The sequence below is a fragment of the Salmo salar genome, chromosome ssa20 (genome assembly GCF_905237065.1).
Source record: "Salmo salar chromosome ssa20, Ssal_v3.1, whole genome shotgun sequence".
Classification (NCBI taxonomy): Eukaryota; Metazoa; Chordata; class Actinopteri; order Salmoniformes; family Salmonidae; genus Salmo; species Salmo salar.
In genome coordinates this window covers 19,354,389-19,602,927 of record NC_059461.1, presented here as the reverse complement: position 1 = coordinate 19,602,927, position 248,539 = coordinate 19,354,389, and the positions used below count along the sequence as shown (strand labels likewise).

Genomic DNA, 248,539 nt, shown 5'->3' with positions numbered 1-248,539 from the left:
TCAATGTTTGTCATTCTATATTGTCATTTTAAGCTGATTGATTCTACCAGCAAGATGGTCTGAGTTCAGCCAACACATCATAATAGCAACTTTCTGAGAATTTCCGGCTAAGACAGAACAAGCAGATCCTTAGATTGTTAATTAGATTGTTATTTAGCCTGGTAGTAACAATGTTAACAACTGCAGGAATTATGAGATAACAAACTGTGTCTTTTATCAAATCAAATTGTATATGTCACATGCACAGAATACAACCTTACAATGAAACGCTTACTTACAAGCTCTTAACCAACAATGCAGTTTTAAGAAAAATAAGTGTTAAGTAAAAAATGGATAAGTAAAAAATAAAGGTCCAATGCAGCTGTTTTTTTCTCTCAACATAAAATCATTTCTGAGTAACAATGAAGTGCCTTACTCTGATTGTTCAAGAAAAAAAATTAATAATAATAAAAAAAAAATATATATATATATATATACTTTTTAACAAAGAGAAATTTCTCAAGCAAGAGTTTTGCTAGGACAGTCTGGGAGTGGTCTGAGTGGGGAGGGGAAAACTGAAAACTATCTGCTATTGGCAGAAAGGTTCAGAAATCTACTTCTTATTGGTCTATTAACTAATTTACCATCTGGTGATGTCATCAGGCAGGCCAAAGCTCCATCTCACCAAAACAGGCAGACATTTCAGGCAGTCTTTTCAAACAGCCTTTGCACTAAAATGGCATTATCATAATTTTCACAATTTCACAGTATTATTCAAGCTCATAGTGTGGAAATACAGTATATATAAAACACAGGACAATTTGATTACACTGGGGCATTTAATATCAAAATTCCAGAATGGCTCCATAGCAGAATTGATACAGTAGATGGGCTGTATTATAAAAGGCTTAATAGTGTGGGTGATCGATGGCTTTCTCCAGAGAATTAAAAGTAATCAGATTGAAACTTTTATATTAGTTTTAAAAAAAAATCTTTACATGGGGTTTGTATGTCCTGCATTTGTCCCACCAGACACTATAGAACACCATGAGGTTGTATGTAATGAAATGACAACATGCCTAGATTTAAATGCCAGGTGACGGTTATGCTGGAACAACATCAAGGTTTTGGGCTAAACCACGTGGTGGACAGACAGCTGAGTCCAGGGGCGGACTTGGGCAATAATTTGGCCCTGGCATTTTCTCCACACCAGCCCACATCACTGCTCACTCCCCCAACTCACTTTTGGGTTGACAATTAAACTATAGTTGCTATATTTTACTGTGAAAATAGGAATCAGAATTGTTTTTGGTTCAGTAGAGATTTCCAACGACAACCGTGACAGCATACTCGGACCAAAGCGCAGCGTGATCTGGGATCCACATGTTTATTAAATGAAACTCTCAAAAAAACAAAGAATAAACGAACACGTGAAGCTATGGAGTGCTCACAGGCAACTACACAAAAACTAAACAAGATCCCACAAAACACAGTGGGGAAATGGCTGCCTAAATATGATCCCCAATCAGAGACAAGGCTAAACAGCTGCCTCTGATTGGGAACCATACCAAGCACACCAACATAGAAATAATAAACCTAGAACACCCCCTAGTCACGCCCTGACCTACTATACCATAGAGAACCCAGGGCTCTCCATGGTCAGGGCGTGACAGAGATGAATTACATACATTTTTATGTGCACTAACTAATATCATAGGCTAATATTATTTGCGGTTCAACACATGAGGAAGTGGAAACTCAAAACACATTAACTATAATACCCACTGCTAGTAGCCATTTCTCATCCAACAGCAAATGTAATGTCCTAAAAAAACATTGCAGTTGTAGGCTACTACCCATGAGACATTTTGTGCGCCGCTCCATATCTCAAAGCCATATCAAATATCTTGGTTGTAAAATAGTTGCTACTGAGCTGTATATTGAAATAAAGAGTTGAAATATATAGAGTTGAGAAATAAAAAAAATCTACAGAAAGCTGATACCCTCCCCTCTTCGACTCTCTTCGACAGGGACAAGGGGACGAAGCTTCCTAAGCTGTGTGTTTCACATAACTGCATTTTGAAATGTTATACAATCAGAATGCATTTCTCTCGAGCAGGCCCCGGCAAGGGCACCAGCACAGGGGCAGACACATTCATTACAGGAATCATGAGGATAACATAATTTGCTGTTTGACCAAATAATGCTCTTAGCTACCCCCAAAAAATTGAAGTTTTGAGTTTGTTTTTTTAAAAGTATTTTATTAGGATCCCCATTAGCTGTTGCTGAAGCAGAAGCTATGTATCCTGAGATCCACACAAATCATAAAATGACATAATACAGAACATCAATAGACAAGAACACCTCAAGGACTGAACTACACAAATGTAAAACAAGAACAATAGAACCAAAAAAGGTCCTACGGACAGTTACACACATACACTAGTATATATATATATATATATATATATATATATATAAAGTACTAGTGTCCAAACTTTTGACACACCAACTCATTCAAGGGTTTTTCTTTATGTTTTACTATTTTCTAAATTGAAGAATAATAGTGAAGACGTAAAAACTATCAAATAACACATATGGAATCATGTAGTAACCAAAAAAGTGTTAAACAAATCAAAATATATGTTATATATTCTTCAAAGTAGCCACCCTTTGCCTTGATGACAGCTTTGCACACTCTTGGCATTCTCTCAACCAGCTTCATGAGGTAGTTGTTAAGTTCATGTTTTAAGTATCCCTATATTGTAACGACTGTCGTGGTGAATGGATGACCAAAACGCAGATGGGATGTGAATGCTCATCTTACTATTTAATTAGAATAAAATGAACACCAAAAACAAGAAACAATATACCGACAGGAACAGTTAGCAGGCTAACAAAGCAGTGCTAAAACAACAACCCACAAACCCCAGGTGAAAAACACACTCCTAATATATGACTCCCAATCAGGAACAACGATATCCAGCTGTTCCTGATCAGGAGTCACAAGACTAACATAGAAACAGACATACTAGAAAACACATACAGACTTCTTCTGCCACGTCCTGACCAAAATACTACACAACTACTCCCTCTGCTGGTCAGGACGTGACATATATTTCTGTTATTACGGGGCTATCACTCAATCAAGAGTGCATCTGCGCAGGGAGTCTTGTGGTTGATGGACCTAGCCTAGAGTGGCATGGCTACCTTGTAGTGTGTTCATACGGTATAGTAAACTTTGTTAAACTGGAACCTTGTCGTTGTGTCATTTTGAGTTAACATTGGTAGCAGAGGATGGCTAATAACTACAATATGCCACCTCGCTTTGACGAGAAGAGGTCGTACGAAAGTTGGAAAAATGAACTTGGAATCTGGACACGGGTTACTAATCTGGACGAGAAAAAGAAAGCACTTGCGGTGGTATTATCGCTCGAGGGAAGAGGGAGAGATACAGCACTAGAAATATCCGTTGAGGATTTGAACTAGGATGATGGTATGGGAACTTTGATCAGAGCACTGGATTCTGTATTTCTTAAAGAAGAGAAAGACCGCGCCTTCGAGGCATATTCAAACTTTGACAGTGTTACGAGAGATATTTCGGTTGCAATGACGGACTACATCATTGATTTCGAACAGAGGTACAATAGGATGTGCAAGTACGACATGGTTCTCCCGGATGCAGTATTAGCTTTCAAGTTGCTAGATACTGCCTGTCTAGATGGTAGGGAGAAACAGTTGGCTTTGACTGCTTGTACTGTGCTGACTTTTGCATCAATGAAGTCGGCACTAAAAATAAGTTTTGGTGAAAAGACGTCTGTCGCGCCAATAACAGATGGAATGCAAGTGAGTGACGCAGCATATTGCACTGAGCAGCAGAGAAAAGGCGCCAACAAGTCTTGCTCTCAAGACAACCAGAAGAGGGTGCCATTTCCCGGCACAAATCCACTGGACAAATATGGAAGGAGATCAAAATGTGCTATTTGTCAAAGCACTTACCATTGGGTTAAAGACTGTCCTCATAAAAATGAACAAGTTTAACTAACAGAGGAAAATGTAAACACAGAGATAGAGCAGTGTAAGATTACACTGTTTTCAAATGAATCTGCTTCTGATACTGATATTTTTATAGTTGAATCCTTAGGATCTGCTGTGATTGATACTGCATGTTCACGGACAGTGTGTGGTGCAAAATGGCTTGATAGCTATGTCAGTGAACTAAATATGAAAGAAGTACAAAATATGATTGACACACCAAGCAACAGAGCTTTCAAATTTGAAGATGGGAGAATTGTCCATTCTACCAAGAGAGTTAAGATACCAGCAAAAATTGGTCAGACTAAGTGTCACATTGAAACAGAGGTGGTCCCTGCAGATATCCCCTTACTATTAAGCAAAGCTTCCCTCAAGAAGGCAGGGGCTGTACTAGACATAACAAAATGACAAGGCAGTGATGTTTAAACAACCAGTGACTCTTGAACTTACTACCTCAGGCCACTATTGTGTAAACATTTTAGACAAAGACATCACACAGAGTCCATGCAAAAATGAGATTCTGACGGATACAGAGCACATGGAGATTCTGACAGTCACAGAGAACATGAACACAAAAGAAAAACACAAAGTATTGTTAAAGCTTCACAAACAGTTTGGACATGCTACAGTTGACAGATTTCAGAAGTTACTCAGCAGTTCAGGGAATAATGATGATGAGAAGTACGAAACAGGAAACAAAGTGTACTACAAACGAGTTGACTGTCAAGAGTGGAAAGGACCGGGAGTAGTCATTGGCCAAGAGGGTGTGGTGATATTTGTGAGGCACGGAGGCATCATTGTCAGGGTGCATCACTCAAGATTGTGGAAAGTAAATGATCAACAAGATAGAGGGGCTGTTGCTGAGAATCAGTCTCCTAATGAAAATGACAAAAAGGACACAGTAACAGACACAAACCTACCAGATGTCGCATCCAATGATATGGACACTGAAACTGACACAGGAAATGAAGCAGAGACCTTCAACCATGCCACAGATAATACTGTTGAGCTTTCAAATGAGGAAAACATTCAACAACAGCCACATGTGTTCAGAGAACATGGTTGTTCCCATCTGAAAACTGGACAAACTGTTAAATACATGGACCGAGAAAGTGGAAAGTTTTCCCAAGGAAAACACCAGAACTGGTACAACTTGCAGTACTCTGAACCAGCTACACTTTCTGGTACAACAGGGTCAGCTGACCTGTCACTTGTAGATAATCTCAGAATTGAACCAATGGAAAATCGAGAAAAACAGAATGACATTCAAAATGATGATGTACTTGAATCAAAGGACGTGTCATTTGACTCAGCTAAGCTAGATGAGCTCAGTAATTGGAGGAAAAATTGAGTGTTTGAGGAAGTCAAAGACATTGGCCAAAAATGTGTCTCAACAAGGTGGGTGTGTACCCTTAAAGAATCCTTAACTGGAATAGTGACTAAAGCATGTCTAGTGGCTAGAGGTTTTGAGGAGCTGGCTGCTAAAGAACTCCCAAAAGACTCACCGACATGCGCCTCAGTCACTCAGATTGCTGATGTCAGTGATCTGCCAGAAAAAATTGAAACTTAATTCCATAGACATCAAATCTGCATTTTTGCAGGGAACAGAGCTGTCAAGGGACATTCACATCTGACCTCCGCCTGAAGCTAAAAGCGAAGGAACACTGTGGAAACTAAAAAAGTGTGTGTATGGATTGGCAGATGCATCACTCCACTGGTACAACAAAGTCAAGGCATCAATGCTGAATACAGGTGGAAAAATGTCACAAGTGGATCCTGCAGTCTTCTATTGGCTTGATCAAGACTGCAATGTGACTGGAGTACTTGCCTGTCATGTTGATGACTTTATCTGGGGTGGCTCACAGACCTTTGCTACAACTGTGATTCCACACCTTAAAGCTGTTTTCCAGGTCGGCCGTGAGGAGCATGATAATTGTTATGTTGGCATAGAGTTTATTACAGTTGATGGAACAATACTGATGCAACAGGAGAGCTATATCAAGAATCTTCAACCCATTCACATGGATTCTTCAAGTACCGTACAAAGGAATTCCCCTCTATGTGGAATTGAAGCTGATCAATTGAGGTCCAAGATAGGACAAATTTTATGGGTTGCTAGACAGAGTAGACCTGATGTAATGTTTGATGGTTGCAACTTGGCATCTAACACAAAACACGCCGCTGTACAAACCATTCATGAGGCAAAGAAAGTTGATCGTAAACTGAAATCACAACAAGTGACTTTAAAGTTTCAGCATGTTGGAAAAGATGACTCTTTGAAAACAGTTGTCTTCAGTGATGCTTCGCTGAGGAACCTTACAGATGGAGGCACACAAGATGGACATCTAATCGTGTTAATGGGTGAAGGAGGAAGATTCTCACCTATCTGTTGGCAGACAAAAAGGATCAGAAGGGTTGTCCGAAGCACACTTGCTGGAGAAACACTTGCTCTTGTGGATGGAATTGACAATGCGACCTTTCTTGCAACTCTGTTCTCAGAGCTTACCACTGGTGAGACAAAACGGCACATTCTACCTGTAGTTTGTGTCACTGACAACTACTCATTAGTTGATGCTGTGAAGTCAACCAAGTCTGTCACAGAGAAAATACTTTGTCTTGAGATTAGCAGCATCAAGGAATTTATTCAAGAACAGAGAATCCAGTGGATTCTGTGGTCGACCACAAAGGAACAGCTTGCTGACTGTCTGACTGAAAAAGGAGCATCCGGTCTTGTGCTCCTACAGGCTCTCAGTAATGGAAAGTGGCAGCTTGAGTAATACAAATAAAAACTGTCACACAACCCATTTGCAATGGGGAACTTGAATAATACTTGGACATTTAATTATGTTGTTGATGTTTTATTTGTCTTTAAAGAAAAGGGGGAGATTGTTAAGTTCATGTTTTAAGTATCCCTATATTTCTGTTATTACGGGGCTATCACTCAGTCAAGAGTGCACCTGCGCAGGGAGTCTTGTGGTTGATGGACCTAGCCTAGAGTGGCATGGCTACCTTGTAGTGTGTTCATACGTTATAGTAAACTTTGTTAAACTAGAACCTTGTCGTTGTGTCATTTCGAGTTAACAGTAGTCACCTGGAATGTATTTCAATTAACAGGTGTGCCTTGTTAAAAGTTAATTTGTGGAATTGATTTCCTTCTTAATGTGTTAGAACCAATCTGTTGTGTTGTGACAAGGTAGAGGTGGTATATAGAAGATAGCCCTATTTGGTAAAATACCAAGTCCATATTCTGGCAAGAACAGCTCAAATAAACAAAAAGAATATGACAGTCCTTCAATACTTTAAGACATGAAGGTCAGTCAATACGGAAAATTTCAAGAACTTTGAACGTTTCTTCAAGTGCAGTTGCAAAAACCATCAAGCGCTATGATGGCTCTCATGAGGACTGCCACAGGAAAGAAAGATGCAGAGTTACCTCTGCTGCAGAGGATACGTTCATTAGAGTTAATTGCACCTCAGATTGCAGCCCAAATCAATGATTCACAGACTTCAAGTAACAGACACATCTCAACATCAACTGTTCAGAAGAGACTGCGTGAATCAGGCCTTCATGGTCGAATTGCTGCAAAGAGACTTGCTTGGGCCAAGAAACACGAGCAATGGACATTAGACCGGAGGACATCTGTCCTTTGGTCTGATGAGTCCAAATTTGAGATTTTTGGATCCAACCGCCGTGTCTTTGTGAGACACAGAGTAGGTGAACGGATGATTTCCGCATGTATGTTTCGCACCATGAAGCATGGAGGAGGAGGTGTGATGGTGTGGGGGTGCTTTGCTGGTGACACTGTCAGTGATTTATTTAGAATTCAAGGCACACTTAACAAGCATGGCTACCACAGCATTCTGCAGCGATACGCCATCCCATCTGGTTTGCGCTTAGTGGGACTATCATTTGTTTTTCAACAGGACAATGACCCAACACACTGTCAGGTTGTGTAAGGGCTATTTGACCAATAAGGAGCGTGATGGACAGCTGCATCAGATGACCTGGCCTGCACAATCACTCGACCTCAACCTACTTGAGATGGTTTGGGATGAGTTGGACCGCAGAGGGAAGAAAAAGCAGCCAACAATGCTCAGCATATGTGGGAACTCCTTCAAGACTGTTGGAAAAGCATTCCTGATGAAGCTGGTTGAGAGAATAACAAAGTGTGCAAAGCTGTCATCAAGGTAATGGGTAGCTACTTTGAAGAATATAAAATCTAAAATACACTTTAATTTGTTGAATACTTTTTTGGTTACTACATGATTCCATATGTGTTATTTCATGGTTTTGATGTTTTCACAATTTTTTCTACAATGTAGAAAATAGTAAAAGAAAGAAAAACCCTTGAATGAGTAGGTGAGTCCAAACTTTTGACTGGTATTGTACATACAGTGCATTTGAAAAATATTCAGACCCTTCACTTTTTCCACATTTTGTTACGTTACGGTCACGCTCTGACCCAGGAGAGCTGGTTTTTCTCTGTTTAGTTAGGTCAGGGTGTGATAGGGGGTGGGCATTCTAGGTTTTTGCTTTCTATGTTTTGGCCGGGTATGGTTTCCAATCAGAGGCAGCTGTCTATCGTTGTCTCTGATTGGAAGCCATACTTAGGCAGCCTTTTTCCCTTGGTTTGTGTGGGTAGTTGTTTTGTTAGATTAACCTGACAGAACTGTCGGCTGTCAGTTTTTGTTTATTTGTATTCAGTGTTCATTTTCATTAAAAATTATGATGAGCACTCAACACGCTGCGCCTTGGTCCCCTTCATATGACGCCCGTTACAGTTACAGCCTTATTCTAAAATGTATTCCATTGTTTTTTTTCTCCTTATCAACCTACACACAATACCCCATAATGACAAAGCAAAAACAGGTTTTTAGAAATGTAATTAAAATAAAAAACTGAAATATCACATTTACATAAGTATTCATACCCTTTACTCAGTACTTTGTTGAAGCACCTTTGGCAGCGATTACAGGCTTGGGTCTTCTTGGGTATGATGCTACAAGCTTGGCACACCTGTATTTGGAGAGTTTTTCCCATTCTTCTCTGCAGATCCTCTGAAGCTCTGTCAGGTTGGATGGGGAGCGTTGCTGCACAGCTATTTTCAGGTCTCTCCAGAGATGTTTGATCGGGTTCAAGTCCGGGCTCTGGCTGGGCCACTCAAGTACATTCAGAGACTTGTCCCGAAGCCACTCCTGTGTTGTCTTGGCTGTGTGCTTAAGGTTGTTGTCCGGTGGGAAGGTGAACCTTCATCCCAGTCTGAGGTCCTGAACGCTCTGGGGCAGGTTTTCATCAAGGATCTCTCTGTACTTTGTTCTGTTCATCTTTGCCTCGATCCTAACTAGTCTCCCAGTCCCTGCCGCTGAAAAACATCCCCACAGCATGATGCTGCCACCACCATGCTTCAAGGTAGGGATGGTGCCAGATTTCCTCTAGACGTGACGCTTGGTATTCAGGCCAACGAGGTCAATCTTGGTTTCATCAGCCCAGAGAATTATGTTTTTCATGGTCTGAGAGTCTTTAGGTGCCTTTAGGAAACTCCAAGTGGGCTGTCATGTGTCTTTTACTGAGGAGTGGCTTCGGTCTGGCCACTTCACCATAAAGGCCTGATTGGTGGAGTGCTGCAAAGATTGTTGTCCTTCTGGAAGGTTCTCCCATCTCCACAGAGGAACTCTAGAGCTCTGTCAGAGTGACCATTGGGTTCTTGGTCACCCACCTGACCAAGGCCCTTCTCCTCCGATTGCTCTGTTTGGCCGGGCGACCAGCTCTAGGAAGAGTCTTGGTGGTTCCAAACTTCTTCAATTTTAGAATGATGGAGGCCACTGTTCTTGGGGACCTTCAATGATGCAGACATTTTTTGGTACCCTTCCCCAGATCTGCGCCTCGACACAATCTTGTCTCTGAGCTCTACGGACAATTCCTTCAACCTCATGGCTTGGTTTTTGCTCTGACGTGCATTGTCAACTGTAGGACCTTATACTGAATACCATCCGAGGACCCTGTATATGTCATACATTACCATAACTGTTCCTGTATACTGCTGCATAAACTTACCTCAGTCTCCAGAGCAAATAAACTTTGTCTTGAAGACAAGTCTACATATTAGCTATATTGACAGACTAATCTACTTTCCTTGCCAACAATTCAAGTTTAAATGATACACCAACTCCCTGCATCATTTGTTTGAGCTAGTTTATCTAAATGTATTTCATGAAAATCACTATGAATTGATCCAGGAGTTGAAGTGAACACTATATTAGTTTCTGATGCAGCTGGAATCATTTAGTCACTTGTCAGTACACTTGTAAAAAACAAGATGATATAAAACACTACTATATGCATATGTACAACAGCTAGCAATATCTATACCACAATGCAGTTGTGAGCATACAAGGTATTATATATTATAGAAAATCATCTAACTGAACATGGATGTTGTGTTAGTGTAATGTTCCAGGCAGGTTCCAGTATGTTCTTCAGCTGGTGAACCTCTTCTTGTGTTGGGCAGCTGGTTTTGCAGCCTTTGGTGCTATGGCAACGTTGGCAGTGATGTTGGGTTTGGGGAGCTGTGACTCAGGCTCCTTGTAGACAACCGTCTGGTCTTTTCTGCCCTCCACAGCAAAATGAACAAGCGTCTCATATACTTTCTTCACTACCCACTGCTTCGACCTCTTGCAGAAGATTTGTCTGTACTGCAAGTCTCATAGAAAGACATGAAAACTGATCATGAGGATGTGTAAAACATAAAAACTGATCATGAGGATGTCTAACCATACAATAAACCATGTTCATCTGTAAACAAAAATGGTACAGTAGACTGGTATGTGTTTTGTTAGACTCAGTCAATTAAAATGGGCTGTTAGCAAAGATGTGAACAGTTTGACGGAGGCTTGACTTGTAGACAGTCTAGTTGTGTATGAAAAACACTGCCAACAATAGAGTGAAAAGGCTAGAACAGTATAGAAACAGCCCTTCTCCCCCATGCCAAAGAACTGATGCAAGGGCATGAAAAATGTGAGGAGAAAGTTTAGTGTATTGGTAATTCTGTTTTCTCAAGAGGGTATTGTGCTTTCATAAATACCTTTGGCTGTCCTGGCTTGTTTCAAAGTAAGATGAGGTTGAGCTTGAGCTTATTCCAGGCTGAAAGCTTTCATCCAATGGGTCTACAGGCTCTGTATTACTAAAGCTGGTGTCAAGATCACCGTCATCAGCAGCCGCAGCAGGATTAGTCTGTAGGACACACAGTAGTCAGTGATTAGCCAACATTTTACTACTTTGTCTCCATCAATACACACTCAAACAAGGTACTATACCCTCATATCAATAGATCATGCATTCTAACCTCCTCACACAATACCCACCCCCAAAAGATACCAGTCAGTCACCCACACCATCCTCTCCTTACTAATACCTCCTTGTAACTTACTTGTAAACACACCAACTATAACAACAAGATACGGACCATGTTTATGCCTAGCTCCAGTATATTTATTTGCTCATTGTGGAGTCATGGAAAGATTTAGTTGATTTTAGTTAGATTTTAGAAGGTGACTTACTCTAGTTCCTAAGGTTGATGTTGCTGTCTCTGGAGATGTTGATGGGTTGGACTCTTCATAAGAATAATGTATCTCATTATGCTAGTTATACCACTTTGAGGATAGAGAAATGTATGTCAAGTGATTCAAATATTAGTGCAACCATTCAGTGTACAGGGCACTTAAACGATGACGACACTGCCTGATAGACTCTGTGCAGAAGATATTTTATTTTATCTCAATATTTTGCTTCCCCACCAGAACTGTAGCAGAAAATCTTTGAAATGGAACCACTCAGTTTCTAACTTTGTAACATGCCAATAGGGGCTGGAGGAAACACAACCAAAGGTCTGTCACAAAAAGTAACTGTAGCCCTTTGATTATCATTGAATATTGTAATAGCTTTCATTGTTTGCTTATATGTCCCCTTTTTTATCCTACGGTTCTGATTTGGTGTACAGGAAGAACACTGTAAGAATGGCCCATGTTCTGAATTCTGTCAGGATCGGACCTTCTTTTCAAAATGGTTGACGAAGTCATCCGCAGAGAGGGAGGAGGGGGGGAGGATTCAGGAGGGAGGAGAAGGTGGCAAAGAGCTTCCTAGGGTTAGAGGCAGATGCTTGGAATTTAGAGTGGTAGAAAGTGGCTTTAGCAGCAGAGACAGAAGAGGAAAATGTAGAGAGGACGGAGTGAAAGGATGCCAGGTCCGCAGGGAGGCGAGTTTTCCTCCATTTCCGCTCGGCTGCCCGGAGCCCTGTTCTGTGAGCTCGCAATGAGTCGTCGAGCCACGGAGCAGGAGGGGAGGACCGAGCCGGCCTGGAGGATAGGGGACATAGAGAGTCAAAGGATGCAGAAAGGGAGGAGAGGAGGGTTTAGGAGGCAGAATCAGGAGATACGTTGGAGAAGGTTTGAGCAGAGGGAAGAGATGATAGGATGGAAGAGGAGAGAGTAGCGGGAGAGAGAGAGCGAAGGTTGCAACGGCGCAATACCATTCGAGTAGGGGCAGAGTGAGAAGTGTTGGATGAGAGCGAGAGGGAAAAGGATACAAGGTAGTGGTCGGAGACTTGGAGGGGAGTTGCAATGAGATTAGTGGAAGAACAGCATCTAGTAAAGATGAGGTCAAGCGTATTGCCTGCCTTGTGAGTAGGGGGGGAAGGTGAGAGGGTGAGGTCAAAAGAGTAGAGGAGTGGTAAGAAGGAGGCAGAGAGGAATGAGTCAAAGGTAGACGTGGGGAGGTTAAAGTCACCCAGAACTGTGAGAGGTGAGCCATCCTCAGGAAAGGAACTTATCAAGGCGTCAAGCTCATTGATGAACTCTCCAAGGGAACCAGGAGGGCGATAAATGATAAGGATGTTAAGCTTGAAAGGGCTGGTAACTGTGACAGCATGGAATTCAAAGGAGGCGATAGACAGATGGGTCAGGGGAGAAAGAGAGAATGTTCACTTGGGAGAGATGAGGATTCCAGTGCCACCACCCCACTGGCCAGATGCTCTCGGGGTATGCGAGAACACGTGGGCAGACGAGGAGAGAGCAGTAGGAGTAGCAGTGTTATCTGTGGTAATCCATGTTTCCGTCAGCACCAAGAAGTCGAGGGACTGGAGGGTAGCATAGGCTGAGATGAACTCTGCCTTGTTGGCCGCAGACCGGCAGTTCCAGAGGCTGCCGGAGACCTGGAACTCCACGTGGGTCATGTTAGAGTGGCAGCGGCCACGCGATGTGAAGTGTTTGTATGGCCTGTGCAGAGGGGAGAGAACAGGGATAGACAGACACATAGTTGACAGGCTACAGAAGAGGCTACGCTAATGCAAAGGAGATTGGAATGACAAGTGGACTACACGTCTCAAATGTTCAGAAAGTTAAGCTTACGTTGCAAAAATCTTATTGACTAAAATGATTAAAATGATACAGTACTGCTGGCTGGTGAAGTAGGCTACCTAGCAGTGGCTGCGTTGTTGACTTTGTTTGAAAGTGTAGCTGGCTAGGTAACCTCGATAGTTTCAGTACTACACCTTATCATGATACAAAGGCAACTATGTAGCTAGCTAACACGTAGTTTCTACCGTGGCTAACAATAGCTGGCTAGCTAACCTCGATAATTACTCTAACCTACACAATTATTTTAGATACAAAGACAGCAAAGACAACTATGTAGCTAGCTAACACTACACTAATCAAATCATTCCGTTGTAATGTATTAGTTTCTACAGTGCTGCTAGTCGGTAGAAGTTGGCTAGCTAGCAGTGTTGACTAAGTAGGAGAACGGTGGTGCGGCGGACGAAAATAGCTGGCTAGCTAACCTCGATAATTACTCTAAACTACACAATGCAGCTTTATTAACTCAATGATATATGTATTTATATTTGACATTGTTTGCAAACTGATATGTGACATGTATTAATGCAAAAATAACATGCAAAACAGGCAAGCCTGTTTTTTGGGGAGTTAAAATGTGGGGCTCAAAACAGGTGGGGCTCAAAACAGGTGGGCTCTGCCCCACCTGCCCTGAAAGACTGGTCGCCACTGATTGCAACCATAGCACATATTTAGAATAAAGAAACATGTGAACCATAGAAGTTATATATCTAGAACCTGAGCATAATGTGGAAAATATGTGTTTTTAGTAACAAATGAAAAGCAGTACTGAAGTCATACCTCTATTGTGCTGGTATGGCCGCCCCAAGTTGTGACATTAGTTTTGATTCTGTACACGGTGTTATGGAAGCCTGAAAGGATTTTGGTCAAATCTAATTTTGGGTGAAAAGGTCATCATCACTTTTCGGGAACTTAGATACAGATAGCATAGAGTAGGATACTGAGCGGATGTGTCACGAGTGCTATCTTCGTATTCCCTGTCATAAATTAGCCAAGGCGCAGCGTGCCAGTAGTTCCACATATTTTATTTGTGAACTTGAACAAAACAATAAACAGGTGAAACTGAAACAAACGTGACATTCTGGGGCTGCTCACACACAGCTGCACAAAAACAAGATCCCACGAAAACACAGGAAAAAACAGGCTGCCTAAGTATGTCTTCCTATCAGAGACAACGATAGACAGCTGCCTCTGATTGGAAACCCTACCCGGCCAAAACATAGAAAACAAAACATAGAATGCCCACCCGCCTATCACACCCTGACCTAACTAAACAGAGAAAACACAGCTCTCCTAGGTCAGAGCGTGACAGGATGGTCCTGAGTCTTACATGAGTCCCCTCTCTTTGAGTTTTTCACCATTTGTTGCATTACAAAGTTGGATTGAAATAGATTTAATTGTGATTTCTTGTCATTGATCTATACAAAATACTCCAAAATGTCAAAGTGAAAAGAGAATTCTACAATTTCTTTCAAATTAATAAATACTGTTGCATAAGTATTCACCCCCTTTGTTTAGGTAAGCCTAAATTAGTTTGGGAGTCAAATTTGACTTAACCAATCACATAATCACATGTACTCACTGTGTGAAATAATAGGGGTTGACATTATTTTTTTAATGACTACCCCTTCCTCTGTTCCCATACATACAACATCTGTAGGGTCAAGTATTACATTTCAAGCACAGATTCAACTACAAAAACATAGATGGGTAACAATAACAAATCAGACATTGACTATCTCTTTAAGCATGGTCAAGTTAATAATTATGCTGTGGATGATGTATTAAACCACCCAGACACATCAAAGATACAGTCGTCCTTCTGGACTGAGCTGCAGGACAGGAAGGAAACTGTTTAGGCCATTGGTGATTTTAAGACAGCTACAATTGTTGTGATGGGATAAAACTGAGGATGGATCAACCTTGTAGTGACTCCGCAATAATGAACTAAATGACAGACTGAAAAGAAGAATACAATTATACAGAATTAAAATATTCCATCCTGTATGCAACAAGGCGCTAAAGCAATACTGCAACAAAAAAGGCAAAGGAATTCACTTTTTGGCCTAAATGCAGAACCTTATTCTTGGAGCAAATCCAACATCCATCCAACATCACTGAGTAACTGCCTCCTTATTTTCAAGCATGGTGGTGGCTGCATCATGGTATGCTTGACATCGGCAAAGACTGGAGAGTTTTTCAGGATAAAAAGAAACGGGATGGAACTAAACTCAAGCAAAATCCTAGAGGAAAACCTGCTTCAGTCTGCTTTACACCATACACTGGGAGAGGAATTTTACTTTCAGCAGGACAATAACCTACAACACAAGGCCAAATCTATCAAGAAGACAGTTCATGTTATTGAGCGGCAAAGTTACAGTTTTGAGTAAAATCTGCTTGAAAATCTATGCATGACTTGAAAATTGCTGTCTAGCCATGACCCCCCAACACCTTCACAGTGCTTAAAGAATTTTGAAAAGAATAATGGGCAGATATTGCACAATCCAGATGTGCAAAGTTCTTAGAGATTTACCTGATACGATTCACAACTGTAATCGCTGCTAAATATGTTTTTTAACATGTATTACCTGAGGGGGGTACACTGTTGATATACACTACCGGTCAAAAGTTGTATAAAACCTAGGGTTTTTCTTATAATTGTTATATTTTGTACATTGTAGAATAATAGTGAAGACACTAAAACTATGAAATAACACATATGGAATCATGTAGTAACCAAAAAAAGTGTTAAACAAATCAAAATATATTTTTATTACCACAGCATTCTGCAGCGATACGCCATCCCATCTGGTTTGGGCTTAGTGGGACTATCATTTCTTTTTCAACAGGACAATGACCCAACACACCTCCAGGCTGTGTAAGAAGGAGAGTGATGGAGTGCTACATCAGATGACCTGGCCTCCACAATCCCCCGACCTCAACCAAATTGAGATGGTTTGGGATGAGTCAGACCGCAGAGTGAAGGAAAAGCAGCCAACAAGTGCTCAGCATATGTGGGAACTCCTTCAAGACTGTTGGAAAAGCATTCCAGGTCAAATCAAATCAAATCAAATTTTATTGGTCACATACACGTGTTTAGCAGATGTTATTGCAGGTGTATCGAAATGCTTGTGATTCTAGCTCTGACAGTGCAGTAATATCTAACAAGTAATATCTAACAGTTTCACAACATATACCCAAAATACACGTACATCTAAGTAAGGAATGGATTAAGAATATATATACATATTTCTTTAGCCTCCTGAGGTTGAAAAGGCACTGTTGCGCCTTCTTCACCACACTGTCTGTGTGGGTGGACCATTTCAGTTTGTCAGTGAAATGTACGCCGAGGAACTTGATGCTTTCCACCTTCTCCACTGTTGTCCCAAAAATTTGGATAGGGGGGTGCTCCCTATGCTGTTTCCTGAAGTCCACGATTATCTCCTTAGTTTTGTTGATGTTGAGTGAGAGGTTATTTTCCTAGCACCACACTCTAGAGCCCTCACCTCCTCCCTGTAGGCTGTCTCATCGTTGTTGGTAGTTAAGCCTGCTACTGCGTCGTCTGCAAACTTGATGATTGAGTTGGAGACGTGCTTGGCCACGCAGTCATGGGTGAACAGGGAGTACAGGAGGGGACTGAGCACGCACCCTTGTGGGGCCCCAGTGTTGAGGATCAGCGAAGAGGAGGTGTTGTTTCCTACCTTCACCACCCGTCAAAAAGTCCAGGACCAAGTTGCACGGGGCGGGGTTCAGACCCAGGGCCTCAAGCTTGATGATGAGCTTGGAGGGTACTATGGTGTTGAATGCTGAGCTATGGTCGATGAACAGCATTCTTACATAGGTATGCCTCTTGTCCAGATGGGACAGGGCAGTGTGCAGTGTGGTGGCTATTGCATCGTCTGTGGATCTATTGAGCGGTAAGCAAGTGGGTCTAGGGTGGCAGCTAAGTTGGAGGTGATATGATCCTTGACTAGTCTCTCAAAGCACTTCATGATGACAGAGATAAGTGCTATGGGGTGATAGTAATTTACTTCAATTACCTTTGCTTTCTTAGGTACAGGGACAATGGTGGTCATCTTGAAGCATGTGGGGACAACAGACTGGGATAGGGAGAAATTGAATATATCTGTGAACACACCAGCCAGCTGGTCTGCGCTTTGCTCTGAGGACGTGGCTAGGGATACCATCTGGGCCGGCAGCCTTGTGTCAGGAATCTCGCTTCCTGAGTCAGTTTTCTGCCTGAGCTGACTGTTTTTGTTTTGGAGTCTTTTGTCTGAGGTTCCTGAACGCACCCTGTCTGGTTGCCAGGTGCCGAAGCTAGGCAGGAGAACTTTTGATTACCCGCACCTGCATCTCATCAACCATCTGCACACCTGGTCCTGATCATCACCTCTTCATAAGCCCTGACCTGACATCCATTCCCTGCCGGATTGTTAGCAACGAACAGTATGTTGTGCCAGCGTATCAGCCTCATGTTTCCTGAGTTTGTTTTGTTATTCTGTACTTGTTGCCGGTTACTCACTCCTGTTTACTCTGTCTACAGTCATTCTCCCGGAACATTCAACTCCCTTACCTGGCCGTTGGTGGATTCAGTGACTTCATTGGATCAACCCATTCACTCATCAACTCACCTCCGCTGCCGTTCCGTCTCCTGGATTATTCAACTTACACATCAAGACTACCAATAAATATTCACCTTCACTTTACTCACCTTGTCCTGGTCTGCTTCTGGGTTCTGTCTTAGAAAATCGTGACACCTTGAGAGGGTTAACACACTTAAATGTCTTACTCACTTTGGCCACAGAGAAGGAGAGCCCACAGTCCTTGATAGCGAGCCACGTCGATGGCACTGTATTATCCTCAAAGTGGTATTCAGCCTGTCCGGAAGCAAGACGTCGGTGTCCGTGACGTGGCTGGTTTTCCTTTTATAATCCGTGATTGTCTGTAGACCCTGCCACATACGTCTCATGTCTGAGCCGTTGAACTGGGACTCAACTTTGTCCCTATACCGACGTTTAGCCTGCTTGATTGCTTTGTGGAGGGAATAACTACACTGTTTGTATTCTTCCATATTCCCAGTCTTCTTGCCCTCGTTAAATGCGGTGGTTCACACTTTCAATTTTGCGCGAATGCTCCCATCTATCCATGGTTTCTTGTTGGTAGGTTTTAATAGCCACAGTGGGTACAACATATCCTATGCACTTTCTGATAAACTCATTCACCGTATCGGTATGTGTTATTATTTTCTGAAGCTACTCTGAACATATATCCAGTCCTCGTGATCAAAACAAACATTGAGTGCCAAGAGTGTGCAAAGCTGTCATCAAGGAAAAGGGTGGTTATTTGAAGAATCTCAAATATAAAATATATTTTGATTTGTTTAACACTTTTTTGGTTACTACATGATTCCATATGTGTAATTTCATAGTTTGGATGTCTTCACCATTATTCTACAATGTAGAAAATAGTCAAAATAAAGAAACCCTTAGGTGTTCTAAAACTTTTGACTGGTAGTGTACAGAAGTATGTGGACTCCACTTCAAATTAGTCGATTCGTCTATTTCAGCCACACCCGTTGCTGACAGGTGTATAAAATCGAGCACACAGCAATGCAATCTCCATAGATACACATTGGCAGTAGACTGGCCTTACTGAAGAGCTTAGTGACTTTCAACGAGGCACCGTCATAGGATGCCACCCTTCCAGCAACTCAGTTAATCAATTTCCTGCACTGCTAGAGCTGCCCGGTCAACTGTAAGTGCTGTTATTGTGAACTGGAAAGTCTAGGAGCAACAAAGGCTCAACTGTGAAGTGGTAGGCCAAACAAGCTCACAGAATGGGACCGCCGAGTTGCAACACTCATTACTGAGTTCCAAAATGCCTCTGGAAGCACGTCAGCACAAGAACTGTTTGTCGGGAGCTTCATGAAATGGGTTTCCCTGGCCGATCAGCTGCACACAAGCCTAAGCTCACCATGCGCAATGCCAAGTGTTGGCTAGAGTGGTGTAAAGCTCACCGCCATTGGACTCTGGAGCAGTGGAAACGCGTTCTCCGAAGTGATGAATCATGCTTCACCATCTGGCAATCTGATTGACAAATCTGAGTTTGGCTGATGCCAAGAGAATGCTACCTGCCCGAATGCATAGTGCCAACTGTAAAGTTTGGTGGAGGAGGAATAATAGTCTGAGGCTGTTTTTCATGGTTCAGGCTAGGTCCCTTAGTTCCAGTGAAGGGAAATCTTAATGCTGCAGAATAGACGATTCTGTGCTTCCAACTTTGTGGCAACAGTTTGAGGAAGGCCCTTTCCTGTTTCAGCATGACAATGCCCCCGTGCACAAAGCAAGGTCCATACAGAAATGGTTTGTCGAGATCGGTGTGGAAGAACTTGACTGGCCTGCACAGAGCCCTGACCTCAACCCCATCGAACACCTTCTGGATGAATTGGAACACCGACTACGGGCCAGGCCTAATCGCTCAAAATCAGTGCCCGACTCACAAATGTTCTTGTTGCTGAAAGGAAGCAAATCCCTGCAGCAATGTTCCAACATGTAGTGGAAAGCCTTCCCAGAAGTGTGGAGGCTGTTATAGCAGCAAAGTGGGGACCAACTCCATATTAATGCCCATGATTTTGGAATGAGATGTTCGATGAGCAGGTGTCCACATACTTTTGGTCATGTAGTGTATATTAGTGATTTATTTTTCATTCATCTTAAAGAATTGTTAGAATGTTTCTTACACTTTGACTTTACAGAGTATTTTGTGTAGATCATTGACCATTTTTTGTTAATTATATGCATTTTAATCCCACTTTGTAACATAATAAAATATGAAGATATCCAAGGGGGTGAATACTTATGATAGGCAGTGTTCGTACTAATGACTGTATATATGAGGAACATACCCACCTCTGCATCGTGGTCTCAGAGCATTTCATATTATTTTGTACGTAAATCTGAGACACTTCATTTAGTATGATATGCTCATTTTCGTATGGTATGTATTAAATTGTTTATGTCTATCATCCATTTCATTTGTACAATATGTTTCAAATTTGCATAATGTACAATATGCTACAAATTTGCAAAACATATATGTTGCGAATTCCAATTTGATATGGCTAACACTAGCTAGGTGGCTAGGTAGCTAACGCTAATTTTAGCTATCACTAGCGGTTAGAGTTTTAGGTTTTAGGTTAAAGGGTTAAGGTTAGGGTTAGGGGAAGGTTTAGCTAACATGCTAAGTTGTTGCAAAGTAGCTAAAAAAGTAGTAAGTTGTTGCAAAGTTGCTAATAGCTAAAATGCTAAAGTTGTCTGTGATGAAATTCAAACATGCGACCTTTGGGTTGCTAGACGTTCGTGTTATACACCCACCACGCAACCTTTTGGTTGCTGACGTTTGCATTATACTCCCACCCATCCACCCCCTTAAGTAACCTTCTATCAAATCAAATCAAATTTTATTGGTCACATGCACATATTTAGCAGATGTTATTGCGGGTGTAGCAAAATGCTTGTGATCGTATGTAACCCAGTGGAGGCTGCTGAGGGGAGGACGGCTCATAATATTAACCTGGAAACCATGTGTTTGATGTATTTGATACCATTCCACTGATTCCACTCAAGCCACGAGCCTGTCCTCCCAAATTAGTGTGCCACCAACCTCCTGTGATGTAACCATACCAAACGTAACATATTATACTAATTTGCATGTCTCGGATTTACATTTACTAAATTAAGTCTAGTCTATGACACCAGTCCGACGTCTATGCATAGCCACAAGGGGTCGTATTCAGGTCGTTCGATGGGAGCACGAGCCAACACTCTCAATGACGCCTGACCATACAGGGGCGGAGCTAATTAAACAATAAAGGGATTCGATTATTGGGCTGGGTTATCCCAGTGAGAGGAGTTTGCTTCGGGTAAAAAGTGATCGCATTCGTTTTGGAACTGGGCAGCCAGATTCCCCGTTCAAAGCCCACGGCTAAATCTGTTCAAAACAAAAGTTATGTAGCCTAGGCACCTGGAGAAATGAGTAGGATTGTGTGTTTTCACTTGCAAAAGTGATTGTTTTTAAAAACGCGTAAATGCCTTGCCAATGAAAACTTGTTAGAAAATTCCAAAATATATTTTCTGGAAAAGAAATGTAGGTTTCTGTATGATGCACCGTATTGCCTTCTTGACAACATTGACGCAGATTACTGTTTGTTTTGAGAAGGGCGCTCCTCTCTCACCGTTTTTTCCCGTCACCGGCCATAGACCGGTACACCGTGGCTCAGGTATTAGAACTCCATCAACGGTATTGTTTCGGGGTAATAATACTATCCATTAGGGTTGTCTTTCTTTATGAGTGTGGGTCACCAATGGCATGTGAATTGTCTCTTTCCTAGCTTTAGCTGGCGATATGTGAAAAAGAGATTGTCCGAATATGTATTTCATATAGCATCAGAGACTGGTTTGAACAGAAAAGTTTCAGACAAATGTGTTGCTTGTTCTATTATGGTTTGTTCTCCAAGCTGGCGGCTCGTTAGCCCAACAGCATTTGAGCCAGCATTGCATCAAGCGCACAAGAAAAAGTTGTGAGGTGACAATCTAAACTGTGGTTCGGTCTCAAGGTATGTAATCAATGTTTTGGGATGATCATTTTTGTCTGTTTGCAAGTTTGTTTCAATGTGTTATATTCACCACATCGGTTTAGAATTTAATATGAATTAATATTTTATGTAGGCTGTCGAGTTTTTATCTATGAACGAGGCTTATCAGCACCTTAATCATGTGTTTTATCATTGTTTATAGGTTCATTAAAATATCCTTCATCAATGGCTTTTTTTGTGAAAAAGAAGAAATTCAAGTTTCAGACACATTTGACATTGGAGGAGCTGACCGCTGTGCCTTTTGTCAACGGAGTATTGTTCTGCAAGCTGAGATTGTTGGACGGTGGAGACTTTGTTGCAACTTCGTCAAGGTAAAATGTTATTTTGTGCTCGCTGTGGCATGAATTGTGCGCATGTCGCATGGGCAATACAGTAGCCGACATAATAACCAAACTTCTGTCATAATGTTATAACTTGTTAAATGCCTCAAACCACTCTTACTCTATCATAACCCAAAACGCAAGGTTGTTTTACTGCATTGTTTGTAAGCAATGTCTTCGTAAACAAATCATGTTTAGATTCAAAGTAGCCTAGGCCTGACTATCATTGGCATGTTGGTCTTATGCACTGTCAGTCTTTGCATCCATCGCTTCATCTATACATTTTAGTTGTTAACCAATCATCCTTCAGCTTTATATCAGTGATTCCTCACGAAACAGCAGAAAAGAATACCATGGTTTTGGGGATTTTCACGAAATGTAATCCATAGACTAGTGCTTTGGAGAAAGTATTTTTGACATAGACATTTGTATCTAAAAGCATAAATGAAAAATAATTAATAAAAGTTGGCATATGTATTACATTTTGGCCATACCTAGGCCTCCTTTAAGACGCCATAATGTTTCAACATAATATACTGTACTGGCATATCAACGTTCCAGAGTGCGATCTCTGCTAGTTTTAAAGTTATGGTCCATTTTATACAGAGCAATTGGCATAGTAGGCAATGTAACCAATCACAGCCCTCCTTTTAACTATATCATTGCACATCCTACAGAAGGCCATCATTTTGACTCAATTTAACCAATTGGTATTCAAAGTCGGGCTCGTGACCGGAACTGCAGTGGGGTTGCTAAAATGTAAACCAAACAATCTTCTTTTTTTTTTTTTGGAGTGGCGACTACAAATTAAGAGTACAGGTCATTGGACAATATGCACACGTTTTTGAGAAAGATAATTTGATAGATAAAATTTTTATTGAGTAAATATATTTATTGGTTTCTTTTCATTTTGATGAGATGAAAATGCAATGAATTGAAGGTTATTTGTTGATGTAAAAATCTAAATTGATTGATTTTTAAGGTTTTGTAATAAAATTTGGGGTGGGGTCGCAAGAAATCCGTAACAAAAAATGGGGTCCCCAGAAATTCTGGAAAAAATGGGCTCCCTGCTGAAAATGTTTAAATGCCACTGATTTAAACATTCACTCTGTTGGTAATGCTTACAAATTAGACAATAACTGTAAAAGTAACAGAGAATATACTCTGGAACTTTGATATGCCCGTAGAGTATATTATGTTCAACAATATATAGAAAAATTATCAAAATCCCAAATATTATATTTTCAATATTCATGTTTTATCTTTCTATATTCATAAATTAATGTAAAAAACACGTTTTTGAAATCAAAGTATTACTCATATTACAGAGCAAGCGGTACAGCTTCATATGACACCAATGTTTGCTTTGTAGCACAGATGAAACACTATGGAGTATTAAAGGAGGAGGCCAAAATGTCCAAAATTTGCCAACTTTGATAAATTATTTCTCAATTATGCTTTTGGATAAAAATGTCAAATATATGTCAACAATCCTTCCTCCAAATGACAATTCTATGGACAAAATGTTGTGAAAATCACCAAAATCATGGTCTCGTGTGCGTGTAGGGGGGTCGTGAGGAATCACTCAACAAACCAAATGTCTAAAAAAACAAATAAACCTCTACAGGATCGGTAGGTCCCCCGCGGGACGAGTGAGCTAACGTAGGCTAATGCGATTAGCATAAGGTTGTATGTAACAATAACATTTCCCAGAACATAGACATATCTGATGTTGGCACAAAGTGTAAATTCTTGTTAATCTAAATGCACTGTCCAATTTACAGTAGCTATTACAGTGAAAGAATACCATGCTATTGTTTGAGGAGAGTGCACAGTTATGAACTTAAAGTTATTAATAAACCAATTAGGCACATTTGGGAAGTCTTGATACATTTTCAACAGCTATGCAATGGCTCATTGGATCAGTCTAAAACTTTGCACATACACTGCTGCCATCTAGTGGCCAAAATCTAAATTGCGCTTGGGCTGGAATAGTACATTATGGCCTTTCTCTTGCATTTCAAAGATGATGGTACAAAAAACATGTGTTTTTTTTTGCAATTTTTGATCTTTTACCAGACCTAATGTGTTACATTCTGCTACATTCATTTCACATTTCCACAAACGTCAGTGTTTCCTTTGAAATGGTATCAAGAATATGCATATCCTTGCTTCAGGTTCTGAGCTACAGGCAGATAGATTTGGGTATGTCATTTTAGGCAAAAATTGAAAAAAGGGGGCAGATCCTTAAGATGAAGGGTTTGCGGCTTGAATATGGCAGGCCACTGATACAGCATTAACCTCCAAGCTCTGGTTTAGAACCAAGCCAAGTGGGTCAGACTGGTAACTGGGTCATAAGAAAGAATTGAGTTGGAGAAAAGCCCTCTGCAGACATTTGTCTAAGCTCTCTGTCCTCCAAGTTGTACATTTCCATTCAAGTCACATACAATCCTTCCCCTCCCCAACCTCAACACATCAACAGCTTTTGTGTCTTTTCCATGTTGCCCCAGACAGAGCGGAGTGTAGTGGTTGGAGTTAGAGGACATTTTACCAGGAGGAATTAGCTCACTTTGGGCAAACAGGGTGACTTGTAATGGTCTGTATCTGACACCCTTTGTGAGAACTGACACCGATACTGACTCCTTCCCTAAAGTACACACAATTAATTGTACAGAGATGGGAGAGCTTTTAGGAAAAATGATGGAAGTAGAGATTGTAGAATGTTGTTGCTGTTCCTCTCTTTCAGCTACACACCCAAACACTGGCATACTAACACCTGGTGAAATAAAACACATGTTTATGTGAGGGGGCATTGTTTACTTTAGTAATATAAATGGGAACACAAAAGGAGTCCGCTATTTGATCTGGGAGTGTTTGTTGAAAAGTAGGCTAGAGAAGAAAGTGATGCTTCTCTGGGGCTTTCACAGTGTTAGGTAGAGGGTTGTGTGACTTCAGATGAAGGGTAGCTGTGCAAAAACATGATTAAGTGAACCTGAGTTATGTCTCAAAGAACTGTTTGGATCTGAGTTCATTAGCATTTGTCATGCCACATTTTTACTTTTTGTCATGTGGACACCTGCTTGTCAAACATCTCATTCCAAAATCATGGGAATTAATATTCAGTTGGCCCACCTTTGCTGCTATAACAGCTGTCACTCTTCTGGGAAGGCTTTCCACTAGATGTTGAAACATTGCTGCAGGGACTTGCTTCTATTCAGCCACAAGAGCATTTAGTGAGGTTGGGCACTGATGTTGGGCGATTAGGCCTGGCTCGCAGTCGGCTTTCCAATTCATCCCAAAGGTGATCGATGGGGTTAAAATCAGGGCTCTGTGCAGGCCAGTCAAGTTCCTCCACACCGATCTTGACAAACTATGTATTTCTGTATGGACCTCGCTTTGTGCACAGGGGCATTGTCATGCTGAAACAAAAAAGGGCCTTCCCCAAACTGTTGCCAGAAAGTTGGAAGCACAGACTCATCTAGAATGTCATTGTATGCTGTAGCGTTAAGATTGCCCTTCACTGGAACTAAGGGACCTAGCCAGAACCATGAAAAACAGCCGCAGACCATTATTCTTCCTCCACAAAACTTTACAATTGGCACTATGCATTCAGCAGGTAGCGTTCTCTTGGCATCTGCCAAACCCCGATTCATCTGTCGGACTGCCAGATGGTGAAGCGTGATTCATCATTCCAGAGAACATGTTTCCACTGCTCCAGAGTCCAATGGCGGCACGCTTTACGCCACTCAAGCTGATGCTTGGCATTGCACATGGTGATCTTGGGCTTGTGTGCGGCTGCTCGGCCATGGAAACTCATTTCATGAAGCTCCCAACGAACAGTTCTTGTGCTGACATTGCTTCCAGAGGCAGTTTGGAACTCGGTAGTGAGTGTTGCAACTGAGGAGAGAATTATTTTTTTTACTCTGTGGTCCTGTTCTGTGAGCTTGTGCGGCCTATAACTTCGCAGCTGAGCCATTGCTGCTCCTAGACGTTTCCACTTCACAATAACAGCACTTAGAGTTTGCCGGGGCAGCTCTAGCAGGACAGAAGTTTGACGAAGGTTGCATCAGTAAGGCCATTCTACTGCCGATGTTTGTCTATGGAGATTGCATGGCGGTGTGCTCGAGTTTAAATCTATATCAGCAACGGTTGTGGCGGAAATAGCCGAATACACTAATTTGAAGGGGTGTCCACATACGTTTGTGTATATATAGGGAACATTAACTGTTCATGTCAGCCTCATTTCACACTACCAGCAGGACTGCACACAGTCTTCCAGGACATTTCCAAGATCTATATTTTATTAATATACAGCTGAGTTTCCTTTCAAACTTTGAATTTGTTATTGATTCCATATTACCAGTCAGGTTCTTCCACATCAGAATAGCTGGAGCATGTCCCGTCTGGTTGACCTGTGAGGAAACCATTTTTCTGGGCTTTCAGATAAGAGCTCGTCTTTCTCCCCACTATAGAGAACCTTATGATGCAGTATGTCCTAACTGAACTTCTGAACTGTGGCCACCCTGTGTCCCAGGACTGTGTATGGCTTTTGTTTCTCTCCTATGCCTGTCATCATTGATTAACACACTTTTTTAACTCTATGTTGCCCTCCACTTCCTTTACCATGCAATGATACAAGACCCTGGTGTGCTGTGCACCCATGAAACCTGTTTTTGAGCATTATATAACAGGTTGTCTCCATCCAATCTGCTTGAGTTATCTGGCAACTCTGTCTCTGATCATCTCTGTTACCCGAGTGCAGAAAACAAGGGCTTCTTAGAAAAATAGACTAATTTGGGGGGGGTCCCACTGTCTCTGCTAGAGATGTCGTGTTATGTCACAGGGCCTGGGGAGTGTAGTATACACAACTCCCTTTGTTCTGTTGTTGTGTCTGAAATAGTTCTGAAATCCATTGAGTTTGACCAATGGGCCATGCTCCTTAGTGTGAAAATGCTTCAGTCCTAATGGTTGTAACACAAGCCGTAAGCAAGGGGGATCACATGCTGTTAATGTGACTGTGGAAGCTCATTTTTGGGTCTTCTGATGTAGGTCTTGCTAAGAGCTACACTACATACTGTATATTGCTTTCTGTGCTGAATTACCACTGTTCTTCATGCAAAATGTAGAAGGGAAAACAGCCCAGTGGCTTCCAGCGAGCCATACATTCCCCTGTAGGGTTTTGGCAGAGGAAGAGCCATTTGTACTCCCTGCATGAGTTTGAGTTTTAGCACCCATATCTGTTTTGTTTGAGTCTAGCTTTAAGAGCCAGCAGTGAGCAGAGCGTGTTGTTTGATGTGGCAGTGGGGCCTGATTAGATCCATTTCCTGAACTGGATAAGATTTGGCCTGGGCTGCATGGTACAGACATGATGGGGAATGTTCAGGTTCTCTCTTCCCTGCCTGGATGCCTGCTGCACACAGACTGCTCTCCTTCCTGATTAACAGAGGACACATCTGATCATGGAGGGGGTTATAGGAACAACTGGATGGAAGTAGCAACACTCATGCCCCGCCCACACGAGTGGCATAGCGGTCTAAGGCACTGCATCTCAGTGCTAGAGGTGTCACTACAGACCCTGGTTCAATTCCAGGCTGTATCACAACTGGCCGTGATTGGGAGTCCCATAGGGCGTGGCACAATCGGCCCAGCGTCGTCTGGGTTAGGGTTTGGCCGGGTTAGGCCGTCATTGTAAATAAGAATTGGTTCCTAACTGACTTGCCTAGTTAAAAAAGGTTAAATAAATCAATAAAAATAAATAGCTGAAAAATATATCTATTTCCTGTGTTTTGAGGGGTGCAAAATCAACTTGTCACTTAAATCATGCTGGATTGATTACTTTCATTTTCCTCCTGCGACTCTTTCATACTCTTGCTTGTACCTATCGTTTTTTCCCATCAACGTTACGACAAGGGAAATGTTTGTAATAACGTGTCAAACACCCCCCAGTAATGCCTGAAATGGGCTCAATGGAATACTGTCTTTCCGTTGCATCTATAAGAACGCTAAGGCTTCGTCTGGGATTTAACGTATCATCTCAACAATTACATCACAAGAAAGATCACTTTATTTTGATGGGTGTTCATTTTTTGTGTAATTGGAAAAAGTAATTTATTACAGTTGAAATATTTGCAAATGCGCTGTAATGAAAGCAACTTCCGAAAATGGACACTTGGATTATAGTGATATTAGATCTCGCAAACAATGTAAATTATGCATACAGTAGGTGTAATCTAGAGCCAAGCCTGTTGATTTTTAATCAGAGGGTTTCCTGCAATTGACACACTTGTTGAATAATGCAACGGAACGTTACACCAACAGTAATTAACGAGGCAGTCTAGACAGGGCAGGGGAATGCAGGTAGGGTGGACGGGGCAGGGGAATGCAGGTAGGGTGGACGGGGCAGGGGAATGCAGGTAGGGTGGACGGGGCAGGGGAATGCAGGTAGGGTGGACGGGGCAGGGGAATGCAGCCCTGTTCCCCCCCTTTGTTAATTGTTTCATACATGCAAATATAACCAGTGCATTTATGCAAATGAGGCACATCAACATTTTCTCCCCCACAATATTAAATACCTGATACCATAAAAAAAATATATTAGTTCATTCTAAGAAAAATAAAGTAAATAATAAATTGAATACCTGAATTCCCACAAATCCCTGAACTCCATTCATTAGTTGTCTGTGCCAGTAAAATGTTTTATGTGCTATAATTCAGTCAGTATCTGATGGATTGACAGGTTTGGAGTATCTTCATACATTGTCCAACTGTTGCATTTATTACAAATGTTTTATAAACCTTTTTTTTTTAAATTTTGAATACCGTTGTTAATGGAAGAATGAGTGAAGTGGAGAGTGGGGGAATTGGAAGAAGAGTAAAATGAGCGGACGTGGAGGTTGACTCACTGGGACGGGCTGCTGTCCAGCTGTTTCCTGTTTTCCCATCACCTCTTTTACCCCATCCATAGAACAGAGACGAGGGTCTGCCACACCTCTTCTGGTCTTTGACCAGGTAATCAAGAGGAGCATCCTGTTTTAAAATGGCCCTCACTTTCAATGAATTTACAGTGTACATGCTAATGTAGGATTAGTGCAGGCTACTGACTGTATTGAAGTGCCACATTGCCTACATTTGATAACTGCATTAATGGCCTGGACTGGAGCCTCGTACACCTTGATTAGACAAGGGCATTTCTATGTAAAAGGACCCGTAAGCACCAACATGTAAAGTTCAAAGGAGCATGTCATCATATCAGCTAGGATTGTATTTATATATTTTTTTTTATACACAAGGTTTATACATTTTTCAAACATTTTCTATCCAAAATATTAAGAATAAGCAAAGGATTTGATTTCTCATCACACAGATGGAAAAGGGATATTGGAAAGCATTTACCAGAACACGTTTTAAAGGGTGTTTAATAAATGCATCGAAACACAATCCTGTTGAAGTAAAGGCCCCTGCCAACTGATATCAACACTTATACTTAGTTTTGGATAAATTATTTGCCTTGTTTAAGAATTGGTAACAGAATTTCCCGAAAAATCAGTAACTGATTTACTGCATTTGAATTGGCTACAATGGGAAATCATATTAGTCACTAACCACAGTTGTCACCTGCAAAGCAAGTGTTAAAACAGTCTGGACAACCCCTCCCTCCACCTTTCTGCTTCTCTCTCCAGATAATGTCATCTCTCCCAGCTCTTACTGACACCTACCCATGAGCCCCCTCTGTGCATTTACTGTAACCAGCATCCTTAACCACTGTGCACCGACCGATACCGGACTTCCATGGATGTTGAAAAGTAGTTGATATTTGGTCAGTCCGCCCTGCCTTGTTTTCAACATCCACAGATGTAGTTTTTGGTCTGGACTGGCCTTGATTTGGCCCAAACATAGACGTAGACGAGTACGGTTACATTCACACAATGTAATTTATTGTGGATAGATTAATATAATAGTTCCATTTAAAATGTTTACATGCTTTGCAAGAACGATTCCCCTAATAATCCTGTTTACATGGACACATCTGAAATCAGACTACCTGATGGCACTTATAAATGCAGAAAATTGCCAATCAAGATCGCGTTCTACCACAGCGAACATGTTATTTTTGGGGAGCATATTTGATTGAGTTCATGCATGTTAAGTTTGTATGTGAAAACTAATTCTACTACGCATACATTCATTTGTTCCGAACACACTTCACTCGCGCTAAAGAGGGAGGCTCGATCGGATGGTGCAAGCACATGCCCAGATCAAATACACCTATTTATTTATTTAAAAACAATGTTTTTAAGGTGTTTACATGTCATAATCATTTGAAAGATTGCTCAGAAAACCAGGTGTTTTAACTGGCTTATGATTTGATGTTGACCTTATGACAATAGAGTATTGCATAATCTGCCTACTGCCATAATCCATTTAATATCAAACTATTAGTGTGCTTGTAAACTTACTCAAAGATTGGTTGAGATTTGGACCGGACAAAATCTGAACCAATGACAGAATGTTTCACAAGTTTTTGAGTACACTAACTTATTGAACTGTACTGTACTGAACTCTACTCTGCTGAACTGTACTCTAGTTTGATGTCCAAACCTGTGTTAATTACACTGAACAAAAATATAAACGCAACATGTATAGTGTTAGTCCTATGTTTCATGAGTTGAAATAAAACAAATCCCAAAAATGTTCCATACGCACAAAATCATTTTTCTCTGTTTGTGCACAAATGTGTTTACATCCCTGTTAGTGAGCATTTCTCCTTTGCAAAGATAATCCATCCACCTGACAAGGGTGGCATATCAAGATGATTAAACATCTTAAGCTAAATTCATTACACAGGTGTACTTTGTGCTGGGGACAATAAGTATTTTTTTAATGTGCAGTTTTGTCACAACACTATCACAGATGCCTCAAGCTTTGAGGTAGCGTGCAATTGGCATGCTACCTGCAGGAATCTCCACCAGAGCTGTTGTCAGAGAATTTAATGTTAATTTCTCTACCATAAGCTGCCTCCATCATTATTTTTGAGAATTTGGCAGTACGTCTAACCGGCCTCCAACCGCAGACCACGTGTAACCACGCCAGCCCAGAACCTCCACGTCTGGCTTCTTCACCTGCGGTATGGTCTGAGACCAACCAACCAGACATCGGATGAAACTGAGGAGTATTTCTGTCTGTAATAAAGCCCTTTTGTGGGGAAAAACTAATTCTGATTGGCTGGGCCCCAGTGGCTGGGCCCAATGGGTGGGCCTATGTCTTCCCAGGGCTGCACCCCTGCCCAGTCAGGAAATCTGTAGGTTAGGGCCTAATGCATTTATTTCAATTGACTGATTTCCTTATATGAACTGTAATTCAGTAAAATTGTTGCATGTTGTGTTTATATTTTTGTTCAGTATATATATCGTATTTAGTCCGGACCAAACAATTTTTTTTTTTTTTTTTGTGGGGCGGAGTTCATTAAAATAATAACCAGTGTGTAGAATGATACCCTATATGCAACGGAGGATATTGCAAATTTCTAACTTTGTGTACATATTTAGAATACATCACCATGAAGAGAATGATATTCATATCAATAACACATTTCTGTGTAGTACCGATCAGGGACCCATGATGCAATTCTGTTACTGCGACTCTGTTACCGGGTGTAAATCCACTTCATTTACTGTAGTTCAATAACCAAAATAGATTTTTCAAAGTGAAGTGTAGGCTCAGTGTACTGTTCCTACCATCGTGCACGGCAGCTTCCTCAGCTGTCCAGACTGCTCTCACCCAGCTCTCCACACTGCTCTCTCCCAGGGCTAGGCTGTTTATCCGAGTCCTGTCAGGGGCCAGTGGCTGACACAGGCCTGCTGCTATTTTGTGTTGCTGCTGGAGAGGGCCTGAGGACAGCACCCAGCCTCTGGGACAGGATGGGAGATAAGAATCCCATAGTAAAGCATGCCTGACTGAGTGAGTCATCCTAAACTGGGGTACAGTAGGGGGTGACGGTGTATTGTAGCTCTCAAATAAACAAATCCCTTTTGATATAGCTACTAGTGGATATGACTGTGATTTCAATGTGGTGAACAACTTTTTGTTCCACTGACTTATTTCCTTTTGTGACAACATCTGCTCGTTGTGTAAACTTTCAATCCGTTTCAGTCAATAGTCATAGTTCTCACCCTTTTTTTCTTTTCCTGTGTGGTTTTATTGCCACAACTCCTGCATTTTCCTTTTTGAGTTTTGTGATCTGATGTTTGTGTTGTTTTGTGATCACTTTAACTCGCTCTGGGTCTGGATGTAACAGGTCATGCTGGTGTTGAGAACTGGGCTGGCCTCAATGAGGATTGTCTTTCAACATTGTTCAGATATTGTAGATCTCCCCTTGTTTTCTCAGTGCGGTGTGTTGCATTGCGTTTCCTTGGTGAGATCCCTGTTGATTACTCCCTGTGACATTGTGGCCTTGTGTATCTGTGAACTGACTCCGAGAATGTCTCAGATACCGCTGTTACAATGAGTTTGGTTGTTAAGTGTTGTCTCCAGACCCCTCCCCCCGTCTCTCTCCTCAGTGCTCTAGCTCTTTCCCTCTCGTTTTGAATGAACGCTGTAGTCGGGGATTTGAGGCGTGTGGTTGCCATGGTGGTTGAATAAAGCCATCTGGTATGTGGAATGTGGCTGAGAACGTTTTCAGAGACAGACCAAAGGGGGGCAGTGATTAGTGTGGCGCTCCTGATAAGAGCTAAACAAGTGTGTGTGGCACAGCATTATGAACCAAGGCAAAACATGAAGGGACGACTATATAAAGAACCTATTAGAGAAGAAAAATCGAAAATGGTAGTGAACAAGAATACTTGCATAAAAAGTGTTTTAAAACATTTATTGAATGTACAAGATGAATCATTGAGAGAGGAAATGGGGAACTCGTGTATGTTAGACATTTAAGTATGACCGAAGGTTTATAGTCAGTCATGCAATTTGTTGGAGTTTGTGTAGTCCTACTATTACTAAAGATTTGTAGCCAATCAAATAGCTGGAATCTGTTTGTAATACAAAGCAGCAGTAGGGGAGTTATGACTTGTTTTTTTTAATAGTTTCTCTAGGAAACAACTATTTTATTTGGCCAATTGGCTTAACACACCATAGCTGGGTTTCAATCATTCCTGACCTAAAGTGTGAGATGCATAAAAAGAGAGACTGGGAAGGGAGGAAAAAGTGTTACTGGACGTGCAGTGTTGGTGAGCGTTGCGAAAATATAATGGGTGAAGGGGAGGGGAGTGTTAGTAGCAGCTGCCACCAGTTTGCACTGATCCATAACTGGCCGTTAACGCTGTGCAAGTGGCACTCGCCTAGCAACGCTAGCCTCGCCATTGTCAGCCAATCCAGTAGGAGCTTCGATTGGTCACTCCCGTCGCAATATCGCAGATGATTTACAGTTGAAGTCGAAAGTTTACACACCTTAGCCAAATACATTTAAACTCAGTTTTTCACAATTCCTGACATTTTAATCCTAGGAAAAATTCCCTGTCTGAGGTCAGTTAGGATCACCACTTTATTTTAAGAATGTAAAATGTCAGAATAATAGTAGAGAATTATTTATTTCAGCTTTTATTTCTTTCATCACATTCCCAGTGGGTCAGAAGTTTACATGCACTCAATTAGTATTTGGTAGCATTGCCTTTTAATTTGTTTAACTTGGGTCAAACGTTTCGGGTAGCCTTCCACAAGCTTCCCACAACAAGTTGGGTGAATTTTGGCCCATTCCTCCTGACAGAGCTTGTGTAACTGAGTCAGGTTTGTAGGCCTCCTTGCTCGCACACGCTTTTTCATTTCTGCCCACATATTTTCTATAGGTTTGAGGTCAGCTCTTTGTGATGGCCACTCCAATACCTTGACTTTGTTGTCCTTAAGCCATTTTGCCTCAACTTTGGAAGTATGCTTGGGGTCATTGTCCATTTGGAAGATCCATTTACGACCAAGCTTTAACTTCCTGACTGATGTCTTGAGATGTTGCTTCAATATATCCACATACTTTTCCCATGATGCCATCTATTTTGTGAAGTGCACCAGTCCCTCCTGCAACAAAGCACCACCACAACATGATGCTGCCACCCCCGTGCTTCACAGGTGGGATGGTGTTCTTCGGCTTGCAAGCGTCCCCCTTTTTCCTCCAAACATAACGAAGGTCGTTATGGCCAAACAGTCTATTTTTGTTTCATCAGACCAGAGGACATTTCTCCAAAAAGTCAGATCTTAGTCCCCATGTGCAGTTGCAAACCGTAGTCTGGCTTTTTTTATGGCAGTTTTGGAGCAGTGGCTTCTTCCTTGCTGAGTGGCCTTTCAGGTTATGTCGATATAGGACTCGTTTTTACTGTGGAAATAGATACTTTTGTACCTGTTTCCTCCAGCATTTGCACAAGGTCCTTTGCTGTTGTTCTGGGATTGATTTGCACTTTTCGCACCAAAGTACGTTCATCTCTAGGAGACAGAACGTGTCTCCTTCCTGAGCGGTATGACGGCTGCGTGGTCCCATGGTGTTTATACTTGCGTACTATTGTTTGTACAGATGAACGTGGTACCTTCAGGTGTTTGGAAATTGCTCCCAAGGATGAACCAGACTTGTGGAGGTCTACAATTTCTTTCTGATGTCTTGGCTGATTTTCTTTAGATTTTTCCCATGATGTCAAGCAAAGAGGCACTGAGTTTGAAGGTAGGCTGTGAAATACATACACAGGTACACCTCCATTTGACTCAAATTTGTCAATTAGCCTATCAGAAGCTTCTAATCCATGACATAATTTTCGGGAATATTCCAAGCTGTTTAAAGGCACAGTTAACTTAGTGTATGTAAACTTCTGACCCACTGGAATTGTGATACAGTGAGTTATATTTGAAATAATCTCTAACAATTGTTGGAAAAATTACTGCACAAAGTAGATGTCCTAACCGACTTGCCAAAACTATAGTTTATTAACAAGAAATTTGTGGAGTGGTTGAAAAATGAGTTTTAATGACTCCAACCTAAGTGTATGTAAACTTCCGACTTCAACTGTAAATAAAGTTCAGCTTTCTCCAACTTTTTAGTCCCGGCCTACTCAGCTCCCTTGCCCATGCTCGCATCACTTTTACCAGTCTCCCCGCCCCCCTATTCTCTCGCTTTCCTTCCATTGAAAATGTATGACTTCCGATGTTTCACCGCACGATGATGGTTCCAAGTGTAAATCTAAAATGCTTGCTGTGGTGGGGTTCAGTTTTTGTGGAACCGACACTCATACAAGAGAAGGGAAGAATTTTATAAACTTAAACAGTGCTATATATCCATTATGTGGAAGGCTGGATCACATCTCTTGCATTTTAGCCATGTGTCAATGCAGAGGGGACAGCCATGTACTAGTGAAGCAGTGTATAAAGTGTCACTGTCAGTCATGTGACTTCAGATAGTATGCCTCAAGTGTGGAATTGATACTTGGTCTGCATCGTAAAAGCCATGTGTGCAGTTGGGGACATGCTGTCCCTGATGTAGAGGTACTGCAGGGATCACATGTGGCTCACCTGGAACTTTTCTTTGGGCAGATGATCCTATGACGCCACTCCCTTGCATGGCATGGAGTAGGAACACGTGCCTTGGCCCTGTGCCCTGCAAGGAGCCAACGACTACCCACCACTATACTGAAGCCCCTCTGTAGCTCTACAGTTAATCAAATGTGTCAGCTGATTAGGGACCATGTGCTAACTGACCACTGTTCACAGGGCAAATTATTCCTCTTTGCACAACACCCAACCTGAATGGCAGTGAGTTTATTTTCTGTTGCTTGACAAAAGGGACTGTAGTACTCCCCTGTGCTTTTTTTCAGAACAGTGATGGTCAGCCTTAGGTACAGTGCCTTCAAAGTATTCATACCCCCTGACTTATTCCACATTTTGTTGTTGGTCTCAATTCAAAATTTTATAAAAAAATTTCTCTTCTCACTGATCTACACGTAACACCCCATAAGTGAAAACGTTTTTAGAAATTTTAGCAAATGTTATTGAAAATGGAATGAAGAAATAACCCTGAGTCAATACTTTGTAGAAACACCTTTGGTGGCGATTACAGCTGTAAGTCTTTAAGAGCTTTGCACATCTGGATTGTACAATATTTGCCCATTATTCTTTTAAAAAAATCTTCAAGCTCTGTCGTTGATTGTTGCTCTTTGCTAGACAGCCTTGCCATAGATTCTTCAAGACGATTTTAAGTCAAAACTGTAACTAGGCCACTCAGGAACATTCAATGTCGTCTTGGTAAGCAATTCCGGTGTAGATTTGGCCCGTGTATTTTAGGTTATTGTCCTGCTGAACAGTGAATTCATCTCCCAGTGTCTGAAAACCTGGTTCAGTTGGTTTTCCTCTAGGATTTTGCCTGTGCTTATAGCTGTATTCTGTTTCTTTTTATCCTCAAAAACCTCCCTAGTCCTTGCCCATGACAAGCATACCCATAACATGATGCAGCCACCACCATGCTTGAAAATATAAACAGTGGTACTCCGTGATGTGTTTGGGGCAAATCCAACACAACGTAACACTTTGTATTCAGGACCAAACGTTTATTTCTTTGCATATCGCAACCACTCAACTCTGTAAATGTTTTACAATCAGCATTGGCTTCGTGGTGAAATCCCTGAGTAGTTTCCTTTCCGGCAACTAAGTTAGGGAGGACGCCTGGGTGTATTGACACACCATCCAAAGCGTAATGAATAACTTTTTCCCCCATCATCTACCAATTGGTGCCTTTTTTTTTTTTTTTTTTTTTTTTACGCTGCTGAGACTCGCTGTTTATTATCTATGCATAGTCACTTTACCCCAACCTACATGTACATATTACTTCGACTAACCTGTACCCTTGCACATTGACTCGATACCGGTAGCCCTGTATGTAGCCTTGTTATTTTATTGTAGCTCTCATTTTTTCCATTAGTTTATTTAGTAAATATTTGTAACTATTATTTTTCTTAACTGCATTGTTGGTTAAGGGCTTGTAAGTAAGCATTTCACGGAAATGTCTACACCTGTTCTTTGCTAGGCATTGGAAAAACCTCCCTGGTCTTTGTGGTTGAATCTGTGATTTGAAATTCACTGCTCGATTTGAGGGACCTTTACAATTATCTGTATGTGTGGTGTACAGAGATGGTGTAGTCATTTAAAAATCATGTTAACCACTATTATTGAACACAGAATGAGTTCATGCAACTTATGTGATTTGTTAAGCACATTTTTACTCCAGAACTTGAGGGTGCCAGGCTGCCCTTCATTACGCACACCTGTCACCATCATTACACACAGCTGCACAATATTGGTCTCACCTGGACTCCTTTTATTTTGTTCATTGCCTCGTCTATATCTCTGTTCCTCAGTTGGTTCCCCGTGTCAGCATTACTGTCGTTGATGTCGTTATTTTCCCCCTGTCCAGGCGCTGTTCCTGTTCTGTTTCATGTCTGTTGTTTATTAAATGTAAACTCCCTGTACCTGCTTCTCGTCTCCAGCGTTGATCCTTACAGAATGCTGACACCACTAATGGAAGCATCGGGGAGTTTTTGTTTTGATTGGAGATGTCGGGTCCGGGTGTAGTCGCCGATGGAACCGGGGGTGCCTCAGCTAGCACGTCGGGCTTCCACACCTTACCTGGCTTGAGAGGTCTTCTTGCCTCGGTGGGCTCTGCAGGCGCCCATCCCCCATCATGCTTCAGCTGGCCCTATTTTTCTTCTCCCCCTGTCAAGATGTTGTTCCTGTTCTGTTTCATGTCCATTGTTCATTAAATGTTCACTCCCTGTACCTGCTTCTCGTCTCCAGCGTCAAGCCTTACAAATTCCTCTGACGTTGTGGGGTATTGTGTGTAAATCAGTGACACAAAATCTCAATTTAACTATTTTAAATTCAGGCTGTAACACAACAAAAGGTGGAAAAGTAAAGGGAATACTTTCTGAAGGCACTTTACTTCTCTGTTGGATCAACTGCTCAGGAAGCCTGCTGCATTTACTGCCTTCTCACTTGTACAGGGTGTTTGGGTTTTGCCTGATTTTAAAGGATAGTTATGTTTCACTGGGTATCCTCTGGTGTAGTTGACTTCAGTCTGGTAATACCTGATTGTTTGAGCACTCCCAGAAGGTGGTACACACTACAGTAACCAGGCCGATCTGTCCACCATGGCTGTGTGTTTGCATTAAAGATGATGGGTCATGCATATCTAGCCCTATACATTTAGCTCCTCTTGTGCAAGTTATTTATTCTTTCCATAGTCCACATTAAGCACTGAATTCACTAGAGTTTCTTCTGTGCATTCTGAGTGGCTGGATACTGGGTCCGTGCCATGGCATGACTGTAGTACTGTCAAAGCTTGCACTCAGTCCATCTGTCCAGTTGGGAGAAGGAGGGTTTAAAGCATGTTAAAATGGGAAGTAGATTATCACCAGGAATGTTTTATGCCAACCACTCTGTATTCTCAGCCATTTTCCTCAACGTATGGATGGACAGGGTGACGTCAGGCACTGGCCTAATTATATCAACTTTCTTTTTACAGAAGCCTGCAGATTATTGTTCACCGTTTCTTCGACAACAAGTTTACTTTCTCTAAAACTGGAGCAAGACATTGAAGAGAGGCCAAATGCACAAGTGATGTCATATGCTACGTTGAATTAGTGACTTCTTTTTTTGAGATCACTCAAACAGTAATGACTGTCATTCACTCTCCACTTTAGATTTCTCTTGACACTAATAACAGATGTGTTAACCAATTCCTTTTTGATTGAGATTGATGCATCTGTGCTGTAGTGCCATCCCCTTGTTGATCCCTGTCCTCTTGTCACACAGAGTGGAGGTTCAGGAGAACTGTGTTCGATGGAAGAAGAGGTTCACCTTTTTGTGCAAAATGAGTGCCACCCCGACAACTGGAGTGCTGGATCCCTCGATCTGTCGGGTTTCTGTGCGGAAGGTCTGTGTTGACTGATTGGAGACCTCTCTCTTACCAACACACAGCTCTATGCTGTTATCTCTGAACATCCAGGGCTACAGTTTCCTGCATGTAATAATGGATTATGCATCTTTCCATGTACAATTAACACCCCCTAACTCTCTGTAGCCTCTATAATCTGATGGTAGAGCAGTGCTAAAGAAACACACTCCACTGCATGCCTGACTGTCAAAGTCCTTAGGAGTCATCTCCCTCTTCCTGTTTTCTCTACAGGAACTCAAAGGAGGAAAAACATATTCAAAGGTAAGAGCCCACTCCTCCTGAGCACTCCATCCTATATCCATAAACACATTTAAACAATTTACTGTAGCCTGATGTCAACAAACACTCCCGTTGCTCCATTTAAACAGGAACATTAGTCACCCCACTTCTACAAACACAAGCAACAACTTTGGCACTCCTGTATAAGCATATGTAAACTATACCATGTTAGATGGGGAAAGTTTACAGAGAATGCACACTCAGGTTGCCAGGGACCCTTCCTGTGTTTTCTCACATTCTGCTTCTGGATTTCCTTAAGCTAAATATAATCCCTTTCCTCCTTGGAAGTAGGCTTCCTTAAATACACACATCTGTAAACAGTAGCTTCGAGGAAATGAAACCTGGAGAAAGGGAAATGAGAGTCATCTCCTCTTGGATAACCTGAGATTAAAATGAGAAGCAGTAGGGCTAAGTGTCTGGAGCATATACAGTCTGTCTCTACATCCAGATGGCTACATGTATATCACAGTATATGAAGGTTTAAAACTACTGTACATAAAGGTAGACTCAGTGAAATGACGTTGCCACAAGCAGCACCGCAGATATTGAGATGAGCGAGATGCAAGACCTTGCTCTCACACAGTATCGGCTCATGTGCACGGGTTTTCTTCACGCTGTACACAGCGTAGTAGCCAGGGCAACAAAACAGCGGAGAAATTGAGCCTCCCTCTTCAACACTCTTAGTTTGACCCACAATGCTGTTTACTTTCTTTATCTACTTCATATCGCTGAGTCTACCTTTAATGTAACTGTTGCTCTCCCTCAGCTGGGTTTTACTGACCTAAACATGGCAGAGTTCGCTGGCTCAGGCTCTGCGGTCCGCTGTTGTCTACTGGAGGGATACGACACCAAGAACACCAGACAGGACAACTCCATACTGAAGGTAAGTGACTGAGCTTGGGTGGACAGGAGTCGACTGTTGACCTTGGGTCTTTTTCAGGGTCGGGTTTGGTTGAACAGAACAACTAATATATACTGAACAACAATATGTTGCATGTTGACTTTATATTGTTGTTCAGTATATATTAGTTGCATGTTGACTTTAAAGGCATAGGCCCAACCACTGGGGAGCCAGGCCCAGCCAATCATAATTCGTTTTTCCCCACAAAAGGTTTTCATTACAGACAGAAATACTCCTCAGTTTTATCAGCTATCCAGGTGGTTGGTCTCAGACCATCCCGCAGGTGAAGAAGCCGGATATGGAGGTCCTGGGCTGGCGTGGCTACATGTGGTCTGCGGTTGCAAAATTCTCTAAAATGACATTGGCTTATGGTAGAGAAATGAACATTACATTCTCTGGCAACAGCTCTGGTGGACATTCCTGCAGTCAGCAGGAGTAAACTAGCTAGTAATCGGTCTGCAATATTGTGACATTGCGTGCATCTGCCTGCCTATTATAAAGGGGCCTGGTTAACAATATGCAACGTTTATGACGCTATTCCCTCGCTGTTTCTATTGCACAGTTACAGTTCCATGTTTAAGCTAGCTAGCTTGAAGACGTGTTTAACAGTGCGTGGTAAAGAACTAGCTAGCTATGAAGTTGACACATCAGTCCAATCAAAGTTGGTGGGCATAAGACGTTGATTTATCTGTTGCTAATGACAAAGAGCCTTCTTGGTGAGCACAAGCAGCGACGAAAGCATCACGTTATCCAAAAACATGGCAGACATTGGATGAATATAAAATTGTAATTGTGAGTGATTAAAAAAAAATCTAATAAACGTCCTCAGCGACAATTATTTGAATAATTCAGTGGATGTTTTGTGCAAAGAGGTGATGACTATAGTGTCTCTTATTAAGAATTTTCAAATCTGACTTCCATCTATGGAAATGGTCTTTTGCCGGGCGTCAGTTAAACTGCAGTACCGAAGCAAAACTGTAGGAGTAGTTGAAACTGGGCTTCTAGACCAGAACCCTGGCCCCTGGGCACCGAAGAGGGGCTTTTGCTGGCTAGCTCTCCCAGCAGGTGATGTAGTGACCCCATGAGTGACAGCACCCTGTGCCAACGATACCTATGCTCTGTACTTTCTCTGTCTGCCTCTCCACCACACAAAGCACAGAGCAACGCTGAAACTGCTGCATTTTATTCAATACAAATTGACCAAAACAACAATGCAATCGGAAAGCAACCACGTATGCTTTATTAGATCAACCAATTTTTTAAAAATATAAACAATGTTTGCTAACTGATGATGTTTTGTTGTGACATGAAATACCAGAATTGCATGCAAATATCCTGGATATTGGTGGGGCTCTGGCCCACTTGTCCCACATGACACACGACAACTGATCACCCAGTGCTGTTGATGCCCTGCACCTCAGCGGAACTTTTGATAGCTACTGCAAACATGACTGTCTTTTTTACTTTTTATTTTGTAATAAAAGTCGTCTTTGTCTGGATCTCCTCTGAAGGTGACTATCGGGATGACCCTCCTCTCTGGAGATCCGTGCTTTAAAACGTGAGTGACCTGATAGCTGTTCAAATCTCTGATCTGTCATTCATCATCATACATTTAGTAAACGTGATGCTGTTGCCCCTTTTCCCACAGTATAACATGTGGACTGACCAGTCATGTTTTTTTGCAGTGCCCCCAGCACAGCCAAGTCCATCTCGATCTCAGGCCAGGACCATACCCTGCAGCTAGACTGTAAGGGTGAGGGCACTGGAACCCCTAACCGGCCCCCTTCTTTGGGCCGGTCCATAAAGCCCAGACCCTCTGTCATCAGCTCAGGTATGACATGGAAGAAGGATCCGATTAAACCTTGTAACTGTGGGTGTTTTTATGATTATCTCATCAACACTAAACAGTTAACCCAGGCCTCGGAGACATGGTGAGGGACTAACTAATTGAGGTGTGGTTCTGGTTGATGTCAGGACTTCCAGAGGAGCCAGACCAGACCCAGGTGGCCAGCCCAGGAGAAGTGTTCCAGTCGGGCCACTCTCGCAACTCCAGCTATGCCAGCCAGCTGAGCAAGATCTCAGGTGTGTGTTCCTGTTCCCCATCTTCCCTCTCCAGAGGTCATATTTCTTTGTTACTGTATTTGCACCAATGGCAGTAATGTAAACTCTTGTTCCCCAGGCTACAGCACAGAGCACTCCTGCTCCTCCAGTCTGTCTGACCTCACACACCGGAGGAACACCTCCACAGGAAGTAGCACCTCTGGGGGCCTGAGTGTGACCGTAGACACCCCCCCAGAGAGGGATAGCGACATCTGCCGGCCAGAGAGACCCCCTCGCCCCCCACGGCCCATCCTGCCATCCAACAGACCCCCCAGGCAAGACCAATCTCCCACCCACCAGATGTGTTTAGCCCAATGTGTCTGTTTTCACAATCTATGAAACACTCCAATCCATCAGTGAAACACTACTGATATTGTTCTTTGTATGACTGCTGTTTGTCACCTTGCTGTTGAGTGACTGGGCCTTTCCCCTCCACCCTGTGACAGGAGGAAGCAGGATTCTGTGGAGAGCCATCCCTCCTGGGTGAATGACACCCGCATCGATGCTGACGATATAGTTGAAAAGATCGTCCAGAGCCAGAACTTTGGTGACATAAGTAACACTGAAGGTATGAAGCCTGCCCTTTCACTTGTCCAGCACATTTTTTGCAATCTCTTTTGTACATAACTGCCTCTATTGTGCTGTGTTTCATTTGGCTTTCTCTTGGTGTGATTGTTTCCTCTTCAGACAGTAACCTGCGACTGTTTGTCAGTAGAGACGGGACCACTTCCCTGAATGAGCTACAGCTTGGAAACAGGTGAGAACACACACACACACACACACACACACACACACACACACACACACACACCTCTTACTCTCCTACTTTTCATTCTTTCAGGGTGTCCGCGGGTGTCTATGAGCCAGTTGTGATTGAGAGCCATTAGGACTGGTGAAGATGTGAGTTTAAGTTGAGGCCTCTGTGGTCAAGCTTGTGGACTAACTCTAGAAATATATGGTAGTCATCCTGGAGCACCAGCCGAGCTGGTTGCCATGAGAGGAGGACTGTACCGCACAGTTTTCATGTTTAGTTGTGGATCTGTTTACCCTATGGGGTCTGATTTGTAAACTGTTCAGTTTTTGTCTGGTCATTTTGCACTTTATTTCTAATGTGATGTACCCACAGAAGATGTGGCTTAAATCTAAACTCATTTCAGCTGTATGTTGTTACACTATCTTTGTTTCCATGGTAGATTTCTTGTCCTGTTGATCAGGAAGTGACATCATGCATTTCTCTATCCTCAGCCTTTCCACAAATATTGAGAAATAACGATCGGACAAATGTAATACTGTAAAGAAAATACCCAATACACATTGTATGCGCTACTTTAGAATGTATTTTTCTCATACATGACCCAAAGCACCAGATCATCTCTGTGATGACAGTGCTAGTCACTATTGGAGGAGAGCTGGTGATGGAGAAGTGGGAAGGTTCTCAGCACAGTCTGACTGGTTTCAATCCCATTTAGATTGTAGTACTCTGGCGCCCCCTTGTGAAGAAATGGCCTGCTGAGGGATGTCCCCAAAAAACTGGTAGCTCCTAGCCTGTTCTGTTTAGTGTTTACAGATCTCAAGGAACTGGGTAGGTGTAGTAATATGGGGAAAGTTTTATATGCTATAAGTTCTAAACCCATTTAGATGTCTATTTGGTGCTGTCTGATTCTCTCAGATCTGCAAACACCAAAGGGGTAAGAAGCTAGGGGTCAGACTTGACAGTACATATTCAGAGGTCTTTTACACTGGCAGATGTCGTCAAACATTATCTTATGAAGGATCATTCATCATTTGTTTGTTTTTCCAACCAGCTTGCTGGTTTGTTAGATTTTTTTAAATGGAATTTATCAAGCACTACAGAGGTTTGGAAGGTTCCCTGTTTATTGATTTTATAGAATTACATTCTCAATGATGTTGAAAAATACAGAACAAATTGTTTTCCTCCATATCTGAATGTAAACTGTGATATACTTTTTCTATCATATGTGACTAATAGAGCTGTTGTTATGGACTGAATTCTTGGAGGTTTGATACACTTGTTCAGAGTTAACATTTTGCAATTTGCTGATAGATAATATCTATCAGTTGTCTGCCTATGAATGTGTTAAATGAGATTCTGTATTTATTGCTGTGCATTATGTACAAAATATCAGTTATCACATAGGGCTAATATTGACCACAGCTGGGTTTACATTGGCTGGTCTCAGGTGATGTGTGACGTTCATTGCGACAGCACTTTAGATTGAATTTTTTTTATTTTTAATTTCCGTTCTTCTTTCCTGTGTTTGAAGGGGGGTTTAAGCTATACACACAACCCCAGTGTCCTACACATTGATTAGCATTTTGTCTAATCTGTAAAAAAATAAATTAATCTTAGATTGTCATTTTAACAAATGCACATGTATACTAGATTCTAAAATGAACAATAATCTTGGTCTATTTTTGTGATCCTCCCTAAATGTTTCATGAACAATAATGTATTTGATATTTTTTCTTTTTTCAATCTTTAATCTAAATGAAGCAATGACTTTGTTTAAAATGTTAGTCTGGTTGTTAGTTATGCTGTTCAATGCTATCCAACTACTATTATTAACCCCATTCATTAACAAATAGAAAATCATGTCTCCTAAATGAATATCAGTCACATCACTGGAAATATAATCGATCTCAAGCCCAGGTTTCCCTCAGTGTCATTTCATATGCAGTAGCTTTGTGTCATCTTCCACTTTCTCCTTCCCCATGTATCCAATATCCCATGCTTCACAGGGTTTCCTCTTGCAGGGAGATGTATCTTCTCCTCCTACCCCCTCTGCGTTCAGTGAACATGTAACAGAGCATGCACCACAGACTTTCCTCTGGAGCGATCTGCACTCCACTGCCTGTCCTGAATGGCCGCAGAGCACAGGACCCTGTAGAAAGGAGCACAGAGGAGAGGGAAGGAGCACAGAGGAGAGGGAAGGAGCACAGAGGAGAGGGAAGGAGCACAGAGGAGAGGGAAGGAGCACAGAGGAGAGGGAAGGAGCACAGAGGAGAGGTTAGAAGGGGCTCAAAAGAGGGCACACGGTAATATAGTAAGGCACCTGCTGTCACCGGTCTGTATCTACATGTGGATACACTGTATTTACCGAGGATAAAGTAGGCAGTGGCGCTGAGGGAGAGGATGATGAGGAAGATGGTGCCAGGACCCACGTCCCCCAGGGCACAGGCGTTTGGACAGGCACAGGGACTCTCCACCCAGATTTGCAGGGGAATGTCTCCATCAAAGTGTAGGGCGAAGTAAGTGGATCTGTTGGGACTACAGCGGTAGTGTACTACTGTCAGGGGGTGGGTGTACTCTAGGACTAGAGAAATGGAAAGCTGATGTCAATGTTGAGCGCACGGACCATAATAATAATGACACTTCTGATTTACACTTCTGCTTACCAGAATATGAAACGGACAGTGTCTGCAAGCTGCTGTTGTAATGGAATTCGTTGCCCTCATGTCTCCCATAGTTTATGTAATGACTGATGTATCTGCTATTTCTGTAAAACCTGCTCAGTAAATGAATAATTGATTAATCTTTGGGGTCCTTTGTAAATATTTAAGCCTATATTGATGCTTCACAGAATCTAATATTGACCAACACAAAAGACTGCCACTACTTGTGTATTTGTTTAGCTATTAAGATTTCAACAAAAAAGTACATACCTGACTGTCAGACAGGCAGCCACATCTGTGCAGTCTGTCCCTGCGAGCTCCTCTGGCTCAGAGAACGGTTGACAGGGGCTGAAGGAGAGGAGGATTTCTGCATTTGGTGGTGCGTTCTCCGATGGCACAGGCTTTAGGGGTACCAAGAATCCATCTGACTCCGCCATGGCTACCAGGTTTATCACCCCTGAGCCGTCCTTCATGATGCATCTACAGTTACTTATTTTTAAACAGCCTGTCTTTCTCTTCTTCAAGTCCGAGGGCGGAGGCGGAGGGTTGGACATGGAGGGAGACGATGAAATGGCACCAAAGCAGATGGATAAAGTAAAGAGAACCGTTTGAAACCTCATCTTGACCATGTTGAAGCGTAGACCTCGAGCTAGTTGTCTGTTTAGGAAGGTTCATTAAGGAAACCATTTTGTAATGTAGCAGCACAATGCCACTGATAAACTCATTAGAGCCCGACTGCTGACACATTCCAGGCGGTTCACAAAGCTCACTCTGCTCCCAGACCACATAAATGACCAATGACACCACACACACAAACCCATGCACACAATTTGTTTTAGACTACTCCCCCCCCATAGAGTAGGCTAGTGTATGGGGGTATTGAAAACACAGCTGGGACAGGGACTGGATAGATTAAAACTATTCCACAAATTTCAAATGGATTGTGAAAATAATAGTGCAGAAGACAGACTTCCCGTTGAGCACACGTGTTTAAAAAATAAATAAATCTCATTTCAACCAGCGTTGTAAACATTGAAATTAGGGTAAAATCTCAATTTAAATACAATGAAAATCTGACTTAAAAGTTGTTACATCAAATTTCAACATAGTTCTAATGATTATGTATATGTTGAAATTGTGTTAAAAAGCATATTTTTCATCCTATATTCAATATACTGTATTTTGGATGGTTGAAATGATGTTGAATTTCATATTTGATTAGACATTTTATTTGACATTGTTTCAATGTTGATAGTAAAATGGTATGTTTGAATCAACGTCATTGTTTCAACATCATGCCATCAACTATTCAATATTATTTAGGTAGTCTACGCAAATGAGTTTGGAAGCTGATCAATATCTAATTGTGTTTACATTATAGCTCAGCTGAAACCAACACAGCTTATTTTCAAAGCTAGGCAGGGTACCCAGACATGCATCTGGATGGTAAACTTGTTCTCACTGAAGTGCATTACCCCTCATACAAGTAGGAGTCATTGTTCAGCGAGGAATCGTTGTTAGCTAGCAAGCTAATTTAGCAAGTGCTCTGTGATGCTAGCATAGCAAGCTAAAAACTAACTTTTCAAGTCTGCTAACTAGCCAGTCCATCTAGCTACCTAGACAATGAGCACACTGAGGCTGCGTGCAGCCCAAAAATGTCACGTGACAGACATGCCTTGAAAGAGTTCTAATCTACATTACGCGGCTACGAGACAGAGGAAGGGGTAGCCTACTCAGCTCATTGCTCCTTGTCTTCAATGAGAGAGACTTTTCAGTGTTAGCTCATTTGGAAAATGTGCTAGGCTACTGGAGGATAATGGCACAAGAAAGTTTAGTGTACGAAACTTTCTGAGCCAAGACCAGGATTTGTGGAATCTAGCTCCGACTACATCAATTCGCCCGAGGGTGAGTACAAATATATATTCGGTCACACGAGTGGCGTAGCGGTTTAAGGAATTGCATCGTCAATGTAAATTGTCTGGTGGCGATTTTTTTTTATGAATTGTTCAGCAGTCTAATGGCTTGGGGGTAGAAGCTGTTGAGGAGCCTTTTGGTCCTAGACATGGCGCTCCGGTACCGCTTGCCGTGCGGTATCAGAGAAAACGGTCTATAACTTGGGTGACTAGAGTCTCTGACAATTTTATGGGCTTTCCTCTGACACCGCCTGTTATATAGGTCCTGGATGGCAGGAAGCTTGGCCCCAGTGATGTACTGGGGGCGTTCGCACTACCCGCTGTAGCGCCTTAAGGTCAGATGCCAAGCAATTGCCATACATGGTTGGTGATGCAACCAGTAGGGATGCTTTTGATGGTGCAGCTGTAGAAGCTTTTGAGGATCTGGGAAAAGGTTTTGTTGTGCCCTCTTCACGACTGTCTTGGTATATTTGGACCATGATAGTTCATTGGTGATGTGGACACCAAGGAACTTGAAACTCTCGACCCGCTCCACTACAACCCCGTCGATGTTAATGGGGGGCTGTTCGACCTGCCTTTTCCTGTAGTCCACGATCAGCTACTTTGTCTTGCTCACATTGAGGGAGAGGTTGTTATCCAGGCACTACACTGCCAGTTCTCTGACCTCCTCCCTATAGGCCGTCTCATTGTTGTCGGTGATCTGTTGGGGCGGTATGCGAATTGGAGTGGGTCTTGGGTGTCCGGGAGGATGCTGTTGATGTGAGCCATGACCAGTCTTTCAAAGCACTTCATTGCTACCGCGTGAGTGCCACGGGGCGGTAATCATTTGGGCATATTACCTTAGTCCCTGTGCCCAAGGAAGCTATGGTGGTCTGCTTGAAACATGTAGGTATTACAGACTCGGTAAGGGAGGTGTTGAAAATGTCAGTGAAGACACTTGACAGTTGGTCCACGTAGGCTTTGAGTACACGTCCTGGTAATCCGTCTGGCCCAGCGGCTTTGTGAATGTTGACCTGTTTTAAAGGTTTTGTTCACATCGACTACCGAGAGTGTTATCACAAAGTCATCCAGAACAGCTGGTGCTCTCGTGCATGCTTCAGTGTTGCTTGCCTCGAAGCGAGCATAAAAGGCATTTAGCTCGTCTGGTAGGCTCGCGTCACTGGGCAGCTCGCTTCTGGGTTTCCCTTTGTAGTCCGTAATAGTTTTCAAGCCCTGCCACATCCGACTAGCTTCAGAGCCGGTGTAGTAGGATTCAATCTTAATCCTGTATTGACGCAATGCTTGTTTGATGGTTCGTCTGAGGGCATAACGGGATATCTTATAAGCGTCCGGATTAGTCTCCTGCTCCTTGAAAGCGGCAGCTCTAGCCTTTAGCTCAATGCGATTGTTGCCTGTAATCCATGGCCTCTGGTTGGGATATGTACGTACAGTCACTGTGGGGATGACGTCATCGATGCACTTTGTCATCGGCTTCATCAATGAGGTGGTGTATTCCTCAATGCCATTGGATGAATCCCGGAACATATTCCAGTCTGTGCTAGTGTAACAGTCCTGTAGCGTAGCATCCGTGTCATCTGACCACTTCCGTATTGAGCGAGTCACTGGTACTTCCTGCTTTAGTTTTTGCTTGTAAGCAGGAATCAGGAGGATAGAATTGTGGTCAGATTTGCCATATGGAGAGAGGAGGAGAGCTTTATATGCATCTCTGTGTGTGGAGTAAAGGTGGTCTAGGATTTTTTTTCCCCCCCTGGATGCACATGTGACATGCTGGTAAAAATGTTGTAAAACTGATTGAAGTTTGACTGCATAAAACTTATAAGGTACTCTACCTAAGGCGAGCAATACCTCGGGACTTATTTTAATATTAGACATCGTGCACCAGCTGTTATTCACAAAAAGACACACACCCCCACCCCTCTTCTTACCAGACGTACAGTTGAAGTCGGAAGTTTACATACTTAGGTTGGAGTCATTAAAACTCGTTTATCAACCACTTCACAAATTTCTTGTAACCAAACTATAGTTTTGGCAAGTCTGTTAGGACATATACTTTGCGCATGACACAAGTAATTTTTCCAACAATTGTTGACAGACACATAATTCACTGTATCACAATTCCAGTGGGTCAGAAGTTTCCATACATTAAGTTGACTGTGCCTTTTAAACAGCTTGGAATATTCCAGAAAATGATGTCATTTAGAAGCTTCTGATAGGCGAATTGACATCATTTGAGTCAATTGGCGGTGTACCTGTGGAAGCATTTCAAGGCCTACCTTCAAACTCAGTGCAAGGAGGCCTACAAGCCTGAGTCAGTTACACCAGCTCTGTCAGGAGGAATGGGCCAAAATTCACCCAACTTATTGTGGGAAGTTTGTGGAAGGCTACCCGAAACGTTTGACTCAAGTTAAACAATTTAAAGGCAATGCTACCAAATACTAATGCAGTGTATGTGAACTTCTGACCCACTGGGAATGTGATGTAAGAAATAAAAGCAGAACAATTATTCTCTCTATTATTCTGACATTTCACATTCTTAAAATAAAGCGGTTATCCTAATTGACCTAAAAAGGAATTTTTACTGGGAATAAATGTCAGGAATTGTGAAACTGAATTTAAATGTATTTGGCTAAGGTGTATGTAAACTTCCAACTTCAACTGTAGCGTCTCTGTTTTGCCAGTGCATGGAAAATCCCACCAGCTCTATATTGTCCATTTCTTTGTTCAGCCACGTCTCTGGTGAAACACAAGATGTTAGTTTTTAATGTCCCGTTGGTAGGATAATATTAATAGTAGGTCATACATTTTATTTTCTAAAGATTGCACTTTAGCAAGGAGAATGGAAGGCATTGGAAGTTTAGTCGCTCGTCTCTGGCTTCTCAGAAGGATCCCCGATGTGCGTTCCCTTTTCCGGCGTCTTTTCTTCACGCAAAAGGCGTGGATCTGGGCCTGTTCCAGTGAAGCAGGATATCCTTCTCGTCGGATGTGTTAAAGGAAAAGCTTTCTTCCAGTCTGATGTCCAGAAGTTATTTTCAGTAATAAGAGACGGTAGCAGCCACATTATGTACACAAGTTACACAAAATGCAAAAAATGTACAAAATTGCACAATTGGGAGAATGAAAAACGTCAGCCATGTTCTTCAGCGCCATGTCTTCCTCTGACACATTGGTGCTTCTGAGTTAAGCGAGCAGTGTGTCAAGAAGCAGTGCGGCTTGGCAGGGTCGCGTTTCGTAGGATGCATGGCTCTTGACCGTCGCCTCTCCAGAGTCCGCACAGGAGTTGCAGCAATGGGACAAGACTGTAACTACCAATTGGACGTCACGAAATTGGGGAGAAAGTACAAAATATATATACACATACACACACTACCAGTAAAAAGTTTGGACACACCTACTCATTCAAGGGTTTTTCTTTATTTTCACTATTTTCTACATATTAGAATAATAGTGAAGACATCAACACTATGAAATAACACATATGGAATCATGTAGTAACCAAAAAATAGTTAAACAAATCAAAATATATTTTATATTTGAGATTTTTCAAAGTAGTCACCCTTTGCCTTGACAGCTTTGCACACTCTTGGCATTCTCTCAACCAGCTTCATGAGGTAGTCACCTGGAATGCATTTCAATTAACAGGTGTGCCTTGTCAGAAGTTAATTTGTGGAAGTTATTTCCTTTTTAATGCATTTGAGCCAATCAGTTGTGTTGTGACAAGGTAGGGTTGGTATACAGAAGAGAGCCCTATTTGGTATAAGACCAAGTCCATATTATGGCAAGAACAGCTCAAATAAGCAAAGAGAAACGACAGTGCATCATTACTTTAAGACATGAAGGACAGTCAATGCGGAACATTTCAAGAACTTTGAAAGTTTCTTCAAGTGCGGTCACAAAAACCATCAGGGGCTATGATGAAACTGGGTCTCATAGGAAAGGAAGACCCAGAGTTACCTCTGCTGCAGAGAATAAGTTAGAGTTACCAGCCTCAGAAATTGCAGTCCAAATAAATGCTTCAGAGAGTTCAAGTAACAGACACATCTCAACTGTTCAGAGGAGACTGCGTGAATCAGGCCTTCATGGTCGAATTGCTGCAAAGAAACCACTACTAAAGGACACCAATAATAAGAAGAGACCAAGAAACGCAAGCAATGGACATTAGACCAGAGGAAATCTGTCCTTTTTTTGTCTGATGAGTCCAAATTTGAAATGTATGGTTCCAACCGCTGTGTCTTTGTAAGACGCAGAGTAGGTGAACGGATGATTCCCACCATGGAGGAGGAGGTGTGATGGTGTGGGGGTGCTTTGCTGGTCACACTGTCAGTGATTTATTTAGAATTCAAGGCACACAACCAGCATGGCTACCACAGCATTCTGCAGCGATACGCCATCCCATCTGGTTTGCGTTTAGTGAGACTAATTTGTTTTTCATCACGACAATCACCCAACACACCTCCAGGCTGTCTAAGGGCTATTTTACCAAGAAGGAGAGTGATAGAGTGCTGGACTCACCTGGACTCAACAATTGAGATGGTTTGGCATTAGTTGGACTGCAGAGTGAAGGAAAAGCAGCCAACAAGTGCTCAGAATATGTGGGAACTCCTTCAAGATGGTTGGAAAAGCATTACAGGTGAAGCTGGTTGAGAGAATGTTAAGTGTGCAAAGCTGTCATCAAGGCAAAGGGTGGCTACTTTTAAGAATCTAAAATATATTTTGATTTGTTTAACTTTTTTGGTTACTACATTTTGGTTACGACAACACTTTTTCCCCTGTAAAATGTTGGCATTGATCCCCAGATCCTCAAAACGTTCTCCAGCTGCACCATCGAGAGCATCCTGACCGGTTGCATCACCACCTGGTATGGGAACTGCTTGGCATCCGACCGTTATGGCGCTACAGAGGATAGTGCGTACAGCCCAGTACATCGCTTGGGCGAAGCTTCGCCGTGTGACAAATAAAATTTGATTTGAACTACTGATCATGACAATGGGGTGAAACTCCTGGACAACATTTGTAATTGACCATTTTACTTTGACCTGTCCTCTTTTTAGGATATGTTGTTTGTTAACATGACAGCTAATTTTTTTATTTGATTGAGCACCATCCAGGTTAGGCTATTTGATGGGAGAAACCTGCATGATGTAAAAAGTGTCTCATTACATTGTTATACATTTTATCTCCTGCTTGTAAGCTACAGAAAGGCCACCTACTCTTTCTACCATATCCTATATCTGCTACATGATTTATGTTACATTATTTGTTTGACAGAACATTGTTGGAACTCTACAGAGATGAGTCTCTCCAACACCATGCTGGAGAGGCGTGCTGGGAATGGACAAGCTAAATATTTTGCACCCCTGCCTTTGACAAAGTGGGCACTGCTTATCAAAGGGCGGCATCCTCCCCTAAAAAGCCCATATGCCCATGGATGAGAGAAATTTTCATAATTTTTTGGCAGAATTAGGTGAGGTTTTATGTGTTGTTGGATGTGTGTCTTGGGCAGTTTAGCTCAGAAAATGCCTCCCTCGTCAATCTGCTGCCATAGGTGGCCACCTAACCCAGCCTAATGAGTGGGCCACCATGATGGAATTAAGTAAAACTAGAAGTCCAAACCCCTATCTCCATCTATGGATAATTTATGAAAGGGCCAACTGAGGACAACAACACAACGAGATGCATCAACTCAACAATTTTACTGTCAAAAGCGTCTGGCTCGATGTGATGTGATTGGAGTGAAGCCAAATACACTGCTCAAAAAAATAAAGGGAACACTTAAACAACACAATGTAACTCCAAGTCAATCACACTTCTGTGAAATCAAACTGTCCACTTAGGAAGCAACACTGATTGACAATACATTTCACATGCTGTTGTGCAAATGGAATAGACAACAGGTGGAAATTATAGGCAATTAGCAAGACACCCCCAATAAAGGAGTGGTTCTGCAGGTGGGGACCACAGACCACTTCTCAGTTCCTATGCTTCCTGACTGATGTTTTGGTCACTTTTGAATGCTGGCGGTGCTTTCACTCTAGTGGTAGCATGAGACGGAGTCTACAACCCACACAAGTGGCTCAGGTAGTGCAGCTCATCCAGGATGGCACATCAATGCGAGCTGTGGCAAGAAGGTTTTCTGTGTCTGTCAGCGTAGTGTCCAGAGCATGGAGGCGCTACCAGGAGACAGGCCAGTACATCAGGAGACGTGGAGTAGGCCGTAGGAGGGCAACAACCCAGCAGCAGGACCGCTACCTCCGCCTTTGTGAAAGGAGGAGCAGGAGAAGCACTGCCAGAGCCCTGCAAAATGACCTCTAGCAGGCCACAAATGTGCATGTGTCTGCTCAAACGGTCAGAAACAGACTCCATGAGGGTGGTATGAGGGCCCGACGTCCTCAGGTGGGGGTTGTGCTTACAGCCCAACACCGTGCAGGACGTTTGGCATTTGCCAGAGAACACCAAGATTGGCAAATTCGCCACTGGCGCCCTGTGCTCTTCACAGATGAAAGCAGGTTCACACTGAGCACGTGACGGACGTGACAGAGTCTGGAGACGCCGTGGAGAACATTCTGCTGCCTGCAACATCCTCCAGCATGACCGGTTTGGCGGTGGGTCAGTCATGGTGTGGGGTGGCATTTCTTTGGGGGGCTGCACAGCCCTCCATGTGCTCGCCAGAGGTAGCCTGACTGCCATTAGGTACCGAAATGAGATCCTCAGACCCCTTGTGAGACCATATGCTGGTGCGGTTGGCCCTGGGTTCCTCCTAATGCAAGACAATGCTAGACCTCATGTGGCTGGAGTGTGTCAGCAGTTCCTGCAAGAGGAAGGCATTGATGCTATGGACTGGCCCGCCCGTTCCCCAGACCTGAATCCAATTGAGCACATCTGGGACATCATGTCTCGCTCCATCCACCAACGTCACGTTGCACCACAGACTGTCCAGGAGTTGGCGGATGCTTTAGTCCAGGTCTGGGAGGAGATCCCTCAGGAGACCATCCGCCACCTCATCAGGAGCATGCCCAGGCGTTGTAGAGAGGTCATACAGGCACGTGGAGGCCACACACACTACTGAGCCTCATTTTGACTTGTTTTAAGGACATTACATCAAAGTTGGATCAGCCTGTAGTGTGGTTTTCCATTTTAATTTTGAGTGTGACTCCAAATCCAGACCTCCATGGGTTGATACATTGGATTTACATTGATTATTTTTGTGTGATTTTGTTGTCAGCACATTCAACTATGTAAAGAAAAAAGTATTTAATAAGATTATTTCTTTCATTCAGATCTAGGATGTGTTGTTTAAGTGTTCCCTTTATTTTTTTGAGCAGTATACAAACTGGCTTCCCTTGACACTTTTTTTTTGGTGAGCCAGGACCATTCACAGTTGAGCTCACTCAGTTTAGCTGAAGGCGGATTGGATTTTGTTGTAGTTTTTTTTATCAAAGGAGGCCAAATGCTTGCTGACTTCCCTTGCATTCAATAGTACGGGCGGCAACAATATTATACTCTTTTTGACCAGACAGCATCAGAAATCATCCATGTTTTGTGCTGCTACCATGTTGTGTTAATACCATGTTGTTGTCATGCTATGTTGCTACAGTACCATGCTGCATTTTCATGTGTTGCTGCCATGTTGTGTTGTTGTCTTAGGTCTCTCTTTATGTAGTGTTGTGGTGTCTCTCTTGTCCTGATATGTGTTTTGTCCTATTTTTATTTTATTTGGTATTTTTAATCCCTGCCCCCATCCCTGCAGGAGGCCTTTTGCCTTCTGGTAGGCCATCATTGGCAGTAAGAATTTGTTCTTAACTGACTTGCCTAGTTAAATAAAGGTAAGAAAAAGAAAGAAAGATGGGTTACATGTACAGAGACAGAGGGGTGCTGTTTCGCTCACTCGAATGCTTTCTCTGGTGAGATACATTCAGCCTCTTGTGAATTGAAGGAAAATGATGAAACACAGAGAGAGGAAGCATTATTTAGTATGTTTTTTGTTGTTGTTTTTTGTGTGTTTTTTTTCATGGTACATTTTTTGGGGGGCTTCCCTTGGCTCCATGAATATACGCCACTGTGCACCTTGTATATTCTACCAATCTAATTCTCAACAGTAAGGTGAGGCCCCGACTGAGTTCCTACATTTTTTTTTTTATAATTTCAAAGTCAAAGTCCAGACCTAAACATGATCGTGATGTTGTGGCAGAACCTGAAATGAGCAGTTCATGCTCGAAAACCCACAAATGTCCCTGAGTTAAAGCAGTTCTGCATGGAATAGTGAGCCAAAGTTTCTCCACAGCGATGTGAGAGACTGATCAACAACTCTAGGAAGCGTTTGGTTGCAGTCATTACAGCTAAAGGTGGCACAACCAGTTATTGAGTGTAAGGGGGCAATTACAGTGCTTTCAGAAAGTATTCATACCCCTTGACTTATTCCACATTTTGTTGTGTTACAGCCTGAATTCATAATGGTAAGCAACTCCAGTGTAGATTTGTCCTTTGGTTTTTTAGGTTATTTTCCTGCTGAAAGGTGAATTTATCTCCCAGTGTCTGTTGGAAAGCAGAATGAACCAGGTTTCCTCTAGGATTTTGCCTGTGCTTATAGCTGTATTCCGTTTTTTTTATCCTAAAAAAGTCCCTTGCCGATGACAAGCATACCCATAACATGATGCAGCCACCACCATGCTTTCAGTGATATGTTGTGTTGGATATGCCCGAAACACATTAGGACAGAAAGTACATTTCTTTGCCACATTTTTTGCAGTGTTACTGAAGTGCCTTGTTGCAAACAAGATGCATGTTTTGGAATATATGTATTCTGTACAGGCTTCCTTCTTTTCACTTTGTCATTCAGGTTATTATTGTGGAGTAACTACAATGTTGTTGATCCATTCTCAGTTTTCTCCTATCACAGTCATTCAACTCTATAACTGGCCTCGTGGTGAAATCCCTGAGTGATTTCCTTCCTCTCATCCAAAGCCTAATGAATAACTTCACCATGCGAAAAGGGATATCCAGCTTCTGCTTTTTTTATTTTACACATCTACCAATCGGTGCCCTTCTTTGCGAGGCATTGAGAAACCTCTGTGGTTGAATCTGTGTTTGAAATTCACTGCACAATGGCGGGACCTTACAATTAATTATCTGTATGTGTGGTTTACAGAGATGGGTTGGTTAGTCAAACCATGTTAACCACTAATATTGAACACGGAATGAGTCCATGCAACTTATTATGTGATTTCTAAGCACATTTTTATTGCTGAACTTATTTTGGCTTGCCATAACAAAGGGGTTGAATACGTATTGCCATAACAAAGGGGTTGAATACTTATTGACTCAAGACATTTCAACTTTCAATATTGTATTTATTCCTAAAATTCTCTACAAACAAAATTCCACTTTGACATTATGGGGTATTGTGTTTAGATCCGTGGCACACAATCCAAATGTAATCCATTTTAAATTGGCTGTAAACACAACAAAATGTGGGGTGTGAGTACTTTCCGAAGGCACTGTACTTTTTCAAACAGGGGCTTTGGGTGTTGCATAACATTGTTTATTAAAAAAATGAAATAAGTATCAAAAAGGTGTTATTTGTTCACTCAAGTTCCCTTTATCTAACATTAATGTTTTGGTTGAAGATAACATCATTCTGTGTCCAATATATGCAAAAATAGTGAAAATCAGAAAGGGGGCAAATGCTTTTCCTCTGCAGTGTTTTTTGGGGAAATAATCTAAATAGCAAGTTGTGTTTATTTTCATACCAATACATGAAACCAACATTTCTCTGGCCTACTGGGCAAAAAGGAGGCTCCACCACCTCCCAATTCAATTAACCCCTGGCTATCAGACTACTACAAGGCTTACAATCAAATTCAAAGCTATTGGCGCACTTCCTAAACAAAGAAAATAGGCAATGTCTAAATATTTTTGTACCCCCATATTTTGTCTCATTGCTGCAACTCCCCAACGGGCTCGGGAGGCGAAGGTCAAGTCATGCGTCCTCCGAAACATGACCCGCCAAACCACGCTTCTCAACACCCGCCCGCTTAACCTGGAAGCCACCCGCACCAATGTATTGAAGAAAACACTGTTCACCTGAAGACCGAGGTCAGCCTGCAGGCACACGACCCATCACTACATTTACATTTACATTTAAGTCATTTAGCAGACGCTCTTATCCAGAGCGACTTACAAATTGGTGGATTCACCTTATGATATCCAGTGGAACAACCACTTTACAATAGTGCATCTAAATCTTTTAAGGGGGGGGGGTTAGAAGGATTACTTTATCCTATCCTAGGTATTCCTTAAAGAGGTGGGGTTTCAGGTGTCTCCGGAAGGTGGTGATTGACTCCGCTGTCCTGGCGTCGTGAGGGAGCTTGTTCCACCATTGGGGTGCCAGAGCAGCGAACAGTTTTGACTGGGCTGAGCGGGAACTGTGCTTCCTCAGAGGTAGGGAGGCGAGCAGGCCAGAGGTGAGCACGATGAGCCATGTAAAATCCCCCCGGCCAAACCCTTCCCTAACCCGGACAACGCGGGGCCAATTGTGCTCCGCCCTATGGGACTCCCGATCTTAGACTGCTCCGCCACTCGGGAGGCCCTTCCTCTGCTTTCTAAAAGTGAGAGAAAAGGCAACAGGCTGGCACCTGCTCTCCGAGCAATGCTGCGCAGGGTCCTAAAGCCTGCCAGCTAATACGCTAAACAACCGTTGCATTTTAAATCGGGATTGGAATGATTTTAGTGTACTTTTTTCTTGCCTACTTAAATGTTTTGGTTTTGAGCTAGTGTATGGTGATTGCCATACCCAACTGACGCCCCTAGAGGTGCACCCAACCCTAATGGTTTCATGGGAGAAGCAGATCCTCCGGAACCACATCCTGGACCTGAAAAGATGTCTGGACAGCATGTAGCAGCAGCTGGATGAGAGTGAGGAGTGCATCACGCCATCTATTCACCAGAGGGATTTCACCCTTGCTGGTAAGGTGCTCCAGGAGGGGGAGGGAAACCCCTCTGTGCCAACCTCCGTCAGACAGCAGCTCAGACTGCCATCGTCCAGACCACCGACGACCAGACTGCCATCGTCCAGACCGTTGCCAACCAGACTGCCCAGACTGCCACCGTCCAGACCACCGACGACCAGACTGCCACCGTCCAGACCACCGACGACCAGACTGCCACCGTCCAGACCGTTGCCAACCAGACTGCCATCGTCCAGACCACCAACGACCAGACTGCCACCGTCCAGACCGTTGCCAACCAGACTGCCATCGTCCAGACCACCAACGACCAGACTGCCATCGTCCAGACCACTGACGACCAGACCGTCCAGACCGCCACCGACCAGACCGCCTCTGATCAAGAACCGTCCAGACCGCCACTGACCAGAATGCCAACGACCACACCGCTGTCAACCAGAACGCTGATGACCCGGTCGACCACAACACCCTCAAACAGACCGCCATCGACCAGACCGCCCAGAACCTCGACCACATTGCTGACCACACCCCTGACCACTACAGCAACGACAACATCTGGCACTCCTCAGATGGCTGTAATGGGTCTGTGGCTGGAGAGCCTGTGTGATCAGAACCAGGCATGCTACACAGAGCCTGTGTGATCAGGTTCAGAACCAGGCATGCTAGGACTACTTTCTACTCTTATGGTGGCGAAGGGACTCAGCACAGCAAAGGGGGGTAGTGAGTGTAGCGATTGTACAATAATTGCGCCTCTGTGCTCACCCCTGTGTGTGTGTGTGTGTGTGTGTGTGTGTGTGTGTGTGTGTGTGTGTGTGTGTGTGTGTGTGTGTGTGTGTGCACGCATTTGTGTGTAATCTTATTGGCTACTGTTGGTCATGGGTATATCATATAGAGGGCATGCGCTCAGTGATTATCAGTAAACAGACAGATTGCTTGATGTTTTAACGACATGGACCAGGTGCCCTGCTCGTCTTGTGCCAAACCTAAAGCGTCCTAGCTAGCTAACTCATTGAAGTTTTACCCTAATTTGAATATTTACAACGCTGGTTGAAATGATATGAAAACAGTACTGATTGATAACTTTTTGCAAATCCAAATGTGTTTTCCATGTCGATTCCACGTCATAATAGGTTGACAAATGACGTTGAAACGATGAGTGTGTGTGCTCAGTGGGTTCTTTGTTAATTCAGCTTTGTTTTTGTAGAGGTTCATAAGATAGTGCGCTTGCCCTCATGCCCTGAAACAACAGGTTCAAACCAAGTTGGCAGTCCATTATATAAGTCACTACAATAGGAGGTAAGTTGACGCCCTCACTTCATTTTTTAATTAATTTTTTATTTAACCAGAACACATCACTGCACACACCTTTTGAGCCTCTGCACTGCAGGTGTGACACATCCGTAAAATCTTGCAGCACTTCTCTGGACTGGGAAAAATAGGTAAAAGAAGATCGACCATTGTCACGAAGATTTGCTTCTTTTCATTTATAGGAAAATTATGAATAGACTTCAAATATATCTCCAGGCATCAAAAGATAAAAGACAACATCAGGAAACTAGGTTAAGGTAAGAACTGCCGTGAACACTGCCCACTGGGCACAGACGTCAGTTCAACATCTATTTTTGATTTACATTTGCTTGAGTTGTCAATTAACGGGAATTCAAAGTGAAATCAACTAAAAATGTCACAATGACATTGGATTTAGGTTGAAAGATAGGTGAAAAAATATGTAATTCCATTGCGTTGATGAATTTTTGCAAATCCTATAAGTTTTCCTTGTTGATTCAATGTCATTAAGATATTTTTTGTTGAAATTATGTGGAAACAACGTTGATTCAACCAGTTTCTGCCTAGTGGGTGGCTATCAGCTTTTATGTCAGTTACAACAGTTAGCCATGTCTGAGTGTAATGAATACAATTGCTGGCCCATGTTGACTGCAATGCTTCCCACAGCTGTGTCAAGTTGGCTGGATGTCCTTTGGGTGGTGAACCATTCTTGATACACACAAGAAACTGTTGATCGTGAAAAACTCAGCAAACCGCTGCGTCTGTACACCGTTCAAAGGCACTTAAATATTTTGTCTTGCCCATTCACCCTCTGAACGGCACACATACACAATCCATGTCTCAATTGTCTCCACTTAAAAATCCTTCTCCCCCCTCTCCTCCCCATTATCTACACTGATTTGAAGTAGATTTAACAAGTGACATCAATAAGGGATCATAGCTTTCACCTGGTCAGTCTGTCATGGAAAGAGCAGGTGTTCATAAAGTTTTGTGCACTGAGTGTAGATCCACCTGTGTTTGCTGTGTCTTGGTTTGTGTGTTTCCTTTGTGGTGACTGTGAGGTGAGTTTGTGTGTGCGTCAGATGGAGAAGAGGAGGGGCCTGCCACACTCTGGGACAGCCAGGTGGAGGCATTGGTGGGGTCTGAGGAGGTACAGGAGGATGCTAGGACTGTTTGAGATCAACCAGGAACATGACTTCTACAGCCTCCCCTGTCTGATGAAAGAGGGCCTCCATGCTGCCCAACAGACCAGCAGCGACACACCAGCATCTGTAAGCAAAACTATAGACTACACACCTTAAACTGCCACTCAGAATACATTTAATTGCCATTGGAACTTACGGCATTGACCCACCTCCTGAGAAAAGTACACCTTACAGTACTTGCACTGTACATACCAGTAGTTTTTCCTTATTTGGTATGCCCTATATCTGCCAGCACCTGAGGGAATGGATACATTCATGTTTATTTGTATTGTGTTGTTTCCTTGTCTATTAGGACTTTGTTGTGGCAGAATTGGGGTGAGCTGTTGTAACTTCTCAAGAGTTATGCTCTGTTCTGTGTTGGCCTGTGATGTTATGTTTATAGACTCCTGTTATGCCTGCAACCTAACACAAGGCCATTGTGTTCTGGAACTGTTGTTTCTATAAAATAACTGTTGTGTAACAGTGATTGTTTTATTACCTCCCACTATATGAAACCATTTACTCTTCCAGCTCCTTCCCTGACTGAGATCAGAGAGGAATCTACCTGTCAGCTGCTTGTATTAAAGATGACCATTATATAATTAAATTAGTCTCTGCCTAATCTTTGAATGGAATTTTCCACTACATTTGGTGCCATAACCCGGATGAGAGCGCCCTGATTTTTTAAAATCCATTTCTCTTGGCTTGGAACCAGACAACCCTCTGGCCACAAAAAAAGGTAAGAGACCTTATTAAAAAATCTCTGTGAGCGACTGTTTTCTAGCCAAGCCTTAATGTTAAAAGATCTCTTCCATGAAATCCATGACATTTTGGGGTTCAATTTGGCAGAACTATTTCCCTATAATAATGAATCTGGCCAGTGAACAGTATAACCTAAGGAAATTGGTTAAGAGGATCCAAGGAAATGTATTCAGAGTAGAACCTAAGGAAATTGATCCAGAGTTAACACTGATCAATGGGAGCACTGTAAAACTGATTTAGATAACCTAAGGTAATAGGTTCAGAGGATCTAAGAAAATTGTTCCAGAGAGTAAATCTAACGAAACTGATTTACATTAAGTGTCTCCAATAGTCAAATCAAAGTGTATTTGTCACGTGCGCCAAATACAACAGGTGAAGACCTTACAGTGATATGCAGGCTCTAACCAATAGTGCAAAAAAGGTATTAGGTGAACAATAGGTAAGTAAAGAAATAAAAACAACCGTAAAAAGGCAGTGAAAAACAGTAGCGAGTCTATATACAGACACCGGTTAGTCAGGCTGAATGAGGTAGTATGTACATGTAAATATGGTTAAAGTGACTATGCATATATGATGAACAGAGAGTACCAGTAGCGTAAAGAGGGGTTGGCGGATGGTGGGTGGCGGGACACAATGCAGATAGCCCGGTTAGCCAATGTGCGGGAGCACTGGTTGGTCGGGCCAATTGAGGTAGTATGTACATATGTATAGTTAAAGTGACTGTGCATATATGATAAACAGAGAGTAGCAGCAGTGTAAAAGAGGGGTTGGATGGGGGGGGGGCACCCAATGCAAATAGTCCGGGTAGCCATTTGATTACCTGTTCAGGAGTCTTATGGCTTGGGGGTAAAACTGTTGAGAAGCCTTTTTGTCCTAGACTTGGCACTCCGGTACTGCTTGCCATGCGGTAGTAGAAAGAACAGTCTATGACTGGGATGGCTGGGGTTTTTGAACATTTTTAGGGCCTTCCTCTGACACTGCCTGGTGTAGAGGTCCTGGATGGCAGGCAGCTTAGCCCCAGTGATGTACTGGGCCGTATGCACTACCCTCTGAAGTGCCTTGCGGTCGGAGGCCGAGAAATTGCCGTACCAGGCAGTGATGCAACCAGTCAGGATGCTCTCGATGTTGCAGCTGTAGAACCTTTTGAGGATCTCAGGACCCATGCCAAATCTTTTTAGTTTCCTGAGGGGGAATGGGTGTTGTCGTGCCCTCTTCACAACTGTCTTGGTGTGTTTGGACCATTCTAGTTTGTTGGTGATGTGGACACCAAGGAACTTGAAGCTCTCAACCTGCTCCACTACAGCCCCGTCGATGAGAATGGGGGCGTACTCTGTCCTCCTTTTCCTGTAGTCCACAATCATCTCCTTAGTCTTGGTTACGTTGAGGGATAGGTTGTTATTCTGGCACCACCTGGCCAGGTCTCTGACCTCCTCCCTATAGGCTGTCTCGTCGTTGTCGGTAATCAGGCCTACCACTGTTGTGTCGTCTGCAAACTTAATGATGGTGTTGGAGTCGTGCCTGGCCATGCAGTCGTGTGTGATTAGGGAGTACAGGAGGGGACTGAGCACGCACCCCTGCGGGGCTCCAGTGTTGAGGATCAGCGTGGCAGTTGTGTTGCTACCTACCCTCACCACCTGGGGGTGGCCCGTCAGGAAGTCCAGGATCCAGTTGCAGAGGGAGGTGTTTAGTCCCAGGATCCTTAGCTTAGTGATGAGCTTTGAGGGTACTATGGTGTTGAACGCTGAGCTGTAGTCAATTAATAGTATTCTCACATAAGGGTTCCTTTAGTCCAGGTGGGAAAGGGCAGTGTGGAGTGCAATAGAGTTTGCATCATCTGTGGATCTGTTTGGGCGGTATGCAAATTGGAGTGGGTCTAGGGTTTCTGGGATAATGGTGTTGATGTGAGCCATTACCAGCCTTTCAAAGCACTTCATGGCTATGGACGTGAGTGCTACGGTTCTGTAGTCATTTAGGCAGGTTGCCTTTGTGTTCTTGGGCACAGGGACTATGGTGGTCTGCCTGAAACATGTTAGTATTACAGACTCAATCAGGGACATGTTGAAAATGTCAGTGAAGACACCTGCCAGTTGGTAATCCGTCTGGCCCCGCAGCCTTGTGTATGTTGACCTGTTTAAAGGTCTTACTCACGTCGGCTACAGAGAGCGTGATCACACAGTCGTCCGGAACAGCTGATGCTCTCATGCATGCCTCAGCGTTGCTTGCCTCAAAGCGAGCATAGAAGTGATTTAGCTCATCTGGTAGGCTCATGTCACTGGGCAGCTCGCGGCTGTCCTTCCCTTTTGTAGTCTGTAATAGTTTGCAAGCCCTGCCACATAAGACGAGCGTCAGAGCCGGTGTAGTATGATTCAATCTTAGCCCTGTATTGACGCTTTGCCTGTTTGATGGTTCGTCGCAGGGCATAGCAGGATTTCTTGTAAGCTTCCGGGATAGTCCCGCACCTTGAAAGCGGCAGCTCTGCCCTTTAGCTCAGTGCGAATGTTGCCTGTAATCCATGGCTTCGGGTTGAGATATGTACGTACAGTCACTGTGGGGACGACGTCCTCGATGCACTTATTGATAAAGCCAGTGACTGATGTGGTGTACTCCTCAATGCCATCGGAAGAATCCCGGAACATGTTTCAGTCTGTGATAGCAAAACAGTCCTGTAGTTTAGCATCTGCTTCATCTGACCACTTTTTTATAGACAGAGTGCTTCCTGCTTTAATTTTTGCTTGTAAGCAGGAATCGGGAGGATAGAGTTGTGGTCGGATTCCCCAAATGGAGGGTGAGGGCTTTGTACGCGTCTCTGTGTGTGGAGAACAGGTGATCTAGAATTTGTTTCCCTCTGGTTGCACATTTAACATGTTGATAGAAATTTGGTAGAACTGATGGGTAGGGATGGGTTTACCTACAATGACTTGAAAAATACTATTGGAACAGCATATTATCAGACCTGCAAGTAGGAATTGGATTCCCTACAATTAAATACAAATATAATATATACAGTGCATTCAGAAAGTATTCAGACCCATTGACTTTTTGAACATTTTGTTAAGTTATAGCCTTATTATAAAATGGATTAAATAAAACTAATCTTCAGCAATCTACACACAATACCCATAGTGACAAAGAGAAAACAGGTTTTTATAATTTTTTGCTAATTTATACAAATTTTTTAAAACATACATTATTTACATAAGTATTCAGACCGTTTGCTATGAGACACAAAATTGAGCTCAGGTGTATCCTGTTGCCATTGATCATCCTTGAGATTTTTCTACAACTTGATTGGAGTCCACCTGTGGTAAATTCAATTGATTGGACATGATTGTGAAAGGTACACACCAGTCTACAGTTGAAGTCGGAAGTTTACATACACCTTAGCCAAATACATTTAAACTCAGTTTTTCACAATTGCTGACATTTAATCCAAGTAAAAATTCCCTGTCTTAGGTCAGTTAGGATGACCACTTTAATTTAAGATTGTGAAAGGTCAGAATAATAGTAGAGAGAATGATTTATTTCAATACTCCAATACCTTGAATTTGTTGTCCTTAAGCCGTTTTGCCACAACTTTGGAAGTATGCTTGGGGTCATTGTCCATTTGGAAGACCCATTTGTGACCAAGCTTTAACTTCCTGACTGATGTCTTGAGATGTCGCTTCAATATATCCACATAATTTTGCTCCCTCGTGAAGTGCACCAGTCCCTCCTGCAGCAAAGCACCCCACAACATGATGCTGCTACCCCCGTGCTTCACGGTTGGGATGGTGTTTTTCGGCTTGCAAGCCTCCCCCTTTTCCCTCCAAACATAACGATGGTCATTATGGCCAAACAGTTCTATTTTTGTTTCATCAGACCAGATTACATTTCTCCATAAAGTACGATCTTTGTCCCCATGTGCAGTTGCAAACCATAGTCTGACTTTTTTTATGGCAGTTTTGGAGCAGTGGCTTCTTCCTTGCTGAGCGGCCTTTCAGGTTATGTCGATATAGGACTCGTTTTACTGTGGATATAGATACTTTTGTACCCGTTTCCTCCAGCATCTTCACAAGGTCCTTTGCTGTTGTTCTGGGATTGATTTGCATCCCTGACTCTTCCATCCTTGCCTCTGGTCCTGAGAGCTACCTTAAAAAACAAGCTCCCTCCAAAGTGTATCTATTCCCTTCTGAATTGGCTGATGAATTTTATCATTTGGGCACATTGAATATTACTCTCAAAATAAAGTGAATATCCAACGGAAATTGATAATAAATATAATATTGTTAGGGTAGACTAAAATACAAACAATGCCTTCCAATAAGGAGAAAGTTAAAGGGGAAAGTGGCATCCCGGTGAACAGAAGAAATCATATCTGTTTTGCAGAACATTGTTTGAGAGTGATCCGTATGTATTAGTAGTAGTGATTGAGAGGATTTTCCTATTGGAAAGAGTAGAAGGGTCCTAGTTGAAGGAAACAGACATGGAGACTAGTGAGGGTAAAGACAATGATAATGGAAAGATTCATGGTACTCATGGTCTATCAAATGTAATGAGTGTTGACAGTATGGTGAATGGTAATATGTTATTAGTTGCTTTCAGATAGCACTCTATTAATGCAATATTTTAGTAATTTGAAGAGCTAAGGTTTCACTACAAGGTCACATGAAAAATACGAGTGTGAACAGCATTTGGTTGACATTGCGAACAGAGGGATTGAGCCTTGGGACTGATATTGAATTAGAGGCTGCCATCTGGTGTTTGGGTTAAACATAAGCTTCCTGTGGCCGGATAGATAAGCAGCCAGTAAGTGAACTCAAACAGGCTGTAAGGGACACAGTGGAAAAAATTTGGAACAGAGGTATAAATAATAGAATAGGATACGTTTTCGACAATTTCCAATTATTTCTCAATTCGATAGTTTGAATAACACCAGTGATTTAAGTAAGAAGGTAACGTCATCTAAAAACAATCTGTATTACGTGGAACACCAAAATTGAAGTGATTAGATACCAATACATTTTTAAGATAAATAAATAAATACAGTATGGGGATGAGGTAGGTAAATGGGCTGTTTACAGATGGGCTATGTACAGGTGCAGTGATCTGTGAGCTGCTCTGACAGCTGGTGCTTAAAGCTAGTGAGGGAGATATGAGTCTCCAGCTTCAGAGATTTTTGCAGTTCGTTCCAGTCATTGGCAGCGGAGAACTGGAAGGAAAGACGACCAAAGGAGGAATTGGCTTTGGGGGTGACCAGTGAGATATACCTGCTGGAGCGCGTGCTACGAGTGGGTGCTGCTATGGTGACCAGTGAGCTGAGATAAGGCGGGGCTTTACCTAGCAGAGACTTGTAGATAACATGTAGCCAGTGGGTTTGGCGACGAGTATGAAGCGAGGGCCAACCAACGAGAGCGTACAGAACAGTAATGGTGGGTAGTGTATGGGGCTTTGGTGACAAAATGGATGTCACTGTGATAGACTGCATCCAGTTTGTTGAGTAGAGAGTTGGAGGCTATTTTATAGATGACATCACCAAAGTCGAGGATCGGTAGGATGGTCAGTTTTACGAGGATATGTTTGGCAGCATGAGTGAAGGATGCTTTGTTGCGATATAGGAAGCCGATTCTTCTAGATTTAATTTTGGATTGGAGATGCTTAATGTGAGTCTGGAAGTAGAGTTTACAGTCTAACCAGACACCCAGGTATTTGTAGTTGTCCACGTATTCTAAGTCAGAGTCGTCCAGAGTAGTGATGCTGGACGGGCGAGCAGGTGCGGGCAGTGATCGATTGAATAGCATACATTTAGTTTTACTTGCATTTAAGAGCAGTTGGAGGCCACAGAAGGAGAGTTGTATGGCATTGAAGCTCGTCTGGAGGTTAGTTAACACAGTGTCCAAAGAGGGGCCAGAAGTATACAGAATGGTGTCGTCTGCGTAGAGGTGGATCAGAGAATCACCACCTGCAGACCTGAAGAGAAGAAGAGGACATGAACGTTATGGGGTTTCCCCTGGGTCAAACACTTTCTTACAATTAGCTAGTAATGTCTCTGTACTACAGAATGTATCAGATTGTTGGGGTTGTGGATGGTTACCAGACAGTGGTGAGACTATGCCATTACTAGCTATACCCCTCGATGTTTATGAAATATTAATGTGGACCAAAGCAGTTACCTTACATACCGAGAGCTTAATTGGATGAAGGATAAGGTGTTTTATATGAGAAGGTTTTAATAATCCCACCTCTGCCCAAGCAACCCATCACCCTGGCCTACTCTTCCCCAGGTTATTTGTGTTATATAGCAAATGGAACCGGTCTCCAGTTAGGGGAATGTCATTGTAAGTATAACCTTTGTCTACAATAACATAATACTGCCCTTACTGTTGAGAAATGGATCGGAACCCTAACATGTCATTGGGAATGCTAAACCTACTTCCTCAGTAAGCACAACTACTGTATGTATGTGTGTGGGGGGAAAGCCTACTATTATCTGCCTACAAAATGGTCAGGATCCTGCTATGCCGCTTATGTTGTTCCTGTTGTGTATGTGCTATCCCAGTATCCCCAAATCACCCTTTTCTCTGCATTAATTCCCAATTATGGCATGACAACTGTGCTTGATTCCTTTAGAGAACTAGCAAATGTAGAAAGAATGGGTAATGCTACTGCTATTGAATAATTAACTGCTGAACTTGTATAAGGGAGGGGTTTGTGCATTGGTGGGTCAGGAATGCTGAGTCAGTTGCCACTATCAGACAGGTGGTTTCTATTGCAAACAAGCAAGATAAGTTGGGTTGGGATGTGTTTGCTCGGGTGAAAACTAGCCTGTGGAACTTTTGCTGCAATGTCTCCTGGTACTAGTTGGAGTCCTTTTGCTATCTTTTCTCAAGCTGGGCGACCTTGGTGAGGAGATTGTGTGAAACAGCAGTATCTCCTCCCCACCAGATCGTCATGACCACAGACGTTAACTTAAATGACCTGACAGACCTCGTCACCGTTTCAACCTTCATTGGGTGTCCAGATGGCCCTATTGGGGACGATAAAGTCTACTGTCATCGAAATGACCCCAACCCTATGAACCTCCCTTTCCCCCAGATTATTATTATTTAGTTACCTTTCAGGAGTTCCATTCAGACCACCCCTTTCTGTGTAAAATACCAATTTCCCAGAAACCAGAAGGTTTTAAATAATGTCTGACTACAGCTCAAGTATATAATGTAGGGTGATGCTAATGTTTCCCGTAGCATCAAAGGGGGAATTGTGGTGTTCAGAATTGGGGTGAGCTCTGTTCTGTGTTGGCCTTTGACGCTATGCATTTCATAGACTCCTGTTATGCCTGCACCCTAACACAAGGCCATTGTGTTCTGGAACTGTTGTTTCTATAAAATAACTGTTGTGTAACAGTGATTGTTTTATTACCTCCCACTATATGAAACCATTTACTCTTCCAGCTCCTTCCCTGACTGAGATCAGAGAGGAATCTACCTATCAGCTGCTTGTATTAAAGATTCACCATTATATAATTAAATTAGTCTCTGCCTAATCTTTGAATCGAATTAACCGCAACAATTTGAACAGAAAGTGAAATTAAGTGGCATTCACGTATTAACAGATCAGCAGCAGTCCTGGCTTGTAGCTTACATTGAACTGGACTGTGCCTCCCTCCGCAGCCTCAATGTGCTTGACTACAGTATCCTGCAGGCCCATCAACCCTTGCACCAAGACAAGCTGGACAGGAAGCACTCAGAGACTGTCAAATGAATAATCAAACGGCATTTTGTTCTGTTTGTGTCAGTGAACATACTGTCTGTATAACTACTTTATAACACGTCTACATTCTCTGTAAAACAAGATTGATTAAGAACAGTAGGTAGCATCACATATAGCTTCTGCTGCAGTGGTAGGCTATAGATATTTACTGTACATACACTTTTTGTCATTTAACTAATGTTATTCCATTTGTTAACAATATGGTATTTTGTGTGTTTTTATGATTTAATAAATATTCTCAGGAATTTGACTGAAGAGACATTTCACCTGGCATAGTTCTCATAAAATAAATCATGCATGAATGCTTTTTTTTGGGGGGGGGAATAAGTTGTTAATAGAGAATCAATAATCAAACAAATCACAGAGCGAGTGTAATGGGTATTGAAAACACAGCTGGGACAGGGACTGGGTAGAGTAAAACTATTCAACACACTTAAAATAGATTCAGAAAATAATAGTGCAGAAGACAGACTTCTATGTTCAGCTTTAGTTGTGTAGCTTAGGTTCATAAATCCTGTAAGAGATCAATGGCAAACAGTATAATTTTAGTCTGTATACAGAGGTTATTGTCACGCTCGTAGAAAAGGTCGGACCAAGGCGCAGCGTGATTTGAGTTCCACATCTTTTATTATTGTGAAACTTAAACAAAACAATAAACAAACTACTACAAACGTGAAAGCCTTAGTGCACAAAATACTAACACAAACAATATCCCACAAATGCAGGTGGGAGAAGGGGCTTCCTAAATATGATCCCCAATTAGAGGCAACGATTACCAGATGCCTCTAATTGGGAACCATACAAACCACCAACATAGAAAAATAATGACTAGAACACCCCCCTAGTCACGCTCTGACCTAAAAACCATAGAGAACCAAGGGCTCTCTATGGTCAGGGCTTGACAGTTATGCACGGATCAAATCAATTTGTCAGTGTCGAAGGAGGAACCTTCTATTGATGTTTATATTGCCAGAAAGATTCAATTCTCAGCTTTCAGCTAAAAATATGTATTTATGTCTGTGTATGTAAAACTTTTCAGTGTATTCTGACACACACATACAAAAAAACAACCCTGATTGGCAGGGATGTTAACATATCTGCATAGGGAGTGTTAGCTAGCTGAGAGTCTGACGGGGTTTGGAGCCGCTCTGATTGTTCCCTCAGTAATCTATGGAAGAGTATTAGGGCCAAGTGAAGAGAAAAAACAGCAACAGGTGGTGGTACTTTGACAGTTGAGCATGTTTGAGATGCTCTGGATAAACATGTACAACAGAATGTTCCAGTTTCTGCCAATATCCAGCAACTTCGCACCGCCATTGATGAGGAGTGGGACAACATTCCACAGGCCACAATCAACAACCTGATCAACTGAAAAGGAGAAGTCAAGTTGCATGAGGCAAATAGAGGTCACACCAGATACTGACTGGTTTTCTGATCCAAGGCCCTACCTTATTTTTTTTTTAAGGTATCTGTGACCAACAGTCATGTGAAATTGGTTCCCCTTTGAGAATATAACAGCCTCCACTCTTCTGGGAAGGCTTTCCACTAGATGTTGGAACATTGCTGCGGGGACTTGCTTCAATTCAGCCACAAAAGCATTAGTGAGGTCGGGCACTGATGTTGGGCGATTAGGCCTGGCTCGCAGTCGGCATTCCAATTCATCCCAAAGGTGATCGATGGGGTTAAAATCAGGGCTCTGTGCAGGCCAGTCAAGTTCCTCCACACCGATCTTGACAAACTATACTGCTCAAAAAAATAAAGGGAACACTTAAACAACACATCCTAGATCTGAATGAAAGAAATAATCTTATTAAATACTTTTTTCTTTACATAGTTGAATGTGCTGACAACAAAATCACACAAAAATAATCAATGGAAAATACAATTTATCAACCCATGGAGGTCTGGATTTGGAGTCACACTCAAAATTAAAGTGGAAAACCACACTACAGGCTGATCCAACCTTGATGTAATGTCCTTAAAACAAGTCAAAATGAGGCTCAGTAGTGTGTGTGGCCTCCACGTGCCTGTATGACCTCCCTACAACGCCTGGGCATGCTCCTGATGAGGTGGCGGATGGTCTCCTGAGGGATCTCCTCCCAGACCTGGACTAAAGCATCCGCCAACTCCTAGGCAGTCTGTGGTGCAACGTGGCGTTGGTGGATGGAGCGAGACATGATGTCCCAGATGTGCTCAATTGGATTCAGGTCTGGGGAACGGGCGGGCCAGTCCATAGCATCAATGCCTTCCTCTTGCAGGAACTGCTGACACACTCCAGCCACATGAGGTCTAGCATTGTCTTGCATTAGGAGGAACCCAGGGCCAACCGCACCAGCATATGGTCTCACAAGGGGTCTGAGGATCTCATCTCGGTACCTAATGGCAGTCAGGCTACCTCTGGCGAGCACATTGAGGGCTGTGCGGCCCCCCAAAGAAATGCCACACCACACCATGACTGACCCACCGCCAAACCGGTCATGCTGGAGGATGTTGCAGGCAGCAGAACGTTCTCCACGGCGTCTCCAGACTCTGTCACGTCTGTCACGTGCTCAGTGTGAACCTGCTTTCATCTGTGAACAGCACAGGGCGCCAGTGGCAAATTTGCCAATTTTGGTGTTCTCTGGCAAATGCCAAACGTCCTGCACGGTGTTGGGCTGTAAGCACAACCCCCACCTGTGGACGTCGGGCCCTCATACCACCCTCATGGAGTCTGTTTCTGACCGTTTGAGCAGACACATGCACATTTGTGGCCTGCTGGAGGTCATTTTGCAGGGCTCTGGCAGTGCTTCTCCTGCTCCTCCTTGCACAAAGGCGGAGGTAGCGGTCCTGCTGCTGGGTTGTTGCCCTCCTACGGTCTCCTCCACGTCTCCTGATGTACTGGCCTGTCTCCTGGTAGCGCCTCCATGCTCTGGACACTACGCTGACAGACACAGAAAACCTTCTTGCCACAGCTCGCATTGATGTGCCATCCTGGATGAGCTGCACTACCTGAGCCACTTGTGTGGGTTGTAGACTCCGTCTCATGCTACCACTAGAGTGAAAGCACCGCCAGCATTCAAAAGTGACCAAAACATCAGCCAGGAAGCATAGGAACTGAGAAGTGGTCTGTGGTCCCCACCTGCAGAACCACTCCTTTATTGGGGGTGTCTTGCTAATTGTCATGCTGAAACAAAAAAGGGCCTTCCCCAAACTGTTGCCAGAAAGTTGGAAGCACAGACTCATCTAGAATGTCATTGTATGCTGTAGCGTTAAGATTTCCCTTCACTGGAACTAAGGGACCTAGCCCGAACCATGAAAAACAGCCCCACACCATTATTCCTCCTCCACCAAACTTTACAGTTCGCACTATGCATTCAGGCAGGTAGCATTCTCCTGGCATCCGCCAAACCCAGATTAGTCCGTCGGACTGCCAGGTGGTGAAGCGTGATTCATCACTCTAGAGAACACGTTTCCACTGCTCCAGAGTCCAATGGCGGCAAGCTTTACACCTCTCCAGCCGACGCTTGGCATTGCTCATGGTGATCTTAGGCTTGTGGGCGGCTGCTCAGCCATGGAAACCCATTTCATGAAACTCCAGACTAACAGTTAGTGTGCTGACATTGTTTCCAGAGGCAGTTTGGAACTTGGTACTCAGTGTTGCCACCGATGCTTCAGCCCTTGGCGGTCCCGTTCTGTGAGCTTCTGTGGTCTACCACTTCGCAGCTGAGCCATTGTTGCTCCTAGAGGTTTCCACTTTACAATAACAGCACTTACAGTTGACCAGGGTAGCTCCCACAGGGCAGAAATTTGATGAATTGACTTGTTGGAAAAGTAGCATTTTATGAAGGTGCCACGTTGAAAGTCACTGAGCTCTTCTACTGCCAATGTTTGTCTATGGAGATTGTATGGCTGTGTGCTCGATTTTATACACCTATCAGCAACGGGGGTGGCTGAAATAGCCGAATTCACTCATTTTAAGGGGTGTTGACATACGTTTGTATATATAGTGTATATTGACTATTGGTTGAGACGCAGGGTCCGTTCTAGCTTTGTTGGGTGGGAAATTGGAAATGTGAACTGGGCCAAGTTGGAGGTTATAGTTTATTGAGATGCATGAATATACCACACAAAAATCTTGATTTTATGGCTATTTTAAAACAAATTCCCTGCAATTCTACATAGTAATGATTTATGTTCACTACTTGGTCAATTGATTTGATGATTAAATCTATGCAAATAAATGTGGCTATATAAATTGATAGTTCACCCCTCGGTTTTATTTTATTCTATTGGGTATATTGTAACCATGTGTTCAAGCCAATCAAATCAAAGTTTATTCAGGGCTGTCCTTTTAGAACCACGAAAGGTGCTCAAATTGTTTAAAAGAACACATCAAGATCTGTCGCCCAGTGGCAACCCGTCATTCAGGGCAGTTCAGAGCCCCACCTGTTTAGCAAAAAAAAGAGAAAAACATTAGTTTTTTGTTGCCTGTTTTGCATGTTATTTTGGCATTAATACGTGTCACAAATCAGTTTGCAAACAATGTAAAAAAACATGTTTTATTGAGTTAATAAAGCTGCATACAAACATGGTCTCTTTTTTGCTTTCTTGAGTAAGGCAGCTCCAAAATGCTGGTGTTTCAGCCTTTCTGTGGTGGTGGGGCAGCCAATGGAAAATACGGAGCACAGGGGTTGGTGTTCTGTCAGTCATGGGGACACTACTACACCACAAAATATACAGGGAGAGCTCAAAAATTCAAGCCCCTTGGGTGCTGCCATAGAGTTACATTAGAAGTGCCAATCCAAGAAGGTTCAAGGTCATTGGCCACAGATAAAATTACATCAAATCACATTATGTCTACTGTAGCTTTGATTGGACTAAGCATATCAACATCATACTTTCAAAATCTTAGCTAGCAAGCTAGCAGTCATCATCATGAATCATGTCGACAATCTAACATCAAATCATTTTCCATCCTTGTCATATGAAGAGAAATGACAGATAAAACGTATCGGTGCTCATCGGCCATTGGACATAAACATTACACAACAAGTTGGAAGTCGCAAATTGACCAATGAGGGGTTTGGAAGGAATCAGTGGCTAACTGCAAGCTTTGCAAAGCAATCACTAGCCTGCTATTCAGTGGATGTGGGTGTGTGGTCCAAGTCTGGGTTTAAGGGTCTCTTTTCACAGCTTAAAAGGATAAACATTCAACACCATGGGCCAGAAAAGGTTGAATACATTGGCCATGCTGTCAATCCAGCATAACTTCTGCTGCGTTCAAAACAACTGGATATCCCCGACTTCAGTCAGTTCAAGACAACTGGGAACTCTGAAGAAAACGAGCTCCGACTGGAAAAATACATTTTGACTGGTCATCCAACTCGGAATTCCAACTCGGGAACTCAGGCCTCTTTTTAGAGCTCCGACCTGAAGATCACTGATGTCATGATTCAACCTTGTTTTTCCAAGTTCCCAGTTGTCTTGAAAGCACCATAAATCCATAGAATGACAGACTTTGATGACAAAGTTTGATGAAATAATTTGTCCACAAAGACCGCCATGCTACCTTCCTGTTCAAGTGAGCACAGCACAACAAAATGTCTTGTATGCTGCTGCATAAATGATGTAGTATGCCAGGGAGATATGTATACTGTAGTTAAAAAAGTAATACTAAGTGTATGTTGTGTAGTAAGCTGTTAGTAGCCCATGTGCCTCACCCTAATAATTTGGTAACTTTCCCACTCATAACTTAGCCTACTGTTCGGATTTAGTGGTGCACACGTAGCCTATAGCCTGTTTCAGAGAAATGTAATCATCAAATATTGTAAGAGCTTTTATTGTCTGTATACCACATCAGTCACCGGCTTCATCATCAAGTGCATCAATGATGTCATCCCCACAATGACCGTACGTACATACCCCAACCAGAAGCCATGGATTACAGGCAACATCCGCACTTAGCTAAAGGATAGAGCTGCCGCTTTCAAAGAGCAGGACTCTAACCTGTACGCTTATAAAAAATCCCGCTATGCCTTCCGACGAACCATCAAACAGGCAAAGCGTCAATACAGGACTAAGACTGAATCCTATTATACCAGCTATGACGCTCATCGGATGTGTCAGGGCTTGCAAACTATTACGGACTACAAAAAGGAAGCCCAGCCATGAGCTGCCCAGAGGCACGAGCATATCAGACGAGCTAAATTACTTATATGCGTGCCTAAGAGGCAAGCAACACTGAAGCATGCATGAGAGCACCAGCAGTTCCAGACGACTGTGTGATCACGCTCGCCATAGCCAATGTGAGTAAGACCTTTAAACAGGTCAATATTCACAACACCGCAGGACGTATTCTCTAAGAATGCACTTACCAACTAGCAAGTGTCTTCAATGACATTTTCAACCTGTCCCTGGCCGAGTCTGTAATACCTGCATGTTTCAAGCAGACCACCATAGTCCCTGTGCCCAAGAACATCAAAATAATCTGCCTAAATGACTACCGACCGTAGTATTCACGTCTGTAGCCATGAAGTGCTTGAAAGGCTGGTAATGGCTCACATCAACACCATCATCCCAGAAACCCTAGACCCACTCCAATATGCATACTGCCCCAACAGATCCACATACGGCGCAATCTCTATTGCACTCCACACTGCCCTTTCACACCTGGACAAAAGGAACACCTACGTGAGAATGCTGTTCATTGACTACAGCTCAGCGTTCAACACCATAGTGCCCTCAAAGCCCATCACTAAGCTAAGGACCCTGGGACTAAACACCTCCCTCTGCAACTGGATGGAGGACTTCCTGACGGGCCGCCCCCAGGTGGTAAGGGTAGGCAACAACACATCTGCCACACTGATCCTCAACACAGGGGCCCCTCAGGGGGGCATGCTTAGTCCCCTCCTGTTCTCCCTGTTTACCCATGACTGCGTGGCCAAGCACGACTCCAACAGCATCATTAAGTTTGCCGACGACACAACAGTGGTAGGCCTGATTGCCAACAATGATGAGACAGCCTATAGGGAGGAGGTCAGAGACCTGGCCACGTGGTGCCAGGACAACAACCTCTCCCTCAATGTGATCAAGACAAAGGAGATTATTGTGGACTACAGGAAAAGCAGGGCCAAGCACGCCCCCATTCGCATCAACGGGGCTGCAGTGGAGCAGTTTGAGAGCTTCAAGTTCCTTGGTGTCCACATCACCAACAAACTATCATGGTCCAAACACACCAAGACTTTCGTGAAGAGGGCATGACAACGCCTATTCCCCCTCAGGAGACTAAAAATATTTGGCATGGGTTCTCAGATCCTCAAAAAGCTCTACAGCTGCACCATCGAGAGCATCCTGACTGGTTGCATCACCACCTGGTATGGAAACTGCTCAGCCTCCGACCGCAAGGCGCTACAGAGGATAGTGCGTATGTCCCAAAACATCACTGGGGTCAAGCTTCCTGCCAACCAGGACCTATACACCAGGCAGTGTCAGAGGAAGGCCCTAAAAATTGGTATAGACTCCAGCCACCCTAGTCATAGACTGTTTTCTCTGCTACTGCACGGCAAGCAGAACCGGAGTGCCAAGTCTAGGTCCAAAAATCTTGTTAACAGCTACCCTCAAGCCATAAGACTGCTGAATAGCTAATTCAAAAGGGCTACCCAGACTATTTGCATTGACCCCCCCCCCGCACTACTCGCGGTTTATTAACTGTGCATTGTCACTTGACCCCTACCCAGATGTACATATTACATCAGTTACCTCTACTAACCTGTACCCCCGCACATTGACTTGGTACCGGTACCCCCTGTATATAGCCTTGTTATTGTTATTTTATTGTTGCTCTTTTATTTTTTTTACTTTAGTTTATTTAGTAAATATTTTCATAACTCTTATTTTTCTTAAAACTGCATTGTTGGTTAAGGGCTTGGAAGTAAGCATTTCACGGTAAGGTGAAACCTGTTGTATTCAGCGCAAGTGACATACATTTTTATTTTATTTGATATGCCCCCTTTATTTATCCTACGATTCTGACTTGGTGTACAGCGGTGTTGGCTCCTCAGAGGAGGAAGGGGAGGACTATCCTCCCCAGTGGATTTCAGTATTTATTTTTATTGTAAAACATTTAGAAAGTTATACTTTTAAATAAAACTATACTAAATATAATCATGTCACCAAATAAACTGATTAAAACTCACTATTATGCAAAGAAGGTCTACAGTAGCCTCAACAGCACTGTAGGGTAGAATTATGGTGTAGCCTATCAGAGCTCTTGCAGCATGAACTGACATGTCCACCCAATCAAAGGATCAGAGAATTAATCTAGTACTGAAAGCATAAGATACAGCTATCTTCTAGCACTGCAGTGTATAAAATGTGGTCAGTAGTTGACTCAGAGAGAGAAAGAATAGTTTAACAGTTTTGAACAAATTAATTTCTTCCAAAATTAAGGAGAAGGAAGAGACAAATAGAGAGTATTTTTTTTTTCACTTTCAGTTTCACTTACTTAGCTAGCAAATGCAACTAGCTAGTTTAGCCTCCTGAAACACCCTGCTCAAACAGAGGGATGCTATTTTAGCTAGCTGGCTATGACTTTCCAACACAACACTGGAACTCTTCCAAGTCAAGGTAAGCTTTTGGTATTACTAATGTATTGACGGTGTAACTGCTTACTGACTACAATGCTGTAGGCTGTGTGTAGCGGTTTGGTTTGGAAAGGTTATTTCGCCACATACAGCTGATGTGTTGTGCATTGAAGTCCACAATCGAAGGGAAGAGGTGAGAGGAGGAGAGTTAATGGATGCGAGAAGGAATACAACGTGGCTGCTATGAAAGTGAACTGTGTTTACGCGGTATCAGGGGTGCGATTCTGTTGAAAAAGTTTCTTAAAAGGAAGCAAACGGAACAACACGTGGATAAACATACCTGAATTTGTCCAATAGAAACTCCTGTTTGCAACTGTTGGACTAATGACCCCCCCCATATCAGCTAGATGCAGGCAAGAGTGCAAAACCGAACTGAATGTCGTTGTCTTTCACCTCAAATTTGTCTCTCGACCTGTGTGCACCGATGTTGTAAACTTTTATTCAGAGGCTAGGTTGTAGCAACCTCATGATGGATAAAAGGAACATTTGAGTATCATGTAGTAGCCTAAACCTATCGCTGTTACATTGAACTGGGTGAATGGAATAATAATAAGTCATCCAATATGCTGTAATTGAAATAAGGCCATGCTCATGAAAACGAATCATCCTCCCTCACCAGTATACCGTATTTTATTATATACCGCTATTGACGCAGGGACCGGTTTGGGTTTTTTACTTTACCATCTATATCGGTATTTGAATGTTTGGTTTGTTAAATGTGATACGACATGTGTAATGTCAATTGTTTAAGTTTACTTCGCTACTTGATTCATCTATCTCCGCGCCACTTTCCACGCAGACCTAGCCACGCCCCCTGTCACTCAAAGACCGCATTTGATGTTCCTCAACTGAGACCCTTTCGTTCGGTTTGCATGGTCAATACAGCACATGCAACAATGTTGATAACAATGCTGTTTTCACTTTGCTTCTTAATATAAATCCACTAACGTTCTATAATGACACTATTAGTTTGTGTTTCTTACATCAGCAAACAGCTAGTTTGTTTTTTCTTAGCAAGTTGCCCTAAATCTTGAGAGATGCTAGTTGTTAGCCGCTAATGCTAAAGCTAGCTAGCTAATAAATGTACTGGGTAAGCGCAAACGTAGCTAGCTAATGCAGCCTGATAATACCAGTGATGGTGTAGACCTAAATCAGCATCTTGTTTGTGCAACAGTATCTTCTAAATCAAAGGAAAATGCAAAGCAAGAATATGTTAGCTACATGAAGTAGCCAAAGCTTATAGGGTCCCCTAGGAAACACCTAACAATACTTTAGTTCCTACCCTGTCACAATAACTCCCTGGCATTTTAATTCGTTGTCATCTCAAACAACACTGTATTCAAAGTGCTCACTATTATATTCTAACTATAGAATTAGAATAGTCATTATATTTCCATCATTCCAACAGTTTTGCTCTAATTCACAGGTCAAATCATTAGTTAAAAATAAGATAGATTATTTGCCCATATCGTGCAGCCCTACGTGGTAGTGTAGAAATGTTCTCAATTGATCAGTGGTGTAAAGTATTTAAGTAAAAATACTTTAAAGTACTACTTTAGTCGTTTTTTTGGTAATTGTACTTTACTATTTTTATTTTTGACAACTTTTACTTCACTACATTCCTAAAGAAAATACTGTACTTTTTACTCCATACATTATCCCTGACACCTAAAAGTACTTGTTACATTTTGAAAGCTTAGCAGGACAGGAAAATGGTCCAATTCACGCACTTGTCGAGAACATCCCTGGTCATCTACTGCCTCTGATCTGGAGGACTCTCTAAACACAAATGCTTTGTTTGTAAATTGTGTCTGAGTGTTTGAGTGTGCCCCTGGCTATCTGTAAATAAAAAATAAACAAGAAAATGGTGCCATCTGGTTTGCTTAATATACAGAATTTGAAATTATTTATACTTTTACTTTTGATACTTAAGTACATTTTATCAATTACATTTACTTTGATACTTAAGTATATTTAAAACCAAATACTTTTAGACTTTTACTCAAGTAGTATTTTACTGGGTGACATATAAAGTCCAAAGAAGAATTCTGAAGGAGGAGAGATTACTAGAAACAAACTCAGTTTAACCTTTTATCTGTGGATTAATTGTTGGAGTAGAGGACCTTGTGCAATTCAGGTAAAATAATAACCTGAAGTTTATAACCCAGGACAAATTAGCTTGCAATAGCAAACCAGCTAGCTAAATATATATATATATATATATATATATATATATATATATATATATATATATATATATCACAGTGGGGGGGGAGTATTTGATCCCCTGCTGATTTTGTACGTTTGCCCACTGAAAAAGAAATGATCAGTCTATAATTTTAATGGTAGGTTTATTTGAACAGTGAGAGACAGAATAACAACAAAAAAATCCTGAAAAACGCATGTCAAAAATGTTATAAAATGATTTGTATTTTAATGAGGGAAATAAGTATTTGACCCCTCTGCAAAACATGACTTAGTACTTGGTGGCAAAACCCTTGTTGGCAATCACAGAGGTCAGACGTTTCTTGTAGTTGGCCAGCAGGTTTGCACACATCTCAGGAGTTATTTTGTCCCACTCCTCTTTGCAGATCTTCTCCAAGTCATTAAGGTTTCGAGGCTGACATTTGACAACTCGAACCTTCAGCTCCCTCCACAGATTTTCTATGGGATTAAGGTCTGGATACTGGCTAGGCCACTCCTGGACCTTAATGTGCTTCTTCTTGAGCCACTCCTTTGTTGCCTTGGCCGTGTGTTTTGGGTCATTGTCATGCTGGAATACTCATCCACGACCCATTTTCAATGCCCTGGCTGAGGGAAGAAGGTTCTCACCCAAGATTTGACGGTACATGACCCCATCCATCGTCCCTTTGATGCGGTGAAGTCCTGTCCCCTTAGCAGAAAAACACCCCTAAAGCATAATGTTTCCACCTCCATGTTTGACGGTGGAGATGGTGTTCTTGGGGTCATAGGCAGCATTCCTCCTCCTCCAAACACGACGAGTTGAGTTGATCTCAAAGAGCTCCATTTTGGTCTCATCTGACCACAACACTTTCACCAGTTGTCCTCTGAGTCATTCAGATGTTCATTGGCAAACTTCAGACGGGCATGTATATGTATTCTTGAGCAGGGGGACCTTGCGGGCGCTGCAGGATTTCAGTCCTTCATGGCGTAGTGTGTAACCAATTGTTTTCTTGGTGACTATGGTCCCAGCTGCCTTGAGATCCTTGACAAGATCCTCCCGTGTAGTTCTGGGCTGATTCCTCACCGTTCTCATGATCATTGCAACTCCACGAGGTGAGATCTTGCATGGAGCCCCAGGCCGAGGGATATTGACAGTTCTTTTGTGTTTCTTCCATTTGCGAATAATCGCACCAAATGTTGTCACCTTTTCACCAAGCTGCTTGGCGATGGTCTTGTAGCCCATTCCAGCCTTGTGTAGGTCTACAATCTTGTCCCTGACATACTTGGAGAGCTCTTTGGTCTTGGCCATGGTGGAGTGTTTGGAATCTGATTGATTGATTGCTTCTGTGGACAGGTGTCTTTTTTACAGGTAACAAGCTGCGGTTAGCAGCACTCCCTTTAAGAGTGTGCTCCTAATCTCAGCTCGTTACCTGTATAAAAGACACCTGGGAGCCAGAAATCTTTCTGATTGAGAGGGGGTCAAATACTTATTTCCCTCATTAAAATGCAAAGCAATTTATAACATTTTTGACATGCGTTTTTCTGGATATTTTTGTTGTTATTCTGTCTCTCACTGTTCAAATAAACCTGCCATTAAAATTATAGACTGATCCTTTCTTTGTCAGTGGGAAAACGTACAAAATCAGCAGGGGATCAAATACTTTTTTCCCCCACTGTATATTCTGGTTTTCGCCATCAAAATCACACTTTCTTAACATCAAAATGGGATGTTCTAAGTCCACAACAATACTTAAACACATCAAGAGACCACTTTTGAGATCTGGGAAAAATCTAAGAAATGTAGATTTTGAGTGTAGTTACCCTTTAATTCAACTGTGCAGGCACTGTTGTTTGGTTAGTTGTGTTTCTGCAGTGCACATGAGGTGGAGTTTGCAAAACAATTGGCCACTGGATTGATGCAAATAATCATGATATCCGTCTTCCAGGTAGGCATAGGCTACTTTGTAGCATTACCATTTAATTGACAAGAAAAGGCTTTCTCAAAAAGAACTCCCAGAAGATGGTTAGGGCTATTAGTATCGCTATATTTTTCCTGTTACTTAATTGTTTGAAACCATATTATGAAGCATGTCTAAGCTTGCTTCAAAGTACCCTATAGCCAAAATCCCACCATAGAAATGTGGAGGCAATTATTTTATAAAGACTGCCTCATATTGCCCTCCTGTTCTATTGGTTTTCAAATCAACTTTATTTCATTGTCTAGCAGCCAAAGGTATTATTGTAGTCATATTAGCAACCCATGATAGCTGTGATAGCCACAGGAAGTAGGGATGCTGGCAGTGCTACAGGACCATCTGGTAGTTTTTATTTAAATTCTCATTTACAATGATAGCCTACCCCAGTCAAACGCTAATCCGGACGACGCTAGGCCAATTGTGCACCGCCCTATGGGCCAATCCCGGCCGGTTGTGATACAGCCTGGAATTGAACCAGGGTCTGTAGTGACACCTCTAGCACTGAGATGCAGTGCCTTTGACCGCTGCGCCACTCGGGGTGGTGAGACGTTAAAACTGCAAATAATGTGTAGTAGCAATAAACAAACGATTAAACCATTTTTTCCATTGCATTATTGATATAAATGATAATGGGATTGGGGTAGGTGAGAGAAAAAACATGGGGTATTTATATACAGTGCCTTCGGAAATTATGCAGACCCCTTGACTTTTTACACATTTTGTTAGGTTACAGCCTTATTCTAAAATTGATAAAACAGTTTTTTTCCCCCCTCATCAATATACACACACTACCCCATAATGACAAAGCAAAAACTTGATTTGACATTTTTGCTAATTTATAAAAAATTAATTAATTAAATATAATATTTACATAAGTATTCAGACCCTTTACTCAGTACTTTGAAGCACCTTTGGCAGCAATTACAACCTCGAGTCTTCTTGGGTATGACGCTACAAGCTTGGCACACCTGTATTTGGGGAGTTTCTCCTATTCTTCTCTGCAGATCCTCTCAAGCTCTGTCAGGTTGGATGGGGAGCGTAGCTACACAGCTATTTTCAGGTCTCTTCAGAGATGTTCGATTGGGTTCAAGTCTGGGCCCTGGCTGGTGTGGCATTCAGAAACTTGTCCTGAAGCCACTCCTGTGTTGTCTTGGCTGTCTGCTTAGGGTCATTGTCCTGTTAGAAGTCCGAGGTCCTAAGTGCTCTGGAGCAAGTTTTCATCAAGGATCTCTCTGTACTTTGCTCTGTTCATCTTTGCCTTGATCCTGACTAGTCTCCCAGTCCCTGCCACTGAAAAACATCCCCACAGCATGATGCTGCCACCACCATGCTTCACCGTAGGGATGGTGCCAGGTTTCCTCCAGATGTGACGCTTGGCATTCAGGCCAAAGAGTTCAATCTTGGTTTCATCAGACCAGAGAATCTTGTTTCTCATGGTCTGAGTGTCATGTCCTGATCATTGCGTGCTCTTATTTTCTATGGTAGAGTAGGTCAGGGCGTGACTGGGGAGTTTATCTAGTTTCTTTTTTCTATGTTGGGGTTTTTGTATGATTCCCAATTAGAGGCAGCTGGTCATTGTTGTCTCTAATTGGGGATCATATTTAAGGTGTTGTTTTTCCCACCTGTGTTTGTGGGAGATTATTTTGAGTTAGTGCATGTTGCACCTCTGTCGTCACGGTTTGTTGTTTGTTTATAGTTTATTGTTTGTTTGGCTAAGTTTCACAATATAATAAAGATGTGGAACGATACGCACGCTGCGCCTTGGTCTGTTCCTACACACACGCGTGACACTGAGAATCTTTAGGTGCCTTTTGGCAAACTCCAAGCGGGCTGTCATGTGCCTTTTACTGAGGAGTGGCTTCGGTCTGGCCATTCTACCATAAAGGCCTGATTGGTGGAGTGCTGAAGAGATGGTTGTCCTTCTGGAAGGTTCTCCCATCTCCACAGAGGAACTCTAGAGCTCTGTCAGAGTGACCATCGGGTTCTTGGTCACCTCCCTGACCAAGGTTCTTCTCCCCCGATTGCTCAGTTTGGCCCGGATGGCCAGCTCTAGGAAGAGTATTGGTGGTTCCAAACATCTTCCATTTAAAAATGATGGAAGCCAGATCTGTGCCTTGACACAATCCTGTCTCAGAGCTCTACAGACAATTCCTTCGACCTCATGGCTTGGTTTTTGCTCTGACATGTACTATCACTTGTGGGACCTTATATAGACAGGTGTGTGCCTTTCCAAATCATGTCCAATTAATTGAATTGACCACAGGTGGACTCCAAGTTGATCAAGGATGATCAATAGAAACAGTAAAGTGTCAGCAAAGGGTCTGAATACTTATGTAAATAAGGTATTTCTGTTTTTTGGTTTTTAATACATTTGCAAAAATGTCTAAACCAGTTTTTTTTGCTTTGTCATTATGGGGTATTGTGTGTAGATTGCTGAGGAAATTGTTTTATTTAATCAATTTTAGAATAAGGCTAACGTAGCAAAATGTGGAAAAAGTCAAGGTTTGAATACTTTCCGAAGGCACTGTATTGTCCCAATTCTGCATGGAGAGCTCTCCCGTACACTCTGCTGTATGATAGACAGTTTAGTTTGAGTTAAGTCGGGTCTCTCTCTCTCTCTCTCTCTCTCTCTCTCTCTGCCTCGTCTATTCTCTCCCCCTTGTGGTGGAGATCAAGTGATCTGGAGCAATAATCTTCTACTTCTATTTTCTATTAGTTTACCATTCTAAACTTGGCGAAAAGATAATGGGAACAATATCAAATAAAGGAACATGGCATTCTCTCGCCCTTGGTTCGAAGGCCTGCTCCTGCCCATGTCAAACACGTATGCGTACCGAACTACTAGTCTACCAAGCGACACAGTTCTGGCCGCGGCCCAGTGAGTGGCGCTTTCCACCCACTGGTGAATGATGGCTCGCATAGCTGTCCATTTGTGCTCAGTTTTAATAGATACAATCTTAGTTACAACCAGGGGCGGAAATCCCGGGGGGGGACGGTGGGGACACGACCCCCCCATCCTGGGAAAAATATGATTTGTCCCCCCCAATATATCACTGAAACATAACTATGTAATTTAAATAATATTAATAATACGCAATGAAAGCAATTGTGCTGATTATAGACACTTAATAGCGCGTTTTTAAGTTTCAAAAGATTGCAACCCCCCCACTCTTTGCCTCACAATGGTTTGATCCACTGCCAGTTCCTTAGCTTGCTAGGTAACAGAGAGGTCGTATCTACTGTCTGAAAGGCACTCAATGCAAGTAACTGGCGTGAGGTTAATCCAGTCAATCGCGCACACACACTAGCTGAATATGCAGAGCTAGCGCGCAAATATTAACTATTAAGCTAGCTAGTACCTATTCCATTTATGTGGCGTCGTCAAAGATGGAATCAGCATGCAGATGATGTAAGTTAGTGCTTCAAAGTCCCTGTGATAAGGTTAGCGATAAACTGGAGTCCAAACTAAACAGAACTACACTCTCTTCTACCATTGTCTTAAATATATTTAATGGTCTCGTTGCAAAAGCTAAATTGTCGCAAGTGAACTTTTATTTATTTAATTTCACCTTTATTTAACCCGGGTAGCAAAGATTATAGCAAACACCACTGAAACTGAATTGGTGCTCGCTAGCTTTGCAAATTCAGCTATTGTTGGAAGCCAGCCAATATGAAACAAACTATTACAATTACAAAAGGTTGCAGCATATGTTGTGTAAATGGTGAACTCATACAGCTGTCAACTCTTGTCATTTTAATCCGTTTCACATTTGCTAGCTACCTTTTAGATCGAAGCCCAAATAGAATGATAAAAGATAAGATGATAGAAGCCCATCTCCTACTGTAAATAACCTACACACTGTGTGTGTGTGTGTGTGTGTGTTAGCCAGCCAGCCAGGTAGAAAAATGGCAGAAAAATAAAAGACAGACATCAGAGTATTTTTCAGTACACCAAAACGCATAGTAAGAACCCTAGTAGCCTAATATCTCAAAGACTAGTTGATAAAATGTTCATAAGAAAGAAATAAAATTCTAATGGAAATGTTTCACAATGATGTCATTAGGCAGAGCAGGCAACAGATGGCACACAGACAGCAGAGTTGGGGACAGATATGCAGGGACAGACTGGCAGAGACAGGGAGTCTCAGGTAAGTTTGTTGAGTCTTTGTTTGGCAACATTATGAAAGGTTCTAAATTTTTTTGACTTGTAAAATAGGAACATAATTGGAAAATGCCATGGATACCCCCACTCTCAACTTAAACTGGTGACTGAACTAAGATTTGTTAAAGGCAATGGTATTGCTGTTGTGTAGTTTTGGGTACCGGTAGTTAGGAGTACGGCAAACACCTTATTTCTTTGGTTCCTCAATATACATTTACCATATTACAATGTAGGCTATGCGTTACAGCACTACTTTTGGTGTCCCCCTCAGGAATTGCTCTTGAGAAAATTTCATGTAATTGTCCCCTCCAAAGTTGATATCAGATTTTCGCCCCTGGTTACAACACCACTTTCTTTATCTCTCTCTCTCTCACACACACACAGACACACCCTTTGTAATTATGTAGTACAAATAAATGTGCACTCTGTTCACAACTCTGTTCACAACGCGTGAGTTTCAAGTGAGTTTCAAGTTTGAGTTTGAAGTTTGGGGAAGCTTACAATTTATCCAACCATTTAACTACCGATCTGCGTGCCAGTTTTGATTTTCATCTGCACATTTTCGTGGAACAGTTTAATTTCAATAATAACAATTATTGTCATGTGGTTAATAACACAAATTGGATGTTAAAATGATAAAAATCTAAAAGTAAAAATTCCATGGACACATTGATTCACTGTAAGCCATTGTCGGCTAAATAAATTAGTGCATGGAACTAAGAGATACCCTATATAGGCCAATGTAGCAGTAGGCCTATAACTTCCATTGTCAACTAAGTAAAAATACATCAAGCCGACAAAAATATATATATATATCCTGATGAAAATGCTGATTCTTTCAATTGCATTCATCTCTCTACTCCATCTGCCCGCCTCCCTTTCTATTTGTCATGATTTGAGCTATCGCTAGTGAAGTGCAACATTGTATCAAATCAATCAACCGTGTCCACCCAATGACTGTATATATGAAGGTCTGGCCGGAAGCTGTCACTAGCAAACTTACCACATTGTATCAACTAGCCTATTCCGGGCCCCCAGAGTTTCCTGCACCTGTGAGCTCGGGACAGACACAGCTGTTTTTGTGCAAAGGGAAATGTGTTCAGGTATTTTATGACGTTTCCACTGGATATATAGTATCCCAAGAGCATGACATTTTGCTCTTTCACAACGAGGCCTGGTGATAATCAGGATTGTTCAGATAATGTGAGGAACTATTATCATTCACAAAGGATGTAATAAAAAAAGACTTGACTTACTGTGTGAGGTATAAACAAATAATGAGAAGCTCCGCTGATTAGTGGTGGTGAGTTAAGACAATCTTAAATCAGACATCCCCAAATGGGCACTTTCCTACTTTTGCGCACAGCAGGCAAGTTAGCCTACTTCTATGCCTGCTCAGGTGCGCGAGCTCCCGTCACATTTCGAGGACAGAGAAACCAGACACATGCTCATTGCTCACGTGGAGCGCTCCAAACAAAATACAATGACAAAATTGAAAAAGCTCGTAAATGATGGTATGAAATAAATCACAAATTGTTTCCCACAAGAAAGAGTAGCAGGTTGTGAACTCTGCAAACAATGTTTCCACTCTGAGAATTAGAACGGTAAATGACCTAATTAATCCATGCATTAACAGAAATGAATGTAACCAAATTAATGGTAAATGTTTTACTAGTGACATATGCAATAGGGAAATGATCAAAATAAACAAAGGGCAAACATTTATCACAATAAAACAATGCATGCGCAAGAATTGGTGTGAGACACCTCAGCGCATTCTGGAGAGAGACACGGCAATATCTTCGCCACTGTCTTGCCCGACTCAAGCCTCTCCTTGAGATGAAACTCTACTTCAGATTTATTACCTACGGGTGTTGCCGTTCCAGCCCAGTCCCGACCCTAGAGACCTGCTGATACCAACCGCGGCACCGGCTTCCAACTCGGCTGCCGACTGCTGGGGTGGTAGTAACCTTTATTAAAAACCACTCAGCCAGACGTCTAGATCAGGGGTTGGGTGACCCATAGTTCATCAGGCTCTCCTGGGAATTATAAGACAAGGAGAATTCGAGTGGTGAGTATACTTTCTCAGCTCGGCAATTTACATTAAATAAATATTCGTTTTACACCCACGCGTGCGCGTCACAAACCCTTCAGTTGTGGACCTGGAGTTACTCACCGTAATGGGACCTAGTGTCCCACAAGACAAAGAGGTATAGTCACCATTACGAAGAGGTATAGACATTTCTATACACACACAAGGCATGGACCCCATCGGTAGCAAGAAAGAGGAGACTCGGCTCTATTTCGGGTCAGTGGCCCCAGTCGGGAAAATCCATTAAAGGAAAGCCCTTTCCAATGACTCTAATTATCCCCAAAAATATCCTGTCTCTCATTTTTTTATATATGAACTAAAACATGAACCTATTAAAAACAGTACTGTAGTAATGATGTTTGTGTAGTAGGCTATAGGCCCAAAACATTATCACAGCATATTGACTTTGCTTGAATTCCCCTCCCAATGCATTGTTGTTCTTCTCAGACCATAAAAAAATGATCAACATTTGAGGTAGGCTATATGATCACACCGGTAATAGATCAGTTGTTGTATTACTTGTGAGGCACAGCTGAGTGAGGATATATTTGAATAATTCGCTTTTTACATTTTAATTTTACTGGGCTGATGGAGCCTGCATCTGATGGTCAGTCTCAGTGGAGGGAGAGAGCAGCAGACTGGTTCCACCTCTCAATGTCCCTCTGCTCTCCCTTTCCTCCGCTGACACTGACCAAAAACGGACACTGGCTTCCAGCTGCTGGCGAAACTCGAGTCACACTGCATTATTTCTACCTCATGCACAAATTCATGTTGTTACGCCTATGACCAGAGAAAGTGAAATATTCCTAGATATAAAAAAATACCCAAGCCGTTAATAATACCAACGCAAGCCTATGGATCCACTTTCCTACTCATTCATTGAAGCTGCAGTGCTGATTCTAGCGTGAGTGGAAGTAAGGAGAACGCACATTTTATGGCTTATAAAAGTATTGAATAGAAAGTGTTGACAGTGCTGTGTAAAAACTTAAACATGAACTCACTCATAAAAACAGCAGCTCTTTGCTGTTTTCGTTGACAGTTTCTCTAGTCATGGTTTTAAAACCTCACAGTGTCAACTTTGCTGAAGCTTTCTTTTATGCCTGCTGCGTTACTGCAGACACGGTAATATGAGTCATCTGATTGGCCAGTGGTAGGCCTATAGTGCACTTGATTTCCTCCCCCCGGCCCTGCTGGGAAGGCAGTTGTACCTTCAGACATATGAAATGGTTGAAAATGGGAACACGGCCCCTATCCCATGCGCAAGGCATTTGAATCGGGTGCACCTACCGGCAACACAAGGCTTATCGTTGTTTTTTTACAGAAATGTTTGGCAATCGACTAGGAATGCCTTGGCTATCGACCGGTTGGTGACCACTGCCTTAAACCATGACTTACATACTGTCATATTCTCCCTACACAACTCCTCCTTCAAAACTGGTTACATCAGATTCATACAATACTATAATTTCCCCTTATTCATTTACTCCCTTAAAACCGGTTACATCTGATCCATACTGGACTCCCCCTCCCCAAACTCCCAGCCCTTGTTGCTTGTCATCTACCAGAAGGACGTCAAAGAAGGGGTTTGTGGAAGTTCATGTTTCATCACACTTCCCTCTGCCTCCCATTCTGGTAATTCCCCCGGCTCTACCTTTGGCTCGGCTGATGCTGGTCTCGTTGGCAAAGTTGCTGACGACAACAGTAAGCCTTGTCCTTCCTGTTTTTCTTCTTTTCACAACAAGTTCAAGTCTTTTTAGCCTCATGTTCCCTTCGACACAGAATTAGCTGTATCGAAGGCAGGAGGGAGACCTACATCCAACCCCCAGGTCCCGACACCCGCTCCATGGATTAACTCTCTCTCCTGGTAGAAAACCTTTCCATCCGCCAAGTGAATGGTACGGATTCTGCCCGACCTGGACTTCCCCATGACTGCACGATCCCCTCATGAATATATCCCAACCTTACCCCTCGAGCTCCCTCAGGCCAGGGGCGAAAATCTGATATCAACTTTGGAGGGGACAATTACATGAAATTTTCTCAAGAGCAATTCCTGAGGGGGACACCAAAAGTAGTGCTGTAACACATAGCCTACATTGTAATATGGTAAATGTATATTGAGGAACCAAAGAAATAAGGTGTTTGCCGTACTCCTAACTACCGGTACCCAAAACTACACAACTAATCACAACAGCAATACCATTGCCTTTAACAAATCTTAGTTCAGTCACCAGTTTAAATTGAGAGTGGGGGTATCCATGGCATTTCCCAATTATGTTCCTATTTTACAAGTAAAAAAAATTGAGAACCTTTCATAATGTTGCCAAACAAAGACTCAACAAACTTACCTGAGACTCCCTGTCTCTGCCAGTCTGTCCCTGCATATCTGTCCCCAACTCTGCTGTCTGTGTGCCATCTGTTGCCTGCTCTGCCTAATGACATCATTGTGAAACATTACCATTAGAATTTCATTTCTTTCTTATGAACATTTTATCAACTAGTCTTTGAGATATTAGGCTACTAGGGTTCTTACTATGCGTTTTGGTGTATTGAAAAATACTCTGATGTCCGTCTTTTATTTTTCTGCCATTTTTCTACCTGGCTGGCTGGCTGGCTACACACACAGTGTGTAGGTTATTTACAGTAGGAGATGGGCTTCTATCATCTTCAATCATTCTATTTGGGCTTCGATCTAAAAGGTAGCTAGCAAATGTGAAACGGATTAAAATGACAAGAGTTGACAGCTGTATGAGTTCACCATTTACACAACATATGCTGCAACCTTTTGTAATTTTAATAGTTTGTTTCATATTGGCTGGCTTCCAACAATTGCTGAATTTGCAAAGCTAGCGAGCACCAATTCAGTTTCATTGGTGTTTGCTATAATCTTTGCTACCCGGCTTAAATAAAGGTGAAATAAAATAAATAAATAAAAGTTCCCTTGCGACAATTTAGCTTTTGCAACGAGACCATTAAATATATTTAAGACAATGGTAGAAGAGAGTGCAGTTCTGTTCAGTTTGGATTTCAGTTTATCGCTAACCTTATCACAGGGACTTTGAAGCACTAACTTACATCATCTGCATGCTGATTCCATCTTTGACGACGCCACATAAATGGAATAGGTACTAGCTAGCTTAATAGTTAATATTTGCGCGCTAGCTCTGCATATTCAGCTAGTGTGTGTGCGCGATTGACTGGATTAACCTCACGTCAGTTACGTGCATTGAGTGCCTTTCAGACAGTAGATACGACCTCTCTGTTACCTAGCAAGCTAAGGAACTGGCAGTGGATCAAACCATTGTGAGGCAAAGGGTGGGTCGCAATCTTTTGAAACTTAAAAACGAGCTATTAAGTGTCTATAATCAGCACAATTGCTTTCATTGTGTATTATTAATATTATTTAAATTACATAGTTATGTTTCAGTGATATATTGGGGGGGACAAATCATATTTTTCCCAGGATGGGGGGGTCGTGTCCCCCCCGTCCCTCCGGGATTTCCGCCCCTGCCTCAGGCACCGGGAGGTAGGCTCCTCTCCACAGCATATTCCATCCTTGCGTGACGTTCCTATTATGCCCTGTTGCTGCACATTCTTGTTGCTCATATTCACACACACACACCACCAGGTATAGTCCTAAGTGCACCCCTACCCCCGCAGGAGGTCTTTTGCCTTTTGGTAGGCTGTCATTGTAAATATGAATATGTTCTTAACTGACTTGCCTAGTTAAATAAAGGTTAAATAAAAACATCTAAATGCCTCTAGTACCCACAATACTGGCCTCAGGGCACCATACAACTCCACCCCAGCATCCATAGCTTGCCAAGCAATTAAGGCCCCCCATTTATAGTACTTGTCCCTACCTGGTTTCAATGGGATTCTCTCCAATAGGTAAACCATAAACCAACCACAGGGGTACCTCCAGGACGCTCCCAACCAAATCTGCCAACCTAGTAAAATAGGTCATCCTAGTAAAACCCTCTACTACGACGTGCCCCCATATCTCTAACGATACAGTGCAGGCCCTCGCTTCTTCACAGGTGGCATTAGTATAAATCCTGTTAGAACCAACCCAGTCCAGCCTTTCCAACACCCTACCGTCACATAGTTCCTGTCTCCACTGGTGAACTCGGTGGCCATAGAGCGGGGGTTTGCAACGTGTAAAGCCGGGTGCTTATATCTCAATTTTCGCCTAACCTCCCAGCCCCAGCTATTCAGCCACTCATTCATCCATTCCTGTGTGAACGTCTGACCAATCAGACCTCCACTCACATAGCCGCGGCTTGAAAGTTTCCTTATTACAATTCAAACCCTACCTCCACCGGCTAACCTCTTCCACCTGGTTTCCTCGGGTGCCCTTTTTTTTTCTCCCTCTAACGTCCTTTAGTCTGAAACAATCCAGCTTGACCCTGGCTCATGCTATAACGGTCACATCCTTCTCCTTAGTTAACACTCAGGGGGATGGTCCTACACTCAGAGCATAGGGTACCTTAATCACTTGGGTGTCCTATGTGTCTCCTGCTGAATAAACCATGGCCAGATACTGGTATCTATCTATTCAGTAATTGTTTCTCCAATCCAGTTTATTCAGGCATGGTTTCACATAGTTCAGCACCTCCCTGGTTTGCAGACCACACCATACACAAGCCTTATCAATGGCAAACACCTGGGTATACGATTTCAGCGCACCGTGCCCGATCCTCGTAGCCTTGTGCAATTATACCCTTCTCCCAGGCTCCACCTGGTGCAAAGAGCACCTAGAAGTTCCCCAGGAATTCCTGTCTACATCCAAGGTGAAGTCCTTGCCTTACTCACACACTTATCCAGTTCCGCAAAGTGAGTTCAATTCACCCACTCCAAATCCCCGGGGGTTGGTTGGGACTGTACCCACATTTCTATTCCCACCTCTCCAGGGGGTCGTTCACACCTAATATGTACAGTGTAACAGGCCTCTTCCATAACCAAGGCAAGGTTTCATTAATCTCTCTATCGACCCCCACCTCTGTTATAGTGCCGCAGGGCCATTTTACACATGAGCCACTACCCGAGTCATAACTTTGGACATGACCTCCCATCCACACATGAGCCTGGGTCCATTTCCAGTATGTTCGTCACACACTGTTCATGGTATCTATAGAGCCTGAGGTATTTACTAACCTGCCTATGGGCCTGTGACCTTGGGTCTCCCTCAGGCCTTACAGCTGAGGTGGCCTCTCTTGACCCGGGGCATGTCAACTCGGCTGACATTAGCAGGCCTGCCCTTTTTAGATCACTGCATTCCTCACATCTCCCCAGCTGGGCCTCATCCCACTGACAGGAGCAGTCCTGGGGTCCTTTCTCCAGTCCCTCATTGCCACCCCGTCCTACCCACTGGGTATACAACCTAAGCTGTAGAAGAAACTGGAGGCGGCAATAATGACAATATATGATCCATCACCTTTACTGGGCCTCATAAATTCCCGTCTAGATCATCATATCAAATCAAATGTTATTTGTCACATGGGCCGAATACAACAGGTGTAGACCTTAACGTCAAATGCTTACTTACAAGCCCTTAACCAACAATGCAGTTTTAAGAAAATAGAGTTAAGAAAATATTTACTAAATAAACTAAAGTGATGACCGCTTTGCACACTCTTGGCATTCTCTCAACCAGCTTCATGATGTAGTCACCTGGAATGCATTTAAATTAAGTTGTGTGCCTTGTTAAAAGTTAATTTGTAGAATTTCTTTCCTTAATGCGTTTGAGCCAGTCAGATGTGTTGTGACAAGGTAGGGGTGGTATACAGAAATGGACCTATTTGGTAAAAGACCAAGTCCATATTATGGCAAGAACAGCACAAATAAGCAAAGAGAAACAACAGTCCATCATTACTTTAATCCATGAAGGTCAGTCAATCCGGAAAATTCCAAGAACTTTGAAAGTTTCTTCAAGTGCAGTCGCAAAAACCATCAAGTGCTATGATGAAACTGGCTCTCATGAGGACCGCCACAGGAAAGGAAGACCCAGAGTGACCGCTGCTGCAGAGGATAAGTTCATTAGAGTTAACTGCACCTCAGATTGCAGCCCAAATAAATGCTTCATAGAGTTCAAGTAACAGACACATCTCAAAATCAACTGTTCAGAGGAGACTGCGTGAATCAGGCCTTCATGGTCGAATTGCTGCAAAGAAACCACTACTAAAGGACACCAATAAGAAGAAGAGACTTGCTTGGGCCAAGAAACACAAGCAATGGACATTAGACCGGTGGAAATCGGTCCTTTGGTCTGATGAGTCCAAATTTCAGATTTTTGGTTCCAACCGCTGTGGCTTTGTGAGACGCAGAGTAGGTGAACAGATGATCTACGCATGTGTGGTTCCCACCGTGAAGCATGGAGGACGAGGTGTGATGGTGCTTGGCTGGTGACACTGTCAGTTATTTATTTAGAATTCGAGGCACACTTAACCAGCATGGCTACCATAGCATTCTGCAGCGATACGCCAACCCATTATGTTTGCGCTTAGTGGGACTATCATTTGTTTTTCAACAGGACAAGGACCCAACACACCTCCAGGCTGTGTAAGGGCTATTTCACCAAGAAGGTGAGTGAGGCTATATACAGGGGGTACCGGTACCGAGTCAATGTGCGGGGGTACAGGTGAGTTGAGGTAATTTGTACATGTAGGCAAGGTTAAAGTGACTATGCATAGATAATAAACAGTGAGTAGCAGCAGTGTAAAAACCAAGGGGGAGGTAAAAGCAAATAGTCTGGGTGGCCATTTGATTAATTGTTCAGCAGTCTATGTCTTGGGTGACTGGAGTCTTTGACAAGGTTTTGGGCCTTCCTCTGACACCGCCTAGTATATAGGTCCTGGATGGCAGGAAGCTTGGCCCCAGTGATGCGGACTTTACGCACTACCCTCTGTAGCGCCTTGCGGTCGGATGCCCGAGCAGTTGCCATACCAGGCAGGGATAGAACCGGTCAGGATACTCTCGACGGTGCAGCTGTAGAACTTTTTAGAATCTTGGGACCCATCCCAATTTTTTTCAGTCTCCTGAGGGTTGAAAAGGTGTTGTCGTGCCCTCTTCATGACTTTCTTGGTGTGTTTTGACCATGATAGTTTGTTGATGATGTGGACACCAAGGAACTTGAAACTCTCGAACTGCTCCACTACAGCCCCATCGATGTGAATGGGGACGTGTTCGGCCCTCCTTTCCTGTAGTCCACGATCATCTCCTTTGTCTTGATCACGTTGAGGAAGAGGTTGTTGTCCTGGCACCACACTGCCAGGTCTCTGACCTCCCTATAGGCTGTCTCATCATTGTCGGTGATCAGGCCTAACACTGTTGTGTCATCAGAAACGTAATGATGGTGTTGGAGTTGTGCTTGGCCACTCAGTCGTGGGTGAACAGGGAGTACAAGAGGGGACTAAGCACGCACCCCTGAGGGGCACCCGTGTTGAGGATCAGTATGGTAGATGTGTTGTTACCTACCCTTACCACCTGGGGGCGGCCCGTCACAAAGTCCAGGATCCAGTTGCAGAGAGAGGTGTTTAGTCCCAGGGTCCTTAGCTTAGTGATGAGCTTTGTAGGCACTATGGTGTTGAACATTGAGCTGTAGTCAATGAACAGCATTCTCACAACCTAAGCCCTAGAAAAAACTGGAGGCGGCAATAATGACAGAATATGTGATCCATCACCTTTATTGGGCCTCATAAATTCCTGTCTATCCCATAGGCCACGTCCCTTTCTACACCAGGCATGACTGCAGGCCTTTTATTTACTGGTGCTTCACATACCTTGGGCAGGGCATATCCCAGGCAAACTGAGCATACTCCCCCAGCCAAAGGACCCCACCTAATTACTTCCTTCTCCCTGGATATCAATCCATTATTTGCCCTGTTCAGAAACCCCAACCCTCTACCGATCTATGCTTGGGTATACCCTCATCTCAACACTATGATCCCCTGTACAGTGGCCGCCCCGGCCCAGAGGGGGTAGTGCTACAGTTTTCGCTGCCATATGCAGGGCCGTTGCCAGAACAAATCCGTTAGACGCCCATTTGATTTCCATAGAGCGGCAAAAAAATAAAATAATTACGGGACCTCCTATGTGGATATATATTAGTAACCTATATATTAAAGGGTTCAGTGCAGTGCCTTTGCTACCACTATGAAACAGAAAGGATTGGTGTTTGAACCCGGTATAAGCTTATTTTTATCACGACAAAATAAAAATAAATACCCCAACCACCAAGACACACGGTCAGCAAGATGCATGGTTGAATTGCAAAAACATCAGTAGCCTAATCATCACTACAAGCGCCAAGTGTGCTTCATAATAGTGAAAATCATCACAAAAGCAATAATGGCATTATAAATGTAAGTGTTGATATGACAGCAGTCAAAAAGTCAATGATCAGTTGGAGCATGTCCATATCACATAGCCTAAACAAGGACAGCTGTTGAGTGCGTTGCTGATTTAGTTTCTTACTTGAGATGTAGGGCCTGCTCCCTCAGTGATGACATTTTCTACTGATAATAGCCTGTAGAATTCTCACCGGCTTGTTCTATTCCAAATGGTGCCTTCTTTTTCCGGTCTTACGGTTACATTTGATGGTGGTGTGAGCACTTGCTCAGTGTGCACAGTTCTGGCTTTTTTGCGGTTAGGCCATGGAGGTTTAGGTTCAGGTTGAGGCTCAGAATCAGAAGAATACTCGTCAGAGATGCCATCATGATTCATGTCTTCCTCACCATTGGAGTCATTTTCATTCATATTTTGTAGCAAAGCTAACAAATATATATATATATATATATATATATATATATATATATATATATATATATATATTTATATATATATTAGGCTTAATCACCATCGGAAACGGGGCACTGCAAAATTAGCAAGCAAGCATTTTACTGTTGGCCTACAGTGTACTTGATCAATAAAATTTGGTTTGATTAGAAAACTAATAAGTTAGATCTCAATGGGGACATACCATAGAGATAGATAGAGGACTCATCATGGATATAACTTGTTTTAGCATGGACATTGCCATTCAGGGCTTCCACCATTTTAAAGTAGTCAACTGGGTGGGGAATCCTATTGGTTGGAAGCAATCAGCTAATGATCAGAGCATTGTCTTCTTCTTCAAATTGGGTGTTATGGTTTGTAAATGGCTTTAACCTATATAACCGCCATCGAGTGGCCACAATATTGAATGACACAAGATTTGGTTCAGGACTCCAGCACTGCAGGTGGCAGCAAATAACCAATATTAGCTTTACTCTTTTTTAATACACAAAAGAAGAAAACTGACTACTTTAAAATGGAGATAGCCAAAATACCTATGACTGTATATATGAATAGACAAAGCCATCGATCACGTGACACCATTAATTCCTATGTGAATACTCAATAGCATATTGAAGCCAAATTAAGTCGGTTGAGATGGCATCTGGAGACATAGTAACCGAAAGGTTGCAAGATCGAATCCCCGAGCTGACAAGGTAAACATCTGTCGTTCTGCCCCTGAACAAGGCAGTTAACCCACTGTTCCTAGGCCTTCATTGAAAATAAGAATTTGTTCTTAACTGACTTGCCTAGTTAAATAAAGGTAAAATAAAAATAAACATAACATACACAGTTTGAGCTACTCCAAGAAGTCATGTTGCAGTCTTGGTCAGTGCGGCCCCATCTCATTGAGTAACTCAAATTGAAGGGAAACCGGGGTACTACAGGCTGCAATTAGTAACTAAATTATCCTTAACTTCTTCTGTGTGCGATTTTAAAATAATCTGTTCAAGGACATAAATCTGGTGTATTAGAAGCAATTATTGCTACCATGACTGTCTTCTAAAAACATTTTTATTTTCACAAAGATTCACCACAAAGATTTTTCCATTCACTATAGTGGGGGATGCTGTTTTACGCTAACAATGCCTGCAGTATCGCGGTAGGCCTTGAATATTCATTGCTTCAATGAGAGGAGGCACTCATTCCGCCTGGGCGCTGCCCAAGCGGTCACAGACGCTAGTAGTCTATAGTTGCACAGATACAGATACAAGTCCTCTATCTATATCTATGGGACAAGCACCGAAGAATGGACAGCGTTCCTGAGATTCCAATCTTTACGGAGCAAATTTTAACAGAAATCAGACATTCATAAGTCAGATAAATAACATAGTAAAATCACAACCAGTACAGTTTAGTTCCCGAATTCGGGCCTTTGTCATGATGACGATAACGTAGCAGTCTACTAGCCTGCAGTGGCAGATTCAAAAACCATAAGTCATTACGACACACGTTTTACGCCTGCATGGGTGTAATCATTAGTGCACACCTGAGTAAACAGTTGCCAATACAAAACGTTTTCCATAGAAAACAAGAGTTTCTATTGGGCAAATTCAGGTAGGTCACTACCAATGATGTGCGTCATTGTTCAGTTCCGTTCGCTTTTGTTGGCTGTTTGGTTTCCAGCTAGTAAATACAGCCCAGGTGTAACACACCCTGAAGATTTTGCCCAACCCGCTTTACCATGGTATGCGGCACTAGGCCCGCTCATGTCTGAAAAAGGAAGCCGATCGCTGTCATGAAAATGTGTATGTTTTTATCTTTACGGTCCAAAATGCTATCCACACGCATATGAAAATGGTAAAAGCATAGGCTTCAAATATCTCCAATGATTTTCACTGAATTCAGATACTTCCCTTGTACAGCAAGGCATCAAAGCATAAAGGACAACACGAGGAAAGTAGGCTGGTAAGGTAAGAACGACGTGGTTGTCAGCTTTCATGACAGTTACAACAAATAACAATGTCTGAGTAGCGTCTCACATTCGATCAATGGATGTAATTATGTTGGTCAACTGTTGTTTTAATGTTATGTTGTCTACGACATGAGACGTAATTCCCATTTCTTAAAAAAAAAAAATGTTAAGGGGAAATCTGCAGTTGCTACATCCATTTTTGGACTTGACTGTCACAACTCTATCAGAACCCAAAATATATAAGCTTGTTTTACTCCAATGTTTGTAAACAAAGTACATGTAAACAAACACTGCATAGTCCCAAAACATGGTTAAAACTATCATTTAGAAATCATGGAAGGTTTATCCTTGCATCTATAGCTCTGTCTATGAATTTGAGTGGTTACATTTCTCCAACCCCATCTGTCAGCTTCTTATGGAAACAGTGGCAGGTGTGTTCTTTGTTATTGTTTTAACTGCACATTTTTAGCTATACAATGTAGATCCAGAGGGTGTGTGTGTGTGTGTGTGTGTGTGTGTGTGTGTGTGTGTGTGTGTGTGTGTGTGTGTGTGTGTACAGTCTATGTGTGTGGTACCCTCCTGGTGAGCCTCTGGTGACTGTGAGTTGTTTGTGGTGTGTGTGATTGTCAGATGGATAAGAGGAGCGATCTGCGCCTGTGTCACTTTGGGACAGCCAGGCGAAGGCGATGGTGGGGTCTGAGGAGAAGATGGATTTACATTTACATCACATTTACATTTACATGGAGGATGCTAGGGGTGTTTAAGACCAACCAGGAACATGACTTATGCAGCCTCACCTGTCTTATGAAAGAGGGCCTGCATGCTGTCCTACAGACCAGCAACAACACAACAGTACCTGTGAGCAAACCTATAGACTACACAACAATATACACACTATTTCAACTGTCACATAGAATACAGTTTTATACCATTGGAACTTACGGCATTGACCCAGCTCTGAGAAAATGACTCTACATACAGTACCTGCATTGTACATAGCTTTCCCTTAGTTACTTCTATGACAAGAAACCTTTAATTGTGGTTTTATAATGAGTTGATCTTGTTTCAATCAGGATAAACTTTCTGCTGAACATTACAAATCGGCGGAGACTCAAGTCCACAAGGTGCTATTTAATCACTATTCAAACAAATATGTTAAACCAATCCCAACAGCTTACTGCCTATTTAAGTACATGTTTTTTGGGACACGTTTCAGTTTCGAACCACGGTCCTCTGTTACCTCCCCCTGCAGGACTTGGAGATGCAGACGTTTGCAGGGCCTGTGTTTGCCAGCCTGCGGCGGTCCCTGGATATAACAGAGGAGGAGTACCAGAGGTCCCTCTCTTCACATGGCTGCTATCTACAGTTCATCAGCAACTCCAAGAGCAAGGCTGACTTCTTCCTCACGTGAGTCCTGCTGGAGGACATCATAAACCTCATAAATGTACACACAACACACCTAATCTATGTCAACTCTACATAGTAGCACATGTAGTAAATGTCTTTTTTTTTCCTCCTTAGGAATGACAAGAGGTTCTTCCTAAAGACACAGAATACGCGGGAGGTTACATTTTTTCTATCCAACCTGAAGGCGTATATGGATCATTTGGAGAAATACCCCCACTCACTGATGGTCAGGTTCCTGGGTGAGAGAGAAGTCCAACAGCTTAAGATCAAAATATCAAATGACAGGGCCTCCCGAGTGGTGCCGCTAGAGGCGTCACCACAGACCCAGGTTCGATCTCGGGCTGTATCGCAACCGGCTGTGATCTGAAGTCCCATAGGGAGGCGCACAATTGGCCCAGCGTCGTCCGGGTAAGGGGAGGGTTTGGCTGGGGGGGCTTTATTTGGCTCATTGCGCTCTAGCGACTCCTTGTGGCGGGCCTGGGTGCCTGCAGGTGGACCTCAGTCATCAGTTGAACAGTGTTTCCTCAGACACATTGGTGCGGCTGGCTTCCGGGTTAAGCAGGTGGGTGTTAAGAAGCACGGTTTGGCGGGTCATGTTTCGGAGGACGCATGACTCAAACTTTGCCTCCCAGGCCCATTGGGGAGTTGCAGCGATGAGACAAAATCAAAATTAGGGAGAAAAAGGGGTTAAAATAAAAAAAGTACTAAATATCACGACAGATGGACTGTCACCTTTGTCAGATGTTCATATTCTTATTTTCTTATTCCAGGTCTCTATAGCATCCAAATTCCAAATAAAACAAAGGTAATTTTAATGAAACACAAAATTTCACAAAGTCATTTTTTTACTCTGTAAGTAACTTTTCTCTCACTCTCCCCCAGAAGTATTTCATTGTGATGCAGAATGTGTTTTACCCGGACGAGAGGATTAATACCAGGTAAACATTGTTTGTATTGTAGTTATGAAAGATGATTACAGATTACATTTTTTTTAAATCTCTTTCTGGATTGTTTGTTGCCAATTTTGGCTTTGTCTCTTAGATATGACATCAAGGGCTGTGAGGTGGGTAGGTGGACTGACCCTGCATCTACGGAAAACCCAGTTACTAAGATTCTGAAGGATAACAACTTTGAAGGAAAGCACATCATTCTGGGTAAGAGTCTCGTATGTCCTATATCTGTCAGTACTTGAGGGGATGTTCTTTCTTTGTGTCTATTATCAATTGAAAGGTAAAACCACATACGTTCCCCTAAGAAGTCAACATTTATCATGTGTTGACAGATAAGCAGCGCTCCTGGCTTGTGGATCAGGTTGAAATAGACTCAGCCTTCCTCCGTAGCCTCAATGTGCTTGACTACAGTATCCTGCTGGCCCATCAACCCTTGCACCAAGATGAGCTGGACAGGAAGCACTCCTTTAGCAACCTGAGCATGCGTACTGTAAAGTAAGTGTTCAGTGGAGAACAATGATCTACTGTATGAAAAACAAGTAACACACTAGTTTTCTTTTGTGGACCTTCCAGACATGCAGCTAATGTAAAGTAACACAGTGAGAAGATAATTGGAAATAAATCAGGTATTTTACTCTTAAGCTGATTGTTCTCTCTTTGTTATTCAGTTCTTGAATGGTCTTTCCTCTGCAGGCCCATGGACCAAGACAGTCCCGCAGAGGAAGATCCCCCCACTATTCCATTGTTGGAGGGGTACTCTGCTCGACTGGCATCAGATACAATAGACAGTGGGTTAGACCACGTCCAGAATACAGGGGAACACTCTGGCCATGGAATCCCCCTCCAGGAGGTAAACCGTACAGATGCAGAACTCCTGGAGTTCCAAGCTCATCACCGTAGGCTGCTGCCTAATTTAAAAAACTCAGTGCATGTCATAGACGGACCAAAGCTGCGCTACTTTGTGGGTATTGTAGACTTTTTCACTGTGTACGGTGTGAAGAAAAGGCAGGAGAACCTGTGGAAGAGTCTGCGCTTCCCTGGCAGAGCCTTCTCCACTGTCAGCCCAGCTACCTACTCCCAGAGGTTCTGCCAGTGGGTAAAGGACCACACCAAGTAAAACAGGGACACTGAAGCCCATTGAAAGACACAGAAGAGACTGTCAAGTGAATAATCAAACTTGGTTTGTGAACAGCATGAACAGTAGGTGGCACCAAATAGCTTCTGTTGCAGTGGTAGCCTATTATGTAAAAAAAAATATCTAGAGGAATTTTACATTAGTTATATTTCCCCCCAAACAACTGTGACAGGTTTTTCAAAAATCATGTATGAATGTGTATAAAAATGTATTGGAATAAGTCGTGAATAGAGAATCAATAATAAAACCTGTCACTGCATAAGAAACCATGAACTCCATAAATTGGAAAATGGGTAGACGATCACTGATAGAATAATGATTCCAGGATGATGTGTAGATACCAGAGACAGTGACAGATACCGCTGACTGAATAACGTCTCCCTGGACATAGCTAGATGTGTGTTTAGCCAGATACTTCCTACATAATGGATTTCAACGTGAAGAAATTAGCTTCGGATGCTGGAGTGTTTTTCACACGAGCTGTACAGGTAGGGTAATTTATGTCGTGTCTCCTAAAAATTGACTAACGTTAAATGCTAGCTAGCTAATGTTCGCGAAATGGCTAGTAGCGTTTGGCTTCAATAAAAACGAAACGGCATGAGTTGGCATCATTGCCAAATCCTTTAGCTTACGTTACTGACAGAATACCCTCTATATCCTACACAAAACATTGGTTCAGCTGACGTTATCCTCCCTTCTTCATAGTAGCCTTCGTACAGTACTGCTAGCTAGTTTTCTTGGCTTGTAACATAGACAGATATATTGAAGGAAGGGTTCTATGCCGTCTGTGATAGCCACTGCTAGCTTGATGCTATAGCTGACGTTCGTTAGTTGTGTTTTCGCAGAGGTCTTTCTTTGCTTTTCAGGTACGGTGTAGCTGTGGGCTCAGAGGTGACCTTTCGTGCCCCCTTTGCCCAACTCCCAAGCATTCCAACGCAAGATACATTTTTCATTATTGTGACAGTGTAACAGGTCATGATGAAAATGTCACGAGGGAATGACAGTGTGACTGATTTCCCAATGACTGTCTGACAATGGATGTCTGTTCAGCCCATAGAAATTCCATTCAGTTTGATTTCTCAGATTTTGTATCTAAACCCCTTGGCAGAGGATACTGGCAATGGGAAAAGACTGGTGAAACATTTATTAGACAGGGACTCGGAGACGAGCAGGTGTAGTGTTTCATGGCTTATGAGGGCGTGGTATTTAGTAAGCTGGTTTCCAGTAGCCTATGAGGAGACACATGACGTGAAGAGCATCCCAAAACCAGTGATAATGTTGAAGCTTCAAGTGACATGGCATAAGGCAGCTCCATGGACACTATTTTTACATTTTACATTTTAGTCATTTAGCAGACGCTCTTATCCAGAGCGACTTACAGTAGTGAATGCATACATTTCATTTCATACTTTTTTTCCCTGTACTGGCCCCCCCCGTGGGAATCGAACCCACAACCCTGGCGTTGCAAACACCATGCGTTGCAAACACCATGCTCTACCAACTGAGCTACAGGGAAGACTATAGAAAAGTAACATGATACACAGAAACAGTGGAAATGCACTATTGATGTTGAGTCACTGCAATAGGCCTTGTTCACAGAGAAGTGAAAGTGATTATTTCATTGTGTATTTTGCCAAAGTTCACAGGAGAAAAGTTCGGACAGGTAGAGAAGACTGAGCTGGATGCCCATTTTGAGAATCTGCTCAGCCGTGCCGATTCCACAAAAAACTGGACAGAGAAAATCTTCAGGCAGACAGAGGTTCTGCTGCAGCCCAACCCAAGTAAGGCCCGGCATACACACTGAACTGATCAGCACAGAGGCCTCCACAACTCCCAACCCTACTTAATGCAGACACACACAGGACAGAAGGACCAAAAACACATTAGATGAAAACCAATGAGTTTTTTTTATGTGAAACATGGCGGTAGCATGGTGATAGAGAGCATTGTGCTCTAACCTGTGACTCTCTGATTCTCCATGCTACAGTTGACCACACTGGTGAGTATCCCTCCCTCCCATAGTGCCCTGTTGTGGAATCTTTTCATCTGTCTGGTCTGTAGTGCAGCAGACAAATGCTCTATGCAGTATTGGCTGTTTTCAAGCACCAGTCTGTTCTAGCGCTTGTTCTGCGGGTATGAATACCTGTTGATTATCCTCTATTGCAAGCGGTAGCCTACTTATCAGTGAGCAGCTCAACAGCTCTGTGTGTTATGCACACCCGACACTGACTCAGGCTTGTGGGTAACATGCAGCAATTCATTCCTCAGAAACATGCATTTACCGTGTGTGGGATAAATATGTTAGTCTCTCTACAGAGGCATTATCTGAGCGAAATAACATTTATCTCCACGACAACTTCATTCTACAACTCATTCCCACCATGTTGAATTACAATACTCTACATTGTCATTGGGCATTTTCTTTCTTTTCTTTGGCATTCTTCTCTCCCACGAATTTCCATTCTCAGACTAGTTTTCATAGTGTCCATCTGTGACAACTGTTTTTGGCAAGTCCTCTCTTGAAGCAGGACATCCCCCCCCCCCTTTGTATCGACAGGTGCCAGGATTGAGGAGTTCCTGTATGAGAAGCTTGACAGAACGGTTCCATCCAGACCAAATAATGGAGAACTACTGGGTCATTACATGCAGGATGCGGCTAAAGACTTTGGACCTGGAACTCCATATGGTGTGTACTCAGGCTTTGTGTATACTTATTCTTCCCAGGTGGTCAAAATCTAGTTTGTTTGAGAGGATTGGCCAGTGATCATTTCACTTATTGAGAGAGGAAACCGAGACCGTGCCTTGAGCCCCAGTCAAATCCATGAACAACATTTTCTGGAAAATGCATTTTCACACTTACCCAATACATCTTCACCCTGTGCCCTCAACCTTGTGCTATAAGAAGGGCTCAAACCATTTGTGGTATATCCCTGTGAGGACAGATCTCCATAGTTGATACAGGATATTGATTTTAAATGACATTAGATGTTTAATGTACAGGGTTGCAGGTGTAATTACAGGGTACAGTGAACATCTTAACTTCTGCGCTTCAACATATGATCATCTTCCAATAGTTTATAGTGTAGAACTCTTCCCAAAGCCTTTGTTTCTACTGATGATTTCACCCTAAGGTGAGTGAGCAGTGAGATTGGTGACGATAGCTGTTGTGAGCGTTAGTGAATTGGTTTCGTCCCGCCCCTGCCCTCCGGCTGTCTCATGTCTGTCAGGCCAATAAACCGGCCTCTCTCCTTCACTGGCAGTCCTGAGGATCAATAGTTCGCATTCGCTCTCTCTCTCCTATGTGAATGTTGTTGAGAGCTGCAGGCTTGGCTCTGATACGCAGAATGTTTATGCAGAAATGAGTTTATTAGGCTGCCTGTCTGGTGCTTTTCTCCTTCAGTTGAAATGGAGCTCAGTCCCAGAGACCTGAGTGCTGGGCCATGTACAGCTTAATGTAGAGCTCTGCAGTACTGCTGCTTAGCAAGGATTTGTTTTATACATTCATTCCATTATTTTAGAATGGCAAGCTGATGCCAATAAGTCACTTTTTTTTTTTCTTTTTTTTTTTCTTCAAAGAATAAAATTGCACACACAGTAACCTATACTAAGCAAGAACAGGCATGTTTTAGTGATTTAAAATAATTTTATTTCTAATTAATTCATTTGTACACCATTTCACAAAGCAGACAGCTGTGTGGAGCAGTAGAAACCCATGTGGAAACCCCTTATTGGCATACAGATCGATACATCAATCATCAATCCCATTATTTCCTCTCCTGCAATAGTAACTAGATGGGCACTCAGCTGCTCTAATCAGGTCATTAGTGGCCTGTTTCTCAGTTGTGGGTTTTAGTGATGTAACCTGTGTGTGGGGGTAGAAACTCTGCTGTAGTAGTGTGTCCTCACAGCAATGACGTGTCGAGAAACATCATTTCCTCAGTATACCAATGCGGTCTGTCCATGCCTTTCAACAAGTATCCTACACAGATATGCATACTTGAAATTCCGCAAGTAGTAGGCCTGTTTAGTGATATAATCCTTGCTGTGTGGTGTTATTCATCAGGTGTTCCTGTACTCCTTTTGTCTGTTTCACATCTGGAGAAACCCCTACATTCAAAGGAGAAATTTGAGTTTCTGCCATGTCAAGAATGTTGCTACTCTAGAGGTTCCCTCTCTGTTTCTCTTCGCAGGTATAAAGTAGTTGGGCACGTAAAAAAAGGCGCAAAAATTAAATTTAAGAATGGGAAGCATAGAAATATTGCACATAGAACAGATCTACCGCTTCTTAGACTTGCTTTCAATGAGAATGACAGACTAATAACTCACATGTCTATGTGAATTTGGTTGGGTCACCCAAAAAGTTACATATTGCAGCTTTAATGTTTGAGATCCTAAACCGGTTGTGTTGCACTACCAAGTCCTATTGGTCTCGACTTTGTCTGTGTTCTTATGATAAGCATTAAGTCATTCCTAAGTAATAAGTTAGACTCTACAATGAGTTCCAAAATTACTGGCACCCCTGACTGGCAATGCACAAACAATACTTAAAAAAATATAAACAATATAATTATAGAGAGAAACTCAAAATACCAACATGTGAGAAATGCTGTACTTTATACATTTTTCAATGGAACTCAACAAAATCATTTATTGATTTAATTAAAAATCAATGTCCCCAAAAATCAAGGTTTCACAATTAATGGCACTCTTAAAGATTATTGAAAATATCATCAACCAGAATTAAATTCCACTTAATTAAGTTTATCTATGTCTTAAGGAACTTTATTGAGCCGTTACATCACTTCCTGTTTCACTAGGGTGTAAAAATGAGGTAACACACGTGCAATATCCCTTTGTCATCCAACACCATGAAGAAAACAAAAGTAGTGGCAGTTCAAACGAGACAGATGGTCGTAGACCTTCATAAATCTGGTAATGGCTACAAGAAGATCCACAAACGATTGAATATACCACTGAGCACTGTCAGGGCAATTATTTAAAAATTCAGAAGATATGTGAACAGTTGAAAACCTCAGGTTGAGGACGCAAATGCATTCCCCCCCAGGAATGGGAGGAGGATGGTGAGAGAAGCAATAAAATCCCCAAGAATCACTGTGAAAGAATTGCAGGCCTTGGTGGTGTCTTTGGGTCACCAGGTTTCAAAAAGCACCATCAGACGCCACAACCATAGGCTCTTTGGAAGGGTTGCCAGAATAAAGCCCTGTCTGACCCCAAGACACGCAAGCGCTTGGAGTTTGTCAAACGTCATTTAAATTATGACTGGGTGAAGGTGTTCTGGTCAGATGAGACCAAAATGAACATTTTGGTCAGATACAGCATCTGCACATTTGGTGTCGAAACAGAGATGCATACAAGGAGAGGCACTTCATACCCACAGTGAAATATGGTGGTGGGTCAGTGATGTTTTGGGGCTGTTTTAATTCCAGAGGTCCAGGGGCACTGGTTAAGATTGATGGCATAATGAATTCTACCAAGTATCAGGCAATTTTGGCTGACAATCTGGTTGCCTCTGCCAGAAGGCTGGGACTTGGCCGTAGGTGGACTTTCCAACAATACAATGACCCAAACATACCTCAAGATCCACACAGAAATGGTTCTGTGACAAAATCAATGTTCTGCCGTGGCTATCTATCGCCAGACCTCAATCCATTCAAAAACCTGTGGGCTGAGTTGAAGAGGGCAGTTGATAAGTGCAAACCCAAGAATGTGAAGGATCTTGAAAGGATCTGCATAGAGGAATGGTCCAAAATCCCTCCAAATGTGTTCCTTAACCTTGTCAAACATTACAGGAAAAGACTCCATGCTGTTATCCTTGCCAGAGGTGGTTGCACTAAGTACTAAATGAGGAGTGCCAATAATTATGAAACCTTGATTTTGGTGAACTTTATTTTGTATTAAATAATTGCATGATTTTGGTTGGTTCCATTGAAACGTTAATAAAGTACAGTATTTCTCACATGTTGGTATTTTGAGTTTATCTCTTATTATATTGTTATTTTTTTAAAGTATTGTTTGTGCATTGCCAGTCAGGGGTGCCAGTAATTTTGGAGCCCACTGTATATTTCACATATTGTCAGTGGGTTCATCATATGCTCTGTGTGTGTGTGTGTGTGTGTGTGTGTGTGTGTTCTGTAGGTAGCACCCTGATCAAGGTAGGTGACTGTGAGAGGAGACTAGGCGGTGCACAGAGAGAGTTCCTACAGACCTCTGCTATCAGCTTCCTTGCCCCACTCAGGAACTTTCTGGAAGGAGACTGGAGGACCATCTCAGTGAGTCTGGCTTTCTGGCCTCAGAGGGACATTGTGAGATTGCATGCAGACCAGTGTATAGACCAGGATTTAATACAATGCTAATCATCACCTTGGGTTTTACTCTACTTCTTATGTGTGGATGTAGCAGGGCATTAGGGCCTAGCAAAGTTAAACGTAGCCTGTATGTGTGGGGTCATGCCGTGCAGAGAGGTGCTGATCTTCTCCTCTCTGTCTCAGAAAGAGAGGCGTCTCCTGGAGAACCGCAGACTGGACCTGGACTCCAGTAAAGCACGGCTGAAGAAAGCCAAACTAGCGGAGTCCAAGGCCGCGGTGAGTCCCCCTTCTACCCTCTGCCCTCCACCACCTCTCCCTGTGCACCTTCAGCTGCATCATGTAACCAGGCTCCAGCTCAGAGTGAACTGCTACTGCTAACTAACATCTTTCTCTGTTCTAATTATGTTCACAGTGTGAGGGAGAAGTGAGTATTAGTGTAAAATATTGTCCACTTTTAGTTCTTTTATTTTCCCTTTTTCTTTCTGACATGCTCATTGCCACCATGAAATCCAGTTGAGTGCATGTTTGTCTTCCAAGCTCAATAAGAAGCCAAGAGAGAAAGAGAAAAAACAGACTAGAGTTCTCTTGAAAGTGAGTGAAATGAACTTGTGGCATGGTAAGAATTTTAAGCTTGTAAGTAAGCATTTAACGGTAAGGTCTACCTACACCTGTTGTATTCGGCACATGTGACAAAAAAACTTTTATTTGATTTACACTGGAGCAAACCCGTATATGACTCTAGAGTCAACAAAACTGAGTAGTACACAAAAGTATTTGGAAAATGGTGAAACAAAAGTGTCTTTTAAATTACTCATTTGAGTCCAATGTGACAAACTGTCCAATTACCAAATGTATCCCCTCATTAAATCACAAAGGCCTATTTGACAGCAGTAGTGAGAGGAGAGGCCCTGTCCCATGTGAGTGCAGATGATTGGAGTTGAGTCCTGATTGCTAACCTGCTTGCCCTGTTATACCATGACCAACGTCTAGCTTCACTTCACATTCTCTGCTCCCATTCTGTCAGAGCATTTCAAATGTTTAGATTTTTGGCGGAGTTTTTCCTTCAGGGCAAAGATCTGATTTGATAAGCCATTGTATTAGCCATTTGATTATATATTTTTTGTTGTTGTAATAACATGAGTAAATAAACAGATGTACGGAGAAAATGTATGTTCTTTCAGTTGTAGACTAATATCAAATCAGATATTTGAAACCTGTATGCATGGTGATTGCCACATGAAGGCATGCTAATTTTGAAATATTTATGTATTTGTTTAGCCTACTTACACTATATATACTAAAGTATGTGGACACTCCTTCAAATTAGTAGATTTGGCTATATCAGCTACACCCGTTGCCTACACGTGTATAAAATTGAGCACACAGCCATGCAATCTCCATTGAAACATTGTCAGTAGAATGGCCTTACTGAAGAGCTCAGTGACATATAACGTGGCACCGTTATAGGATGCCACCTTAACAAGTCAGTTCGTCAAATATCTGCCCTGCTAGAGCTGCCCCGGTCAACTATAAGTCCTGTTATTGTGAAGTGAGAACGTCTAGGAGCAGCAACGGCTGATCCGCAAAGTGGTCGGCCACACAAACTCACAGAACAGGACCACCGAGTGCTGAAGCGCGTAGCATGTAAAAATCGTCTCTCCTTAGTTGCAACAATCACTACCAAGTTCCAAACTGCCTCTGGAGTAACGTCGGCACAATAACTGTTCGTTGGGAGCTTCATGAAATGGGTTTCCGTGGCCGAGCAGCTGCACACAAGCCTAAGATCACCATGCACAATGGCAAGTGTCGGCTGGAGTGATGTAAAGCTCGCCGCCATTGGACTCTGGAGCAGTGGGAAAGCGTTCTCTGGAGTGATAAATCGCGCTTCACCATCTGGCAGTCCGATGGCCGAATCTGTGTTTGGCGGATGTCAGGAGAACGCTACCTGCCCAAATGCTAGTGCCAACAGTAAAGTTTGGTGGAGGGGGAATAATGGTCTGGGGCTGATTTTCATTGTTCGGGCTAGGCCCCTTAGTTCCAGTGTAGGGAAATCTTAACGATGCAGCATACAATGACATTCTAGATGATTCTGTTCTTCAAACTTTGTGGCAACAGTTTGGGTAAGGCCCTTTCTTGTTTCAGCATAACACTGCCTCTGTGCACAAAGCGAGTTCCATACAGAAATGGTTTGTTGAGATCAGTGTGGAAGAACTTGACTGGCCTGCACAGAGTCTTGACCTCAACCCCATCAAATACCTTTAGGATGAATTGGAACGCTGACTGCGAGCTAGGCCTAATCACCCAACCTCACTAACTGGGCGGCAACTCCATATTAATGCACATGATTTTGGAATGAGATGTTTGACTACCAGGTGTCCACATACTTTTGGTCATGTAGTGTATTTCCTAAAGTACAGCAATTTAATTACTTTGGGATTTGGCCAGTCCAATGTAAAGATTAAGAAGTCAATTGCAAGTAATTTTATTATATTAGATCAGTGTGTCCCAAACTCAGTCCTGGGGACCCCAAGTGGTGCAAGTTGAGTTTTTTTCCCCCTAGCACTACACAACTGTTTCCATTAATCAATTCATCTTTGAATATTAGAATTAGCTGAATTAGCAAAACAAGTTTGGGAAACACTTTATTCGATTTATTGTCCTCAGAATAATAAATAATTTTCCACGTGCTCATACATTTACATAAAATATACATTAAAGATCAAACCAACAACAACTCATCACCCAGTATATAACATTCCAGTTACTCCATTATATTATAGCTTAGCCTCTGACAGGAACTATTGTTTAGGTATACTTTGCAGGCTACACATAAGCTAGTTTGAGGCTAGAATGGGGTAATGGTTGAAGGTTGGCTTTTTTATATTTTTTATGGGCAATGACGCATGACAGGCTGTGATCTCACATCCTGCTGTGTTGATATACACATGCTGTATAGTCATTAACCTTCTAGTCTAACGCGGCTTGGGAATCACCAGGAGATATGCAGCTGTAGAAAGATATTTGGACCGGTCTCAGATTTGTCTGTACATCAGCGAACAAAGGGTTTCGTTTTTGCTGTGTTATTTTGTTTCTTTGGTTTGGTGCACGCCATACTGTATGTGTAAACTGCTCTGCCATGTCTGTAGGCTGTGCCTGATTTTCAGGAGACCAGACCCAGGAATTATGTCCTCTCTGCCAGTGCATCTGCGGTAAGAAGCTTAAACAGCCAGTCCACGCTACACTAACACTACTTGTAGCCTACTCTCGCTGACCCTCAGTGTGCTCATAACCTCGATCGGCCTCTCCATACACAGTGTCCACATGCGTCATGTTGCAGGCAGGTAGAGACTACAGCCAAGTGTTGAGAGCTCCGCACCCCCTAGAGGACCTAGAGCAGTGTTTCCTGGTCCTGCGGTTGCCTCGTGAGCCACCCTGATCTCACGAGCCTTTCACGTAAACTTGTGAGAGATTCTCTACACAGATATTTGTGTAGCGAACAATTTATGTAAGCTGGCTGAGATCAGGGTGGCTGGCGAGGCTAGTCCTGGGGGGTCCAAAGGGGTGCACATTGTTGTTTTTGCCCTAGCACTAACACACTTGATTCAGCTGATCAACTCATCAAGACTTTGATTATTTGAGTCTGGTGTGTTAGTGCTAGGGCAAAGGCAACAATATGCACTGTCCCAGAGAGACTATTAAGAATTAACTTCATAGCCATTGAATATTTCTGTGTATTATAGGGAAATAATGCCTGCTCTAGAATGCGCTTCTAGCCAATCAGAATTGAGTATTCAACAATTCCATGGTATAATCCCAGTTTTAATTAAATAGAACGTTGTGGCCCCACCAACACAAATGGACTATACCGCTGCAACTAGTGGGTGGCGTTACAAATTGACTATACTAAACAAGTTAAATGTTTTCCACACACATCGCTACGTTTAGCCTACTTGGACACCGGGACCCATATTTCGCATGATGAATAGCCTGAAGCCACAGGGCTCTTCTTGCAGGTTCTATTTCCCTACTTGGGAGCATTGCGAACTGTAGGTCAGGATTTTTGACCTGGTTACATGTACATTTGAACAATACAGCAGCTTTTCGGTAAGTTTTGTTATTTTTGTATAACAAAAAAATCTATTACAAAGTTGGCTCTTTTACAATGGGAAAGAATGTTTGTTTTGCCCAATTTGTGGGCGTGGTCCTTATGACGTGAATATCGACTTGGAGTATAAATCACTATAATGTTAATCATGTCTATCTTTGTGTTGTCACCCATGACAACCAGGGTTGGTATACAAGACACCCTATGAGACGTATTTTTTTTTATTCTAGACAATTCTGTGCTTCGGCATTTGTAGCAACATTTTATTTATTTAACTATACAAGTCAGTTAAGAACAAATTCTTATTTACAATGACGGCCTATTGGGGAACAGTGTGTTAACTGCCTTGTTCAGGGGCAGAACAACAGATTTTTACCTTGACGGGGTTTCGATCCAGCAACCTTTTGGTTACTGGCCCAACGCTCTAACCACTTTATCACCAGATTGCGTGATAAAGTCCATTATCTATCTATGTGACACTTTTCGGACACACCCACAAAAGTAGTGTGAAGATCTTCACAGGTGTTTCACTTCAAATGATCCAGATCAAATTTACTCTGAGCACAATACCAGAATATTTGTCAAATCTGCTGTCTTGAATGCACCCCTGGGTTGAAAATGTATGTTTGTTAAATGTCATGTCATCAGTCTCAATCTAAGAATGTGCGTCTCCCCTGTGATGTCATCAGAATGTGTGTCTCTCTCCCCCTCTCTTGTTGTCCTGCGGCTTTTCAGCTCTGGAGTGAGGAAGTGGACAAAGTGAGTACGACATGTTTGGATACCGTTCTCACATACTGTCTAAATAAATTATATCTTTACTCTTTATCTTTTGTTTCTAGATAGTGTCTCTTTCCGCAAGTTATATCCCCCAGAGTACACACTGGTGGACACAAACAAAACAGCTGATAAAGGAGACAATGCGGTGAAGTAATATTACATGTAGGTATTACCGCCACACCAGCGGTCACGAGTCATGAATGCAGCCAAATTCCACGTGACTGTTTTAGTCATGGTAACTAGGCTTCTCCAAGCCTACCAACCTAACTGCCTGGTACTCTGCACTCTATTGTCCTTCTAATCACTCTGACTTCAATGCAAATGTAATCGAAGATCTAATCAAGTACTTCATGAGAGCTCATGTTGCACAACATTTCTATAGGCTATGCAATTATGTGAGAAAACAGAGTGATGGCCTCTATTTAAAAGAGGAGGTTCCCATCAGCTTTCTATAGGCTAGGGCTACTATATTTATTTCTCAACTTTCCTAATATTAAGCACATTACTTATCTTTACAGAAGGATTATAGCCTACCTGGGTTGCATGAAAATGAACCTTAGGAAAAGTGTCCTCCAATCGCTATTTAAGTGCATAGATGACATGTCTTTTTTTCTCCCTGCCCCTTTTTTCGAGACAGGTGCATGATAATGGTTCATTCTAATTCAAAGCAAATTTCACTCACACACTATTTAAGATATAGTACCAGTCAAAAGTTTGGACACACCTACTCTATTAAGGGTTTTTCTTTATTTTTAAATTATTGTAATTATAAATAATATTTGTGAAGACATCAAAACGATGAAATAACACATATGGAATCATGTAGTAAGCGGAAAAGTGTTAAACAAATCAAAATATATTTTATATATTCTTCAAAGTAGCCACCATTTGACTTGATGACAGCTTTGCACACACTTGGCATTCTCTCAACCAGCTTCATGATGTAGTCACCTGGAATGCATTTCAATTAATTTGTGTGCCTTGTTAAAAGTTGTAGAATTTCTTTCCTTAATGCGTTTGAGCCAGTCAGATGTGTTGTGACAAGGTAGGTGGTATACAGAAATGGACCTATTTGGTAAAAGACCAAGTCCATATTATGGCAAGAACAGCTCAAATAAGCAAAGAGAAACGACAGGCCATCATTACTTCGAGACATGAAGATCAGTCAATCAGCAACATTTCAAGAACTTTGAACGTTTCTTCAAGTGCAGTCGCAAAAACCACCAAGCGCTATGATGAAACTGGCTCTCATGAGGACCGCCACAGGAAAGGAAGACCCAGAGTGACCGCTGCTGCAGAGGATAAGTTCATTAGAGTTAACTGCACCTCAGATTGCAGCCCAAATAAATGCTTCACACAGTTCAAGTAACAGACACATCTCAACATCAACTGTTCAGAGGAGACTGGGTGAATGGTCAAATTGCTGCAAAGAAACTACTTCGAAAGGACACCAATAATAAGAGACTTGCTTGGGCCAAGAAACGCAAGCAATGGACATTAGACCGGTGGAAATCGGTCCTTTGGTCTGATGAGTCCAAATTTCAGATTTTTGGTTCCAATCACCGTGGCTTTGTGAGACGCAGAGTAGGTGAACAGATGATCTACGCATGTGTGGTTCCCACCGTGAAGCATGGAGGACGAGGTGTGATGGTGCTTGGCTGGTGACACTGTCAGTTATTTATTTAGAATTCGAGGCACGCTTAACCAGCATGGCTACCATAGCATTCTGCGGCGATACGCCAAACCATTATGTTTGCGCTTAGTGGGACTATCATTTGTTTTTCAACAGGACAAGGACCCAACACACCTCCAGGCTGTGTAAGGGCTATTTGACCAAGAAGGAGAGTGACGGAGTGCTGCATCAGATGACCTGGCCTCCACAATCACCCAACCTCAACCCAATTGAGATGGTTTGGGATAAGTTGGACCACAGAGTGAAGGAAAAGCAGCCAACAAGCGCTCAGCAGATTGAGAGAGTGCAAATCTGTCATCAAGGCAAAGGGTGGCTATTTGAAGATTCTAAAATATACCTTTTTGATATACATGATTCCATATGTGTTATTTCATAGTTTTGATGTCTTCTGTTATTCTACAATGTAGAAAATAGTAACAACAAAGGAAAACCCTTGAATGAGTAGGTATGTCCAAACTTTTGATAGTACTGTATGTAAAGACAATATTAAATCAAGAATAGTCTGATGGGTGACAATATTAGACTATCACTAATTAATTATAGATAATCACTTGTGAATGATGCCCAGCATAAGGCAAAATGTTTTATTATTTCTTGCCGCCTTTTTCTAATCATTGTCACACACCTCATGTAGCCTGGCCTGTATGTTTTGATAAGGTTTGTATCACAACTAAAGTGGCCAAATAACTTCTGAAAATGAAGCACATTAATCTGCTTTACAAGGGGTGTAGAGCCTAACTGGCATACATAATCAGTGTGTGAGTTTCAAGTTTGGGGAAGATCATTTTCACCATAAAATGCACCTTTTTATAGAAGCATTACATGCATAATCACATTTGTGGTCACTTTTGACAAGGGTGTTTTCCCGCTCATGGAACATTTTGTGCTTTTAGCCTACTGCCGTGTGCGCATTGGTGCACTTATAATATGAAGAAATAGCCTAATAGTCTATCAACATTTCAAGCTAAACGTTCTGATCTGTTACGTCAGCCACATTGCGTAAAAATGTTTTTTACGCAACATCCCACAACTGTTCCAGACTATGTTTGGAATATTTATTTCTCGCACAGAATAGAATAGGTCAACTTTTATACTATGGGGGTAGTAGATTGACGTAGGCTAGTGCTTTTGCTGTTCGTTAGACCTACTCATCTTGTTGGCTGACAAAGTACATGTGGACAGTTCTTCCAGTATCTTCAATATGCACCTTGGAATTGGATAAGGACACGCGAGTTGCGTCCCCGATGTGTCTGTCTTCACTTGTAGCCTATGAGAAAGACCCGATCAAGTGATGGAGAGCCATGTGAGTGAGAGGTTCATCGGCGCGCGCCGCACTCGGGGAGAAGGGCACAATGGCCGCTGGCCACAAAAGGCATGGATTTTTTTTTTGGGTGCGTTAAGGCCACACAAAGGGGATGCCACCATGAAATTCGAGGCATTATCAAGTGCTGTCAAATTATGAAAATCGAGACTGATCGTGTGTACAGCCTGTCCAAAAAAAACAGCAGAGTTCAGGCTCTTCAAGCAAATTTTTTTCCAATCATTAGTCGCATCATGCAGCCTTACAATGCATTCAAAATCAAAACATATAGCCCAACGTTTGTAGAACTACATTTACATTAATAACTCTAAGCATATAGGTGAACCTATTTCTTTGTTAACCGCTCAACACAGAATACCAGCACTCCCTCAAATAATTTGGAGAAAATATCCTTTCCATTTTATTCAACTTTGTTCAATTGTATTCTTCAAACTATAAAGTAATGCCACGGAATTCTAAGCAAATCTTGTCTGCTAAATTAGTGTAGCTCACAGCCATATGGCATAGTCAGATCAGGACCTAACAAGGACAATGCATAGTATGCTATTTTGATCTTCTGAAAGACTACATTTTCTTCATAGCTTGCTTCTTTAGACCTTCAATAAATAATGGATTTATTGTGAAGGTGTAGGCTATATTACATGGATTTATTAGACTTTAAAATGTAGATGTTCCAAAAGTTCTGCATCTGTGGCTTGTAGATGATGTGTGGAAACCAGGAGATGCTAAATATGTTTGTTAATTAACGTCAATTACCGTGAGACCGACAGTTATTTGCTTGACAGTCACCGGCTGACCTAATTTCGTGACCGCCACAGTCCTAATTACATGTTATCTCATTCTGTGTTGTTGTTCTGTAGGCAGCGCATGAACTTCGAGTGGCCCAGACAGAGTTTGACAGACAGGCAGAGGTCACACGACTCCTGCTGGAGGGCATCAGCAGTACACACGTGAGTCATGAGGTCACACATGTATAGAGAGGACAAACATGACCACTACACATAACCGTTCTCTTTAGCATATGTACTGTTTACCATGTATTGTGCTGTTTTAACATGGTGGTAACAGGGTATGTTGAGGAGGAACAAGTATTTCTAACGGGGTTGTCTTGTCTGTGTTTTGGATATGTTGTCTGTAGGTGAACCACCTGCGATGCCTGCATGAGTTTGTGGAGGCACAGACAGCCTACTACAAGCAGTGTTACCTGCACATGCAAGACCTGCAGAAAGAGCTGGGCAGGTAAGGACTGGCTCTGGGTAGATGCACACATGTATATTAGGCATACTTAGCTGGGGTGTCTATGCCTGGCTTTCATTTGCTGCAATGTTTTGCTCTATTCAAATGGGTGTATGCTGTTTATCAATGACCATCTCCACTGTTATCTCTTATGCTCTGTTCCAATGGAGATGTGTACGTAACATTTGATGACGATTACAGTTGGAAGTCACCTTTACTCAACATATTTATGTTAACCGCTTTTCTAAGTCAAACATGGTGGAGTCTTATTAATCCTTAGGGAATGTGCTGTGTACCTTATGACTGTCTTCTCCCCCTAAACCTCTGCAGGTTTCCTAACGCGTTTGCTGGTAACCCGGGTCTCTCCATGGCCTCCGGTGGCTCCTCTCCCCAGGGGAATGCCACCCTACCCCAGGACGCTGCCAGCGCTGTGGAGACAGACACACTGAAAATCGAAGAGGTACAGGCCCCCGCCACGGGCACACGCAAGGCCAAGGTCCTGTACGACTATGACGCTGCCGACACCAGTGAGCTCTCCCTACTGGCTGACGAGGTGAGCACACGCACACAATCCTTTCTTTGTGCACGCCAGTGATTAGTTTAATCAGGCTAGAATATGTGGACTGATTGCTGGCTCATGTACAGTTTAATTGTATTAACACTGCTAAATAACTATTTATACACTACTGTATGTTGTTTTGTCTTTTCCCAGCTAATCACAGTTTACACAGTGCCAGGCATGGACTCTGACTGGCTCGTTGGCGAGAGAGGGAACCAGAAAGGGAGAGTGCCTGTCACATACCTGGAGCTGCTCAGCTAAAGAAACTACACTCAAAGAAATACATGGACACACACAATTGCACTCACATGCCTTCAAACATGCAGACGTTGACGAATTCAAACAAGCAAATGCACCCACTGTACATTCTGTACGCACCAGGACTGCATGAAATCATTGGTAATTATGAAGGCAAATGCGCTACATTGAATATGGAGGAATGGTTACCATGACAACTTGGCTGAAAATTCTGAATTGTGAAATGTTTATAGATTTTAATTTCACCCTGCTTCTCACAGCAGGACAATAATCATGCAGCTACAAGACATGTAAATGATTATGTGGATTATAATTAAGGGACATGTTTGTAGGGACTGATACATTTTTTCAATAGGGCAAATCAAGTCTGACTTTTTTTTTTAAGTGGAAATTAAAAACTTTAGAAGCCTTTTTAAACCTTGAATACACTATAATTTGCATTTCCTGCTGCGCTGGATAATTCTCTGCGACAACGGAGTGGCCAAATTAAGATAGCAGATCTGTACATACTGAAATCCCCTGTATTATTCAGGCTTTTGGGTTTTATTTTACGTGAACTTTCACAGCAGGTGTGAAGCTTCATACAGCCTGCCCACTCACTATCACCTGTTTTAAACTCAATGCACCAATCTTTTCCATTCCATACACCCTGTGGTTAGTCCACATTCCTTTAATGTAATTTTCCTCTACCACTACCTGGAACTGAAACATTTCATGGCCGTATGCCCTGCTTGACGAACTGGGAATGTAATCACTCTTACAGCAAATATTTGAAGCACTCCTAGTTGTTTACTAGCTGCCTTACAATGATGCGAGAGAGCTGTTTCCATCTGCTATAACTAATAGAATGTATTGTACACACCACAATGTCCACACACTCCTGTTTGCTTGGACACTTCCTTTGAAGAAGACAAGCCAGATCTAACACAGAACATACATTTTGGCATGCAAGACCATAACTTGTTATCATTTAAGTATCTGTGATTAGCTATATTCCCATTTGTCCCTTTTTTTTGTTTGCTCTTTTGCTATTTTGTTTCTTAAACATGTTACTGTTCATTCAGTTGTCTTTGTTTCTTTTTAGTAAGATGTTTGTTTGATCTGATGTATTTTCTGTGATCAAGTCTGTGTCTTCAGACAGGACCTAGGCTGCTGCATGTGATACTGGCAGGAGTTGGTCACAGTATTCTGTCCACTGAAAAGCCTCTTTAAAAAAAAAAAAATTGTAATCCAAAGTTTTAATGGCTGTATGTATATTTTATTTATTTTAGTACCAAAGCAAACAAGTATATGCATGCAATTCTGAATTGAGCCCAACCCTGGTTTGTACCATTGCTGCTGTGGCATGTCTTGTTTTGACCCTTTTCTGCCTTTTACTGTCGATGTATTTATTGCCTGTTTACAAGCCATGCTGAAAGAATGAAAATATGTAGGATGTAATAAAAAAATGAAAAAGTATGCTTTATTTGGACACAATCTGGTCATGTGGTTGTCAGCTCAAGTTGTTCTTAAGCTAATATTCTGGTGTAGCAGTCAGATTGAAAGTAATCATTCTCTTCTAAATACATTTCATTTCAAATTTGAACTTTATGTCCAACATCCTGTAACACATCAAATCAAAGTTTATTGGTCTATTTGCAGGTGTTCCTGCAGGTGCAGTGAAATGCATATGTTACTAGCTCCTACAGTGCAGTAGAATGTCTAGCAAATACACAAATAAGCAGAAGATCTAAACAAGAATCAAATGTCAGAATGAGTCCAATTAACTATCCAAAGTATATTAGTGAACAGTGTCAGAATCCAGAATATAAATATGTGGTGTATGTATAGACAGTATAATATGGTATGTACAGTATGCGTATTAGGATGAGCTATGTTGAGGATACAGTATACATACACAGTAAGTAAACAATATAATATATGCCACGCAGTCATGGGTGTATAGGGAGTACAGGAGGGGACTGAACACACCCCTGGAGGGCCCCTGTGTTGAGGATCAGTGTGGCAGAGGTGTTGTTGCCTACCCTCATCACCGAGGGTCAGCCCATCAGGAAGTCTAGTACCCAGTTGCAGAGGGAGGAGTTCAGACCCAGGGTCCTTAGCTTAGTGCCCTCCAAGCTCATCACTATGGTGTTGAAATCTGAGCTGTAGTCAATGAACAGCATTCTCACATAGGTATTCCTCTTGTCCAGGTGGGATAGGGCAGTGTGCAGTGCGACAGCGATTGTGTCGTCCGTGGATCTGTTGGGGCGGTATGCAAATTGAAGTGGGTCTCAGGAGTCCGGTAGGTTGGAGGTGATATGATCCTTAACTAGCCTCTCAAAGCACTTAATGATGACAGAGGTGAGTACTACGGGGTGATAGTCATTTGGTTCAGTTAGCTTTCCTGGGTACAGGAACAATGGTGGACATCTTGAAGCAAGTGGGGAAAACAGACTGGGACAGGGATGACGTTGAATGTGTCTTTAAACACTGCTCTGAGGATGCTGCTTGGGATGCCATCTAGGCCGGCATACTGGTAATTCACTGTTTGACACAACATACTCTCCTATTTCTAATCGTTTTATGAGTACGGCATCAACATGTTCATGTGTATAAAGTATTGCAAAATCATTTTAATGCTTGGCATTAAAATTATGATTTCATTTCAAATAAAGAAAGAAAAATAGCTTCAATCCACATTTCAAATAAGTGCTGTAGGTAATTTCGGGGAATATACAGTATATACATGTTTATATTTTAAATGTCATTATAGTTATGTTTATCTATAGTGCTTGTACATTCTAGAGGGTCCACCATGTTCTCTCCCTACTGGTGTCCCCCAGGGCTCGGTTCTAGGCCCTCTCCTCTTCTCTCTATACAACAAGTCACTTGGCTCCGTCATATCCTTACATGGTCTCTCCTATCATTGCAATGCGGATAACCTTCAACTACTTTTCTCCTTCCTCCCTTCTGACACCCATTTAGCGACATGCATCTCTGTAAGCCTGGCAGATACCTCAGCTTTAATGCTAGCCTAACACCTCAAGCTCAATTTTGACAAGACGGAGCTGCTCTTTCTCCCGGGGAAGGCATGCCTGCTCCAAGACCTCTCCATCATGGTTGACAACTCCATGGTGTCCCCCTCCCAGAGTGCAAAGAATCTTGGCGTGACCCTGGACAACACCCTGTCGTTCTCTGCAAACATCAGAGCAGTGACTCGCTCATGCAGGTTCATGCTCTACAACATCCGTAGAGTAGGACCCTACCTCACACAGGAAGCGACGCAGGTCCTAATCCAGGCACTTGTCATCTCCCGTCTGGAATACTGCAGCTCGCTGTTGGCTGGGCTCCCCGCTTGTACCATCAATCCTCTGCAACTTATCCAGAACGCTGCAGCCCGCCTGGTGTTCAACCTTCCCAAGTTCTCCCATGTAACCCCGGTCCTCCGCACGCTCCACTGGCTTCCAGTCAAAGCTCATATACACTACAACACCATGCAACACACATGCAAGAGGAACTGCCCTTCCCTACCTTCAGGCTATGCTCAAACTCTACACCGCAACCTGAGTACTCTGTTCTGCCACCTCTGGTATCTTGGCCCTCCCATCCCAGCTCCCGCTCAGCCCAGTCCAAGCTATTCTCTGTCATGGCACCCCAATGGTGGAACCAGCTTTTGCATGAAGCTAGGACAACAGAGTCCCTGCCCATCTTCCAAAAACATCTGAATATCCTACCCCTTCCTGAATATCCTACCCCTTCCATGAATATTGTACCCCTTCCCTGAATAACCTACCCCTTCCCTGAATATCCTACCCCCCCCCGCTAGCACTGAATTTGCGGATAGCAACTTTATTGAGGAAAAATATATTTATTATGACTGAGATACACTATACATACAAAAGTATGTGGACAGCCCTTCAAAATAGTGGATATGGCTATTTCAGCCTCACCCGTTGTTGACAGGTGTATAAAATCGAACTCCCAGACATGCAATCTCCATAGATAACCAGTGGAAGTAGAATGGCCTTAATGAAGAGCTCAGAGACTTTCAATGTGGCACCGCCATAGGATGCCACCTTTCCAACAAGTCAGTTCATCAGATTTCTGCCCTGCTAGAGCTCCCCTCAGCGGGGGGGGGGGCACTCTAGCAAAAATCATCTGTCCTCAGTTGCAACACTCACTACCGAGTTCCAAACTGCCTCTGGAAGCAACGTCAGCACAATAACTATTCGTCAGGCGCCAAGCAGCTGCACACAAGCCTCAGATCGCCCTGCTTGATGACAAGCTTCGGCTGGATTGGTGTTAAGCTTGCCGCCATTGGACTCCGAAGCAGTGAAAATGTGTTCTCTGGAGTGACGAACCCCGCTTCACCATCTGGCAGTTTGACGGATGAATCTGGGTTTGGCACCTCAATGCATAGTGCCAACTGTAAAGTTTGGTGGATGAGGGATAATGGGAGTATCTAGTTGGGACAACCACATACACTCCCCCCTTTGTTGGGCACTGGCTGTTTTTCATGTTTCGGGCTAGGCCCCTTAGTTCCAGTGAAGGAAAATCTTAACGCTACAGCATACAATTTACATTTAAGTCATTTAGCAGACGCTCTTATCCAGAGCGACTTACAAATTGGTGCATTCACCTTATGATATCCAGTGGAACAACCACTTTACAATAGTGCATCTAAATCTTTTAAGGGGGGGGGTTAGAAGGATTACTTTATCCTATCCTAGGTATTCCTTAAAGAGGTGGGGTTTCAGGTGTCTCCGGAAGGTGGTGATTGACTCCGCTGTCCTGGCGTCGTGAGGGAGCTTGTTCCACAATTGGGGTGCCAGAGCAGCGAACAGTTTTGACTGGGCTGACAATTGATACAATGACATTCTAAGACGATTCTGTGCTTCAAAATTTGTAGCAACAGTTTATTTATTTAACTAGGCAAGTCAGTTAAGAACAAATTCTTATTTACAATGATGGCCTACTGGGGAACAGTGGGTTAACTGCCTTGTTCAGGGGCAGAACGCCAGATTTTTACCTTGTCAGCTTGGAGATTTGATCCAGCAACCTTTCAGTTACTGGCCCAACGCTCTAACCATCGCCGTGCACAAAGAAAGGTCCATACAGAGATGGTTTGTTGAGATTGGTGTGGAAGCACTTGACCGGCCTGAACAAAGCCTTGACCTCAACTCCATCGAACACTTTTGGGATGAATTGGAACGCCAACTGTGTGCCAGGCCTAATCGCCCAACATCAGTGCCCAACCTCACTAATGCTCTTGTGGCTGAATGGAAGCAAATCCCAGCAGCAATGTTCCAACATCTAGTGGAAAGCCTTCCCAGAACAGTGGAGGCTGTTATAGCAACAAAGGGGGGAGTGTATGTGGTTGTCCCAACTAGCTATCTTAAGATGAATGCAATAACTGTAAGTCACTGAATATAAGAGCATATGCTAAATTACTAAAATGTAGATGAGTAGACGTGTATCAGGTGCAAATCACTATGCACAGAGAGATATCACTACATATATGATCCAGCCCACACAAACAAACACCCCAAACATTAGGCTGAACAGCACCAGCAAACGGGCCTTCTGGGAAGCCCTCTCTGCATCCCTCATGTCCCCTCTGGCCAGAGCAGCACGGGTCTAGAGCAGAGTGGAGAGACAACCAGCTCAGTCAGGACTTGGTCTGTAGCCAACAAGCATATGTATTGTTTGAAGATGTTTGATAGAGTACAATAAAAGTCAAATGAATTGAACTTTCTGTAACTTTTCTTCTACTGTATCAGACATCTTGTTATGTCATCATTACCGAAAGGAAGGCCTCGGTAGTGTCACTGCATTCTTAGGATTCTACTACACCTACACTGAAACTCATGCCCACTCTCTGCCCTAATTCAATTCAGAGCCTGGCCTTTGTTAGTGCACTAAGGATGTAGTGCCTCATATGAGTGGGGAATTTACCTCATATGAGTACAAAAGGGCAATGAGGCCACTCATAAGGCAGCAGAAGATGGTGACCAGCAGGGACTCCACCATGTAGTCCTTGGGCAGGGGAGGCCGCTCGTCCCCCAGTGGAGGGCTGCTCATGTACTGAAACACAACAGAGGCAAACATGCAGGGACACAATAACCTATTAAAACAGTGGACATTCTTGATTTTGAATAGAGATTTCAAATAGAAATGACACACTGTCGTTACGTCACAGGACAATAGTTAGATCTATTAAATCCGGAAGTAGTCTCGCGTGGCCATAAGGGAATAGATTTTTGAACCGTACGGGAATCATGTTGTGTGATTCAATAAAGCTATGAGGAGTAATTGAATGTACAAATCCGTTGTAAACTTACTGTGTGTCTAATAAATCTCCCCCTGTCCACCACCACCACATGAGAAAGTATGTGCGTTTGGCAGCTCATTTACACTAGTTTTTTTTGCTCTATACTGATATTCTGATACTCTCTTACTATGGTGTAGGGAGGGTAGCTGGGTGAAGGCATGAACTGGGCCTGGTAGAAGGCTGGCTGGTTGGGTCCTGGCTGGCAGGCTATGACAGGGGGTCCTGGGTAGTGAGGTGGTTGTGGAGGATAGATAATATAGGCCATCTTGGGGTCAGGTGGGCTGTAGGGTGGGGGCTCTTCTGATGGGGTGGATGCTGTCATGTCTGGTTGGACCGAGGAGATCTGTGGTTGACACACAGTCGAGGGTGTCCCTCCTGCCAGGTCAGTCTGGCTTAGCAGCTCCTCCCTGGTTAACCTCCCATCACTGTCACTGTGAGCTCTTAATGGTCGACAGGCAGCAAAAGTACTGTCTGTCTTAGTCACTGGAGGACAGACAGTGTGGACATTGTCACTGTTGGATGACAGATGAATGGTTTGGACAGGTAAGCTTGTACGTCCAACAAGGTCTTGGGTTCTTGAGTTTCCCTCCTGCACTGCTGTCCTCCCACTGGACAGGGCCTGGCTCTCAGGGCCGGGTGGTTGAATGACTAATGAGTGAAAGAGGATAGATATTATAATGGTTAGACTGCGACTCTTGGTCAACTGGCATTGAAAAAACAAGTCTAAAAGCTGTTTATCTACAGCAATGATGTAGCCATGACTACATGACTAATATTATTAATGAATGGCATATTTTAGAGGAAGTGAAAGGCCCCTGTGACCTCTATTAAGTTACCAGAGAAACCCTCAAGTTTCTCCAGGGCAGTTGACTGACCCACTTTGGTTTCTACAGTGGAAAACAGTGCATCTGATTAATGGAAGGCTCAGGCAAAATGAGCGTGTTTATTCGGTGTCATTCTCCAGCTGCCGGTGTGGTTTTTCAAGGCTTATTGTGTTTCTGCTCTGGAGTGGGTGGAGCTTGCTGACTGACTGAGATCACAGCACAAACAGCAGGGCAGAGCCCGAGCCAAGACATTCAGGCTGAAGCATGTAGATTTAAAACCAACTGTGATCCTGTAGAATACATTTTTACTTGTAGATTGGTCCAATAATGTATAATGGGCCTGTGCATCACTGAAAATTCTGCAGGATAAATAGAGCAATAATAGCAACCTAATGTATCTTCATAACACTGTCATGGCCCATATATTTACACCTGTTGTGACATACATTGCATTATTTTATGGCTGGTTGTGACACCTACATAAGAGTATCAAAACCCACATTTATTCTAATTCGTTTTTTCCCTGTATACGTGATTTTTTTTTTATTTTTATGATTTAATAAAGAAGATGAGTACACACGTTCCCGCTGCACCTTGGTCTAATCCTTACGACACGCGTTACAGACACTCTTATGTAGGTGTCATAACCAGCCATAAAATAACTACCGTGGTATATTTTGGGGGGTTTTACAGTCGTATGTAGGTGTCATAACCAGCCATAAAATAATGCTATATATGTCACAACAGATCTAAATATATGTGTCATGACAGTGATGTGTTATGTGTTGTGGCGCTTGGTGTCAAGTAAATTGTTGCCGAATATTGATTGTTTTACAACCCCATCTTCTTTGGTTTTACATCAACTCAATGCACACAGCTTATCTAATATTGTAATGTTTGTTTTTGTGTAATCCTAATCATTCAATTTAAATTCCCATTTCTCCCAAAGTCCACTGTTTCACACATTTTAGACAATAATAAATTACCATTTTGGTTTGTAGTACTAAACATGCATTAGGGCATGAACAGAGACTAACCTGGGTCCATTTTGGCAGGCAGCGTACAGTACAGGGCACTATCCAGTTGGAGAACGGTAGAAAGGAGGATTCAGGTGGTCATCTGTAGAAAACATCTGATCCAGACAACAGAGACAGAACATGGGACAGTTTACAGCAGATATCCCATGGGCTCCCACAAATGGCTGCAGATCTTGTGCCTCCCCTCCACAGGGTTGAAATAGTATCGTGTTTGTTTAATAATTGACAGGTGTGTGTGTGTGTGTGTGTGTGTGTGTGTGTGTGTGTGTGTGTGTGTGTGTGTGTGTGTGTGTGTGTGTGTGTGTGTGTGTGTGTGTGTGTGTGTGTGTGTGTGTGTGTGTGTGTGTGTGTGTGTTGGAGGTGTGTTGGAGGTGTCTGTGTGGGTGTGTGTGTTTTAGGATGTGACAGTGAACTCTAAAGGGGGGTTTACTGATGAAGGTGGAACTTGAAACCTGGAGTGTAAATATAACATCGAACCAAGAACATCACAGTCTCTTTGATCCCACCGAAACGAATGTGAAAATAAACAGCCATGTTTTAGAAATGGATGAGCTCATCATCATTAATGGGAACAGTGATAACATTTGATAAGAAATAATTCTAATGTATTGTTCAGACAAAAAACAAATAACGTCAAAAACACTGGAAACCTGAGGGTGACTCAGTCGTCAGATATCTAGAGAACTGTACTTCCTCTTCTCATCCTCAACAAAGGTGTACTCCTTTCTTGTGTTCCTCAGGGTGATTCAACTAGCTGGTGACCCTTTCTTTTTGCCAATCATTCTGCTCACAGTGCACCTTGCTTTCTTCAATGGCAGAATGCTAGGTTTGATATTTGATATCAGATGCTATGTCACTTTTATGGTATTGTATATCCCGTTGTTTTAACAGGGTATGATGAGTCTCTGTTTCCATCGGTTCAACATGTCAGGTCTACTTATTGATTTCATGTATGTGTAGTGAAGTGTGTATGATATTATAGTCACGTCTATATTACGTTTTGAGCCAGCAATGTATAAGATACAGATTTGGAAACCTTTGTACTGTAACTAGGTAGGAATCTAAAATGGTTATTTCAAGACCCACAGTAAATTGCAATATATTGGAGGGATGCATCATTTTATCATAGCATGAAGCATATGGTGCTACCTGTGATAGTGTATAGTGAAACCTTAATTAACATATGTTGCTGGGAAAGATTGCTCCAAACAAAAGATTGTCAGTATTCTTTCCGGTGTTAAAATCTTTAATCCCTCTGTGTTTGGCACCTAATTATAGGCTGTCATTGTAAATAACAATTTGTTCTTAATTTTAACTGAATTGCCTAGTTAAATAAAGTTTAATAAAAAATAAATAAAAATTGTACCCTAGGCTCAATTGCACTCTCTTGCACAGTCAGACTGTGGGGAAGGAAACAATCCAGTGCTTAACCCATGTACATCTCATTCACACCCATCAGGGGATAGATGTTTGCTATCACACAATTATATTACTAAACTGTCCAATTAAAACGTTTCTCCACAAACTGTCACTAAAGATATTTGAAAAGATGGGCAGTGGGAGATGGGGCTTTAAAGAGCTACATGCTGTAATACATGCTGTAATACATGCTGTAATACATGCTGTAATACCTTGGATTAAACTTTGACAATAGCTACAACATTACACGACACAACGCCTCTGACATAAACCCTAAAACTTGTATGTGTATGCAGTATATTAATATGTTGTATGTGTATGCAGTATATTAATATGTTGTATGTGTATGCTGTATATCAATATGTTGTATGTATTTGCAGTATATTAATATGTTGTATGTATTTGCAGTATATCAATATGTTGTATGTATTTGCAGTATATTAATATGTTGTATGTGTATGCAGTATATTAATATGTTGTATGTGTATGCAGTATATTAATATGTTGTATGTGTATGCAGTATATTAATATGTTGTATGTGTATGCAGTATATTAATATGTTGTATGTGTATGCAGTATATTAATATGTTGTATGTGTATGCAGTATATGAATATGTTGTATGTGTATGCAGTATATGAATATGTTGTATGTGTATGCAGTATATTAATATGTTGTATGTTTATGCTGTATATTAATATGTTGTATGTATTTGCAGTATATTAATATGTTGTATGTGTATGCAGTATATGAATATGTTGTATGTGTATGCAGTATATTAATATGTTGTATGTTTATGCTGTATATTAATATGTTGTATGTATTTGCAGTATATTAATATGTTGTATGTGTATGCAGTACAGAACCTTTTTTATTTATTGATTTTTTTTATTGTATTGATCTTATTTTACATTTGTGTGGCTGTTCTTGTCCAAGTGTTCTGTATGTTGTCGTGTTTTATGTTTCGTATGGAGCCCAGGAAGAGTAGCTGCTGCTTCTGTAACAGCTAATGGGGATCCTAATAAAATACCAACACAAAGCTGAGTAAAAAAGGCCAAGAATCAACAACACGAATCAAAGGCTTTCCTTGGAGTAATGTCAGTCCAATGTCAAATGTGATATAGCGAAGCACCTGAGTGAGTTGGTTGCGTAATTACGCAGGTACTTTCCTGAAACGGATGACACAAACAACTGGATTCGTTATCCCTTTCATCCCCTGCAGTCCAGTTAACGATATCTGAACAAAAGAGCCCCATCAAAATTGCAACAAGCGGTTCTGTGAAAATTCAAATCAAATCAAAATCAAATTTATTTATATAGCCCTTCTTACATCAGTTGATATCTCAAAGTGCTGTACAGAAACCCAGCCTAAAACCCCAAACAGCAAGCAATGCAGGTGTAGAAGCACGGTGGCTAGGAAAAACTCCCTAGAAAGGCCAAAACCTAGGAAGAAACCTAGAGAGGAACCAGGCTATGAGGGGTGGCCAGTCCTCTTCTGGCTGTGCCGGGTGGAGATTATAATAGCACATGGCCTAGATCTTCAAATGTTCATAAATGACCAGCATTGTCAAATAATAATAATCATAGTAGTTGTCGAGGGTGCAACAAGTCAGTAACACAAGCGTAAGTGTCAGTTGGCTTTTTCATAGCCGATCTTTGAGAGTATCTCTACCGCTCCTGCTGTCTCTAGAGAGTTGAAAAAAGCAGGTCTGGGACAGGTAGCACGTCCGGTGAATAGGTCAGGGTTCCAGCAGGTCTGGGACAACAGGTCTGGGACAGGTAGCACGTCCGGTGAACAGGTCAGGGTTCCATAGCTGCAGGCAGAACAGTTGGAACTGGAGCAGCAGCACGGCCAGGTGAACTGGGGACAGCAAGGAGTCATCAAGCCAGGTAGTCCTGAGGCATGGTCCTAGGGCTCAGGTCCTCCGAGAGAGAGAAAGAAAGAGAAAGAGAGAATTAGAGAGAGCATATTTAAATTCACACAGGACACCGGAAAAGACAAGAGAAATACTCCAGATGTGACAGACTGACCCTAGCCCCCCGACACATAAACTACTGCAGCATAAATACTGGAGGCTGAGACAGGAGGGGTCAGGAGACACTGTTGAAATTGAATTTAATCAGAAGCCACTGACAGATTTCTGCAATGGGCTGCGCCCAGAGTATCCTGCCTTGACAAATCGCGCTGTTAAGACACTGATGACCTTCACAACCACGCACCTATGTGAGAGTGGATTCTCGGCCCTCTATAGCATGAAAACTAAATACAGGCACAGACTGTGTGTGGGAAATGATTTAAGACCAAGACTACAATTCAACCCAACATTGCAGAGTTTTGTGCATCCTTTCAAGCACACCTTTCTCATTAATCTGTGGTAAATTATTCACAATTTTCGATGAACAAATAAAGTTTTATATGTGAGATGGTTAAATAAAGAGCAAAATTATTGATTATTATTATTATTTGTGCCCTGGTCCTATAAGAGCTCTTTGTCACCTCCCACGACCCGGCTTGTGACAAAAACTCACACTCATTCTTATGTTTAATAAATGTATCGTATAGTGTGTGTGTGGCAGGCTTACAATGATGGCAACAACAACAAAAAAAAACATTTGAGAGACTCTGGTGCTATATAGGGGGTATGCAGCTGGAGGTTGAATGTTTGAAAGGGTATGGGACAATAAAAAGTTTGATAACCACTACTCTAAAATAACTGTCAGGATTCACAGAAAATGGCAGGTGCAGTTTCATCCCTTAGAAGTGATATTTATCGTACCATTCACACCTTGTTCAAATCCAACCCACATGTTTATTGTTTTATTGTTTTATTGTTTGTGTAGTCCGTACAGGCTTCAGGTGTCTTACTACAGCTTCATTACGCATTTTGTCATTCCTTTTAGGGTCACCATGCAAACCTATAATGTGATGAGTATCTTCTTTCAGAAGAGTGATGGATTATATCCAGAAGTTTCAAAGTAATTTATTCAAAGATGAATTGAAGAGTGACATAATGGTCGGTGGAAATGTTACACATTTTTTTCACACTAAATAACAAAAAAACTCTGATCTGTGTTTCTGTTTTACCACCTGGATTATTCATTATTGTTCAATGTCATAAAAGGTCGATCTTTTTTTTCATGAAGGTGAAGACAATAGGCTAATAAGGTGAATGTGAAAAGGTTGTGAAAATTACAACTTTAGTTTGTCAGTTTTTCTTTTATTACCTTGATTAGCATCAATATAAACTCTTAGTCCTACAGACAGGTGCAGAACTCGAACTCCATGGGATTACAGTGCCTTCAGAAAGTATTCATACTCCTTGACTTATTCCACATTTTGTTGTGTTACAGACTGAATTCAAAAGGGATAAAAAAAAAAAATTCTTGTCATTCATCCACACACAATACCCCACGATGAAAAAGTGTTTGCAAATGTATTGAAAATGAAATACAGAAATATCTCATTTACATAACTATTCACACCCCTGAGTCAATACACATTAGAATAACCTTTGGCATCGATTACAGCTGTGAGTCTTTCTGGATAAGTCTCTAAGAGCATTTCACACCTGGATTGTACAACATTTTCCATTATTCGTTTCAAAATTCTTCAAGCTCTGTAAAATTGGTTTTTGACCATGGCTAGACAAACATTTTTAAGTCTTGCTAAACATTTTCAAGCAGATTTAAGTCAAAACTGTAACTCGGCCACTCAGGAACGTTCACTGTCTTGGTATGCAACTCTAGTGTAGATTTGGCGTTGTGTTTAAGGTTATTGTCCTGCTGAAAGGTAAATTCATCTCCCAGTGTCTGCTGGAAACCAGACTGAACCAGGTTTTCCTCTAGAATTTTGCCTGTGCTTGGCTCCATTCCGTTTTTTTTTATCCTGAAAAACTCCCCAGTTCTTAACGATTACAAGCAAACCCAAAACATGATGCAACCACCACTGTGCTTGAAAATATGTAGAGTGGTACTCAGTAATGTGTTGTGTTGGATTTGCCTCAAACATAACACTTTGTATTAGGAACAAAAGTTAATTGCTTTGCTACATTTTTCAATATATTACTTTAGTGCCCTGTTGCAAACAGGATGCATGTTTTGGAATATGTTTTATTCTGTACAGGCTTCTTTTTTCCACTCTTTCAATTAGGTTAGTATTGTGGAGTAACTTCAATGTTGTTGATCCATCCTCAGTTTTCTACTATCACAGCTATTAAACTCTGTAACTGTTTTAAAGTCACCATTGGCCTCATGGTGAAATCCCTGAGCAGTTTCCTTCATCTTCGGCAACTGACTTAGGAAGGACACCTGTATCTTTGTAGTGACTGGGTGTATTGATACACCGTCCAATGTGTTGTTAGTAACTTCACCATGCTCAAAGGGATATTGAATGTCTGCTTTTTTATTTGAACACATCTACCAATAGGTGTCCTTCTTCGGAGACATTGGAAAACCTCCCTGGTCATTGTAGTTGAATCTGTGTTTGAAATTCACTGCTCGACTGAGGGACTTTGCAGATAATTGTATGTGTGGGGTACAGAGATGAGGTAGTAATAAAACAATTATGTTAAACACTATTATTGCACACAGAGTCCATGCAACTTATTATGTGACTTGTTAAGCACGTTTACTCGTGAACTTAAGTAAGCTTGTCATAACAAAGGGGTTGAATACTTATTGACACAAGACATTTGAGCTTTTCATTTTTTATTAATTTGTAAAAATGTTGAAAAACATAATTCCACTTTGACATTACGTGGTATTGCGTGTAGGCCAGTGACAAACAAATCTCAATTTAATACATTTTAAATTCAGGCTGTAACACAACAAAATGTGGAAAAGTCAAGGGGTGTGAATACTTTCTGTAGCCACTAGTCAGCCTGTGTAAACAGGAAGCCTTGCATCATTGTATCAACATTTACAACAATGGGTGTTGTCTGTCACACGATGGTGCAATAGCGTGCATGCCATGCATTCTTAAGTAAGGTTAGGTTGAGGTGGTAAACACAGTGTACGCCCATACTGTTGTTTATCTGCTGGAAACACACCTCAAATGTCACTTTTACTTTTTTTATACAGTAGAAAAACTGAATGAGCTTTAGGGACATTTGTAGCTGACACAGTACCCAAACCCACGTGACAGGCTGGGAACACCACAGGGTCAGCCGTAGAGAGGCATGGAGCAGTTAAGATTAAATGTGTTGCTCAAGGGCACAACTCAGATATTCCTCATCAGCCCTGGGGGTTTCAACCAGCAGCCCTCTAGTAACTAGTCCAATTCTCTTACTACGTAGGAACTGTCACCCCACAAACACTTTCAACGGTCCAGGTCGGACTCTACTTATTTCTAACATAAATGAAGTTGAATACCACATACCGTATTTGGGTAGGATCATCAATCTAATCTAAAGTTCCCTATTTGTCTGTGTGACTAACGTCACCGTGCTTAACTGTACTTCTTCCTAACCCATCAGACCACACTGAGACTGGAACTCGGGACCTCTGTTCTGCAAACACGTGACCCCCCTCGTGTCCTCCCCACTAATGCAACTCGCTGACTCGGCATACATTTCCCAGACTGTATTTGTCATAGTCTGCATTTACACAGAAAGCCCAATTCTGATCTTGTGCCAAATTACTGGCAAAAGAGCTGATTGGTCAAATGCAAATTTGTGGATAAAGATCAGAATTGGGCTAACCCTATAGTAACATCACTGTTTCACTGAATAACAAGTTATTTATGGCCACACTTGAGATCATAATAACATTGCAATGTTGTACTTCAAGTGCTCTTTCACCCACATTCTCAAATCATTCTCAAATCAAAACTCTCCAGAAATAAATAAAGTATATAGTGAACAGATATTACATTTGTCTGATAAGTGATAGTGGTTACAATAATTTCAACAAAGCTATGCTCTCATTATGTAGCAGTTGACACAAGTCATGACGTAGTCAATAAAAAACAGAAACCTAAAGCAGACATATATACAGCCCTAAAGTCCATTATTATACCTGTACCTCAAACGAGATGTGCCCCAAAAAACGTCTTATCTTCTTGAAGGAGCATCAACTCATGGTACCTGTCCTCGTTACTCACTCTAAGCCTGTCCCCAGCTTTTAGTTTAAACACTCCGGACGTGCGTGGAGACTTTTGCCAGTAAGGAATCACTGAGTCCTCCTCCATGCAGTCCTCTGAGCCAGGAGGCTGACTGCAGTACACTGTGTCAGATGCTGTTAGGAGTGCACTGTCATTCGGGTAGTTCATTGCAAACAGGATCACCCTCTGGAAGAGGATGAAAACAGGGCCCTCTTTGCTACACACAAAGTGACTCGGCCTTCGGAAGGTGATCTGCAGGTAAACCTCGTACACGCCATCTTTCGGCACGATGAGGTCGCCGTCATCATACTCAAAGTCGTTGAGGTGAGCAAGTCCACGTTTGTCCTCCCATTCAAGGTATTCCCTTTTCGAATGACTAAATGAGTCTGGAGCTGGAAGAGTGACAAGGAGCACATAACCTTTTAGCTTAGTCTTATTGATTGGTCTTTCAGGCAGTAATATCATGAATAGTGTGGGTATCATAATTGTACCTGTCAGATGGGCACTTGGATTGGTTCTAACTTGCTGCTGCTGAAGACCGCCTGGACGGATAAAACAGACAGTGTGAGGATGATGATGACGATGATTATAATAATATCATGACAACCATAATAATAATAATAATAATAATAATCAGAATCAGAATTTACCTATAGAATAGCTTCCCGCTGAAGTGAGCTACAAATAAAAACACAAGATTCATTCAGATTTACTGTGTATAACAGTCTGCAAGATACACCACAGCCATCTACAATTAGAATAACAAGCCTTTTCTGATCTCTCTAATAATTATATACATTTACTTTAGGCTACTGGGCCTAACAGTGTTGATTCTTACCACACACACACAAATAAGCTTACCTGGTTGTACGCTGCTTTATGTTGATATGCGTGTAGCAGGAGTGCAGCACACGATAGAAGTATAGAGACAAACGCAGCGAACCGAGTGAGGCACACTGACAGCACTTTATCTCTGCGGCTCACCCGGGAATAAAGAATCCTGTCACTCTTCGCACAATGACACCGGATCTCACAGCGAACCTCTTCATTGGCAGCGGCTGTCATGATCAGCAGCGAGTGAGTACTACTCAATGGATTTTGCCGTTCAAGTCCGACGTTTATAAATCTTGTCGCCCACGTTCCACCTACAGTCAGGGTATCGTGTAAACGTGTTGTCTCAATCTGTGAGTTTCAGTGTAGGGCCTGCAGTGGCCAATTTTTCATGTAACACTTAACTTCCTGTTCAGACATTGAACTTGATACGACTGAATAGGAACCTAGCCATACAATACAACAAACCAAAATATTGTTGTAAATATCGTGACTCAACAACAATGGATTTAAGATAATTTAATTTGTATTTCTCAAGTTGTTACAGGATTCAAATTTCAATCAAGTTTAAAGTATAATCTTTCGAAATGTTCAATAAATAATAGACCATTAAATAAATCCTTACGAAAAAAGAGTGCAGTCAGAGTGCAGTATAACTGCAGTACACTATGCTGGAAATACTGCCTCCAAAATAACCCTCAAAATGTACTGCAGTAATTTTGCAGTAAAACTGTAGTTACAGTGCAGTATAACTGCAGTACACTATGCTGGAAATACTGCCTCCAAAATAACCCTCAAAATGTACTGCAGTAATTTTGCAGTACAACTGTAGTTACAGTGCAGTATAACTGAACTGCAATACACGGCAGTTATGCTGCAATTATTGCATCCAAAATACCACAGTGCACTGCAGTTACAGCACTTTTACTGCAGTTTTAAAACAGCAATATATTTTGTAAGAGGATAAGTCATCCAATCAAAGCAAAAAATAGACAAAATTAAAATGGTCTTTTCATGGTTTGTTTAAGTTACAGCTCTTTATTGACCATAACTGGCAGTAGACATGCTCAGTCTTCATTGTCACAACACCAGTGGTGGCTGGTGCCCCTTAAAATGGGGAGGACGGGCTCATAGTAATGGCTGGAACGGAACGAATGGAAGGGTCTCAGACTCAAAAAACACCTGGTTTCCATATGTTTTATACTATTCCATTGACTCCATTCATTATTATGAGTTGCCCTCCCATCACTAGCCTCCTCTGAACAGAACACATAGGTCACGTTCCCCTGTTCAGACCTTGCATCCTTTGCACCCCATTATTTCTACTTTGCACTTTCTTCTACTTCAAATCTACTATTCCAGTGTTTTACTTGCTATATTGTATTTACTTTGCCACCATGGCCTTTTTGCCTTTACCTCCCTTATCTCACCTCATTTGCTCACATTGTATATAGACTTATTTTTCTACTGTATTATTGACTGTATGTTTGTTTTACTCCATGTGTAACTCTGTGTTGTTGTATGTTGTCGAACTGCTTTGTTTTATCTTGGCCAGGTCGCAATTGTAAATGAGAACTTGTTCTCAACTTGCCTACCTGGTTAAATAAAGGTGAAATAAAATAAAAAACAATGATTGCGTGTGCCGTTGAGCACCAGATTGCAATAACATATGATGTGATTAGCTGATACTTTAAATATCTATCTAGACGTTGTAAGCTCTGGCATGCATCAGCAATGCCTGGGGCAGAGGAATGTTCCCTATACACTGACTGACACTCTCATGGTTGCAAAAATCAAACTATGTACAAACAACACCTCCAACTATTCTAATGAGCCATCAATCTAGACCACCTTGCCAGGCTGGAACGACCGGTGTAAGGGTACTAATGGTTTCTACAGTTGTGGCTAGAGGAATACAGGTCCATCCAGATGCCAGAACCGTAGAAGCCATCAGTTCCCAAGAAAATGGTAGTATCACCACAGCGGCCTTGATCACGATTGCCAGTCACTCTCCTCTGCTTGATTTTCACCTTCAACACACAGCCACTGAGTGTAGATGGGACGACAGCAAACCCAATAGAACTTCTCTCAGGCGTTGGAGGGTCTCGGTCTTCTGGGAGTGACCCTCCCCCACTGCCTCACGAACAGTTCGAAGGACATGGGCTTGAAGGGAACTTGGTACAAGGAACTGCCAGACCTTCACATCACACGTAATCAATCTCCTTCCGTACCTGAAACACAACCCCATTGTGAGTAGTGGCCTAGGCAGATTCTGGCCTACCTCCAGTCAGCCCCACACAACTGCCAACACTAGGTGAGTTTCCTTGTTTTCTCTGAAAATCCTGCTCATCCAAAACCTCCAAGGGGATATTCACCCTGTCTGCCACATGGATGATGACCCTGCCCATCTGCTGGGACACACTCAATTCGTGGGGGTCTAGCTGCATGGTCCTCTCCTAGCCGGCTGCTGCCCAGTGGGGCTGGCAGCTCCCACTGACGGTGCACCAGCTGAGGTGGAGCTACTGCTACACATGAAAACATTTTGCTGTGTTGCCGCTTATGCCCACAAAAAGGACGCAAAATGAATTAAGTTATGCAACTTAAAGCTAGAATTCTTAATTGAAACAATAACGAAGAACTCCCCACCACCTGTTTTGCAAAGAAAACTAAGGGATGGGGCTGGAGAAATTTTGCCACTCTCAAATTCATAGACCGAGCTATGGATGCAAGGACTGACCATCCATGATACACTAAATGACCAAAAGTATGTGGACACCTGCTCGTCGAACATCTGATTCCAAAATCGTGGGCATTTATATGGAGTTGGTTCCCCCTTTGCTGCTATAACAGCCTTCACTCTTCTGGGAAGGCTTTCCACTAGATGTTGGAACATTGCTGCGGGGACTTGCTTCCATTCAGCCACAAGAGCATTAGTGAGGTCGGGCACTGATGTTGGGCGATTAGGCCTAGCTTGTAGTCGGCGTTCCAATTCATCCCAAAGGTGTTCGATGGGGTTGAGGTCAGGACTCTGTGCAGGCCAGTCAATTTCTTCCACACCGATCTCGACAAACCATTTCTGTATGGACCTCACTTTGTGCACGGGGGCATTGTCATGCTGAAACAGGAAAGGGCCTTCCCCAAACTGTTGCCACAAAGTTGGAAGCACAGAATTGTCTAGAATGTCATTGTATGTGCTGTAACATTAAGATATCCCTTCACTGGAACTAAGGGACCTAGCCCGAACCATGAAAAACTGCCCCAGACCATTATTATTCTTCTTGCGTCTGCCAAACCCAGATTTGTCCGTCAGACTACCAGATGGTGAAGTGTGATTCATCACTCCAGAGAACGCATTTCCACTGCTCCGGAGTCCAATGATGGTGAGCTTTACACCCCTCCAGCTGACGCTTGGCATTGCGTCTGGTGATCTTAGGCTTGTGTGTGGCTGCTCAGCCGTGGAAACCCATTTCATGAAGCTTCCGATGAACAGTTCTTGCGTTGACGTTGCTTATACACCTGTCAGCAATGGGTGTGGCTGAAATAGCTGAATCCACTCATTTGAATGGGTGTCTGCATACTTTTGTAGATATATATAGTGTATCAAATGTATAGTTTTAACCATGTTGAGGCTACACAGTGTTTGTTTACATTTACGTTGTTTACAAACATTGGAGTAAAACAAGCTTATATTTTGGGTTCTGATGATGTACAAAAGCTCAACTAAGGTGATGAGAGATTTATAATCTTCTTCAAGCATCAATGGATATTTATATACATCTCATTCATTTATAAGTCCAAAAATGGATGTAGCAATTACGGATTCTAGCTTTAATAAGAAAGAAAACATTCAGAGCAGTCTTCTCTGTTGAACTTAGGCTCGTGAGTGGCGCAGCGGTCTAAGGCACTGCATCTCAGCACTTGAGGCGTCACTACAAACACCCTGGTTCAAATCCAGGCTGTATCACAACCGGCTGTGATTGGGAGTCCCATAGGGCGGTGCACGATTGGCCCGGGTTTGGCCGGTGTAGGCTGTCATTGTAAATAAGAATTAGTTCTTAACTGACTTGCCTAGTTAAATAAAAGTTAAAATAAAAATAATACAAAAATACACTTCATTAGCACTGAGATGACTCAAACACAGAAACACAGCCGCTGTGAAACAATAACAAAATAAAACTCCAGGTAGGGTAAACATGCAAATATAAAGGAGATAAACACAGTTACAGACTAACCAAGAAACCCAATTTTATTTAGCATTGTATGTGACATTTTTTGTTTGTGGTATTTACACAATTTATCATGAATAATTTAATTGAAATCAGTAGTTAGGGATGATGACGTGTATCCTGCAAGACAATACAGAAGGTAGGTCTATTTATAATTAATTTCCTGTGGACTGTGCCCAGACCATATTGGAACCTTTAAGTGTAACCGTACCGACTGTTCTGAGTGTACACTGCACTCCACCTGTACAATAATAATGATCCTATTCACAGTCAACTGTACAATGTCTTACTCTTATTTACAGTGATCACACTGGGGAAAGAGGCAGTACCTGAGGAGTCCGTTCCCTTAATAACTTAACCCATTAATTCCTTTTTACAGAAACAAATCCTAGATATCATTGTAGATAGATATCATTAAACAACATAAAAGCACGAGCAGGATTAATTGTGTTGCTGCCAGCAACACATTACCAAGATTGGTCTATTTTGTACTGATATAAGACTATATAAGAAATTAAGGCTAGAATCATTTTGTCCTAGATTTGGATTACTTAATAATGAAACCAGCTTAAATGGACTAGAGCTACGTTTTGAGCAAGAATGTGTTCAACACCTTCCGTAGAGGTAGGCCTTTCTCAAACCAGCTGATTAGCACTCCATCAGTACAAACAAGCACCGGGACCTACTGCCCTGCACACTACTGAGTAGAGAGAGGATACAAGGTATGTCTGTTTCATCATCTAAAACACTCCTTGTTAATACTCAAGGTAAGGACCTGGCAATTGTTCATACAGGATACAACCGAAAACAAAAGACAAGGTCATTTAAGCCAGCAGCCCTCACTTTTCCCAATATCTAACAAAAAAGACATACATAGGAACAAATGTTGCACTTTTCAATTTGCATTCAATATAGCACACAGTTTTAAACACCATGAAAAACATCTTACATGTGGAACATTTATCCCAAGGAAAAAAACTTGAAACAATAAATACAATTCATTAAAATAACAATCATTGTCTGGACCAGATCTCCGTTCAAGTTGTAACTTAAACTGTTAGTCCGTTTTAAAAGGTTCTGAAATGCTCGGTCTCCTGATGAGTGGACGGATGGCCACTGAGCTTCACAAGAAACAGTGTCCATACAACAGAGACAAGGTCCTATACTCTTGCATGGGCAAACACCCCATTACCACAACCATCCACATCTTTAACAGTGCCCCCTGCAGGCACAACTGAAGTAAAACAGTCTACTCTTTGGACCCTTCATTGACTTCTTATTTTACGTGAATCACTTCAATCTGAAATGGAGCCCAAAATCTTGTAATCTTTTGCCAGGACAAAAGCAATAGAAACACACCATCCCTTTTTCCTTTGTCTGTCAGTCTGTTGGTGCCAATGGCCTTTTGCAGAATCTCCTTCTGTTCCACAGAGGGAGAGAGGAGCTGGGTAGAGGGAGTCGAGTTACACATGGAGCTTTGGGTTTGGTGTCCAGCAGCTTTGAAAGTCTTTATCCATTTCATGTCTCTGTCCTGTGAGGCTGGCAGCCAGGCCGGAAGCCTCTGTGTGTGTGTGTCCAGTCTGTTAGCAGTGTGCAGTCTGTCTGTCTGCCCTGTGGGCTAGGCCTTGTAGCAGTTGCCCTGGGTGGTGAGAGCCAGCTGGCCGTTGGGCGCCACCTCGTTGGCCTCGTCCTCCAGCAAGCCCGATACGTCAGCGTTGGGAATGCTGTCATGGTAACTGCTGCAGCTGATGTTGTCCTCCTTCAGCTCGATGGTCCAGAAGGGAGCATTGAGCTTGCGATTCTGGTACTCTCGGTAGGTGTACACCCCTCCCACGAAGCCCAGCAGCACCACCACCACCAGGATGATGACGGCCAGGACGATGACGTTGAACTGGGTCCAGGACACCTCTGTGAGGGCGGCTGTAGTGTTGTCTGAGGGGCTGCCCAGGCTGGTGAGCAGCGCCTGGGTGGTGGCTACGCTCAGTAGGGTGCTGAAGTTAGTGGTGGAGGGGGGAGCACCGGTGGGCACCGTGGAGGACAGGCCCTTGCTGCTGAGGGTTGGAGCAGGGGTGGGGGTTTTAGAGGCCTCGGTCGTCGTCACGAGCTCTGGCGTAGGAATTATCCGTGCTGCTAAAAAACAAATGATTTACAATGTGAATGGGCATGCATTCAGCTACTCATGGCACATGCAATATACTAATACTCCACTGCACCAAATGATTGGATGACCCTTACCTGGACGGGTGCAGTTGTGGGCGCGGGCGTCCCCTGTGAAGCCGGCGGCACAGAGCTGGCATTGAGGCCCCGTGGTGTTGTTGGTGCAGCTCAGGCAGTGGCCAGTGTCAGGTTGGCAGAGCTGGGCAGGGCGCGTCGGGTCTGCGTTACCACTGCAGTCACAGGGGACACACCCACTGTTGGCACTGTAGAATCCAGCCTTGCACTGGTCACACTGCTGACCGCTGTATTCAGACAGGCACTGGTCACACACTGGGAACCCATCAGAGTCTAGGGAAACAAAAGAAAACACACAAATACAGTTGAAGTGGGAAGTTTACATACACCTTAGCCAAATACATTTAAACTCAGTTTTTCACAATTCCTGACATTTAATCCTAGTTACAATTCCCTGTCTTAGGTCAGTTAGGATCACCACTTTATTTTGTCATTTAGCAGACGCTCTTATCCAGAGCGACTTACAAATTGGTGCATTCACCTTATGATATCCAGTAGAACAACCACTTTACAATAGTACATCTATATCTTTTTTTGGGGGGGGTTAGAAGGATTACTTTATCCTATCCCAGGTATTCCTTAAAGAGGTGGGGTTTCAGGTGTCTACGGAAGGTGGTGATTGACTCCGCTGTCCTGGCGTCGTGAGGGAGCTTGTTCCACCATTGGGGTGCCAGAGCAGCGAACAGTTTTGACTGGGCTGAGCGGGAACTGTGCTTCCGCAGCGGTAGGGGGGCCAGCAGGCCAGAGGTGGATGAACGCAGTGCCCTTGTTTGGGTGTAGGGCCTGATGAGAGCCTGAAGGTACGGAGGTGCCGTTCCCCTCACAGCTCCGTAGGCAAGCACCATGGTCTTGTAGCAGATGCGAATGTGAAATTAAGAATGTGAAATGTCAGAATAATAGTAGAGAATTATTTATTTCAGCTTTTATTTCTTTCATCACATTCCCAGTGGGTCAGAAGTTTACATACACTCAATTAGTATTTGGTAGCATTGCCTTTAAATTGTTTAATTTGGGTCAAACGTTTTGGGTAGCCTTCCACAAGCTTCCCACAATAAGTTGCGTGAATTCTGGCCCATTCTTCCTGACAGAGCTGGTGTAACTGAGTCAGGTTTGTAGGCCACCTTGCTCGCACACGCTTTTTCAGTTCTGCATACACATTTTCTGTAGGATTGAAGTCAGGGCTTTGTGATGGCCACTCCAATACCTTGACTTTGTTGTCCTTAAGCCATTTTGCCACAACTTTGGAAGTATGCTTGGGGTATTTGTCCATTTGGAAGACCCATTTGCGACCAAGCTTTAACTTCCTGACTGATGTCTTGAGATGTTGCTTCAATATATCCACATAATTTTCCTCCCTCATGATGCCATCTATTTTGTATAGTGCACCAGTCCCTCCTGCAGCAAAGCACCCGCACAACATGATGCTGCCACCCCGTGCTTCACGGTTGGGATGGTGTTCTTCGGCTTGCAAGCCTCCCCCCTTTTCCTCCAAACATAATGATGGTCGTTATGGCCAAACAGTTCTAGTTTTGTTTCATCAGACCAGAAGACATTTCTCCAAAAAGTACAATCTTTGTCCCATGTGCAGTTGCAAACCGTAGTCTTGCTTTTTTTATGGCGGTTTTGGAGCAGTGGCTTCTTCCTTGCTGAGCGCCTTTCAGGTTATGTCGATATAGGACTCGTTTTACTGTGGATATAGATACTTTTGTAGCTGTTTCCTCCAGCATCTTCACAAGGTCCTTTTATGTTGTTCTGGGATTGATTTACACTTTTCGCACCAAAGTACATTCACCACTAGGAGACAGAGCGGTATGACGGCTGCGTGGTCCCATGGTGTTTATTCTTGCGTACTATTATTTGTACAGATGAACGTGGTATCTTCAGGCGTTTGGAAATTGCTCCCAAGGATGAACCAGACTTGTGGAGGTCTATAATTTTTTCCTGAGGTATTGGCTGATTTCTTTTGATTTTCCCATGATGTCAAGCAAAGAGGCACTGAGTTTGAAGGTAGGCCTTGAAATACATCCACAGGTACACCTCCAATTGACTCAAATTATGTCAATTAGCCCATCAGAAGCTTCTAAAGCCATGACATCATTTTCTGGAATTTTCCAAGCTGTTAAAGGCACGGTCAACTTAGTGTATGTAAACTTCTGACCCACTGGAATTGTGATACAGTGAGTTATAAGTGAAATAATCTGTCTGTAAACAATTGTTGGAAATATTACTTGTGTCATGTACAAAGTAGACGTCCTAACTGACTTGCCAAAACTATAGTTTGTTAACAAGAAATTTGTTGAGTGGTTGAAAAACAAGTTTTAATGACTCCAACCTAATATGCTGACCAGACCGGACACGTCGCGTGCGCGAGCTTTGCAAAATCAATTTTGAAATCCATGTTATTCAATTATTGCACCCACACTGCTCATGCGCGTCAATGAGCGTCTGCGATGCCAAGGGCTAAAATAGAAGTCATTCCTATTTCTGATGCAGATCGCGCTGCAAGTCCTGCCTCTCCCATCTCCTCATTGGTTTATAGAAGCAGGTACCCACATGCCATCTCCTCATTGGTTTATAGAAGCAGGTACCCACATGCCATCTCCTCATTGGTTATACCCACGTGCGTGATTGAAAGACGAACTGTTTGCCGGTCGTCGTGGTAATACTATGAACGTTTAGATGCCAATCACCATATAAGTTCAAAGATGAAAAAGCCTGGAAGGAGGAGAGATGACTAGAAACGATTCAGTTGACCGTTTATGTGTGGATTAATTGTAGGAGTAGAGGATCTTGTGCATTTCAGGTAAAATAACGACTCAATGTTTATATCCCAGGACAAATTAGCTAGCAACAGCAAGCTAGCTAAATTGGACAATTTAGCTAGCATGTCCAAGCTAGCTAGCTAAATTGCCATACATGTTTAATGCTTTTCGACCTGTCCCCAAATTAATGTAATTGGTTCAGAGTTTGTTTTGATATTTTAACCTGCGTGTCGTGATCGCGTTTGGTGTGGAGGGACAAAATACATTTATGCACGATGGCGCACAGCCGGTTTGGGTTCCGTGTAAGTAAACTTCCGACTTCAACTGTACAGGTCAATCATAAATCATAAGAGACTTGGCTGATGTACCACCACTAGGTGGCACCAGAATGCCAAACACAGATTGGTTTGTAATACTGCACAACGCAAAACGTAAGCCCTATGGCAGTGTCTATAGTCTATTTTAGGCTACTTAAGGGCTATAAGAATACCCTAGCTAATAATATAATTGTTTTTGTTGCTCAGATACATTTTAAAGCTACCCCAAAAGTTTCAGAGAAAAGATTAAACGATAATAATAATAATAATAACAATAATAATAAGCCATTTAGCAGAAACGTGTACCCAAAGCGACTTAAGTTTTTATGTGGGTGGCTCCAGTGGGAATTGAACCCACAACACTTGTCGTAGCAAGCACCATGCTCTGAGCCACACACGACCACCGATGTAATCAGAGAAAGATATGGCTAAAGCGTGGAACAAACACTGTTCCACAAACACACGTCTTTACAGCCCGGAATCAAATTCACTTGAATCGTTTCTAAAGACTGATCCCTTGTGTTAGAGCATCATCATCACTTCTCATTATCATGAGATGTTGGTCTCCTCCAGGGTCAGCTTTCTCCTCCAGCCTCTGGTCCTTAGTAATATGATGCTGCTAGACAGTGCCCTTCCTTCTCTCCTAATGGCTTCACTAACTGTTATATATCCCCTTCTGCTGTAAGCACATCCATTAAGTACCAGGAGGTCTGACACCAAATATTATTGAGCACAGTAATCAGGCTTTCTACATGTCATTAGTGTTAGTGTGGATCCCCTCCTAAGCAAGGTAAATGAGAAAATAGCCACATACTTATTGGTACCCTAAATGTGTGCTGGCTTAAGTCTGCTCAAGATCATCCATATCTAACTCTTTCCCGACTTATGGATCAATATGGGTCCACAACAGGCACACTTTCCAAAGCGACAATTCAAATCCTAGATGAGAGCTAGACCAATAAAGTCGAGGAGTGATAACACCTCTTATCTATAGGCAGTGTCTGATTGGTCGGGTTTAACCCTGGGTCGTTGTCAGTGGAAACACTGTTGTCAGAGGGAAACGTGTTATATCACCAGGAGAGGCAAAGGACCTTCACACATTCCACTGACTCAACAACCTGACCTGGATATTTATCTAGTACCATCCTCCCTCGCTACTGCTACAGCCAGCTCAGCCACGGACAGGCCTGCACTTCCTTTTCATGCGCACACACAAATAAGTCAATGTTTTATTAGCCTTAGGATGAATGAGTCAAGCCGTTATGTACCTTTGAGAAAAGAGAGGCTACACACAGATCATTTAATCACATGGTACTGCATTGTGGATTAGTCACTGTTGCCAGGGCAACCTCTGAGGCTTTTGTTGATTCCTCACACACAACATTATCACCCTACTGCTGCCTGGTTAATTTTTTATTTAACTAGGCAAGTCAGTTAAGAACAATTTCTTATTTACAATTGACGGCCTAGGAACGGTGGGTTAACTGCCTTGTTCAGTGAGGAACGACAGATTTCTACCTTGTCAGCTCGGGGATTCGATCTAGCAACCTTTCGGTTATTGGCCCAACGCTCTAACCACTAGGCTACCTGCCACCCCTAATTCAAGGAGCAGTGTTGTGGTGCCACCCACCCCCTCTGTTCTGACTAGCTTGCTGTGAGTTGGCCAGCTGTGCCCAGGATGTTCAGTGTGATCTATGTTCAGCTCAACCTCGGCCTGGTGTGTGTCCTCCTTCCACTCCCTGTCTCCACATGGCTGTTGCCAGGCTGCTGGGACCCAATGGGAGACCGTCAGCAGTCACATGGCTGCGGCTGATTGGTCAGATCAGAGGTTGGGAGGACGGTGAGAGGAGTGAGAGGTGAGAGACAGTGACAGACAGACAGGGACTCTACGTATGTCTGTGTCTCCAAGGCTCAGGCCTCATCTGCTGAGGTATCAGTTTAGTACGGGTACAAACCGATACTGGCTTGCTTGGTTAAAACATGCTTAATATCGAACGCGTCTACCTGAGACATTTGGGATTTTGCTGATGTGAGGAGACCCATCCACTGTCAAGAAGCCTAACTGTTAGGCCCTAACAGACCAACACCAGCAGGGACAATAAAGATAGGTGGGATTAAACATCGGGCAACCAGAGGGTCCAGATATTGATGCTTTGGCAAACCATCACAAGTAAATTGCAATTATCTGTGAAAGACAAGCAGTATGCTTGCGAATGGGGTTATAGTAATGGGGACAAAGCCTTCATCCCTGGCAGTGACTGTCGATGGTGTTTCGCTGTTGGAGAGTTAAGAATAGTGGGGGTAACGCTGTACCGGTTGAACATTAACCTGTCACAATAATTAAAACAAAGATGCCATGATAAATAATAGTATAATAGCCTAAAAGTTATCGTTACCGCATGTCACCCGCATTAAAAATTAACGAATGGACTTGAAAATGTGTGGAATGCTCTCCAAAATGCGCTATGGTTCGACATTTTGTGAAGGCAGAGATGAGTGGCCGAGACGCATCAATTCAGTGGACGCGTCGAGTCAGGTTACAAGTGTAGGCCTAATGAATGAAAATCAGCAAGTGTTTTGTTACAGATGTCTTTTTCCATTCCCCAAATGGCGTGTGCACAGTGCACTGAAGCCTACGGATGCGGGGATTATTTTAGAGCGGACGAACGTGCGCAGGAAGCCAGGCTTACAGGAGCATTTTGAGGTGATTGACAATCAGATGAAAACATCATGACTGGTTATGTTAATATACCCTGATGAAGACAGCTTGTCTGTGGAAACGTTGGTTATTAAAATTGCATCTGAGCTCCTAGAGTGTGCGGCTCTCCGTTGATTTTTGAAGTGTTCTACTCCGCTAGCCAGCGCCTCGCCTAAATAGGTGTGCGTTTCTTTCCCCTCTTGGTTATGTTAGTACCACATTAAAAGGTAATACATTTTGAAAGTTGAACAACAAATCTTTATTATTAGGCCCACAGAGATGGTATTAGATTAATAGGGACTCTACACTGGGTGTACAAAACATTAGGAACACCTGCTCTTTCCATGACATTTTACTGATCAGGTGAATCCAGGTGAAAGCTATGATCCCTGTTAAATCCACTTCAAATCAGTGTAGATGAAGGGAAGGAGACAGGTTAAAGTAGGATTTTTAAGCCGGGAGACAATTGAGACATGGATTGTGTGTGTGCCATTCAGAGGGTGAATGGGCAAGACAAAAGATTGAAGTGCCTTTGAACGGGGTATGGTAGTAGGTGCCAGGCGCTCCGGTTTGAGTGTGTAAAAAACTGCAACGCTGCTGGGTTTTTCCACGCTCAACAGTTTCCCATTTTGTATCAAGAAAGGGCATCCAGCCAACCTGAGTCAACATGGGCCAGCATGTACACTTTGGAATGCTTTTGACACCTTGTAGAGTCCATACCCCGACGAATTGACTGGAGAAGGGTACTAATATGGTGACCTAAGAAGGGCACTACTGAGGCAGGGGATAGTGGCTACTCACCAATGTGACAGGTGCCAGTGGAGGTGGTGTTGGAACAGGGGCAGGGGACACAGGCATCGGTGGTGGCAGCACCAGAGCTGCAGTAGAACCTAGGCTTGCATTCCTCACTGTTGGGTCCTTGAGTGTTGGCCTGGCAGTTCAGACAGATGCCTGTGGAAAAGGAGGGAAGTTATGGTTCAAAGTTAACATCCATTTCCTATGCTAACATGTTTTGAAAACGGGTCTGTAAGGGACTATGACATATGGTATTTATTGACCACACCTGAACACTGGTGGTTTTGTTTGTATAGTGTAGAAACCGTTAATCCAGCAAATACTACTATCCTGCTGATTTGAGCCCCAGACTGTTTAGTTGCCTGTTACATAGTAATGGAGTTGAGAGGTTTTTATGGAATAGGAACCAATGCTTCTATATGGGATATGAAATGATTCTGTATAGTGGGGCATTGCAGATGTTCTCTAAATGAAGGAATACAGTAAACACTATTGTTGTTTCTGTCCTTCTCGATAGAGGACACCTCACGATAGAGGACACCTCACAATAGAGGACACCTCACAATAGAGCACACCTCACAATAGAGGACACCTCACTATCACTTATCTAAAAAACAATGACCCTATAGAAGTAGGAACAAATCAGCTTGATTTTCCAGTATTCAGATTGAAATGGAACACTGTCATGTTTATCTGGAAGAGACAGTCTAATGTGTTTTGCATACCCTCATGTTTCTTATGTAACGCTCCCTGGCTGGCAGAGGGTCATTGTTGATGACATCAGACCTGAGCTAAGGAAGTACATCCACAGCATTTACCATTCTTCTGCATCACAATGGCAGACAGATGGGTTCTACAATCCCATCCACCTTGACCCTCTCCAAGCCTCTCAATAAGTGTCCACTCACACAACGATACACAGGATGGGACACGGACACACACACACACACACACACACACACACACACACACACACACACACACACACACACACACACACACACACACACACACACACAGGATTAGTGTGTAACAGGTAATCAAATGGCTACCCGGACTATTTGCATTGTGTGCCCCCCAACCCCTTTTTACGCTACTGCTTTCTCTGTTTATCATATATGCATAGTCACTTTAACTATACATATGTACATACTACCTCAATTGGCCCGACCAACCAGTGCTCCCGCACATTGGCTAACCGGGCTATCTGCATTGTGTCCCGCCACCCCCTCTTTTACACTACTTCTACTCTCTGTTCATCATATATGCATAGTCACTTTAACCATATCTACATGTATATACTACCTCATTCAGCCTGACTAACCGGTGTCTGTATATAGACTCGCTACTGTTTTTTCACTGTCTTTTTACTGTTGTTTTTATTTCTTTACTTACCTATTGTTCACCTAATACCTTTTTTGCACTATTGGTTAGAGTCTGTAAGTAAGCATTTCACTGTAAGGTCTACACCTGTTGTAGTCGGCGCACGTGACAAATAACCTTTTTGATTTGATTTGAAAGGGTGATTGTTGTGGTTTGTAGATAGGTGTGGTGTGGTGTAGTGATTACTCACCCGATTGCGGGTGGCAGTAGTTAGTAAGGCTGTTGCACTGACAGGGTTGGCACCCAGTGCTGCTGAAACGGAAGAAGCCTGGGTGGCACTCGTCACACTTGGGCCCGTACACTCCCGTCTTACACACACACATTCCTGAGCTGAAAGAACAGGAGAGCACAGTCAGCATACAGTCACATCACATACTTTGATCCTTCTCTATTTGATTGTCCAGCCTTTAGGTTGTGTAACAGCCTAACTGTACTGCTGTAATGGTGGGTTTGAGAGCTCTCTACAGTCTGACAGTGAAACTGCACTATTTGGTTAGGATTGCATTAGCCATGACATTCTGTGTCCAGATTATTCTAATGGTTTCACACATGACATCCTGAGTGGTTTCTCCCATCAATACATCTGCTATCCATAACACGCCCTGGCCGTTTTGATTAAATTAAGAGATTGTTGTCGTTGAAATGTGTAACTTGTAGTTTTGCTTTAAAAAATGAAAACCAGATCCTTCCCTCCTTGGTGAACAGAGCACAGCTACTCCAGATGGGTTCAATGGCATGGGTTAGCCCAGCCCCCCATCCTCCACAGTTCAAAGCTGTCTACTTAATTCCACTAACATGGTTGGCATGTTCTGGGGGCAGGGCAGCATGGTAGAGTCTGGACCAGACTGGAGCACTCTAGGAACATCTGGTCCAAGGCTGGAGACTGAGAGCCTGCCTGGATCCCACAGCCTACAGGTCAGGCATGATAATACTCAGCCTCACAGGGCCTCTTCTGCCAGGTTTTCCCCTCATATACTCTATTAGAGAGTGACCTTGAGGAGTGAATGGGTCAGGGTACCTGTGGGACCCTCTTCAAGCATTCAGCACCTCTCAAGGGCTCTCAGCAAGACACAAAAGCACAAACCCCCTCCTGCGTAGCCCTCTCTCTTGCTGGGTAGAAAGACCAGCTATGACAGAAAGATCTGTCTCGAGCAATAACTCATTTACACCCAGTTGTCTCTGGTCATCGTGGACTGACATGCAGCTCATAACTAACTCTGAATGGTACCGTGAGGTTCTGTAGGGTTGGCCTATAATCAACAACAAAAACAGGCAAGTCATTCATTACAGAGAATTCCCTTTGGTTTTTATTTAAAGTACAATCATTACAGTGAATTCTCTGTAGTTTTTATTTAAAGTACAATCATTACAGTGAATTCTCTGTAGTTTTGATTACAGTACAACGCCTTTTGGAAGGAGATGAAAGTAATCAATGATTACAAAATGAAAGAGAAGAATAAATAGAGTTTGTCATCTGTTTATTGTCTATGTAAATCTCTGAGGTAATAAAATGGCGGGCTAAAACTAAACAGTGAGTTAGTGTGCTGCTGCTGCTGATGATGATGTGTATGATTGCAGACAGCTGGATCTAGAGGGTGCTTTCTATTTGATTATCCAGTCTTGCTGGAGCCCACTTAAATCCAATTCAACTTGAGCTCTTTAGCACACCGTCGAGCTTTGACCATCACTTATTTCATTCGCTAATGCGTTCTGTCCTAATGCCAACATACTCCACGGCATTTCACCTGCACATTCCACATACTGCTGTGTGGCCAGCCTGCAAAACATTCAAGCTGAAGCTTATATTGAATTATACAGCACATGAGACACTGGGGGGGTCTACACTATAGGCTACACACGCGCTCTCCGATTCCAAATCGTCCTGTGTGCTGATCCCCGAGTCTCAAAGGAAAAACACGACGCGATGAGTCACGCCTGATCACTCTCTTTCACCCAAAAGATCAACCGAATAGATCTGTGGACTACAACAAGCAAATAACAACCAAGCCCAAGAAGTGACAGAGCAGTTGCCTTAATGCCTTCCCATGAGTGCGTGGGCCTTATTCAAATGAAGCAGTATTCAAACACTGCTATTGATGCAAATGTTATGTTGATGGTAATGCTCAGTGGACTGTGTGTAACCTGATGGGAAGAACAAGGCTTTAAGCAGCTCGGAAGAAACACAGACAGAGACACACATTCATTAAAAAAAACATGGAACCCCCCCCCCAAAAGACAAAAATACACCATCATATAACTCCATGGGATTGGAGGTGGAGAGGAGAAAGCTACGGTAGCAGTAGACTTGGAGAGGGAGCCATAGGAATGTGACACAGTAGAGAAGTAAGAGCTCTTTTCTGTTCCTATAGTTGCAAAAGTCCTGTCACTTTGTCAGGTTTTTCAGAAATCACATTTGAAAGATTCCCGGAATCAGGAGGGAATAAGCAGGAAATCTGGAATTCTCCAACCATGATTTCTGGAAAACCTGTGGATTTTGGGAAAGTTGCCAGAATGGTAGCTTATTTGGTAAAAAAACAGACAAGAAATTTGGAGGCAGGTTCCCAGTGTCACTGTCAGTGATTCAGTCTCTCTGATGTAAGAAGCTTTTCTTTTCTGGCCAAAGGGAGCAGATGGTGAGAAAATCTCATAGTTGAATGTGTTTAGGGCGAGACGTAAACAGTGTTGTATGACAGCACTGATCTCCTCCTTGGTGGCCCAATTCCCCGACTGGTATCACTACCCAAAACCAACCTGTGATGACACCCTAGAAGCCCCCATCTGTGATGGTATCTACTGAGCCACAATGAAATGTTCAAACTACCACCCACTAGGGGGAGGAGGGGGTTGTTTTGGTGTGTTTTCATTGGGCTTCAGGCTGCGTCGCCCAGCCACTCTGTTCCGTGTTACAGACGCATATTAACTAGGTCAGTATTACATGGCAACTAGGCTTAGCTTAACCCTGTTCTGCTGCTGCCATGGCGATGCCGGCCATACGTTGCTTGCGCATGACTGGGGAATCACAATAGACTGAGCACATGTCTGTGCTGCAGCGCTGACCGCATCCTCTTTAACCACAGGGAAACAGCAGAAGTCAGAAATGCAGTCTATGGTCTCATACACACAATGCGGTGGGAGAATTAGAGTCAGGGCACACTGTCAGATCTTCAGAGAGAGAATGTTTAACAACATTAAGGGCCAAGAGTTGTGATCCATTCCAGAGCACCACTGGCTCAGGATCATACATTGGGCCAGTTATGTAACTCAGCTCAGAGTAAAGCATGGCACAATGTGCTGGCAGTCATGGCCACTGCACTCCAGCCATAAGAGCAACAAAGCCTCCCCATTGAGTCCTTGCCTCTAAAACAGCATGGGATTCTGCCACCTGCTAATGTGAGTGTTGGGTTGGTCGCCTGCAGTGGCCTGTCACTAGGCCTCATACTACACAGCACTATCCTCTTCGTTCTTCCTCCACGTCAGAGAAGGCACCCAGCTGTGCCGGTGTAGCATATACCAGGAGTGTCCTGTGACGTTTGGATTCCGATGCACCAACCTACTTCCTGCACTCTGGAGCCAACTGCATGGACCACTAGATCAAGAGGCTAACATGTCGCTTTGGAGAAAACAGTAACAGTTCATTTCAGGTGTGAGATAAGGACATCAATGCACTACGGCTCCCCCCACAGTGCTCTGCTAAACTGGTTCATGATGACATGACCCCATCAAAGGGAAGGGAGGATATTGAGAGGGATCTCCCCGGGTTCCCATTGATTGCCCTAGTAATTCTAACATGTCCAATCAAACTCACATGAAAAGGGAGAGGTGTGCGCCGGAATCCTTGAAAAGAGAGTGCTTTTTCAACTAAATATCCCAACATAAAGAAATGAAAGCACCCAAAACACATTTACACCAATGCGTGTTTTCATATTCATACAAAATGGCTCGCAATCTCTCAATTCCTTCCTGACAAGAAATATGCAAACAGAAAAAAGTATTATTGAAATTGGTTTCGGCTACTGTATTAGAGAGTGAGACTAAAGAAATGGGCGGAAACAACTGCCCCAAATCAATATTTCATTACAGACTGTGTTTCCGTTCCATAGAGGACGAGGGTGAAAGATAAATGTGCAACTTTAAAAACAGTGCCCCTAAGGATTGGCCCAAATAAACTATTGATATAACATTTATGGCGAAAGGAAGTAATTTGAGCTAGAACATGATTGTTTTTGGTAGTATATTGACATAACTGTGGAGCTAAATCAGGGTAGTGGTTTACAGAGCAGTACCACGTCATATCAGAATACAATCATTCATTTAGTTGCTAAGATACAGTAACACGAAGCCTCCTATGTCATGCTACTGTCTCTTAGCAACAGCTTGTTTTTCCCACAGGCTTGAGATTTGTCCCATTTCTATCAGACTGTGCCTGTACAGCGGTATCTGTTCGTCAAGCCCCCCCAGCCTACACAGAGAGACAGAAAGTGCAGTCGGCACTGTTTCTAATGCTCCACTCCTTATTATTTAGTATTGAGGCCCTGGATGAATCAGACGACAGGAGGGTGTCAGGAGTACGAACTGGTGCAAAACCCCATCCTGTTAGGAGGCTTCATGTTACTGATAAGACATAGCTTCTTACAGATGAGTGAATGAAAAAGTAGCAACTTCCTACCAACGTGGTCTAGTAGGCTAGGAGCCAAGCATATTCTCATTGCGATGTAGAGCTGCTACCAAAAGGAGCACATCCTTCCTATGCAAGATAAAAGCGACGACAACTGAAACTGAACATCTCATATTGGGCTTCAACCACAACAAATACCTCATCAACTTTCAATGGATTTACCATGTTCGTCTGAAGAGAACTGTGGCTATAGTTTAAGATTTATACATACATACATACATACATATTAACCTTTATTTAACTTGGTAAGTCAGTTAAGAACAAATTCTTATTTTCAATGATGGTCTAGGAACAGTGGGTTAACTGCCTTGTTCAGGGGCAGAACGACAGATTTTTACCTTGTCAGCTCAGGGATTTGATCTTGCAACCTTTCAGTTACTAGTTAAACGCTATAACCACTAAGCTACCTGCCACCTTCATTATGGCACTATACAGATCAGATATATGCTCATGCTAAACCTAGATCCGGTCAGTTCATGTCCTTGAGGAAATGTGAAGAACAAAGAGCTCAAGTTGAAATCCCAGGCATGCAGCTCTGATCCAGACGTCTGCAAGCCAATGACATCCTGGTCCTCTCCCAGGTTCCAGGCTAGAACAGATCAGTATTATGCTGTGATCTGGAACCAGTAGGTGATTAGTTTAATGCAAGCTCTCTGTTCCTGGCCATGCAATTAAATAGACCTAAGCGAAAACACACAGACACACTTACAGAGTTCCAATAGCAAATGTGATAGAATGCCAAATGGCAAAGTAAAAGATGAATATGACTGTAATACAAAAGGCTGGTGTGTCCATCAGTAAATGAGAGGCATCCTCTAAAGCAGGGCTGCCCAACCCTCTTCCTGGAGATCTACCATCCTGTGGGTTTTCAGTCCAACCCTAATTTAACACACCTGATTCTACTAATTAGCTGCTGAACAGGACCTTAACTAGCTGAAACAGATACGCTAAATTAGGGTTGGACTGAAAACCTACAGGAAAGTAGATCTCCAGGAAGAGGGTTGGGCAGCCCTGCTCTAAAGCATGAGGGAAGCTGGGGGGGGGGGGGGTCTGGGAGCCAGCTAATCTGTATAAATCACAGTGCTTACCCGCTGGGTGAGAGCTGGCCTCGCTTGGGTTAGACCACTGCTACGCTAGCTGGGTTAGCACTGGGTAGGCTCAGACTGTCTGAGCAGGATCATATTATGTGGGCTAGTGTTACTGCGTGAGGGCAGGCTACGCCATACGCTCCTGCCCTCAGAATAACCCCCTGGCCTAGCTGCCCCTTCACCTGCTCCTCAATGGATCTATACTCTACTCATTCAGTTTTTGTGGTAAATGAGGGAATGAGGTTTTCTCCCTGAATTTGAATCCTACAGCTTGAGCCCCATGTACATTCCTACATGAATGTACAAAATGTTTGTCATAAACTTAATTTGGCACAATAAAACAAACTGTTATCTACCTGCTTGCTGTATGTTGACAGTTGATTCACTGCCACTGGGCATTAGAAACATCACAAGGATGTTCACTCAGCATTCTGACCAGACACATTCCTTTCAACGGTTCAGAAACCAAAACACGACAGCTATTTTTAGCGTGTTCCTAAGCCAAACAAGCTGCCTCTCTCCAAGTCACACTCTTTCTGACACTGTACGGCTGTATCTGGGGCAGTGCGTTGTTTAGCTCAGGATATGAGAACCAACCGAGGTCTGGCGAACCAACTGTCTCTCGTTACAAAGGCCAGGGGGATGGTGGCCTGGTCGGCCAGGCTGCTGAACAAGACCAGGAAGAGAATGACTCCACAAGATGGCTCCAGTATATCATAAACACTAGAGATGTGAAGCTGCTCTAACTCTACAACATCCTGTGTGACAAGTTCATGTATATTTCAGAGCAGTATCTTTTATGCACAACAGTGTCTGCTAAAATCAGTCATTCAAACAGTTTTTATACATTGCGATTTCTAAAACGACATCTCCCTGAGCTTTCGCCAAAAGATGCAGTAGATATGGACATTGATTCTGGTTTGGTAGGTAGTACGCTCTGCTGAATGTATGGTGTTTAATTCCCAGTGCCATTAGTGCACAGAGGAAGCCAGTGCTCTTACCTGTCGCATAGGTGGTTGACAGCGCCGTAGGAGTCACAGCCGCAGGGCATGCAGCCGGTGGTGCCATTGGTGAAGTGTCCTTCCTCACAGTACTCACACAGCAGCCCAGCGTACCCTGGCATGCAGACACACTGGCCTGTTTTCTTGTCACAGTCATCCACGTCTAGAACACCCTCGCTGCTGCAGTTACACAGAGACTCTGCAGGGACAGAGAGGAAGAGAGAGGGGGAGATTGTTATGATACGGCACCACTAGGATATTCTGTACACACACACATATACTATGAGAAGTGTCAGATTTGGATGACCGTGTAGACACTGCTGTGTGGGCATGTATTATTTATTTGAGCTCAGGTATGATGAGCATGGAGTCTGAGTGTTCCTTCCACCTTTCTCCAGTCTGTTTCCAAGAGAGAGATGGCAGGGGTGGAGGGTGGCGCAGAAAATGAGGAGGTAGGATAGAGACCGACTGTTGACGCATGAGACTATTGCGTTTCTCCCCGGGAGACAAATGTGAAATAGTAAAAACTGCCTCATGTCATGCATAGGAAATACCAGGCTGCTATTGGTGTGCTGTTGAGCACATGTGGGCTGTTCTTACAGGAGAGGAGACCGGTTGCTGCTACTCACACAGCCTAATTTACAAGAATGATGTGGGAGGCAGGGCGGCTGCACTCTTTCATACCATAAACCATTATACAATACTGTACATTGAAAGCTGAGAACAAAAAATAAAAAAGGTTTGAGGAATAATGTTAATTGCCGAATATGTGTCATATTATGCACATGACTAGAGCAAACGAACAGTTGAAAAGCCATAGTGTGTTGACAAGGTTGCTTGTCCTTACAAGTCCACGTAGGAGGTTGAAATTGAAACAAATGGGTGTTGAAGTAAAACAGTGTGTCCTATGAGCCAATATGGTATTGTGCTGTGTTTTGCTATTAGCACAGTACTGTATGTTTCAGTGCAGTGAGATAGGAAGGGTTTGACCTTAACATAGTAACTTTTGTCCAACATTACTGCTCTAAACATTCAGAACACATCGTTGTGCGTTTGTTGTGCTGTCTTCTCAGACGTCGGCATGGCCATTAGAGGGGATTTAATGTCATTTTCTGCAACAGTAGCGTCCTCAGATCAGCGCTCTCCATCTCTGGCCATTGTTCCAGCTTTATGTAACAGTGAAAGGGCATGGTTATGCAAGCCTGGAGAGCACTGTCAGCTTTCTATTTGTTCAATGAAGCCATCTTCCCTGCACAACCCCTCAGACTGTGTGAGATCCTGGGCCGTGTAGCTGCCTATCTTGCTCGATTGGGCGTACGAACGCACAAGGTTTCACTCTGTTGTATTAGATTTGACCCAAACCTGTAGTTTTTAAGTTAGGCCAATAAGTGTCTTTGCCATATTGTCTTGCTGTATTAAGGCTACTACAAGCTTCACTCCACTGATCTACGTGCGTGCACATGGGTGGAGTGGGATTTTGGGAAGGCAAGGAAGAGTTGCCTTCCATTGCTAAGTAGTTGCACAGATCGAACAATGAGCCAGATGTTTCACCAGCTGTATAAACTTGAAGCATCCAGTTGGCACTTTTAGAGGGGTGGCAGGTAGCCTAGTGGTTAATGCGTTGGACTAGTAACCGAAAGGTTGCAAGATTGAATCCCCGAGCTGACAAGGTAAAAATCTGTCGTTCTGCCCCTGAACACGGCAGTTAACCCACTGTTCCTAGGTCGTCATTGAAAATAAGAATTTGTTCTTAACTGACTTGCCTAGTTAAATAAAGGTAAAATAAAAAATACAAATTTCCACTTACCAACAAATATGGTGATGAGAGGAAGCCCTGTGAGAGAAGGATGGATTTTGGCATACATTTCTTTCGCAGTTGAAACATTAGAACTCAATACAAATGAATTAAAAATGAAAAGATGACTTGTCTTGAGTCAATAAGTATTAATGCCCTTTGCAAGCCTAAATAAGTCCAGGACTAAAAATGTGCTTAACAACTTACATAATAAGTTGCATGGACTCACTCTGTGTGCAATAGTGTTTCAAAATGATTTTTGAATGACTACCTCATCTCTGTACAAAACAGATACAATTATTTGTAAGGTCCCTCAGTTGAGCAGTGAATTTCAAACACAGATTCAACCACAAAGACCAGGGAGGTTTTCCAATACCTTGCAAAGAAGGGCACCTATTGGTAGATGTGTTTAAAAAAAACATTGAATATCCCTCAGAGCATGATTACATTATTAATTACACTTTGGATGGATTATTGTTGTATTTGTATTTATTATGGATCCCCATTAGCTGCTGCCAAATCAGCAGCTACTCTTCCTGGGGTCCATCAAAATTAAAGCAGTTTATACAATTTTAAAAACATTACAATACATTCACAGATTTCACAACACACTGTGTGCCCTCAGGCCCCTACTCCACCACTACCACATATCTACAGTACTAAATCCATGTGTATGTATAGTGCATATGATACTGTGTGTGTATGCATGTGTCTGTGCCAATGTTTGTGTTGCTTCACAGTCCCCGCTGTTCCATAAGGTGTTTTTAATCTGTTTTTTAAATCAAATTTTACTGCTTGTGTCAGTTACTTGATGTGGAATAGAGTTCCATGTAGTCATGGCTCTATGTAGTACTTTGTGCCTCCCATAGTCTGTTCTGGACTTGGGGACTGTGAAGAGACCTCTTGTGGCACGTCTTGTGGGGTATGCATGGGTGTCCGGGCAGTGTGCCAGTAGTTTAGACAGACAGCTCGGTGCATTCAACATGTCAATACCTCTCGTAAATAAAAGTAGTGATGAAGTCAATCTTTCCTTCACTTTCAGCCAGGAGAAATTGACCTACATATTATTAATATTAGCTCTCTGTGTGCATCCAAGGGATGCCCTGTTCTGAACCAATTGCAATTTCCCTAAGTCCTTTTTTGTGGCACCTGACCACATGACTGAACAGTAGTCAAGGTGCGACAAAACTAGGGCCTGTAGGACCTGCCTTGTTGATAGTGTTGTTAAGAAGGCAGATCACCGCTTTATTATAGACAGACTTCTCCCCATCTTAGCTACTACTGCATCAATATGTTTTGACCATGACAGTTTACAATCTAGGGTTACTCCAAGCAGTTTAGTCTTCTCAACTTGCTCGCTCAATTTCCACATGATTTATTACAATATTTATTTGAGGTTTAGTGAGTGTTTTGTTCCAAATACAATACTTTTAGTTTTATAAATATTTAGGGCTAACTTATTACTTGCCACCCACTCTGAAACTAACTGCAGCTCTTTGTTGAGTGTTGCAGTCATTTCAGTCGCTGTAGTAGCTGACGTGTATAGTGTTGAGTCATCCTCATACATAGACACTCTGGCTTTACTCAAAGTCAGTGGCATGTCGTTAGTAAAAATTAAAAAAAGCAATGGCCCTAAAACGCTACCTGATTCTAACTAGATTATATTTGAGAGGCTTCCATTAACTTTAAGGTATAGGGGGCAGTATTTTTATTTTCGGATGAAAAGCGTGCCCAGAGTAAACTGCCTAATACTCGGGCCCAGAGTCAAATATTTGCATATTATTAGTAGATTTAGATAGAAAACACTCTGAAGTTTCTAAAACTGTTTGAATGATGTCTGAGTATAACAGAACTCATATGGCAGGCAAAAACCTGAGAAAAATCCAACCAGGAAGTGGGAAATCTGAGAATTGTAGTTCTTCTTTTGAATCCCTATCGAAACTACAGTGTCTGTGGGGTCACGTTGCACTTCCTAAGGCTTCCATTGGCTGTCAACAGCCTTTAGAAACGCGTTTCATCCTTTTCCTGTTACTGGGCAGAAAATAGGAGCTCAGTCAATGAGTGGACTGCCTGGGACCAGTGAGTTGTTTACTGCGCGGGCACGTTTGGCGCGCCGCTCCTTCTTTTTCCTCTGTAATGAATACGCTATTGTCCGGTTGGAATATTATCGACGTTTTATGTTAAAAAGACCCTAAGGATTGATTGTAAACAACGTTTGACATGTTTCTACGAACGGTAATGGAACTATTTGACTTTGTGTCTGGATTTACACTCGCGCATTATGCCTTTGGATAGTGATCTGAACGCACGAACAAAACGGAGGTATTTGGACATAAATATGGAGTATTTCAAACAAAAAGAACATTTCTTGTGGAAGTAGGAGTCCTGGGAGTGCATTCTGACAAAGATCAGCAAAGGTAAGAGCATATTTATAATACTAATTCTGAGTTTAGTTGACCCCAGAACTTGGCAGGTATCTGTATAGCTTGCTTTGATGGTTGAGCTATGTACTCAGAATAGTGAAAAATGTGCTTTCTCCGTAAAGCTATTTTAAAATCTGACACAGCGGTTGCATTAAGGACAAGTATATCTATAAAATTCTTTCAATAACTGTTGTAAATTTTATCAACATTTATGATGAGTATTTTTGTAAATTGATGTGCTCATTCACCAGGAGTTTTGGTGGGAATACATTTTCTGAACAACACGCGCCAATGTAAAATGGGGTTTTTGGATATAAATATGAACTTTACCGAGCAAAACATACATGTATTGTGTAACATGAAGTCCTATGAGTGCCATCTGATGAAGATCATCAAAGGTTAGTGAATATTTTAGCTGTATTTTTGGTTTTTGTGATGCATGTCCTTGCTTGGAAAATGGCTGTGTAGTTTTTCTTGTGAAGTTTATGTCCTAACATAATCTAATTTTATGCTTTCGCTGTAAAGCCTTTTTGAAATCGGACAATGTGGTTAGATTAACGAGAAGTTTATCTTTAAAATGGTGTAAAATAGTTGATTGTTTGAGAAAATGAAATTGAGATTTTTGCTGTTTTGTATTTCGCGCCATGCTATTTCACTGGCTGTTGATAGTGTGTACCGCAGCCCATAGAAGTTAAAGAACACCCTCTGTGTTCTGTTAGACAAGTAACTCTTTATCCACATTATAGCAGGGGGTGTAAAGCCATAACACAAGTTTTCCCAGCAGCAGACTATGATCAATAATGTCAAAAGCTTCACTGAAGTCTAACAAGACAGCTCCCACAATCATTTTATCATCAATATCTCTCAGCCAATCATCAGTCATTTGTGTAAGTGCTGTGCTTGCTGAGTGTCCTTCCCTATAAGCATGCTGAAATTCTGTTGTCAATTTGTTTACTGTAAAATAGCATTGTATCTGGTCAAACACAATTTTTTCCAGAAGTTTACTAAGGGTTGGTAACAGGCTGATTAGTCGGCTATTTAGCCAGTAAAGGGGGCTTTACTATTCTTGTGTAGCGGAATGACTTTAGGTTCCCTCCAGGCCTGAGGGCACACGCTCTCTAGTAGGCTTAAATTGAAGATGTGGCAAATAGGAGTGGCAATATCGTCTGCTATTATCCTCAGTAATTTTCCATCCAGATTGTCAGACCCCAGTGGCTTATTGTTGATAGACAACAATAATTGTTTCACCTCTTCCACACTGACTTTATGGAATTCAAAAGTACAATTCTTGTCTTTCATAATTTGGTCCGATATACTTGGATGTGTGGTGTCAGCGTTTGTTGCTGGCATGTCATCCCTAAGTTTGCTTATCGTGCCAATGAAAAAGTCATTAAAGTAGTTTGCAATATCAGTGGGATTTGTAATGAATGAGCCATCTGATTCAATGAATGAAGGAGCCGAGTTGGCTTTTTCCCCAAAAATGTCATTTAAGGTGCCCCAAAGATTTTTACTATCATTTCTTTGTTTCATAGGTGTAGTATTTTTATTTAGTTTAGTCACATGATTTCTTAATTTGCAGTATGTTTGCCAATCAGTTGGGCTGCCAGACTTAATTGCCATACCTTTTGCCTCATCCCTCTCAACCATACAATTTTTCAATTCTTCATCAATCCAAGGGGATTTAACCAGTTTTTACAGTAATTTTCTTAATGGGTGCGTGCTTATTAGTAACTGGAATAAGTAGTTTCATAAATGTGTCAAGTGCATCATCTGGTTGCTCCTCATTACACACCACAGACCAGCAAATATTCTTTACATCATCAACATATGCATCACTACAAAATCACCACATTATACACTATATTAGGCCCAGCATTTAGAACTTTGGTTTTCCTAGATATGGCTATTATATTGTGATCACTACATCCTATGGATTTGGATACTGCTTTAAAGCAAATATCTGCAGCGTTAGTAAAGATGTGATCGATAGATTGCTGATTTAATTCCTGTGCTGTTTGTAACTACCCTGGTAGGTTGACTGACAACATGATCCAGGTTGCAGGCACTGGTTACAGTTTGAAGTTTCTTCCTGTGTGGGCAGCTTGATATTTTAAATCACCCAGAAAATATACGTCTCTGTTGATATCACATACATTATCAAGCATTTCACACATATTATACAGATACTGACTGTTAGAACTTGGTGGTCTATAGCAGCTTCCCACAAGAATGGGCTTTAGGTGAGGCAGATGAACCTGTAGCCATATTACTTCAACAGTATTTAACATTAGATCGTAAGCTTTACAGGAATGTGGTTCTGAATATACAGTCGTGGCCAACAGTTTTGAGAATGACACAAATATTAATTTCCACAAAGTTTGCTGCTTCAGTGTCTTTAGATATTTTTGTCAGATGTTACTATGGAATACTGAAGTATAATTACAAGCATTTCTTAAGTGTCAAAGGCTTTTATTGACAATTACATGAAGTTGATGCAAAGAGTCAATATTTGCAGTGCTGACCCTTCTTTTTCAAGACCTCTCTAATCCGCCCTGGTATGCTGTCACACCCTGACCTTAGAGATCCTTTTTATTCAATATTTTGGTTAGGTCAGGGTGTGAATAGCGTGGGTACTCTAGTTTTGTATTTCTATGTTGGCCTGGTATGGTTCCCAATCACAGGCAGCTGTATCTCGTTGTCTCTGATTGGGGATCATATTTAGGCAGCCTTTTCCCACCTGTTGTTTGTGGGATCTTATTTTGAGTCAGTGCATGTTGCACCTCTGTCGTCACGGTTTGTTGGTTGTTTCTTTTTTCCTTGTTGTTAGTTGTAAAGTTTCACTAAAATAAAATGTGGAACTCAGAGCACGCTGCGCCTTGGTCCTTCTCTACACACAATCATGACACATGCTGTCAATTAACTTCTGGGCCACATCCCGACTGATGGCAGCCCATTCTTGCATAATCAATGATTGGAATTTGTGGGGATTTTGTTTGTCCACCCGCCTCTTGAGGATGGACCACAAGTTCTCAATGGGATTAAGGTCTGGGGGGTTTCCTGGCCATGGACCCAAAACATTGATGTTTTGTTTCCCAAGCCACTTAGTTATCACTTTTGCCTTATGGGAAGGTGCTCCATCATGCTGGAAAAGGCATTGTTCGTCACCAAACTGTTCCTGGATGGTTGGGAGAAGTTGCTCTCGGAGGATGTGTTGGTACCATTCTTTATTCATGGCTGTGTTCTTAGGCAAAATTGTGATTGAGCCCACTCCCTTGGCTGAGAAGCAACCCCACACATGAATGGTCTCAGGATGCTTTACTGTTGGCATGACACAGGACTGATGGTAGCGCTCACCTTGTCTTTTCCGGACAAGCTTTTTTTCCGGATGCCACAAACAATCGGAAAGGGGATTCATCAGAGAAAATGACTTTACCCCAGTCCTCAGCAGTCCAATCCCTGTACCTTTTGCAGAATATCAGTCTGTCCCTGATGTTTTTCCTGGAGAGAAGTGGCTTCTTTACTGCCCTTCTTGACACCAGGCCATCCTCCAAAAGTCTTCGCCTCACTGTGCGTGCAGATGAACTCACACCTGCCTGCTGCCATTCCTGAGCAAGCTCTGTACTGGTGGTGCCCCGATCCCGCAGCTGAATCAACTTTAGGAGACGTCCTGGCGCTTGCTGGACTTTCTTGGGCGCCCTGAAGCCTTCTTCACAACAATTGAACCTCTCTCCTTGAAGTTCTTGATGATCCAATAAATGGATGATTTAGGTGCAATCTTACTGGCAGCAATATTCTTGCCTGTGAAGCCCTTTTTGTGCAAAGCAATGATTGCAGGTAACCATGGTTGACAGAGGAAGAACAATGATTCCAAGCACCACCTTAATTTTGAAGCTTCCAGTCTGTTATTCAAACTCAATCAGCATGACAGAGTGATGTCCAGCCTTGTCCTCGTCAACACTCACACCTGTGTTAGCGAGAGAATCACTGACATGATGTCAGCTGGTCCTTTTGTGGCAGGGCTGAAATGCAGTGGAAATATTTTTTGGGGATTCAGTTCATTTGCATGGCTAAGAGGGACTTTGCAGTTAATTGCAATTAATCTGATCACTCTTCATAACATTCTGGAGTGTATGCAAATTGCCATCATACAAACTGAGGCAGCAGACTTTGAAAATGTATATTTGTGTTTTTCTCAACTTTTGGCCACGACTGTAGACCGCAACACCGCCTCCGTTGGCATTTCTGTCTTTTTGGTAGATGTTATAACCATGTATTGCTACCACTATCATCCAAGGTATAATCTAAGTGAGTTTCAGAGATAATCGGAATATGAATGTCATCTGTTACAAGCAAGTTATTGACTTCATGGACCTTGTTTCTTAGGCTACATATGTTAATATGGGCTATTTTTAGCACTTTTCTGGGTTGCTTTACTGGGAAGCTTATCAGAGGTAGACTTACTCATGTTATTTACATTGGAGCTGATAGTGCAGGGTGAGCTGCATAAAGTGGTCTTCCTAATATTGCACACCGCCTCAGTGCTAACAGTGTAACTCTGGTTTATAGGCTCATGATTACTGCTTACAATAGCTGTAGGATAAACAGATGTATTCGGTGAAATTAAGGGTACATAAATTAAATTACCTACATTTGTGTTCGCCAATGCCCCTAAGATCATGTACATTTGATGCAGCATTATGATGACTCATTCTCACAATGGTAGGGATTAACTGAGCTGGTCTTGGATCATTTACCAGTCATTGTTTCAACGTAGCCTTGAAATGCATGGACAGAGTCCAGGAGCCAAGATGATTTGGATGGACTCCGTCATTCCTGTAGAGCATCTTCCGTTTCCAGAAAGTGTCAATAAAAGTGACTCCAGCAGAGCTACAGTAGTCTTTTAGCAAGATGTGTAATCCAGCAGTCTACTGAATCTTTCACACCCGCGGCCCAACGATAGTACTGGACCTGAAATTATTGGCAGTTTTTTTTTAGTATTTTAATGCTAAAATCATTTTTTTAAATTCAATTTACAAATGTTCTGAGCTAGCCCTCCTGATGTCGTTTGACCCCACATGGACTACGACAGTGTCAGCTCCCGGCATCTGTGGTAGAACAGTCGGAAGCAGCCTTGTTATGTCCTGTTCTCGTGCTCCTGTGTAGAACAGGGTTTTTGCCTTGGGGACCGAGATGTTTTTCACCATAGAGCTGCCTATGATGACAGTTGGTGATGTTGAATGGGCCGGTCTCTCAGGTAGCCTCACGGTCTGGTGAGACTGGGAGCTCTGAGGATCTGAACCCGAGATAGAAGCCACCGGAGAGGGAGATAGAGCCGAGGACAAAGACGCAGGTACCTCTGGATCCAGGGCGGCAAAGCTGGTTCTGGTCTGTGTCAGTTCCAGGCTCAACATCTCCATGGAGACCCCCATTGCCAGAGGTCGCCTTCTTCGACTTCCACGGCGAGTGATGTTCCTACATGGCTGGTTGGTTGGGTCAAGATCAGCTCCATTCTCCAGGGAAGGGGGAGACCCCTTCGGGGATGGAACCCTGCTTTGCAACGGCCAGTCGGCTATGGAAAGCCGACACAGCGGCGAAACTTCCACCAGACCAGAGCGGCATCCAGCTACTGGGGTGGAAGAAAAATTTAAAAGTAGGTGGGCGTGGGTTCCCCACTAGCTTATGTAGGTTTGCTACTTGCTTGCTAAAAGTAGCTACTTCACTCCTGTAGTCCTCCGCAAGCAAGCAGTTGCTACATTGAAAGTCAGCGTGGTCCACATTCTCCCGGAACAAAGCAAAGTAAACGCAGCTCCTGCAATGCTGGAAATGTTCAATAGCGGCCTCCATTTGAGACCGCCGAGCCAGCTAGGCTAGCTGGGCTTTTGCGTCTCTCCCCCTATACAGAATCTGGCAGGACCCCGGGACAGATAGCAGCACTCACAGCAATTTATCCCAACACAGCCGCGGGATTCAAAATAAAATAACAGTATATAAAAACACTGTCAGCTTTTAAACCGAGGTCTTTAGTTCCGGTTTCAGTTTCGGCGTTCGACAGCATTCAACAACAACAAACATAGGTGTGTTGAACCTGCCTGTGGTTGCGGTGGGGATATGTATGAATACACCCAGTCACTACAAAAATACAGGTGTCCTCCCTAACTCAGTTGCCGGAGAGGAAGGAAACCGCTCAGGAATTACACCATGAGGCCAATAGTGACTTTAAAATTGAATAGCTGTGAAAGGATAAAACTGAGAATGGATCAACAACATTGTAGTTCTCCGCAATACTAACCTAGTTGGCAGAGTGAAAAGGAAGCCTGTACAGAATAAAAAAATACTCCAAACCATGCATCCTGTTTGCAACAAGGCACTAAAGTAATACTGAAAAAAATGTAGCAAAGCAATTAACTTTTTGTCCTGAATACAAAGTATTATGTTTGGGGCAAATCCAATACAACACATTACTGAGTACCACTCTTCACTTTCAAGCATAGTGGTGGCTGCATTAAGTTATGGGTATGCTTGTAATCTTTAAGGAGTTTTTCAGGATAAAAAAGAAACCGAATGGTGCTAAGTACAGGCAAAATCCTAGAGGAAAACCTGGTTCAGTCTGCTTTCCACCAGACACTGGGAGCTGAATTCTCCTTTCAGCAAGACAATAACCCAAAACACAAGGCCAAATAGACACTACAGTTCAGTGGAGGCTGGTGGGAGGAGCTATAAGAGGACGTGCTCATTGTAATGACTGAAATGGAATAAATGGAATGGAGTCAAACGTGTTTTCCATGTGTTTGATACCGTTCGATTTATTCCATTCCAGCCATTACTATGAGCTCGTCCTCCTATAGCTCCTCCCACCAGCCTCTACTGCTGGAGTAGCTTACCAAGACCACATTAAAATGTTCCTGAGTGGCCTAGTTACAGTTTTGACTTAAATCGGTTTAAAAATCTATGGCAAGACTTGAAAATGACCATCTAGCCCTGGTATCCTGGAAGGATATTGACCTCATCCCATCAGTAGAGGATGCCTGGTTATTTTTTTTTAAAATGCCTTCCTCTCCATCTTAAATAAGCATGCCCCTTTCAAGAAATTTAGAACCAGGAACAGATATAGCCCTTGGTTCTCCCCAGACCTGACTGCCCTTAACCAACACAAAAATATCCTGTGGCGTTCTGCATTAGCATCGAACTGCCCCCGCGATATGCAACTTTTTAGGGAAGTTAGAAACCAATACACACAGGCAGTTAGAAACGCCAAGGCTAGCTTTTTCAAACAGAAATTCGCTTCGTGCAACTCCAACTCTAAAAAGTTCATGGACTTTACAATGTCCCAGGAGAATAAGAACACCTCCTCCCAACTGCCCACTGCACTGAGGATAGGAAACTCTGTCACCACCGATAAGCCCACTATAATTGAGAATTTCAACAAGCATTTTTCTACGGCTGGCCATGCTTTCCACCTAACTACCCCTACTGCATTCAACAGCACTGCACCCCCCACAGCTACTCGCCCAAGCCTCCCCCATTTCTCCTTCTCCCAAATCCATTCAGCTGATGTTCTGAAAGAGCTGCAAAATCTGGACCCCTACAAATCAGCTGGGCTTGACAATCTGGACCCTTTCTTTCTAAAATTATCTGCCTAAATTATTGCAACCCCTATTACTAGCCTGTTCAACCTCTCGTGTCGTCTGAGATTCCCATAGATTGGAAAGCAGCTGCTGTCATCCCCCTCTTCAAAGGAGGTGACACTCTTGACCCAAATTGCTACAGACCTATATCCATCCTACCCTGCCTTTCTAAGGTCTTCGAAAGCCAAGTTAACAAACAGATTACCGACCATTTCGAATCCCACCGCACCCTCTCCGCTATGCAATCTGGTTTCAGAGCTGGTCATGGGTGCACCTCAGCCACGCTCAAGGTCCTAAACGACATCGTAACCGCCATCGATAAGAAACAATACTGTGCTGCCGTATTCATTGACCTGGCCAAAGCTTTTGACTCTGTTAATCACCACATCCTCATCGGCAGACTCAGTAGCCTTGGTTTCTCAAACGATTGCGTCGCCTGGTTCACCAACTACTTCTCTGACAGAGTTCAGTGTGTCAAATCGGAGGGCCTACTGTCTGGACCTCTGGCAGTCTCTATGGGGGTACCACAGGGTTCAATTCTTGGGCCAACTCTTTTCTCTGTATACATAAATGATGTCGCTCTTGCTGCTGGTGAATCTCTGATCCACCTCTACGCAGACGACACCATTCTGTACACTTCTGGCCCTTCTTTGGACACTGTGTTAACAACCCTCCAGACGAGCTTCAATGCCATTCAACTCTCCTTCCGTGGTCTCCAACTGCTCCTAAACACAAGTAAAACTAAATGCATGCTCTTCAACCGATCGCTGCCTGCACCTGCCCGCCTGTCCAGCATCACTTCTCTGGACGGTTCTAACTTAGAATTTGTGGACAACTACAAATACCTAGGTGTCTGGTTAGACTAAACTCTCCTTCCAGACTCACATCAATCATCTCTAATCCAAAGTGAAATCTCGAATTGGCTTCCTATTTCGCAACAAAGCATCCTTCACTCATGCTGCCAAACATACCCTCGTAAAACTGACCATCCTACCAATCCTCGACTTCGGCGATGTCATTTACAAAATAGCTTCCAATACCCTACTCAACATGCTGGATGCAGTCTATCACAGTGCCATCCGTTTTGTCACCAAAGCCCCATATACTACCCACCACTGCGACCTGTACGCTCTCGTTGGCTGGCCTTCGCTTCATAATCGTCGCCAAACACATTGGCTCCAGGTCATCTACAAGACCCTGCTAGGTAAAGTCCCCCCTTATCTCCGCTCACTGGTCACCATAGCAGCACCCACCTGTAGCACGCGCTCCAGCAGGTATATCTCTCTGGTCACCCCTAAAGCCAACTCCTCCTTTGGTCGTCTCTCCTTCCAGTTCTCTGCTGCCAATGACTGGAACGAACTACAAAAATCTCTGAAACTGGAAACACTTATCTCCCTCACTAGCTTTAAGCACCAGCTGTCAGAGCAGCTCACAGATCACTGCACCTGTACATAGCCCATCTATAATTTAGCCCAAACTACTACCTCTTCCCCTACTGTATTTATTTATTTTATTTATTTTGCTCCTTTGCACCATATTATTTATATTTTATCTCTGAACTTTCTTCAAACTACAAATCTACCATTCCAGTGTTTTTCTTGCTATACTTTATTTACTTTGCCACCATGGCATTTTTTTGCCTTTACCTCCCTTATCTCACATCATTTGCTCACATTGTATATAATCTTATTTTATTTTTTTATTTTTTTCTACTGCATCATTGATTGTATGTTGTTTTACTCCATGTGTAACTCTGTGTTTTTGTATGTTGTCGAACTGCTTTGCTTTATCTTGGCCAGGTCGCAATTGTAAATGAGAACTTGTTCTCAACTTGCCTACCTGGTTAAATAAAGGTGAAAGAAATAAATAAATAAAACAGCAACCAACTTGACAAATTTTTTTAAGAATGTGCAAATCACAGGAGGTTGGTGGCACCTTAATTGGAGAGTGTGTGCTTGTGTTAATGACTGGAGTGGAATGGTATCAAATACATCAAACACATGGTTTCCAGGTGTTTGATTCCATTCCATTTGCTCCATTCCGGCCATTATTATGAGCCTTCCTCCCCTCAGCAGCCTCCTGTGGTTCACCCTGACCACCTCCTGAAGTGGTCAGACTGTTCTGAACACACAGACCACAAGCGACTTTGTTACTTATGCAAATGAGATATTTCGGTATATCATTTTCAATAAATTTGCAAAAATGTCTAAAAACATGTTTTCACTTTGTCATTAAGGGGTATCGTGTGTAGATGGATGAGAAAAAATATTTTATACATTTTGAATTCAGACTAACACAACAAATGTGGAATAACTCAAGGGGTATGAATACTTTCTGAAGGCACTGTACATGCTAGAAGGTTCCAATGGTCGTGTCTACACTTGACACTTACATGCGACTTCTGCTATCAGAATATGAATCTCGCATTGAAAAGACAAAAGTCGCTTTGTGGTCTGATTGTGTTCAGATCTGTCTGTGGTCAGGGTGCATTGTGTGCGGATTTCTCCTCAGTCTGGGTGCAATCAGGCTACTGAAAGCGCATACAGTGGGCGACGTTGCTTGCTATATTAGCTTGCTGGCTAGCTACAGAGGTTAGCTGGCTACTTAGCTACAGTAGGTAGCTACTGCCATAAGCTGTTTTGTTATTATCATAGTTTGGCTTATTCCACCATTGTAGAACGCATACTGGCATTTGAATATTGTGCGGGAATGGACACAATGTGGACATAGTGGACACATTTAAATGTAAATGTAGATCCACGACGTGTTCAGAAATGGATATTTAATACATTTTGAATTAAGGCTGTAACACAACATAATGTGGAATAAGTCAATTGATATGAATATTTTCTGAAGGCACTGTACATGCTAGAACACGCCAATACCATCTCGCTAGCTCATGCTTGGCTCTGCCCACCTCCCTTCTTCTGCGCATTATGATTCATTTGGAAACAATAGGCTGTGGTCTATCTTGGGTTAGTTATAAAAATATTTGGTAGTAGTTAGCTCGCAGCCTGGCTAGCTGGCTTTAGCCTGGCTAAAAACATAGCAAGCTAGCTAGCCTTTTCCCACATCTGCATGTGAAATAGTCAGATTTATAATAGAAAAATATGCCCTGGCCTCCCGAGTGGTGCAGCGGTCTAAGGCACTGTATTGCAGTGCTAGAGGAATTATTACAGACCCGGGTTCATTCCCCGGGGAGGGTTTGGCCTGGGGGGCTTTACTTGGCTCATCGCACCCTAGCGTTGAGGTCATCATGTTTTGGTCATGGAGAAAAAAAAAAACACATGGCTAGCTAGTTAGCTACAGCAGGTTCTACCATTTCACAATAGGTGATGCGTATTACAAGAAGCTGCCCCTTTTGTGACAAAAAAAGACATTGCAACACTGCGAATCTCCCGTCTGCGTAGAGCATGTAATAAGCTTTACTTAACGGCCTTGTTGCAAACAGAATGGATGATTTGGAGGGGATTTTTTAAACACAAGTTCCTTCCTTTCACTTTCATACAGGTCAGTAATGTGGAATGAATACAATGTTCAAACCAAATACAACAGGTGTTTACCGTGAAATGCTTACTTACAAGCCCTTAACCAACAATGCAGTTCAAGAAATAGATAAGAAAATATTTACTAAATAAACTAAAGTGAAAAATAATTATAAAACAAATCAAAAACGAAGGAGGCCTACAAACCTGACTCCGTTACACCAGCTCTGTCAGGAGGAATGGGCCAAAATTCACCCAACGTATTGTGGGAAGCTTGTGGAAGGCTACCCGAAATGTTTGACCCAAATTAAACAATTTAAACAATGCTACCAAATACTAATTGAGTGCATGTACTTCTGACCCACTTGGTATGTGATGAAATAAATAAAAGCTGAAATAAATCATTCTGTTTACTATAATTCTGACATTTCACATTATTAAAATAAAGTGGTGATCCTAACTGACCTAAGTAAGGGGATTTTTACTAGGATTAAATGTCAGGAATTGTAAAAAACTGAGTTTAAATGTATTTGGCTAAGGTGTATGTAAACTTCCCACTTCAACTGTAGGTCCTGGATGTCAGGAAGCTTGGCCCCAGTGATGTACTGGGCCGTACGCGCCTTACAGTCAGATACCGAGCAGTTGCCATACCAGGAGGTGATGCAACCGGTCAGGATGCTCTCGATGGTGTAGCTGTAGATGTGGACACCAAGGAACTTGAAACTCTCGACCCGCTCCACTTCAGCCCCGTCAATGTTAATGGGGCCTGTTCAGCCCTCCTTTTCCTGTAGTCCACGATCAGCTCCTTTGTGTTGCTCACATTGAGGGAGAGGTTGTTGTCCTGGCACCACACAGCCAGGTCTCTGACCATCTCCCTATAGGCGGTCTCATCGTTGTCGGTGATCAGGCCTACCACTGTTGTTTCGTCAGCAAACTTAATGATGGTGTTTGAGTTGTGCTTGGCCACGCAGTGATGGGTGAACAGGGAGTGCAGGATGGGACTAAGCACGCACCCCTGAGGGGCCCCAGTGTTGAGGATCAGTGTGGCAGATGTTTTGTTGCCAACCCTTACCACCTGGGGGCGGTCCGTCAGGAAGTCCAGGATCCAGTTGCAGAGGGAGGTGTTTGGTCCCAGGGTCCTTAGCTTAGTGGGCACAGGGACTATGGTGGTTTGTTTAAAACATGCAGGTATTACAGACTCAGTCAGGGAGAAGTTTAAAATGTCAGTGAAGACACTTGCCAGTTGGTCAGGGCATGCTTTGAGTACACGTCCTGGTAATCCGTCTGGACCCGCGGCTTTGTGAATGTTGACCTGTTTAAAGGTCTTGCTCATATGGGCTACAGAGAGCGTGATCACACAGTCGTCCAGAACAGCTGGTGCTCTCATGCATGCTTCAGTGTTTCTTGCCTCGAAAGCGAGCATAAAAGGCATTTAGCTCGTCTGGTAGGCTCGCGTCACTGGGCATTTCACGGCTGGGTTTCCCTTTGTAGTCCGTAGTATTTTCCAAGCCCTGCCACATCTGACGAGTGTCACAGCCAGTGTAGTAGGATTCAATCTAAGTCCTGTATTGATGCTTTGCCTGTTTAATGGTTCATCTGTGGGCATTCTTATAAGCATCTGGATTAGTGTCCTGCGCCTTGAAAGCGTCAGCTCTAGCCTTTAGCTCGATGCGGATGTTGCCTGTAATCCATGTTGTTGATGTCTTTGTATTTTCAAGTATTGTGGTGCCAGCATCATGTTATGGGTAGGCTTGTCACCGGAAAGGACTGGGGAGTTTGTTAGGGTCAAAATAAATATGAAAGGAGCATAAGAAAATCCACCCAGTCTTCTGAAAACCTAACCCAAGGATAGAGTTTGGGCAATTCCAGAATGGATTTCCAAGAGGTGTTGAGTGTTCCTGAATGGTCACGTCTCCATCCTGATTTTAAATCTGCTTAAAAAAATAAATTCCCTAAGAGTTGTCCTAGGTTGGTAGAATCTTATTCAAAATGATTCACAGCTGCAATCAATATATTCTAATTTGGTATTTCTTAGTAATTAGGACATTTTTATATAATTGTTCTTTCTTTTTGAAAATGTGGATTAGGAAGTGTACATCTATGGGGTGGGGGGGGGAAAATCACATTTAATCCCTTTTTACATTCAATTTTAAGGCAGCAAAATGTGAAGAATGTGGAAGGGGTGTGTAGACTTTCGAGTGTTGCTCACCCCAAACTCTACATTGGAAGGGACTGTGGGAACGTTTATCGTCATGCAGTACTTGAACCGCAGAACAGCGGGGCCAGAGACGAGGGAGGTGGGAGACAACATAAACCGCTAAGGTTGTAACAGTGCTGGCTCATTCATGTCTTGGTCTGCTCGTTTTGATTGGATGTGGGGTAACATTCCCGTCCCCCATCGGTCTAAGGATGTTAAATAGACAAAGGCCACGGGGATCAAACCACTGTCCAAACGGACACGTGTTGTCTGCTTGTAGGAAAAATAAACCATATCATGGTGGCAATTATATGCAGACGTGGAGAAGTCTGTGTGGATGGATGAATAAAAACAAGGGATAAACACCCTCCCCCCTCCCATGCAATCACCATAATATCTGACACACTTATGCATGTCACATACATAGCCTACCTAATAAAGGCCCCACCATCTCTGGGAGCGCCAAACGTAGCCTATAGTAATACTACTCTGGAACCACTATGTCCTAATTCATATGGATCATTTAGTTACGTCTGATCATTTTGCAAGGAGAAAGCCGTCCATGGTTTGAGGTCCACGATCTATTGTTTCTACAATCTCAGTTTCTTCGCCTGCCTGCGCTCTGCGTCAAAAGACATACTGCGGACGTTTTGGTTGTGCCTTTGGTTACATGTTAGATTTTTTATTTATTTTTTGCATGAAAAGGGACATTTCTGCAAACATACGTGAATGTGTGAGGTGATTAAAGGTCAGAGAGTAAAATTCCATATAGGCTATCAGTCTAATGAGGTGTATCCATTGTGGAGGTGTGGCAGAGGGTATTCTATACACAACACAATATAACATAACAATTGATGCGCCTTGGAACATTACATATTTTATTCTTATCACATCTAAGCGCCAACATAGGCTCACCTTGACTATTGTCGGAGGTAATCTTTGCATCGATGTTATCTGAAGACCACGCATCATTTGTCGTCCGCTGAGAAACCATGGAGACCATGGTCTGCAGCGTTTTTTCTGGAGGAAAAACTGATCGCGCATCAGTGGATCTTTTGCTTGAATTTGATGTTCTGGAGCTCAACGCCATTATTTGTTGTCTAGGGGTTGAAATTATTTCTATGCTTGGCTTTGGGGTTATAGGGTCCGTTGTCGGTGGCTGAATTGTGGTTGCGGTTGGCGAGACCGGAATCGTGGAGACCTGTATCGTTTTGCTGGTCGCTCTGGCGGAGACAATTGTGGGGGACGGCGTGAGCCCAGTTACTAGGCCGAGCACAAACCTGTCCTCAGGTAAACGATTGGGCAAGGTGGTGTGGAGCTGCTCCAAGCTCTCGGATCCTGAGCGAGGCTTCCTGGAGATAGGCGACGCATTGTAGGAGTTGATGCGAGGTGCAGCATCAGAAAATCCAATATACAAAATAAATAGCAAAGCCGGGGATATGTACATCATTAAGGCCGTTAACCTCATATTCAATTTCAGCTCTCCATGTAAAGCCTTAGTAATGGTCTGTCTCAGACCTTTCCCTGAATGGACTAGCCTATGCTGTTCGCAATTGCTACCCAGTGATTGCGAACCGAACTACCCGCAGCTTCTGACTTCACTTTCAGTTCAACCTAGCCCAGCGCAATGAAAGGAAACGCCGTGGATTGTCATACCCTTCAGCCAATGAGGGCATTGAGGGGAGGTCTCGTGGTATGGTTAGGTGCGTTTGTTTTCCCATCGCAAAGGCATTTGATTGGTTCAATGCGTAATCGTGAGCCAGTGCGCGATGAGTGCAATGAGTAATATGTTTGATTTTTCATTTGACACACTTTAAAACAAATATAAATCATCTAAAATTACGTTATTTTATAATTATAGCCTAGACTAAACATTACATCCATTCGATTATGGGACATTAGGCCTTGGCTATTCATGAAATAACATATGACCCTCTTTAATCGATGTAGTCCCTATAAGCTGCAACATGATGAAAAAGTAAGCTATCCAGGACTTTAGGCCTAGACTCGAGAAAAAAAGATGGGGATGTTTATTATGCCTACGCTGTAGGATATGTGCGCGCTGTAGCCTAATCACCCATTGTTTCTACTGTGTGCGAGCTCCACTATGTGGCTATTGGTCTAAACACCTGTCGTCTACAGTCATTCATCAGCAGTGACATGACCTGCCCAACAAGATCAAGATCAAAGAAACAGAGCTGTTACACTCAATAATTAAGCATTTGATTATATGATTAGATCGTCCTTAAAGAGCCCACAATATACATTGTCCGGGGATCTGGGGCCCAAAAGTAGTACATAACCCACACAGCAGATGGCAGCACAACGCAAACTATTCAGTATATCCGCTAGACGGAATCAAACATGTAGGCTAAGTCGGCTAGAAACATTTTAGCGAACAGCTGATACAATGGCGCCACTGGACCTGGATAAATACGAGGAGATTGCCAAGCAGTGTAAATATTTACCTGAAAACGACCTCAAGGTGAGAATCACTGCCTTCGCAATGGCGATCACTGAAATAAGGCCGATGAGCAGCACGTATAGTAAGTAGCCTACTTATCAGACCTAAACAATGGCAAAATGGCTATCACTTCTAAATCATAGACTATCTAAGCTGACCTAAAATCACACATACAGACTGTGATGTCATTATAACCAAGAATATGAATTCAATAAATGCCATCATCATGCTTGACAAAATTATTGGTATGATATAAAATGTGCCATTTACAGTAGCTTGTATTTATTTGATGTAACCTTTATTTAACTAGGCAAGTCAGTTAAGAATATTAAGAACAAATTCTTATTTACAATGACGGCCTACCCCAAATGACGGCCTATCCCTGCCAAACCCTAACGACGCTGGGCCAATTGTGCGCTGCCCTATGGGACTCCCAATCACAGCCGTTGTGATACAGTCTGGAATCGAACCAGGGTCTGTAGTGACTCCTCTAGCACTGAGATGCAATGTCCTAGAGCACTGCACCACTCAGGAGCTTAGTTGTCACTAGTTTATGGAAGTTGCTATTATGACGTTCATTCATTAAATCATTGCTTGGGCATTACATCACATCAGACTCCTCCTTATTCTAAGAGTGTGTGTGTTTTTTTTTTTCCTCAGAGGTTATGTGACTATGTATGTGACCTATTGCTAGAGGAATCCAATGTCCAACCTGTGTCCACCCCAGTGACAGTGTGTGGGGATATACACGGGCAGGTAGGCTACTTCATTGACCCACAGCCATACAGCATCATTGCGAAATATTTGTTTTGTTATATTCTATTTCTTTCCCTTCTTTAATTTCCAGTAATTCTGAAGTTAACTTGGTTGTTTCTTCTTCATTCAATTAGTTTTATGATCTATGTGAACTCTTCAGAACCGGAGGACAGGTCCCAGACACAAGCTATATTTTCATGGTGGGTATAAACTCAACTATTGTCCCCTCGTCTTCTCCCATTTATGTTATGGTTGTCCCCGACTGGATCTGTCTCCGTCCGTCTGTTCATAAGTTAAAGGCGCTACATGGACAATCTGACGTCTGCATTGGCCATGCAGCATTTACGTGATACAGCCTCTGCAGAAGTCAGGGCATTCATATTTGTTGCGCTTTGCGGAGCAGTGCAGAGCTGTTGTGAAGGATGTTGCATTTACATTTACATTTACATTTAAGTCATTTAGCAGACGCTCTTATCCAGAGCGACTTACAAATTGGTGCATTCACCTTAAGATATCCAGTGGAACAACCACTTTACAATAGTGCATCTAAATCTTTTAAGGGGGGGGTTAGAAGGATTACTTTATCCTATCCTAGGTATTCCTTAAAGAGGTGGGGTTTCAGGTGTCTCCGGAAGGTGGTGATTGACTCCGCTGTCCTGGCGTCGTGAGGGAGCTTGTTCCACCATTGGGGTGCCAGAGCAGCGAACAGTTTTGACTGGGCTGAGCGGGAACTGTGCTTCCTCAGAGGTAGGGGGGCCAGCAGGCCAGAGGTGGATGAACGCAGTGCCCTTGTTTGGGTGTAGGGCCTGATCAGAGCCTGAAGGTATGGAGGTGCCGTTCCCTTCACAGCTCCGTAGGCAATCACCATGGTCTTGTAGCGGATGCGAGCTTCAACTGGAAGCCAGTGGAGAGAGCGGAGGAGCGGGGTGACGTGAGAGAACTTGGGAAGGTTGAACACCAGACGGGCTGCGGCGTTCTGGATGAGTTGTAGGGGTTTAATGGCACAGGCAGGGAGCCCAGCCAACAGCGAGTTGCAGTAATCCAGACGGGAGATGACAAGTGCCTGGATTAGGACCTGCGCCGCTTCCTGTGTGAGGCAGGGTCGTACTCTGCGAATGTTGTAGCGCATGAACCTACAGGATCGGGTCACCGTCTTGATGTTAGTGGAGAACGACAATCGAGCAAACGCCACTTCTTCCTTCCTAAACTGACCTTTGAATCTTGGTCCACAACCTTTCTTTGGAGGGCATATAAATGCCGGCCCTTGGGCTCAGAGTCCCATCTCTTCTGCCACACATCTATCAAAATGGCTCTGATCCTACATTTGGCCTCACCTTTACCCAGTGGAACATTAATATCAATTATATCTTGTTTCAAAGCTCTTTTGTTTAACTGGTCTACAATTTCATTCCCTTCCACACCTGAATGTGCTGTGACCCAAAAGAAGTTGTAAAGGAAGTGACTTTGTGTTTATACAGGGCCTCACCTACGGTCAACCAATCATGTCAATGCGGAGCTATTCAGAGCACTCCGTATTGTTACAACATTTTCGAGGCGCATGGCGATACAGTACGAAACTCATTTTTGCTTCTGCATGCCTCTGGAGGTTCCACAATTGTGTCATACGACGCCTCTGACCATATTTTGGGATCAAGCATAAATTGGCTTTAAATCACATGCGATATCTCAGACAACTGGGCCAATTTTGACGAAATGTGGGTGAATGATGTGTCTTGCCATAAAGATCCGGCCTTTACGAAATTACTGATCGGCCCAAGCTGTAGTAATTAACTGAAATGTGTTAGTCAGAAGCTGCATCATTCGTGGGGGACAACATGTTTGCTGTTACATTTTAGTCATTTAGTGACTTACAGTAGTGAAACGGTTGCCTTGTTTTTCATATTGTTTACAACGTCCATCAATAATGTACCCATCAGGATTGTGTATTTGTTTCTCTGCAGGGTGATTTTGTTGACCGGGGTTTTTACAGCTTGGAGACGCTCACATACCTGCTGGTGTTAAAAGCGAAATGGCCTGACCGCATCACACTTTTAAGAGGAAACCACGAAAGCAGGCAGATAACCCAAGTGTATGGATTTTATGGTGAGATTTTCTTCATCATTAATTCACCATATCCAACCCAACCAAATATTGTATTAACACATTTGTAATTGATGTACATTGCAAACCCTTGACTCCAGGTGCTCTGGTTATAAATGGGATGTTCCTGGTCTATGTTGCCTTTCAGATGAATGCCAAACCAAATATGGAAATGCAAATGCCTGGCGCTACTGTACCAAAGTGTTTGATATGTTAACAGTTGCAGCGGTGAGTATAACTCTATTGCTTTGTATTTCTGATTTCCTGCAGTAACAGACCCCATGGCACAATTTTAGCATATCAAGCCAACATGAAGATATTTTCTACTGTCTCAGTTACTCAGCATTCTAATGCTGTGCTTTGGTTGTTTTGTTGTGCCAGCTGATGGATGAGCAGATTCTGTGTGTTCATGGGGGCCTCTCCCCGGACATAAAGACCCTGGACCAGATCAGAACCATTGAGCGTAACCAGGAGATCCCCCACAAGGGAGCATTCTGTGACCTTGTGTGGTCAGACCCTGAGGATGTGGACACCTGGGCCATCAGCCCCAGGGGAGCTGGGTGGCTGTTTGGTGCAAAGGTCACCAATGAGGTGAGTACATTGTCAAATTCACACGGTAATAGACATACAGTACCAGTAAAAAGTTTGAAGGAGTTGGTGTATCCAAAGGTTTTTCTTTATTTTTACTACCAGCTTCATCTGGAATGCTTTTCCAACAGTCTTGAAGGAGTTCCCACATATGCTGAGCACTTGTTGGCTGCTTTTCCTTCACCCTGCAGTCCAACTCATCCCAAACCATCTCAATTGGGTTGAGGTCGGGTGATTGTGGAGGCCAGGTCATCTGATGCAGCACTCCATCACTCTCCTTCTTTGTCAAATAGCCCTTACACAGCCTGGATGTGTGTTGGGACATTGTCCTGTTGAAAAACAAATGATAGTCCCACTAAGCGCAAACCAGATGGGATGGTGTATCGCTGCAGAATGCTGTGGTAGCCATGCTGGTTAAGTGTGCCTTGAATTCTAAATAAATCACTGACAGTGTCACCAGCAAAGCACCCCCACACCATCACACCTCCTCCTCCATGCTTCACGGTGGGAACCACACATGCAGAGATCATCCTTCACCTACTCTGTATCTCACAAATCCATGGCTGTTGGAACCAAAAATCTTAAATTGGACTCATCAGACCAAAGGACAGATTTCCACCGGTCTAATGTCCATTGCTCGTGTTTCTTGGCTCAAGCAAGTCTCTTCTTCTTATTGGTGTCCTTTAGCGGTTTTCCTTGCAGTAATTTGACCATGAAGGCCTGACTCATGCAGTCTTCTCTGAACAGTTGATGTTGAGATGTGTCTGTTACTTGAACCCTGTGAAACATTTATTTGGGCTGCAGTTAGAGGTGCAGTTAACTCTAATGAACTTATCCTCTGCAGCAGAGGTAACTCTGGGTCTTCCTTTCCTGTGACGGTCCCCATTATAGCCAGTTTCATCATAGTGCTTGATGGTTTTTGCGACTGCACTTGAAGAAACATTCAAAGTTCTTGAAATTTTCCAGATTGACACATTCATGTCTTAAAGTAATGATGGACTGTCATTTCTCTTTGCTTATTTGAGCTATTTTACCAAATAGGGCTATCTTCTGTATACCACCCCTACCTTGTCACAACACAATTGATTGACTCAAACGCATTAAGAAGGAAAGAAATTCCACAAATTATTTTAACAAGGCACAGCTGTTAATTGAAATGCATTCAGGTGATTACCTCATGAAGCTGGTTGAGAGAATGCCAAGAGTGTGCAAAGCTGTCATCCAGGCAAAGGGTGGCTACTTTGAAGAATCTCAAATATAAAATATATTTTGATTTGTTTAACACTTTTTTTTGGTTACTACATGATTCCATATATGTTATTTCATAGTTTTGATGTCTTCACTATTATTCTGCAATGTAGAAAATAGTAAAAATTAAGAAAAACCCTTGAATGAGTAGGTGTGTCCAAACTTTTGACTGGTACTGTATATGAAATGGGTAATAGTCAATGTCACGTCACGCACCACAGGTCAGCGGGTAGACAGCCTGAACTACAATGTTATCCTTTGGAACCGGAAGCCTTCGTTATCACTTGGCCCTTCTTCCTGGTCAAAGGAGGTTGTTTATGGTAATAAGCTGCCAAAGGCTTTCCGTGAATAGCCTGAGTTAGGTTTATAGTAGATATTTAGGTTAAATATTCCTGGGTTTGTCCGGGTGTATAAGGGGTCTTCGTTATTCGAACTATAAGTTTACCTGTTTAGTTACTAGCATATTTCTCGGTTACTCCGGTCTATCCTCCTTAACTATACTTATGTGCACTTACCGGCTACATACCTCGTCAGGAAAGGCCTATACTTTTTTATAGGAGATTCTTCAGTATTGTCAAGTTTCCTTTTTATGATATTTAATTCCCTTTGTATTGCTTCATCCAATAAACGTTCTTTTTATCTTTTAAGATTTTAAGAGTTTTTAATTATTTATCGTTGTCACACAAGCAATGGTTTACATGAATACATTTTCCCAGAGGTACAGCATTTATCCTTGGTTATACATCATCAGCACATCATTTTTAAGCCAGTTATCTGCAACAGTTTTTAAATCACAAAATATGTACTTACTCTAACAAGGAAGTTTTCCCGTAGTTGCTTTAAGCGGCTATATGTCCCTTTTCTCTTATGTCACTCCCTCAATGTTTATCAATTGGTTTCTCTGTATATTGTTCCTGAGACGTTGGTCCCTTTCCGGAGATATTCCACCTGTTCACTTCCTCACCTAGGGTGATGCCAAAGTAGGGTGAACAGGGCTGAAGTCTCGGGTCCGGCCAAGTGTTCTTAACTCAGTTGCATGAACAATCTCTAGAGTACCGTTTTCAATGTTCTTTAGATCGTACTGGACAGCAGTCAAAGAGGGATTCTTTGTCTTCTGTGTAGTAGTTTACTAAAGTAGTCAAGTTATTACCAAGTACAACTCAACCCTGAACCTTAGTTCACGGGCTCCTTTTATACAATCATTTCCATACTTCTTATGACATATGTTACTTGCGTTACTGCGTAATCTTATCTCTAAATCAATACATCATTATATCAGCAAGCCTACGACGCTAAACATTTTATATATTCAAGCATACGACATCAGCTTTCCAATAGTTACTCATTCATCCAGTTGTAGGTGTTGCAATAGTCCATATATGGACTCATCTGAGGTGGCTGGTACATATGGTGTGGGGGTGGCTCCCTCTCCTGGTTGACCTGGAGAATATCCTTCTTTTGTAATTTCTTTCAGCCAACGGTCCCAGTCAAAGTCTGTTTGTTTTCCTTGGTCCTGAGGGTCGGCGTATTCTGGTATGGGGTGAGGGATAGAGGGGGGAGGGAAAGAGGTGTAGGATACGGGAGGGGTTGGGTTGCCCCCTCCTAATCCCGAGTCCATGCGTGCAGAGGGGCGTTTCATTTCAGTTTCTTCTTCATCATGTTTTTTTTTCTCACATTCACATTTATCTCACTGTCTTTCTTTTTTCATTATATATCCCTCGATGTGCAGTTTGCTCACATCAACAACTTGAAGTTGATCTGTCGGGCACACCAGTTAGTCCATGAGGGTTACAAGTTCATGTTTGATGAGAAGCTGGTCACGGTCTGGTCGGCTCCTAACTACTGCTATCGCTGCGGCAACATTGCCTCCATCATGGTCTTCAAAGACGCCAATACGAGGGAGCCCAAGCTGTTCCGGGCAGTGCCTGACTCAGAGAGAGTCATTCCACCCAGAACAACGACACCATATTTCCTGTAAACACTGCACTAACGATCATCAGCTTCCACCACACTGTTATCAACCACCACATTTGTAATGCATCACATGCAGAGGAGCGACAACAACTCTTGTTGAAGTGACACCACTGATTTTGTCATTCCTATTTTATTATAGTGTGTACGTTATACGTACTGCATGTTTTTGTGTCTGCTGTAGCTCTGTGTACCAACACACATGCATTGACACAGAAGTACCATATCAAGTAATACCACTATGTTTTAGGTGATAGCCGTGTCAATATTTTATGTTTTTATCTAACGCATGGCATGTTAGATTAAATTCATTTTGGTAGTTCACAATAAGAATACATGAAGTGAAACAGGATCACTTCTTTTAGCCACTTTACAGGAAGAAGTCAGTTTGTTTGACTTGTTTCAGCTTGTTTTAGTTTCAGTTTGACTTGGGTCTATTTGCAACATATTAGGCCTATAATGTTAATTCTCAGATGTTTGATTTTATTTTTGTAATTTCTATTTATTGAATTTCGTTTATTGTGTGTGTGTGTGTGTATATATATATATATATATATACTGCTCAAAAAAATAAAGGGAACACTTAAACAACACAATGTAACTCCAAGTCAATCATACTTCTGTGAAATCAAACTGTCCACTTAGGAAGCAACACTGATTGACAAATTTCACATGCTGTTGTGCAAATGGAATAGACAACAGGTGGAAATTATAGGCAATTAGCAAGACACCCCCAATAAAGGAGTGGTTCTGCAGGTGGTGACAACAGACCACTTCTCAGTTCCTATGCTTCCTGGCTGATGTTTTGGTCACTTTTGAATGCTGGCGGTGTTTTCACTCTAGTGGTAGCATGAGACGGAGTCTACAACCCACACAAGTGGCTCAGGTAGTGCAGCTCATCCAGGATGGCACATCAATGCGAGCTGTGGCAAGAAGGTTTTCTGTGTCTGTCAGCGTAGTGTCCAGAGCATGGAGGCGCTACCAGGAGACAGGCCAGTACATCAGGAGACGTGGAGGAGGCCGTAGGAGGGCAACAACCCAGCAGCAGGACCGCTACCTCTGCCTTTGTGCAAGGAGGAGCAGGAGGAGCACTGCCAGAGCCCTGCAAAATGACCTCCAGCAAGCCACAAATGTGCATGTGTCTGCTCAAACGGTCAGAAACAGACTCCATGAGGGTGGTATGAGGGCCCGACGTCCACAGGTGGGGGTTGTGCTTACAGCCCAACACCGTGCAGGACGTTTGGCATTTGCCAGAGAACACCAAGATTGGCAAATTCGCCACTGGCGCCCTGTGCTCTTCACAGATGAAAGCAGGTTCACACTGAGCACGTGACAGACGTGACAGAGTCTGGAGACGCCATGGAGAACGTTCTGCTGCCTGCAACATCCTTCAGCATGACCGGTTTGGCGGTGGGTCAGTCATGGTGTGGGGTGGCATTTCTTTGGGGGGCCGCACAGCCCTCCATGTGCTCGCCAGAGGTAGCCTGACTGCCATTAGGTACCGAGATGAGATCCTCAAACCCCTTGTGAGACCATATGCTGGTGCGGTTGGCCCTGGGTTCCTCCTAATGCAAGACAATGCTAGACCTCATGTGGCTGAAGTGTGTCAGCAGTTCCTGCAAGAAGGCATTGATGCTATGGACTGGCCCGCCCGTTCCCCAGACCTGAATCCAATTGAGCACATCTGGGACATCATGTCTCGTTCCATCCACCAACGCCACATTGCACCACAGACTGTCCAGGAGTTGGCGGATGCTTTAGTCCAGGTCTGGGAGGAGATCCCTCAGGAGACCATCCGCCACCTCATCAGGAGCATGCCCAGGCGTTGTAGGGAGGTCATACAGGCACGTGAAGGCCACACACACTACTGAGCCTCATTTTGACTTGTTTTAAGGACATTACATCAAAGTTGGATTAGCCTGTAGTGTGGTTATCCACTTCAATTTTGAGTGTGACTCCAAATCCAGACATCCATGGGTTGAAAAATTGGATTTCCATTGATTATTTTTGTGTGATTTTGTTGTCAGCACATTCAACTATGTAAAGAAAAAAGTATTTAATAAGATTATTTCATTCATTCAGATCTAGGATGTGTTATTTTAGTGTTCCCTTTATATATATAAAGCACTCAAATCAGGAACAGCATATATGAGCAATATTATTTTTGTTCAGAAATATGTTTAAAGAGAATTTATTCATGCACTTAGTTCTCTTGTAATGTAGCATTATAATAAAGCCGTAAGCCTGACAATTGAGGGAAGCACATCTTAAGATGAAGACCACTGATCTAAAGATGGGCAGGCCTATGAGAGCAGTAAGCCTAGCTGTGGTTATTTGTGTGAGATTCTGCTATTACTGTTAATCAGTAAATACAAGGAAATACACCACATGGCCAAAAGTATGTGGACACGTGCTTGTCAAACATCTCATTCCAAAATCATGGACATTAATATGGAGTTGGTCCCCCCCTTTGCTGCTATAACAGCCTCCACTCTTCTGGTAAGGCTTTCCACTAGATGTTGGAACATTGCTGTGTCCATTCAGCCACAAGAGCATTAGTGGGGTCGGGCACTGATGTTGGGAGATTAGGCCTGGCTCGCAGTCTGCGTTCCAATTCATCCCATTGATGAAAAAAGTTCCCCATTGTCATATTTAAGTAAAAGTAAAGATACCTTAATAGAAAATGACTCAAGTTAAAGTAAAAACACCCAGTAAACTTCTACTTGAATAAAAGTATACAAGCTTCAGCACTTGCCGGACCCGTTCTATGAGCTTGTGTGACCTACCACTTCGCGGCTGAGTAATTGTTGCTCCTAGACGTTTACACTCCACAATAACAGCACTTGACCAGGGCAGCTCTACCAAGGCAGAAATGTGATGAACTGACTTGTTGGAAAGGTGGCATCCTATGATGGTACCACGTTGAAAGACACTGAGCTCTTCAGTACGGGCCATTCTACTCCAATGTTTTGTCTATGGAGAATGCATGGTTGTGTGCTCGATTGTATAGACCTGTCAGCAACGGGTGTGGCTGAAATAGCTGAATCCACTAATTTGAAGATGTGTCCACATACATTTGGCCACGTTGTGTACAATCAATGCATTTTATGACCTCCAGGTTCCAGCATACTGTTTTTGTTGACTGACATGAAGTAGAGCGAATCCCTTTCCACACCCTTTTAGATTTGTCCAATGAACACGAACGCAGTGTACTGGCATATTACGTGTCGATGTTAGAGAGCTAGCCAAAATACAGTCCAGACATAATAACATATTTGTCGCAAAGCAGTATATTTGTAGATGTATTATATTGGGGAACGGTAGAGTTGTTATTCGTCGCAGAGAATACGTTAAACACAATGGACTTCTCTAGGAATGTGTTACTTTTTCTGAGTTCAAACGGTAAGAGATTCCCTTGATCAGCTGGCTAAGTTCGCTAGCAAGGCTAACAATAACTAGTTAGCTAGCTAGCTGATAGCCATCATTTGTTGAAATCATTTATCTTTTCCTGGAATTCATGATCAAACAGCCCTGAACAGTTAGCTGGGACCGACGGATTTCTTAAATCTCGAAATGTTGGGCTTTCTACAGAATGGTAACGAATTATTCGGAAACTGCTAACGAAAGCTAACTAGCAAGCAAGCAGCTATCATTGCCAATACTGAGTAGCTAGCTAGCTAATTTACATCGTTTTGTCATCCAGCTGAAATATCGTTAGCCTCTTCATATGTATGTCTTAGCAAACCTGCTGTCACCAATCTGTCAACTAATCTGGTGACATGACAAATCATAAGGCCAAAACAACGTATAAGGTAGCTACAGACAGTAGCATATCCTCATTCTGCATCTCTAATAGTTTTCGTGCTGATTGCCATGACTTACTCTCTGTTGTCTATTTCAGATTGAAAGAGGAATGACAATGACAGTACCCCTGCCTGTGAGAGGAGGCTACACTGGAATACAGCTGTTCTGGGACCCTGAACGACCACAGCCTGAGTGACCGAGCACTTGCATTGTGGAGCTTTTGGGGAGAGAACTAGTAGCAGGCAGTAAACTTGGGTAAAGACACACTAAGGCAAGGTGGAGATGTTTGCCAAATTGAAAAAGAAGATTGCTGAGGAGGCTGCCACAGCTCCCCGGACCGGTGTTCGCATGCCTCGCTCCTGCAGCAAAGAGTCCATTACGTCAGTGGGGGCAGACTCCGGGGATGATTTTGTAAGTACCAGTATTGTTACCTCACTGTCACACAGTCCATGCCAGTCATCTTCTGAACCCACTAAGAGTAGTTGGTCGTATGACATGAAACAAGGTTACCCAGGCTATTCTACAAGGAAGACATCAAGGGAGAAAATATGACTTATGGCCTCTACTTTGAATAGGCTTAAGTTTTGCACATATGAAATGTAACTAAAGGTAATTTATATCCTTTACACTCTTTCAATTCAACATAACTGATCTATAACATGATAGGCTTTCTCAGTGTTTTTAGAGATTGTGGCCCCTACCTGACACTAATGGCCCAGGCCCTCCATTAATGTTTCCCTCTGTGGCCAGATAAGAGCCCCAGGGACTGTCATGATGATGTAATTCACTACCATTTACATGTAGCATATCAAAATGCCCCTGCACCGCGATGTCAACAGTGCTGCATTCACACTTTGAGATGGATATCTACTATTGGCTTCATGAATATCAGCAAAAAAGTAGGCCTAATGTATAGGCAGTATGCAGAGCCAGGGAAAGAGCAGTGAAGCGATTTGCTGCATTTTGAAGTTTGGTGTAATTGTCTTTTTATATATGAGTCGACATTCTCTTGGATTATGATTTGGGTCAGTGAGTCAGCTAACCTGTTGTTATATGGTTAGGTGTGTCTGGAGATTGGCATCCAGAAGCCAGTGGATTCCATGGTCAAGTGTGTAAATGTACGATACCACCACTGTTTTGTCAATGATGACATGAATTCAGAAATATTCCCCATTTGTAGAGCAGATTAAAGGGATAGTTCAGGATTCGGCAATGAGGCCCGTTCTTTACTTACCCAGAGTCAGATGAAGTCTTGGACATCATTTTTATGTCTCTGCATGCAGTTTGAAGGAAGTTGCTAACTAGCGTTAGCGCAATTGCTAACTAGTTTTAGCGCAATGACTGGAAGTCTATGGAAACAGCAAGCATTCTAGCTGTTCCTGTAGACTTTGTCATTGCGCTAACATTAGTTAGCATTAGCTAGCAAAACGCAACTTTCTTCATACCGGAAGCAGATACATAAAAAGTAATTGCCAAAATCCCAAACTATCCCTTTAAGGCAAACCTGTGTAACATGAAGCCTGTTCACTTGACCACACATGACAAGTAGACACTAGAACAAACACACACAATGGTCCTTTTCTCTTTTTAAAGGAAGGTTGCTTAACATACTGAATGCTGAGACAATTCCGCTTAAATCTTTGAGGCTAATTAGTAGCCAATGTGATGGTGTTATTCCACATTGCACTGTTGTTTCAGACATGATATAACTTTCAGAATATCATTAGATACTGAATTGTGTTGATGTTATTGGAAAAGCATCAGAAGTGTTAATCAGTTCAGTTGGTTTTTTCTGTCCCCCCCTTCCACGTTTGACACTATGAATGGAGTGGCTGATCTTACACTGTCAGCCAGATCCAGTGTCTTGGGGCTGGTGTCTTTCCTTTCTCGTTTGCACCGTTTTGAATTATTTAAGTCATTGACTGACAGTAAGATCAAATCAACTGGTAGGCTATCCCTCATCAAATTTGTAGTGAAGTAAAATAAGGATGACATCAAATTTAGGTATAGGGCAATTTCCACAGAAAATTGAACAAAAACACATTTACACGAAGAGCAGTGCAAATGCAAAGTTTGGTAACAATGACGGTTTGCATCTGCACTGTTCTTCGAGTAAAATGTGATTTTGTAAAATGTTCACTGGAAATTGTTAAAAGTAGTCCTTGTGCATAGAGTTGCATGGTTTGTTTAACTTTTGAAGTAATTGTTTTTTTATTGTAATTGAGTCTCAGCATCATTCTGTTCCCATGGAATTGCCCTAAATACACTCATAGACATGAGTTGGGTACCTCTGATATGAAATATTATTTTGATATATCTTGTCAGTGGGATATTTCATAGACTCTACAACATCCACAATATATGTTTCTAGTACCTGCTGCCACATAACCATGGAAGCTCCAGTGTGACCTGCTGTGCTGATGAGGATCCTGTTCTCTGTGTTTGTGTTGACCTCCAGGCCTCTGATGGCAGTAGCTCCAGGGACGACCTCTCTTCCCAGATCCTCAGAAGGAATGATCAGATTCGCAAGCTGGAGGCCAAACTATCAGGTAAGACATGTCTGCATGGAACCAGTTTAATCAGAGTAGGATGAGGTGGTTGCACCCAGGCCTAGACACTCATCTAAGGTTAGTTTTGCGTTTACCCCAACAATAATTAAGGTTAGGTTTGGTGGTGGGTAAGCTGATTCTAGATCTGTGTCTAGTGTGCTTAGAGACAGCTTTTACCAAGAACACTACGTTCAGGTGAAAGGTCACATAACCAGCGGGTGTCTGGCTTCAGTCTCGACCTCTTGGCTTTTGTTCTTAACACCGCCCCTCACAAGTGGTATGATATGGTATCTTTTACAATGTTTCTTTATTCTTTACCACATTCCCATCTGGTGAACATTAAGAGCAAATGCCATGGCATTTAGTCTACCTTTTAGGTTCTGTGTTTTTTCTCCCAGATTAGTCTGATAGCTACTCCTCCCTTAGAGGTGGTGTGTGTGACCCCTTAGAAAAGGTTAAAGGTTGCACATCTTCACGCAGCCTCTTAACCAGGATGGTTTTCTCATCTAAGAAAATCATTGTTTTTTTTCCCCCTTCCATTTTTTTCTCAATCATGTTTTTATTTTATTCCTCCTCCTCCCCATGGCTTTTACCCTCATCCACCTGTCCCCCTTTCCTGTGTGTGTGTGTGTGTGTGTGTGTGTGTGTGTGTGTGTGTGTGTGTGTGTGTGTGTGTGTGTGTGTGTGTGTGTGTGTGTGTGTGTGTGTGTGTGTGTGTGTGTGTGTGTGTGTGTGTACGTGTTTGTTTTATGTGCTGTTGGTATTCCATCACCACACCTCCTGCCTCTAGACTACGCTGAGCAGCTCCGACTTATGCAGAAGACCAAGGACAAGCTTGAAATTGCATTAGAAAAACATCAGGATTGTACGTACCTTTATTCTCCAATCTCCTCCCATTTTGCGTTCTTTCTTTCTCTCATTTGTTTGTCTGCTGGCTGGGGTAATGGTCACCCAAAGCACTGTCAATCGATCAAGGAGGGGTTCAGAATCATATGCTGTCACTTCTATAGGTTTCCATATTAAAAAAAAATATATATATTGTTGAAACAAGGGACTTACATGCTTGTTGACATATAATTGTTTTTAAATGTTTGTGGCACTGTTTGGAAGTAGGTAAGTATTTCTGCTATGACAATTATGTGAGACAATATAAAACAGTGGACGGTTCATCAGTATGTAAATGTCTATTACTTCCCCTTTTTTGTAATAGTCAATGTTATAACAAACACCAATGTACTAACGTAACCTATAACAATAAAACATCTATACAAATAAGTCAATTTGGGAAGTCTGTGTTGGCCATGGTTAGATGCACTGCTTGCCTGCTTCTGGGAAACACCTAACTTGGCTTACTGGACACATTATATGGTCAATATTACTCTCACCCTTTCAAAGCTAGCAGCTACTAACCACTGACAAATCTACAACCTGCTGTTTCAATTGAGCCATCTTTGGCTCGCCAGTTCTATTGCTCATTCTTTCTCTCTCTCACTCTCTCGCTTTCTTTTACCATGCAGCCTCCATGAGGAAACTGCAGGACCAGAATGAGACTCACCAGACCAATAGAGCCAAAATGGCCGAAGGCATGGCTTTGGCCCTGGACAAGAAAGATCAGGTGAGCATCATATCCTTTGCACCACGAGGCATACGTCTGTGTGTGTTTATAGTTAGATTAATTCCTGTCTTTGTCTGTAGGAATGGATGGAAAGGATGTCTACGCTGGAGCAGGTACGCTAACATCTAACTAATATTCTAGGTTCGCATTCAGCCAGTCAGTCATTGCCTGTGTAGATAAGAGATCTCTTCTGTCTGGGGCCCCTCAGGAGAAGGCATCTCTGTCTGTGCGGCTAGAGGAGATGATGGAGCAGAGCCTTACTCTGTTCCAGAAGAGGGATGACCTGGACGAGCTGGATGGCTTCCAGCAGCAGGAGCTCGCCAAAGTCAAACACATGGTACGCACTACGGACAACAAGGTCCTACTGTCTAACTCTAACCCTAGTTTTATGCTTTATGTCTGTTTATTCTGATCCAAGCTGTAGCTATGTCGGCTAGCGATCCACCTTGGTTAAACACCACTTTGGTGGGAGCAAACGTGTTCCTATTACCCTAGACAATAATAGTAGTTAAACATTTGTTTTAGTGATGTCCTTTCTGTGGTGTCTCCTGTTTCGTTCTGGTAGTTACTGAGGAAGGAGGAGCAGCTGGGCCAGCGAGAGCTAGAGCTCCAGCAGAAGGAGACCCAGCTGCAGACGGCCAAGGAGGGTTTGGCCGAAGCCCAGGAGAAGCTGCGGGCTCTGGGAGAGGAGCATCAGGAAAGTTGCAGGCTCAACACCGAGCTGGAGATCGAAAGGTTAGGACAGGACACAGTGATTGCAAGATCTTTCTCCCCTAACCTCTTTAAAAAAATATATATATATATATATATATTTTAAAAATTGTATAAGGGAGAGTTTGTGTGCGAATTATCTTGAAGTTTGCCTGTTTTCTTCTGGGTTGCCTGAGGATTTGGTTGTTGTCTAACAGTACAGGTTTGTGTGTGTGTGGTCTCATTTAAGAAAGGAGCTGCTGGAGGTCAAGGAGGAGGCGGAGAAGAAGATTGCTGAGCTGGAGGGCAGAGGCCAGAACCTGCAGAAGGTCATCCAACAGGTGTCTGAGGACTTCCAGAAGGTTAGCCCTCTAACCCATAGATTCTTCCTTGAAAAATCATTTCACTCTATTGAAGTGGTACATATCTGTAATGACAGAATATGAATACAGTTAGATAAATGTGATAACAGTTTATGAAATGTTTCACATTGTAGCAATCTCTCTGTGTGTGTGTGTTCTCAGTCGCGGAGCACTGAAGCAGCTGTAGAGAAGTCTCTCCATACCTTACAAACTGATTACAATGCCCTGAAGCTGCAGCAACACAAGGTAAGACCAGATCACAATGTAACTCCTTATATGGGCAATCCCATATTTCTGGTTTCCAATTCTGCACAGTTTTTCCAGTAAATGTTTTTGTTTGGCATACATTTTAAAGTGAAAAATCGGAGTGTCAGCGTATTTCCGTTACCATGGAATTGCCCATATCTCACCCAGTAAGCGCTGTAATTGACCCATCCCTCTCTCTCCCTGTTGTGGTCCCCAGGCGGCAGTGACTGGTGAGGACAAGGACCGTGTGCTGCTGGACCTGCAGGAGAAGGTCTCCTCTCTGGAGAGACGTCTGCAGGGCAACCTGAGTGAAGACGAGCTCCTCCAGGAGCTGCTCAAAGAGGTAACTACAACAGTCAGCTAATCCTAAAGACAGAGGGACTCCTGTGGAATTGGTATAAGGAAAAGACCATAGAGAACCGTAAGTAAGCATTTCACTGTTAGTCCACATCTGTTGTTTTTTAAGAAGTAGGTGACGAATAAAATTAGATTTGAATGGTGATGCATTTCAAGTCAAGTTTATTTGTCATGTGGACAGAAACACATGGTGTACACGGTACAATGAAATGCTTACTCAACAGTACGACAACCATAAGAACCGAACCAATAATGAATACAAATAGAAGCTTAACCCTTGGCCTATATGGATAGGGCTAAATTGAAATGTTTCTTACAGAAGAAATATGAAATGCATAAGCACGGTAGCAATTGAAAGAGAGCAGTTAGAAGATTATGGGGAAATTATTAGACCAAAGTTCAGGACACAGCAGTTCACCTGACACAGCACATTGCACTGTTGATTTTATGTGCATTTTACATTTACTGTACTTTTTTGCCACATTTGTTGATAAGTAAATCTTAAAATATTCTGGATAAATTCAGTAACATAAGAATGTTCCTGGAAAATGTGGGGTAGGTGCAACATAAGACAAAATAATAACAAGGGTTTGAGTGAGAGGACTAACTGCTGTCTCCAAAGTGTGCACAGTTCCTAAGTCATTTCAATGTACTTTGATGACTCAAAGATGAGTCTTCACCTAGAAAGGTGTTTTTAGAGCTCTCCTAGCTGTGGCGTTGAGGAACTAGAGCGAACACACTCGTTTTGTTTGGAACACAGCCCTGCAGCCCCGCCTCACACAATTACTGTTGTTTACGAAATCCCAAAACGGTCCATTTATAAATCGCATTCTTTGTCAGGTGGGCATCATTTGAAAGGTTGTTCTATTGCCAACATGCCTAGCAAAGTTATAAAAAACGAACTTACAGTTAGGCTTTCACAAGGCAATTCAGAGAAACCGATCATAATTTTGGTGATCATAGAAAGGAATTGTGAGTGCATTCAGGTGCGTGTTCTGCGGCCAATTTCTTCCAGTTGCCCAATTAGCGTGAGGGATGGAGGCAACTACTGGTCCCATTCAGTGCTCAAGTTCAGAACAGCTGTCAGTCAAAACCCATAAAGCGCTTTGAAGCACAGAGCCTGAGCTCTGACGTCATTTATAGCATGTTACTGTTCAGCCACTTCCTTCCAATTTAGGCACTTACCAGTGTCCAAATCTGCCATTTTCAACCTGTATACGGGTACGAGTGTGAAGGGTTAATGGAGTAACAATAGAATAAACATTTAGCAGAAGTATAAATACAAGGAAGGCACTCAAACAAATGTAAAGTATAATATTTACACATGTGCCGGGGAAGTGGGATATGGAGATAGTTTTAGCAATAATAAATAAAGTCCAATAGGAACAGTCGTGGTGTGTATGCAGCGTGAGCGTGTATGCAGCGTGAGCGTGTATGCGTTTGTGCATATGGGTGTGTGAGTGCATGTGTGTGCTAAGGTGCAGAGAGTCAGTGCAGATGGTCAGTTCAAGTGTTGAGCAATCCTCGTCCCCCCCCCTGTGTGTTAATGTGTAGAAGTCCACTCTGGAGCAGATGCTGGAGGACACGAGAGTGGAGCTGCTGCAGGCACGCACCAACCATGCGGACACGGTTAGCTCACTGGAGACTCAGGTAAACAGCCCTCTACCTCTTCATCACAATGATATACTTCTTCACATGCAACTGGCTTAGATGCTTCATTGTTTAACAGCAACAAATGAACAATTGTATGAACACACATCTGGTAAGCATATTGTATCTGTACTCTCCCAGATATCCAGAATCAACCACAATGTAACTGAACTACAGAACCTGCTACGGCACAAAGACGACTCTTCTAAGAACTACAGAGAGAGAACGGACGAACAGGTAAGAGAACGGCACTGGTGGGAGAGAAGGATGTAAGCATTTGGGACCTGTGCTCTCTCTTCAGTCTTTCTTCTTGTGCTCTCACACACAGCCCCATGTTGCTCTCTGTCTTACAGATAGCAGGTCTGGAACAGCAGGTGCAGGAGAGCAACGAGAGGCTCAAGAACACTGAGCAGCAGATCACTGACAAGCAAGCACGTCTGGACAAACTGGTAAATATTTGTCCGATTGCGGTGAAAGATGCTCTACCACCACTGTAAATAAAGCTGAGGCTGGAGCAAATGCAGTTGAACCTCTTATTTATTTAGACTGATTAGACTTCTTTGTGTATCCTATGGGAGCCAGGGACACAGTTAATGTAAGCATGTGTGATGCTGAGACTGCCCTTTCCCCCTGTGGTCACCCCCAGCAGGCAGAGTGGAGTGTGGAGAGGGTCAGTCTGCAGCAGCAGGGCCAGGAGAGGGCAGGCTGGCTGGAGGAGCAGCTCACTGCACTGCAGACAGAGAAGGACACAGAGCACACCTCTGCCCAAGCTAGGATTGTGAGTTACTGTTGTCAGCTCTCACTTGATATGTAGATGTTGACATTTTAGTTCACTGAACTGTTCTCAGTGACATGTGCTGCATAGTTTTGTTGCCTGACTGTTAAGGTGCATTTTCACTTTGGTATTTGAACGTTTCGATGCAGATTTTGATCAGTTTATCCACTGGTCTCGGTGGATTGGTAATCTGTTGCCGTGTAATTTGATCTCGGCTACAGGGCTGGCATGGAACGGGACTCAAACAAGGCCATCAAATATGTATCTGTCGTTATTAGACTGTTCCTACACCCTCTTTCTGTTTTTCTTTCTTTAACATCCCTTTATCTGTGTTTCTCTGTCCCTATCCCACATTTCTCTCTCACCCACCCATCTCTGTTTCGTGTTTCCCAGCGTGAGTTGGAGGAGGCGAGAGGATGTCTGCTGAGAGGGAGGGATGAAGCTGACGTGGCTCTGAGGAGACGGGAAGAGGAGCTGGAGCAGGCTAGGGTCAGATACACTTCCTGCTTTATATTAGGCAGTCAGTTGAAAACAGGAAGTCACGGATTTCCTGATAAACAAACAAGAGTTTTAAGAAAAACATTTATTCAATTGCATTCCTGGGTCACTCCAGATTTGTTTTGCGTGCTGTGCCACTCCTTTCTATGAGAATAGCTACTGCATTACAACTTCAAACCATGGTCCTGTTGCCCGTACACACTGGGTAATGATGTCCCTGTATGTCACCCCAGTCAGAGCTGAGCAGCAGGCAGACGGTGAGTGTGGAGATAGCCATGGCTCTGGAGGACACCAGGAGACAGAAGGAGGAGCTCCAACTACAGGTCTGGAGAGACATCACACTTACATCATACATTTCTGTACTCTTTTAAATAACAAACAATATTCTCTACACTCTGTTGGAATGAGGTTTCCAAAACTTGCCAATGCTATTGGCTTAATCATACTCGGTCAGTTTGAGTGATCTGTTTTCAAATTCATGAATTCAGCTTGTCGATTGTGCTCATAAATAAATTGGACGTTCACTGTCTCCTTTTCCAGGTAGGACAGATGACGGTGTCACATCAAACAACATCGCAGGAACTGGCCCACGTCACTGAGCAGCTGAAGCAGAGAGAGGAGGAACTCCAAACACTTCGCAATGGTAAACACTTGATTTCTCTGTTGTCAGGTGCAATTTTCCTCTGTCTCCCATGCTATGTGAATTTAGAAGTTGTAGTGTTGACTTCATACCGTGTGGTGTCTGATGCTCCCTTCCACTGTGTTTGTGTTGCAGAGCTGCAGAGGGCCCAGAGCTCCCTGTCCCAGCTGCAGGAGGAGGGGGAGAGGCTGCGGGCATGGGCCCAGGAGAGGGAGGAGGAGAAGGACAGCCAGCTGGTCAGCCTGAGGCAGGAGCTCCTCACCCAGAACAAGCATCTGGACTCCTGCCAGTCACGGGTCAGAACACACAGCGGGCACAGCCATTAAGACACTTTAAACCTGTTCTTAATGTCCTCCTTAGCTTCCATACTGCACATAACTCAAGTCTGTCATTACAGATTGGACTTTTTGTATGTGTTTTCTGACTGTGCCTCTGTGTGTTTGTCTCAGGTGTCTGAGCTGGAGGTGGAGGTGGAGACCCTGACGTTGCAGCTGCAGACTCCAGAGGTGTGTGAACCGGACCAGAATGGGACCGTGACCGTGGACGACCTGGACCACATGCAGGAGGCCAACAGAGACCTGGAGCAGCAGCTTAGTGACAAGAACAAGGTCAGTACTGGACCAAACAAAAACCATGATCACCACACAGGCATGTTTGGATAATTACTCCTTGTCTGAAATATCTGGAGCAGGTCCATTTCAGTGTGTGTGCTGTTATTGATTGGATGGATGCCTGTTGCTTTACAGACCATTAAGCAGCTGCAGCAGAGGCTAGCCGAGCTGAAGAGGACCTTGCAGAAGGAGCTGGTGAGACATTCAGATACCTTTTAGTATGAGTATCCAATCTAAATCTAAATCCATTTTTTTGAATATGGTCCATGTGCTGAGCTTCGTGTGTGATGGTTTGTGCCTGTGTGTTCCTGTTGCAGAAGCTGAAACCTGAAACTGAGTTAGAGGAGAAGGAAAGGGCCCAGGAAGGGAGAGGAGAGAGGCAGGAGAGGCTAGACAGAACCTTTACAGAGCCTGCTGCATCCCCAGCCCCTGGCCCAAACACCACTGTCACCAACACTTCTGACCTCAATGACTCACGAGAGATCAACTTTGAGTACCTCAAACACGTGGTGCTAAAATTTATGTCGTCCAGAGAGGCTGAGGTGAGAGCAATCTACCTGGTCCCTGTTATCGTAGCTAGACCATCACACATATTGGACGTCTATGGTCTTGGCTGAAGTCTAAATCTCTCTCTTTCCCCCTCTCCTTCTGTCTCAGGCCTATCAGCTGATCAGAGCGGTGTCTGTGTTGCTGAACTTCACTGGTGAGGAAGAGGACATGTTAAAAGAGACGCTGGAGTACAAGGTGACTTCCTCCTTTCAGACATCTGTTCCCTGAAACTTCTGTGTCAAATGAATGGGCGTTATGGCCATACCACAGCCAGCGTGTATCAAATGAAATAGGCCATGACGCTATTTTTGTCCTCAATTGGCCACATTTCTTAAATGCACTTGCTATCTGTTGTTGATTTTTGAATACCTAAGCTGCATCCGGAGGAAAATTGTTATTTTTAGAGACTACAAAGCCAGTATGAGGGTTTGCGCACAGGCTAGAATAAAAGGCGGCCGGTGCGTGGGAGAGAAAATATCTGTAGAGTTCCAAAAGTACTCACACTCAAACCATGAAAAGGGAAAAACCCAAAGAGGCCGAGATCGAAAAATGGAATAATTAATTGAATCCATGCACCGAAGAATACAGAAGGTGGAAGTACTAATATGTTTCGGCCTTATGCCTTCATCGGTGCTGTACAAACACATGAAGAAGACACGGACTTAAGGCACCTGCTGTGTGTAACAGGTGCAAGCATATAGTTCATTAGAGACTGGCGAATAGGGAATCGATGCATGTTAACAAGGAATATATAGAAGAGTATCAAACATGGACAATTCATGTGTCATATAAAATTGGAAAGACAACAGTCTGGGCTACCATAGCTTTCAAGCACACATCACATATACAGTTGAGACAAGCACAGGGTGAAGCTGTAGTGCAGCACCCCTGGATGGAGAGCTAATTGTGGGGTTAAGGGCCTTGCTCAAGGGCCCAACGATATGGGAATGTCTTCAGGATGTGAACCCAGCAGCCCTCCAGTTGCCAGATGAATACCCTCCTATTTTTCCAGCGCCCGGGCCCTTCCCCAGTTGTAACTATAGTAATAGTCCAGTGATACATGTATTTCATTTGATATAATCGGAAAACATCGCTGTGTTTTTCAGATGTCCTGGTTTGGATCCAAGCCTTCTCCAAAGGGTATTGTTCGGCCGTCAGTTTCAGGGGCGCCTGCTCACTGGAGCTGAGGGGACAGAGAGAGGAAGAATTGTGGAGAGGACAGAGACACACACATTACTTTTATCATGTCCTTGCATGATGTCTCCCATCACTGTGGTAACCAACTGAACATTGTGAAGAGGACACTATATAAGCTTTAAAACGGTTTCTGATGTGACAGATTCCTATGTAGCTCTTCAATCTCTCCTTAGAAGGACATTGTTCTTGCTCTTCAAGAGGACAGAGAAGGGCTCCACAATGACTTGGAAAGTCAGTCTTGTTTTATGGTCTGTAAAAAAAGAAATTTAATGTTGGGGGTGATTTAATTTATAAGTAAAATGGTTAAAGCAGACATGGTATTGATAAATGTTAACCTTAAAGTGATACTTCGGGATTTTGGCATTTATCTACTTCCCCAGAGTCAGATTAACTCATGGATACCATTTTTATGTCTCTGCATCCAGTATGAAGGAAGTTAGAGGTACTGTAGTTTTGCGAGCCAATGCTAACCACCATTAGCACAATGACTGGAAGTATGTGGTATTTACTAGCATGCTAGCAGTTACCGTAAGCTTCCAGTCATTGCGCAAACGCTAGTTAGCAACTGCGCTAACGCTAAGTACTCCTTTAAGAGTAACCCTTCTCCCTCTTGGAATTAAGTTAACATAAGATCTTTGATGCACACAGTACAAGTATGTCTTACGGAATTCTCTAGGTGTTAAGAGTGGGGTCAGCACTACCAGACTGTCACGACTCTGTTTGACTAAGAAGATTATTTATGTCTCTATGTGCTCAAATGTCTCTGTTGGGAGTACATGATAATAATAACCTTAAGATTTAATAACCGCCAAGATTTCTGAAGGACCCTTCACAACAGTCTTTCATTTGGTTCTTTCCTATAACAATATTAATTACGGGGGGCTTATGTAGAAAAGTATCATGTTAGAATGAGGTTTGATGTGAGAGCCATACATCAATGGAAAAAGTTATGTAAAGAGGAGAGGAGTGACTCTTAATATAATGTTGATTAAGTAAATAATTATTGAACGATAAGAATTATCGGAGGATGTGCTCTACCTTTACCTGCCTTGTGTTTGTGTAAATGACATTCCATATGTCCTATTTATATATGAAAACTGTACATATTCATTGACAACTTTATAAATCACTGGATGTAAATTATTTTTGTTTGACCTCTTGCAGTATTTTACACCATGTATCTGTCTGTCCATGTTGCCAGTCTTGGCTTGACTCTCTGTCTCACTGTTCATTGGCATCCTGCAAGAAGTGACCCTTGTTTATGAGCTTACAATGTGAGGGCATTAATGTTGTACTGGAGGAAAGACCAATGAATACAGTATGCATGCCTTATACCAGAATGTGAACCAGGTGCAAGGCAGGAATACACCAGTCTGCACTCTTAATTCTACTCCCATATCATGCAGTGAGAAATCTCCATGTGTCTGGTGATGTTACAATACTGTAGCATTTTTTTGTCACATTCATCAGGTTTGTATAGTCAGTCAACCCTAGGGCTTTAAACTTTCTTAAAATGGACATGATCTACATTCAATGATAAAACACCACACTTCATTAACAGTGACCTGTTATCGAATAGTACCTGATATCACACAAGTTGAGAATTCTGTAAGGACTCCAGTGAGGGCTGCTTGAAAGCAATCTGCCTGAAGTAGTTTCATAGAACTACCAAATCACAGCACAGGTGACTATGACTCCACTGATCAATGTAATGCAAGGTCAATATCAAAAACCTGATGCTCTTTTGAACCTTGTTTGATTCCGCTATGTGTTCAACTCTGGTTTTTAACAAAAATAAATAAATAAATTACCACAGATTCTCTTCATTTGCATTTTAACAAGTGCTACCACTTAACTAAACAATTTTTGGTCTCAATTTATATTGTGAACATAAAGGTTTGTTTTCATAATTTTTCTCCAGGACAGTGTGAAATATTCATGATTCTAAGTAAAGCAGAGATGCAGCAGAACAAAGTCATTCCCAGCTGAATCCACTCAGTGGTGCTGTGGGCATTTCACCCATGCGCAACACAAAGAACGCCTCCGACCGGAAGATAGCTTTTGCGCGAACACGTTTTCGTTCTTTCTTTTCCTGTGGCAGCATCGACGGACATGGTGAGAGGCTCGTGGCTTTCGTTCAATTCAGGAAAATTGTCCTGCCTATTCCACATAAAACGACCACAGTTGATAACATCCATGAGGATGAGAATCTTATCTTGCCATATGTTTGTGATATTTCGAGAAAGGCCCTTCATTTGTCACCATAAAAACCGAACGCGAGCTAGCTGAACGCTATTAAGCTAACGTTGACAAGCTTGTTAGCTACTAGCAAATGCATGGATGGCTAATGTTAACTAGTTACGCGTTGGCGAGCTGTCAAACATGTCTCCTAACTACTTCCAAATGGAATGGTTGTTAGCTTGCTAACTAGCTACGGCAGTTAGCTATCAATTATTACACTACTTATCAAATTAATTATTTCGATATGTGTTGCCAATTAGAATACCTAGCGAGATTCATTAGCTATCAGCCCACGTTGACAGTACGTTAATTTCGCGAACTAACGTTACATGGGTAAGTTAACTAGTTCGTTAACTGTTAGCCAAATCGATTTTCAAAGCTTGTATCCCCGTTCTTTGTAAATCTTACAGGGCAAGATCAAGGCTAGAGACCTGCGGGGCAAGAAAAAGGAGGAGCTGCTCAAGCAGCTGGATGACCTGAAGGTTGAGTTGTCCCAGCTCCGCGTAGCCAAGGTTACTGGTGGAGCTGCCTCCAAGCTCTCCAAGATGTGAGTATTATTTGGACTGCAGAGATTATGCAGTGTCAGCTTGTCCTGAGTTGGCTGTTTATGGTGAAAGAATAAGTGGCTTCTCAGTTGTAATCTCTGAGTGAGGTGATGGTTATATAATTTTTATGTTATGCAGGGTTTAGATGCAATAGGGTTGTCAAAATGTCTCTTTCTGCTAAAATGTTGCGTTTTACTAAACCCATATTTTGATCTGTTTCCTCTAGTTGTGTCGTCCGCAAATCCATCGCCCGTGTTCTGACTGTCATCAACCAGACTCAGAAGGAGAACCTGAGGAAGTTCTACAAGGTAAGAGCAACCGCCCTCCATACCCACATATATTCAACAATTTAGTTTAACATATCTGATGACTGGTTAAAAGCAGCGGGCGGCTCTGACCACAGAGTATCTGCCAGCATTTTAGGTTTATTTCCCGATTTTACGTGTTGACTTGCCACCGTTTGTCGACACCCAACAGGTGATCTGCTGTACATGGTGTGGGTTATGGCATATTTTCTTAAATGTCAATCTTGACCGCAGTTAACCTCTATGGGCTAGGTGGGACGCTAGCGTGCCACCCGTGGTGCACTCCATCAACAGCAGGTGCATTTCAAGAGCGGCAAATTTGAATCCAAATAAATGTCAAAATTCAAATTTTTCAAACATACAACTATTTTACACCCTTTGAAAGATAAACATCTCCTTAATCTAACCACGTTTTACGATTTCAAAAAGGTTTTACGGCGAAAGCCTAAATTTAGAGTATGTTAGGACAGTACATTTACAAGAGTTGTGTGTAATGTTTTGTCAATTCAAAGACAGGGTCACCAAAACCATAAAACCAGCTAAAATGATGCACTAACCTTTTACAATCTCCATCAGATGACACTCCTAGGACATTATGTTAGACAATGCATGCATTTTTAGTTCTATCAAGTTCATATTTATATCCAAAAACAGCGTTTTACTATGGCATTGATGTTGAGGAAATCGTTTCCCTCCAATAACCGGCAGTCAAGTCAGCGTCACAAATTAAATAATTAAAATTAGAAAACATTGGTAAAATATTATATTGTCATTTAAAGAATTATAGATTTACATCTCTTGAACGCAATCAACTTGCCAGATTTAAAAATAACCTTACTGGGAAATCACACTTTGCAATAATCTGAGCACTGCGCCCAGAAAAATACGCGTTGCGATACAGACTAGATGTCATGTTGGGGAGATCTAAAATCGAAAATACTATGTAAATAATCCATTACCTTTGATTCTCTTCATCAGATGTCACTTCCAGGTATCACAGGTCCATAACGAATGTAGTTTTGTTCAAAAAAGCTCATCATTTATGTCCAAAAATCTCCGTCTTGTTAGCGCATGATCTAAGCCAGCCGGACTTCTCGTCATGAACGAGGGGAAAAAATATATTTACGTTCGTTCAAACATGTCAAACGTTGTATAGCATAAATCATTAGGGCCTTTTTTAACCAGAACATGAATAATATTCAAGGTGGACGAATGCATACTCTTTTATAACGTATTGGAATGAGGGTACCCAACATGAACTCGCGCGCCAGGTGTCTAATGGGCCATCATTGTTCCATGGCTCTTGTTCGGTCAGATCTCCCTCCAGAAGACTCAAAACACTTTGTAAAGGCTGGTGACATCTAGTGGAAGCAATAGGAAGTGCCAAAATATTCCTCAGCCCCTGTGTTTTTCAATGGGATAGGTTTAAAGGTAATACAACACATCAGGTATCCACTTCCTGTCAGAAAATGTCTCAGGGTTTTGCCTGCCAAATGAGTTCTGTTATACTCACAGACACCATTCAAACAGTTTTAGAAAATTTTGGGTGTTTTCTATCCATATGTAATAAGTATATGCATATTCTAGTTACTGGGTAGGAGTGGTAACCAGATTAAATCGGGTATGTTTTTTTTATCCAGCCGTGTCAATACTGCCCCCTAGCCCTAACAGGTTAAACATGCTGCAGATTAGTTTGTAAAGTGACCCATGTAAGCTCAATATTTCAGAACTAGGTTGAGTGCTAACCCTGACTATCAGACCTTGAATTTCCCGGCGGCGTGTGGCCGTCGATGTCCCCTTGTGTGGCCGTAATGCCCCCTAAAAAAATCCATGCCGTTGTGAACTTGAGCTGAAAATAATAATTCCCTTCTCCCGGCTGCCTATCACCGTGCTCCGAAGCACCTCTCACTCGCATGGCGCTCTCAAATTCTTATTAACCAATACCCGTCACGTGATCAAGTCCTTCACACAGGCATTGCAGCTCCAAAGTACTCTATAAGTGAAAACCGACATCAGGGATGCAACAGCACGTGTCCTTATCAAATTCTGATGGGCATATTTACTTTGTCAGCCAACAATATGATTAACCAACCAAAGGCACTAGCCTATGTCAATCTCCTATCCCCCATAGTACAACAGTTTACCTATTCTATTGGTCAGCTTGTTCTTCTGTGAGAAATATTTCAAATATACTCTGGGACAGTTGATGGATTCGAAAGATGGGGCGGCAGGCAGCCTAGTGGGTAGAGCGTTGGGCCAGTAACCGAAAAGTTTCTAATTCGAATCCCTGAGCTGACAAGGTAAATAAATATCTGTTGTTCTGCCCCTGAACAAGGCAGTTAACCCACTGTTCCTAGGCTGTCAATGTAAATAAGAATTTGTTCTTAACTGACTTGCCTTGTTAAATAAAGGTACAAATAAAAAGATCCCAAATGAATACAACCACTGTACATCAAACTTTTAAAGTAATGAGGCTGATTCAACAGGTCAGAACGTTTAGCTTAAAGTGTTGATAAACTATTAGGCTATTTCTTCACATAAGAGTGAGCAGTTTCATATAACAGATGAAAATATACTTAACTGTAGAAAGAGGGAAGCTCTAAAGATGCAAAAACAAGCAAAGGTTGTTAATGACTAGGATTGTGTCTTTGGCTGCTGGAGAAAGTAGGGGGAAAAAATTGAAATACTGGTTTCAATGGCATATGAGGAAGTGTTTATAAAAGAGTCCCCTTAACATTCCTATGGTCGGAACACATTAAGATATGCCTCATAAAATGACATGTCCAGGTTTTAAACTATGGTAAAATAGTTACAAAATGTTGGCTGCCTCCTATTGCAAGGAGTTACTAGCTGAACGAACAGTGCCTCAATTATGTGGACAGAATCAAGCCTTTAGATATTAATAATGATCCTACATATGTCAAATATTTTCAGGGGCGTCCATGCCTGCGCTGGTCTGGACATAACCTATGCACATTGGCTACAGCCTGTTATCACCTACACTGACATGTAGGCTATTTATGTACATTTACACACACTTGTTTTTCTTAACAGAATAACTATTGTTTTTCAAATCAATTTAATTGCATATTTTGGTTAATTGCCTTGGTTCCCTGTCAGATTGGTCACCTCTTGAGGGCCAAATGGCTCTGTCACTAAAATCACAAAATTCCAGGCCTCCTGACTATACAGCCCAGCTAAATGCTGAAGGCCAGTTTATAAGACCAGAATTGAAGAACAATGCAATAGCAACAGTCCTAATCTTGAGTTTTGTTCTGGTTATTTTTCTTACACATAACATGTAGTGACCATGTAGTGTTTATTGTAATTTGACTGTGAATGTCATGTTTCAGGGTAAGAAATATAAGCCCTTGGACCTGAGACCCAGGAAGACTCGTGCAATCCGCAGGAGACTCAACAAGCATGAGGAGACTCTCCGAACCAAGAAGATGCAGAGAAAGGATCGCCTGTATTCCATTCGCAAATTTGCTGTCAAGGCTTAAGGTCGTTTGTCTTGTACAAATAAATTGACTAAAAAGAGAAAGTATGTTGTCTTCTGTAAAGGGATGTCACTTAAAATGGTCTATGTGAGTGGGTGGAGTGTTAATTGCAAACATCTTCAGGGTAATTATTTGGTGAGACATTTTGCATCCGTAATATGCACTGATATTAGATATGGTATGCTGAGGATTCTGCTGTGGTTAGAAAAAAGGCTCTTAGTTGGAATTGGGACAACCTCAATGCCTTTGCTAAAATACTGATCTGAAGAATGTAGTATTTCATAGCAGGAATGTAATAACCAGTAAAGACCTGTGGGGTGTACGAGTACTGAATGTTTTGACTAGGTATAAAGTGATGATTAAATGAACAAAATCATAAGGCTATATAAACAAGCATTGTACTTCCTATCATATGCATCATTTATCTGTATTGTATGTGTGCAATATCCTCATAATACTCAGGAATGGTAGGAAAAACACCTGGAAACTCACTAATGTAAAATGGAAAGGTCAAACAATGTCAAAATTAGTAATGGGAACTACATTTCCTTGAGGTCCCTCTCAAATCCGCCCATGCTCAATTTTGTGGTGTGCAGGCTTCAGAGAATACTATAGGGTTGATTAATATGTGATTGTGTGAAAGTTAATTAGCATCAGCAGCACAACACCCCATAACAAACTATAGGGATGTACTTGTTGGATTTTCATTTATTTAACCTTTAACAAGGCAAGTCAGTTAAGAACAAATTGTTATTACAATGACGGCCTACCCCAGCCAAACCCGGACGACACTGGGCCAATTGTGCGCTGCCCTATGGGACTCCCAATCACGGCCGGATGTGACGCAGCCTTCATTGGGCTTGTTTGTCATTGGTTAAAACGCTGCCTATGGTGTTTTCAAGTGTTTAATTGAAATCTGGCTGCAACAACCAATGAAGTCATACGATGTATTTGGCAAATACCATTGATCAACAGCAGTACTGAAATGGTATGGCTCCAATGGAGCCTGCACTATGACTAGGATGCATTTTGTCACCACAAGGGGGCAAAATGAAATGTTTATTTGTCATATGCTTTGTAAACAACCGGTGTAGACTAACACTGAAATGCTTACTAACAGACCATTCCCAACAATGCAGAATGATTACAAAATATCCCGTAAGGTATTAACTGAAGTAAGGTAATGTTATTTGTGCCAGTTTAACATTTGGATTTTGGTCATGTAGCCAAATGAGTTGGTCAGAAAGGTTTTGATTTTATAAAGTAATGGGACTAAAGGAAAGCTGAAGTATGGGGTCCTGGGGATAGGCATCACTCAGGCAGTAGTCTATCTAGAATTCTCCACTGCTCTGCTTATGACTGGGAAATGTCTCAGCAGCTGACCATCGCACACATAAACCGAACACAATACAATGTAATTCCCCATCCACTTGCTGTTTTCCATGGCATGCATTTGTATTTTCTTATGTCTCTCGTTTCAGTTCTGTATTCACTGCACCATTAGTGTAATGTTATTGCTATTATGTCTAAAATGATCTGGACAATTGAAGAACCCAGTCTTGACATGAACACAAATCCTATCTGTCTACTTTGATATCTCATATGAGGTATTTTTAGCCCAGAGTTAAATGTGTAATATACATGCATGTTTTTCATTAGGAAACCACATTCTCTTTCACCCAAAGAGACCAACACACATATTTGCCTTTTCTGAACTGGAAGTAAGATCACAATATCATCTTTGCTTCTGGCATTTCCTTGGATCAGGTTATGTGAGATTGTGTTTTTACTTTGTGTTTCTTATGTTTGGATATTAATCGGGTCTCACTGGCAAGTAAGATAACCCAAGATATGGATTGACATGGGATTCAATGTGAATGGCAGTATGAATGTTCTCATGTCTGATTTGTGTATCTGCCAATATGCCTCTGCAGAACAAACACACTCTTAATCTCCTGGGGTCCAGAAAGGCCCCACACAAAGGTCTTGGTGGTTTTTATTTTGGGGAGTCTGTTCACATGCTGCCTAACAGATGTAGGGGCCCTCCCTTGAACAGCTGCTGGCATTATCTGGAGAGGGATGCATTCCTGTTGCTGTTCCATGTCATATCCATGAGCTCTCTGCTTTGGGACCACAAGGCCAGTTGTTCTGTAATGTGTTATCCCCTGAAACCTGGGATTGTCAGTGGGCTCCATTGAGTTGATGTCTTCTGTAGGGACCTGTGGCCTGATGATGTCCTCTGAGGGGCCCTGTAGACTGGGGTTTAATGTAGGGGCCTCCTGTATTTGGACGGTTTCTTTATGATCCTGTTGTAGACTGGTATTATTGTTAGGGTTCAGCATTGTGACATTTTCTGAAGGGGTCGGTGTTCTGATCATTTCTGTGGTGTCTTGTAGGCCGTTGTTTTCTATTGTTGGCCTGTGATAAATAGATGTATATGATTAGAAAGGAAATAGATGACAAATTTGGCCTCACTACGTTAAAATGTACTTCTAAACTTCACACCATATGTGTTTCTCTGCCATAATTTGATCAGTGGCTATCGTATTTCTACACCAGATTTTTTTTAATTACATTAATTTAAAAAAATATATATCAGTATTCAGACCCTTTACTTAGTACTTTGTTGAAGCACCTGTGGCAGCGATTACAGCTTCAAGTCTTGGGTATGATGCTACAGGCTTGGCACAACTGTATTTGGGGAGTTTCTCCCTTTCTTCTCTGTAGATCCTCTCAAGCTCTGTCAGGTTGGATGGGGAGCGTCGCTGCAGAGCTAATTTTCAGGTCTCTCCAGAGATGTTCGATCGGCTTCAAGTCCGGGCTCTGGCTGGGCCACTCAAGGATATTCAGAGACTTGTCCCGAAGCCACTCCTGCGTTGCGTTGTCTTGGCTGTGCTTAGGATATTTGTCCTGTTGGAAGGTGAACCTTCGCCCCAGTCTGAGGTTCTGAGCAGGTTTTCATCAAGGATTTCTGTACTTTGTTCCGTTCATCTTTGCCTCGATCCTGACTAGTCTCCCAGTCCCTGCTGCTGAAAAACATCCCTACGGCATGGTACCAGATGTCCTCCAGACGTGACTTGGCATTCAGGCATTCAGTTACATCTTGGTTTCATCAGACCAGAGAATCTTGTTTCTCATGGTCTGAGAGTCCTTTCAGGTGCCTTTTGGCAAACTCCAAGCGGGCTGTCATCTGCCCTTTAGTGAGGATTGGCTTCCGTCTGTCCACTTTACCATAAAGGCCTGATTGGTAGAGTGCTGCAGAGATGGTTGTCCTTCTGGAAGGTTCTCCCATCTCCACAGAGGAACTCTGGAGCACTGTAAGAGTGACCATCGGGTTCTTGGCCACCTCCCTGACCAAGGCCCTTCTCCCCTGATTGCTCAGTTTGGCCAGGCGGCCAGCTCTAGGAAGATTCTTGGTGGTTCCAAACGTCTTCCATTTTAAGAATGATGGAGGCCACTGTTCTTGGGGACCTTCAATGCTGCAGAAATGTTTCTAAAAACCTGTTCTCGCTTTGTCATTATGAGTTATTGTGTGTAAAATGATGAAGAAAAAAATCTATTTTACCCATTTTAGAGTACGGCTGTAATGTAACAAAATGTGAAAAAAGTCAAGGGGCCTGAATACTTTCCGAATGCACTATATGTATGACATTATAACACCCGTATAACACCCATAAATAAACCCATACCTCACATCCTCCTTCTCTATATACGTCTCCTCCTCTTCATCCTCATAGTATGATGAAGAGGGCAGATAAAGATGCAGTGTGGATGATGTTGAGAAAGGCCTCCTCCCCCTCCATGTGTCCTGCTGCTGTCTATGTGTGTTGTCATGTTTGGCATTGCAGGGCACTCTGGGACATTCTTACAAGAAATGTATAATAAAGTCAGTCAGTCAATGTGAGAGATGTGGTTTTGGAGTGTGAACAGCTACCTTCTGAAACTACAGCTGCAGATGTTTCATATTCATTCTTGGCTAGTGTCCAAATACAATGTCTTGAAATTAACATGGTCAGTGTATGAGAGATTGAGCACAACTTCATTTAAAGCAGTGTTAAGATTGTGTGTGTGTGTGTGTGTGTGTGTGTGTGTGTGTGTGTGTGTGTGTGTGTGTGTGTGTGTGAGACCAATATCGATAGAGGATTTCAAAGGTAATTAATAAAAGCTGCAGCTAACACACAGAGGAAATTTCATGCGAACGGGTAATAAAATTGGTTGATTATTTGTTTGGGCAACCAAAGATAAACCACAGCTGTTTAGCCTGAAGTCAGAAAGGGAAAAGATTAGTTTATCCATGTTATTTGGTTATGTTTATGGGAATTTGTGAGGCAGATGGAAGCTTGTGTGTATAGCTCTACTGTTGGCTCATAAGAGAGAACTCTGATCAAAGGGCTTTTTCAATGGTTAGCACTAAGAGTAAACAGCAGCCTCAGTCACCCATTATAACAGTGATGAGTACACTTTAGCTCCATATGCTGCAACACAGGTCAGGTTAGCCAGTTAAGCAGTAGTAATTGGGATTTTTATTTGTGTTTGGTTTGTTACATGCAAAGCTAGTGTTCCTTCCAAGTTAGCTTTGTGGATTAAGGGACTGTGTAAGCAAGCGAAAACATAAACAGGATATGAAAAATTAGGAGATCAAGAAAGAAAGAATTTGACAGTTGGAATATATTAGATATTTTCCACTAAGAGAAGGGTGTTTACCTGTCCTGTCCCTGATTTGAGCTCCAGGTCTCTGGCCCGGGTCTCTGCGCCTTCCTCCTCCCCCGGGTGCAGTAACTGGTCTGCTCATGGCTCTGGTCCCCCTCCCTGGGCTGTTCTCCAGTCTACCCAGAGCACTGCTCACTGGCCTCCCTCCCGTTCCTCTGGCATTGCTCTTGGGAGTCAACCTGGCACTGCTGCAGCTGGGCCTCTGCTGCAGAGTGCAGCGGAAGCCCTGGGCTGAGAGAACACAGGTAGAGTTAGAACAGGATCTTCTAATGAAAGTAACAGCAATAGAGTTTTGATATTGCTTTAAAGCACCATAGTCATTTCCAACCCAGCACTGCATGAGTATTGAGTCAGAATGAATGGCGTCTTCTGATTCTGTTGCTGTGGATATTTATGTATTGCTAGAGTATCACCGTAAAGGCAACTGGTGTAGACATCATCTGAAGAGGTGGGGTCTGCGGATGCTCTGAGGGATCGCCTCTGGAAACAGGATGTTGGTCTTTGTAACCAGGATCTTGGCCTTGGAAACCATGCAGAGTGCCCTCGATCCATGCGGAGGCCTCTGGACTTAAACGTCCCTATTGATTTATAGAAACAGGCTTTGGTCTCTGAAGTAAATGCAAATTTTCTCTTGGGCTCTTTTAATGAAAAATCCTAATTAAAATGAAAAGCATACAGTTAGAGTGCAGCTGGCTGTGACTTACGGGACAGTAGGTAAAGCAGCACAATTCTTAAATCACCAAAACATCTGCAAAAGAAGAGGAAACATCCTTATGGAGCATTAGACAGAAGCATGTTCGCATACAAAATGTAGATGATTGAGTGCAGTGATGTTTGAACATGTCTGTCAGGACACTATCAACACATACAGAGATTGAATATTAAAGCTACAATATGTAACTTTTTGGGCGACCAGAACAAATTCACATAGAAATGTGTGTTATAGATCTATCAGGCGAGTCTAAGAAGTGGTAGATCTATTCTATGTGCACTATTTCTATGCTTCCCATTCTTAAGTTTCATTTTTGAATCTTTCACTTTCGGTTTTGTACACCAGCTTCAAACAGCTGAAAATACAATACTTTTGGTTATGAAAATATTTTTCCCAGCGATTTAGATGGTACAATGATTCTCTACACGACACTTGCTTGTTTTGTCATATAAACAAAAATTAGGCAAACTATTAGAATTTTAGCAACCAGGAAATGGCGGAGTGATTTCTGTTAATACTGTGTATCAGTGGCCTCCCAGGTGGCGCAGTGGTCTAAGGCACTGTATCGCAGTGCTAGCTGTGCCGCCAGCGATTCTGGGTTCGCGACCGGGAGGCCCATGGGGCGGTGCTTGACCTTCGCCTCTCCCGAGTCCGTACGGCAGTTGCAGAAATGAGACAAGACTGTAACTACTACCAATTGGATACCACGAAATTGGGGAGAAAAAGGGGGGTAAAAAAAATAAAAAATACTGTGTATTGGACAATGTCACAAAAACAATCTGTGTGCTTCTATGGGGCAGAAGTCAGCATGTTGTTGGATAGCCAGATTGCTAGCAAGAGTGACAAGAAACTGCAATGTGGGGAATCGTTTCAGATCGTTTTATCTTGTTCTTGATACCATGTCTTGTTTTGAGGTGTTTTGACTGATTTCATGTCAACGCTAATATGGCTAAAGTGCGCTAGCGAGCTAACCAACAACTGTATTGATGTATTTGAGAGGGAACAAGTGTTCATTGTGCAAATGTATTTATGTTTTCAATAAACTTTGGAGACAAAATATAGCTTACATGTTGTAAGCAACTTAAGCCAGTGTTTCCCAAACTCCGCCAAGGGGTGCACATTTTGGTTTTTGCCCTAGCACTACACAATTGATTCAAATAATGAACTAATCATCAAGCTTTGATTATTTGAAATCAGCTGTGTAGTGCTGGAGCAAAAACCAAAACGTGTTCCCCTTGAGGTCCCCAGGACCAAGTTTTGGAAATGCTGATCTAAGCCAACCCAGTCTGTTTTGCCCCATAGTTGTGCAGGCATCGGTTGTTGCTAAACAACCAACACCTCTATACCAGGGGAGAAAGACTGCCCCCTCTCATTGAAGCCGGAGATGTTCAAGGCCGACCACAGTATTGCGGGCATTGTTTGCACAAAACAGGATCCATTATAGGAATGGAAAAATTACAATATTCGTGGTCAATCTTCATATATATAAAAAAAATAATACACCAGATGTATGTCCTTGAACAGATTATTTTAAAATCGCACACAGAAGAAGTTAGAAGGATAATTGAATTGCTAATGGAAGCCTGCAGTACCCCTGTCGGCCTTCAAACTTAGTTGTTCAATGAGATGGGGCTAGCCTGCAACGTCACCAGTGATGCCAACTTAGCAATTTTGTTGCTAGATTTAGCAACTTTTTAGACTACCCTGGCAACTTTTTTTTCAAACAGCACTTAGCAACAAATTTAGCTGCTTTTAAAAATGTATTTGGAACTTTTAGCAACTTTTTAAAAGTGACTCAAACACTAAACTGCACGCATTTTCCCTCTAAATGACACAAAAACGATTTTCTCTGTCACACACTCAGTCACAACACACGTGCCTGGCTGCAAAAGTGCATTGTGAGTGACGTCAGCAGCAGGCCAGCAGCAATTTCACCAAATTGAAAATCATTGTTGGTTGACTGCAGCAGCAGTTGTACGGGTTCGACGAGCCAAACCCAATGAATATAGTTGGTCATGAATGTTTGATCTTGAACAAAATTACAACATCAATCAACATGTCTCAATCAAATTTGTACAGCTAGAAGTACAGAAAAGAGTGAGAGTCTGTACCTGAACAAATGTCAAATCATATTTTTTGCCGAGCTGGCCAGTCAATTTAAGTAACGTTATTGTGTATTCTACGTAATGACGCAGATTTACGTTATCACGCAATCACGCACAACGTCATTTAGCAACTTTTAGCAACAAATCAACCTGCCTCAGGCAACTTACCCTGAAAATTAGTTGGCAACACTGAACGTCACTTTCTTGACTAGCTCAAACTATGCACACAGACAGAATTGGTAATTGGTTATAAATATCTTTGCTATGTATGTGAGATAAATAGTAATGGCGTCTTTTTGTAGGCACTAACTCTGCCATGGTTCGTTGAACAAAACTTACGTGGAAATGAATCGCGTATTTGGAGGGTTTTTGGTAAACACAGGCTTAGCAGATCTTATACGTTTTGTTCTATGATATAATCATCATCAGCTAACATCACTTTTTGAAGCGTTTATTTAATTTTAAAAAGCACATAAAGGTTGCTTAATTCATAAAGGTCATGTTAACTGACTGATATTATCTCATAGAACAAAAAAGTGTCAGATCTAAGCTTGTGTTAACCTCAGATTTTATTTTTGGTGTTTATCCCAAAACGCTATTCTTTCCCCATTAATTTTCACCATATGAATGGCTGAACGAACAAGAGGTAACTAATTTCCGGGATTTAGGACTACAAGCTGGCGAGCTCTAGTGCTTCCAAGACAACTAGTAACTCCAAAAAAGTTGGTCAAATCATGATGTCAGAGATCTTCGGGTCAGAAAGTCGGGGGCGCTTGGATGAGCGTTCAAAGCGTTTTTTTCCCCAGTCGGAGTTCCCAGTTGTCTTGAACGCACTGAAGTCGGATTTTGGGATTTCCGAACTCGGCATATGTCTTCATGAGACTCCATAACAGCATTTCTGTTAGCCAGTAGTAGCCTGCTTTTCTCAGATCAGAAAATAGAAAAGCCGATAAATAAAATTGGCCCTGGACAATTGTCCAGGAGGAGATTAAAATAAAATCCCATTGCAAAATAATCCTTTTTAGCATATTCATTGATGGAAATACATTTGACTGGGCATGCTTATCGCTATATAGGATCATTTACATAATTTAGTGGAATTAATTTGGAGCATGTGTACAGAATATTTGTTATGTACAGTTGAAGTCAGAAGTTTACATACACCTTAGCCAAATACATTTAAACTCAGTTTTTCACAATTCCTGACATTTAATCCTAGCCATCTATTTTGTGTAGTGCACCAGTCCCTCCTGCAGCAAAGCACCCCCACAACATGATGCTGCCACCCTCGTGCTTCACGGTTGGGATGGTGTTCTTCGGCTTGCAAGCCTCCCCCTTTTTCCTCCAAACATAACGATGGTCATTATGGCCAAACGTTCTATTTTTGTTTCATCAGACCAGAGGATATTTTTCCAAACGGTATGATCTTTGTCCCCATGTGCAGTTGCAAACCATAGTCTGTTTTTTTTTATGGCGGTTTGGAGCAGTGGCTTCTTCCTTGCTGAGCGGCAATTCAGGTTATGTCGAAATAGGTCTCGTTTTGACTGTAGATATAGATATTTTTGTATCCGTTTCCTCCAGCATCTTCACAAGGTCCTTTGCTGTTGTTCTGGGATTGATTTGCACTTTTCGCACCAAAGTACGTTAATCTCTAGGAGACAGAACGCGTCTCCTTCCTGAGCGGTATGACGGCTGAGTGGTCCCATGGTGTTTATACTTGCATACTACTGTTTGTACTGATGGATGTGGTACCTTCAGGCATTTGGAAATTGTTCCCAAGGATGAACCAGACTTGTGGAGGTCTACAGTTTTTTTTCTGAGGTCTTGACTGATTTCTTTTGATTTTCCCATGATGTCAAGCAAAGACGCACTGAGTTTGAAGGTAGGCCTTGAAATACATCCACAGGTACACCTCCAATTGACTCAAATTATGTCAATTAGCCTATCAGAAGTATCTAAAGCCATTACATAATTTTCTGGAATTTTCCAAGCTGTTTAAAGGCACAGTCAACTTAGTGTATGTAAACTTCTGACCCACTGGAATTGTGATACAGTGAATGATAAGTGAAATAATCTGTCTGTAAACAATTATTGGAAAAATTACTTGTGTCATGCACAAAGTAGATGTCCTAACCGGCTTGTCAAAACTATAATTTGTTAACAAGAAATGTGTGGAGTGGTTGAAAAATGAGTTTTAATGACTCCAACCTAAGTGTATGTAAACTTTCGACTTCAACTGTATTTCATTTATCACACATTTACAGATACAGAGCCTTTGAGTGGAAAATCTGTCAGACAGTGCAAGAGCTGCTGCTGCCTCATATTGTGGTGCTTTCAGGACATCTGGGAACTCCAAAAAATAGGCCGATGAGTTTCAGGTCGGAAAAGTTGGAGCCAGAGTTCCCGAGTTGGAATTCCGAATTGGATGACCTGTCAAAACGATTTTTCTCATTCGGAGCTCGTTTTTTTTCCCTAGTTCCCAGTTGTCTCGAACACACTGAAGTCGGAAGTCAGAGATTTCCGAGCTCCCAGTTGCTTTGAACGCGGCATCCAACGGCAACGGAAGGCAGGCTTCAGCGCACCACACAGGCATGTCTTACGTTGCTTCAAAGTAGCCTATCAGATCTCCTCTCTTTCTAAATTGCCAAAGGATATTTTCATCTCTGTCACATGAAACCACTCACATGTGCAGTGCTCTTTTGACAACATTATTTTCCCGCTAACTGCATTATGGAACGAACATTCGCGCGTAGCCTACTGCCTTGTGCGCATTGCTGGCTGTATAATGTGAAGAAATAATAGTTTATCAACATTTTAAGCTAAACGTTGTGATCTGTTGCATCAGACTCATTGCTTTTAATTGTAGTCTTGGCCTACTGTTTGTATGAATTTGGGATCTACCGTCCCACAACTGTCCCAGTCTGTTTGGAATAGGCTATTTCTCGACAAGCTGACCAAAATAATAGGTAGCCTAAACTTTTCTACTATAGTAGATGGACATAGGCTAGTAATTTTGCTGTTATTTGCTGGTATTGTCGGCTGAGGAAAAGCACATGTGGACAGTTATTCTAATGGACAGATCGCAATTTATTGGGGCGGAGGAGTGATCCAAAATAGGGGAGGGTTGATAAACTTTTTTTTTTATTGGGCACAGGGGAGGGTAGTGTATTTTTTTCCCTGGTTTACATTTGCTCTTTTGCAGGTTTTACTTAAAAATGTCTTCCCCCCAAGCCAAATTTCCTCATGTGCTTAAATGCGCCTCCCCTATATCAAGGTGTATTAGTACTTCCCATATGTTCTTTGCTTTTTCATGTGCTAACTTTTACTGTACCACCAACCTGGTCTCAGAGCATTTTGTATTGTTCTGTACGTAAATCCGAGACACCCTTTTAGCATGATATGTTCTGTTTGTTTTTGGTTGCTTGAGATATATGGTTACTTAAAACCTCTTAAGGATCCGACACTTAAAAAAAAAAAAATCACCTAAAATGACATACCCAAATGTAACTGCCTGTAGCTCAGGACCTGAAGCAAGGATATGCATATTCTTGATACCATTTGAAAGAAAACACTTTGAAGTTTGTGGAAATGTGAAATTAATGTATGAGAATATAACGCATTAGATCTGGTAAAAGATAACACAAAGAAAAAAACATGCGTTTTCTTGTATTCTTTTGTACCATCATCTTTGAAATGCAAGAGAAAGGCCATAATGTATTATTCCAGCCCAGGCACTATTTCGATTTTGGACACTAGATGGCAGCAGTGTATGTGCAAAGTTTTATACTGTTCAAAATGTTGTATCAAGACTGCCCAAATGTGCCAAATTGGTTTATTAATACATTTTCAAGTTCATAATTGTGCACTCTCCACAAACAATAGCATGGTATTCTTTCACTGTAATCGCTACTTTAAATTGCCCAGTTAGTTTTAACAGTTAGTTTTAAATTGCACAATTGCACAGTTAGTTTTAGAAGAATTTAAGCTTTTTGCCCATATCAGATATGTCTATGTCCTGTGATTTTCTTTTTGTTACTTACAACCTCATGCTAATCACATTAGCCTACGTTAGCTCAACCATCCGGGGGGGGATCCTGTAGAGGTTACCCTTTAACCTAACTCCTAAAATTAACCCTAGCCCCTAATCCCTAGCTTTACTAACATTAGGCACCTAGCAAGAATTTGTAACATACCATACGTTTTGCAAATTCGTAACATTGTACGTTTTGCAAATTCTTAACATATTGTACATTTGCAAATTCGTAACATATAATACAAATTGTAATTCGTAACATCAAATCAAAATCAAATTACATTTTTCACATGTGCCAAATACAACAGGTGTAGACCTTACAGTGAAATGCTTACTTACAAGCCCTTAACCAACAATGCAGTTAAGAAAAATAAGAGTTAAAAAAATATTTACTAAATAAACTAAGGTTTAAAAAGTAACACAATAAGAGAACAATAACGAGGCTATAGGGTACCAGTACCATGTCACTGTGTGGGGGTACAGGTTAATTGAGGTACTTTGTACATGTAGGTAGGGCGTAAAGTGACTGTGCATAGATAATAAACAGCGAGTAGCAGCAGCATAAAAAAATGCAGGGTCAATGCAAATTGTCCGGGTAGCCATTTGATTAGCTGTTCAGAGGTCTTATGGCTTGGGATAGAAGCTGTTAAGGAGCCTTTTGGACATAGACTTGGAAGTTGGCACTTTGGTACCACTTGCCCTGCGGTAGCAGAGAGAACAGTTTATGACAATTTTTAGGGCCTTCCTCTGACACCGCCCGGTATAGAGGTCCTGGATGGCAGGAAGCTTGGCCCTAGTGATGTACTGGGCCGTACGCGCTACCCTCTGTAGCACCTTGCGGCCGGATGCCGAGCAGTTGCCATACCAGGTGGTGAAGCAACCAGTCAGGATGCTCTCGATGGTGCAGCTGTAGAACTTTGAGGATCTAAGGACCCATGCCAAATCTTTTGAGTCTCCTGAGGGGGAATAGACATTGTCATGCCCTCTTGACGACAGTCTTGGTGTGGTTGCACCATGATAGTTTGTTGGCGATGTGGACACCAAGGACCTTGAAGCTCTCAACCTGCTCGACTACAGCCCCGTTGATGAGAATGGGGACGTGCTCGGCCCTCCTTTTCCTGTAGTCCACAATATCATATCCTACGAAATGGGTGATGGACATCCACAAATTAATACACGTTTCGAATGATTGACAGCATGTCCAATGTTAAATGTTTATTATTTTAAGCTTGGAAAAGAGAACCTTAAACCCAGACTTGGACCGCACACCCGCCACACTGAATAGCAGGCTAGTGATCGCTTTGCAATGCTTGCAATTAGCCACCGATTCCTTCCAAACCACTCATTGTTGAATTTGCGATTTCCAACTTGTTGTGTAATGTTTATGTCCAATGGCCGATGAGTACCGATACGTTTTATCTATAATTTCTCTTCATTATTTCTCTTCATATGACAAGGGTTGAAAAAGATTTGCCAGTAGATTGTCGACTTGATTCATGATGACTGCTAGCTTGCTAGCTAAGATTGCTAGCTAAGCTTGCTAGCTAAGATACTGTAGATATAACGTCATTTGACATCATTACCTTCAAACTCAGTGCCTCTTTGCTTGACATCAAGGGAAAATCAGACCTCCAGAATGAACCAGACCTCCACAAGTCTGGTTCATTCTTGGGAGCAATTTCCAAATGCCTGAAGGTACCACGCTCATCTGTACAAACAATAGTATGCAAGTATAAACACCATCGGACCACGCAGCCATCAAAGCGCTCAGGAAGGAGACACGTTCTGTCTCCTAGAGATAAACGTACTTTGGTGCGAAAAGTGCAAATCAATCCCAGAACAACAGCAAAGGACCTTGTGAAGATGCTGGAGGAAACAGGTACAAAAGTATCTATATCCACAGTAAAACGTGTCCTATATCGACATAACCTGAAAGGCCACTCAGCAAGGAAGAAGCCACTACTCCAAAACCGCCATAAAAAAGTCAGACTACGGTTTGCAACTGCACATGGGGACAAAGGTTGTACTTTTTGGAGAAATGTCCTCTGGTCTGATGAAACAAAAATAGAACTGTTTGGCCATAATGACCATCGTTAAGTTTGGAGGAAAAAGGGGGAGGCTTGCAAACCGAAGAACACCATCCCAACGGTGAAGCACGGGGTGGCAGCATCATGTTGTGGGGGTGCTTTGCTGAAGGATGGACTGGTGTACTTCACAAAATAGATGGCATCATGAGGAAGAAAAATATGTGGATATATTGAAGCAACATCTCAAGACATCAGTCAGGAAGTTAAAGCTTGGTTGCAAACGGACAATGACCCCAAGCATACTTCCAAAGTTGTGGCAAAATGGCTTAAGGACAACAAAGTCAAGGTATTGGAGTGGCCATCACAAAGCCCTAAACTCAATCCTTGACCCAAGTTAAACATTTTAAAGGCAATGCTACCAAATACTAATTGAGTGTATGCAAACTTCTGACCCACTGGGAATGTGATGAAAGAAATAAAAGCTGAAATAAATCACTCTCTCTACTATTATTCTGACATTTCACATTCTTAAAATAAAGTGATCCTAACTGACCTAAGACAGGGAATTTTTACTAGGATTAAATGTCAGGAAATGTGAAAAACTGAGTTTAAATGTAGTTGGCTAAGGTGTATGTAAACTTCTGACTTCAACTGTATATGGATGTTACATTTTACTTCCTGGGTTGGTTATGAAGGCTTCTTCTAACCCATCGCTCTCTACTACATATAATAATACGATTAAAATATATCTTTACATTAAAAACCAAAGTCTATCAGAATTCCAGTCATTCCAATACATGTTATACCCCTTGATATTCAAGAATAGGACTTGGAGATATGGAAGTATAGATTAGCCAAATTGTTTTCCCTGAGCATAACCCCAAAACTAAGGATTTATTAGCCAGCCCTACTCTGTTGTTTGTGATTTTGTTGTCATGGAGGAGTGATTGGGGTCATTGATTTGAGTTGGGGAAAAAATGCTGCCCTCATGGAATGGCATGCTTTGAGCACGACTGAAACGTGCTATTTACATGTGAAAAATTAATACCATATGCTGCATTTTCTATAGGCCTATTGTTAAACTTTTTGTTGGTGTCACTTTGATATCTTGATAATATGCAGCTGTTTAAAGGGCAAATCCACAGATGAAACAATAACAAAATGGACACCCCGCCTCTGTTTTGGTAAAAAGCTGAGGGACGGGCCTGGAGAAATGTAACCACTCTCAGATTAATAGACAGAGCTATGGATGCAAGGACTAACCATCCATGATATCAAATGTATTGGTTTAACCATGTTATGAGGCTATACAGTGTTTGTTTACGTTTACAAACATTGGAGAAAACAAGCTTATATTTTGGGTTGTAATGAAGTGTGACAGTTGAACTAAGCTCATGAGGCATTTATAAGTTATATTCTTCAAGAATCAATGGATATAATTTACAAGTCCAAAAATGGATGTAGCAACTACAGATTGCCGCTTTAAGTCTATTAGATTGAGCAATAAAAGCCCCAGTTTTATTCCATAGGCTTGGATCTGTGCAGCTGTGTGCAGCTGTTGCAAGAGCGCATTTTTCACTGGCTGTCCACTGGTTCCAAAAACAATAATTGATAGGCAGCTTAAACTTCTTGAATTCAACCATTATTGGGTTCAAATACACATTTAGATTTGTGAACAGCCACCCACAACAACCACAATCTGTAAGGTGCAAATAGCTAAATGAGAGAGCAGCAGTGTGATTCACATCAATGCGCCATGTAGATAACAATATTAAGTGATATCCGTATCGCCGTAGACTACACCACTGCTGTCGTCCTTACCTCCAAGCGTTTATTCAAGTTGGATAATCTTTGGATTTCAACAGAAGTCGTACCATTGGAAGACATAGCTTGGACTGTATCCTAGAAAAGCCTATTCCTGCTCTTTTCCCGCTATCCATAAAACCCATTTGGTGTGTCATCATAGTGGTCTCTGACTTGTGGTCAGACTCGCTCAGGTGGAACAAATTTAAACTTGCGCCTTTTTTCAATGCTGATTTGAATGTCATTGAGAAAACAGAGAAGTGTCAAAGATTTTTTCTCAGCAAACCTCCTTTCCGAATTTAAAAGTAATCACCAAAGTAATCATCTAGTTTTTCAAAAGTATATGTAATCGGATTACAATATTTTTGCAGGTAACGTTACGGATTGCAGCTACCGTTTTTTTGTAATCCGTTACATGTAACGGATGATATGTAATCCATTACTCCCTCATCTACTCAACCAACACCACAACCAGCTGGCGCAATTGGGTACGGCTATGGAGAAGGTCCTTCGTATTCTCCACCGCCTTGACAACACCAGAGAAAATCTTCATACCGTTATTAGAGGGCCTTCTACCACACGTCTTCACAGTGAGCCAGTCCCCCAGCCTACCTAGCAGTCCGCCCAGGTCAGCTATGCCCGACTGTCCCTTCCGGAGAAGTATGACGGTACTCCATCTAAATATTGTGGTTTCCTAGTCCAGTGCTCCCTCCATTTTGTAAATCAGACTGGAGCCCCCACCACTGAGAGGTCCAAGGTTGCCACGGTCATTTCCCTCTGACCGGGCGGGCGTTGGAATTGGCTACGGCAGTCTGGAAGAGAGGAGAGTACAAGCTGGGTTCCTACAAGAGGTTCAAGGCTCTGTTCAGGGCGGTCTTCGACCATCCTCCAGAGGGCAGAAAGGGAGGTGAGTGACTTCTCCAACTCCATCAGGGTGCTCAGACCACTGTAGAGTACGCCTTCACCTTTCAGACTGTGGCAGCCTCCAGTGGATGGAATGAGCTGGCGCTCCGCACCCTATTGCGGGGGAGGACGGCGCCAAGAGGTACAAATGGAGTTGGCATATCGGGATGACAACCTTTCCTTGGACACACTCATCGCAATGGCCATTCGTCTGGATAACCATTTTCGGGGTGCCGGTGCCACCTTGCCACTCTTCTCCCTCCTTTGGCCATCCTGAACCCATGAAGATGGGGTCCACGCAGCAGAGCGGCATCGCCGGAGTCATTGTGGTCAGGAGGGGCTTCAGTGATGTCCGGTGTGTCCCAACCCCGGATCCATGAGAGCAGAGGGGCGGCCCTTTGATCATCCATTTCCTGGGAAAGGCGTGAGTGCTCCATCGTTTTCCGCCAAACTGTTCCTGGTTTTCATTTCGTTGGTTGGCTGTCCCTCATGGGGTGTTTCTACCGCTGTTTCTATCTAGTGGATTCCAGTGCCGTGGGGAATTTCTTTAACCAGGCCCTCATCTATATGAATATTTCCTTGTACCCACTCTCCTGTTTCGGTCCACGCCCTGGATAATCGACAAGTGGGATCCGGCATTATCACACACGTCACAGCACCACTCATCTTCACCGTGGGATCCATGCACCAGGAGAGCCTTCCATTCCCCATTATCACTGCACCAGTGCACAAAGTCATCCTCGGCCTCCCATGGCTCCAATGTAATGACCCCACCATCTCCTCGTCGAGGATGGGCACCCGGATGCCGGAGGACCTGCTTTCCTTTGCCTTGTGGTTTCACATCGGTTGAGAGTCCTGTGGTTTCCCTCCAGCCTGACATCCCAGAGGTTTACCAGGATCTCCGGGTGGTGTTCTCCAAGACCCAAGCCACCTGTCTCCCTCATCGTGCCTGGGACTATGCCATCTACCTACTAGAAGGCTCTGCGCAGCCGCGTCTTCCCTCTGTTGGTGCTCTCCAACAGTGTTTTGTCTGCTCATCCACCTCTCCTGCGTCGGCAGACTTCTTCTTTGTGAAGGATGGGGATCTCTGTCCCTGTATTGATTGCAAAGGTCTCAATTCCATCACCACTAAATACCGCTACCCTCTACCGTTTGTACTAGCCACCATCGAACAGCTCCGTGGGGCTCGTTCTTTTACGACGCTGGACCTGCAGAGCACCTACAATCTTATCCGCATCTGAGAGGGGGATGAGTGGAAAACGACCTTCAGCACGGCGTCTGGGCACTACAAGTACTTAGTGATGCCTTATGGACTAGCCAATGCTCCATCAGTGTTTCAGACCTTCGTGAACGAGGTGTTCCGGGACATGATGGGTGCAAGGTGGTCGTGTATACCAATGACATCCTGGTCTACTCGGCCACCTTGGAGGATCACATCTCTCACGTCTGAGTAGTCCTGAGATGCCTCCTGGATAACTACCTTTATGTTAAAGCAGAGAAGTGCCAGTTCCATCAGGTCAATGTCTCCTTAAGGTACCGGATCAGCCCACAGGGGTTGAGTATGAATGAAAGGAAGGTTGAAGCAGTTAGGTCATGGCCAGTCCCAACCACCATAAAGGGGCTCCAACGGTTTCTGGAGGTTTGCCAACTTCTACCGCCACTTCATTACGAACTTTAGCTCCATCGCCTCTCCTCAAGGGTGGTCCTCGTAAGTTGGTGTGAAGTCCTGCAGCCGATGAGGCCTTCTGCCTACTGAAGGGGCTTTTCACCTCCGCCCGCTTGCTGAAACACAGATCATACGCTGCCCTTCGTGGACACCTCAGAAGTGTGTGTGTGGGAGCCATCCTGTTCCAACGCTAAGGTAACCCACAGAAATTGTATACATGTGCATACATCTCAAAGAAACTGCCTCCTGCAGAGAGGAACTAGGATGTTGGCGACCGGGAGCTCCTGGCGGTGAATTTGGAATTAGAAGAGTGGGAAACACTGGCTGTAGGGCACCAAGGAGCCATTCCTCATCCTCACCGACCATCGGAACCTGGAGTACATACGAACGGTGAGTCGGCTGAACCCGCTGCAATCAAGATGGGCCCTTTACTTCACTAGATTCAACTTCACCCTGTCATATCGCCCAGGTTCTAAGAATATCTAAGCCGATGGCGTCTCCACCACTCGGGAGAGGTTCCGATCCTGAGTGCACCCATCATTCCACCCTCTGAAATTGTTCCTCCCGTGCTTTGGGACATAGATGTGGACATCCGCCAGTCTCTGGAGAGGGAACCGCTCCTGCTACCTGCCCTCCAGAGCGCACCTACGTCCCTACGGGGTAAGGGATCGGCTGCTGACCTGGGCACACAACCCTTGCCGCTGGATGCCCAGGTATCACCTGCACCATTCAATATCTCTCTGCTAAGTATTGGTGGCCCACCTTGGCACGGGAGGTTGCCCGCTATGTCAACTCCTGCTCCGTATGTGCCCAAACCAACACTCCCTCGGCACGCTCCAGCAGGGAAACTCCGTCCCCCTTCCCATGCCTCAGTTGCCTTGGCCCAATCTGTCCATAGACTTCGTCACTGATCTCCCCCTTTCTGATGGATTTACCACTATGGTTGTTGTTGACAGATTCTTTATGTCCTGCCATTCTCTATATCCCTCTCTCTGGTCTACCCATCGCTCTCCAGGTCACTGAGGTACTATTCCAGCAGGTCTTCTGGCACTATGGCCTTCCGGAGGACATCGTTTCCGACCGTGGTCCCCAAATCATGTTGCGGGTCTGAAAAGCCTTTATGAAGAAGCACGCGGCCACAGTCAGCCTCGCATCCGGGTACCAGCCTCAGTCCAATGGCGCAGGTGGAGAGGATCAACCAGGAAATGGGGAGGTTCCTTAGGAGTCACTGTCAGAACCGACAGGGGGAGTAGGCTCGGTTCATTCCCTGGGCGGAGTACGCCCAGAACTCACTTTGTCACTCCTCCACCGGGCTGACTCCCTTCCAGGAGCCCTGGCTCCATGGACTTCGAGCCATACCGAGGCCCCTGCAGGGGTCTGCCATCAGAAGGATCAGGTGGACCACCACCGCAGTGAGGCTCCCATGTTCCATCCTGGTGATCGCTTCTGACCTTCCACCAGGAACTTCCCACTACGTCTCCCCTGCCGGAAGCTGAGCCCCCGGGTTTTGTGGCCCTTCAAGGTCCTCCGGAGGGTCAATGAGGTAATTTATCGTCTACAACTCCACACCAACTACCGGTGGCCGGTGGTTCCTGGTCCCCTGGCTGATGCTGTCCCCCGCGACACCTCACCACCTCCCCTGGACCTCGAGGGGACCCCCGCCTATGCTGTTAGGTCCCTCCTGGACTCCCGATGTCATGGGGGTCAGCTCCAGTACCTGGTGAACTGGAAGGTGTATGGTCCTGAGGAGTGCTGTTGGGTCCCGGTGGCGGACATCCTGGACCCCAACATCGTCCAGGATTTCAATCTCCGCCGTCTGGATCGACTCGCTCCTTGCCCTTGGGGCCATCCTGCGGCTGGAGCCGCGTGTTGGGGGGTACTGTCATGCCTACTCCCGCTCTTGCCGTCGCCGGTCTACTATCCACCGGCCCTGGCAACCATCATTACGCACACCTGCTCCCCATCATTATGCTCACCTGGACATCATTATTTCCTTGATTACTCTCCCTTTATTTAGTTACTAGGTAGTAGGGTTTTCATTCACGTTCTGTTTTATCTGCATTTATCATTATTAAACTCACCATCTGCACCTGCTTCCTGACTCCCGGCGTATATGTAACTATAATAGCCACTTATATTTTGTCTATCAACAATGGCTTGACTTAATTTTGATGTTTTGAAGGTGTGGATTTTATTAAGCTTCAGCTACTGCAAGCCTATTATATGAAGGCAGTGTGCACTGGCGCTCCAATTGACTCTGACAGTTGAATTTAAGGTGAAGAATATTTCAGGCCTATCAGTTACTCCTATATTATAATGCAACTTTAAACAAAATATTTGGATCAAATGTACAAATTAGCCTCCTTCTGTATAGGAAGCAGTAGTCATCTGACAAAGAAATGCATGGTGGTGTCGTAGCATGCCAGGCCTCTCCAGAGATGTTTGGTCGGGTTCAAGTCCAGGCTCTGGCTGGGCCACTCACAGACATTCAGAGACTTGTCCTGAAGCCACTCCTGCTTTGTCTTGGCTGTGTGCTTAGGGTCGTTGTCCTGTTGGAAGGTGAACCTTCGTCCCAGTCTGAGGTCCTGAGCACTCTGGAGCAGGTTTTCATCAAGGTTCTCTCCTTGTACTTTGCTCCGTTAATCTTTCCCTCGATCCTGAGCTCTATGGACAATTCCTTTGACCTCATGACTTGGTTTTTGCTCTGACGCACTGTCAACTGTGGCATCTTATATAGACAGGTGTGCCTTTCCAAATCATGCCCAATCAATTGAATTTACTACAGGTGGACTCCAATCAAGTTGTAGAAACATCTCAAGGATGATCAATGGAAACAGGATGCGCCTGAGCTCAATTTCAAGTCTCATAGCAAAGGGTCTGAATACTTATGTAAATAAGGAATATGTTTTTCATTTTTAATACATTAGCAAAAAATCTAAAAACCTGTTTTTGCTTTATCATTATGGGGTATTGTGTGTAGATTGAGGACATGTTTTTATTTAATCCATTTTATAATAAGGCTGTAATGTAACAAAATGAAAAAGTGAAGGGGTCTGAGTACTTTCCGAATGCACTGTAAATGTGGCTTATTTGGCCAATATCCCTCATTTATTGATGGAGCTGACTGCACCAACCCGGATCTGAATGCATATGGATGTTTGGAAAATTAAAATCTTCCATGTCATGTTGTCCAGTGCCAATTTTTCATAACGGAAACCCTGAAATGCGCATATTGTTTTTTCCCAGATTTTTTAATATTCGCATGAAAATCTGTAGCCAATGGGATGGAAACCTAAAGACACCGTAAAGACTCTGGCAAGTGTGCTAGTCCAGTGTCACTGTGATTATACCTGCACATCATGGTTCACCAGCAGCCCCAAACATCTAAAGAATAAGCTACAGACTAGGTTTGAATATTTCCCAATAACCCAGTATTTCCTGCCCAAACCGGAAGTGTCATTCTAAAGCATATAATGCATATTAATATGTCTGGATTTGATTAGAGATTTGATTGGCATGAAAATTCAAGTCTGATGCTACTGAAGCTTGATGAGCCATACATTAAATACATTTTATGAGCCCTACATTAAAGGCATTTTATGAACCCAAGCCCCAAAAAGCCCAAATGAGTCTGCCTTTATCCAATACATAGCCTATGATATAGTCTACCGCACATTACGCATGAAAGAAAAACACAAAAGCCCATAGATGTAGCTATGTTAAAAAACAAGGTGACACCCAAAAGCCAGATGGAGATGTGTAAACTGGATGCGCATTCAGTCCTTAAATTACTGTAGCATACTGTATTCTGCAGCAAATGTAGGAACCACAATGGAAATTGGTCTCCGACTTTATTGTGCATTCTTTGTCACTTAAAAAATTGGTCGACAAACCCTCAACCTTCTGGCCCGTAGGCCTGCGTGTCATCAACTGTGCCATAACAGAAAAGTAGTCTAAACATTATTTTGAGTTAATTCTATGAGGGCAGAGTGTTCAATTTATTTTACAATACAAGGGGAGGGTCGTGTGAAAATAGTTTTCACTTTGGAGAGGGGGGGTGCATTGTTTTTTATGACGCCTTGAAACGGAATAGAGCTAAGCACAGGCAAAATCTTAAAATTGTCTGTCTAGCAATGATCAACAACCAAATTGACAGAGCTTGAAGAATTAAAAAAATAATAATGTGCAAATATTGTACAATACAGGTGTGCAAAGCTCTTAGAGACTTACCCAGAAAGACTCACAGCTGTAATTGTTGCCAAAGGTGATTCTAACATGTATTGACTCAGCGGTTGTGAATACTTATATAAATGAGATATTTCTGTATTTCATTTTCTATACATTTATTAAAATATCTACAAACATGTTTTCAATTTGTCATTATGGGGTATTGTGTTTAGATGGGTGAGAACCCCCCCATGTAATCAATTTAGCATTCAGGCTGTAACACAACAAAATATGGAACAAGTCAAGGGGTAGGAATAATTTTCGCAGTCTTCGGAAATAAAGGTGTTATCTAGAACCTAAAAGGGTTCTTCCACTGTCCCCATAGGAGAACCCTTTCTTGTTCCAGGTAAAACAAACGTTTTGGTTGCAGGTAGAACTCTTTTGGGTTCCATGTAGAAACCTCTATGTAAAGGGTTCTATATGGAACCCAAAATAGTTCTACCTGCAACCAAAAAGGGTTTTACCTGGAACAAGAAAGGGTTCTCCTATGGGGACAGTGGAAGAACCCTTTTGGAACCCTTTTTTCTAAGAGTGTGAAGGCACTGTAGCTCTATCATCAGAGTTATATAGCAAGTAACTGTATGCTTGATCATGTTTTTTCAGATAGGCCTACATGAAGGTAGCCTATTCATTTGGCATGTAGCTAGCTAGCTAGCTAAGCAAACAACATGTGCCATGTAGCTTGCTTCATCAGAGATTAGGGCTTTAGCAAAGAGCCTGACATCGGCAAGACTTCCTCCTGGTAAAGTTGTCAGTCGGACTAACTATCATCATTAGGGCTGCTATGGTGACCGTATTACCACCACACCGGCAGTCACGGGTCATGGCCGCAGTCAAATTCCACGTGATCGTTGAGTCACGGTAACTAGGCTTCTCTGTTTTCTCAGTGACATTCAAATCAGCATTGAAAAAAGGAGCAAGTTTAAGTTTGTTCCACCTGAGCGAGTCTGACCAGATGTCAGAGGACACTATGATGTCACACCAAATGGGTTTGATGGATCGCTGGAAAAGAGCAGGAATAGGCTTTTGTAGGCTACAGTCCAAGTTGTCTTCCAATGGTAGGACTGCTGTCGGCATCCAAAGATTATCCAACTTGAATAAATGCGTGGAGGTAAGGATGACAGCAGTGTTGTAGTCTACGGTGATACGGATATCACTTATTATTGTTATCTACGTAGCGCATTGATGTGAATCACACTGCTGCTCTCTCATTTAGGTATTTGCACCTTACAGATTGTGGTTGTTGTAGATGGCTGTTCACAAATCTAAATGTGTATTTAAACCCAATAATGGTTGATTTCAAGAAGTTTAAGCTGCCTATCAATCATTGCTTTTGAAACCAGTGGACAGCCAGTGAAAAATGTGATCTTGCAACAGCTGCACAGAGCGGATCTCAGCCTATGGAATAAAACTGGGGCTTTTATTGGTCAATCTAATTCATGCTGATAATGTTTTGTTATCCATAGGCCTAATAGACACATGTTCAAACTCGCACACTTTTAATAGACTTAAAGGGGCAATCTGTAGTTGCTACATCAATTTTTGGACTTGTAAATTATATATATAGTACAAGTCAAAAGATTGGACACACCTACTCATTCAAGGGTTTTTCTTTATTTTTACTATTTTCTACATTGTAGAATAATAGTGAAGACATCAAAACTAATGAAGTAACACATATGGAATCATGTAGTAACCAAAAAAGTGTAAAACAAATTAAAACATATTTTAGATTTTAGATTCTTCAAAGTAGTCACCCTTTGCCTTGATGACAGCTTTGCACACTCTTGGCATTCTCTTAACCAGCTTCGCCTGGAATGCCTATCCAACAGTCTTGAAGGAGTTCCCACATGCTAAGCACTTGTTGGCTGCTTTTCCTTCACTCTGCGGTACAACTCATCCCAAACCATCTCAATTGGGTTGAGGTCAGGTGATTGTGGAGGCCAAGGCATCTGATGCAGCACTCCATAACTCTCTTTCTTGGTCAAATATACTTACACAGCCTGGAGGTATGTTGTCCTGTTGAAAAACAAATGATAGTCCCACTAAGCACAAACCAGATGGGATGGTGTATTGCTGCAGAATGCTGTGATAGCCATGCTGGTTAAGTGTGCCTTGAATTCTAAATAAATCACTGACAGTGTCACCAGCAAAGCACCCCCACACCATCACATCTCCTGCTCCATGTTGGAACCACACATTCAGAGATCATCTGTTCACCTACTCTGCGTCTCACAAAGACATACCGGTTGGAACCATAAATCTCACATTTGGACTCATCAGACCAACGGACAGATTTCCTCTGGTCTAATGTTCATTGCTCATGTTTCTTGGCCCAAGCAAGTGTCTTCCTCTTATTGGTGTCCATTTTGTAGTGGTTTCTTTGTAGCAATTCGACCATGAAGGCCTGATTCACACAGTCTCCTCTGAACAGTTGATGTTGAGATGCGTCTGCTACTTGAACTCTGTGAAGCATTTATTTGTGCTGCAATCTGAGGTGCAGTTAACTCTAATGAACTTATCCTCTGCAGCAGAGGTAACTCTGGGTCTTCCTTTCCTGTGGTGGTCCTGATGAGAGCCAGTTTCATCATACTGCACTTGAAAAAAAAGTAAAAGTTCTTGGAATTTTCCGGATTGACTGACCTTCATTTCTTAGAGTAATGATGGACTGTCGTTTCTCTTTGCCTTTTTAAGCTGTTCTTGCCATATTATGGACTTGGTCTTTTACCAAATAGGGCTACATTCTGTATACCACCCCTACATTTTTATTTTAGTAATTTAGCAGACGCTCTTATCCAGAGCGACTTACAGTAGTGAATGCATAAAATGTTTTCTCCGTACTGGTCCCCCGTGGGAATCAAACCCACAATCCTGGCGTTGCAAACACCATGCTCTACCAACTGAGCCACACGGGACCCTACCTTGTCATAACACAACTAATTGGCTCAAACACATTAGGAAGGAAAGAAATTCCACAAATACATTTTTAGGCACACTTGTTAATTGAAATGTATTCCAGGTGACTACCTCATGAAGCTGGTTGAGAGAATGTCAAGAGTGTGCAAAGCTGTCATTAAGGCAAAGGGTGGCTACTTTCAAGAATCACAAATATAAAAAAAGTGTAAAATACTTTTTTGGTTACTACATGATTCCATATGTGTTATTTCATAGTTTTTGATGTCTACATTAGTAGAAAATAGTAAAAATAAAGAAAAACCCTTGAATGAGTAGGTGTGTCCAAACTTTTGACTGGTACTTCATATATATATATATATATATATATATATATATATATATATATATATATATATATATATATATATATATAGTTGAAGTCAGAAGTTTACATACTCCTTAGCCAAACACATTTAAAACCTGTTGGGGCTCGGGGGCAGTATTGAGACATTTTGAAAAAAATATGTGCCCATTTTTAACTGCCTCCTACACCAACTCAGAAGCTAGGATATGCATATTATTAACACATTCGGATAGAAAACACTCTGAATTTTCTAAAACAGTTTGAATGGTGTCTGTAAGTATAACAAAACTCATATTGCAGGCAAAAACCTGTGAAAAATAGATCCAAAAAAATGTGAATTTTGTGACTGTACTATTTAGTGTCATTGTTTTATAGATACCATAGTGAGAAAGGATTCATTTCGCAACACCTACGGCTTCCACTAGATGTCAACGATCTTTATAAAGTTGTTTGAAGCGTCTATGATAAACAGAGAGCAAATTAGAATCCAAGGAAGTTGACATGTCATCACTTCATTTTTTTGCGCCTGCGCATAAATCTGAGAAACGTGAGTTTTGTCTTCATTGTTTATCTAGACATAGGATAGGTTGTGTGAAAATATTACTGATGTTTAACGTTAAAAATGGACCAAAAGATTAATGCTAAACAACATTTGACATGTTTGAACGAACATAAATAGATTATTTACTAGGTTTTTTTAGCTTTTCGGCGTGATTTTACAGTCCCCCCACCACGTTTTGTGGGAGCATAATGAACGCTAAGTACTTGGTGTTATTTGGACATAAATTATGAACTTTGTCAAAAGAAACCACATTTGTTCCGGACCTGGGATGCCTTCCGGACCTGGGATGCCTGCCTTCTGATGGAGATAATCAAAGGTAAGGGGATATTTACAATGTTATTATCGATTTTAGATGATGCTAACTGTATAGCATAGCCTGTTGTTCTTAGCATAGCACCCCGTTTATTGCAAAATGTGATTTCCCAGTAAAGTTATTTTGAGATCTGGCCATTCGGTAGCAATTACGAGATGATAATATATTATTCTTTGAATGACAATATTATAATTTACCAATGTTTTCGAATAGGAATTTTGTTATGTTCACCGGAAGCATTTCAGAGAAGAAAAAATCTGAATTTCACGCTACTGTAAAATGCTGTTTTTGGATATAAATATGAACTTGATGGAACAAAAAATGCATGTATTGTATAACATAATGTCCTAGGAGTGTCATCTGATGGAGATTGACAAAAGTTAGTGCATAATTCAAGCTGGTTTCTGCTTTTGGTGACGCCTGACCTTGAATTGAAAATGGATGTTTGTACTTTTGTGGCTATGTACTGTCCTAACATAATCTAACTTTATGCTTTTGCCGTAAAGCCTCTTTGAAAATCGAACAATGTGGTTAGATTAAGGAGATGTTTATCATTTAAATTGTGTAAAATAGTTGATTGTTTGAGAAATTGAAATTATTAGATTTTTGATGTTTTGAATTTCCAGCCTTGTTAGCAATCCCGGCTCGGGGTTCATTGCTAACCTGTAGCCCCAACAGGTTAAACTCAGTTTTTCACAAATCCTGACATTTAATCCTAGTAAAAATTCCTGTTTTAGGTCAGTTAGAATCACCACTTTATTTTAAGAATGTGAAATGTCAGAATAATAGTAGAGAGAATTATTTATTTCAGATTTATTTCTTTCATCACATTCCCAGTGGGTCAGAAGTTTACATACACTCAATTATTATTTGGTAGCATTGCCTTTAAATTGTTGAACTTGTTTCGGTTAGCCTTCCACAAGCGTCCCACAATAAGTTGGGTGAATTTTGTCCCATTCCTCCTGATAGAGCTGGTGTAACTGAGTCAGGTTTGCCCACAAATTTCTATAGGATTGAGGTCAGGGCTTTGTGATGGCCACTCCAATACCTTGACTTTGTTGTCCTTAAGCCATTTTGCCACAACTTTGGAAGTATGCTTGGGGTCATTGTCCATTTGGAAGATCCATTTACGACCAAGCTTTAACTTCCTGACTGATGTCTTGAGATGTTGCTTCAAAATATCCACATAATCTTCCCTCCTCATGATGCCATCTATTTTGTGAAGTGCACCAGTCCCTCCTGCAGCAAAGCACCCCCACAACATGATGCTGCCACCCCGTGCTTCACAGTTGGGATGGTGTTCTTCGGCTTGCAAGCCTCCCCCTTTTTCCTCCAAACATGACGATGGTCGTTATGGCCAAACAGTTCTCTTTTTGTTTCATCAGACCAGAGGACATTTCTCCAAAAAGTACGATCTTTGTCCCGATGTGCAGTTGCAAACCATAGTCTGGCTTTTTTATGCCAGTTTTGGAGCAGTGGCTTCTTCCTTGCTGAGTGGCCTTTCAGGTTATGTCGATATAGGACTCGTTTTACTGTGGATATAGATACTTTTGTACCTGTTTCCTCCAGCATCTTCACAAGGTCCTTTGCTGTTGTTCTGGGATTGATTTGCACTTTTCGCACCAAAGTACGTTCATCTCTAGGAGACAGAACGTGTCTCCTTCCTGAGCGGTATGACGGCTTTGTGGTCCCATGGTGTTTATACTTGCGTACTATTGTTTGTACAGGTGAACGTGGTACCTTCAGGCATTTGGAAATTGCTCCCAAGGATGAACCAGAATTGTGGAGGTCTACAAGGATTTTTCTGAGGTCTTTGCTGATTTCTTTTGATTTTCCCATGATGTCAAGCAAAGAGGCATTGAGTTTGAAGGTAGGCCTTGAAATACCCAAATAATTGACTCAAATGATGTCAATTAGCCTATCAGAAGCTTCTAAAGCCATGACATCATTTTCAGAAATTTTCCAAGCCGTTTAAAGGCACAGTCAACTTAGTGTATGTAAACTTCTGACCCACTGGAATTGTGATACAGTGAATTTATGTGAAATAATCTGTCTGTAAACAATTGTTGGAAAAGTTACTTGTGTCATGCACAAAGTAGATGTCCTAACCGACTTGCCAAAACTATACTTTGTTAACAATAAATTTGTGGAGTGGTTGAAAACGAGTTTTAATGACTCCAACCTGTGTATGTAAACTTCTGACTTCAACTGTGTATATCCATTGATTCTTGAAGAATATAACTTATAAATGCCTCATGAGCTTAGTTGAACTGTCACACTCCATGAGAACCCAAATTATACGCTTGTTTTTCTCCAATGTTTGTAAACAAACACTGTATAGCCTCATATCATAGTTAAAACAATAATTGTTATATCATGGATGGTCAGTCCTTGCATCCATAGCTCCGTCTATTAATCTGAGAGTGGTTACATTTCTCCAGGCCCATCCCTCAGCTTTTTACTAAAACAGGCGGGGCGTCCATTTTGTTATTGTTTCATCTGTGGATTTGTCCTTTAAACAGCTGCATATTATCAAGATATCAAAGCTTCACCAACAAAAAGTTAAACAATACGCCTATAGCAAATGCAGCATATGGAATTCATTTTTCACATGAAAATAGGACTTTCCACTAGTGCTCAAAGCATGCCATTCCATGAGCGCAGCATTTTTCCCCCAATTCGAATCCTCCATGACAACAAAATCATAAACAACAGAGTAGGGCTGGCTAATAGTTTTGGGGTTATGCTCAGGTAAACCAATTTGGCTAATCTATACTTCCATATTTCCAAGTCCTTTTCTTGAAGATCAAGGTGTAACATTTATTGGAATGACTGGAATTCTGATAGACTTTGGTTTTTAATGTAAATATATAATTTAATCGTATTATTATATGTAGTAGAAAGTGATGGGTTAGAAGAAGCCTACATAACCAACCCATGAAGTAAAATGTAACATCCATATATGGCCAGCTATGTAAACTTTAACATTGATTTATCCTGCAATAGATGTGGTTCAATTGGTAACATACATTTTTGTCTTCTTCGAATTCCTTCTAAGGGGAAAATCATCTAAAGGTAACTGAATGTAATCAGATTACGTTGCTGAGTTTGGGGACTCCAAAAGTTATTTTACTGATTACAATTGTGGACATGTAACTTGTAACTGTAACGGATTACATTTAGAAAGTAACCCACCCAACCCTGCTGACATTAATGCAATTGAAAATGAAATCAAACATCTCATAAGAGCCCTGGCATTAAGCAATTTTTTGCATGGAATAATCGAAATGTGTAGTTCTGACTATAATTTTCAAGAAGTGATGATTGTATGCCCCATTCACATTCTAGTCGGAACTAGGAAACTCAGAAACGTCCGACTTGCTGACTCGTTGAACGTGGCACCTGTATAACTACAACCAGTTAGCAAGTCGGAAATGTCCATGTTCCGACTAGCACATGAACAAGGCATCACAACCAAATAGTTAACTTTTATTTAACAATGCCTTATTGTGATGTTTATTGATAGTGACATAGAGATCCTATTAAATTACTGGAGGGGCTGTGTCATAAACCCTCAAAGTTCCGTAATGGGGCCAAAATGGAAGCCATCTTGGTCAGGGAGAAATCCAAAACCAGCCTAATTGGAATGAATGGCAGTAGAGGCATAGGTGATACATTTCCTACTGTTACTTATGCAGGAAAATAAAAGTAAGGCATGTGATGTCAGAAATTTTGTAATGGAATTATAGTCACCCCAAAATATTGTCAGATAATTATAAATACAGTTTATATGGGTTTTATACAAATGTTCTGTATAAATAGCCTCTAAAATATATGTTAACAGACCATAAATGTCCTATCATCAAATGATTTCATCTGGTGTATGGCTGTGGATTGACTGCATTGTTTGAATGGATATTGCCAGTTAATTAAAACAATTATTCGAATCATTCCTCTTAAATGGGCTGGCTAGCTAGCTAACACATATACAGTGCAGATCAATTCTTCACATTCATTATTTTACACGTTAGCTGTGTTTGAACACTCATACTAACTGCACTAACCATACTATTTGTGAAGTAAATTGAGTATGTAGCATGCTTATTGGTCATAGTATGGATATAGTTATTATGCCAAAAGTTCCCAGATGTCATACTAAATTCACGAAAATACAAAGTATACAAGCAGTGAACACTATTTCCGTACTTTTAGGGCCCATAATGCAATTTTTCAGAAAATGGGCGTGACTTCACAATGTTTTCAGATTTGAAGAAAATGGCAGAAAATATGCAGACGGAGTCCAATGAGAGCAGATACAAATTCATTGCTTTAACTAATTATGACAAATGTTAAGAAAATGTTGAGCAATGTAATTGGGTAATGACTTTTCAAATAAGTTACGTTACACATTATGTTGGCTGACAATGTGTTAGCTACGCTATCCTTACAAACCGCATAGCATTACAGCAGTATGTACCGGTATGTTAGCTAGCTACCTAATGTTAGTTGGCTACTAATACATTGAACTTGCCAGGCAGTATATTAACTATATGCTATTTAACTAACTACTCAACATTTATTGACTTGATTATTCACGTCATTCTTAGCTATGTAGTATAGTCGTGCGTTCTCAATGGACATCGTTAATCCTGGCTATCTACTCTGATTTCAAAGCACTCTAGTCTGAGTGTGCCAGAGTGCAAAATAACTGATGAATTTACAAACGCTCAACGGCCGGTGTCAGTAAACGTCGGCAAAAAAGCAGTGGCAAAGCAGTTACAGTCACAAATGCTCTAGATACCATGTAAACAGCCTAACCAGCTCTGCTAGGGCGAGTAAAATGGTCAGAGTGAGGTGTTCTCTCATTTGTGTCTGGGAGTAGCTAGCTTAGCCAGTTAGCTTGGGTGCTTGACTGCCATTGTGAAGTCAGAACGCTCGGATCAACCCTACACCTTGGCCAGAGCATCCAATGTGTGCTCTGGACACTACGAGCGCGAACGCTCTGGATTTATGAACGCACTCTGGCATTCCAGATTGAATTTACAAACACCCGAAATCGTAAAATGTCTAGCTAGTCATTTGTTATGCTAACAAGCTAGCAAGAGGTTGCATAACAACAGCATCAACTTCCAGTAGACAGGCGAAGCGCTAGTACACTCAACTGAAAGGATACCGTTCGTTTACAGTATACTAAAATTAACTAATAGTATGTAGTATATACTCATTAAGTATGTAGTATACAGTATGTTAGTATGGGTATTCGAACACCGCTAATATGTTATCACAGCACTGGCAAATCATGGTTGACAAACATCGCTGACCTTTAGACCATAATAAGAAGGTTCATGATCATTCTAGTAGTCTAATTCCTAATTATATGGATAACGACCTATATATCCCCTTCTGTGTTTGCAAACATTGTCACACAAGGGCGATGTGCGCAAGTTGGTAGCAGAACAAGGGGGAGTTATAGAACGCCAGCAAAAAAATAACAATATTTAAATTTTGCTTATGAGTTCATTTCACACTACTTTTGGATTATAATTGGATTTTAAGGCTCGTATGAATGTCCTGCCCAACATAATGCTTGTGTCATCATTGCAAATCAACTGCATTATACTTTTTAAAAAACAGTTAAACTTCAACCAGTAAAATGGCTCTTTGGCTAGCTTTTGCTACAGCCTATATCAATGAGCTTTTAGCATTCTAGCTAACAGCTGCTGCATCCAAAATAGATATTTTGCAAAAATCACAACCAAACATAATCTTATCTCAAGCAAGAATCAAAACATCAATGTAAGCGTATGTTCAAGCAACAATCAAAACATCATTGTAAACGTATGAGAACCCCAAAAGGTTATTTTGTTTAGAAGTAATAAAAACTTAAATCTAGGCTATGTTGAATGGGCGCAGATGGCGATGGCTTTTTACTGCTGCCAATAGTTGCGCGCATCTGTGTTTGGCGTCAGTGTGTCGTGTACTGGAAAAGCGTCTATTAGGTAGGTCGCAGCCCTGCCCACCTATGGCGTAAACTACCTGTGGCTACTTAGGTTATCCCATTGGCTCACTGCAAAAAACGTCACCTTTTTCTAACGCTATTTTCTTGTTGTCTGCTAGTTTTAGTCAATTACATTTAAGAGAAGTACAACGTCTAAAGATTACTTTTCATCATTGCCTGTTCCAGAGCGTTTTCGCTACATAGAAAAACGTAATATTGTACGGCTTCCCTCATGCCCTTGTTCATGATGGTGCTAACAGCCATGTGAGTGAGTGCTAGATAACTACCTACCGGAACATTAAGCTAGCCAAGACCAACAACAAACAGACGGACTATACAGCTACAACTAGTGGGTGGCGTTACAAATTGACTATACTAAACAAGTTAAATGTTTTCCACACACATCGCTACGTTTAGCCTACTTGGACACCGGGACCCATATTTCGCATGATGAATAGCCTGGAGCCACAGGGCTCTTCTTGCAGGCTCTATTTCCCTACATGGGAGCATTGCGAACCGCAGGTTGGGACTTTTGACCTGGTTACATGTACATTGAACAACACAGCAGCTTTTCTGCATGTTTTGTGATTTCTGTATAACTCAACATTGACGACGAAGTTGGCACTTTTTCAATGGGTGATCGAGGGGAATTCCTTATGTGTATATTGACTCGGAGTATCTTAACCAACTTCATTTGGCTTCAATGTGTTATTGAGTCTTCGCATATGAATGAATGTGATGGCTTTGCATTGGTATATACTACTTGGGTTTGATGCCGATGATGATTGCAGATGCATAGCTACTTCGTGATTTATTTTTTTATGGGCTAGTGGAACATTGAGTTTAGGAAACAGCAGCAGGAGCGCGGGCAATCAGGGGAATTGAGTGAATCATCATTAGTCTTTCGTTAGGGTATCATGCCATGAAAGTAATGTTCATTTTCTGCACACATTTCCCCTCACACCCTCACCATTTCGTCCTGTCAGGCACCAATGAATTCCATATGATTGAATAATGGTTATGAAACTTCAATAAACAGTAAATGTAAAAATGTATCAAAAACATCAGGAAAATGTTTGCCTTTTTGAGTTTTGCAGAGGCAATAAAGTAGATTTACACAACAATGTCTTAAACAGTACCCATTTTACGAAACATACTTGGTCCTCATGTTAGCAGGTCAGTGAGATTGACATCACTTTTAGAAGTGAGCTCAGGCCAAGAAAGCATAATAAAAGTTACCCCACCCCCACAGACACATACAGTACACCCAACATAACAAACACACACATCAATGTAATATCACAATAGATACAATCCAACACTTACATATCACAGATCAATTTACACATTTATATGCATATACATTTAAGTATACAATGATCCTGTCACTGGAAGCAGTACTATAAACAGTGGTCTACTATGTCTATCGTCTTTCTTTTTTGTTTGTGAGAATGACAGTGGGCAGTAATCAGGCCTATTACAGCTGAAGAGTAAATGTTTGGCTGCGGTTTCAGTGATGATAATAAGCAGTTGTGAGTTGAGTTTACAGAGCAGGCCCTGATTAGAGGATCACGGTGGATGGAACTGGATTGTCATTTTGATTAGAGGACTGGTGTCAATCTAACTAGATGGGAATATCTCAATGCAGTAGGTACAGTTTGACCCGTGACCAATTCTTCTCCCAAATCCTTTGAACTTCTGCTTTTTTGTAACCATATTTCCCACCCAAGACATTATTACCAAAAAAGAAGGCTTGTCATTCTGGAATGGATTCAGTACTTATATATTGTTTTAGTGCATTGGGAAAGAAGCGTCTCTGTCAACAATCTAAGAGAAACCATATGTGGGTGTTTCTCACACAAGCCTTTAGGGACAATTTCTAACACAGAGCCTTCCAACATTCCCACCACAACAATAACGTTTTCCAAACCATTCTTACCTGCTCTCCGAAGATGTCCAAGATTTTGACCACCATCATAGACTTTGAGGGAATGTTTCTGTGGTGTTCTGATCGTCAGCCCATTTTCTAATGTGTTTCTCTTAGTCTTTATCCACACCCAGGGATTTACAGGGCTGACACAACCCACTTTACTGTTGCCACGGGCACAATGAGCTAAGTCACAGGATTTGTTTGTGGTTGGTGAGGGGGTAAGTTTCAGTATTGTCATAGTAACAAAAAAAACTTTACCAACAGGTGTACAGTATATGATTCAGAGACATTCTGGATAATACTCTATGGAAAGTTTTTCAGTTGTTGGGCAGCAAAACTTAACCATTGTATCTATATGCATTGGTCTTGCAGCCTATGGTAGTAATTCAATAATCCTCCAAGATAATGCTTTAAAGGTCACATGCGTGTGAGTGAGAAGGAAGCTTAGCATTATCGAGTGCATTTGGGGCTCCTTGGTGATGCTTTTATCACTGCTCCATACCTCATTTGAGGACTTTTTAAGGAGAACAGCTGAAGAAGGAATTCATATATCTAGATTTTGTCTGTCTCCACCTTGTACCCGGTGAGCTGCATGTTGGACTGATTCCAGGAGAGGAGGCTTCATGTGGTAGAGCTCCTGTTGTCTGGTTCCACTTACAAACCTGTCGCCATCCATGTCTTTGACGTTGGCCAGGTGAAACGGCTGTTGAACAGAAGCAGCTAGAACCTGACAGTATAGTACAGTACAGCCACCACTGTCTTTCTACTGACAGCTACACTGCCCTAGACCTTAGTCCATGATGTGTTCTCCAACTGTGAAATCAAATCACCATATAGGTTGTCATGTGAGAGGGGAGACATTGGTAATTTATAGGAATAAATGTTTTTCAGTGTCATTGCAGCAGGAGGTCAGACTCAGGCGCTTCCATTTCCATATCCCCAGTGTGTCCTGACTGCGGAAATAGAAGTTCCTGGCAGATGAGTCCAGTGTCTCTTCAGTCTAATATTTTGATTGTGTATCCACCCATTGTAAAACTAAAAGTGGATACTAGGCTTAGCTCATATGGAGAAAATGTTAAAGGGACATTTCAAAAACGTGATATTCATCATCTCAAGCAAAAAAATAAGATTTGTCTTTTTGTTGCTTTAGTTCCCAGTCCCAAGAAGTGTACTGTAGTTGTTTCTCCCCATGTATGATTGGAAAGCCTGTGAAAGTTCTGAGGGCATCATTCCTAGTTAATAAGTGGAAGAACATCAAAACTGGGTATTCCCCACAGTCTATTTAGACACTAGCCATGTCTGTTTGACCTCTGTGTCCAAGACAAGCTAGCTCATCTCCACAGGGACCAGTTACCAGTGACATTGGAATACTTTTCTATGTGACTTACAATAGGAGTCTCTTATGCAATGCCCTTGGTGACTTTTCTGTCAACTACACTCAATGAGATATTTTCACATGCACCATTTCCCCAGACAGGGTAGCCCTATCAAAACTGGTAACTGAGTATGTTTGATGAGTCAAAAGACAATTTCCTGTGGAGGGGAGAGAATATTTTCAAAGTTATAAGCAGCTGAGTTTCTTTTCGGGTCACATAAACCTTGTTTAGCTAACGCGGACCTAAACTAGGCTCTTCAAGCACAAGGGGAGTGGTGTTTTGACATATCCCGGAAACCCAGTTATTGAGTTTATTGCTTAGGACATTAAACATATTAAACCATTGATTCTTTAATAGTTCTCATAATTATTCATACTTGGGTTTGCGGTTCCGTTCTTTATTGCGACAACAATGTCAGTAGAGGAACAGATTAAGTCACGGAATCTCAATAAACCCCCAATTACCTCATCTCAGTTTTTGGCCTCCTTGTTCCAGTTCTTCCCTGATGTTACCCACGCTGAAGAGTTCCCCCAGTCCCCAAACCCATGGCCATGCTAAAGTAGGAGATGAGATGTGTTAATGTGCAAATGAACCATTAGACATAGGGGCAGTGTGCTCTTATCCCCAACACTGCCTGTCCTTGTCTGTAGGCCCATTAACTCCACACCATTTAGAAAGAGGTCTTGCCCCTCTCAGTAGTCCCACTATGGGGGTTTCCTGGCCATCGCCATGATGTCATCCCCATAGTTTAAGGCCTCAGGGTTGGGCCCTTTTATACTGTCAATGGTTGGGGCCTAAATGTGGGGGGGTGGAGGGATGAGCTGCACTCACTCTCTGGGCCAGAATTCTAATCCATCTAATCCATCTCTCCTGGATATCAATACTGATATCCAGAGACATTACTGTGCAGCCGTATTCATCGACCTGGCCAAGGCTTTCGACTTTGTCAATCACCACATTCTTATGGGCAGACTCAACAGCCTTGGTTTCTCAAATGATTGCCTCACCTGGTTCACCAACTACTTCTCTGAGAGAGTTCAGTGTGTCAACTCGGAGGGCCTGTTGTCTGGACCTCTGGCAATCTCTATGGAGGTGCCACAGGGTTCATATCTCGGGCCGACTCTCTATCCTCTGTATACATCAATGATGTCGCTCTTGCTGCTGGTGATTCTCTGATCCACCTCTACGCAGACAACACGATTCTGTATACCTCTGGCCCTTCTTTGGACACTGTGTTAACTAACCTCCAGATGAGCTTCAATGCCATACAACTCTCCTTCTGTGGCCTCCAACTGCTCTTAAATGCAAGTAAAACTAAATGCATGCTCTTCAACCGATCGCTGCCCGCACCTGCCCGCCCGTCCAGCATCACTACTCTGGACGGTTCTGACTTAGAATATGTGGACAACTACAAATACCTAGGTGTCTGGTTAGACTGTAAACTCTCCTTCCAGACTCACATTAAGCATGTCCAATCCAAAATTAAATCTAGAATCGGCTTCCTATTTTGCAACAAAGCATCCAACACTCATGCTGCCAAACATGCCCTCGTAAAACTGACCATCCTACCGATCCTCGACTTCGGCGATGTGATTTACAAAATAGCCTCCAACACTCTACTCAACAAATTGGATGCAGTCTGTCACAGTGCCATCCGTTTTGTCACCAAAGCCCCATATACTACCCACCACTGCGACCTGTACGCTCTCGTTGGCTTTCCCTCGCTTCATACTCGTCGCCAAACCCACTGGCTCCACGTCATCTACAAGTCTCTGCTAGGTAAAGCCCTGCCTTATCTCAGCTCACTGGTCACCATAGCAGCATCCACCCGTAGCACGCACTCCAGCAGGTATATCTCACTGGTCACCCCCAAAGCCAATTCTTCCTTCGGCCGCCTCTCCTTCCAGTTCTCTGCTGCCAATGACTGGAACGAACTGCAAAAATCACTGAACCTGGAGACCCATATCTCCCTCACGAGCTTTAAGCACCAGCTGTCAGAGCAGCTCACAGATCACTGCACCTGTACATAGCACATCTGTAAATAGCCCATCAACTACCTCATCCCCTACTGTATTTATTTATTTATCTTGCTCCTTTGCACCCCAGTATCTCTACTTGCACATTCATCTTCTGCACATCTACCATTCCAGTGTTTAATTGCTATATTATAATTACTTCGCCACCATGGCCTATTTATTGCCTTACCTCCCTTATCCTACCTCATTTGCACACACTGTATGTAGACTTTTATACTGTATTATTGACTGTATGTTTGTTTATTCCATGTGTAACTCTGTGTTGTTTTATGTGTCAAACTGCTTTGCTTTATCTTGGCCAGGTCGCAGTTGTAAATGAGAACTTGTTCTCAACTTGCCTACCTGGTTAAATAAAGGTGAAATAAAAAAATAAAAAAACTGAAGATGTGTTTCATTACGCTTAAACACATTGGGAGAGATCTGTAGTGTCATTCACATCAGTTTACAATTACACCCAAAGAGTCTGTCTGGGTTAGGTGAATGTATGAACAGCACACTGCCCACGGGATCCTAGGAGGCCAGGTGGTACTGTAGCCTACAGTGAGGGAAAAAAAGTATTTGATCCCCTGCTGATTTTGTACGTTTGCCCACTGACAAAGAAATGATCAGTCTATAATTTTAATGGTAGTTTTATTTGAACAGTGAGAGACAGAATAACAACAAAAAAATCCTGAAAAACACGTTAGAGATGTTATAAATTGATTTGCATTTTAATGAGGGAAATAAGTATTTGACCCCCTCTCAATCAGAAAGATTTCTGGCTCCCAGGTGTCTTTTATACAGGTAACGAGCTGAGATTAGGAGCACACTCTTAAAGGGAGTGCTCCTAATCTCAGATTGTTACCTGTATTAAAGACACCTGTCCACAGAAGCAATCAATCAATCAGATTCCAAACTCTCCACCATGGCCAAGACCAAAGAGCTCTCCAAGGATGTCAGGGACACGATTGTAGACCTACACAAGGCTGAAATGGGCTACAAGACCATCGTCAAGCAGCTTGGTGAGAAGGTGACAACAGTTGGTGCTTCGCAAATGGAAGAAACACAAAAGAACTGTCAATCTCCCTCGGCCTGGGGCTCCATGCAAGATCTCACATCGTGGAGTTGCAATGATCATGAGAACGGTGAGGAATCAGCCCAGAACTACACGGGAGGATCTTGTCAATGATCTCAAGGCAGCTGGGACCATTGTCACCAAGAAAACAATTGGTAACACACTACGCTGTGAAGGACTGAAATCCTGCAGCGCCCGCAAGGTCCCCCTGCTCAAGAAAGCACATATACATGCCCGTCTGAAGTTTGCCAATGAACATCTGAATGATTCAGAGGACAACTGGGTGAAAGTGTTGTGGTCAGATGAGACCAAAATGGAGCTCTTTGGCATCAACTCAACTCGCCATGTTTAGTGGAGGAGGAATGCTGCCAATGACCCCAAGAACACCATCCCCACCGTCAAACATGGAGGTGGAAACATTATGCTTTGGCGGTGTTTTTCTGTTAAGGGGTGTCATGACATTGGCCCGTGGGTAAGGTTTATGACCCCCCCCCCCATAAATACCTTTCCCCCTTCCCCTCTCTTACTGACCCTACTGAAGGACTGCTGTCCTGTTAAATATAGAGAGTCTGGGAACATCAAACAAATGTGGAAAGGTACCACATATTTTGTTAATAAAACCAGTTGGAAATATGCTTGGGAACGTAATGAGTATGTATGTCAGTTCGGTTGTCATCTGAGACATTATGACTGATGACAGGACGACATAAACTGTATCTGAGAAAGTATACACCCTCTAGTTATCAGAGTCACATGGAATTGTTATGCAATTGAAATGTTTGATATTGAAAATGTTTGTTAGGAGATGAAATGTAATTTTAGCTTCCGAATGAGAGATTTGGGTTTTCATAAGGAAAGTGCCCTGCTCGATCAGTAACCCAACCCTGTGAAGAGACAGGGGTTATAAACGATGAAACACCTCCCTCCCCCTCTCCACTATATAATCCTTTGACGAAAAGATAACCAGTGAGTTCCAGTATGGGAGGGCTGCAGCCTCCACGTTAGAAGGAGACACACATATCAAGGACAGAACTATGCCAACCTCGGCGTGAGCTTTGATGGCGAATGGTATGAACTTTGAGCTTATTCACTACAGAAGTGATACTTCCTAGCCGTTGAGTTAGCAGCTGCCGCTGTCGACATGGGCTAGGAAAGGACGGACGACGGATCCAGTCTAACAGACGGACGAAGATACCACCACGTATCCAATTTACCACCAGAGACATTGTTCCGAGTACAGGAAGATCTGTTGGCCAACCCGGCCAGCATCTACGACCAATCTACCGAAGCGCAGCTCAGAGTAAATATTTATTGCATTTTCCTTTTCCAAATGGGCGGTAATTTAGAATGCATAAGATAATGTATTTACGATAGCATAGCTGCTGTTTCTTTGTTCCTAAATCTTCCCCCTCTTTCATTCAAGCCCAACCACCTTTCCTTTGTGTAACCAGCCATGATACAGGTTCCGTCCATCAGGACGTTTTCTGTATGACGTCATTGTATTCTGTGTATTTGTAATTCTGTGTGATTAGTTAGGTATTTAGTAAATAAATAATTAAACCCAATTTTGTATTGCTGATTCAACTTGTTATCCAGGGTTCGTGAAGATAGCCAAGAATTTACAACTTTCATTATGAGACTGAAAATAAGGTGAGGATTGAGATGACGGCTATCGATGTAAAATATTACTAAGTATTTTAAGAGTTTATTCGGAAGATAACAGCTCTATAAACGTTCTTCCGTGGTGCCCCGACTTTCTAGTTAATTACATTTACATGATTAGCTTAATCAGGTAATATTAATTACAGAGAAATCATTTTATAAATTAGCCTGTCATATCACTTAATCCGGCATAGCCAAAGACACGACAGGGGACAGGACAACTTCACCGCATCAAAGGGATGATGGACGGGGCCATGTACTGTCAAATCTTGGGTGAGAACCTCCTTCCCTCAGCCAGGGCATTGAAATTGGGTCGTGGATGGGTATTCCAGCATGACAATGACCCAAAACACACGGCCAAGGCAACAAAGGCTCAAGAAGAAGCACATTAAGGTCCTGGAGTGGCCTAGCCAGTCTCCAGACCTTAATCCCATAGAAAATCTGTGGAGGGAGCTGAAGGTTCGAGTTGCCAAACGTCAGCCTCGAAACCTTAATGACTTGGAGAAGATCTGCAAAGAGGAGTGGGACAAAATCCCTCCTGAGATGTGTGCAAACCTGGTGGCCAACTACAAGAAACGTTTGACCTCTGTGATTGCCAACAAGGGTTTTGCCACCAAGTACTAAGTCATGTTTTGCAGAGGGGTCAAATACTTATTTCCCTCATTAAAATGCAAATCAATTTATAACATTTTTGACATGCGTTTTTCTGGATTTTTTTGTTGTTATTCTGTCTCTCACTGTTCAAATAAACCTACCATTAAAATTATAGACTGATCATTTCTTTGTCAGTGGGCAAACGTACAAAATCAGCAGGGGATCAAATACTTTTTTCCCCCCACTGTACGTGATGAAAGATAGTTAAGGCATGGTTCATGTGGAGCAGTCTGAGCACATGTCAGATGAGGGGCAGATGCTCTAGAGTGGGGGGGGGTGTTGAGGGAAGGTTGTGTGGGAATGTGAGGAGTTGATCAAGCCTTATGTTATCTGTTCTCATCACTCGGGACTGATCCAGGACTGAGAGATGACGGGAGAAGATTTTATCGGCATGCTGATCTATAATCCTGAGGAGAAGAACATAGCAGGTGGGCAGTTCAACTCATGGTCTGTGTAAATTCCCAATAAAGAGAGATATAAAATGCACAGTGTGTTGTAATTGCAGTTCACGATTGTCATCCAGATAGCTTTAGGTGGAACATTTTATTTCCAGGTGATGTACATAAAAATAAAGACATTTATAAGTACTGTAGTTTGTGGCCTGAGAAAATAACCTTTAACTCAGTCGAATACCATGACCAAAACCAGATTGTTTTTAGCCTTGTTTATTTCACATTTTAAGGTCACTTATAATGGGAGACAAGAGGCCGTGTTGTTTGACTGGAAGCCAGACGTTAGTGGTGAGGACGCCAGTGGAATTTATTTTGACGAGGAGCTCTTCGTGAAGCCTCAACAAAATCCAATATAAACAAATAAATTATCCTCTACTGAACCATGGCAACCATGGCAGCTAAACAAATGTAACAGTTTCTGCACAGAATTGAATGCAATAAAACATAAATACACACACACACACACACACACACAGTTGTCGTTTTCCCTTTTTCACACCCACGCTGGACATGCGTCTGGTTTACCTCCCAGGGTGCCACCCACCAAATGTGTTACAATTCTGGGCATAATTACAGCAGAGCTCTCACTGTTTCCCTGGCTGATTCCTAGAAAAACGTATTCGGAGTTACATCTGTGTTTGAATAACAAATCATAACAATATTGTTCCCATTGAATGAATCATATTCCCCTCCATATTCCTCTCCTACCGTAAATATAGAGCAGGGGGTTGGGGAATTAGGGGACTGACAGTGAGTCCTAGAACAACAGTTGGGCGGTACAAGCACAGCCATAACAGGGCATAATGTAGTAGACCACCCTGGTAGTCAACAGCCTACAGTGAACCCACCCATATTATACCTTGGCAGTCTTGCCAAACAGCTTCTATCCACAGGCATCTCATTTCGGACACAAGCCCTGTTTTATCTCCCTACGCCTGCAACCACACAGACCTTTTCCATACATGTACCCCTTTGCTTACATAAGCAGTAAGCAACAAAAAAAATCACCATTAAATGTGTGCCACAAGTCAAAACTATGCAATATATATATATATATATATATAGATGCGGTACATGTATGATTGCTCTCTCACATACAATTCCTTTTTTGACAAGAA

The 248,539-nt window shown here is 42.6% G+C and overlaps 11 protein-coding genes across 29 annotated transcripts; 6 read left to right on the top strand and 5 right to left on the bottom strand.

Annotated features, from left to right (window-relative positions):
- Positions 1-21,312: 21,312 nt before the first annotated feature.
- Positions 21,313-46,195, top strand: eeig1a (estrogen-induced osteoclastogenesis regulator 1a). The gene is made up of 13 exons (XM_014160443.2): positions 21,313-21,697; positions 21,935-22,033; positions 22,215-22,383; positions 39,220-39,340; positions 39,593-39,622; positions 40,407-40,523; positions 42,053-42,099; positions 42,227-42,372; positions 42,516-42,623; positions 42,721-42,916; positions 43,088-43,209; positions 43,329-43,398; positions 43,483-46,195. The coding sequence occupies exons 3-13, from the start codon at positions 22,238-22,240 to the stop codon at positions 43,526-43,528; spliced, it is 1,149 nt and encodes a 382-aa protein (XP_014015918.1). The 5' UTR covers positions 21,313-21,697; positions 21,935-22,033; positions 22,215-22,237; the 3' UTR covers positions 43,529-46,195.
- On the bottom strand, positions 45,123-46,840 carry LOC106579974 (uncharacterized). The gene is made up of 4 exons (XM_014160446.2): positions 46,326-46,840; positions 46,059-46,168; positions 45,761-45,976; positions 45,123-45,544 (listed from the first exon to the last, which is right to left on the bottom strand). Exons 1-4 carry the CDS (start codon positions 46,682-46,684, stop codon positions 45,396-45,398), a joined length of 834 nt encoding a protein of 277 aa, XP_014015921.1. The 5' UTR covers positions 46,685-46,840; the 3' UTR covers positions 45,123-45,395.
- A 15,139-nt stretch (positions 46,841-61,979) lies between these two features.
- Positions 61,980-103,445, top strand: LOC106579975 (phosphatidylinositol 4-phosphate 5-kinase-like protein 1). Of its 10 annotated transcripts, none has more exons than XM_045703033.1 (10): positions 61,980-62,136; positions 100,318-100,545; positions 100,761-100,811; positions 100,940-101,094; positions 101,209-101,333; positions 101,865-101,899; positions 101,977-102,032; positions 102,136-102,248; positions 102,377-102,539; positions 102,738-103,445. In XM_045703033.1, exons 2-10 carry the CDS (start codon positions 100,318-100,320, stop codon positions 103,159-103,161), a joined length of 1,350 nt encoding a protein of 449 aa, XP_045558989.1. In that variant the 5' UTR covers positions 61,980-62,136; the 3' UTR covers positions 103,162-103,445. The 10 variants fall into 10 exon arrangements, with proteins under 10 accessions (XP_045558989.1, XP_014015927.1, XP_045558992.1 ...); XM_014160452.2 differs by lacking the exon at positions 61,980-62,136 and adding an exon at positions 78,394-78,509; XM_045703031.1 differs by lacking the exon at positions 61,980-62,136 and adding an exon at positions 88,720-88,919.
- sh3glb2a (SH3-domain GRB2-like endophilin B2a) lies at positions 103,381-120,912 on the top strand. Of its 4 annotated transcripts, XM_014160454.2 has the most exons (13): positions 103,381-103,667; positions 104,819-104,960; positions 105,167-105,178; positions 105,737-105,865; positions 109,336-109,469; positions 109,689-109,781; positions 109,918-109,929; positions 112,652-112,714; positions 114,346-114,369; positions 118,262-118,351; positions 118,540-118,640; positions 118,968-119,190; positions 119,350-120,912. In XM_014160454.2, the coding sequence occupies exons 1-13, from the start codon at positions 103,605-103,607 to the stop codon at positions 119,455-119,457; spliced, it is 1,194 nt and encodes a 397-aa protein (XP_014015929.1). In that variant the 5' UTR covers positions 103,381-103,604; the 3' UTR covers positions 119,458-120,912. The 4 variants fall into 4 exon arrangements, with proteins under 4 accessions (XP_014015929.1, XP_014015932.1, XP_014015931.1 ...); XM_014160457.2 differs by lacking the exon at positions 105,167-105,178; XM_014160456.2 differs by lacking the exon at positions 109,918-109,929.
- Positions 120,913-124,326: 3,414 nt separating this feature from the next.
- Positions 124,327-127,831, bottom strand: prrt1b (proline rich transmembrane protein 1B). Its single transcript, XM_014161077.2, has 4 exons — positions 127,629-127,831; positions 125,895-126,415; positions 125,392-125,520; positions 124,327-125,073 (listed from the first exon to the last, which is right to left on the bottom strand). Exons 1-4 carry the CDS (start codon positions 127,636-127,638, stop codon positions 124,927-124,929), a joined length of 807 nt encoding a protein of 268 aa, XP_014016552.1. The 5' UTR covers positions 127,639-127,831; the 3' UTR covers positions 124,327-124,926.
- A 5,741-nt stretch (positions 127,832-133,572) lies between these two features.
- LOC106579980 (tumor necrosis factor ligand superfamily member 6) lies at positions 133,573-136,291 on the bottom strand. Its single transcript, XM_014160466.2, has 4 exons — positions 136,007-136,291; positions 135,796-135,823; positions 135,637-135,687; positions 133,573-135,537 (listed from the first exon to the last, which is right to left on the bottom strand). Exons 1-4 carry the CDS (start codon positions 136,208-136,210, stop codon positions 135,068-135,070), a joined length of 753 nt encoding a protein of 250 aa, XP_014015941.1. The 5' UTR covers positions 136,211-136,291; the 3' UTR covers positions 133,573-135,067.
- On the top strand, positions 136,096-183,812 carry LOC106579979 (serine/threonine-protein phosphatase 6 catalytic subunit). Of its 3 annotated transcripts, none has more exons than XM_014160462.2 (7): positions 136,096-136,222; positions 177,803-177,898; positions 178,033-178,098; positions 179,860-180,001; positions 180,147-180,226; positions 180,380-180,589; positions 183,564-183,812. In XM_014160462.2, the coding sequence occupies exons 1-7, from the start codon at positions 136,163-136,165 to the stop codon at positions 183,810-183,812; spliced, it is 903 nt and encodes a 300-aa protein (XP_014015937.1). In that variant the 5' UTR covers positions 136,096-136,162. The 3 variants fall into 3 exon arrangements, with proteins under 3 accessions (XP_014015937.1, XP_014015936.1, XP_014015939.1); XM_014160461.2 differs by lacking the exon at positions 136,096-136,222 and adding an exon at positions 176,765-177,163; XM_014160464.2 differs by lacking the exon at positions 136,096-136,222 and adding an exon at positions 177,030-177,224.
- On the bottom strand, positions 140,200-176,294 carry LOC106579978 (multiple epidermal growth factor-like domains protein 9). Of its 3 annotated transcripts, none has more exons than XM_045703028.1 (7): positions 175,594-176,294; positions 158,961-158,987; positions 157,154-157,352; positions 150,580-150,719; positions 149,013-149,162; positions 142,438-142,707; positions 140,200-142,329 (listed from the first exon to the last, which is right to left on the bottom strand). In XM_045703028.1, exons 1-7 carry the CDS (start codon positions 176,144-176,146, stop codon positions 141,821-141,823), a joined length of 1,848 nt encoding a protein of 615 aa, XP_045558984.1. In that variant the 5' UTR covers positions 176,147-176,294; the 3' UTR covers positions 140,200-141,820. The 3 variants fall into 3 exon arrangements, with proteins under 3 accessions (XP_045558984.1, XP_045558983.1, XP_014015934.1); XM_045703027.1 differs by having other exon boundaries at positions 140,200-142,332; positions 175,594-176,293; XM_014160459.2 differs by lacking the exon at positions 158,961-158,987 and having other exon boundaries at positions 140,200-142,332; positions 175,594-176,292.
- A 3,151-nt stretch (positions 183,813-186,963) lies between the features above and the next one.
- Positions 186,964-201,161, top strand: LOC106579981 (golgin subfamily A member 1). 3 transcript variants are annotated; one of them, XM_014160468.2, is made up of 24 exons: positions 186,964-187,207; positions 187,707-188,020; positions 190,068-190,158; positions 190,949-191,023; positions 191,676-191,773; positions 191,854-191,886; positions 191,982-192,110; positions 192,339-192,508; positions 192,714-192,825; positions 192,988-193,071; positions 193,289-193,414; positions 195,001-195,078; positions 195,220-195,315; positions 195,432-195,527; positions 195,725-195,856; positions 196,247-196,342; positions 196,585-196,674; positions 196,892-196,994; positions 197,127-197,287; positions 197,441-197,599; positions 197,738-197,797; positions 197,920-198,144; positions 198,260-198,346; positions 199,258-201,161. In XM_014160468.2, the coding sequence occupies exons 2-24, from the start codon at positions 187,892-187,894 to the stop codon at positions 199,336-199,338; spliced, it is 2,511 nt and encodes an 836-aa protein (XP_014015943.1). In that variant the 5' UTR covers positions 186,964-187,207; positions 187,707-187,891; the 3' UTR covers positions 199,339-201,161. The 3 variants fall into 3 exon arrangements, with proteins under 3 accessions (XP_014015943.1, XP_014015942.1, XP_014015944.1); XM_014160467.2 differs by having other exon boundaries at positions 194,983-195,078; XM_014160469.2 differs by lacking the exon at positions 190,949-191,023 and having other exon boundaries at positions 194,983-195,078.
- Positions 201,162-201,377: 216 nt separating this feature from the next.
- On the top strand, positions 201,378-205,983 carry LOC106579982 (60S ribosomal protein L35). Its single transcript, XM_014160470.2, has 4 exons — positions 201,378-201,463; positions 202,000-202,136; positions 202,361-202,442; positions 205,793-205,983. The coding sequence occupies exons 1-4, from the start codon at positions 201,461-201,463 to the stop codon at positions 205,940-205,942; spliced, it is 372 nt and encodes a 123-aa protein (XP_014015945.1). The 5' UTR covers positions 201,378-201,460; the 3' UTR covers positions 205,943-205,983.
- Positions 205,984-207,413: 1,430 nt separating this feature from the next.
- Positions 207,414-240,361, bottom strand: LOC106579983 (uncharacterized). Its single transcript, XM_014160471.2, has 6 exons — positions 240,197-240,361; positions 211,354-211,397; positions 211,063-211,227; positions 210,644-210,880; positions 209,629-209,803; positions 207,414-208,357 (listed from the first exon to the last, which is right to left on the bottom strand). The coding sequence occupies exons 3-6, from the start codon at positions 211,199-211,201 to the stop codon at positions 207,835-207,837; spliced, it is 1,074 nt and encodes a 357-aa protein (XP_014015946.1). The 5' UTR covers positions 211,202-211,227; positions 211,354-211,397; positions 240,197-240,361; the 3' UTR covers positions 207,414-207,834.
- Between the last annotated feature and the right edge of the window lie 8,178 nt (positions 240,362-248,539).

What these genes read in the sequence shown, in the direction of transcription:
- eeig1a (XM_014160443.2), top strand. Translation starts at nt 22,238, where the DNA reads ATGGCTTTTTTTGTGAAAAAGAAGAAATTCAAGTTTCAGACACATTTG. An exon ending in AGGACAACTCCATACTGAAG is followed by an intron (nt 40,524 to 42,052) that starts GTAAGTGACTGA and finishes TCTCCTCTGAAG; the next exon opens with GTGACTATCGGGATGACCCT. An exon ending in GAGCTACAGCTTGGAAACAG is followed by an intron (nt 43,399 to 43,482) that starts GTGAGAACACAC and finishes TCATTCTTTCAG; the next exon opens with GGTGTCCGCGGGTGTCTATG.
- LOC106579974 (XM_014160446.2), bottom strand. Translation starts at nt 46,684, where the DNA reads ATGGTCAAGATGAGGTTTCAAACGGTTCTCTTTACTTTATCCATCTGC. An exon ending in GCTGCCTGTCTGACAGTCAG is followed by an intron (nt 46,169 to 46,325) that starts GTATGTACTTTT and finishes TTTACTGAGCAG; the next exon opens with GTTTTACAGAAATAGCAGAT. An exon ending in CACTGCCTACTTTATCCTCG is followed by an intron (nt 45,545 to 45,760) that starts GTAAATACAGTG and finishes TCCTTTCTACAG; the next exon opens with GGTCCTGTGCTCTGCGGCCA.
- LOC106579975 (XM_045703033.1), top strand. Translation starts at nt 100,318, where the DNA reads ATGGATAAGAGGAGCGATCTGCGCCTGTGTCACTTTGGGACAGCCAGG. An exon ending in CGGAGACTCAAGTCCACAAG is followed by an intron (nt 100,812 to 100,939) that starts GTGCTATTTAAT and finishes CTCCCCCTGCAG; the next exon opens with GACTTGGAGATGCAGACGTT. An exon ending in CTGAGCATGCGTACTGTAAA is followed by an intron (nt 102,540 to 102,737) that starts GTAAGTGTTCAG and finishes TTTCCTCTGCAG; the next exon opens with GCCCATGGACCAAGACAGTC.
- sh3glb2a (XM_014160454.2), top strand. Translation starts at nt 103,605, where the DNA reads ATGGATTTCAACGTGAAGAAATTAGCTTCGGATGCTGGAGTGTTTTTC. An exon ending in GAGACTGGAGGACCATCTCA is followed by an intron (nt 109,470 to 109,688) that starts GTGAGTCTGGCT and finishes TCTCTGTCTCAG; the next exon opens with AAAGAGAGGCGTCTCCTGGA. An exon ending in CTGCAGAAAGAGCTGGGCAG is followed by an intron (nt 118,641 to 118,967) that starts GTAAGGACTGGC and finishes AAACCTCTGCAG; the next exon opens with GTTTCCTAACGCGTTTGCTG.
- prrt1b (XM_014161077.2), bottom strand. An exon ending in GCTACCCTCCCTACACCATA is followed by an intron (nt 125,521 to 125,894) that starts GTAAGAGAGTAT and finishes GTTGTGTTTCAG; the next exon opens with TACATGAGCAGCCCTCCACT. An exon ending in CCCTTTTGTACTCATATGAG is followed by an intron (nt 125,074 to 125,391) that starts GTAAATTCCCCA and finishes ACTCTGCTCTAG; the next exon opens with ACCCGTGCTGCTCTGGCCAG.
- LOC106579980 (XM_014160466.2), bottom strand. Translation starts at nt 136,210, where the DNA reads ATGACAGCCGCTGCCAATGAAGAGGTTCGCTGTGAGATCCGGTGTCAT. An exon ending in ATAAAGCAGCGTACAACCAG is followed by an intron (nt 135,824 to 136,006) that starts GTAAGCTTATTT and finishes TTTTATTTGTAG; the next exon opens with CTCACTTCAGCGGGAAGCTA. An exon ending in TCCAAGTGCCCATCTGACAG is followed by an intron (nt 135,538 to 135,636) that starts GTACAATTATGA and finishes TCACTCTTCCAG; the next exon opens with CTCCAGACTCATTTAGTCAT.
- LOC106579978 (XM_045703027.1), bottom strand. Translation starts at nt 176,146, where the DNA reads ATGAGGTTAACGGCCTTAATGATGTACATATCCCCGGCTTTGCTATTT. An exon ending in TCTCATCACCATATTTGTTG is followed by an intron (nt 157,353 to 158,960) that starts GTAAGTGGAAAT and finishes CTGTCCCTGCAG; the next exon opens with AGTCTCTGTGTAACTGCAGC. An exon ending in CTACTGCCACCCGCAATCGG is followed by an intron (nt 149,163 to 150,579) that starts GTGAGTAATCAC and finishes CCTTTTCCACAG; the next exon opens with GCATCTGTCTGAACTGCCAG.
- LOC106579979 (XM_014160461.2), top strand. Translation starts at nt 177,089, where the DNA reads ATGGCGCCACTGGACCTGGATAAATACGAGGAGATTGCCAAGCAGTGT. An exon ending in CCAAGTGTATGGATTTTATG is followed by an intron (nt 180,002 to 180,146) that starts GTGAGATTTTCT and finishes GTTGCCTTTCAG; the next exon opens with ATGAATGCCAAACCAAATAT. An exon ending in GTGCAAAGGTCACCAATGAG is followed by an intron (nt 180,590 to 183,563) that starts GTGAGTACATTG and finishes CTCGATGTGCAG; the next exon opens with TTTGCTCACATCAACAACTT.
- LOC106579981 (XM_014160467.2), top strand. Translation starts at nt 187,892, where the DNA reads ATGTTTGCCAAATTGAAAAAGAAGATTGCTGAGGAGGCTGCCACAGCT. An exon ending in ATTAGAAAAACATCAGGATT is followed by an intron (nt 191,024 to 191,675) that starts GTACGTACCTTT and finishes TTTACCATGCAG; the next exon opens with CCTCCATGAGGAAACTGCAG. An exon ending in AAGCACGTCTGGACAAACTG is followed by an intron (nt 195,528 to 195,724) that starts GTAAATATTTGT and finishes GGTCACCCCCAG; the next exon opens with CAGGCAGAGTGGAGTGTGGA.
- LOC106579982 (XM_014160470.2), top strand. An exon ending in GCCTCCAAGCTCTCCAAGAT is followed by an intron (nt 202,137 to 202,360) that starts GTGAGTATTATT and finishes TGTTTCCTCTAG; the next exon opens with TTGTGTCGTCCGCAAATCCA. An exon ending in ACCTGAGGAAGTTCTACAAG is followed by an intron (nt 202,443 to 205,792) that starts GTAAGAGCAACC and finishes GTCATGTTTCAG; the next exon opens with GGTAAGAAATATAAGCCCTT.
- LOC106579983 (XM_014160471.2), bottom strand. Translation starts at nt 211,201, where the DNA reads ATGGATCGAGGGCACTCTGCATGGTTTCCAAGGCCAAGATCCTGGTTA. An exon ending in TCAAATCAGGGACAGGACAG is followed by an intron (nt 209,804 to 210,643) that starts GTAAACACCCTT and finishes ATTTCTTGTAAG; the next exon opens with AATGTCCCAGAGTGCCCTGC. An exon ending in ATAGAGAAGGAGGATGTGAG is followed by an intron (nt 208,358 to 209,628) that starts GTATGGGTTTAT and finishes TATTTATCACAG; the next exon opens with GCCAACAATAGAAAACAACG.